Genomic DNA, 288,358 nt, shown 5'->3' on the forward strand with positions numbered 1-288,358 from the left:
GAGACCCCACTCTGCGAGTGGAACCTATAGAGGCCCACACGACGGACCCCGGCGCTCTCGGCGCGGGAGCTGGTAATGTAAACGTCCTCGATGGGGAAAAGCTTCACTTGGCCCGTCGCTCTGGAAAGCGTCTCTACGACGTGTCCGCCCGGCACGTAGCTGGAACCCGCCACGTAGTTCGGATACGAGGACGCAGGGTAATCTTTGAGGCTTACGTGATACTTGTCAGCCAGGTCTCTGATAGGATTGCTGCCCTCGAAGAGCCGGCCATATATGGCATCCGGTGGGTGCGGAGCCATCGTCGCGAAGATGTTGGCAGCGTTCAGGCAGACTTGGGAAATAGTCCGTTACAAGTAACGCACTATTTGTAATCCGTTACTCTTACAAGTAATTTTGTAATTGCCACGCTACATCTTTGCGGCAGTAATTTGTAATGTAATTTCGTGACTAAATATTCGTAGCGCATTACTTTATTACACGTTACTTTTTTCTAAATATGAGCGTAATACAGAAACTGGAGAAATATGAGCAGGCAATTCAGCAGCATAAAGACAACAAGTTCAACAAAATAGAAAAAACTGTGAAGAGGAGAATTACCGGGGGGAAAAAAACGATTTTTCGTATGAATTTTTACTAGAAAAATGTGCAAGGCATATACAAATATGCGAAAAACAGGCTTTGTCCACGTGATATAGTGGAGGTATACGTTTCTAGTGACGGGGTAGCGGGTGCAAACACAGCCGACATTCCGCTAGCTTACGGCGACCGGAATCTCTGGAATCCTGCAGACAAAGCTTGCGGTGTGCATGTTATGCACACCGCACACTTTGCGGTGGGTTTTTAGATCTGAAACCATAATAAAACCACTATTTTTGCTTTCAGACAGTGCTTGTATTACGATTGTATAGTTTCTCCATGTTTGCTCTTGTACCATTTTTTTGCACCACCAAGTTGTATTTCATTGACAATAAGGGGGCCGGTGGGCTCGTCAAGCTGTCTCGACACAGCTTTTTTCCATGGTCTCCTCCATTGATGTACCATTGATGGAAAATAAATGCATTATTATTATTATTATTATTGTGGCATGTCGAATATACGCCGAGTTTATTTCTGAACCATTAGAACGACAAAACCAAATATCTATAATGAATGCAAGTAATTTTGATAGATTAATTTCTAGATATGACTGGAATCGGGTCATTGAAAATTATAACTATCACGATGCCTACTTAAAGCTGGTTGAAATATTTTCAAGCTTCAGAGCCATGCGCAGGAAAACTGTTACAGTTAAAAAACGCAGGCCAAATCGACCGTGGTTAACTTCAGACGTTCTTTCTGCTATAAAAGAAAAGGATATTTTATGGGCACGATGTCGTCGCTCTCCACAGAACAAGGAATTAAAACTGCAATTTCAGGCACAGAGGAACCGTGTAAATGCACTCATTCGCTCAAGAAAGCGACACCATTTTCATGATAAGTTTTTTCAATCACGATTTGATGTTTTGAAGACGTGGGCTCTTGTAAATGAAGTCAAGGGATGTTCTACTAGATCGTCTATTGACGATACAATTAAGAAACATTTTGGAAATGACATGTCACATGTTGCGGAAAGATTTAATCGCTTTTTCGCGTCGGTTTCGGGTGTGCTGCATGATGAAGATGTCATGCCCTCTAATCTTCAACGCTCCTGCTCAGCATCCGCCTTTCTACCAAACATTACGGCAGAAGATTCACATACGCTTTTATTTAGTTTTAAGCCCGGCAAAGCACCCGGGGCAGATAACATTCGCCTTGCCGACTTACGGCGCAATCTTGATGCACTAAGTAACATCCTGCTTTACGTATTGAACGGAATTATACACAGTGGAGTAATCCCTATTGGTTTGAAAAGTGCGATTGTTAGACCCATTTACAAAGGAGGTAAGCGTGACAGTGTTGAAAGCTACAGACCGATATCTATTTTGCCGTGTTTAGCCCTATAGTATTCGAAAAGCATATACTGAAAACAATGACCATGTTTCTTGAAAAGTTTGATATGTTATCACCGTCCCAGCACGGCTTTATTTCTGGGCGTAGTACCGACTCGGTTCTTGAGGAATTCGTTGACACTTTAAATAGAACTTTTGACAACAACAAACATGCCTGCGCACTCTTTCTAGACGTTTCAAAGGCGTTTGATTCTATTAGTCATAAAGTACTTAAGAAAAAAATTTACGATTACGGTTTCCGGGGGCCCTTTTTTTTGTATTCTTGAAGATTTCTAAGCGAGTCGGACGCAGCACGTTTCAGTTGGCAAACCCAGCAGTGTCAGCATAAATTTGAAAGCTGGAGTGCCTCAAGGGTCTGTTTTATCGCCACTCTTGTTTAATCTTTACGTAAATGACTTAGCCAAAGCTGTTTCCGGTTGCGATATTTATCATTATGCCGATGACACTTTGTTAGTTTCTCGGCATATCAATTTGTGCAACGCGATTTCTTTACTGCAAACCAATGCTACCCGGGTAATAGACTGGTTTGAGGCAAATTGTATTAAAATTAATAAAACAAAACTAATGTGTTTCAGGAGTCCCCTGAAACGCAAATGTCCAGACATTCTCTTTGTGTTGCACTCATCGAAATGTACGCGCTGCTTATGTGCACCTATTCGATTTGTTCCTTCCAACAAGTATTTAGGAATCTTCTTCGACAGTGATCTGTCGTGGAATTCTCATCTAAGCTATGCTACCAAGCGACTGCGAAGTGTATCATGTATGTTGTATTCTACAAAAACCTTTTTTCCATTTTCTGTTCGAAAGATGATAGTCAATGCTTTAGCCTACGGGTTGCTACGGTACGGTATTACCATTTATGCAAACTGTTCTGTGCTGTGGCAAAATAAACTAAAGAGTATTTTGAGGGGTGTAGCGTACACGTCTATTTCTATGCCGAGTAATGAATTATTTGCATCCCTGTGCCTGCCGCGTTTCCTAGCTCTATTTAAAGGATGTGTAATTAGTAAGCATATCTGGCAAAGTTCTTTTAAAACGCCTCGTGTAGTGGAACGTGTCTTGAGAGACGGTGAACGTTTCATAATCCCACGTGTTTATACAAAATATGAAAAACGACTGCGCTCATTTTATGTGCCCGAACTCTTTAACGGCTTACCGGACACGTTTTTTGGGATAACCACAAAGCGCCAATTAAAAAAAAAACACTCTAGGATCAATATGCTAAAGTTGTACTTACGTTCTCGTTTTCCAGTTTACATGCAATGTTAGTCCCCTTCGGCTTTATATCATTAATTTGACACTAATCTTGAATAATCTGTAGATAGTCCCCGATGCTGACTTTAATCTTGGTTTCCCTCTTGGCCTTTGCCTCCAATATGAAAGAGCAATAATCGTAACACGTGCCTGCCTCTAGTTATTGACAGGGTTTCTGTCTGCGGTCTGGTGGTTATTTGGGTTATTGGTTCAGTTGTGTATGTGCTTTATATTTAAATGAGTATTTTGCGGGAGTTTGTATCTGTATCCTGACTGCTGTGTGTGTGTGTTTTTTTCTTCTTTATTTTACATTGTTGTTTTGCGTGATATCCTTCAATGACTGGTTTGATGTTTTATTACACCGCTGCCGGGTTCAGTCCCACAAGCCGCTATTGGCTTTTGACGGACCCGCATATGTATGTATTGTGTTTATATTTGTGCAATAAAGATTATTATTATTATTATTATTATTAGTTATAATAATAATAATAATAATAATAATTTCACACAAATTGGAATTCAATTGTACTAGATACGGGCATATCAAAGCCTGCAGAGGGCTTGTATGATGACGCCCATAAAAAAATTCAAAAGACAGTTATCATGATTCCACAATGCAAAAGATAGAACTATAAAACACACAAAAAAATAATAATAATATCGCGTGTACCCACAAGTGTGTGCACACAAAAGTACGTACGCACAAAAAGTGTGTACACACTTTTGCGTTAAAAAAGTTGGTATGTCTGTAGGTTTGTACAGCCTAGAACTGCCTCAACGGGCGGCTTGTCTCCAGCTGTAGACGAGAAATTTAGCCAGTGCATCACAAACCGCTAGCTTGGGGTCTTTAACGTGCACCACGCAGTAGTGATACATAACCACACACCGGAACGATGCTCATCCAGATCGAAACGGGCAAGGGTGGGGATTGAACCCATGATCCCTGGGGTTCTGCAGAGCGAGCTTTCGCTCCACGTGCTCCGAGCTGGTGTGCGCTAGCCCCTTTTTTTTCTCTATTGTGTGCGCTAGCCCACTCGGCTACCGATCTCCCTCACTTTTGCATAATATAACATGCGCACCGGTAGCTTCGTCTGCAGAATTCCAGGGATAGTTTTCGGTCGCCGTAAGATATATATACCGGGATGGCGGGTGTGCTTGCATCTTTCGCTGCCTTGTCAGCTTACAGGTGAACGGAGTGCAACTACACTCTTTCTCTCAAATACAATATTTTATTTGAACAAGGACTTCCATAATGCGGGCGTATGAGAAATGGAAAGTGGTGTTGCAGAACATTTTTGAAAACATCAAAATGTTTTCTTGATAACTGTACCAGAAAAGTAATGTGAAAGTAATTTGTAACGGAACGAGTAAAGTCATCCGTTACTCGTCAACGAAAGTAATTTGTAACGGTAATCGTTAAAAATTACTTGTAACGATTACCGTTAATTTGGTAATGGCTGAGGCTCGGTAATTTGTAATTGTAATCGATTACATCTTTTAAGTTACGGGCACAAGTCTGCATTCAGCTACGTGTCGTCGTCTATCTTGAAGACGAACCGAGCGTGGCGGCAGAATGTAGACGCCCGCCGCAACATGATGGACTTGAGAGTCACGTTACTGTAGGCATCGATGAAGGACCCCTAGATGATGTCCGAGTCTACTGAGGACTCGCTCCGGATGGTGGACCGAAGTCTTGAGCCGTTGGTGGCACCCAGGAGAAACCCAGGTGGCCGGATGTCCTTGCCCGTGCAGGAACTCTTGACGTCACTGGCGCGATATGCATGGCTCTTCTCACCGGCCGACTTTGAAGCGAGAGCTGGAAAGTTCGGGGTCACGTCATTTCGTCTCCGTACCCCTTTAAAAGACTGAGCTCAAGAATGAACCAAATTGGCTTTCTCACAATTCACCTTTTTAGGAAATCGCCGGTTCAAGATGTGTGGGCAGAAAACGCCTGTGCTCAACACGGACGGTGGCACGAACCTCTCGCTTGAACGCCTCTCACTGTAGCTTGTGATTCTATAGAACGTGAACATGCGTTTTTATATCAAAAACGCTGGTACTATGATTTCAGAAAAGACGGATTACCTTGTGCCAGTTACGTAGCGCTGTTCAAGAAGCTTAGTAGGGGAATGGAGAAGATAATTAGAGGTTGAACGAGCAAGCTGAAAACAGGTGTACTCAAAATATTATCGAGGGCGTGCGATTACCGGCTCGAATTGAATAAAGGCTCGTTCACACACTCGCAACCGAGTAGGACCGGCTGAGACGAGACCGGTTTTTAAGCCCCTTGCGACGGATTAGGACCTGCCCCGCAGCAGCGCATCTGGTCCTGCGAGGCTTAAAAACCGGTCTTGTCTCACTCGCTCGTATTCGGTTGCAAGTGCGTCCTTCACAACCTTCTCAGTAGAAAGGAAAGCCACGACAAGTGCTTTTCTTAGCAGTGTTAAAGCTAGGGATGACACTGCGCTATTCAAATCGAGCTGTTATTCGCACACACCTAACTATCGATCACCACAACTAGAATTTAAAGAAGCGCCCTCACATGCCCCTGTTTCCAGAAAACCGCACTGACCGCACAGTCCCTGACGGACTTCTTCAAGCATGCCTAAGTGAGTGAGAAGATGTTTACTAACCCTTCAAATGAAAAAAAAAAAAAAAAAACTGGAGTCAATTTGAATAATACCCCTGTCAGACGGGAAAGTAAATGTCATTTTTATCGAATGTCATTCACCGCTCGGAGAATCAGCTCGTGATCCTGGTGCTGCACGTGGCGCATGCACGCGCAGCGTGGCGTATGAAACACGCGGATTTGCCGAGCTGTAATGTCATTTTGCCTAAATGTCATGTAACGTGCTCGTCTGACAGGGGCATAAAAATACTTCGTAAACATCCATGGCATTATCTAATAGAAAAAGACGACGCAGTTTACACTTTTTCACGCCGGCACAGATACAGCATACGGCCAGAGCCATATAGTAGGGTTCGCCGTGACGGCACCACATTGTAAATCAATGAGATCAACAACAAAAAAAAAAAAAAAAAAAAAAACAAGAGATAACTATTAAGAAAGTCTGGGTCATAGTCTTAGACAAGGGTATTTCATTTTCAATCCAGGTTTCACGTGACTTGGCTCTCTTTCGCGCGCATTCTGGCAACGTCCAATCATCTGCAACTTCGATGAATTTTTGTTCCAACTGCGATAGTGGTGCCAAGCTGACTACTCTTTCGTTTTGTGACTTCGCAACGCTTCACCGGCTTGACCATCTCACGTGCTTTCGAACACGATCGCTATAACCCAGCAGGCACTCTTGGTCTGCAGTGTTCGCCCATTCTCTTTCAGCAGGTCGCCACGTCAGTGGAGCATTCAAAGATGCCACTACAAAAGGTAACAGTAAATGGATGCTGCCTCCATTCTATGCTAAGTTACTTTCAGTTTCAGAGCCAAACGAGTTTCATATGCCATCCCACATCTGCCAATAACGTGGGTACCTAGCGTTGTTAAACAAAACGAAGAAAACAAGCACCTTAAAATCTAAAGGGGGAACCCCCTTTCTCTATCTCTTGCTATTCTCCTGAAATGCCTCATTTGGGTCCCTGACGAAATCCTAGACCATTTTCGATCTACAATGGAGAACAAGCGACAATAGAATGAGGGTCCTTGAGTCTTCGGCTCCTGTTTGGGATATGTTTTCAGGAGTCGAAGGCACACGCGACTACGAGAGGTTTCGCCGCAAATATCTCCGATATGCATAGCTGAAGGGTCTGCATGCATAATCAAGCATCTTCCGAAGCAGGACGGCAAATTCGTCCTTTCCAGCAAGACCATCCTTCTTGCTGAAAAGCAATTTGTGATGCAAACGGTGTGGAACAACAGGGCACCGGAATGGGAAACCGTGGTGAGAAATGGAGGTGGTCGGACCTTTCTGCATTTAGATGAGCACAGAAAAAAAATATAGCTTCCATGGTTAGCCCACAGAAACTCCCCATTTAAAAAAAAACAACTTTCTCTGCCAAGAACAAAACGGAGAGCACCGTATAAAGTCCAGAAAACCTATCCTCCATGCAAACTGAACCCTAGTATTTTCTCGCATGGACAAATAGAAAAATTGCCATGGCTAGAAGGAATACGTAAAAAGGTTATGCTTGTCACAGTCGAAGCTCGATAATTAAGACCTCATAGGGACAGCAAAACGCATCAAATTTAACAAAGTTCAAATTAAAAATACGCACTTAGATTGTCAGTTTTTTTTATTTGATAGTCTCCCAGGAAAAGTTGTTAATTTTTCCTTGCCTCTACTAAAAGAAAAGGAGCATTAACTCTGCTTTGCAAATAGCATACCTTTCTTAGGAAGCCTTCAGCAGTTTCTTTGCTACGGAAAAAAAAAAAAAAGTTCATGGTGCCACAAGCTGGTTTTGCGTCAGCGACACTCGGTCACTTGGCACAGATACCAATGTGGTCGTTTCACTTGCACAACTTCACTGTCCGAAAGCGGACCATAGACCACGGCATGTTTGTTGACGTAAATATATTAGATGGGAAAACATCTCATAAGGCTGGGTGATGCCTCAAACAAAACGTTCAAGACTGCACCTCAAAAGTGAGTGCCACGCAAGACGGAAGCGCTCTTTGACTGTACAGATATAAACTTGAGCGGGAGCTTAGGAATGACTAGGCTGCCTTTGTGCGAGCCATTATAGGATTACTTGACTCAAGATCCGTCGAAGAAAAAATGAAAGAAAGACTGGTGCCTACCTCTCCGTGCAGGTCCGTGTTGAGGAGCATCAGCGCGCAAGTCAGTGTGTGCACCGCATCTGCAACAAGTGGTCGGCAAGCTCAAGGCCTGTTCACACGTACACCGCAGCAGTGTTAGTCAGTGCTGGAAATAGCGCTAACTATGCCGATGCAGTGACGACTTCATACTATCTTAGTGATAAAACACTTTTAAAATCCTGCATCGGTGCTAAGTTGCGTTCGAATTGGCACTGCACTGTCCCTAGTGTGGATTTAGTGCTGCGACGTACGCTTCAGCGGTTTTAACAAACGCGAGAACAGTCTTCACGTCGGACAAGAGCCTGCAGTAGTGCTCACCCTGCGACTTGAAGGCTCCCGGGTTGGCGTCGAGGTAGCGCTTGGAGAAGTGCACGAGCACGCGCTCCCGCTCCTGCGTCTCGCCGATCAGGCAGAACCGGTGCAGGAACATGCGCAGGGCGGCATCCAGTGGCCGCTGATTGAAGTCGAAGTATTTGAGGTACTCCTCGGCTACCACCCGGGCGAATTCGTTGCTGACAGCAAAAAGAAACGAAAGGGTGCGGTGTCAGGTCGGGGATCGGTGAAGTTACGCCATACACCGCGAGAACTTTCTAGTGCAACGCGGTCAAAGCTAAAGGCGCCCATGCACTTGTACACCTTGAATGCTGGTCAGAGCTATGAAGGCAAGCTCTTGACTTCTCCTAAATTGCAACATCAAGTTGTCTTAAGACAAAGACAGATTGAGACACGCATAATGATGGTGAAATCAATCAATAAAAAGCCTTTGAACTAGCAAAGACAAAAAAAAAAGAAGATGAAATGGAGCTTGTGCTTTGACAGACCAAGCCAACTAGGCAATAACACAAAAGTGCATTTGCTGTATTGTATCACAGCATTGTGATGAGCCGAAGTGGTGTTTGAGGCACCTTTTAGAGCTGTCGTGTTTATGGTTCTGCTTCCATCATCGGCTGCCTCATTAAGAGGTGTGGAGCAGCAAGCAAGTTGATTTGGAAGCCCAGATCTGCATCCAAAAGCTGCCAGAAGTGCATTGTGGAGTAGAAAATTTGGGGCACATGTATGTCCTTTGTTATTATCAACTTCCTGCATTCATACTTAAAAAAGAGAGTGCCTTTTCTACTTTGCTAGTCCAGCATGCCCGAGAGCTACCACCATTAAAATGTCAAGCAGTTTAATTAACTGAAATCCAATATATAAAATTGATAGCATTGGTTTCAAGCAGCCACTTAGGATCAGGAGGTGTTCAGAGACAAATGATCACATAGATTTATGAAGCATGTGTATGTATGTGTGGAAAACGCAGTGCCATGTTATTGTTTTCCACAAACGTTTTCTTGTGTATTTTGTAATCATGTTTGTCACGTGTGAAGCACGTGCATATCTTTTCTTTTCTTCTGATCGTGTGCTTTTTCGTTTTGGCACGTGGCGTGTTCGAACCTTGTCTTTTTCAGAGTAGATAAACCTCGGAGTTGTTCAGCCACCACCGGATGCCTGTCTTAACTCGCGACAGGTTCGGCCACATCGTAAGAGTATGGTGCATTTAAAATATTGATAATTGAAGCAAAATCAATGAACATTCAAGAGGAACAATTTTGAAAAAGAATCATTACGAGTATGAAATAAAGAGTCTTTTCACAAATTGTAAAACCTGGAATAAAGCGGAAAAATTTATATTCAAATAAATAAAAAGTTTTGATCATCAAGCAGCGCACGGCAAGAGCAGTTAGCTGTTTAGTTTAAAGGCAATAATATATCAGCATAAAATTGTTAGTGAGTCAATAAACTGTGGATATTCAATGCTAAAGCTAATTACCCATTTAAAAAACTTTGCTTACTCACTGTATAATATAAATAGTCTTAGGTCAACTTAAAAGCAGCAAAGAAAATTGGGAATCTGACCAAAACAAGAATTTGTTAAGCCACATCAAGTTGGTAGCACAGAAAAACAATTTCACAAAGCCCACATGCAAAACCTCTCAGTTATGACTAAGTATGTGCACCAGGCCACCGCCAAGAATTCTAGATATTTCTAGAATAACACGGTATCACTATTTTAAATTCAAACAAAAAAAAAGAAAGAAGAAAAGAAACGATGCACGCGCGCTGTACTTCGTTAAGTCGTTTCCCCTACTTGCCCAGCTCCGCTCCGGGGCAGCTGTAGAACAAAGGGCCGCCAGTCGCAAAGAGTCTGCGAGATGGCGCCCGTTTTCCATCAATAATAAAAAAAGTAAAAGCACACGTGCGAAAAAAACCACGAAATATCAAAAAAAAAAAAAAAAAAAAAGGTCGGATTATGCGAAAATTGTTTTACGCGATTTTCCACGAAAGAGCGTGTTCAAGGAACGCAAATCGCAAATAAGGTTTCGTTAAAAGCATACACGCGAGTTCGAGTTCTGTACCGCAAATACCCATGTGTTATTAAAAAAAAAATATATATATATATATATGTGTAAAAGTTTTTTTATAAGTTAAGGTTTTTAGTGCGATTTTCGATTGGTTTTTGACACACGTGGTACCAACTTACGCAACATTTGTCATACGACACGCAGTGTAACTTACGCTACGATTTGTGAAGGCAGCGCGGGCTGCGTGTGAGGTTCACGCAATCCGCGCAGCGGCTGCGGAGCGATTGCTCTGCAAATGTCGCTTCCCCGCCTTGCACAGCTGCCACGCGTGAAGCACCGCCAACGCAGACACAGCAAGGTAAGCGTTGTGGCGCAGTTAAGCGTAGAAATTGCATATCTGCTATTGTCACCACACGCCAGAATCGCCTGCGTTTCCTTCAGCGCCGACGACACAAAACGCTGGAAGGGCCGTTTGCGTGCACGTTTGTGACTGCTCAAAACACTCGAGCATGTAGCGCTTTTGGACCGCTCCGAATCCACCGAGGGAATTCCCCATTAGTTAGTAGCGCACAAGAAAGTATGTGTGTGTGACGATATCCTTGGAGGGTCTTACCCTATGTAGGAGCTTGCACCATGGAAGTAGCCTCCAACGCTCAAGAACTTAGCATCGAAAATTTTCTGAATAGTAGATGCTGCAAGGTTCGACCTCCATATGCACTTTGGTGCAGCGACGCCACACTCTGTCGTAGCTTAGCTTGCAGCACATGAAAGTTACAGGCACGAGGTCATTGCCTTGGGAGGCACTGGTTCCGTAAGTAAAGCTCATCAATTGAGGCAGTTTTCGTGGACTATAAGCTTGCAGTCCTATGGTTCCCTGCATTCTGTTTAAGCGTTGTGGATGCCTGGTCCTTACCTGCTGTGTGAGCACAGGGGACAGTGGATAAACAAAAACAATGTGCCTACACACTATGCTTCGCACACCCCCGAGCTGATGGCAGGGTGAGAGCTAGCTACATGCCCACCGAACCAATCATCACCCAACCTTGCTCCCTGCGCATGGGTATGGGAGTGGGCGTGATCATGTGGCGAAAGATGAGACTGGTGTAATGAGCGAACAGCTTCGACCGTATTGTCAGCTTCAGGGTGAATGGAGTATCGCAACTGTAGTACTTGAGGCCAATATCAGCAGCCTCGTAGCTTTCTGGATTCATTTTTTTTAATGCAAAAGCATTAACTGTTTTGTGGAGCGGGCCGATGTTTGACGACGCCAAACGGCAGATAAATTGCCAAAGCCGCAATTTGAGGTATTTCAGCTTTGAAACCACGCAAAAGCCATGCAAAACGGCAGTGCTATGAAGCTGTCGTGCGTCAGTTTCAATTAGAGTAACCCTATGGCGCTGCGTGCCCGCGCCGGAGCAGAAACGGTCGAGGCGCCCACTGATCCTCTTGGCACCTCAGCCGTTCCTGCTCCGGCGCGGGCACACAGCGCCGAAAGGATCAGAAGCAGCCTCGGTGCCGAGAAAATCAGAAGCAGCTGCGGCATGAAGAACGGAATTCATGCTTTTGCATTCAAAACTCGTAAGTGCTTAGGTGTATTTCGAGCCTTTTTACAAGATAATCAAATATGTAGCATTTATTTCATCAGCACAATGAGAGAGTTGATTGGTGCAACTCCAGCCACCATAAACATAAGAAAAATTGCATAGATCAAAAGAAACTATATTCTGCAGAGCAAAAACAACCAGAAACAAGGAGTTTGGATATTATACATCATTTTCGCATTACTGTGACCTTCCACATCCAGATAAACCATATCCTCAGAGATATCAAGATATCACATCTGCACTTTATTGTAGCCATCTATCGATAGCATTGTGCATCATATACTATAGACAGTGTCACCCAAAAAATAGCTTACTATAAGACAAATCTTCATTGAAGGTACTTCCACAAATGTTAAGAAAAGGAAATATGTCGCACTAAAAGTTTTTGAAGTATCAGAATCCGCCATCTATCAATAACATGTTCATCATTTACTATAACCCTAAAGTAGCTTGCTATAAGACAGGTCTTCATTGAACATACGGGACTTCCATAAATGTTAAGGAATAAAATATGTCGCACTTAAATTTCGCAAAGTATCAGAATCCAATCAGCCAAAGAATCCAGAGAAAGAAGCCAACCACACTCGACCAAAATCCCTTGATGCTGTCTATCCTTTGCCTTAATTCGGGGTCAGAGTTCATGAAGTTGTTCACAATATTCCTCTTGAGGTCCTGCTGCCAGAACTTTGGCTTTCCGTCCCCGAGCTGAAGAAGGCACATGTCCATGATCTGAAAAGTCGGACAACGGTTATTGCACTTATTGCGCATTCATCGAGCCAACACCACGCCCATCTGACAGTGTATCGGCGAGTCTTGCTACAGATTTGATAACTGCAATTCTGCAGGGCTGAAAAATCCTGGTGGCTGTTGGAGGAATTACTATTGGGTTCCCCAAAGTATCCCAATAAATTCCTTAAGCTGTTCCTGCCCCTAGGTGCACATTTCTGCAGTTTCAGCACTATTTCAGCAGATCTGAGCCCTCCACTGATGTATAGCTATGAGCCAAACAATCCGTGGTACTATGTGGATTATTGTTTGCAAGGTATGTGGGCTTCTCAACTGCCTTACTGCATCAATGCTGAGACTGGAAGCCTCGGCTATGAATATAAATTGAGATGAGTGTTCATCAACATAAAAAAAAGGTTTTGAGAACCATTGTCCTAGATGTAAGTAGGGCCCTTCATTGTCAAGTGTTATATTTTCCAAGAATGGGGGGAAAGGGGGGTAAAAATCTGGTGGTATTTTTTATGCTCGGAAGTGGGGAAGCATAGGGATTCTCTAGAAACTATTACGGAACTCTCTGCATTATATATAAAGATCAACAACTATAATTTGCAAAAAGTATTGATTGGTTTTAGGTCATGGAAGGTTTGATTTACACAAACAAGTCATTAATGTGCAAATAATCGGATTAAAACATGGCACAAGAGCCCATTTGGTCAATTCGATTTTCAGCAAATTTTTTTTGACAAACATAAGTGTCTGTATGAGCAGAATTTGTCCCGATAAAGCTATAGAGTCTTCAGACGTATCCTAACCGAGAGAATGGTTTCTCAGTATCAAAGCTTTCATTGGCAAAGCTTAGCAAGGTCAGCGTGGCATTCGGTAGTCTGGGATGGCGCTTCTGTCATGCGTGCTTTCAACAAGTTCCATTAATGATCTCCACATTTCTACATCGCCAAAAACACTAAAATCATAAAATTTTTGTTCCAAATTCAATAAAAGATCGGGGTGTAAATACAGAAAAATATCAGGTTTTACCCGAAAACAAAGGGCCCATGGTACTGTGACAGTGCAGAGTCGAATGAGAAAGTGAGGAGTAAGTGAGAGAAGAGCAAGAACGCTCACAAAAGAACGTAGAGTAAACTCGGTTCCGAACTTGTCGGCAGAGAGCAGGATTATCTGCTTGGCCCGTCTCAGGGGCTCTCCGACGACACGTGTGAATGCGGCCACATTCTCGGTTCTGCGTTGCGTCTCCACGGACCTCAGTTTTTCCTGAAATTGGCCCGCAACAAATATTTAGCACAGACACCAAATGATTTTTCTTGGGCAACATTATAGACCATTTCACTAAAAAGAACAGAGAGGAAAACAGGCTTCTTTCCTCTTATCCGGCGCATTGTCTGCTTCATAGACTGGGCGGTACCAAACATCCAGTTGGTGTGCAAACGCTGTTGAAAATCACGTCATTTCTGCAATATTAGGCGCAAATGTGCGGATTTAGATGTGCAAGTTAATGTAAAATGTTACTATATCCAATAAAGTGACCGATTGGGCACAATCCTGATGTCACCTGTTGCGCAAATAAAAAAAGAAAAGTAAATGTAACCCTGTAAACAGTGTGATTGGTTTGTCATCTCTCGCAAAAAATTCATGCAGTTGCAGTAGCTTTATGCAAGATTGTTCGCACTGATTAGGGTCTTTAGCAACTATGTGTGATAAGTCTATACCCATTTTCACCTCAAAAACCGTAGTAAAAAAAGACGGGATACTCGTGGAGCAGTACTAATTTCCCCCTTTATGTTGATAATCAAGATATATGCGGGTGAATATTAGATTAGATATACTATGTTATCTTATCAAGACATATATGATCCAAATGCCAAAAGCATAGCTTTTTCCTCCAACAGCCGAATCTTGTAAGAACTAATTCGTGCCGCGTATGAACAATGTGCAAAACTTGCTTGTTTCTTGAGATGAAAACAAGTATAGATGAAAAAAAAAAAGCAAAACAGGTTTTTTAATATAAATAGCAGCACATTTTTTTTTTTTTTTTGGTACGGGTTTACACAAATTGCCTGTTAGCCTTGGATATGAAGACCTTATTGGGCTTACATTATCGCAGATGTTTGTAGTGGTCTCTATGTAACCAAAATACCCAACTTTATGTGATGTTTACGCATAGGCGGCACTCAGGAAATGGCTAATGAGTGCACAATTGACTTCAATACACAGTACACAGCAATGTTTGTGCAAGGTTGTGTATTGCAATTCATAAAAAAGTAAAAACAGCTACCCTTGACGCGAAGGTGCTTTCTTGGCTAACAAAATTATTTTACATATGGCTGGGAACATGGAAGGAAAACAAATCTGGGTTTTAATGTTTCTGAGCCCAGAGTAGGAAAAATTGTATGTTTGCGTGGCTTTTCACAAAAACCAAGCAAGACTCTTTTAAACTCAGAACTGTATAATCAGGATTCTATTGTCTGCTGATGCGAGAGATACAGCAGTTGAGGGTTGTACTGATGGTGAAAGCGATTACTATTGAAGTAACCAAACGAAAGTATGCTAGCCTATTGTTTACTTAAATAAGACAATAGAGCACAACAGATTGCTCCTCGAGTAGGCGTAAGTGCTCTAGAGATGCGAACCACTTCACAATGGCAGCAGTGAGTAAGTGTTAAATGTTTGTACAACCCACGGGTACTGCCCAAACATAGAAAGCGGCCGGTTTGTCGTTCGCTACCAGGATTGGTTGGGTGCACTCTCCCTCTTTTACGCCACTCAATTTGTTCAAATGCCTGGATGTAACAAAATGGTGCCACCCTGAGAGCACTCAGTAAAATGGTCTATATTCTGCAAAGTCGGTTACATTTCGTTAATATGTACACCTCTTTACTCCCAAGAAAATTGTCCATAATATCAGTCGTCTATAATAATGAGACAAAAATGCATGTATTTATGCAGTTCATCCCCGTAAATTTGATCTATATAGAGGGGTATCCATATTACAGGGCCAATATTAATGGGGCCCATATTAACAAGACATGACTATATAAGCAAAAATCTGATTTCATAGTTATGCAAAAGACTGCATGGCATATACTAATAACATACTTTTATTACGTAGATGACTCTGGCCGGCCACTTCCGCCAGCCACTTGCATTATTGGAGGTTTTAAAATTTGACATTTTAAATTTCATAAAAAGAACATGATGTAGTGGTAATTTCCCAGGAGCTTACTCGGAGAGGTCTTAGAAATCTTTGAATAAAAATAATTAGCCATGAAAAGTTTAGCACAATTAATTTGTTATTTATTAAGAAAGTTCTGCTCAAAAGTACTCGAGCAGTGTCGACGGTCACTAAATTAATTGTCAGAAGGAAGCTTTGAAGCATCTACTTTCATTTCCTGCATCCTGACAATTTGGAAGCAATTTGGATATGCACCTAAAGTTTTTAATCCTCCATGAACTGCACCTGCGTGCTGCACTTGGCACGGCTGGTGAGCAGTTGTGCCTTTCACGGGATTAAGCCTTGTCTGTTATTCAAGCGGCTCTGCTAGCTATACAGGGTATTTTTTATAGCCTTTACAGACTTTACAAAAAATTTGGGGGACGCGTAAGCTTCGCCTTTAAGAATGGAACGCAATAGCGTTATCGGGCCCTGTTTGCAAAGACTTTTCATATCAACCCGCACTTGTTCCCAAGCCGTGCAAGCGTGTTCGGTAGCGTTACATGTCATGTCACGTCACATGACATCATGTGTGATGTCGTGTCCCTTGACGCACAACGTGACACGTGGTTGTGATGTCATGACCCTATCAACCCACTAGATTTAGCGGAAAATTTCAGCTAAATTTGTCAGGTCTCTCTTAACATTTCCTTCCATTAGCTGTTAACTCCTCCTCCCCACCTAATGATGAACTTCTGGCCTCTGGCTATGACATACACATTAGTATTTTCTCTTTCGCAAGCCTTCTCTCTCTCTCTCTTCGGCTAAATATGGCAGGAAAATTTTCGGCTAAATTTGGCGAGAAATCTTTCCGCTAGGTTCGATGGGAAATTTTTCCGCTAAATTTGGTGGGAAATTTTCCTCTAAATTTAGCTGCAAATTTTCGCGCCAAATTTAGCGGGTTGACAGGGTCATGACATCACAGCCACGTGTGACGTCACACGTGGCAGTGCACACAGCATTATGGGATTTTATGGCCCCACCGACACCAACACCGGATTTTCTGCGGCACAAGCTTCTAGCTCTATGCGTTAAAGGTCGTAGAAGCTACGCTAATATTATGGTCTCTGCAGGCGAGTTATACAACCAAGGGGACATAAACGAAAATGTCGCAATAGGTTGGACAACTAACTACAATTTCTTCCTCAATTTTTCAATTAGAGGTAACAAACATATAAACATACAACTTGCTGAGTACCGTCGAAAACCACTAACTGGGTAAATTTTAGAAAGATTTGGAGTGCATGGTTGTGCACTAACGTTACAATTCGTGCAACCGGCTCAAGGCTGGCAGTGCAAAAGCACAAATGACAAGAACACATCAGTATTATCCACATTTTTGCACTGCGAACCGTGTACCTATTGCACGAGTGGTGACTTCAGTGCCCCACCATGCCCCACATGCTCCAAATCTTTCTCATTTAATTGTTTAGTGGTTTTTAATGATGCTCAGCAAATTTCTATATTCCGTCTACCCATAAAGGGACACTAACACCCCCAAAATTGTTTTTTCTTTTTTTTTTGCCAGGCCATTTATTATGGTGTCAGAAGACTACCCAGTCAACATTTTGCTCCAACGTCACATTAAATTTTAATAAAGTAAAAAAATGCAACTGTTCGAAATTGAACTTGTACAGGAAGAAATATAGAGGAGAAAGTCACCAAATGTCACATAACTATTGCAACCTTTTTTTTTTTTTTTCAATGTATGTGCAGTTTTTTAGAAGCCACAAAAAATTGTCATCATATTTTTCTTTCAATTTTAATATTGAATATGTGCCTTCGATGACCAAGACTAATTATTTTTGGTAATTGTGTCTAAATCATAGAAAACGGCACGTGACCACGGAAAAAAGAGTGAGCGTGACTTAAACCGGCAAATTCTTGATCGGCGGTTTTTGGGCAGAAAAGAAAATGAATTTCAAGCCACAAATTGTGTTCTGGGTAGTTGGGCTCTCAAATGTCATGTAGAAATAAAAACATTGGCGGGCATAAATACCCCGTCAGTGTCCCTTTAAGGCGAGACCAGGGGCTCTGCCTATAGCACAAGCTTCCTGCCCTTGCTAACACAAGTGTGAACGTGTAGGCACGCGCAACCAAAGCACAGCAAAAGCCAGCGAGCTTGCGCTGAAGGCACAGCTTCTACTCTCGGCTTAAGGGTGAATGGAGTACATCTGGAACAATATATTTATTTTCACCGATTACAACAAATTTTAGTTAATTGTCTGACTTATCGTGACAATTAGCCGCTAGATATGTCCTGTGGTGTCACACACCTCCTTGGGTGCAGCGCTCACGGGGGTGCAGCGCTCACGGGGGTGCAGTTGGGCAGTGAAAGAGGGGGGTGTTGCGGTCGGCCACGAGAGGGGGGGAGGGTGTCGCGGCGGGCACCCCAGGTACCGCCGACCCTAGTGACACCACTGAATATGCCCCCCTGGCCGTACAACTCACCTGCACGAACCACATTATTGTAGCTTTCATGGCTTTTTTTTTTAATTTGTGAGGCTTGAATAAAGCACCACGTAATTCATGCACAAGATGGTTGCACAACAGAGGCAGTAGTGTCTTGCTTCAACATACCGTAAAATACCAGGCAAGTGCCCACTCAAAATTTAGAAACAATTGCAAGAAACTGGGGGATGGGCGCTTTTCTGGTCAATCTCTTCATCAGCAGGCATGGATAACGTAAATGCAAAAATTCTAAAAAACACGAAAGACTTGGTGAGCGTGATATTAGCTAAAATATTTTCGCAATCTCTTTCTAGTAGTCTTCTGCCTGATGACTGGAAAGTGGCAAAGATTGTCCCGATTTTCAAAAATGGTGACAAATACTCCCTATTTAACTATCGACCCATCTCCCTAACAAGCGTATCATGCAAACTAATGGAGCATATCATCTACACTAACATCATTCAATTTCTGTCAGACAACTGTTTCATCAACCCATCCCAGCACGGCTTTCGAAAAGATTTTTCATGTGAAACTCAACTTGCATCGTTTACTCATGACATACATGTTAACCTTGATTCAAACATTCAGACTGACGCTATCTTCCTGGACTTTGCCAAAGCGTTTGATAAGGTTCCTCATAGACGACTCATATACAAGCTTTCTAAACTCAACTTAGATTCCTCGATTCTGAACTGGATCATTAACTTTTTAACTAACAGACAGCAACTTGTTACCGCTAACCAGTCATCATCTTTTTTTGCTCCAGTCATTTCCGGTGTTCCTCAAGGATCGGTCCTCGGACCCCTTCTATTTTTAATTTACATTAATGACATGCCTATATCAATAACATCGCATGTTCGTCTTTTCGCTGACGACTGTGTCATCTATCGCCAAGTGACTAACCCATCAGATCACGTACTCATCCAAGATGACCTCAACCGCATCCAAGCATGGTGCAACACATGGCAGATGTGTCTCAACGTCAATAAGTGCAAGCTTGTGTCGTTTACACATCGCTCTAAATCCTCTATCTTTTCCTACTCCCTTAACAGCGTTCCTTTGGAAAAAACTAATTCTTACAAGTATCTCAGAGTTCATCTTACATCTGATCTTTCTTGGGCTACTCATATCAGTCACACCATATCTTCTGCTAATCGCTCTCTAGGTTTTTTAAGGCGCAATTTGAAACTGGCCCCTCCTCACATAAAACAACTTGCCTACTCATCCCTTATCCGCCCTAAACTGGAATACGCATCTGCTATCTGGGATCCGCACCAAGCCTACCTCATCAATAACATTGAATCAGTTCAGCGTCGAGCATTACGTTTTATTTACTCAGATTATTCTTCTTTTACTAGCGTCACATCTCTTCGAACCCGTGCCAATCTCCCCCTCCTCTCTGAACGCCGCCGTTTAGCTAGTTTATCTCTTTTTCAAAAATTTTTTTACAGCCCGTGCCTCCGATTATCATACATCGTTCTTTCTGTACGCCTCAACCGTCGCACGGGTCACAATCTTGATGTACAGCGTCCAAAAGCAAGAACCACCACATTTCAGAACTCATTTTTTTCACGTACAGCCTCCGATTGGAACGGGCTCTCCCAGAACATTGTAACTACTCATGACTCATTAGAATTTAAAGAATTAATACGTGCAATCGCGTTCTAGGTATTTTTAGTTTTCTTGTTTGTTTTTTGTTTTTGTTTGCATACTAATTGTCTTGACGATTTTGTTTTATTTTATATGCATAATTTGCTTTTGTGACATTGTACCCTTTTGTTGATGTTTATTGCATGCCACCCCTTATGTAATACCCCCTACGGGGGTCCTTAAGGTATATAAATAAATAAATAAAAAATTTATGTATAAATGTCCTGTGCATATTTTCTCAGATCTTACAAATTTGATTTTAGACTTCTTTCAGTTGCACAGGTTCAACTGCTGCATACACATACCAGCAGCTCTTGTGAAGACTTTTTGTACTCGGGCGAAGTCTGGAAGGCACCCAGGGAGCGTCTGAACTCTGCGTGCGAGGTACGGGCCTCTTGTAGGAGCCTAAGCAAAGCATAAACATGCAAAATGTAAACTTGCATGAATGAAAATTAAAACACATCTTGAAAAGATTTTTTAAATAGACTCGACCTAGAACCATAAATAGGGAGTTTTAGAATAACATAGGCAATTTTAGTGCACACTAGCTCTAAATTTAGAGCTTGCGTCGGCTCATGCTACGCAAGGAAGTGTTAAAAGTGTTTCCCCATTGTGACCCCAAAACCTAAGCATCTCACACTTGTAGTGCCACAAAGGTACAGCAAAACGTTTTATTTCACGCACAAAATGCTGTAACTTGAGAAAGAAATAAAGCTTTCTTCTCAGAAAGTAACATGTATTATTGTTTACAAATATGAGAGTGCAATGCGAGCGGTCAACTGCGTCTCGCGTACTCACCTTCGCGCAGCTATGCCAAGAACCATTTTTCATGTCGCAAACAACAAGTTGCAAGTAATCGCTGGCCACCTTGCTGGGTCTTCCAAACCATTTGTGACGTGCGCCTCCCGTATTTTTGACGCCAACGCCAAATTCAGTTGAATTTGGCATTGCCGTCATTGGCAATACTAATTTGTCCCACGACAAAAGTCGCACACAAGTGTGGCTTCGATAAACGTCGATACCTTAAACTCAATAAACTGACGGAGGTAGCCACAAGGAAGCTCGTAATCATCCCATCAATCTATCCCGCGGCCGCGCGAGGTGGAGTGGTTAAGGATGTAACAGAGAAGTTTCAACTGCCCCTCTTCCCTATTTTATACAACCTTTACGGTCCATAGCTTTCACTGTTACCCCCAGAAACATACCCTCTCCTTTCTCTAAATCCCAAATCCCATGGCCCGAACTGGAAACCAAAAGAGTGGCTTTTGTCCCGACTTGAATGGTACGATGACCTGTTTCCCTGAACCAACCTTGACGAGACAAGCCGTAAGACCCCCTTTTGACAACAGTCCGAGGCTTGAAAGATAATTATGGTGTCATTTTCCCAGGACCATTGATCCTGCGCTACTCAAATTGTAAAAAAAGAAATATATATACGTACGTTAATTTTTTTTTTCTCTGTGTGTATATGTGTGTGTGTGTGTGTGTGGGGGGGGGTGGGGGGGGGTGGCATGGGCACATAACAATCTGGAGTTTATCGGATAAATCCGAATTGACAAAAATTTTACCAGCGGATGTTTTTCGGATTTATCCGAAAACCTGCAGCCCTATATATAATCAATATCTTGTTTGACATTTACATTTTTGAAAAGAAAATTCCTTTAGCTACATCTTGGTATGCTTCAGTACACTTAGTAGCCAAATTTGCAGCTAAACAATTTTTTCTACTGGGGCCACCTCATAACAGCCTTTTTTCATATGTTAAGGAAAGAGTTGGTTTCTGCTGTTTCTACCATGCACCCATACCAACTAGCCCAACTTCCCTTTCTCCTCCCACAGCTTGGCTGCAGAGAGATTCTGCCCTGAGCACTCTTTCTGTCACGTGTTGACATGGCAGGGCTAATTCGTTGTAGCATTCGTCTGGCTACATAGAACTTTGCAGAAAACAAACTTAAATTATGTTCAAAGCAATGCCGTCGGCAGCATTACCCAAACAAGATGACATAGAACAGTCCACATTTGTGAGGCGTTGCCAATGATCTCGCTTTGGATGAGGAAACTGACTTCATGGATACGGACTCTCCAAGCTTCTCCCAAAAGCCCTGAGCACTGTGTCACAAGGGCATGACCTGTGCCACATGCCAGATGCAAAATTGCTCAGCCTGGTATTACTCTGTGAATATTAATAAAGTAATGAGATGGGAGCCACGTCAAACATTAAATGGTTCTGTTCCATGACATGCAAAATGTTAGCTCATACTACTTGTTCCACAACACCGGTTGATTCACATCCCTTTTCGAGACGGGAATACGAGCATCAATATTGAAAAACTCAAACAGACTCATTTTCTTTCCATATTAAAATGTATGAAGAACTCTATACTTTCATTGTTCGAACTGATTACACAGAATTTGATAGATACGTTTTGCATTCGATTGATGATTGGTGAAGTTACTGAAACAATTCGCCAGAATGGTAAAATAGAAAAAGAAATGGAGGTTTTATTAGATAATATAAAGATCTTAGTTGAGGAAAAATGCTTGCTACAGATTTTGTGTACTAAAACATGTGCGCAAAGCAGCTATCAGTGTTGACAAAAAATGACTGCTGAAAAGCAAGTCATTTTTTGTCTTGACTTTGACCAAGTCAGAGTCAAGACAATCCATAACTGCCGATCATTTCTGATACTACAAAGAACTCTTTACCCGAAATACATGATAACTTTGTGCCTGCATGACACCATCGATACACTATTGATATTATCACCCGAGACAAAAAAATATTGTTTTAAGACTACACAACACTCCACAATGACATGCATTTTATCCCTCTACTAGACCTAGAAGATTATTCGCAACTCCAAAGCGGTAGTTCAAAGGTGGCGAAAGAGATGGGGATAGACTACCCAGGATTTCCCGTGCGCTAAAAATGATTTGTCTGCAAATGTGAAGCGGTTAGGGAGGGATCATATTACAGGTGACGGAGATGCTGATGTACGCTAGGAAAATGAGCATGCTGATATTTAGAAGTTGCAGAAACCTCAACTTGTGAAGCACTATGGTGGGTGAGCGCATTTTAGGCCACGTCCCTGTTTGTGGCAGAATATTTTCGAGGGTGATGAAGATATTATGTTTGCACTTTGCCTGGCCATTAGTGCTCCAAAAAGTGACCCGCGCATGCACGGTGACCATCGAGCTTCGGAAGAACAGCGTTCACAGTATTGCTGTCTTTGTGTCACAGGCTCGCAACTCGCTGCTCACCGTCTTGGTTTTAGTGTATTGCAACATGTAATCAAACTGCTCTATGGTTATTGATACAAAAGTTTGTTACCGCGGGCTACCGTACGGTGTAGCATTACAACCGGAAGCGTCTTTGAAGCACAATTTTCAGCGTGCGCCAGGAGCGTTGCCGTGCCGGTAACCTGCAGTAACGCTATGCCTGCCTTTTAACATAATCGGCGTGTTTAGGGGTTATATTTATGACTCTGTCAAAAATAAATATTTTAATATACCATACATTTTTTGTGCCTGATATTTGCAACGTTGCGGCCCCTCTCACCAAAAGTGACCGTTCTAAGCTCTCATTCCGAACGGCTGTCTAACACAGATGCGCTTAAAATGCTTCGAGCATTTCTTCATTTTCTTTGTAATTACCTAAAAGCAAGTACGGGTATTCTGTCTTTTGAAAGTGCTCAGAGTAAATGTGCATGTTCCTTGTAATAACCTTAAAACGCAAACCCATTCACGATGTGTATAGCTCGACATACTGTTCGGCGATGAGTTTTCTCCTACTTATGGCAAACAGTAGGTTTTTTTTGCCTTTTAAAATAAATCAACGCAACTGCATTTTACTTGACTGCGGCAGGCTAAAGATACCTCTAGTAATGCACTCATTACAAATTATCATGTAGGAAAATTAACTGCTCAACGTATTGAGAAAGTAAGCGCTCCCTACGCGCCGTGACAACATTTCCACCAGTAGAATGACCCTTTCACTCGGGAAACCTGTGAAATTTCACTAAAGTTCGAATGAGTTCGACTTACGGACAGTGTTGGCCAGGTGCTACACAAATATTTCAAATTTTGGGAAACAAATAACTTAAAAAGTACTCTATTTTATATTTCATAAAATGGTTAATGTTTACACAATATAAAGGTGAAAATATGCACTTTTAACGCTTTCATTAGTTATTAATGAGAATCAGTGATGCCAATAAACCGAACAAATATTGCACTTTCCCTCCGCCAGGCAGAGTCAACTAGCTTTTTTTTTTTATTTATGTTTGTGCATGCGCACAAAAGTTGAACTTCACTCGAACCTTTGTCAAACATCACGTTGAAAGTTCGAAAAAGTCTAACTTGGTCGGCTCGAACCTGGGCAGGTTCCTGACATCCATAGTTTTGACAGCGCGGAAGTGGCAGGAGTTGTTGTCAATGGCGATGCAATGTTTTGCTCGCACCTAGCTTTTTTTTCTTAATTTCCAAACATTTTTTTTACATAACACTCTCGAGATTTATTTTATATTTATATTTCACTCTCGAGGCTCATTGTACTGTATCAATTTATAAAATGCGCAATTACATCACATATTGCTATAAAAATGCCCCACAACAAAGGGCTTGGCGAAGAAAGAAACGAAACTAATCCTGTCTTGCTGCCATCGGACAGATAGAAACAAAGCAGACCGAAAACGCATGCATGATACGCCTTTCTCAGTGAATAAACATTATCATAGGGTAATGCATGGCAGGCAGATTATTCGTTACTCGAAAATTCACAGTGTGTGCAAATATTCGCTGTTTTTCCCGAATATTGCGGAATATTCGGGAACTTCCGAATATGCAATTTCCGAATCGAATATGTTTCGAATAAGGAAAATATTCGATTTGTATACAAAATTTCGAATATTCGCACACCCCTAGAAATTATACATCCCTGTCCTTCGTGCAACGCTGTTGCAAGGCAGAGCACAAAAATCCCTATTTTAACACGCTCACTTTTTTTCGTTTAAAGACCGACAACCAAATCGCACTTTCCACTTTTCCCCTGCTTCCTCCTCTCCCCCCTTCTACCCTGTCCACCCTGGCCTGTTTCCTCCTTCCCCACGGTTAGGAGGATCTTCTTATTTGCAGAATCTCGGGTCTGGTCGTCGGCCTTTAAACGGCTTCATGCGCCAAGGCCAACAGCCCCTGCCACCGTTTCCGCGCCGCTGCCGCCACTGCTGTCCCCGCTCCCCCGATCTCCGTCCACTTTCCTGATCTCCGTCCGCGAGAGGGCGAGCGGTGCGCTGGAGTTGCGAATAGTCGGAGCGGAGCAAACGCTGGGGAGGAGATGACCTCCTCTCCAGCATTCGCTCTGCTGAAGTGGAAAGAGGTGGGAGGAGTTTCCCTTGAACTACCACAAGCAATGTACTGGTGGAGGTACCTTAGATCAAGGTCAGCATCATTCACTGGTAAGGACAGATGCTGCGGTCCAGTTCTCTCAGCAAACCTTTCCACGAGTTTCCTTGTCTGAAAGAAATGACAACAGGCACATTGTAGAGTGGACTTGTGATGCACGACTGAACTAAGTAATGAATTCAATGCCCCATTTCTCTTAAAGATATGCAGGAAAATTCTGGACATGCATAGACAGAAAGTCAAACGCTATACAAAAAACAAGACTTACAGTATCAGCCATGAGTTTTGAGATGAATTGATCATTCTCTTTTCTAAGGTCTTCCATTCGACGGTTTATAACATCCTGAGTGCAAAGAAGAAAAGAACAGTTAGGTCTTGGAATACATACTCCAAAGCACCATACCAAAAAAATCCCAAGCAAATGCCCAGCCTAGAGAGATTGCCCAGCCGATTGTTTTGGCTAAATATCCATAAAATAAAAGATGCCTGAACAGCGTCCACCAGTTGCCGTGCCTCCATTAAAGAAAGACAAGGCAACAAGAAGGCAAAAAACTCGGTCCAATGATGTTTGTTTGACCAGAAATTATATATTAGCTACAGAGCTTGGGATGTACAAAGCTGAAAACCACAAACACATAGGCACATGCAAAAAAAGACTGCATTAAAATGCATACTACTATATACATCAAATGAGAGCAAGGAAAAATGACTGGATTTCTAGCATTTTCGCGAGCCTTATTCTGGATGCACAGTGCAAGTCCCCCCCCACCTCCCCTTCCTCCTCACTGAACTTTCCCAGATTGCTCAAAATGCATTCCAGCTTGGTAGCTGTTGCCACAAAGCCATAAACCAATGGTAACAGCAGGTTTGTGTTCAAGCACTCGGCTCTGCTGCAAAATGTACCGCTCATAAAAACTCACCTTCAGCAGTGCTTCATGAAGACCATACTTCTTTTCGCTTGAGAACCTCTTGCATTCTGAATTGAAAACCTATAAAGTCATGGTACAACTCAAATCGGCACAATTGTCGAAAGACATTAAATGAGATAGAACACCAAGAAAATGGTAAGGGCTCTCAAAATAAGACACTAACCTTCCCAAGACTAAACTGAAGCTGTGCCTCTTTGTTAGCATGGCCTAAACTCGAGTTGTGACACAAACATGGCATCTATAACAAAAACAAGCATGTACCTGAAAAGCAGCGTCCATCCCTTCTTTTGCTGCTCTCGTCAGTTGCTGATCAGTTAGAGCTTCTGATACGACAGCTTTAGATGAGCAGGTATCTAAGATATGAAAGGAGAATACACAATCCATTTTTATTCAAACGTGCAGCATTTCAGTCACATCTCACTCATTAAAAAAATAAGTGGCATTCTCTCACCAGACGCTGCAGCCACAGCTTTCTCAAAGACAGCTTCCAAGAAAAGCTCATTCTGGAGTTGGGTGGCATCGATCAAATGCGCAAGTGATTGCTGTGATTCACCCCAAAAAAGTCAGAAGGGAAATTGGGATGAAAAAAAAAAGAATATAAAACAGCACTAGAGCAGAAGCCCACACAAATTACAGATCATAACACAAAAAATGTTACAACGGAAAGGGGCATCAGTACATGGTGTAGGGAGTTTTTTTTTAACATTTTGTCCGGTTAACCATTGTTGGGGTATATGAAGCAGTTGTTACTCATGCCAGTGCAGCATAAAAGTAAAATCGGGCAACAATGGAGCCAACAAAGCAAACACAGGCATTACTGGTGCATAAACAACTTCTTTTACACTATGTAAAAGAAAATAAAAACTTGCCACAAATACCAGTGTATGTAACACACCTTTACATGTTAGACATTAACCTTTCTGGAACTAGCAACTTAAGTGTTCCTTGCAACAGGTTAGCGCTACAATTTCCTACATTTAGGATCCACTTTATCGACTTGCTCAAAAACGGCACAGCAGAAGCTATGGTCACCGAAAGGGTGAGAACGGCAGGGCGAGAACCGCGGTTGTCCCGTCTCCAGCGCGAGCACCCTACATTTGACAGCGGCGTCTCAAGAACCTAGAGCGTGTGCGTGCAGCCAATGCATGGCAAAAGGTAACAAGCGAGTGCTGGACGTTGGGTGTTCCAAAGAGATGCCCTGTCGTTCTCACCCCAACAATATAAGGAAGGCATGGGAAGGTAGCAACCACTGCTATCTGGACAGGCTTTGTTATTATGCTGCACAATTTCCACCCAGTTTCTTGCCCCCGCAGGTCGTACATGCGGGTCTACGTTATTAACTCGAAGGTGTGCTACGAGCCATCACTGTAAAGACCCTCCAGCAGATGTCTTGTTTTGCATCGAAGCACGATTGAGCATTCATATGAGAACAGCAGCACCAAAGCAGGAGCAAACCTTGAGTGATCTGGTGTATGTCTTCTTGTCCCCTTCCTCAAGAACACTATCCAGTTCCTTGGCAAAGTCCGTGACTAGACTCTCGGCATAGGCACCGAGGTCTCGCTCAAGTATGGCAGAGTTGATGGGGAGGGCAATGCCCCTGGCATGACCTTCAGCAGTGAGCTACACAATGCGTGGACATGTAAAAAATTAAAAAAAAAAAAGTAAAGGAAGGAACGAGTGGGAGGTTACCTCAATACACAGGGTCAATTATTCTGGAGAGGCAATACTGACCAAATATTTCTGTTCCTGGTTGGAGCAGAAGAGCCGAACCTTCTTGGAGTTCAAGTGTCGCTGCCTGGCATGAAGTCTTTCCAGGTTCTTTCCTTGCTGAGTGCTTGCCGACTCGAGGGCATCTGACAACCTGGAGATGCAGCAGTTTGATACTACCATGAACCTTGGCATCAGGTTGCCTCTGTACACTACTCTAGGCTAGACAAAAAGGGTTCTCCATTCAAAACTAGAAAGGTAAAACTAAACAGAAAGGAGGACTGTACTGCCAACACCTGCCTGAGCACACCTCTAGAACCGCACGTGAAACTCGTAAATAAATTGGCACGGTTGAAAGGGGGTACTACAATCCCCAACAGAATGAAAGTGGCAGGGCGTGTCTTTCGAGTGCCTGGCCTCCAGCACGTGCGTGCTAGAGCTGCAAGAGACACCGAAGCGTTATCAAAGGAATGAAGCTCGTGTTGGAGAAGGGACGATCGAAACTCCCCTCTGCCGTCCTCACCCTGCCAGTGACCATAGAAAGAGGAAAACCCTGGACAGCTTCAGAAGAGCTGTATAAGCATCTCACTGAAGATGACACTAAGCAAAATAACAACTGCAGGTCTAAACGTTTTCATCAAAATTCTTCATTCTACAGCCAGTCGTGCTGGAAAAATCTACCTTTCACACAGACCTCCCCACAATCTTGGGGAAAAGCTAAAGTGATTTTTAGGAATCTTTTTAGTGGATGCATTTAGCAAAGGTGCCTCAGACAACACTGTCCAAGGCCTAATCTATACAGATAGTAATGTTTTGTCCCACAAATTAATCACAAAATGAATGAACCGTACTGACGACACCGCCTCAAAAGTAGGAAGGAATGCTTAAAAATAAACGCTATTAATCTTAAAAATTCTTTAATCAAGCAAAAATACAACAGTTTTAGGAAACCGAAAGAAACTTGTGCAGCATCCCTTTAAATTTGCCTTTTTACAGAGAGCTACACACGACTGTTCACAAAACAAGACCAACCAAGAAAAGTATAAAGTGTTTTACCCATGCAGCAACTGTGTAAGAAGAGTGAATGATTTCTTCTTTGCTTGAGCATGCCACTCCTAAGATCATGAAACAAATCAGGAAAAAAAAAGTAAATGATTACCATGCAGATTAAAATAAACAAAAAGAATTCCCACATAAAACTTGGAAAATGCACTTCCACAGTAAATGATTAAGTGCTGATTGTTTGGCAAATTGGCATTGTGAATTCGAAAACATGATTGCACTTTAGGACATGGACAGTGGAAGAATAGACAACACAAAACGCTAACTTTCAACTGTTTAATCAGAGAACATCGTGCATTCGCACTGCGCAACTGCAAAACCCTCAACCAATCCGACGCCCCGTCACTGATTGCATTGTACGCTATCTCTTTTTCTGCCAAGTCAATTGAGGCCACGCTGATGCCAGAACTTTTGATGATGTCAGCCTCAATTATTTCTCTGTCTTGTCTTTATGTTTGGCGAGAACAGTACATGTGGCATATAAATGTTTGCGCCCGCAGTCATGATGGGTGGTTCTCATTTGAACCCGTTCGCATTTCTACCTTCTCGTTTTTACCTTCTCATTTCAACCCAGCGCAAAACAACTTTCGCGTTTCTCCCTTTCTCATTTAAACCGTTCTGAAAACAAACTTTCAGGTTTTGACCCTTCTCAAAACGACTTTTCTCATTTTAACCTTTCTCATTTTAAATTTTCTCAAAACATACTTTCTGGTTTTGACCATTGTCAGAAAGACTTTTCTCATTTTAACCTCTCTCATTTCGAACCCAAATTAATCCAACATCATGATCTCGCAATCTTTCTGCCGTATTTATGGCGAATTCGGGTAATTAATTGCCTTCGAGCCCTTGCCTGTGGCACCGGCGACCAAAAACACGCCAGCGGCGCATCACGTGACCCTCTCCACCCGAATGCAAAACACAATGAACTGGCGTTTTTATTTGACTGGGTCGCGAGTGAGCTCTGTTAACTTCTTCTTCGATCATTCTATGGTACCATGAGCACGCTGCATACGCCAACAACATAAATTACGACTTTTGAGATGTGTGTAAACAGAAGCGGCTTCACGAAACTTTTAAAAATATTGACATTACCACAGTCCGTACAGCTGACAGAATATTAAAATATAAAATCAATGAAAGGGCAGATGTATAAATCAGTGTGGGTCTGCCCGCACGCGCGTCAAATTTCAATAAACTTCGTTTGGATTTTCGATTAACTGTTGCCACGGAGGCTTGCCAGCGTCGCTTTCCATATTCTGTTTACTGTTAGTAGAGAGTTTTTGTAGATCGTTCCCATGATTCCGATAACAATACCCGAAACTCCGCCACCGCCTCCCTTGCGCATGCATAGTGTCGTTATCGGGGCTATCGGAACGATCTACTAAAACTCTCTAGTACCTTTTTTGGAATACTCAGACTTCTCATTGCACCCACCCTCCGTGAAATTGTAATGCGTGTTCAAGTTTTAAACTGCATTACCATGCATACTTTTTTTTTCAGCGGTGTAATACCTTGTTATTACAGAGTTGTACAATAAAGTGATGTATGATGCAGTCCGTGTCTCAGAGCAAACATACCTTGCTCAGGCTGGATAAATTCTTCCAAATATGTTGACCTTCTTTGAAACATAAATTATCTTTCTCTTCGTTGTTTTTCCTATCTTGTCTCAGAGCACACAAGGGTGCCTGTCTCGATGGCTCCGTTTACCGCTCGAACCCTCTATCTGCCGCCTCAGCGAGCATTGTTTCGTTTGGTTCCCTAATCCGATTCGGATGTGACGATACCGGATACAGTCTGGCAGACAAGCTGCCCGACCTCTTGGAGCTCGGGAAAACTTCTGCTGGTAAATTGCCGGTACACGCCTGATAAGCGCAACCCGAAAAGCTTGCACCCGCCAGCCTTTGACCACGCGAACGCCCTTGCCGAAGATATAGGAAAACTTTTTCAGGGAAAATGACCATCCGAATTGGCCATTACAAGCAATAACACACGACCAGCACAATGATCCATCCGCTCCACACGACGACATCTTAATGACATACAGCGACAGAAGAGAAATGAAGTACCGAATCTGCGCTAGCACTTTTGAAACCCCGTTACCATGTGACCACGTAGCTACGTCAAGAGACTCGGGGTGGCACGCAGCCATAAGGAAAATTGTTTCATGTGCTATGCAAGAGATGGTGCCGCTTCGCTTCATCTTCAACCTTCATCCTCAACTGTTTTTCCTTCTTTCTATACCTCACTACAGTGTTCAAATGACCACGGGTTCAAATGAGAAAGGGTCGAAACGCGAAAGGTTAAAACGCGAAGGGTGTTTTGCGAATGGGTTCAGACGAGAAGGGTTCAAATGAGAATGGGTTCAAATGAGACGGGTATAAATAAGAAAGGGTCGAAACGCGAAAGGTTAAAACGAGAAGGGCGTTTTGCGAATGGGTTCAAACGAGAAGGGTTCAAATAAGAATGGGTTGTTTCGAGATACACCCGTCATGACGATGACACGAAAGATGGCCATTCCGAAATCTCTGATTGTGCTCTCTTAGTCTGTCATTAAAACACCTGCCTGGCTGGCCAACATATTTCTTTCCACATAACAGTGGAGTCTGATACACTACACCTTTCGCGCAAGCGACGAAGGGACTCCTGTGCTTCTTTAAGCTGCCTGCCGGTGCTTTGTGAAACGGGTCTGTCAATTTGCACATCTTGGCGAGCTTTTCAGGTGCAGATAAAAGAACTTTTGTGTTTAGAAGTTTTGCTATCTTTTTTAGGTTGTGCGCTGTTCTGGGCATGTATGGCACAACTGCCACCTTTTGTCTCTCCTTTTGGAGTGCATCTGAGCGTGTACTAACGGGTGTATCTCGAAACAACCCATTTTTATTTGAACCCTTCTCGTTTGAACCCATTCGCAAAACGCCCTTCTCGTTTTAACCTTTCGCGTTTCGACCCTTTCTTATTTATACCCGTCTCATTTGAACCCATTCTCATTTGAACCCTTCTCGTCTGAACCCATTCGCAAAACGCCCTTCGCGTTTTAACCTTTCGCGTTTCGGCCCTTTCTCATTTCAACTCGTTGTCATTTCAACACCGCAGTGAGGTATAGAAAGAAGGAAAAACAGTTGAAGGATGAAGGTTGAAGATGAAGCGAAGCGGCCCCATCTCTTGCATAGCACATGAAACAATTTTCCTTATGCCTGCGTGCCACCCCGAGCCTGTTGACGTAGCTACATGGTCACATGGTGACGTGGTTTCAAAAGTGCTAGCGCAGATTCGGTACTTCATTTCTCTTCTGTCGCTGTATGTCGTTAAGATGTCGTCGTGTGGAGCAAATGGATCATTGTGCTAGTCGTGTGTTATTGCTTGTAATGGCCAATTCGGGTGGTTATTTTCCCTGAAAAAAGGTTTTCCCATACCTTCGGCAGGGGCATTCGCGTGGTCAAAGGCTGACGGGTGCAAGCTTTTCGGGTTGCGCTTCTCAGGCGTGTACCTCCAATTTACCAGCAGTTTTCCCGAGCTCCAAGAGGTCGGGCAGCTTGTCTGCCAGACTGTATCCGGTATCGTCACATCCGAATCGGATTAGGGAACCAAACGAAACAATGCTCGCTGAGGCGGCAAATAGCGGGTTCGAGTGGCAAACGAAGCCATCGAGACAGGCACCCTTTCCTGCTCCGAGACAAGATAGGAAAAACAACGAAGAGAAAGATAATTTATGTTTCAAAGAAAGTCAACATTTTTGGAAGAATTTATCCAGCCTGAGCAAGGTATGTTTGCTCTGAGACACGGGCTGCATCACACATCACTTTATTTTACAACTCTGTAATAACAAGTTATTACACCGCTGAAAAAAAAGTATGCATAGTGATGCAGTTTGAAACTTGAACACGCATTACAATTTCAAGGAGGGTGGGTGCAATGAGAAGATTGAGGATTCCAAAAGAGGTACTAGAGAGTTTTAGTAGATCGTTCCGATACCCCCGATAACGATACTATGCATGCGCAAGGGAGGCGGTGGCGGAGTATCAGGTATCGTTATCGGAGTCATGGGAACGATCTACTAAAACTCGCTACTAACAGTAAAGAGAATATGGAAAGCGACGCTGGCAAGCCTCCGTGGCAACAGTTAATCGAAAATCCAAACGAAGTTTATTGAAATTTGACGCGCGTGCGGGCAGAACCACACTGATTTATACATCTGCCCTTTCATTGATTTTATATTTTAATATTCTGTCAGCTGTACAGACTGTGGTAATGCCAATATTTTTAAAAGTTTTGTGAAGCCGCTTCTGTTTACACACATCTCAAAGAGTCGTAATTTATGTTGTTGGCGTATGCAGCGTGCTCATGGTACCATAGAATGATCGAAGAAGTTAACAGAGCTCACTAGCGACCAAGTCAAATAAAAACGCCAGTTCATTGTGCTTTGCATTCGGCTGGAGAGGGTCACGTGATGCGCCGCTGGCGCGTTTTTGGCTGCCGGTGCTACAGGCAAGGGCTCAAAGGCAATTAATTACCCGAATTCGCCATAAATACCGCAGAAAGATTGCGAGATCATGATGTTGGATTAATTTGGGTTCGAAATGAGAGAGGTTAAAATGAGAAAAGTATTTCTGACAATGGTCAAAACCAGAAAGTATGTTTTGAGAAAATTTGAGATGAGAAAGGTTAAAATGAGAAAACTCGTTTTGAGAAGGGTCAAAACCCGAAAGTTTGTTTTGAGAACGGTTTAAATGAGAAAGGGAGAAACGCGAAAGTTGTTTTGCGCTGGGTTGATATGAGAAGGTAAAAACGAGAAGGTAGAAATGCGAACGGGTTCAAATGAGAACCATCCGTCCTAACACCCCTTCGCAGTTTCTTAAGGACACCTTCTGCTACAGATACAAGCACAGCCTTTGGAAAACCGGCACACAGCAAGCGCTCATACTGCTCAGTTGAACTCGAGCGCATGGCATGGTAGCAAGACCTTAAGGTGCTCATGAAACACAAATTGACTATTCCTTTTTTAACCAGCTTTGAGTGGGATGAGTCATATGGTAACAAGGGCCTATTGGCCTTAGGGTGGTGGGCCCAACACACATGCTGCTCAGAGAGGGCGAGTTTAATGTCTAGAAACTGTATACCAGTAGTACTGTATTCGACGGTAGAAGGTCTTCTGACCATTTTATGGCGAGGTCTTTAATCCCCTTCAGCTTATGCATGAGGTTCCCGTAAAAAGTGTTCTACCATTTCCAGACATTAAACTACCCTCTTTGAGCAGCGTGTGTGTCGGGCCTACCACCCTAGGGCCAATAATAAGGGTACTGTGTAGCCAGAGTTTTGCAGTTTGCCATGCCAACATTCACTCACCACAAGGACACCTTCTTTGACAGGTCCGTCGTCGTTTTTCTTAAAAAGGACTTGCATCTCAGACTCATAGAAGTGAGTGCAGTCTTCGGTAGAAGAATCCATTATTCGTTCGACAAAGGAAGTCCAACGGCTTGGTACCTATTCGTGCAGTTTTATTGAGATGGCCAAGTTAGTTTCCGACAAAAAAGAACTGCACCATGCATCCCAAACAAAATGAAGACTCAGAAAGTGGCCCTTATCTGCCACAAATACATAAAGCAGAGGAGCTTCACTCACATCAGCAAGAGAGCCATCATTAGAGGCCTCCACAAGGACCTCAAAAAGTGTGACGAGTTCAGCTCCTGTGATTGGTCTTCCTGAAGAAGGTATAATTACGAAGACATTAGGGTGGTTTCATCTTAACCAAGGCAGGGTTCTGGGGTAAAATTTTTAATTATAATGGAGCAAATATTTAAATACATGAAAACACAAATAATAAGAATATCATCCATGTTTTCGCATCGTCCACCTTGCACCTGCTGCATGAGTGCAAACTTTAGTGAAACCCCCACTTCCCACATGCTTCAAGTCGTCCTAAAATTGACAGATTTAAGGGTTTTCAATGACACTCAGCAAGTTTCTAATTGGAACCTTATGTTCATTATCCCTAATTAGAACATAATTTTTAGATAAATATTTTGCAAATTAATATATTTTTTTTGCAATCCCCGACACTCGTTGTGGCTGGCAGTTTGTTCCTGGAAAGTTTGTTTTCTTCTAAACCACCCTCATTTTAGAAATTTTCGAGTCTTGACAAAAACACTGGGTATGTGAAACTTTTTCAGCCCGCAATGCTACATAAGGAACAAGTTGAAGCAATTGAAAAAAAATTTGAAATGAAAAGATGCTGTCCCTCACTGGTATAATACTGCACTTATTCACAGGTTCTATAAGCACCACTCTTTCATTCAAACTTTTCAGGAACTTTCTGTAATAATGTAGAGAGTTAAGCTACCTGGCACTAAGAAGACATATCCAAAACAGCACACAAGCACAGGAGGAAGAAAATAGAACACAGGAAAAAGTGCTGACTCCCAACTTATGACTCCCAACTTACTCAATGCCCTGGAAAAGAGCCTGTAAGGTATTGTGAATAAATAAATTATGTATTCGGACAAAACAATATTAGGACGATATTGAAATTGGCAAACTAGAGAAATTTTAGAAGGCTACAACATCCGAAAATCAGGCCAGCGGGGCCGGCCTGTACTTTATGCAAATGTTTTTTTTGTTATTTTTTTTTCTTTCTTTTTTTTCTCTTTTTTGTTGTGACCTCATAATGTCTTCGTTTTCTCCTTTTCTACCGCAACTTAGTAATGTATCCGTTTTTTCTTCTTCTTTTTACCTTGTGGGTACACGTAGGCTTCATGTCTGAAGCTTTTTTCTCTTTCTTTGACAATACATAAGCTGGAAGTAAGCACTCTTAGCTGTGTTCTAGTTTCTTCCTCCTGTGCTTGTGCGCTGTTTTAGGTAACCCTTCCTGTAACGTCTGCAGCGTTGGGTAAAGTACATCTAAAAAGTCCTTGACATAAAGTACAAAGTAAATGAAAGGTCGTGTACTTTAAGTAGAAAAAGTAAAGTAGTAAAATAAAAAAAGTATGCCAAGCACAATGTACTTCAAGTAAAGTACTATAAATACAATAACCTTTCAAACAGCTTGTGCGTGTTCTTTCATTGAACAGTACTTATTGTATTTTGCCATTGCATTTATGTTCGTGAGTATGTGTTTTATTTTGTGTTTCCCTGCTATAATGCTTCGGCGCTGCAGGTTGTTTCTGTAAATAAAATAAATAAGTACTTTTTGACACAGCCTTTCCTAATAAAGAGAGCATGACAACAGCCCAGTAGCTTCCGCAAGCAATGCTCAAGTGAAGGATAACCTCCTTGCTTCCGCTGACCAAGCGAGTAGTAGTAAGAGTTTGAAATGCAACGGGAGAGTCGTTCCCCGCAGAAAAAGAGCAAAACGTCTCCTCGCGTTTTGGTGAGAGTAGAATATTCCTCCCAGAATTTCTTCAGAGTTGACAAAGCATAATTTTGTGATATAAATTTAACAAGACCACATTTGGGGAACATACTTTGAAGTCGGGAGTTATACTTTTCTCTGAAAAGTACCAGAAGAAATACTTTAAGTACTTTTTCTGCAAAAAATACTTTTTCTGGAAAAATGCCGCAAAATACCAAGCAAGCGCTCACTCAAAATTCAAAAATAAGTGCAAAAAAAGGGGGCTGGGCGCTTGTCCGGTCATCATTTTTACATATAAATGTACTGTGCGTATTTTCCCAGATCTTACAAATTTTGGAATGGGCACTTAGTGTAGAATGGGTGGATGCGCTGTACTCTACGGTAGTACTTTTAGTGTAACATACTTAAAGTATTTCCCAACAATTGATCTTTTGTGCATGGCACCATACTTGAATGAAAAGTGATGACTAACTCTGGTAGGGTTACACTTTTGGACAGAGTTTCAGAGTTTTGCACTGCAAAAAATCTTGTACATTCTTTTTAGAAAAAAAAAAAAAATAAATAGCAATAGAAACACAGTGATACCATTCTTTGTCTTTGGCACTAAGGTTGCAAGGAGCTTTTTAGAAAGAGCATCTCTCTCCTCAATGTACTCTTCTGTGAGGTCTTCTTCCCTGGCCTGCATACAGAAAAAAACTGTTCTGAAAAAGTACCCTATGTATAAACTAAAATTATTAACAAATACTTATGGGCAGCTTGCCAGGTTTTGTAGCGAGATATTTGTGAATACAAAGAGTTACTGCATACTAATGTTATTGTTTTGTCAACTTTTGTGAACAAGATGATGTAAAAGCTTACTTTTTCTTTCCTGCCTTCAATGTAAGCGAAAAAATTAAAGGGCCATGAAATGATTTTTCTATTTCTTCGTTCTTAGCTTTCCTCCTCAACTCACAAATTGCAGAGTGTTAACAAAGGTACAGGGCCGAGTTTACTGCACGCAACTATCCTCCATTACCCATAAGCTCATAGTGCTGTGGAAGCTACGTGCTCGTTAGGCCAGTCACACTTCTATATTTTTGCCACATGATCACGCTTCCTCACGTATACCCACGTGCAGAAAATGGGGTCAGGTGATGAGAGGGAGGCAGCTGATTGATCCGGCAAGCCTGTAGCTCCCACTGCACTGTCAGCTCAAGGGTGAACGGAGTATAGTCAGATAGCACAGGGATGCAGTGCTTGTGTCCAATGCGTGAGCTGGGGCCGGCTGACGTGATTTCGGTACTTGGGCACCGCAGATGTATCGCACTAAAAAGGCAGAGAGCTTTCAAAGAAAAAATAGTCCGCTTTGTTTTAAAAATTTTGTATCGAAAAGCAGGCTTTTGCCTTTCTACCTTCTTTCTTTTGCCCATTAAACAATATGCTATTAGTAAAATCCCATTCTAAATTAATTTATTCCAGCCAAAAATTTGCTTCATGGCCCCTTTAACGTCAGCACTATGTTAGACAGGTGAGCTCAGGAAGGCACTTCAAAGTAATTGCTTAAGGGGTATTCACACGAGGGAGAAATCCCGGGCATTTCTCCCCGGCAAGCGGATCCAGCGACGAAAACGTCAGGCTTTGCGATGTGCAAAAGCCTCGCGTTTTCATCTCGTGATGCGCGCGTGTCGGGGAGAAATCCCCGGGATTTCTCCCTCGTGTGAATACCCCTTTAACGACGAAGGGAATGAATAGACCAATCTTAAATAACCTCCCCTCCCCCTCTCCTCAACTCTGTAAGCAGTTAAGGCTCGTTGACACTCTTGCAACCGAGTAAGACCGAGAGACAGAACCGGTTTTTAAGCCTCTTGCGACATCTTAGGATCAAGTGCACTGCTGCGGAGCTGGTCCCAAGACGTCGTAAGAGGATTAAAAACCGGTCTTGTCTCTCTCGGTCGTACTCGGCTGCAAGAGTGTGAAAGAGCCTTTATTAAGGGGAGACACTGGCTAGAGGTTAAACTTCTGAACTGCCCAAGTGATCGGAATGAAATTTGCAGGGGAGATTTAACTTCAAATGTATGTGTACTGTGCAAATTTTCAGCTCTCTAGGACAATTTTACATTCCTGCATAATAAGATTTGTCACTCTTCGTTAAGGAATCTATGATATGCAAATGAAGCTATTAAAGGGGTACTCCGCCGATTTCTTCATGGTCCCCGATTTGCTTGAAATTTTGCTAAACTCGCCAAACAACATCGCCAAAATAGTATACCAAATATTAGGTCAAAATAATTTTTTTTCACGAAGTTATTGAATTTACAATTTTGGTCCTCACCGTGTTTTTCAAACTGAAAGTCTCTACTGGCAACAATGAAAACGTGACGTCAGTGGAAGTGCAGGGGTTCACTCTTTGGACTGTAGAATTTGTTCCCAACTGATTCGAAGCAGTTTCATGGTGTTAAATGAATGCTTTGGAAGCTCGCTCCAGTCCCCGCGCTCCAGCACGGAACAAATGATTGGCATATTCTATTTTTTAGACTGCTCGCCCGACTGGCAAGCTAACCTTCCACTGACGTCACGGCCCTGAAAAGGGCGGGTATATTTGAATGTTTGTTTTTGCATCATTTTCATTTCCCGATTTCGCAGTAACTATTATGAATTTCACGATACTAAATAGCATACCAGAAAGGGTAAAGGCCGGGGAGTCAGAAAATTTAGTTAGTTGAGGACGCTCAAAAATCGGCGGAGTACCCCTTTAATCATCATTTTAACTGCTTGAATATAAAGTGGAAGATGTGGGACTTCGGGCTATCTAGTTTTTATAACCCAAATGTAAATATTTCAGGAAGAGTGATTACCTCAAAATATGAGATGCATACCTGTCCAATGTCCATCTTTGAAAACATAGCTTTTTCTCAATGAGGACATTAAATTAAAACAAAATAAAGTAGATAGCCCGATTCCCCAGTAAATTTCAGTTCAGAAACATCTTGATTGTGATACCAGAATAATTTTATCTTCAAACAAAAGATTCCTTCGTATAAAATTTCCAGCAAAAAGCAGAACTGAGAAAAATGCATACACTGCTTTACTTTGTTACTGCTTCACAATGTGTCGAAAATATTTTATATCAATGTAACTATTTGGCACATGGCTATGAAATTTAGTGTAAGAGTGTATAATATGTTTTTAATACCAAAAACCTCAAAATTGAAAAATTAACTTTTTAAAAAAAATTTGAAACTTAGGCCCATGTCCCCCCTTAAAAAGTACGACAGAAATCAGTGTCATTATGCTCTTACCTCGGATAAATCAGTCAGAAGAAGGCGCTTGACGGCAGGCAAAAAGAGAGTGTGACACTCCAGCGATTTAAAAATATCTGGAGGACAAAGGAAACAAACTTTGCACCACAGACACCTATTAGGCACGACATCAACACACACTAACATAGTTACGTCTTATATCTTTCTTTCAACTGGGTACATTTTGCCATCAACAGCACAGGGGCGGATCCAAGGGGGGGCGACGGGGGCAGCCGCCCCCCCCCCCCCCAAAACTAAGTCGACCCCCCCCCCCTTCCTCCTTCTCGGAGGGCAATTTTAAGTGGGTAGACCCCTGACCCTGACCCCGACCTCGACTCCCGACTCCCGACCCCCGACCCCCGACCCCCGACCCCCCCCCCCCCCCCCCCCCCCCAAATAAAACAGATTACCGGCCTGCCAGGTGGTAGAAGGCTCGGTACTTAAGGATGGGGGTTCAAAATAGGGTAGGTCACAACCTAGCAGGCACACTTGTACTCTGAACTTGGAGAACCACTCAGTCGAATGGGAGAATAGTATCCTTGCAAATTTTTTCGTCCACCCCAAAACGGAGTTCTGGATCCGCCCCTGCAACAGCATAAAAAAAAAGCTCGAGGTACACCTAAGCATTTCTTACGAGTTCTGAATGCGAAAGCATGCAAGCCACTCGTCCGCTCCCTTTGTCTTCTGCTGTGTACTAGCACACGCGCGCTTCGGTATCTCGGAGGCCATGACGCAGCGGCCAACGGGAGTCCCGTCGACGTGCGCCAGCTAATGGAACCGAAGGCACGCGGAAACTATCTGCCGTTTCCGCGCTTCCAACTGATGACGTCAGCTCGCTCCATGAAACAGTTAAAGCTTTCACATTAAAAGCCTGCTGGGAAATCAAGATTAAGAAAATGGCCAACCTACAAGGGCAAGCATGAGAACTTTATGGAGATGGCATAAGAAGTTTATGAAGATGATGAAGAAGGCATCTGCACATAAAAAGTATGCGTCCTTCTCTCACCAAGAAGGCTGATCTTGTAGTCTTCGCTCTCTCTGCTGTGAGTTTCCATGAGCCGGTGCAACCACTGGGTAGGTGTCTCATTGTCAAGAGTTGTCTGCACAAAGTCCTGCACCACCTGCACTTCCAGACGGGAAAGGGAACAGTCTATAACTTAACACCACCGCCTTTAACAATTCGCGAGAGCTCTGAACAGCACCCCGATCTCAAGCAGCGAAGTAAGGAAGGTGTCTTAGTTGCACACGTGCCCTTGATTCCTTTGTGCATCGTTGCAAAAGGCACGAGGCATTCATTTTTGACTCACAAGTGCCTCACTTTGGACATTGCTTATTACAAACTGAGCTATGAGATTGCTTTTCATGCTTCACATAGCCCCTAATGAGTTGTTGGGCACAACTTGAGAAATTAATGCAAAAGAGTTAGCAAAATGCCTGTACATGTCACTTTCCTTGCGGAGAGTTTAACAGTAGAACTTGATGCAAAAGAAAACAGATGCAAACCCACGCAATTAACAGGGTGACGACCAGTTCCCTTCGCCTACTACAAGTAGACCTGGGTTTCTTGTCTCCCCGGGTCTCTAGCAAATTTCTAGAACTGAGGCCAGATTCACGAAACGATCTTACGGCAAAAATGTGCGTAAGACAAAACGTAAGAACAAATTCGTATTCACGAAAAAAAATTATCGGAAGTTTTGCGCAGGTTACGACAAAATCCTACGACAGCTCCGGAGCTGTCTTACGCACTTTTTACGATCAAATCTGCATGGCTGACAGCGTCGCTCAGTCACTTGGTCGCGACGACCAATAAATGTTTACTTTTCTACGTGCTCCTCTCGCGCGTCCCGACTTCAAGCAGCAGGAAAAAAGTAAAGAGTACTTGAAACAGACCACGACAAAACGACGAACAAGAATGCTGGACCCCCAAACACCCGCAAAAAGCTCCAACAGCCACGATTCCACAGACCCCGACCAAGCGAGCTCGGCAGTATAGGCCTAGCAGGCACTCCGACTCGGCACAGCATTGCTCCGACGGTCCTTGGCCAAGACCGTATGCCCACGACCGGCTGGCGTGCTGAATGGAATATGCCCGTGCGACCCTTGTGGACCATTCCCGTATTATAGTTTGATTGCTGACCTCAATTTTAGATTAAGAGGTTAATCTCCTCCCCGGACCCCTTGTTATCTTGTTTTCCGAAGCAGCGGTGGCGAACGCTGTCGTCGAAAAGGGACTCTCATTGATTTTATCTCCTTGTTTTATGTGATATAGAGCTCAAATAATTGTCGTATGGATTACCTTCGCAACACTATATGTACACTTCGTTATTAGTATGCCGTTTTTATTCTGACACAACTGCACGTCACTGTCGAGCTATAACAGTTTGCGGGAGCAACTCAATGCAAATCCAAACTCTCTTTGCCGAGTGTCACGGCACTATAGAGTTGCAATCGCAAAAGATCGGTTCCGAAGCGCTTACCGATTCGCGGTCCAACACCGCGAATCCAGCACCTCAATCAAAAGCGCGCGTCCGCTTCGAGTGTAAACAGGTATTTACGTGGCTCTTGGTGACATTCTCGTAGTTCGAACGTATATATTTTTAACGTCAGATCGCTCCTGCATCTTCGAGGCTGCGAGAAACGTTGCGGCGATTTGTTTCCATCTACGTCACTTTGCAAACGACTGGCACGGGCCGTCTTTTACCAACGATGACAGTTGTGTTGACTTCGTAGCGATCGAGTTCGTAGGAGTCAACGGAAGCGGTTATGCATCCCGGCCTTGGCATTCGGGCGCGTTTAAATTGTGCTAGCGTCGACATATCCCTGCACGGACACGGACCGCAGACAATCAGTGGTGGAAAGGCTGTCTGTGTTTGTTGTTAAAAATCCAAGTGCTCCAAACCATGCCGAGCTCTCCGATTGGTTGTTCGTGCTTTCAAAGAAGCCATCGCTATAGCAACAACACCGGTAAGTTCTAGTTTTTCCATACAAGAACGTCGCTTTTCTCCTCTGACTTAAAAGCACGTTTGAGAACACCGATTTCTCCTCTTCTTACGATGTTCTTAACTTACGAAGGAAACTTCTTAGCTAAGTTGTTGTAAAATAAGAAGCTCTTCGTGAATCTGGCCACTGGTGATTGCATTTTGGGGGGTTTCTTTTGGGTTTTATTACTTTGTGCATTGCTCCTTCATTACATTTCTTGCCGTTATCTTCAAGTAGAAAGTGTTTTCTTAACAGGGTATTCGGGCAGCCTCCAGCCGCCATGACAGGAGGTGAGAAATACTTCCAGGTTGTCTTGTTCTCGCTTGTTTCTGGGTGGGTGCGTGATGACTCTTGGATCACTAGCGAGCAACTGGGTGAGAACTACGCTCTAGAAATGCACCAGTGTTGTGCTCTTGGGAGCTCGATGTGCAATGGTACAATCAAAGTGTCCCAAGTGAAGTTCTTTTGATTTCCTCAAGATGGAGGATGCCACCGAGCTTGGATTCATCTCCTGTCAACATTCCCGCAGAAGCTTGCATGTTCCCACAAGTAAGGGTGCCCGCAAGTTTTATTTAATTATTTACAAAAACCCACAGTGCTGAAGCGTTATAGCAGGTACAGCCCAAAACATTAATAAAAGATAAATTTCTTTGTGAAATAGGGGGGTTTAACACGAAATATTGGGGCTCGATTAGGAGACTATGGAAGATACCTATGAAAGGTGGGGAAAGGACGAGAAAACACTTCTATTTTTCTTTTGGAAGGCTGATAACTTTTAGCAAAAAATTAATATTTTAGAAGATGTTCACTTTGTTGGATATGTTCTGCTCGTTTTTGTCTGCTTATCCACTTGTGAATGAAACCAAGTACATCCGAGCGCCTCCAGTGCAAAGAACTAAACGTGACTAATGCACAGATTAAACAGGAAGATTGCTTTTACAAACTTACCCAAAACAGTGGCGGAAAGCTGAGCAGATCATGGACGAAACCGTCGGTCCATTTGACACGAGACAATTGCGACCGCAAGGCAAAGAGCTGCAACAGAGAAAAACCAATGATGGACCACTAATAACCGACACCTCCCAGGTATAACAACTGACACAGAGCAAATGACATGTCCACATAACACAACAATGACTCATTCTAACTGCCAATGCAAAATTTTTAAAAAGAGAATGACATCTACATATGGTTATATGGTAAAGTAACCATTAGCTAAACTGAAAATAATCCTCTACATTTATTGTGAAGTTTCATTCATTTGGAGGCTACAGTAATATCCCAAGAGATAGCCCACCTAAAATCGAAGGCAAATCATGTTAAAATAAGAAGTAAGCTAACTTTCAATGTGCAAATAAAAAAATGAGAAAAAAAATGCTACCGTAATGTTTCGAAAGAACGCCCACACAAATTGAAGAGATAAATGGTTAAAAGACATGGGGTGGGCTATCTTTGGGGATGCCACAGCAAAACTTTATCGAAAATTAATTATAAACACCCCGGCACGGGCTACAACTACCCAACGCGGGAACCGATACCGCAAATTCGCGTTTCACGATGCAATAAACACGCAGGAATTCCCTACAAAATCCTGCGTCACGGGAAAGCACACCGCAGGTTGTGGACACAGCAGATTCAAGCTTCACGGTGCGAAGGCTCCGCGGAAACCAGTCAAGAACTCGCATCTCACAGGAACAAATACCGCAAATCGTGGACGGAGCAGATTCAAGTTTAATGGTGCAATAAACACGCGGAAACCAGCTACGAACTGGCCCGTCACGGGAACCGATACCGTGCGCGCAGATCGCGGACAGAAATGCGGGAATCCGCTACAAACCCTTATGTTAAGGGAAAAAGTAACACAGATTGCGAACGCAGCAAAATCGTATTTCACGATGCAATATACAGGCGGGAATCCGCTACAAACTTTATGTCACGGGAACGGATAACAGATTGCAGACGCAGCAGATTCGCATTTCACGGTGGAACATACACGTGGGAACAACTCGCGTGTTAAGAGAGCCGATATCGCGTGCGCAGATCACCGACAAAAACGCGGGAACCTGCTATGAACTCGCTTGTTAGACGTGCCGGTACAGCAAACTGCGCAGTTGATGAGATTCTCGTCAAACATCGCGCGACGTCCAACAAGAATCAAGGGGTAGGCGATGTTTGGGAATTCTTATTTTTACAGATATCTAGCCAGAAAAACAGGATGGGCGATCTCCCAGGGGCGGGTGTTCTGTCAGAACTTCACTGTAGTTTTGGATTTTGTGACCTATGGAACTAGTGATTGACCTTCCCAGTCATCAATGCTCGCTTATCTCCCGTCGTGGCTAAGTAACACTATTTCTGCCGAGGTCAGAATTGGCCAGGGCCCTGGAATTACTGAAAGTTGACTATCTTACGGTGTTTTTAAAACAATATCAAATTGTGCCAAACATAGGGGTGGGTTATCTTTCGGGGGTGGAGCATGTTTTTTGATGGCAGATTCGTTTTAGGAAGATCTAATCACATAAAAAGGAGGTATCCTGCCTGTGTGCGTCTGGCCAACAGCTCCAGGTAGTCAATGTCAGCTTGGTCGATTATCTTGACTGAGTTGTAGATCAGGTGCGAGCTGATAAGGGTTGCAACAGCAAAAATCTTGGCGTCATAGTTTTCAGAGACATTGTTTGCGGCAAAGCCTGCAACAAAATTCATTAGGCTTAACTTTGGCTCTATGAGATGCAAGATATAAAACCACTTGCCTTCAGTGTCCAAGAAGATTAGAGATAAATTCTGCCCTGAGGGTAGCCTGACCTTCAGTGGCTGAAAACGAGGTAAGGTTGTACATAATAAAAAAAATACACAGCGCAAAAGGACATCAAGGGAAGAGACACACCGGATAGAACAGAGCGCTGACTTGCAACTAGATATTTTAGTAGAAAAGGAGGAAGAAAAATATTTTGGTCACCATAAATCGCACGTGTAGCCTGTGCCATGATATGTGGCCGTTATGGCACATGCTGGGCCTTCATAGTCAGTTTCTTTATATTCTTCCTATTTCTTCTTCATAGGTAAGGTTGGCAATTTTCTAGGTCAATAATTCTAAAGATTTCTCCATTATTCAGAAAATTCAGAGTTAATAGCTTCGTATTATACTACTCGCCACAATCATATAGCAACACAGTGTTTGATGAGTAAGGAAGAAAGAAAAGAGAAATAGCAACTTAAAGGGAAGCTCAAAGAAGTCAGGAATGACTTTCTATGGTTTGGCTCCTGAATTCAGTTCCTGCACAAAAATTGGGCAGGACTGAACCTGAAAAGTTTGTATTAGAAAACACTTGCACCGATTGCCACACGGCTTGCAACAAACCTCTCTCCCCCCGTTAACTGTAAAAAGTGTCGACACATAATCGGTGACATCTGACATAATTTTTACTCTTTTACAGCTTTTTAAAATTAAAAAAAAATGTGGTGTCTAGTGTTACGTCCGACGTAACCCAAAAACAAAAGTTAAAGTTACGTCTGACGTAACCTACAATACAATTTAAGGTTACGTCCCACGTACTAGGAAACTGGGTCTTGTGTCCGGCTTTGTCAGATTATTCATACAAAACTGAAATGAAGTTACGATGTTGTAATCATAAAATCACGTAGTTCCACGCCCCTCAGCCGGGGCCTTAGTTGACGTCATGGCAGAGGGGGCCGGACAAAGTCGTTGCATTCAGTTGGTTTCAACACGCAAAAGAGGTGACATTATATTTTTTCTTTTGCAGTTCTTAGAAGGTTACATACTCAAACTTTCTGTAACGATTTGGCAACTGGTTGCTGCATGCGATACCAATACCACGGTCAAAGAGCGGAGAACCCCCAGTGCGTTTGTGTCACGGCTACACGCTAAATCAAGTTGCCACTGAAGAGTGGTGAAGGCATGAACCCTGACGTTAGAGATTTCACAAATTTTTTTCAAAATTTCAGGACAGTCAGAACATGATTTTAAGTACTAAACTAGAATTGCGCCAGGCATAACATAAAATATTTAAGTAGAGTTATTTCGGACGTAGCTTTAATTTTTATTTTACATTATGTCGGATATAACTTCTTTTAGGGTTATGTCGGATGTAATTAAAAATAAATATATGTACAGCGACGTTGGGTTCTCTCGGACGTAACTCTAGACACTGCGATTAAAAAAACTGTTCAGCTTTCGTTTAGTTGAACCCGAGGGGTACATTGCTGCCAGTAAAAATGTGATTACAACCTGTATTGCTACAAGATGTGTCGAGTATACCGCTGAGAAAATTGTTTATTGTTGTTTACAAAAACACAAAGAGCAAGGCAGCGTAAAAAAGGTATGTAAAAAAAGTGAAAGCCGCTTACAACTCCCTGTAACGCCGAATTAGAGCGCAGCTCTTGAGGAGGAGGAGGGAAGGGCGCTGGGGGGGGGTTAGACTAACCAGGGGGGGGGGGGTCACGTGACCTTGGGGGGTCACGTGACCCCCAATGCCAATGATGTCATCAGTGACGATGACGATGCGGCTACCGATGACGTCATTAGTGACGTCACTGATGACTTCACCAGTGATGATGACGATGCGAATGTCGGTGACGTCATCAGTGATGATGACGATGACGATACGGATGCCGGTGACGACATCAGTGACGTCACTGATGACGTCATCAGTGATGATGACGATGACGATGCGGATGTCGGTAACGTAACCGGCATCCACATCGTCATCGTCATCATCACTGATGACGTCACCGGCATCCACATCGTCATCATCACTGATGACGTCACCGGCATCCACATCGTCATCGTCATCATCACCGATGACGTCACCGGCATCCGCATCGTCATCGTCATCATGACGTCATCATCACTGATGACGTCATCGGGGGGTCACGCGACATCGGCGGGGGTCACGTGACCTCGGGGGGTCACGTGACCTCGAGAAGGGGGTCACGTGACCTCAGGGGAGTCACGTGACCTCGAGGATGGGGTCACGTGACCTCAGGGGAGTCACGTGACTTCGGGGGGTCACGTGACCTCGGGGGGGTCACGTGACCCCGGTGGGGGGCTCGCACGGTGCATTATGGGACATTTCCCATGATGCAGCGCGCGGTTACGCCGACGCCGACGCCGCTCAAGCCGGAAACGGGCCCCTAAGAGCTGCGCTCTAAAAAAAAAACACCAGGAAGCAAGCGAACCACGAAAGACAAACGTTCGTGGACCCTACCTCTTGAGTGGCGGGCTGGTAGACGTGCTCGCGTATGGGGTCTAACCTTTCTGCACAGCCTTGCACGCCACCCAGAATCACATTGTAGTAAGCACATAAATATTATCACACTCTATTGAGTAAAGCTGTATGCACTCCGGAGTGCACTTCGGACGGAAATGGCTATATGCACTCCGCTAAACTCGTATAAAACAAATGCTCACAACGAGTTTTCTGAGCGATGGCATAGCATAGGAAACTATTCAGAGGAAACATAAACGATACAGTATGAGACCGCGTCAACAGTTATGCAATCTGTACGAAAAAAATATATAAATAAATCGAACAATATAGACGTGCAATTCCAAGAGGGAATAGCCACGGTCCACTTTTGCGCACCACGCACCTCAGCCAACGCCAACGCGCCTACAGTTCACAGGAACTCGCCAGTTTCCCACGCTTGATGTACGTCGTTGCACGCATCGGCGCACCCTTCCTCGAGTTCTCGCTCGATGCACTCCCAATCACCCGCATTCACCTGCCGCGACGTCACCGAGAGCACCCACCCCAACGTGGACACGAAGTAGCTCCAGGTTGGACGTGCGTCGAGGTGGCATTGCACCATTGAGGTATGCGACTGCCAGATGGCGTGCAGGCCTAGCAACATCATCACGTGCACCACCTCCGTCTTATCCCTCTCCTCGAGTTGCAGATACTTGAAAGCGCTCCACTCTACTTCGAAGGAGTCCCGGAGCTTAAACGTCGTCCTCATCACGTCCCAGGAGAGGTAGGCGTTACTACACTCGACTAGGACGTGCTGGATGGTCTCGAGCGCCCCGCAAAGGTTGCAGTTTAGGGACCATGGCATGAAGAACCCCTTGTGATGAAGCCAGGTTTTAACTGGAAGGACCTCCATGTGCATCCGGACGAAGAAGTCCCTTGTCGCCACAGGGACGGGAGGATTCGCACGACTTTGTAAAGTTGCGCCGCGTCGTGGGGCGTCAATGGTTGTCTGTTGAGCGATGGCAAGAAGGATGTGGAAACGGCATCCCAGTACAGCCGCCTCTTTCTGACGGTCACCAGGTACTCCCAGGAAAATTGGGCCTGCAGAAACTCGATGGAGCTGGCAATTTCCTTGTAAAACCGCAGGGCGGCTTTCTTGGTCGTACGGCCACTCGTGCTCACCATCTAATTCCCGAGATGTGGGAATCCAAGGTGGTGCAGCACGGCGACGAAGGTCGGGTCCCTCGCATCCCGGAAGAGCAGAAAACACTGCACGTGCAACTCGAGCAAGATGTTAACGAGGCCCAGACCGCCGCTCTCTTGGTGCAGAAAGAGGTTGTTCCTTCGTGTGCTTTCCATGGCGGTCTTCCACACGAACATGGCCCAGCTCCGGTGTACCTTTCCGGCCTGGCTGCCCGGGCAGCAGACGGCCTGAGCCTTGTACAGCACGGCGGGGTAGCTGACTGTGTTGCACACGTGAGCTCAGCTGAAGAAAGACAAGTTTCTGCACCGCCAGGGCGACAGCTTGGCGGCAATGGAGTTGGCGGTCGGTCTCCACACTCCGGCCGTTGATCGCTGCGGGTTTACCGGCACACCCAGGTAGCCGTCGAGCGAAGTGCTCCATGCTATACCTCTGAAAGTTCTTGGCGTAGTCTCCCATGCACCGAGCCACGCTCCCGCCGACTTGTTGATCATGGCCCCTGAGGCAGCGCAGAACCGGTCCACGTGTTGCAGGATGGTCTGCACCTGCAGCTTGGACGAGCAGATAAACGAGTCGTCGTCTGCGAAGGCCAGCACGCGGACGTCTTTGTCCCCAAGCCGTAAACCTGAGATGGATGGGTCCGCATTGACTGCCCGGCAGAGTGGCTCCAACTGCAGCGCGAAGAGGATGGGCGAGAGGGGGCAGCCCTGCCGAACCGATCTCCCGATGGAGATGGGACCTCCCCTCTAACCGTTGATGAGAAGGCGCGTGGAGATGTCTCGGTAGCAGAGCGCGAACCACCCCCGCAGCTCCTCCCCCACGCCGAATCGATCAGTGCCGCCAGGAGGAACCTGTGGGACACCCGGTCGAAGGCCTGCTGCAGGTCCAGCTGCAGGACCGCCAGGGACTGGTGACCCTCCGCCGTCGCCTCGCTGATCGCCCGCATGATGTGGGGGTTCCTGGATATTTTCCTCCCGTGAAGGCTGTAGGTCTGATGGGGCCCTATGATGGACTTGAGCCCTGTGTCAAGTCGCCTTGCGAGGATCTTGGCCAGGATTTTATAATCAGAGCAAAGAAGACTGATGGGCCGAAAGTCCCCGACCTCGGAAATAGGGCCCTTTTTAGATTTCTTCGGGAAAAGTACCGTGAAGCTTTGCCGCATGGTCGGAGGAAGTAGCTTTCGTCTCCGGAATTTTTCAATTTGGCCTTGTATAATGTTTGCGGAACCTACTGCAAGGATGTCTGCAAAGAACATGTAAATAAACTTGTTTCGTTTGCCAAAAAAAAAAAAAAGAAAGAGATGGCATAGCATAGGGGTAAAATTTCCGCTTTATACACAAGTGGATGCAGGTTTGATCCACCGGTGGGCCTGCTTTGTTTTTTTTTTCTCGAACATTTTGTTTTGTCGAGGCATTTGGCAATATTTACGACATTTCTTTTTTGCGATGAACACTAAAAAAAACCAAATGTTGTCGACGGATCAAGTACGAAACGAGCGTGTTCGTAACAGTAATTCCTCATGTTTCATTATTGTCGACGAAACTTCACAGAACTAAATGGTTTGGGACTCCCTTTTCGTAGGTGCGATCGGGAACAGCGGGGCTTGGGTTTCCGGCTAAACGCCGCGAAGCGGCGTGTACTGGTTAAGTTTTGTAATTAGCAGCCGCATACTGTAGCCGCGAAGCGGCGTGAACGCAGGCGGGGGGCTGTGTTAACGAGCTCCCCAGTGATACACGCGTCGTTCGGAAAGGGTGGCCCAAGCAGCATGAGCTCTCCGCGGAGTGCGTATAGCCATTTCCGTCCGAAGTGCACTCCGGAGTGCGTATAGCTTTACTCATCATGAGTACCTGTCGCCACATCCAGATGCCCATCGTTTCAGGTCGGACCGTGGGGCCTATTCCGAATCCCTTGGTCTTCCCCATCAGTTGGTTCATGAGGAAAGACTTGCCGGAGTGGAACTTCCCGACGACGGCTATGGTCGCCACGGGCCCCTCAATTTTAGACACGACCTGCGAGGAAGACCCCACACGAAGCATGAATCGGATTGTGGAAGACCCGCCATAGAGCAATAAAACGCGCCACATCGTGACTTTTTTCTTATTTTTCTTTGTTAGCTTGCCACACTCAGACGTTTTCAACTCTTCACAAAGAGCCTCAATGCGGTGATCTTCCTTCGTGGAAGACACTCTCGGCAGAGACTCTTCAAATTTGCGCAGAGATTTGTCATCATCGGCGGTCGAACACGGAATGAATGAAGCCGAAGCCTCGAAATGTAAGCTCCTCACCTTTATGTTTTCCTTCACCAACACGAGCCTTTTGTGGTATAGGTCTGGTTTAACTAGTTGCAGAGGCTCGTCCGCAAATTGTCTGAAATCTGAAAATGCAGGAATTTTAAAGCGGGTCGAATGCGACTGCCGACTGCATCCTACGCCAAATGTCTGGTTCGAGTGAATAAACGCAGCACGCGAACTCAGCTCAGCAGGCTTACTTGCTTTTCCGAAGGAAACCAAGCAGGAAATAAGTATGAATAAGGTAGGTACAGGGATATTCTGAAATATTTTTGAACCAGCCGCGGTCGCCATGCTTCGAAGCGCGGGAGCAGCATCCGGTGAGACAATCTCATGTACTCCACCCCCCCCCCTCAGAAACGGTCATTTGATTTTTCGCCGCTTGCTAGTCTTAAGCGCTGCCATCAGTAGCAATTTTTAGTGATAACATGCAGACTTTTGCATATTTTTAACCTTGTAGTACGGAAATAAAGTTGGCGAAAATATGGTTTCACATCCTTCTCTTTTCTTTTCTTTTTATTTTACTACAAAACGAACAACAAACGGAGTAGGGCGACGAATATTGCAAGGACGTTTCTAAGCTGTTGTCGGTACTGAAACTTTTTGGATGCTTTTCGATAAGCCCGTCAAAAAGCTTGCGTCCAAGCGATACTTCAACGAAATTTGAAATATATCGGTTGTGTTCAAAAATAGGTTGAATATGATCCACAATATCTGTAAATGACAATCGCACGTTTGTATTTTGAGCCTGGTGGCTGTATTTTTTGTTATAAGCGGCCCACTCTAGCGATTGCCCGGAGAAGGCCCAGCTTAGAGCACGTGACATCCGACGCAATCGTGACGTAGGTCGTCTCGGGACGAGCAAAGCTACAGCGAAGCTACCGTCGAGGGGATGGCCTAGTCGTTCCAGCCACCGAAGCGGCTGCTTTTGTACGAATTTTGAGTGACGGGTTAATCTTCTATAATCTTGTGGGGAGACAATAGCTACTTCTGGAACACTCAAAAGGGATTCTCGGGAAGACGGGAGTTTTTCCTTCCCCTCTTCTCTCGTCGTGGCCGGAGGCGAGACACTCACCGTCATTAGCTGTCAAGGTTCCTAGACGGGCATTACAAGCAAGGCGTTAGTGACATCCACCCAGGGGGGTAAAGGTGGGTGAGGAGGAGTGGCAAATCCCGTGCGCCGACATCCTGGGTCCCGAGTGAACGATCGCAAAAGAGAGCGACAGAACACGAGAGAAAGAAAGCAACGTTGCCATGGTAAACACGAAGAGTGAAAACTCTCAGCAATATAAACAGTGATAATTTAACGTTGTAAACTAAATTCTGAGCTATTCTAACGCTTATAAAAAGCAATAAAGTCATTACGCTGCATTAACTTCCCTTCTGTCGAAATCTCGGAAATCTGGTAGTTGCGCAGTTTCGTATTCCTCAACCGCGCCCAGCCGCGCCCCACCAGCGAAGCCGGGTATACGGTTTAGTTTAGCGTTAACGCGAGGCCGTACATCTGCGCGCTATGCAAAAAGAAACCTTCGAAAAGAACGCGAGTATCTTTTCACCGGTAAGTTCGTGGATTGTTGAAGTTCACGAAACTGCTCTGATGATGTAACCGTGTTTGGGACCGTCTGCCTGCATGGTCCGCCGCTTGCGGCAGCCAGAATGTAGGGGAAAATGGCGGACCTTTTCCTCTAGATTTAGTATATGATCTCTATGCATCCACCAGGTCTCTAAGCTAATTGTTTAATTCGTTTTAAAATTCCTTTTCGTGACTTTTTGTAACAAGATATTGGTGTGTTTGATGTGATACTGCTCCTTTGAACACATATAGGCCATAAAATAAGCGCCGAATTTTCATTGTAGTATCCCTTTAAAGGGGTAGGAAAACGAAATTCTAGCGCTCATATTCTAGCTTGAATGTGTTGCATGTTGCATTCTAACCTCAAAAACACCAGTCTTCCATTGAAAGGCACAAGAAAACTAATTTTAAAGCTAAATAAACGATCTTTCAAAGTGCACCTGGTGCACTTTGACAAATAGGCTCCGCATGCCAAATAGGCATGCGGAGCCTATTTGGGAGGTAATCTAGCAACGTTGGGGAACTTGCTACGTAGTCGTGACGTAGCAGTACAGTGTACTATCTTGATCATTCACACAGCGGAAAGACGCGCGTCGGGGGGGGGGGGGGGGGGGGATTTTTTGCTTATTTTTGTATTGAAAAAAGTCGCGCGCCGAGGAGGACGACGCAGGGAGACGACGCCTCGGAACCCAATTTCTCCCTCGACGCGCGCGCTTGAGCCAATCAGCGAGCGTCCGGACGTGACGTACCGCCCTTTTCCGGTTGGGACATGTTTTCGCTGTTTTTTTTTTTTTATTTTTGACTCACAATGAAGGCGAAAAGGCTGAGAGCTCGGGGGATTCGTACACTCGCCAAACGTGGCTGGAAGTATTCCAGCGTGGAAAGAAGCAAGCCGATTGGAACATCTGACTGTGAGCAGTGTTTTATGTGCGTGTACGACGCTGTGAAGCTACTCTTCATCGATTGCGCGAAGCTGCCGCGAAAGCTGCCATCGAAGTTCGCGGTGTGTTCCGACCTCCGACCGTGCGGGAGCGATCAATCCCAATGTGTTGTGTAATTTTGTGTACACCCATCACTACGGAATACAACAGTCCTCCATCAAAAACACTCTCGCACAGGCTGCGTGCAGTGTTAAAGTTACGGACGCGAAGGCTCTGGGACGCGCCGGCGTAGCACCGTGCTTTGTTTGCACAAAAACGCGGCAAAAAGCACCTGAATTTGCCCGTTCGAGTCCGTGCCTTTGGCCAATGCTGCATATAACCGGAGTGTAAGCGTATATATAATCATCACCGTTGTCCATTCAGTGAAGACGGTTGTCTCCCACCGCATATGCAATCGAGGCAACAACAATCGTGCAAAGCAGACGAATAAAAATGAAAGCCGCTTACAACTCCCTGTAACGCCGAATTAGAGCGCAGCTCTTGAGGAGGAGGAGGGAAGGGCACGGGGGGGGGGGTAAACTAACCAGGGGGGGGGGTCACGTGACCTTGGGGGTCACGTGACCCCCCCCTGGTTAGTTTACCCCCCCCCCCGTGCCCTTCCCTCCTCCTCCTCAAGAGCTGCGCTCTAATTCGGCGTTACAGGGAGTTGTAAGCGGCTTTCATTTTTTTTCTCAGTGTGAATGCGCCTTTAGCGGGAACGCCGGAGCGCGTGGCAGCGGTCTCTACCGGACTGGCGCGCAACTGCTGCGCATGCGCATCGCGCGTGCGGCGAGATCGTCGCGCGCATCACGTCATCTGAGCATACCTCGGCAAACCTCACTCATGAGGGCCCTCACTCACCCTCACTCACCCTCCCCTTCACAGGTGAGGTGAGGGTGAGTGAGTTTCTGAACCAGGAAAATTCATGAGTGTGAGGGTGAGTGAGGGCCGTGAGGGCCGTGAGGGCCTCACGGCCGTGAGGGCGTGAGGGCCATGAGGGCTGTGAGGGCGGTGAGGGCGGTAAGGGGTATGAGGGCCATGAGTGCGTGAGGGGAGTGAGGGCGGTGAGTGGCGTGAAAGCCATGAGTGCGTGAGTGCATGAGGGGTGTGAGGGCCATGAGTGGCGTGAGGGCCGTGAGGGCGGCGAGTGAATGAAGTGTGTGAGGGCCATGAGTGCGTGAGGGCGGTGAGTGCGTGAGGGCAGTGAGTGCGTGAGGCGCCCTTCAGATCGAGCATCTTTCTCAGCAATTTTGGTGTTAATGGCGGGTTGTTCTCTAGCTTTCCCTAGATCGACACGAATTGCTGAGATCGGGTCCGGCTCGAAATAAGCAAGCAACTCGGAGCAATTCGAATACGTTTGAAGCGGCTGCATCCAATCAGGGACGCAAAATTTTCACGTGATACCTCGTGCCGGTGATAATGACACCGAAAGACTTGGTTCTGGTTTGAAATCGATCGTTTTTTTTTTTTGGAAATAAACTGTTTCAGAAAGGTGCATTAGTATTCTTAACGAGATCTAAATGCAAAAAAAAAAAGAAAAAACACGTTTATAATGCGTAATTGTGTCTAAATAGTGCAAGAAAAATAAAATTTTATGATGACGATGGCAAATTGCATCAATTGGTTGCTGCGTGTGATCGCGGACGGCCCGTGTTGCTGGTGTTGCGACGTAAAGTTTCTGGGCGAAATTGCCCCATCTGAAGCTGGCCTGAGTGGCATGAGGGCCATGAGTGCGTGAGCGGCGTGAGGGGTGTGAGGGCCGCAAGGGCGGTGAGGGGCGTGAGGGCGGTGAGTGGCGTGAGGGCGGTGAGTAGCGTGAGGGCGGTGAGTGGCGTGAGGGCGGTGAAGGCGGTGAGGCCCGTGAGGGCGGTGAGGGCGGTGAGTGGCGTGAGGGCTATGAGTGCGTGAGGGCCGTGAGGGCGGTGAGGGCGGTGAGGGCCGTGAGGGCCGTGAGGGCGGTGAGTGGCGTGAGGGCGGTGAGTGGCGTGAGGGCCATGAGTGAGTGAGGGCCGTGAGGGCCGTGAGGGCGGTGAGGGCCGTGAGGGTGGTGAGGGCCGTGAGGGTGGTGAGGGCCGTGAGGGCGGTGAGTGCGTGAGGGCCGTGAGGTTCAGTGAGGGTGAGTGAAGGGCTGAAGGTGAGTGTGACTGAGGGTGAGGATGAGTGAGGGGCTGAAGGTGAGTGTAGCTGTGAGGGTGAGGGTGAGTGAGGGGCTGAGGTGAGTGTGGCTGTGGGGGTGAGGGTGAGTGAGGGCGACCTAAAATGCCGACCTCTGCATCTGAGCGCTCGTCTGTCGTCTGCTACGCGCGTCGTCTGCTACGTGTATCGTCTGCTACGCCTGTCGTCTGCTACGTGTATCGTCTGCTACGCCTGTCGTCTGCTGCGCGCCTCGCTTTCTACGTGTGTTGTCTGCTACGTGTGTTGTCTGCTACGGCTGTTGTCTACACTGTTAGCAAAAATAACACGCCCAGACGTGTAAACCGTTGTCCCATAGCGGACACGTCGAAACGTGTTCGTTTTACACGGAGCCATCTGTGTTTTTCGTCTACACATGAGGTGCTCTGTAAAGTTAACACGCTACACCGTGTTTGCCTTCCGAGAAGCACGGTTCAACGTGTTCCTTATGAAACATGGCGGCCAGCAGCCGAGAACAGGCGAGGGACGAGCCCAGCCAGCCGCGCCTTTCAGCCGAACTGAAAGCATACAGGGCGCGTTCGTTCTCGTTCGATGTCTTTTATGCACAGTAAACAGTCTCCGAACGGCGGACGTAGCTACGTGCAAAGGTACGTACGTGCATCGTCGGCAGCTACGACAAAACCGCTAGACAAAAACAAAAAAAAAAAAGAATATTGAACTTACATGGATAAATTGCTCAAGCAAACTCTTGTAATCGAACGGTAACTTGCGCCACCTAGTGCGATTTCTAGCAACCAATGAAAAAAAAAACAAGAGTCGGTTAATACGCTGGTGACTATCACGAGTATACTGCAACTCTACATACATCACAGACAACACGAGCACCACGTAGGACACAGCAGCGACACATACACAAACACAACACCGACACTACGCCCGACACTTCCTGCTAACAACGGACTCTCCCCGCGGCGTATATATGCTTGACATGTACGGGTGAGCTCGTTAGTCGCTGACCGTTACCGATTTATAGAAGAAGACACAAAACACGGCACAATGGACAGCCGTATGTAAGAACTGTTTGCATTTAAAAAGTATGGAGGCAAAATCTGTAAAATTAGTCCTTTGCGAAAAACAACGATGTACTAACAATAAATCTTAAACCGGCCATGAAAAAGTTCAAATTTTTGTTATTTTCATGCTCGACCAGTGTTATGAGCAGTCCGACTCGCTTGAATCAGATAGAAAAACAAATGATTGGGATTTTATCAGTACGTATTCAATAATCAATGGAAATTATACTTGCGCAAGGCATTTTTTATATATATTATTGTGAAGGACATCCGCCCAACACTTCACTTCCGCTAGTTGTAGTACGCGTACGGGAGCAGACGCCTTCACTTTTGGGGCGTTTTGATGCAGATTGTTGTCGTATGTCGTGTTGGTGTCGAGCGAAGCGGTGAGGCTTGGGAGTTTGTGACCGGTGTTATTCGTGATCATTAATGTGGCGCTGATGCGTTCTTTTTTTTTTTTTTTTTAATATTTCTATATAGCCACATTGAAAATTCATGGGCCCGTGGCACTGCATTATGCTGAATCGCGAGCTCCTTCTCTGTTGACGTCGCTTTCCTGGTATCACTCGTGGATACTGCAAGCGTTTAAACAGTGTGCACCGTCTCGCCTACATCCCCGGTGACGTACTCGACCTGTTGAAACTTATTGCTTCCGTGATTTTGGAGTACGCAAGGCAGTTATCTCGCTGCTCTGGTTTCGGTTATAAAAGCAAGGCAAAACGCTCGTAGTTCCCGCCCTCAGTACACGTTGGACATCTTCCACACTTTGACACTGGATAACTGGATGAACGAGGATTTACATTTACTTCAGAGGTCACACTCGCCGCTTCCTCACCGTCGAGCAGCAGGATCAGCTGGCGACAGGCCGCGTATGAAAGGCTCGAGCATCAACAGCCCAAGTGCACTCGGTGCCGATGTGGGCGATGCGGGTTTCTGTCAACCGCTAGCCCACCACAGACCGTGACCGTTCCAGCTCTTCGTCATGACGCGGTGTTGCAGAAAGCAGCGTATAATACCACTACACGGACCACCGAAGCGAACGCACTGTTATCGTAAATCTTGGCTTGTGATTGCGCCTAAATTTGTAAATAATCTTATTCTTTTTTCTGTAGACGCAAACGAAGGGCATAAAAAAATCGTTTGCATATTCCGCATACCTCGCAAAAGCGTCAGTCACCCTGCGAGAAGCGCAAAACACGGTGCCCGCACCGTCCTGACTTCCCAGTCTTTTACCTGCTTTAGAGCAGTTTGTACCTGTTAGTAGGTATGTCTACTGAAACTGCAACTTGAAACTTGGGGCAGTGCCAGAGGGAAAAGAGACAAATTCGGGCCTCTTCCCAATGTAAAGAAAAACCACTATGTTCTCTACGTAAAAAATTGGACTCAGTTCATGCATCTGTGGGCAGGTAGAAAATCTTGCCCTAGTTTATTCACACCGCATGATGAGCGCAACAAACTCACACGAGTCACACGAGATTTACAGGAAAACATCGGTGGTGACTTAAGTTTCCCTGAAATTCTCTATAACCGGTCGTTTGCGGGACCGAATCATCTACTCGAGCGGTGTGCGTCGCTGTGCGAACACGTCGCTGTGCAAATGCAGTCTAACGACACGAAGCATAGAAACGGCAGATTTAGGGAAACTATCCGAAGTCCCTTGTTCAATTAAAACGACGTAATTTTGTTGAAAACGTCCGCAGCATTTTACTCACGGTATGCGTCGGGAATCTTCCACATTTTGAAACGGAACGAAGGAAGATTTACTTTTAAGAACGCTCGCTGCGTCCTCCCCGACCAGCTGGACCGGATCAGCTGACGACGACGGGGCTAAACCCGTCAAACGCAACCCCACAACAACCAATATGAGCTCCGCGTTAGTGCGGGTTTCTACCTACAAGCACCGCACCACACACCACGAACGTTTCGGCCCTTTCTCGCATCGCCGTGTTGCCCCAAACAGAACGAGATCGCCGAAGAACGCAGCGCTGTCGTGAACCTTGGCTTGTGGTTGCGCACTCGTGGACCCGTGACTCCCCTCGCTTTCAAAGCACACACGACGAATGGTACTTTCCGTCTTCCGGGAACATCACAGGGGCACTTCTCCGGTCACGTCTTCACTATGTGCTCGCAAACTGCGAAGCTTCTCGCGTCCCGTCAAACCAAAACAATAGCGGCTGCCAGAAATTTCTCCGGTCAAACAAAAAGAACGAAAGCCAACCGGCTCTTGCTTCCACCGTACATCGACGTTGCGCTTGCCATGGCCAGATCGGCCAGATCGCTTGCAGTTGATGCAGTTGAAGGTTGAAGCAAAAACGAAACCAACTGCAATGTCACGTGTTCACATCGAAGACACGCTTTTTATATCCATTTTAACTGTTTTGAACGAATAATTGGACCCATGACTTTATTTGTGGTGTGTAAGAAACTGATAGGGATGCCGCGAACTTTTTTCGAATCGAAGTTTCGATGATCGAATCAAGCGGTTCGAAAGGTTCGAAAGATTTCGATTTTTGGAATTGTCTATATCGTAAAATTCGACGGAGGTCGAATTTTCGAACTTGTTAAGCTAAGAAGTTCGACGCTTTTCGAACCGTCGAACTTATTACGCTAAAACATTCGATCTTTTTCGAACTTTCGACCTTATTGTGCTGCAAGGTTCGATGCTTGTCGAACTTTCGAACTTGACAGACCAAAAAATCGATGAATTTCGAACTTTCGAACTTATTTTTCAAGAGAATTCGAAAAGTTTCGAACTTTCGGATTCTGAAAAGTCAGAAGTTCGACGAACTTCGAACTTTTAGGGTAAAAGTTCGACGTTCGTCGAACTTCGAAAGACCGGCGGACGGTTTCATTTGATTTCAAGTAGTGGGGTACATTCGTAATTTTTTTTTCTCGAACTTTTACACGCGGTGCTGCGTTCCTTACGAAAGACAATGTCGTTTATTTCAATGTTCTGGCATGCTTAGGTTTAAAGAAATAAATCCCCGAAGGGGCGAGGAAGGACGACGGGTTTTTGACGATTATCGTTTGTGCCAGATTTGAAGCACGCTGCAGCCGGAGCTATTTATGGTAGATACGTTATACTTTTTTTAAGAATGATCTATGTATAGCCTAGGTAAGTGCCGTCTTAAGATGTGAGTATTGTTATTCAACGTGAGTTTCGAAGAAATGTCCAAACATGTATCTGCATGCAATTATAACCTAAACTTGATATTTATTTTCGTCTAAGTTGTTTGAGGTATCGCATTTAAATTAACACCACAGACAGTACATATCATTGCCATCTGCAGAATACGAAATAATATATTTATTGTTTTTTCACGTTAAGGAATAAATTAACTCATGGGAGAAGATTTCTAATAGTGTTCAAGTTCAGCACGTCATTAAAAGAAAACTTTGTTTTTTTTTTCGCTTCACGTTCCTGGGACGTGTTTCTTTTAGCCTGTACACATTTTGGTAAAAGAAACTTGTTTCGAAGTTCTGAACCTCTGAATATGCAAGAATAGAACACTTCCGACGAATTCTTGATAGTTTTTTTTTTTCTCCTGCTTTTTATTCCCGCATTTATTCTTCTTTTTTTTTTTTTTTTTTTTTTTTTTTTTACTATTGGCACAGGTGTATAGGTCGAAAAGCCAGCTTTGAACTTCCGAACCACTAAGCATGTGACGAGCAGTGCCTTCTGACAACGAGTTTCTAACAATGACCATCTACGCAACCTTTTATGCAGTGAAGAGCGACAGTAGCTATACATATGCATAAATAATTTCAGATTAAAATAAGCTCGACCACGCCCTCTTTCCCCGTATTGTTTTCTTTAACAGTTCGAAATACCTGCAAGGGGGAGAAGGAGGCTGAAGCCCCCCCCCCCCCCCCCCCCCCTCGCTACCCTCTTTCCCCCCGTTTTTTCTCTTCCGACGCCACTTGTATGGTAGAACGCTCCTCGACCTCGAGTTGTGTCGGCTTTTGTGCTTTTTGCGAGGCGAGTCCTCCGTCCCAGAAAATAAACCTCCAGGACAATTACAAACTTCACCGGATCGGATTACTACCAGCGTGCAAGGGGTGGCGAGGTAGTTTGCCAGGTCGCTTCAAGATTTTTCTGAGCCTCAACCTCCTGCTCGCCCCTGGCCGTTTCGAACTGGATGAGTCTCGTAAAACAGTGTGTTCGTGCAATCACTACTGCGTGATGCAGGTTAAAGACCCCCCCCCCCCCCCCCCCCTGGGGCTGGCGGTCACAATTCTGCACTGGCAAATATTCTAGCACGTCCGGGACACTCGTCGTCTCATTTAATTGCCTGACCAACTTCGCAGAATCTAGATATCACACCCTAACTTTTCTAAACTTGATTTCGTGAAAACCAGTCAGTCGTGAAAACGTTATTTGAAACTGAAACTGTGGAAAAACTTGAAAATCGGACTTCGAACTTTGAAAACTTGGATTAGAAAGAAATTCAAAATCTTCAAAGTTTTTCTTTTTTTTTTTTGTTTTAGCGTTAAAGAGAATCGAAACCTTCGAACTTTTCGAACTTTATGCAAAAAGAAATTCGAAATCTTCGATTGTTCGAACTTCATGTCTATAAAAATTCGAAGCGTTCGAAGTTTTCGAATTTTTTTTTTCAAAGAATTTCGAGATCTTCGAATTTATCGAACCTGAAGTAAAAAAATATTCGAAATATTCGAATTCGAAATTTTGGAAACCGTGAAAGCTTCGAAATTTTCGAATTCGAAACTCCGCTGTGGTCAAAAGTTGCGAATTTTTCGAAATCGAACCTCGGTCGGTACGAAAATATCGAAATTTTTCGAAATCGAACCTTAGTTCGCTTCGCAAATATCGAAACCTTTCGAAATCGAACCTAGGGTGGTTCGCGACATCCCTAGAAACTGATATCAAGAGCCCTAAACTAAATGCAAACATGGGCGACATGAGGGAAGCCGCATTGCCATCGACCAGAAAATGGCGGCGAGCCACGGTAAGCGCGGGTTTCGCCAACGTCCCGCGACATGGCGTAATTGCTTTTGGTGCATATCTGTTTCCGAGACATGTTTCTTTCCGCGGCATTTGTCTCGACGGTCCTTTCTAAGTGTGTCCCCAAGCATTCCGGTGCTTCGATAGCCGGCAATGCCGCGGTCGTCGCCGGAGGCGATGCGTGTTATCGAGGTCGGCTACACGGTTATGCGTGTATGACCGAACCAAAACACGTTTTTTACAGCCTCGCATGATATCTGAACGTATTATCCGTTACTTATCGTGTAAATTTATGGTAATTTGTGTAAATAGCGTGTTTTTCACCCCAAATATTCACCAAATACACGGCACTTGCTAACAGTGTACCATGCGCATGCTACTGGTGATAGCAAGAACTTCGGCATACCCGAAATGTGGGGAACCCTAAAATGGAAGTTCCTCCAATGTGCTGCTTTCCTGTTTTAGTTTCAGTATTTGTTAAAGCAAATAAACATTGTGACTTTTTTTCTTCTCGAGTCAGTCTGCGCCAGCTTCGCCGACCCCGCTTCCTGTGAAGTCTAGAGCTATCTCGGGCGCGGTGATCATAAACAGTGTCGGCCAGCGTGTCTGCATCATTAATTAACGTGGTCCTGACTTTGATAACTGCATTTATAGCTTGTGGTTCTTGTCTTCCTTATTGTTATTGCCTTTTGGCCTGTGATAGATGTGTGTTGGTGACTGTGGGGTGCAGACGTCTAAGATTTCTGCCCATAAGGTTTGCTGCAGCCAATTGCTGTAACGACGACGTTGTGTCAGTAGTGTCGGGTAAGAAAAGTGCAAACTTTATTGCTGAAGTAAAATTGAATGGCTGCTACCTGCAATCAAAGAAAAATCAAGTCAACTAAAACAGGCTCAGTAACGGGTCCCCGTTTAGCTCGACCGCCCTCCTTGGCGGAGTCGTAAAGACTTGAAACGAGAGACGCGTCTCCTTTCAAACGTTCCCATTCTGCTTGGACTGCGTCCCACAGCTGGTCTTCTGTGGCAGAATAAATAGGAGCCCGCACCATGGCCGCCTTCATACGGCCCCACATGTTCTCAATGATGTTGAGGTCCGCGCCTTTCGGAACCCAAGGCAACTCCTCTATGCCGCCGCAAGTGGTCCTTCACGGTGCGCGCAGTGTGGATGGGCGCGAGGTCTTGATGAAAAAACAAGTTCCCGTCGGGGAAGAGACCACTCCAAACGAAGGGTATAAGGACGGTGTCCACCACGTCGCAGTAACTGGTCGATGTCAGCCTCCCGACTATGCGGTGCAGAGGACCGAGGCCATGTTTTGTGATGGCACCCCAAACGTTCACGGACGTCCTGCCGCTGGAAGCAACGTGCTGCAAGTAGGCAGGATCGTTCCTGCAGGAGCACATCGACCCTAGTTGAGCGGTGTGATTTTTCAGCCAAGCTATCGAACTGTATACACAGAAATTACGCAGATAAAGAGGAGAAAGGAACAAAGACTGTCACGACTACCCATATGAGCCAACGATAGTAAAAAATAAATAAACAACGTAATTAGCTTTAACTAACAATGGATACATTGCGAATAACATAGCAGAAAATTCAACTGTTAAGGGACCCCAGCCTTTTATCAAACGGAATTGCAGTAAATCACGAGTGTGTAGCGAGAACGTAAACGAACGACGAAATATTTCCGCAACGAAAACAATTATGACGATCTACGTAGAACAGCTAGCATACTAAGCAGGCCTTACCGTGCGCCGCGGGGTCGTCACACACGCACGCGTTCGTCTTTCCTGGTGGAGAACGTCGATTCGTCTGAAAAGACGGCCCGGCCCCAGTCATCCGCCGTCCACAACGTATGTCCCATCGCAAAGCAGAGCCTCGCTTCCTTGTTTGAAGGAGATAGCAGGGGCTTCTGCGCTGTCATGGCGCTATGCAGGCCGGCGCTTGCCAACCTCCGACGAATTGTCACGTCCGAAACGTCCAATTCCAGCTCCTCTCGGATTTCCCTGGCCGAAAGAAAGGGGTCCTCGACGACAGCGGCAATAATGTAACGGTCCTCATCCTCGGTCGTCGCTCTTGGGGGAGTCTCTCGAGGTGCGTCGTGGATCCGGCCTACATAACGGAAAGCTTGAACGATCCTGTTAACCGTCTTTAGAGGCCTTCTTACAAGGGCCCCGATGGCCCGCTGCGAGTGCCCTTTCTGGGAGAGCTCGATGATCAATCACCTGTCCGCCTCTGGAACTCTGGCCATGACGAGGTGCAGCAATCGTTCTGACAGCAATGCAAAGGCGCCTAAATTTATCAAGCACGCCGCATGCGGGGGAGGGGGCCTCGAATATTTTTTTAATAAAATATAAGAAACAAAAAAGGTATGATACTGTATCATGCATCAAAATATTCGCATGCTTGTCGCATGCCCGTTGGCTGATAAGTTCATCTACACGCATTTTAACCCCTGCGCTTCCATACGACATGCTTCGCGTAGAAGACGACGCCCGTAGCAGACGACGCGCGAGCGCTCCGATGACGCGATGCGCGCGATGAGAGCATATTCCCTCAGCAGGCGCGATGCGCGTGCGCTGGAACTTGCGCGCCGGGCCGTTAGGCTGCTCTGATAGTACCCGCTGCTAGGGTGCCTATATGTCTGTCTGTCTCAGGGTGAAGACATCCATTGTTGCCCTGAATGTGCCAGCGCGTGACGCTCTCGCGCACTTGGTGCGTGACTTGGGCGGTAAAATGGCGTCTATGCATTAGCCAAAGCTACGCGCTCGTGCTGAGTGACACCGGATTGCGCGCACTTCAAAATGCATAGAAAGAACGATTGGGCGGAAAAATGGCCGAGATGTCACCACTCAAGCAAAAGCGCGCGTGTGTATGAAGGCACTCACCCGCTGCCACGCGCTCCGGCGTTCCCGCTAACTGTGATCAAGGTAGTACACACACATATATATATATATATTTTGTTTTTGTTTTTTTATAGTATTACAGTGGCCACTGTACTAGTATCAACTTGGGTAGTGTTGGGACCGGAGGGGCTTGCCTGAAGCGCGTGGTATTGATCGCGACAAGTGTCGACACCGGCGCGTTATCCAGAAGGTGTGCGCATGCGCGGCTGCACGTGCGAAAATATGAATCTGGTGCCGCTTTGGTGGTGTGCACATAGGATTTCTGATACAGCTACATCCTGCCAGCGGTCGTACCGCGGCATCAATTACGCTGCATCACGATCGTTAGCAAAATGATGCTTCAATGTATTGGACGGTACAGGCTACATTACCCTTCCTTTACATAAAAACAATTGCGACTTTAAAGAAGCGGACTGCAAGTTGTTTCAGCTTAAAGGGGTTATGACACAAAAATCAAACGGATAGATTTTTCTTGAAATGGAATGCTCATATTCTACGTGATTTTTAGAGCTCTGGTAATTGCAATATTCAATTTACGAATTTTTATCATTTTCATCTGGCGACCAGGCAACACTGCCCAAGTTAGTCACACCATGGTGTCCATAAACCACGTGACCATGAGCACTCTCTCATTCTAGGCGCCCCCATGATCGTTCAAGCTATCCTCGTCGCGGTATGATCAAAACCGCTCACACAACTCGGTAACCCGAAAGCTATTCTCGCTCTCGCCCCCGGCCCGTTGACCTTCCACCCTGCAGGCGCCTGCGAGATATTCCCGGACGACGCCGGCCACAGCGAGCGCGTCCGTAACTCGTCGTCGCTGGTGCTGGTCGCCAGCGGGTCGCAGTCAAAATGAACAGCTTCCCACATCTTTTGATAGCAATCACTCTCATCGCTGCCGCGATCAATGTCGAACACTTCGACAAGGCGAGCGACGCCGTAAACGTAATCGTCACGGACCGCATGCTCGAGACGTGGAAGGTAAACGAGGAAGCTGAGGCTCGATACGCCAAGAGAGCCAAGTCTGGGAGTGCCTGCAAGGAGATACCACCCTGGAGGCTGGCTACGTAGCCAACCTCCAGCTCCGCCCGGATCTGCCCCTCCGAGGGGCCCGCCTATAAATCGATTTATTCACGAAACTATCGCGGCATTTTCAATACAAATTTAGCAGGATTATAGGAAAATACAGCGGGTCCTACCAATATAGTTATCTCATATTTTATTTTTAGCGTGTCATAACCCCTTTAAAGGCCGACGACCAGACTCGAGATTCTGCAAGGCAGAAGACCCTCCTCTCCACGCCTTCGGGGGAGGGAAGCGAAGGATGGAAAGAAGGGACCAAGAGGGGCGGGCATGGGTGGAAAGGGTAGGAGGGAGAGGAGGAAGCGGGTGAAAAGTGGAAAGCGCGAACTGGTCGTCGGTCTTTAAGCGCGAAACACATGTACGACGAAACCGTCCGATCCGACGTCCGACCACGCAACACGACGGTCGGAGGCGAGGGTTTTCAACGCTCTCCGATGCTACGAAAACCCTCTCCCCCCAAGGTCATTCCGGCAGTCCGCACGTCGGATCGGAAGGTTTCGTCGTACATGTGTTTCGCGCTTTAGAATTAGCTGCGACTTTCTGCTTGTCGAATGGTGAGCATTTTAAATGAAGTGCCTATTTCCTTGAGTCGCAAAGGCCGAACATTTGATATTTGAAAGGGATATCTAAAACTCAAAAGCAGTTTTTTTTTTCCCCTATCTTATTTTATAATGGAACGAACGGCACATACTAAAGTCCGAGATTGTTTTAGTATGTTTTTAATACCCCAGGTTAACTTCTCCGTCTTCTTTCCAGCCCGTCTCCTTTTCTTGACCTTAATCATCTCGTTTCACTTGTCACTCATTCTTGAGTTCATTTATGGGACGAACCGCCCAAGCGACGGTCGCAAAGGGTGAGAATATTTTATTTCTTCATGGCTGCCACGACCATCCGAGGACCACCCGACGTTCACTTGTAAGAAATGGCTTATAAGTCGTGACAATTTTTATCACGCGTTTTAACATTGAACTTGAGTCCAAAAACTGAGACAACGTGGGCTGAACAAGTAATGCTTTATAAGATTCAAAGAAAACAAGCAACTATTTCACATCATTTTGAGCAGAAAACATGAACACACGTGGATCAGGCAAGGAAAAAGTTGTAATAGCTTACAGCACGGCATTGAAATACATGATTACAATGTGGGTTGCATACATGGTTACAATGCGCAGCGCATTCATGGCCCTGAAGGTATACTTGGCATACCACATCTGGTAAGTTGTCGAAACAAATGAACACCGCCCTTTCGATGCTGCTCTTGTTTGACTTCGGCTCAAGAGCAGTCTCCAAATAAGCCACACCGTCGAAGTTGCTAAACTTAAAGGGATACTGAAGCGAAACTCGAAATACACCTATTATGGTCAGAAATAGGTTCAATATGATCAATCATATTCATAAATCATAATCGCGCGTTTGTATTTTGAACGGATGGCTATATTTTTCACCCTGATGGGCCCGATTGGGCGCGCGCTCAAAAATCGGCCATCGGAGAGCGCGTTGCGTCTTGGGATATTGGGCGCATTCGTGACGTCACTTGTGCCAGTCGGGAAAGGCTACGGCGTGAATGTTGTGGTTACGAGCGTTGCCACTTGGTGGCGCGTCGACGATTTACGACCTGTGACAACGTGGCCGTTTGAGATGTGCAAGGGTTGCACGCACGCTGCACCACGGGACCACGGCAAGTCGGCAACCACGGCAGCACTGACAAAACCAGCTCTGAGGCCGGATTCTCAAAGCGAATTCACGACGAAAAAAGTGCGTACGACAAATTTGAGAGAAAACCCGTGCTCTCGAAACGAAATTGTCGTAACCTTTGCGCAGGTTACGACAGAATCCTACGACAGTTCCGAAGCTGTCTTACGCACTTTTTACGATCAAATCAACAAGGCCGACAGCGTCGCTCAGTTACTTGGTATCGGCCACCAACGGACATTTATTTTTCTTCGTGCTCTTCTCGTGCGTCCCGACGTCAACCAGCAAGAAAAAAGGAAGGAGTACTTAAAACAGACCACGATGATCAAGAACGCAGGATCCACAAACACACGAGAAGAGCTACAACAGCCACGATTCTGCCGACCGAGCGAGCTCGGCAGAATATAGTAGGCCTAGCAGCAACATCGACTCGGCGCACCGTTGCTCCGGCGGTCCTTGGCCAAGACCGTCTGTCCATGACTGGCTGGCCTGCTGAATGGAATATGCCCGCGCGACCCTTGTGGACCCTTACCGGATGAGTAGTTTGTTCCTTGAGTCCCAGCTGTGCCAGTAAGCTCGTGTAGAGAGAAAAACATTCCAATTGAATATCGTTGCACAGCTCCTTTAAAGGTCCCACAATGCATCGCGGCAGCGGTGGCATGGCAAAACTTGCTGGTGAGATCAGTCTATTAGAGGAAAGGGGAGATAAACCCCTTCCCCCCTTCTTGAGCACTTATCATTTGTGACGTACGACAAATATTTAAAAAAGTTAATGAACAAATTTTTGCTTTAATAAGTAATATTTTTTGTGACTGCTATCCCCTTTTCTACAGTCAGTTGCAGGTTAAGAAACCAGCACAAGCTCCTCCCGTAGAGCCCTTTCCTCTTTCACTTTAGCAAAGAGAACGCTGGAAAGGAGGCGATCTTCTTGCCTCTTTTCCAGTGTTCTTTACTCTTTCCACTTTATCACTTCAGCAGGCGCTAAAGTGGAAAGAGAAAAAAGCTCTACGGGAGGACCTTGTCCTGGTTTCTTAACCTGCAACAGACTATAGTGTTTGCCAGGTCTGACAAGTGTAGGCTAAAGACAACACCCGTGATAACTCTCACCCCCTAATTAAAGGGATGTTCAACCGAAATTCGGAGTTCACAAAACAAGGCTGGAGCGATAGGCGGGACGCTGTAAAACCCCAAAGCATCACTCACACAGCGATATCTCTTAAAAATGGCCATATTTTTTTAGAAAAAAAAAAAAAAAAAGTGCACGATTGAACAAGGTCAACGAGACATCTTACGTCACGACTCTAATTCCCTCTCCTTTTCGCTTCGTCTCTTCGAGCAAGTGAACGGAAGCGAGGAAAAGAGAAGCCAGGCCGCTTCCCCTCATTCTCAACCGTTCCAGGAGAATCGAAACGTCACATTTCTCGCCTTGTTCCCGCCCTTCTTTTCCAAATAGACAGTCATCCGTTTGAGATATCGGATGTATGATGTTTTGGAGTTTGTAGCGTCCCGTTCAACGCTTCTGCGGCCCATGCATTTTGTGAAATGCTAAGTTTGGTTCGGCATCCCATGAAAAGATCGGTTCGAACTAAAATCAAACAGACCGAATAATGTAGTGAATTATTGTTCTTCTGCAGGCATCACCGCCGCGTACACGACGCTTACTACCACGGTCATCAACCGACACTTCACTAACTACAAGACAGTCGCTTCTGGCATTAGCAACGCAGGATTCACGATCGGGGGCCTCGCCTTCCCCCCAATTGCACAGCTCTTCTTCGACCGTTACGGCCTAAGAGGAGGTCTGTTGTTGGGGGGTGCTTTGATGCTCAACGCTGCCGCCGCCGCCTTACTACAACAAGATCCTCGTGTGGTGTCTGTTCCTACTTCTCACGAGAAAGCACGGACTGATTCTCCTAGAGCCAAGGCATTACGAGGAGCCACCCTTGAGAATGAGGGTTCCCGCGCTCCAGGAGAGCTCTCAGCCGGACTCCTGCCAAAATCTGCGCGGTCGTCGAGTAAAGATAATTTAAGCACCGAAGATGAAGACATAAATATTCTTTTGTCTTCAAGAGTGACAGACAACCCCGGAACTGATCAGCTCAATGCACAAAATATAGAACTAGTGGAACCACAAGTTCAGGATGCGCTAAATATGTACGACGTTTCGAGGACAGCACAGAAGCTAGTAGCAGGGTCAAGCGTTCGAAGCCATATACTCGGATCATTGTCGTTCTTTGCCATCCCCAAGTTCTACGCCATTGCATTCTCATATTCACACATTTTTCTTAGCGTTACCACCTACATAACCGTCGTCGTGGACCTCGCAATGGATCAGAAAATATTGAAATGGAACGCTGTTCTCTTGATCACGATCTTTGCAACAGCGGAGATGGTGTCGAGTTTTGCATCCGGATGGATTACAGACAAGGGCTTCTTGAGAAGGAGCACCATGATGACGCTGCACTTTCTCCTCTCGGCTATGGCCTTGTTTCTTTTGCCCCTTTGTTACTCGTATTCCCTCATGGTCCTTATGTCCGTGATTCTAGGCTGGTCCGCTGGAGCCACCGAGATCCTGATACATGTTTTCTTCATGGAACTGGTTGAGTCCGCCAACTTCAGCGTCTGCTTCGGTGCGGCGTCCCTCATGGCTGGCCTGTCCGGGCTTGCCAGGCCTCCGATAATTGGTATGTCTCGACGTGGTACTATCGTGGATACAACTGACTATAACATCGGCATGAGCTGTGGCGCCGTCTGCTTAGCGCCTAGCAGACGACCAAGTGGGGATGTGATCACAAACTGGAAGAGCAAGAGTGCCGCATCGCGCATGCGCAGTGTACGCCCAGCGCCGCGAGCATGCGCGGCTCTCAGAGATTTCGAAACGGTCACAGGTCGCGTGTTACAGCCAGCGCTGTGTCCACGATCACACACTGATAGGATCATTTTTAATTGCTATTGTAATGTCCATCACGCAATATGCTATTGGAATGTCCATCACGGGGCGAAGATCTTATCCGCCAATCACAGGTATAACCGGCGACCGGTTAAGAGTTGAGGGAAAGATCCTCTCACCCCTTTCCACTTTAGAACAAACGCTAGAGAGAAGGGAACCTCTTCTCCAGCGTTCGTCTGGGGAAGAGTTGAGGAAAAAATCTTCGCTGGAGAAGAGGGAACCTCTTCTCCAGCGAACGAACGCTGGAGAAGAGGTTCCCTCCTCTCTAGCGTTTGTTCTGCTAAAGTGGGAAGGGGTGCGAGGATCTTTCCCTCAACTCTTTGCTTTAGGTTGCTTTATAAAGACATTTTTTTTAAAAAACCGAGATTTTGCTATCCACACACTGGCGAAACAAGCGGACATCTTCGTACTGCCACCACAGGTGGCGTTGGTACTTGGCAGCATTGGAAAAAATAATTTTCCTGTCTTTCAATACGCAAGAATATTATTGTAAGAGATCTGTAGAGATAAGCGTAGTTGATGTATTGCATGCACAGTTTCAAAGACGCTTATTTTGACGAAGAACGCTGTCCTTACCGTGATGCTCCATAGCGATGTTGGCGCGACTGGTTCAGGACGACCCTTCTGGAGCTTCGAAGATTTGAATGAACCAAAAGGGCGATTGCCATGGCAACTGAGACCGATCAGCCAATCACATTGCGAGGTCTGGTTGTCTGTACGTTAGCATCCGTTTGTGTCCGACTAGCAGGCATGGGAGACAATGGCTTACTTTCCCAGTATCCATTTGGACAAAGCAGCCAGCTCACCGGCGACGACCAAAGCGGTCCATAAAGTGACGTCACGGCGGTTCCCGAGGCGGCCAATCGCAATCTAATGTAATGTCACAAAGAACGGCCAATGAAAATCAATGGAAGAGCGCTTCATGTGGTGATTTTTTTTTTTTTGCACTGATTGCAGCGGGGAGAATGCAAAAGAAGTGACTTAAGCCTCGGTTTGTCCCTTTTGTAAGGTTCCCGAGAATCGAGGAACGCCCTTTATCTCCCGCCCTGTAATTGCGGACCGCCAAATGTTGAAATTTTTCCAGCTCTGATTACGGCCTGCGGAACAGAGAATACGTCACGAATGACGCGACACCACTCGAAAAACAAAAATAAAGTGTCCGGGCGGCCGCATTCCTGTTTGGTTTGGACTGCCTTTTAGTGGCTAAATTCTCATGCGTTATTAGAAAAGGCGCACGAAGGGCAGAAATTGGACACGACTGCTGTGCCGGCGTTTGGCTGGAACCAGACATGTGCAACTTACTAAAAAGAGTAAGTTACTGAGTATCGGCCTCAAAAGTAATTTGAGTAGAATAGAACTTACTGAGTTAGAAAGTAATTGAGTAAAGAACTAACTATAGTAAAAAGTAGCGAATTACTCTTGAAGATGATCTTTATATATATTTTTTTATCGTAGCAAGAAAGTACAAAGGTTGTAATAGACGGTCATTTTAGAAAGACGGCCATTCTCTCGCTCGCGTTTTAGTGAAAACCTTTTATTGGCTCGAATAATCAATATGCTGTCAAAGTTCTTGTCTGGAGGTTCTGCGCCTGCTCGCCTTAAATTTTGTTCTTTTGTTTTTAGCCTTTTTGTTAGGTGACGTATAGTCATGCATAAATAGCTTCTCGCGAGCAGGCGTTTTTTTTCCGAGGAGCGCTTGGGCTGATGGCTTACATTCGAGCTAGCGGTGACGTCAGGACCCGTCCATGAGAAGCGGGTAGGGGGGAGCCCACAGATCAACGCGAACTGCCATTATCATCTGCGCCTGTGTCACCGCGGTCTGATCGAAACGGCAAGCTCGGTGACTGGCGGCTACGTGTTTGAGGACGACGAGATAAAAAATATGAATCAAAACAACTATGAGCACTTTTCAGCCGGACCGCGGTGACACAGGCGCAGATGATAATGGCAGCGGCGCGTTGATGTGCTTCCCCCTATCTGCTCCACATGGGCGAGTCCTGATGTCTGTGTGGTAGCGACCGGCCATGGGTGTGGCCAGAGCGAACCAGGTGCGTGTGAAGATGATGTGCTCCCGCTTGCACGGGGCACGAGACTGGGAGCTGGACTCGCACGAGACAGGGTCTGGACTCGATCAAAGCAGGGACCAGTTATGCTGATGTAAATAAGAGGAATTACATAAAACATGGTGTCAGAATAGAGGAACAACGAACAGTCTTCACCTGCTGCACAGAAAGGTGAGCAATGGCTGAAGCCAGCCTCAAACCTTCTGCTTCGATGGCATCGTTTATGATTCAGCCACCTGAACCTTTCTGCTTTACGTCACCCAATGAGTGGCCCAAGTGGAAGAAACGATTCGAACGGTTCCGAACCGCATCAGGACTTTGCCCAAAGCCTGAGGAGCACCAAATTGACGCCTTCCTTTATATAATGGGAGATCAGTCAGAGGACGTTCTCAGCACTTTCCAGTTGTCCACGGAGGATTCCAAGAATTTTGACGTCGTACTGCAAAGGTTTGACAGCTACTTTATCCCAAAGCGGAACATAATTTTCGAGCGGGCACGCTTCAACATGAGATCCCAACAAGACGGAGTCCATTGAAGAGTTCGCAACGACACTTCATACCCTGTCGAAGGACTGCGACTACGGCAATCTGCGAGAGCAACTGGTGAGGGATCGCTTCGTTGTCGGCATTCAAGACTCAAAACTCTCTGCAAAGCTACAACTTAACGCCGAACTAACGCTTCAGACAGCGCTGGAAACAGCCAGACAAGTAGAAAGCGTGCGCAAACAACAGGAGGAACTAAACCAGGATCGAAATTCGAACATCCACAAGATTTCGTCATCGGACAAAGAAAAAAGTGAAAGCCGTTTACAACTCCCTGTAACGCCGAATTAGAGCGCAGCTCTTGAGGAGGAGGAGGGAAGGGTACTGGGGGGGTGAAGTGACCTGGGGGGTCACGTGACCTTGAGGGGTCACGTGACGATGCCGATGATGTCATTAGTGACGTCACTGATGACGTCATCAGTGACGTTGACGATGCGGACTCCGATGACGTCATCAGCGATGATGACGAGACGATGCGGATGTCGGTGACGTCATCAGTGACGTCACTGATGACGTCATCCGCGATGATGACAGTGACGATGCGGATGCCGTTGACGTCATCAGTGACGTCACTGGTGACGTCATCAGTGATGATGATGATGACGATGCGGATGCCGGTGAGGTCATCAGTGACGTCACTGATGACGTCATCAGTGATGATGACGATGACGATGCGGATGCCGGTGACGTCATCTGGGAGGTCAGGTGACCTCGGCGGGGGGTCACGTGATCCTGGGGGTGGTCACGTGACCTCGGGGGGTGTCACGTGACCTCAGGGTGGGTCACGTGACCTCAGGGGGTCGCGTGACTTCGGGGGGTCACGTGACCTTTGGGGGGTCACGTGACCTTGGGATGCCCTTGGGGGTCGCGTGACCTTGGGGGTCATGTGACCTTGAGGTGACCTTGGTTACGCCGACGGCGACGGCGACGCCGCTCAAGCCGGGAACGGGCCCCTAAGAGCTGCGCTCTAAAAACTGCTTCTACGGCCCTCAGTACAAACAAACGCGAGGGTCCTGACGATAGAAGACAGAGGGAAAACACTCCATACCTGCAACGTCCGCTAACCATGCCATCAGACAACCGAACACGATGCAGGTGGTGTGGGAGAGACACGCATCCACGCACTTCGTGTCCAGCGCGGTCCAAAGTATGCACAAATTGCCACAAGAAAGGACACTTCTCCGAGGTATGCCTGTCAAAAAAAGTGGACTTCGTAGAAGCTCCAGGTCCCAACGTCGGTTTCCTTGGAACAGTGACATCTCCGCAAGTTAATAGTTGGGAGGTTGATGTGTTAATCCAGTCCGAGCCAGTGAGATTTAAGATCGACACAGGCGCCGACGAAACGGTAATCCCACCAGCGGTGTTCAACAAGCTTGAACCACAGCCGCTACTGCAGAATCCACCTCGCCAACTTCGTGGACCAGACGGAAAGGCGCTAGCAATACAAGGTGTGGTACGCCTCGCAATGTCCTACAAGGACCGAGTGTCTGAGCAGAACATTTATGTTCTCCAAGACGTTACCATACCCCTTTTAGGAAAGCCGGCTATCGAAGGGCTCCAACTACTTTCACCAATCAACAGGATCGAAACGACGGTAAACCCGAAAGTCGACTTTCCATCACTGTTCACAGGGTTGGGAACATTCCCTGGGGAATATCACCTGCAGCTCCAGGAGAACGCGAAACCGTTTGCTCTAAGCTCGCCACGTCGTGTCCCGATCCCACTGTACGAAAAGACGAAGCAAGAACTTCAACGTATGGAGGACATCGGCGTCATCTCCCCTGTCAGTGACCCAACCGAATGGTGCGCACCCATGGTGATCGTACCAAAGCGGACTGGAGCAGTGCGCATATGCGTTGACTTCACAGAATTAAATCGCTATGTCTTGAGAGAGTGGCATCCCATTCCGTCCGTCGAACATACTCTTGGCCTTCTTCAGGGCGCGAAAATCGCCTCGAAATTCGACGCTAACTCCGGGTTTTGGCAGATTCCCCTGAGCGACGAAAGCAAGAAATTCACCACGTTCATCACACCTTTCGGCAGATTTTGTTTCAACCGACTCCCATTCGGGATCTCATCTGCTCCAGAACATTTCCAAAAACAACTGTGAAGCATCCTTGAAGGACTCAGCGGTGTCGTATGCCTCATGGACGATGTTCTGATTTGGGGATCCTGCAAAGAAGAACACGACGAAAGACTCCGTAACGTCCTTGAAAAGATCTGCAGTGCAGGAATTACTCTCAACAGGGACAAATACTTGTTTGGTGTACAGGAACTCACGTTTCTTGGTCACCGAATAGACAGCCTAGGAATTCGACCCGACATTTCAAAACTCAAGGCTGTTATGGATATGCCACCGCCTACATCAAGAACAGAGCTACAGAGGGTCCTCGGAATGGCGACCTATCTGGCTCGGTTCGTAGCCAACTTCGCCGAAATCCTGCAGCCACTAACTGCGATGCTCTCAAAGAAGCAAGAGTTCGTCTGGGAACCAGTCCAGCAAAACGCATTTGACAGATGGAAAGCTGTCTTATCATCTGAACCAGTACTGGGCATCTACGATGCCAACAAAGAAACGGTAGTGACCGCAGATGCCTCATCGTATGGACTTGGCGCCATTCTCCGTCAACGGCAAGACGACGGGAGGTTCCAAGTAATCGCCTATGCCTCGAGACTGCTGACAGATACAGAAAAACGCTACGCGCAAATAGAGAAAGAGGGCCTCGCGTCAGTGTGGGCGTGCGAAAAGTTCAGCGACTACCTCGTCGGGAAAACATTCAAAGTAGGGACTGACCACAAGCCTCTCGTGAGTCTATTTTCTTCCAAGTCTTTAAACGATCTCACTCCACGACTTCAGCGAATGCGCATGCGTATGATGAGATACACGTACGAGATAACATACGTTCCAGGAAAGCAGCTCATGGCTGCAGACACGCTCTCAAGAGCACCTCTTCCCCTAAAAGAGTCGTCTGAACTGGAAGAAAAGGTTGAAGCATTCGTCCAATTTGTAAGGTCAACCGTTCCGGCTGTCAGTTCCAGCCTCCAGTGGCTCATCGACAGCCAGGAAAAGGATCCGGTTTGTCAGCAAATAAGATACTATTGCAAGCATAACTGGTCCCTGCTTGAGCCGGTAGCTTGTTTCAAACTTCGCGAGCTGCTCTAGGTTTGGAGCTGTTGGCCTCAGCAGTCTGTTCGGGATGGGAAGCTTTGACCGCAGTCGGCGTCCCATAAGTAGCTCGGCTGGGCATCCCACTTCTGACACCATGTTTTATGTAATTACTCTTATTTACATCAGCATAACTGGTCCCTGCTTCGATCGAGTCCAGACCCTGTCTCGTGCGAGTCCAGCTCCCAGTCTCGTGCCCCGTGCAAGCGGGAGCACATCATCTTCACACGCACCTGGTTCGCTCTGGCCACACCCATGGCCAGTCGCTACCACACTATTTCTCAAGATATCCAGAGATCGCCCGCCTGGAGAATACGACCGCACAAGTCGTAGTGAACCATTGCAAGAGTATCTTTGCACGACACGGTATTCCAGAAGTTGTCGTCTCGGACAATGGCCCACAATTTTCACGAGTGTCAACCTCAGAATTCGCCACTTTTGCTAGAGAATACGGCTTCCAACATATAACCTTGAGCCCTCACTATCCACAAAGCAATGGACTTGCGGAAGCTGCAGTGAAAATAATAAAGAGCTCCATGAATAAGACAAGAGACCCGTATGAGACCCTGCTGTCTTATCGAACAACACCCCTGAAAAACGGGTACAGCCCAGCCGAGCTACTTATGGGACGCCGACTGCGGTCAAAGCTTGCCATCCCGAACAGACTGCTGAGGCCAACAGCTCCAAACCTAGAGCAGCTCGCGAAGTTTGAAACAAGCTACCGGCTCAAGCAACGGTCGGCTTACGACAAACACCATGGTGTCCGCCATCTGCCCGACATAGTCGATGGAACAGACGTATGGGTTGTCGATCTCCAAAGGAAGGGAACGGTACAGTGCCCAACATCAGAGCCACGCTCATATCTCGTTGACACCGGCCAAAGCGTCGTGGGAAGAAATCGTACACATCTCGTACCATACACCAGTGAGACCACTCAGACCTTCACGAATTTGGCGGCTCCTGCCGATAGTGATGGGCAAGAAGTACCACAGGAGGGGTGCGAGGACGCATCACATCCTCACACAAGGACGGGACGCTGCATTAGACGTCCTTCTCGATACTTAGATGACTGATCATTCCCAAGGGGAGGGGGATGTGTGGTAGCGACTGGCCATGGGTGTGGCCAGAGCGAACCAGGTGCGTGTGAAGATGATGTGCTCCTGCTTGCACGGGGCACGAGACTGGGAGCTGGACTCGCACGAGACAGGGTCTGGACTCGATCGAAGCAGGGACCAGTTATGCTGATGTAAATAAGAGGAATTACATAAAACAATGTCAGCGATAGTTGGAACGTAAGCCACCAGTCAAGCGCTCCTTGGAATAAAAAATGCCCGCTCGCGTGGAGCCATTTAGTATCTGCATGACTGCACTTCGGATGTAGCATTTCTACTTTGAGGATTCAAAATGCCTGAGCTTGGTTTTTCAGGCAGTGTTTGTTTTGTTTTTCTTTGTGTAAAAATGTTGGGGGGAGGGGGGGGGGGTTACAAAAGTCTCTTGAACGATCTTCGAATCTTGGAAAACCTGAGCCCTATGAGGAAAGAGCAACGCAAGGGAGCCACCTTTGCGTTGCCCTTTAGCACGCGACTTTTTCGAATACAGCACAGAAGCACAGGAACACCATACAGCTTCGGAGAGGATGCGGCATTTTGTCGCCTCCCTTGGGTGAGAATGTAGCTCCTATATTTGAAAAACACTGGACACGACAGACGAGGACACGACAGAAGGGACAAACACGAAACGTCTCAATAACATGTAACATCAACCAGCTCGCCTTTTTAGCTACTCTTTCTTCAATGTAACTCCCTTCGTGGTGGAGATCTGGGGGCAAGCCTTTTCTTTCAAATGCCCTGCTCGTATTCTGGAGCTTATAGGGACAAAAAGAACGTCAGTCTCGGACGCTAAACCCGCGGTTTACTCAGCCCCACTTAATTGAGAGCAAAATCGAAACGCACCTTAGCGTTTCGTGCTTGTTTCCGACTGTCGTTGAAGCAGACGGCAAAGCTCACAGAACCCCGAAAAGATAGCTGTAATTCTCTCTGCAGATATTCTTGACTTGAGGTCTTTCCCATATTTTTCGAATATCATCTGATATTCTGACATCTCATTTCATTTCGCGCGCGAATGCTGGTTGATAAGAAGACCTACCACGACATTTCGAAAGTAGTTTGTAATTTGAGAAGCAACCCGAAACGAGAAGTAAACTACTAGAACAAAATAAAATGTAATCGAAATTCACTCAGATTAATCAGAATAGTAGTTAAGCTGTGCAGTAACTTGAGTTGAAGTAGTTGAATTACGTACAAGCCTGGCTGGTCCGGTTGAACGCGGTCGTTGCAGTTGTGTCCGACCTGTGCCTTACGTGGCCTTCTTTAGTGACGCTGGAAAATTCCGCACTAAGGCTTTCTCATCTAAAAGGTGTTGATGAAATTCACGCGAGGGTGAAATCGGACAAATTTCCCAGCAGAACGCGCATCACGTGACGAAAACGTCACGCCTGCTGTGAGGCCCGGTTACGTCATCTCCGCAGCGGAAGGGCAGATGGGATATACGCTAGAGCGATACCAACATTCTCCCGTTTGGCAGTAAAGCAGGTTGGCTCCGAAATACGATTTGTCGTCAGAAGTGGTGGTGTCAAGATTAGAAACCGCTATTGTATTCGTTTTGCGCGGTGCCAAATAAAAAAACAAACAAAAAAAAAACTGTATTTTGTTGCTAAACGCTGATATCCATACCACCGGCACTTTGCCCGTGTGATCGACGGAACTCAAGGAGTTCCGGTGGCTGCTAACGCCACGCACATCCGACCGTGGATCTTATTTATTTATATTTTTGGACAGCATTATTTTTAATATTGGAGCACCTCCTGGACTACGTCGGATTCCGCGGTCGCGCTGGGTTGGGGCGAAAGCAGACCTTTTTCATCCTCCATTGACGTGCGAAAAAGAAAATGCTCCGATGAGATACAGTTTCACGACCACCATCCGGGTCTTTCTCCCGTTTGTCCCAACCCAGCAAGGAGCAAAGTGCGTGGCAGCCCTTACCCACTTCTATCCCGCCCCCTTTTAGTAAAACGGTGTAAGACCGTTTTAATGTCTATACCATGTGACCCTGACTCACGGTGTAGGAAGCCCTGACTTTTGAAAAGGGTCTATTGCTCACTAGCATCGTTACGTAGCATTATCAATTTACAGACAAGTCTATGTTTGCCTTGTATGCACCGCGCTTGCACAAAAATCATATTCGCGGTAAATATTTTGCGCTTGCGCCGAGCCGACATAAGCGCCACCTGTTGCAGGTTCAGAAAATTAGGACAAGTTGCTCCGCCGCTCTGTCCACTTCAGCAGAGTGAAGGCTCCAGAGGATTTAAAAGGTTAAAAAGCGCAACAAAAAAAGGACAATAAAGACACAAACAGTGTTTGACAGTGTTTTTTCTAATAAAACCAGTTGTGAGTTAGCGCCCGTCCTGTCGTCTTTGTGTCTTTATTGTCCTTGTTTTGTTGCGCTTTTTAACCTTTTAAATCAGTATGAACCATCTCGCCCAAACACAAGATTTAATGCTCCAGAGGAAGCAAGAGGCGAGCAGGGTCTCGCCTCTTCTCCAGCGTCCGCTCTGCAAAAGAGGAAAGAGTGGAGGGGGCTTGACCCGCCTTTTTTAACCTGCAACGGGTATGGCTATGTATATACTTCACAAAACACAACGTGTGCACTTATGCGTGCTGTTTTGTATTTTGTCGATGTTGTATTCGGACGTCCGCATTTTCTTTCTTTCTTCAGGACACTTCAGGGACGGATTGGGAAATTATCGCGGATTGTTCTGGCTCCTAGGAACTTTGTCAGCCTGCAACGTCGTCTTATGGTGCGGGCTTTGCTTGAGAGAGAGGCGGAGATGCAACGAGAGAAATCTCGACAAGCGGCAACCGAAGGAACATCCCCAGGCATGACAATCTGCCGCTGACTGTTATTTGTCACGGTCTGCACCCGTCCAAAGCTCTGTTCTATTCCCTCTTTACGTACCAATAAACCAACAGGGATCAAGAAGACAGTCACCAACGGGCATCTCCGTCGTGAAATCTGGACTAAGGGCAAAAACTCGCCCCGACTACGGACGCGGTGAGAACTTACCATGCTCGCCCTTTTCACAGTGATAGCCGTTGCTCGTCGCACCACCACTCGAAACTTTATGCCGCTGTGTCACGTGTCCTTGTGTCACAGTGTCATCAGGGTATCGCGTGACGTCACGGTGGCTTATAAGATCACGGTGTCACATGATATTGTGACGTCTCGTGACACGGCGTCACGGCGACATGTGAAGCTGGGATGTCACGTTACGTCACGGTGTCGTGGGACGTACGGGCGTCACATGACCGCGAAGACATCATACAAGAGACAGTCTTCCTTGTATGGTGGTCACGTTAGTCATACAGCCTGCAGGCATGTTCAAGAGCATTTACGAACACAACATGTGCTTCAAACATGCCTGGGACGTGCCGCAGCTGCCGCTGCCATCATGTCTGAAACGAACACCGCGTCTTCTGTATGGCGACTGACCGGTCAGGGTTAGTCAGGGTGACCGCGTGTTAGGAGTGCTTTGTGTGTGTGTGAAATAAACGAATGCGTCAATCTCCGAGCAGGCGTTGGCGATGGTTCCTCGACGGAAGGTGCAAGGTACATAAGGATATATACGGTGTCTGAATTTACTAGGCTCGATCTAAAATGGACCGTAAAAATCGACGCGTGCACGAAGCATTCTAAACTTTTCGTCAAAGGTCTATTGCACAGGTCCGTTTTTTTTTCTTGTAAAATTACAAGGCATAGCTCCCTTTCTGTAAAAAGATAGGGCCGAAAACTTGCCATGGTTAACGGCGGGTGCATGGCGACGCAGACGACTGTGCCGAGCGGCGGGGGCGCGTTTGGCGCACGTATTGCATGGCGTCGGGAGCAGCGTCCGAAGGTGTTGCCAACGTTACTACACTACCTCAACTGTGAAACTCCCGTGGAAGGGTGTCCCCCCTCCCCCTTACTCACTTCAGTCTGCCTCCCGTCGTTTGAAGCGCCATCTAGTTTTCGGTTTCAAAACTGTGTGTTTCCATAGAGTACGATGGAACGCCATCTAGACGGGCTGTGCTTCGAGAAGTATACGTACTGCATAGAAGACACTGCAGTTATCAACCGTCCGGCGCTTCGAACAACGGGAGGCGAGTCGTGGTGAATGAGGGGAGTACTGCTCGTGCAAGCAGCGTCAATGAGCAGTTCCCTATAATTATGGTGCTTGGAACGCGTCTCCGACTGGTGTGTTTAGTGTCCTATGCTGCCCATACATCAAAAGTGGTCCCCAAGTGGCAACAAATGACGTCACAGAAGCCGGAGTGCCATGCTGTTGACTGTCGCGATCCTGGCGGTTGGCCATAGAAATGCTGGCGAAAAGCGCGAGCGAACGCGAGTGTCGCTGTCGTCACGGCGTCCCAGGCGTCCCAACTCTCGGCTGCTGTAGCTTCCGTGGACTGTCACAGTAGAGAGCGACCTGCAGCAGAACAGGCGTCTGCCATATCCACCACAGCTGCTGAGACACCACCAGGGTCGCGACCGCCGACACCATGACACTTCTATGACGTCATCAGGTGGAAATCGAGGGACCACTTTTTCGGACGCGGTAAACACACCAGTCGGAGACGCGTTCCAGGCACCATACTATAATCTAATAACGTTGAGTGTAGCCGACCAGCGAAAGAATGACTCGCAGACGAAATCCGTCGCAGCAAAAACGCCGTTGTTTTGCCACCGTTTTTTTTTTCTTTAACTTTAAATTTTGTTTTTATTGTCCGAATTTATTTGTAAACCAAAGGTACACTATAAAAATATTATCTTCATTTTAGTAAATCAAGGTCGTTGTGAACTGTCTCGATTAGAGTTCTTAGGCAGCGCCATCTATCAATACGTGCGCCAAACGCGCCCTGCCGCTCGGCTCAGTCGTCTGAGTCGCCGCCCGCCGTTGTCCTGACAAGATTTTCGCCCTATTTTTTTTTTGTTGTTGTTGTTGTTCTTACAGAAAGGGAATGTAATTATCCTGTTTATGGGCTCTGCAATTTTACAAGAAAAAACGGACCTGCTGTTGTATCCCTGCGGGCGTCCGGCTTCATCACCAAGTATCGGCGATCGGCGAGATGGACCGGTCACACGTGGCGCCCTCGTTTTCCCGAGGCATGAAAGAAAGGAACTGCCTCGGCTGCCCCGACAGAACTGGCAGCGCCGGGAAGTCTCCTCATCTGGCGTAGTTTTGAACGTCCCGGACAAAGGACGCTCCTACAGCCTCGAGCTACCTGGGGGTAGCAAGACAACGAGAAAGAAAACGGTCTGGTGCAAGAGCGCGCGCAAGAGCGTGGTGTTTTTTTTATCTTTTGCTGGAACTCGCAACCTCGATGAACGCTGCTGACGATCAGCCGCCTAACCTGTACATAGGATGTAATTAAATCTGTACATACTGTACAGTTCGTTACCGCTGATCGGCTCCCAGTCTCCTGCCCCACTCCCGCTCCCGTGCCTGGCATGAGTCGACACACCACCAACCAGTGTCAAACGCTCGGTCCCAACACTGCGAAATACACGTATGACGAAAAGTTTAGATTGCTTCGTGTAGGCGTCGATCTTTATGCTCCATTTTAGATCAAGCCTGGTGACTTCAGACATCCTATATTAGGGTCCGATAAGATGTCGCATGGTTTCGCTGCGACTGCGTACGGGACTGGTCCTTTTTTGTAAGTACACACGGTCAAAAGGATCCCTGAACGAAAAGATGTTTAGCGTTCATGAATTCGGAAATGAGCGCAGCGTTTGCTTCATTTTTTTTTTCTTGTGGTTTCTTTCTTTGTGGTGGTTAGGGCAGTGAAAAAGGACAGGACAGAGTTGCAAGATATATTTTAACCGCACAACGCGGAAACGCCTCGACCTACGGTGGCGCCAGACGGTGTTGAAAGCGAGCGGCAAGTGACGTCACGCGCTCGATGCTGTCAAAATATATTGGAAAAAAAAATTAAAGACGTTTACGAATCTCTGTAACGCGAAATTAGAACGCAGCTCTTGAGGAGGAGGGCAAAGTATGGAGGCGAGGGTATGCCCCGCCTCCTCCTCCGTACCCTCCTCCTCTGCTCCTTGCCCTCCCCTCCTTTTCCCCTCCTTCTTTCCTGCTCCTCATCCTCTCCCCTGCCCTACTCCTCCTCCTCCCCCCTCCTCCTCCTTAGCACGTGACGCCAATTTTCCCGCGGAGAAACTAAATTAGTTCATAGGTGACGTGCACTTCGTCATGTGACGTTATTTTCCCCGCTAAATTTTGCGGGGAAACTAAACCGGTGTTGAGGTCCCGTGACGTTAATTTTCACGCTAAAATTAGCGGGAAATTGAATTGCTGCTGAGGTTACGTGACGTCAAATTTCCGGTACATCTCGCGGAGAAACTGAATTTGTTCAAAAGTGATGTGACACCAAGTCATGTGACGTCAGTTTCTTTGCTAAATTTAGCGGGAAAACTGAATTCACGTGAAGTCAATTTTGCCGCTAAATGTAGCGGGAAATTTAATTGCTGTTGAGATCACGTGACGTCGATTTTCTCGCTAAATCAAGCGGAGAAACCGATTTTGTTCATAGGTGACGTGACACCAAGTCACGTGACGTCATTTTTCCCGTGAATTGAATTGGTTTTGAGGTCACGTGACGTCAATTTTCCCGCTAAATTTAGCGCGGTTACGTAGACGCCGCTCAACCCGGAAACGGGTACCTAAGAGCAGCGCCCTAAAAATTTTGTGCGGCCAACCGTCCCAATCTTTAATGAATTTTTTTTTATTGAGTATCGGGGTTAACTAAACGCATTCATATTTACGATTCTGTCTCTGTTAGGTGCAGCCATAGCCTCCTTTATACTCACAAAGCCTGTCAGTTTGACGACGGAGCCGTAGAGTGCTCGGTCGCAGATTTGGAGCGCGAGGATCTGGTAGCACAGAGCATTTCTCGGGGAGCCTGTAGTCAGCGCACAGCTTTTGCAGCGGCGAGGACCCGGAACGTGGTTTTCAAACCCTGCGAGAAAAGAAGCGGTAGCCCGAGGAACGCGAGGAGCACGAGCAGACATTTCATCGCTCGATACAAGTATGTTTCGGCGTCTCGCCGCAGCGGGGCGCCCGTTACATACCTCTCCTCTCGTTCGTTGTCTACCGCTCTATCTTTTCACTTTCAGGGGCCGCGTCTCGTGGCGATCTGCCAGGCTTCGTCAGTATAGACCGTTCCATTAGGGTCATAGCAGAGAGGGTAAAAGAGAAAAAAATGCACTCCCCCTCTCACCCCGCGTGTCGTCCGCTCCGCCGAGTGGGCTGTAGCTAGCGTCCGGTTGGCGTGCAAACTCTGTTTAAGATCGCGTCATTTTGAAACTTTCAAGCGCAGATGCGCAGATTTTGGTAGGCCAGCTTTTGTGTAATATTATGCTAGATAAAAAGACTCACAGGGTTCAATTGCGCTGTTACCTGCGTGCAAATAAAAAAAAAACATTTGGGAAAACTATGTCAGATTGGCCGGTCTCTTTGGCGAAAAGTAAATCCGGTTGCTGTACCTTTTTACTGTACAAAAGTTCGTACTGGTGTAGGCCTTTAACGACCATGAGTGGAAGTATGAAATAATAAATAAAACGTGCTCTCCTGCCGCAATACAAGCAGTAGTTGAGGGTAGTACTGCCGGCTGACTCAACCGCTATTTAAGTAACGGAAAAAGGATATTCCAGTTGATCATTTAGCAAAATAGAACAACAGAGAGCTATAGGCTGATTTTGGAGTAGCCACAACTATTCTAAGAACGCGAACCACTTCACAACGGCAGCCACGAGCGAGAGTTCGATGTTCGGTAGAGCCCGCCGATACAGCCCAAAGATGGAGAACGGCAACCTCCCGGTTGGTCGTCTGCTAGCGGAGTCGGGCGCGTGCCCTCTCTCTCGTTTTACCCCGCCGAACCCGCTGAACTTCCCAGATGTGTGGAGAGGGCGCTGCGGTCGAACAAAATGGTGCCGCCCAGAGAGCGCTAAATGGAATGGTCTATAGAGGAGGCTATGGTACAGTTCACCCTGATCATACCCAGATAGCACAAGGGGGCCCCACGTGGGCTGGGTCAGCCCCTATATGGGCAACCCATGGCGTTTCGGGCTGCCCATGTAATACCCCCGTGGGTCCCACCCTGGGTTATGTAGGAACAAATTTATCGTAGTTGTGGGCCAATCGAGGGCCCGCCCACTTGGGCTGCCGACGCAGTACCCTCGTGAAACCCACTTAGGCTACGCGTAGGCGTAGCCAAAGTGGGTTTGGGCTGCCCAGGCGATGCCCCTGTGGGTACCATCTGGGCTATACGAAGGCAGAGTTTTACACAAAGGTGGGCTCGCCTCGGGGGCACTGCGTGGGCACGCCCAACTTGGGCTGTCCGTGTAATGTCCCCGTGTGTCCCACCTCGGCTATATGGGTGAAAGTTGAGCATAGATGTGGGTTCCGAGGGGACAGAGTGTGGGCATGCCCAGCTTGGACTACCTGTGCAGCTCCCAAAATGTCACCTTCCGCTAAGAAAAACATTTAGTGCACGTTCTGAAGATTCAACGTAAGAGATCGGCCTAATTCGACACCGCATTACCGAGCATTGTAATTTTAGGCGTGAGAGAAGTTTTAAGTTTGCACACTTTATTACTAGCTTACTACTCAGCGTGTATGAAGGGAACGCCGTTTTACTTGGGGTGGTATTAAATTTGAGGGTAAACTCCAAACATGCTTATCAGAATGTCGTCATCTGCTCTAAACCTCGGTGTCTGTAGCCGGCTCAAGTTTGCGATAGTCCACCAGGATGTTATACGGAAACATATGCACAGTTTTCTGCTTCAATTGGTACAATTGAAATGTAAAGTTTTCGATGGTCTTGTTCAATATGTTTCATCGATCTATCAAAATGTATCAAGCTGGTAATCATATTTCCAGTATAGTCACACGGGGAAACTGAGGCATGCTCAATTTGGGATGCACTGCAATACCTCACATTGTTGGGGAATGACGAAATAACCACGAACGGGATTTCGTTCCCGGGGGACCTTATGTGAGCTGCCTTCCTAGGCCCCCTGAGGGCCCAACGAGGATTGTCATTGTGGGCTACCTAGGTAGACCCAGGTTCCCACGAGGGGACTGGGCTGCCCAATAGGCTCCCTGTGGGTCTCCCGATGCAGTCCACTTGGGCCGCTTAAGTGGGCCCCACTTGGGCCAGACTTGCAAAACCGACGTGGGACCCGCGTCGGCCCTCCTTCCACAACGCACTTTGTGCTACTTCGGTAACGTCGCAAGAATATGGTTCGTTTTTTGGCACTTTTTGTGCTATTCTTGAGCCTGTCTGTCGAACATCGCGGTGAAGTTTTAACTCCCCGATCATAACCCAGCCCTAGGGAAGACATTTCAGCCGCTGCGATGTCCAATGTAGCGTTGAGTAGCCGGCAACAGCTCAATATTTGGACAACCGAGTGGCGGCCTTATGTTTGAGGAGCATTGTTCATTAAAAATAAATAGGCTTTTCGCGGTTAAAAATTTGCAGTCATTACGAGATGATGAAACAATGATAAATATTGAATTGTCACGCGTTTTATTTTTTTTTTTCTGACTATGTGATTCGACGATGACTACGTGCTGTGTAGTTGTACCAAATGATTGACGTGGCAACCTAATGATTCAAAGGGCAGTTTCTTTGGATTTTCTTTATAAATTTTTACATGGAGAAATAAGTTCTGAAATTTGTTTTTTAATTTGTTTTTGCAGTCACTCCCAAAGTAGGCTGTAGAACTATAACCCGAGCCCTCTTTGGGCGCTCGCCATCCTCTTTGCGTTTTGTCTTTTTGCTCCCGTTGTTATAGCTCGCCTGTCGTCTCAGAGTAGTTTTGTTAATTTTTGAGCTGGTTTTTACGTTGTTCGCGTACGTGTATGTATGTGGTTGCCTTACACTTTTGCCTAACTTTCAAGGTTTTGACTTCACGGTGTCAAATTTGCGTGCGACGACGTTGCTCAAGGCACTCGCTCTTCCCGAGTGCCCTTACACTCGCGCGCTCTTCTTGTCATTTGCGTTTTTAACAGTGGCCGACGTGAGGCTTTCCTATACGCCTCGCAAGTGGGCTCATTTTTGTCTTCTGCGCATGAAAAAGGAAGTAGCGGTGACGTCAGAACGCCGAGCCCTGATTGGCTGATCGGGACCCCCTATCTGAGCGTCGTCTGCTCCTTTGCAACGTCGTCTGCGTCTGTCTTACCTTTCCTGCGATTTTCGGAAGTCGAGCGAGCTCGACTTCGCCTTTCAGAGTGGGCAGACGAAATAACTCGAGCGGTAGGTTGTTTTTGTCTAACAACTAGCCGACGCGCATCAAGGAGGGAAGTCAAAGGACTCACTGGCGAGGTGTCCCGAGGCGCCGAGGTTTGTTTGCTAAGAACCGAGAGGGGGTGAGGGTGGTTAGTGTCCGCAAGTTCCCTCCCAAACACTTTTCCCTCCTTTCGTGTGCGGCGAGACTTCTCACTCTTTAACGGCGCCGGCGGGTTGGCGCAGTTAACGTCGTCTGCTTTACGTCTGCTAGTCAAAGCGATGGCTGCTTTACCTTTCCTGCGTCTGTCGGAGATTCACCGCTTTTTTACCGGCGAGAGTCACCGTTGCCTCGGAAAACAAGATGACAAGAGGAAGAGATTGACCTCTTAATCTAAAATTGAGGTCAGCGATCAAAGTATAAGACGGGAAGGTTCACAAGGGTCGCGCGGGCATATTCCATTCAGCACGTCAGCCGGTCGTGGGCAGATGGGCGCCGAGTCGGAGTGCCTGCTAGGCCTATCTGCTGTGCTCGCTTGGTCGTTGTCGGTGGAATCGTGGCCGTTGGAGCTTTTCCCGGGAGTTTGTGGATCCAGCGTTCTTGTTCGTCGTGGTCTGTTTCAAGTACTTTTTACTTTTTTCTTGCTGCTTGAAGTCGGGACGCGTGAGAAGCGCACGTAGAAAAATAAACGTCCGTTGGTCGTCGCGACCGCGACGCTGTCGGCCATACTGATTTGATTAAGACAGCTTCGGAGCTGTCGTAGGATTTCGTCGTAACCTGCGCAAAACTTACGAAAATTTCGTGAATACAAATTTGTTCTCGAGTTTTGTCTTACGCATATTTTTGGCGCAAGATCGTTTTGTGAACCTGGCTTCTGCACTTCCTAAAGTCGCAGGAAAGGTAAGACAGACGCAGACGGCGTTGCGAGCAGACGACGTTGCAAAGGAGCAGACGACGCTCAGATAGGGGGTCGCGATCAGCCAATCAGGGCTCGGCGTTCTGACGTCACCGCTACCAACTGCGCAAGGAGCAGACGAACTTGCCCTCCGCATAGATTTCTCGTGGGCACGTTCAAACTCTTCGAGGAACAGACCTTTAGTCCGATTACCCAAACACCAAGGAGCACGCGTTAAGCAACAACCTAAAAACAAATGGCACTTTGCACGCGGGTTCATCAACGCCTTTTTTTTTATTCTTTACTTATAAGGCGAGCACGTGCAGCGCGCGTACCTACGTTCCCAGCATCCTCCTTGGTGCTTGGGTAATTCGGCAAAATGTATTTGGGCTGTGCTTCTGAGTAACGATACCACCGCCATCTTAGTGCTTCATTTTTGCCAGTTATCTTGTATATAAAATCGCAGGAAATGCTTTTCCGTCCTCCAGAGATGTTAAAACAGTCGAATACTTTTTAAACGCAACGATCGATCAACTGCGCCCGCTTCGCACAAAGCACCAAGATGGTGGCGCCCACAAGAAAATCGGGGACTGAAGTGCCGGTACTCTAGGCGTATACTTACTTAGTAACTATATAGACAACACTTCGTGGTTGTTCACTACATATTTTATTTTTTATAAAATAAAATGACACGCGAGAAGGCACACAATCAATATGTTTACCTGTTCTTGTCATCCGCTGCCTCTGCTGGATGCATACCGTACCAAAATGTTTACCTTGCTTGATGTTCTGTTTCACCGACTTGCTCTTTCTCGTTTTCATGTTCTCGCTTAAAAAGTGTGGTTTGCATTTGCTTAGTTCCACAAACCGCTTACAGATGACTAGTTTCCCGGGATCGTATAGCCCCTTTTTCCTTTCTGAAAAATCTTGTCGCTCCATCCCATAGACTTTGCAAGTGACCAGGCTTCAAAAGCTAGTAAGGCTACTATGGATGAAAAATATGCTTTGTTTGGGCGCCACTCCGTCACCCATGGCGATCGTATGTTTTCAGTGTATTCTTTAGGCAAGGTGGCGCAAGCCCGCCCGTTATAAGGGGTACAGCCGTTAACATTCATCCATCCAGCAAGGCTTGACTATCAGGCGATCTACACATGCCCAGAAGCAAGATGGCGGCGCCGTAAGGCCGTATCGCGGTTTGACAGACACTGATCTCATATCGACAAAGTTCTGTCTGGTAGTGGCTGAAAAGGGTTACCAGAGAGCATCGTCACCCTATGGCCTAATATGGAATGTAGCTAATGGCGGAAATCGTCTGCTATAACCGCTGTTCTTTGTCGTCTGAGGCGGTGATGTCGGCTTGAGGCAGAGGCTTACTCTTGGAACGTTTGGCTTTCTTCAACACCTCGCACCTTTCCCTTGTGAGGACCCAATACCAAAGTATGGCCATTGCCAATGTGAGTCCTCCCAGCAGGGTAAACAGTCCTTCGTAGTCGCCATGGCTGTCTCTGTAGTAACCTGCACAAACAGAGTCAGGGAGGTTGGAAACGAAAAGTAATTTCCTTTGGTTTCAAGCTAAACATTGTGGCAGAGCCTTAGGCAGCTCTGTGCTGTCTTGTCTCCCTTGTTTCCGTTTTTTGAAGCGTTTTCATCTGAATGATCATGAACCAACTAGCCCAATTAGCCAGTTTGTTGAAATACTATTTTATGGAGTCGCACGGAAACTCGATCACATCTCGATTATCAACCAAAGAAACTGGCGGTTCCTTGCTGTGTCCAACAAGCAACAAGAACAGCAAGATATGCTGTTCTTGTCGTTTGCAATAAGAACAGCAAGATATGAACTACTCTCTGCTGCACACAGATGATGTTGACGTAAAACTATGACGTCACGTGACACGATAAAGTCGGATGAAATCACATGACTTGGTCACGTGACATCACGTTACGTCATGGCATCAGGTGACACCTTTTTTTTTTGTTAAACAAAGATGAAATTGTGATGTCTTGTTACGTCACTATGACATCGCAATGTCCCGTGAAACTATGATCGGAGAGCGGAGAAAGTTTTCCGCTAAATTAAGCGGACAATGAACACACCCTGGGACTCGCTGCGAAACCCTACCAAAAGGAATTATCGCCCTAAAAAAAAAAAAAGAAGAGTCGAACGATTTCCACAAACGCTGAAAGCAACTTATGGAAAACAACACGTATACTATCGTACACGTTTATGTTGCACGTTACTCTCTAGGTGACTAAGTGCTTAGTTGGTCATCCCCAGCAATTCAGAAACTTTTAAGCGTCGCGCCGCACCAACATATTCCAGCGTTTGATATGGAACTATCAGTTCACATTGAGACGCGTGTGCATGTACTGAGAAACATATAAAAATAAAGTAAGAGAATATTATAATTTGACGTGCCTATGAGCGTAGGTCTGAGGAGTCCGAGCAGTCCAGCTAGGAACGTGGCAATCCCGAAACACACGCCCAACTTTTCGATGCCCACAAGTTCCACGAAGAACACGGCGATAAGGATGAGTGTCGAACCGTTGCACCATCCGCACACCATAGAGAGCAGCGCTTGGCAGTAGTAAGGCCTGCAGACCGGCATCAGGTATAAGGACACTGCCCACATCGTCAGGTGGACGGCCATCATGGTACTCCTCTTCAGGTATCCATTGTCCGTTATCCAGCCGGACCCTAGTCTGGCCACCAGGTCCATTACGGTGTAATACGAAACGAGGAGAACAGCGTGCCACTTGGAAACGTCCCTGTCCAGAGCAAAGTCCACGATGACCGTCATGAAAGTAGTCATGTTGTTGAGGATCTGGGACAAGGAAAAGGCAATCAGGTAAAACCTGGGCAGAATCAGAAACGACAGCAAATGTCTCCTCTTGGACTTTAGTGAAAGAGACTGCGAATTTCTAATGCTGACGGCCTGTATTTTGAGCTCTTTCTTCGAAGACACCAGTTCACTTTGTACCAGGACGCGACAGCTCATATCTTCGTCGTCTTGATCGGCTGGGACTAGCTTGCATTCTGGATCATTCGTGCAACTGATGTTTCGCGACACTTTCTGGGCGATTACGGTTTCTTCTTTGACCCCTGGTTCACCATTCTGGCTCTGCTCTTGAACGTCGGATGAACTCAGCTTAGCTTCTGGAGGACAGGGCTGAAGCATTTTTTCCGTCTCTTGGTGGTTGCGCAAAGTCTCGCTCTTGACCTTCACAGTCTGCAGGATGGGTAAAGGAGGAGAGCGTTGCAAGAAAGCGCCGGCCGTTGAGTTGAGCATGAGCGCCCCGCACAGCAAGAACATGCCTCTGACTCCGAATCTGTCGAAGAGCTCTTGTACTAAGGGCGGAAATATGAGTCCGCCGATTGTGAAACCGGCATTGCTGATTCCGGAGGCCATGGCGCGGAACTTGAGGAAATGCTGGTTTATTACGACGCTGCAAAGTGCCAGCAAACCAATGCTTGTTCCTGAAAAAAAAAAAAAAAAACACGAAATTAGTTTGTTTATTGTTGCTTGATTATTCTACATATTAAACTTGTTTATATAATTTCATAAAAAAAAAAAAAAAAAAAAACTTTCCTTGTCCAAAAGTTAAGGAAAACTATATTTTTCAGTCTTGGGTAAGTTACTTTTAAAAAGTAATTCGTTACAGTTAGTTACTTTCAGAAAAAAGTAGCGAAGTTACCGTTACAGTTACCGCAACAAAAAAGTAAACCGTTACAGTTACAGTTACTTTTAAAAAGTAACGACGTTACTTTTCAGTTACTTTTCTATAACACAAAAATTAGAAAAAACTGAAAACGCCCCTCACCAAGTTTTGTTGCATAAAACTATTAAAAGTATGCATTTTACTTCATATTGTAACTTAGCAGAAGTTGCTTCTCGAAATTAGTGTTTGAAAATTTACACGCCGGACTAGCGGCGCAAATCAAAATATGAAACATGCGCAGTGCCCTCCACGTGTATTGTCGTTTCACCGTTGATTCACCCGATTAAAAAACGTTTGCACAGAAAAAAGAAAAAAAACACAACATAGATAGTGCTTCAAGACACTAAGATGTAAGTGTTCAGTCACAAAGTACAAGCGCATGCGTAAAGATAACTAGATTGTTTTTTTCATGAAATCTACAGGTGGCTATATTTGGGTCGTGACTCGTGAGAACGAAAGTATTCACAAGTTTGTGCAAGGCCAACTTGACACTCGAAATGTCGGAATAGACGATTTGAAAAGTGCAAGGAAAATCTAAATTGGTACTCGTCCAGTGAAATATTATTCATAAAACACTGGAAAGTAACGACAAAAGTAACGTCGTTACTTTCATCGCTACCTCAGAAAAAAGTAATAGAACTACAGTCACAGTTACATTTTAAAAAAAGTAACTCGTCACAGATACAAGTTACCAAAAAAGTAACGAAATTACAGTAACGCGTTACTAGTAACGCGTTGCTACCCAAGACTGATATTTTTGCAGACAGAATGCAGAGGTTGTGAAATACCTGTTCATAACACTGGAAGGGCTTTGTTTTATTTATTTATACTGTGGGAACACGAGACAGAATCTAAACATCAGTGTGCTCAAACAGTGCAAGTAAAAAACAACATGTATGACCGAACAAGGATGCATAGGCTCTTTATGAGAATGGCCGAGCCGATAAGAGCCAATATTACTTGTAGTGTGGCAGCTTCTTACACGCGTCAATATTGTAAGAGACAAATATGTGTAATTGAACCGGGGCGGGGCGGTGTGCACAGGACACCGCTCCGGCCTGAAAAGCGTCGGCATTCTCAAAGCAGCGTTTAAGGTCATTTACCTTAGACTGCGGTACGCCCAGCCGAGCAATAACCATTCACCATAAAACTAGTATAATGAAAGATTCCTACAGTATTTTCTGCAGATGGTACGGACAACAATAAGACCCATCTGAATTAGTGCACTTGAATGTAGAGAGCCAAGTTCCTCGGTTCTAGTATGGCATCCGGAACGCGTCTTCGACTGGCGTGTTTTTGCACCCTTGATTTCCACCTAATAACGTCACAGATGTGTCCTGTCGCATTTACAGTTATTCTATCCTACCGCTACCTGCAGCGATCCTGGCGGTAGCACAGCAGCAGATGTGAATACGACAGACGCCTGTTCTGCCCATAGCCTTCTTTATTCTAAAAAAGCCTGTCAGATCACGAAAGAACGTAGCCGCTGTAAAACGGAAAGGAGATCAGAGAAGGGGGCGCGCGCAGGGGCTCTCTCGTGCAGCGCCAAACAATGCCCCAGCGGTAAAATCCGGAAACACGCACACGCGCCTTTTCATTTCGGTTTTCTCAGGAAAGGATAACGTTTTGGGTCGACCTCCCTCCTATTCCGCTTCTCTCCCGTTTCTCCACGCGCCGGAAGCTTTTTTTTTCTCCGTTGCTGTTTGTTGTTGCTTCGCGGAGAAGCCGCCGCGCGTATTGTTTGCGATGGCTGAAGGGATACCCCAGAAGTGCCTTTGCGCTACCATATGGATAACCGTTCGGCGCTGCTCCTCGCCTTTTTCCGGCGATCGCGCGCTCAGTGGCTCCGTCGTGGAATTGCCGGGCTTTCTAGATCGCTCCCCACTTTGGTGGCCCATGGAAGCTACAACAGCCACAGGTTCGGACAATGCGACGACAGCGACACTCTTGTTTACTCGTCTTTTGTTTTGTCACAACTTCTAGAACCAACCGTCAGGATCGTGACATCCGATAGCATTGCACACCCGCTCTTAATTGTGACGTCATCTGTTGCTACTTCGGAACTACTTCCGATCTGTTGCGGTATAGACCCTTTTTCTGTTTATAAACATGAACTGCCGCTTGCGTCCCAAGCGACTTCAGATCGCTTCGTCTTTGCAAACCTGTCGAGCTTGTTTATGTTACCAGTACTAGAAAGCACAAATGCTACGCGAATAACAAAGTTGGAGATTTAACATAGGCCTTTGGCTGTACGATTTAACGTCTTGGAGGAGGGAAGTTGGTTTACGGGAATATTCGAAACGTTTTAACAGACCTAGCGCTTCTTTGTCCTTTTGGCGTTCACCTGGAGAAATGCTGATTAAAGGTTTCATCGACATTTCAAGCAGCGGTGTTAAGGTGGGCTTTGTTCATTCTTTTTATGAACCGGAAGTTCTCTGGGACGTCACAAAGCCTTATTTACTGGGAGAGTTTGGCCGATGGGTGGAGCCTGTCGCCCGCTAAAACAAGCGGACTTTACAATAACACAAAATGAAGGATTTTGCTTTTGGCCGCTCTACTTTTGTGCGCTAGTCCAAATGCGCGGTCAGCAGTTGTTTTATAAACCCAATTTCTTATACTCTGACATTGTGTTATACAAACCTGCAATTGGGCACGTAATCAAGCACGGCCATCCTTTATTGATCTTCAAAACATAAGTTAGAAATAAGCATTATTTCGTTTGGTTTTGAACAAAACTAGCTTCCTCAAACAAAAATTAATATGGTGATTGAGCAAGGGTACGCAGCGCCTCTCCTAGATGGCGCCCGTCACGGCACTGAATTTTTCCGGTGGCAATTTTCGAGACCTAGTATTCAAAGTATTCAAAATTCACTTTTCACAAAAAAAAAAAAAAAAAAAGGAATAAGGTATAGTTTATATAATTATAAGATATCGTAGCAGACAAGTAAGTTTGAGATTCTGATTATGTGTGCAGCGCCAAAAACACTTACATTAGCGATAAACACTTTTATTACAATGATGGGTCACAGCATGCCTAATCCAGAGTGGGTTCGAAATTCGAAAACGCAAAATGGCGGAGGCAAGGTGCCACCTCCTGGTTGCCTTGGTTCCAGCTGTGGTTGCTGGTGTCGGCATCTTCCAAAGAGTGCACAACTCTCCCAGTATACACCAACTCATGTTTACAAACAAACCGGAGCGCCCCTAGCGGATGCCAACGGCGCCGCGCATGCGCGCTGGGGGTGTGGGCAAGAAGCTCGCCGTCGCCCATAATTAAAGCATTGAAATGCGATGTTGTCGGCGTCGGTGTGAGTCCCCGCGCTCTTTTTGGCGTTGGAATTGTTGATTCTACGTCCTCCTAACGATGTCTGACTACTTGAGCGGCGTCAGCGAAATTACCGAGGCTCGTTACAGTGCAAAACTTCGCGTGAATCATCTGAGATGCGGCGATTCATTCCGTGTGGACGCCGCAGAATGTACGCTAAAGCCTGATTCACATGATGAGATTTCGCTCGCAATTTTCAGTAGCGACGTCGCTCGGACTGCAAAAGCGTGAACCGTAGCTGAGATGTCGACGTCGATACTGAAAATCGCAAGCAGAATCTAACCAAGTGAATCAGGCATAACAAGTCGGTGATGGCCACTGGTAACAATGATCAACATCTCCTTGTATCTGCTGTTTACGTCCAGCCTGCTTACCAACCTTCAAACTTAAGTCTTTTGAGGCCTGCATTTACTTCTTATCGCAAGTACCGGGCCCACGTTTGGTCTACGGGCCGGTGTCCTCTAAAAGAGAAGACGACAAGCAGAAACCTTTGAAAGAGCAGACGATAGTTCGAACGATCAGGCGACCGTTTGAACTTGAGGACGCACTGAACGTAGTCCGCAGGTGGTCCGTAGAACTTGACGGTTTTCCGGCGTTCATTTTGGAACAAAGCAAATAAATCTGATGGCCAGAAGTATCCGTGAATTCAACCCAAAATGCTTCCCGCCCAAGCAATCGTAGTCCGACAGCGTCTGGTTTTCCCTTTTCACGGCACATATCCACGTTCTCGGACGAACCGAGCGCATGAAAACTGACCTTCGAACCTTTCTTGACCCTTTTGGTACAGCCCCAGTCGCAGCATTTTAACAAGAAGGCAAGTTTTTGTCTGGTTTTTTTTCAAAACAACGCAGGAATACACGTCTCACATGGGCACTTCCGCCCACAGCCCCGGACCGGAAGTGCGTCCGACGCGCCACCACCGCGCCGTGACGTAACAGAGATGAGTTGGTGTATAAAGGGCTCTGGGACGTCAAGGACTGGAGCACCGCCTGGTGGCATTTGCCATGAAAAGGGACTGGACGCTAAACGCACCAGAGAATAGGGAGTTTTAGTAGACCGTTCCGATAACTGTGGTTATGATACACGATACTCCACCGGCATCTTTGCGCAATCATCGTATCGTTATCGGGTATATCAGTTCTAAAACTTTCCTGACGTCACGTCGCTGCGGTGGCCCTGCTATTGGCAGGGCGCATGCGCAGAGTCCACACCTCGTGTGCGAACTGCGCGTTTGCGCACCACACCTCGTGGAGGACAGCGCCTTCACCTACTCGCTAGGGGCGCTTCTGTTTTCCTCACTGTGGGTGTAGTGCACTGCTATATCCACGCGGTTGTGTATTAATTTTCATAGTGCGAAGAAGCTTGGCATTGCGCGTGCTTGCGTTAAACAGAGGAAGTTGAAGTATCCTCCCTCTGGGTTGTGGAAAAATTCCACCAGGCGGCGATACCCAAACTTCTCGCCCCTTTCGAAAGACTGCACTCTGTTGGCAGCTGTGGACTCCCTGCACAATGGCGGACCAAAACCGCAACGTCACGTACACTGTTCACTTAAAGTGACTTAACGGATTTGGTTAGATTGGAAGGCAAGAACACACCCACGGGAAAGGTAATGAGCTCAGTGACGTTGCGCTTTCGAACCTGTTTGATTGGCTTCTCGGCTCCTAGCGTTCGCCGCGATTCGACGTTCGCTATCTTATGGAATGACTTGCGACTTTCACGGTGTCAATCGTTCCGCTATTGCGCAGATTGGCACGTGACTTTCCAAAGGGGTCTATAGTCAGAGGCCGGTGCATGGATGGCAGAGGGTACCGTGGATGACTCCGAGGAAGACGTTCAGGTAGGTGACGTCCACTGCAAAGTAGCAGGCGCACACCGCCAGCGACCCTAGGATGCACCCCGTCAAAGTCAGCTTCCAGATGGCCACATAGGTGGTCAGCAGTCCGGCAACAGGCCCTGCGAATGCGAGTCTCATATCACTGCACCGAGTCATGGAGCCAAGTGTGCGCCGAAATTGGTCGAGGTCCGAGAGCCGAGCTGGTGGTTCGCCATGCTTAGCAAAAGACTGCAGCGCCCTCTTCAAAAGGACAACTACTGAATGGTCGGATGAATACATGGTGGCTGTATTATTCCCGCTAAATCGCGCGGTGACTTGCATTTTTTTTTTTAAAGCTATACCAAGTGCCTTTGATGACGTGTCCCAATTACCTGTGAGGAAGTAGCAGACGGCGGACAGGTTGACGGGCCACGAAGCCTCCTCCCTGCTCGTGTGGAACGTGCTGAGAACGCTCGTGTAGACCACGGCCGCCGAGCGGACCATGGCGAACGTGAAGACGTTGATCCAGCAGCATGCCACCGCCACGGCCCAGCTCCGAGGCGAGTCCATGACACTCCTACGGACGCCACGTTTTTCTCTCACTTTTTATTTTTTGCTTCTTTGTCACCGCAACGTAACTTGCGTTATCGGAGCCTCTTGAAAGACAGCAGGCGCTATCGTCGAGTGCGGCTGTTCGTCCCTCCCTGCCATAAACGGAAAGACCGGGGAGGGGGGGGGGGGGGGGGGGGGGGGGGTGCAGTGTTTATGGTTGGTACACCGCGGTTTCATTATCAGGCAGAGTCAGATGTGTACGTAATGCGTTACAAGTAACGAAATTACTTGTTTTCGCTTACATTTATCGGTAATTTAGTAACGGAATGGTGACATATTTTCTAGAGTAATTTTAATGTAGTTCCCACACATTTTTTTACGTAACGGATTCCTTGTAATCTGTTACATTCTTTTCAGGACCAGCCTCCTCCCCTCTCCCCCCCCCCCCCCCCTCTCTCTCTAACCGCTCTTTCACACTGGAAGCGGATCCGCGTTCGCAAAGCGGTTGCGAACACGGTTGTATAAAGATCCAGTGCAATTACACGCGCACTCGATGACATCAAGTGCGCGTGCAATTGTACTTCAAAATATATAATTATTCCGTTACTAAATTACTGATAAATGTAAGGGATTACAAGTAATCTCGTTACTTGTAACGGATTACGTACAGGTCTAGGAGAACACCGCAGTAAACTGCAGTCGGTCCGTGCTCCGTGTGTTTCTGAACGGCACCAAGAAAGGTATACACACGGCAAACGTGCGTTTACATTTCCTAGTTTTAACCAAGATTCTAATTAATTGTTGTTATGAGTGTCCTGCTTTTTTTTCGATTACATATATTTAAACATTGGAAACTTTTTGTTTTTCACCAACGTCTCAACCAGGCACGTAGCCAGGATTTTGTTTCGGGGGCGGGGGGGGGGGGGGGGGGGGGGCGGGCTTGGCTTGCCCATGACAAAATGCTGTATAAGGGGGAGGGGAGGTCCCAGCAAAATGGAAGATTTCGGGGGGGGGGGGGGGGGGCGAGCCCCATGGGCCGCCCCCCTGGCTACGTGCCTGGTCTTAACCGAGGCTCGACCTGTTCAGAACCAAAGGAAGAAGAATATCAAGCAAGTGATGCACTATAAGTACCTCGGAGTTTTCCTAAGCACTAATCTTTCTTGGGAATATCATGTTAACTATATATCAGCCAAAGCTAACAAATCGCTCGGTTTTCTCCGACGTTCCCTCTACCTCGCATCTCAAAAAACTAAACTAACAGCTTATACCGCTCTAATACGACCCATTCTGGAATATGCTTCAGCCATCTGGAACCCTCACCAAGTCTTCTTAGAAAAAGAATTAGAGTCAATTCAAAATAAAGCAGCTCGTTTCATTTTGCGAAACTACAACTTCCCAGTAAGTGTAACCTCTCTAAAATCATCTCTACAGCTTCCTCTTTTGAAAGACCGTAGAACGTTAAACAGACTGAAATTGCTTCACAAACTTTTTTATCACTCTCCATCTCGTAAGTCGATCTATTGTAAACCTGCTCCTTTTATCTCACGCCGCCTTGACCACCCCTGCAAATTACACCTTGACATTCCCAGAACTAACCTTTACAAGTTCTCGCCTCTTCAGCTTGCTATTAGTGACTGGAACCAACTACCCGAAGCCATTGTCACAATAATAGACCCACAGAAATTCGCCGATAATGTTGCCGCCATCTCCATCTGTGATAATTTTCTTGTTTTATATTACTAGCGTTCTTTTGTTTTGACACTGTCCTGCCAAATGTCCCCCCCTTTGTAATGGCCCTCGTGGGTCTTAAGGGGAACCAATAAATAAAAATGAAATGAAGCCAAACCTTATGTATTATTTAATTATCACCTTACTGTTACCAACTCTACTAAAACTCTCGAATATTAGGCAACCGCTGCAATGACGAAGCTTTGCTCTATTTTCGAGGTAATTGCTTCGCTGAAAGAGCTCAATGCAGAGCATAAAACATTCGTAAGACACAATATGGCACTGAGCACTCCCATCCAGTGCCTCAGTTCAAAGGGTGTTCAGCGTAGCAGTAGACATATTGAGTAAGAAATAATGCAACATGTCTGATGAGACCTCCGAGAGTCACCTGTTGCTCAAAATACTCAAGGTCAATAAATGGAACAGGTGACAACAATAAGAACTTCAATAACCTTCTTCCCTTCGTTTCTTAATTGGGGAAAATATTGTTGAAAGTAAGGCCACGAAAGTAATGGATTACTTTTGGGGGTAACGGTCACTTACTTTTATGGGAGGGTAATTGCAATCGTAATAAATTACAATTTAGCCTCGAGTAATTGTAAATGTAATTCCTTACTATTTTTCACTAAAGTGTACAAGTCTGGCCAGAGTCATACTGGGAGAGTTTGGCAGATGGGTGGAGATTATGACCCGCTACATCTAGCTAGAGTGAGCCGACCTCGCGATAGCATAAGATTCGTTTTCGTTTCGCCACTCCACTCTGAGCAAGTTCACTTGAATTCGCGGTCACAAAGCGTTAGGAGAAAATGGCCCCTTCACCGGTATTTTGCTGCGCCTGTTATTGATCACTGCAATTAAAGACCGCTCACTCGTTATCCATCTCCAATATCTAAATTTACAAATAAGCTTTCTTTTTTTCTTTTTTCTGTTTTCAAACGAAAACGTGCTCAAAAAAGAGGTCGGGCAATTTAGAACACGGGTTCGCAGTCCCTGCATAGCAAATGCTTTCCGCGGTGTTGAATTGTGGCGGTGGTGGGAATATAGAAACGTAACTTTCTATATTAAAAAAAAAAAAAAAAAAAAAAAAAAAAACTTTTTTTTTTAGATTGTTGCAGATATAAGGAAGTGAGAGGAATCGACCTCGTGAATAGAGCCAAAGTTGCTTAAGTTACCTAAAGTCACTTTAAAGTTACCGAGATACGCTTTCAGTGCGATGACATATCACCACAGACACAGGGTTGCTAATCCAGAATGAGTCATAAATTAGTAACACAATGTGGCGGGGAAACATTTGGTAGCCATATCCCTGGTGGGGATACGGTCCATTCGTCACATGCACACTCGTCACAGGACGATTCGTCACACAGGAACATTCGTCATAGGATGACTCGTCACGCGGCCAACCGGTCCCACAATAGTTCGTCCCCCACCAAATTGTGTTGTTCAATTTGGTTCGGGCGCACAAAGTGGCTCACCTCATATCTTAGTATGTCTTTGGCTTCTGAAAGGCGAAGAATTTGTAACAGACGTGTTAGCTTCTGGTTCGGTCCCGAACACTGAATGTTGGTTCGGCCTGACAAAGTGGGTCACCTCTTGTCTTAGCATGTCTTTCGTTTCCGAAGGTCAAAGAATTTGTAACCGACGTTTTAGCTTCTGGGTCCGTCCTGAACGGTGAATGCGAAGGCCACATGAGAGCGACTATTTCTGAACTTCATTCAAAAGGATAGAGGTAATCGCAACAGAGAGAGGTAGAGTCATGCAGCTGCACGAGGGGTACTGGTAAACATTCAGCAGAAAGAATTCCGATACGTATTGGTTTTGTCGAATAGATGTATGCAAGGCAAAAGTAAAAACTGATGTGGCTGCCAGTCGGATTATTGCTCGTTCAAGCCAGCAACTGAGATCAACCTGCTGAAGACTCGTAATATAATGCAAGAAAAGGCGGATGAGTATTGTACGATTAGTTATTTTTAACCATTGGCTTATGTGACAGTGGGAAGTCGTGAAACTCCTCATCAGATAATGTGAGCAGTTGTTGAAAATTGCGATTTACTATCGTCCCCTGCCCGATCGATGTGACCAGTTGCCCGCATGACGAGTCATCTTTTGACGAATGTTCCTATGTGACGAATCGTCCTGTGACCAATCGTCCTGTGACGGTACTTTGAAGCAGCTAAACATCTGGACGCATAGCTATAAAAGCTATGTGATCACGTCATTCGCTGTGATAAAAACACAGCCCCACCTCCCTCTAAGTACACATAGTTTGGTCCAAACTGGAAACCGGAACAGTTGTTTTTGGTCGTTATCCAGAAGTTTACTTTGGGGATGAGGACGATTCGTCACATGCGCAGCAAATGATGCCATCACATAGCTTTTATACCTATGCGTCCAGAAGTTTAGCTACTTCAAAGTACCGACATTTTTTTTTTTAAGTAGCATTCTTTTTTTTTTTTTGTATTCGTCATGGCAGTTTTAATCACAAGCGTGCCAATGCCAATGCAGCTGCAGAAATATCTTTGGGTAACGTTTTTTTTAAGATTAATTTTGCGCAAGATTTGTTTAGAAATTATTTATTGTTATTTTGAAATAAAATAACAACAGAGTAAAATAAAAATCCAAATTCCGAAAAATCATGAAAAAAAGAGAAGAAACTTCGATAAACCTTGTGTTCCCGGCGAAGAATTAAACAGATACTACAACGAAATTTCGGCGCTCATTTTTTGGTCTATATGTGTTCAAAAAAGCACCATCAAATCGAACATACCAATATCTTGTTAAAAAAGTCACGAAAAGGAATTTTAACACGAATTAAACGATCAGCAAAGAGCACCTGGTGGATGTCGCTAACGCCTCGCTTGTAATGCCCGTCTAGCAACCTTGGCAGCTAGTGACGGAGGTTGTCTCGCCTCCGGCCACGACGAGAGAAGAGCGGCAGGTGGAACTCCCCTCTTCCCGAGAATACCTTTTGTGTGTCACAGAAGTCGCTATTGTCCCCCTACAAGATTATAGAAGATTAATCCGTCACTCAAAATTCGTACAAAAGCAGCCGCTTCGGTGGCTGGAACGACTAGGCCATCCTCTCGACGTCAGCCTCGCCGTAGCTTTGCTCGTCTTGAGACGACCTACGTCACGATTGGGTTGGATGTCACGTGGTCTCCGCTGGGCCTTCTCCGAGCGCTTGCCAGAGTGGGCCGTTTATAACGAAAAATACAGCCACCAGGCTCAAAATACAAACGTGCGATTGTCATTTACGGATAATGTGGATCATATTCAACCTATTTTTGAACAGGACGGGAATATTTCAAATTTCGTTGAAGTATCCCTTTAACTAAAAAAAAAAATCCGTCTGAATCTCATAAAAAACAAAAAACAACAACTAAACTTTGAAAACAATGAAACTTACATCATAAAGGCAAAAGTAGTTTCAGCATCTCTCTCTCTTTTTTTTTTTTTTCTTTTTTGTCGTAAGTATTCTTAGCCCCGAGAACATGGCGTGGCGCCACCTATCGTCGTGACGTAGGAGTGTTGCCGCTGTGGCGCTGTAGTGTCGCCGTTTAGCGGACGAACGGGTCACATGGGAGCCAAGCCAAGTCAGACCGTCTGGAGTTACGGGCCAAGTGGTGGACACAAATTTTTGGTGGTTTCTCTTTTTCTGTTATTTTTACTTTCTTAACGTCATATCAACAACATTTTTTTCTTTTTAACGCGCCTGCGACGTTCCTTTCGGAGCGACCGCCCTTATGCAAAAGGGTTTTGGTGCAACTGAATACTGATACTGAATACTGACGGGGGATCACGTGACCATTTCCTGCACTCTGCGTCCAGGGTGGTGTCTCGGTCTTCACTTTTTTTAATACTACGGGTGTTTAAGGGTTCTTTTAACTTAATTTTTCGTTTCACTACTCGACCCCGTCAAGTTCCTAAATCGGGTACCGTACGAATGCCTCCGGAGAACCGGTACGCCGGTTGCAGGCGATCGGGGAACCGGTCGCTGCAGCCCACTTGTTGTCGTTTTCGGTGGGTGTCTCGCGCACCGCAATGGATGCTGACGAAGTGCGATCTACCGCTGAAGGTAAGTGAATTCTTTTTTAACTTCTATTCAACCGGGCACTGCGTTACAACTGTGTATAACTTTTTCAGTCGTGCAGCCTGTAAGCAGCACCAATATGGACAAGGCCCACGAAACATCCCGGCTGTTGCTCGAGGGCGAACGAGTTCTTGAAGCGGGACACGTGTTCTCGTGCAGCATCAAGAAGCATGGATAAGGATTGCTACACGTTTATTGGGTTCCTTCTCCAAACGTCGGTACTAACTTCGGACCCACACGAGCTCGAGATAACACTGAATGGAAGACTGATGTGATGCACACGCGTGTGACATCACTCTCTGCGGAAACTTTTCGTGTCCGTCGCTTACGAGCAAAATGCAAGAGACCGTCGATCTCTGACGTGCGCCAACAACCCCCCCCCCCCTTTTTTTTTTTTTTGTGGAGGTTCACTAAAATAACTTCAGAGCACTTACCGAACGTCCTCGCTCCAACTGATTACACGAAACTTCATCTCGAAAGTGCTTGCTGCACACTGTCGAACTCTTAGAGTTTCATTTGCACATTCTCAGTTTCACAAGCCACTCCGTGCGCAACTGCTTCTCCTTGGGGTAGATGTGGAAGCTGATGTTTGGGTCGGTCGCGTAACTGCGGCATTGGACAGTGCTTTACCATTGCTCCCTGAGCTCTCGACAGCTGCCGAAGCCGATCCACGCGTGTACTGATCAAACTTCAAACACAGAAAAAAAAAAAAAAAACGGAAGTACCGAGCGAACGGTTTACGAGGACCCCGACCGAAGCAAGGCGGATAAATGGCCTTATCACGTGATTCCCCATCCTACGTCACGGTCGAGCGATCGCAGCGCTCCAATCGGTCCCGCTCGAAGCTATATAATTAGGACGGAACAAAAAAAAATGTTTGCTTAGATAGTCTGCATTCGGTGCATAGTCCGCCCCTGGTGCTTAGTTGACACGGAAATATTTTCGTACGGAACACAGCTTGACAAATGTCTGCTTTTTCAGCTCACAAAGAAGCTTGTATTATACATAAATCATCAATAACATCTCTTTCATTCATAAAATCCGTCACGTCTCGTCATATTGAACGATCGTGAAAAACAAAACAAACTTCTGTTTAGTCCGCACGCATAAATAGTCCGCACAGCCAGAAATTTCAACTTTTACACATGTATAGTCCGCCGACTATAGCCCGGAAAATACGATATTATGGACAAAATAATGCGTATATGTACATGGTGTCCTCCCTGCTGCTGCGGTGAGGCAGAGGCCCCTCGTCAAGCAAGAAGATAGTTGCTTATTTTTTTCTCTGTCTTTCTCCTCCAAAACAGAGAGAAATAAATAAAGAATTTGAATTTGAACACGGAGGTCAACTTAGGGCACGGATTCGATCGCTGCGTCAGTGTTCAGCTGGTGCTTGTGTTCTGACTACTATCTTTCCAATGGCACTAGCCACCAAATTGCGATAATTAAAACGCTAGTTAGTAAATTTTAGTCGATTAATTGACTAATTAGTATGCGTGCGTGTGCTTTTTTTTCGGTACCTGACGTCCCCCGTGTCTGGCAGTTGGTAGTTCCCGAAAATATATTATTTTTCCGCCACCACTGTCTTACCTGGAACATTGCCGGATAGAGCTTACAACACATTCTTCGAAAGAACGATACGAGTCGTAATTTCCGCCGCAGGTAAAGAAACTCAATTAAAAAAGATAAACAAAAACATGGATCACATAATAACCTTTTTTCCGCAGGATAGAAGGAAAATATGGTATATTCTCGATTCGTTGAAACTAGAAATACTTTTAAAGGATCATACTTTGAATTCCAGTATTCTAGAAATCATTTGAATTCCGATATTCGACATTTAAGACGCAGACCTACAGAATAATCCAAAGCGGAAAAGAAAAACGGTAGATTATACATTATCAGATTAAAAAGTACCGTCAAAACCGCTTGCTTCATCTAAAAATATACAAACAAAATGTTGTCTGGTGTGTAACTAGCAATGAAGGTCATCATATACTTCCCACCATCAGGCGTTTCCTCTCAGCAGGAGAAGCAAACTTCTTCAGTACACAGCTTTTCCACAAGGGCGCAGCCATCTTGAATCCGGTCACTTATGGTATGCAGTGAAACATCGTTTTGATCTCTCCACGCCGCTGGAATGTGTTCACGAAAAATGCGTGGCTGTCACAAATTCTTGTTCTGCCTTACCTATATTTCCTCGCATATTCCAGGTTGAAATGTTTTATAATTTTTCCGTCCCGCATACCAGATACGAAACCCACGTGACTGAAAATAAAACGAAACGAAAAACGTCTATATAAACTTGGAGGTCAGCAATGAAATCGTCAATGTCTTTCGAAAGAAATAAACGCATAGTGTTGATCGTGAGGTAGTACCTATTAAACTTCTATGTGCGCTTAATTATTAGAGTACATCTTACTCTCATTGCATACTTGTAAGTGGTATTTTTCCTGGTCACTTACAAATTGCGAAGGTTTCAACGATCACTAAGGATGGTTCCAGAAACTACCTATGCAATTATAAATTAATATAGGTAATGCACTCGTTTTCTAAACTAGATAAAAGATAATTAACGAAATATTTCAGAATTTTTTGTTTTAATAAGTACATCTCATTACAATTACAGAACAATATAAGTTGCAGAAAATAAAACAAACGGAACTAGCACGTTTGTACGTTCGTGACAAGATAATTCACAATGTTGAAAATCAGCTCTTCACGGTTGGTTTGTTCATTGATTTTCGTAAAACCTTCCATTCCCACAAGCACGGCATAGTTCTTTTTTAAAAGTTGAAACATAGTATACGAGGAGCTGCACATATACGTGTCACGAAAGATCTTATTGAATACGTGTTATTTATGCTACGTATGGGCTATGTTATGGTGCTATGCTATGGTTATGTATATGCTATGTATTCCATATATGCTATTCATGGAATACATAGCATATGACGACAGAAACTAATCTTCAGGTTTAATAAAATACGGCGTTGCAGAAGAATTTATACTGGGACCTTGGCTGTTTTTTTTTTATCAATAATAAAAATATGCTTGACATACCAATTACTGCAGGGACTTACATACAAATGATAAAAATGCTTTTTGTTTCGGAGTCAAGCTTAGCGAGTTAAGTCATTGCAAGGAAACATTTATCTAAAGACTTATCGTGGTTGAAAGCAAATAAATTATCCCTACCTAGAGAACAAAATAAAACAAAAATTACCCCCCCCCCCAAAAAAAAAAAAAAAAAAAAAAAAAAAAAAAAGCTATGTATTCTATATATCATATATGGAACACAGAGCATACATGATATACGCTATATATGGAATACATAGCATATGACGACAGAAACTAATCTTCGGGCTTAATAAACTATGGCGGACGCAATTTCTATCGGCTCCGTTGGGTACGGTTTTTTCCACCGGCTCTGGTGACCCTCGGTCTCCACTGCCGGCGGTCACCGACAGCATGGCCTCCCTTTAAGTGATTTAGAGCTCATCGGTACCGGTTTCGCGTTGGTGAGTGCAAGTTCACTGGACTTAATTAATATTTTTCGTGGCAGCCGCGTTAAGCCTAGCAGAAGCCCGGCGCACCGCGAGCCGGTTCCATCCCGGAGGCGGCCGTCCTACTCGGCCTGACGATGATAAGTCCACCCGCCGCACCGGTGGCTTCACAAGACCAACTTTCGGCGAGGCAGGAGGACCAGAGCCGCAGAAATTCGACAAGAGGGTACGACCCACATCAGCCGTAACATCATCCCGCCACCCTCGCCGACAAGCTCCATTTCAACATCTTCAGCACCTCTCTGTCATCTGTACACAATCTCATCCCATCGTCCTTAGATGCGGCGCCGCAGACCTTCCTGGTATGGGCTACTTGCCTTTCTGCGGCACCGCGGTTCTCCTGAGCCAAAATAAATATTATTATTATTATTATTATGGCGTTGCAGAAGACTTTATACTGGGACCTTTGCTGTTTTTGTTTTATCAATATTAATATTATGTTTAACATACCAATTACTGAAGACTTAGTATTACGTACAAATGATAAAAATGCTTTTTGTTTCGGAGTCAAGCTTAGCGAGCCAAAAATTCATAGCGAAGAAACATTTATCTGCGCACTTATCATGGTTGAAAGCAAATAAATGATCCCTACTTAGATAACAAAGAATTAAAATAACAAAATAATCATCGGCAAACAACAACACCCAAAGTTGCCAACAAATGTGTGGTACGTTATTTGCATGCTCAAATGCAAAACTTCATTTTTTTTTTTTGGGGGGGGGGGGGGGAGGAAGAGGGGGAGGGAGGGGGGAGCGAAAAAAAAATGAAACTTGGAAGTTCCGCATTTGAGCGTGCAAATAACCACACATTTGTTGGAGTGTGGTTTAACGAGCACATGAACGGGACACACCATGTGAACAGGAAACGACATTTCCTACTCCAAGGAATGCTGCTGCTTTCTTGTCTGGACCCCGGAGCCAGACAACAATAACAAATACATCGCACCATAGTGCATAGATACTATATATCATTCCATTTAGCGCTCTCAGGGCGGCACCATTTTGTTAGACCGCAGCGCCCTTTCCACACGTCCGGGAAATTCAGCAGATTCGGAGGAGGTCACGTGACCCCCGTGAGGTCACGTGACCCTCGTGAGGTCACGTGACCCTCGTGGGGTCACGTGACCCTCGTGAGGCGACGTTTTTCGGAGGGAGGAGTAGCAGTCAGGATAAGGAGGTGAGGAGGAGGGAGGAGGGGTATTCGCGACTCCAGCGACCTATAGGGGGCGCCACCACCAAACAAACATGGCGGCTGAGTCCAGGTCGCGTCGGCTCGACCGGGCCGCCTGAATGGGTGGCGCATTCAATTTAACAATTATTCTTTTGTTGAATGCCCAATTTTATGGGTATTTGAACTGAGACAGTTAAGTTTAGCCGGTGCGCATAAACTTGCCGAGCATAGTTTTGTTTTGCAGGTGTTTTTTGTTCTTTTCATGTCAAACTTTCGCTGCGGAGACCGATCAAAACCGAAACTATGGGCTCCGGAGAAACGGTAATAGACTCTAATTAGTTTTGATCATCTAAGGAAAGCGGCGATGACTACAAAATTGTTCCACCAAGAGTAATGTTTAGCTAACTCGCATGCCTCGATCATGCGACTTACCTGTCCGCGAAATTGAGCTTTTGTGCCTGTCCGCGTTTCAAGAAACAGCTGCAGTCGTGTGCTCGGTCAAGAACACAGGCTGCAGGAAAATTACGAAAATTAAGCAAGCGCTTCTTGAGCCAAGAAGCATGTCAACTCGCTGGCACTTCACTAAGCAGCTGATACACGTATTTCAATTCAGGTTTTAGTAGCAATCGAGAAGTCATTTTGATGAATATGCGGTTATGTATTATATTACATACTATGGTCCCACTAAAGCGATATTAGTATGTTCTTCGGGTTGAAATATGAACTTAGTTGACTGACTATTAGGGTGAACTGCTGAATAAAAGTATATTTGACAGACAGAGAGATACTACTTAAACTTAGCCAAATGGTTCTAGCCGGTAGAACGGAGACGAATGCGGACAAGCTGAGGGGAGTATTCATCGGAGATTCACTCAGACCTCTCTGCATTGAGCTTGACTTTGAATCCTAAACAAATAAAATTAGTATTTTTTTTTTTTTTTGTGGCCGGTCAATTTGAGCAATGTAGACGTATATTGCTGCTGGATTCGACAGGGGTTATAAGTATTGGAGGCGCGATAGATCCTAATGACGTGACAGCTTCTATCTTTGCGAGACGCGTCCCCCACCTTTTGAAAGCAGATAATTTCCCTCATTAATCATATGCAGCAAGCAGGTTTTCTGAATCAAGTAATTGCGAAATGAGCCCAACTCCTTCAATGTGGTCTTTTTCGGCGAAAAGCCGCCAAGATGAATAGCCAACGCACCGGCCGGCTTTAGTGGCTCAAATTAACCTGAAGCTAATCCAGCACAACCAAACTCAAGGAAAGCAGCTATCGAACCTTCCCATTCACTTGACTGCAACATTGGTGTCCCCTCCAGTAAAACACTTTGTCTGTCGACCTCAGTCTACTGTTCTACATCCTTATAAAGAAACCGCTTATCAGTTACCAAGCAGTCGTCACTTTGATTGTCATTAGAGACAGACGAGAAATCAAAACGTTTTTCCGTGATTCCTCCCCATCCAAAAAATTGAAAGCACGCGACCGTGTGTTGTGAAATAAACGGGCTTTCAAACACGTGATGGAAAGAAACAATCTACTGAGGCTTCACCACACTAATGAACACTCAGGCAAACTTAAGAAATTTTCGGACCTTCGTCAAATTACATTGCTCGCCGCCGCGCCGACAGCACGCGTCCGCGAAAGCCATCAGAGACGCGGCGGGGCGCGGAGCGACCTGGACCGGCTGGTTCCCGGTTTTCCCGCTTGGCGGCATCCGTTTTGCTGGAGTCGCGAATACGGTTTCCTCAGTACCCTTCCCTCCTCCTCCTCAAGAGCTGCGCTCTAATTCAGTGTTTCGGGGAGTTGTAAACGGCTTTCATTTTATTATTAGGACGCAATTGACATCGCAACTAGACTCGATTAGTTTTTTTTTCAACGGGTCTCAGTTGATTCCTGTTCGTGCAATGATTGCATTCCATATGTTTTGAACGAACCAGCGCCATAAGAGGGCACCACAGCAGGCGAGTGCAAACGAGCGCTCTAAGCTTAGACAACATAGATATAATCTCTCTGACTAGAGCTGAATTGTATATGTGTTTTATTTAGCGCAGAGAGAGAGAGAGAGAATAGATCTTTATTAAAATAAAACGTTCAAAGTGGATATTTTAGCAGCTGCAGGACCAGCGCCGGCTACTCCAGACCATTGATTGAAATTATAAGCAGCATATAAATTTGACAAAAAAAAAAAGAAAAAGAATATGTACATATATATATATATATATATATATATATATATATATATATATATATATATATATATATATATAAAATTATCATTTACATATGTACAATATCCAAAACCCGACGTCACGATACGTCCGACCATCCCTGGTGGGAGGTACCGTCCTTGGACTAAGCAACCGTCCTTACTATGAGGAGGTATCCACGCTACCTAGTCCTCGAACCGGCAGCCTCCAGAACGGTGTCCTGTCCCTTCCAAAAATAGGCTGCGCAGCACAGCGACGGCATGCCAGGAGCGTACTCTACATGAAATTTGTTCTTGTCAATAGTTCTCACTTAATTTTGTGTCCTCCAGATAATTTACAAGATACCCGATCACAGTTTGTTGGGTCCTTCGTGTGTTCCATGGACCAAGGAGTGTTAATTGTGAGGGACAATGGGCGGTTATCGATAGTAGACATTTGTTCTCGAAGATGGTCTCGTTCATCTGTGTACCTTCGGCAGTTGATTAGTACGTGTTCTGCGTCGTCTATTTCGTCACATGTGGTGCATAAAGGGGAGGTAACTTGTCGTATTCCATGTAGGAAATGTTGTCCAAAAGGAACACCTAATCGAAGTCTGTGTATCAATGTTTTAGAAGCTCTTGAAATGTGTCTTGGCATCCAAAATTTTAAGTTAGGGTCAATCCTTTCGAGATGGGAGTTCTGAGGAGCGTCTCTATAACAAGTAGCCTCGGACCTTTGCCTTGATGTCCTTCTGAGCAGGTTTAATGTGTCCGCTTTCGTGAAAGTAATTGCAGTCTTGGTATTTATATTGTGGGCATTTTTGGCTGCCGAATCGGCCCGCTTCATTTCCTTGAATGCCACAATGTGCAGGGATCCATTGAAAATTAATTTTATGTCCAGTTTCAATAGCTCTCGAAAGGTGGAAACAAATATTAATTGCAATAGATGAACTTGTTGGTGATGTGTATTTTATCATGTTCAGTGCGCTCATTGAATCCGTGTAGAGAGTCCAACTGGTAATACTTGTTTTCTGGGTAAAGTAGAGAACCGCTTGCAAAATAGCAAATAGTTCTGTGTTAATTGAGCTTGTCTTGTGTGAAAGTAAGAAGCTTTTTTCTATATTTAAAGATGGAATTATAAACGCTGCTGTAGATGATGAATCGCTTATTGACCCATCCGTGTAGACCGCAGTAACGGCATCTGGGGCTTCAGAAAGCATTGAAAGTGTCATTTGCTTCAACGTGGTTTGGTTTAAAGTCGATTTTTTCGTAACTCCAGGTACCGATGTAGAAATATTTGCAGAGTAAAATGTCCAAAGCGCAGCTGGAGATTCATATGGGTGTGCGAAGTATTTAAAGCAGATGTCTCTGTATGACATTTTCCTTTTTATTTTTCTCGCCTTGGCATAATATGCTTGCTGCCGAACGTTTCTGCGCTCTCGCTTGTTTACTCTGTTTATTGATACTGAAGTACATGCCTCGTTGGTAAGAGAAACTCTATATGCTGTATAACGAGACTTTTCAATGTATCCCACTTTTCTGCCAGATTGCGCTATGCTTGTTTTGCTTTAGGGCCCCAGACCCAGTCAAGTTACCATATGGTAGCTTTTTGCCTGGAGGCCCGCTAGAGTAAATTTCTGGAAATAAAGATTTCCTTTCATTTCATTTCAACTTAAATATGGCGTAAAAATCTGCGCCCTGGTATTTAAAATTAGTAGATGCATATGTTTGTTTATATATATATTTATTTATTAATACCACGAAGACACTACCATAGAGAAATTAAGGAATGACGCAGAAGGAAGAGGAACACAAAAAAAAAAGGCTTCTGGGGAGAAAAAAGAAAAGCCAAGAAAAGACATGTATTTGGTTGCAGGCAGCCTTTTGCACTCCAGCAGAACGATGAACAAAACGTAGACAAAATGTAGATGAACAAAATATCGACATAAAAATTGTGTTGTTCACACACACACAAAAAAAAGAGTAATTTCTTCTTTTTTTTTAAATTTCGATGTACTTCAATTAAGAAACTACTCATCCGCATTACGCTAAACCTTTTACAGCCTATAGTAAAATAGCTTGTTATCAGTTCGAACCAAAAAAGTTTCAAGAATGAACTACATTATAATGTTTAAAAAATTAAACCCTGTTAAGGCTCATGGCCAGGAAGAACATTTCTTCTTTTTTTGTTTTGCATGCTGCATGTTCAACCGTATATTTCTTAGGTTCATTCAGCTTAAAGCCGGTAACATGTGAAAGATACGTGGCAAATCAAATGGGCATCCTATCTTTCATTGCAGAGAAAAGGGACATCAGAACAGGAACTCAGCCTAAGATTTGACACTATAAGTTACTAAAAATCTAAAAAATAAAAGAAATAAAAAAGAGCTTTAGCAAAAAAGCAACAGACCGTTAATTCCAAGGGTGGAACCATTCAATACATAAAGTTTCATAAAAACATATGCAGTAGCTGTCGATCCTACAAAATTAAATCCAAGATAACCCGTTAACCCTACCGTTCCCCCTTAATCTTCTAATCTTTTTTCAATTTTCAAGATATCCTCTCCTTTCTTTCCTTACCCCCTTCCGTTCCTGTTTCTTTTTCTACTGTGGGGTGTCATTCCGAAAAAGACAGCTGTGGCTTTATTGTACTGTTGCTAGTTCCAAGAAAGCGTACGTCGTCCCTTGCCCCACCTGCCTTCTATTCCAACCAACACTCTCGTCAGTTATACATCGTCTTCATTAAAAAAATAAAAAATAAAGAATAGATCCCCGAAAGATGTCAATTTAATATTTACTCGACAGTAACCCAAAGGATGTTCCCCGTTACAAGGAAACCAACTAAACATAAAAAAAAAACTGCCACTGATTACTGTTACACTTTTCCAGCAGCTATCACAGTTTGTTTGCGACTCCACTTAGTCAATAAATAACCACGAGCAAATCACCTTTTTTTTTAATTTTCATTTCGTAAAATTATTGAATCTACAAAGCGGCACATCTACAAAGGCCCCAGCGGTGAATTTTGCAGGGTGAGCAAACGCCGCCAGGGCGTTCAAACGAAGACAGCGGCTGCAACACGAAAAATAACGCGCGTACCAAGGGGGACACGCAAAACAAAATAGAGCTCGAAAAGGTCACTATGCGGAGAGAACGTGAAGGAGAGGAGGAGAAGAGAGCGTGCGGTGACGTCGCGGAGCGCCGAGCTCTGATTGGGTGGTTTAGTGGGTAGACGCATAGGCTAGCTTGTGAACAAGGGCGTCGTCTGCTCCGAGGTCACCGCTCGGTCTCATCACCTCTTCTGCCTCAGTTTATCTCCAGATGAGGGAAACGACACGACCGTGGCTCGTCTGTACCCATAACAGCACTGGCTCCTGCGTTTAGGGGTAACCGTTGCATAACACACACTAGCCGTCCAAATGGCCCCGACAGCTTTATTTAAGACCTCGAAATGAGGGATTCTAGAACTTTCTAGTGCAAAGTACACGAGGAGACCAAGGACCGGCGTGCATGAGACCACAACACCACGATTCGCTAACAACGATACGCTTGCATAGTACAACCTTGGACGCAGCTTTTTTTCACGGGTTCATACCATGCATATCGCGCTTGCACAAATTTCTGACATGATATAGTTTTTTTTTTTTAATATTTTATTTGTTTTCTGCGTTTTTGCCGCGTAGGGGGTCTGAGGAAAAGACGCGGTGCCTGACAAAGCCTCTTTCCCCTAAAGTTCAGCAGCTCAAGATAGCTCCATAATAACAATTCTACAAAACATTACACAATTAAAAGAGAAAAAAGTCAAAGCAACAAGGGAAAATAAACACTACATTTATTTGGTGAAAGCAAAAACAAGAAAACACTATAATTGTCAGTAAATGATAGTCGTGTAAAAATCTAAAGTAAACAAAAAATCTAGAGTGCCATCTTATATATCTCCGACATGTCATTATACAATGAAAACATATTTATTTGAAAGTAGCTATATAAAGTGATCATGTTTTTGGTGAAATACACTATCCAGATGAAAATGCGATTTCACTGCCAACCAAGAACCTTCTGAAATCACTTTTTAAACTAGAAAAGGTGCAACTGAAGTTAATGCTTAGATCCGTTCTGTTTAGAGTTTTCGTTGTTTGAACGGTTAGAGCTTGTCGGCCGTTGTTGGTTCTTACGGCCGGCATCCTTCGCTTTGAGTTTCTAATCAGATATGTGGATAAACTAACGTTAAATACCGACCTTAGACATGTTTCACACAATGATAGCTCAATTTTTCTTGAACCTGTAAGTGAAGAGGAAGTCACCGATATATTTGGAAGTTTAAAAAAATAGTAATGCTGAAGATATTGATAGTATGCAAGTAAAGCCATTTAAACATGCTGTTTTCTCTCTTGCACCTCGCATAGCGCGTATTTTTAATCTTTGCCTTAGTTATGCGGTCTTTCCAATAAAAATGCAGGTTGCGCGGGGCACAGTGCTTTTTAAAAAAGGTGTCAGGAATGACATGGGGAATTACAGACCAGTATCTATTCTACCAGTATTCTCAAAGGCATTCGAAAAAGTTATTCTTAAACGATTTAATAAATTTGAAACAAAACATCACCTGCTAATTGACTCCCAGTATGGCTTTCGTAGAAACCTCACTACAGAGCTGGCTCTACTTGCGCAGAAAGAGCACATTCTCTCCGAGTTAGAAAAAGGAAATCTAGTCTTAGGTCTGTTTGTAGACTTTACAAAAGCCATCGACCCTATTAATCACGAACTTCTCATACAAAAACTAGAGCGATATGGTATTCGTGGAACAGCAGCGTCCCTTATTCGATCCTATTCACAACATCGTAGCCAAATCGTTAGCTTGGGTAACTCTCTATCGGACCCTCTACGAGTTTCTTCTGGCGTACCACAGGGCAGCATTTTGGGCCCCCTTTTTTTTAATATGTATGTAAATGATATCGTGAGTATATATATTTCTTCTAGTGCCAAATGTATTAATTATGCGGACGATACCAGCATACTTTTAGCCGGCAAATTACCCGATGAAATAATTGACCTTGCGAATTCGACTCTACTTGGGCTAGAATACTGGACAAAAGGTAATGGTCTAAACATAAATGTTGAAAAGACAAAAGCAATTTTATTTCGCGGTAAAAACAAGAATATAGTCACAAGCGAAACAATTATTTTCAAATCTGCTCCTGTCGAGATCGTGCCCTTCTTCAAGACATTAGGCGTCGTATTTCATGAACATTGTCTTGGGACAATCATATAAATTCAGTGATGACTAAGCTGTCGCAGATCCTCGGCGTGACATATCGGAATAGGTATATACTGCCACGTAACATTATGATCTTAATATATAATCCACTATTTTCTTCGAGACTCAACTACTGTCATTTAGTCTGGGCTTCGTCCACACAAGAAAATCTGCTGAAAATACATATATTACAAAAAAAGGTTTCTGAGAATGGTAAAAAAGGTGCCTAATCATTATCACACAAAATCCCCATTTACAAAATATAATGTAATGCCTATAACAAAAATGTATGATTTCCGCCTCTGTAAGAAATATAAACAAGAAACAAGAAATAACATTTGCCTTTTAAGAAACTTGGCAAAACTAAAACCACATGTTACAGTACACAACACGCGAAAAAATGAGCCTTGGAAAATAGACACCTGTAGAACAAGATACGGCTTAGAAATGATACAAAACAAATTACCAAGATTATTAAATAAATTACATGATAAAAATATTCAGTCAGAACATATTTCTTTTAAAGAACTGCGTAACTTCTTCAGAATACTTTAAACTCTTATACTAAAAAAAAAAGAAAAAGAAGGGGGGGGGGGTATAATTTGTTTCCAGAAACTTCTATTGTTTCATTTTTGTTGATTTCTTCTTTTTTTTTTTGTGGTTCAATGAAACGACTTGTCACTATATGATAATTTTATTTTTATGATGTACAATTTATTATATTTTGTGTGTAAACAGATTCATCATTGTGTGTCCATTTTTATCTGTATTTCTAATATGTATAGTTTATTATCTTTTCTATATTTTTATCTTTTTGTGTGAAAAGATTCGTCACTATGTTTCCACTTTTACTTCTATTGTTTATTATCTTATCTTTGCCCCGATGCTGCCAGTATGGAAGTTTTCGGCTTTGTCAAGCTATTTGACAGCTGTTTCTGCAGGCCTCCTGCATCATGTATTTTTGGTGCAAAATAAAACATTATTATATGCACTCAGCCTGTCTGTTCGTGTGGCGTAAAATCTATCTTTATGTATCCTTTGTAAAAGTCTGAAGTAATATACTTGGTCTGCCTTAATCATATCATATTTGATGAAGCGTGGCTCTGTGCTTAAATTTCCGGTATCCCCCTTATAATTTTCACATTCGTAAGATTTTTTGTTTTCTGCAAGAAGATAAGATTATTATACTTCGCCGCTGTCGTCATTTCCTAGACCAAAATACCATAACTTGAAGTAAAATAAGAAAACACATAGTCTGTTTTAACCAGGTAGCAATCAAATTTTGTATTCTATAAATGCTTCATGTTACCCAGGATAAAGCACGGCCTTTAGTTTGTTTACATCGGGCTCATCGCCTTTTATTCAGACGCAAAAAACAGATACACACAAAGCCAAATAAAGAAAAGACAAACTCGTTGCCTAGACAAAACTGAGTGAAATAATACCGCGCTTGTACGTCAGGTCCATACGAACTATTACCTTAGCGTAAACACGCGTACCGCCAAGCCATTTTGTACTACCAGCTCTTTCAGTCGACTGCTCTGCAGAGACATGTGCGCAAAACAAAATATCCGATTTAGAGTATACAGTGCATTCGACAGATGGCGCTTGTCGAGGGGGTGCTGGTGAGAGTAACTTTATATGCCCGTCTGCTAGGGGTTAGTGCACGCCACTGAGTTAAGATGGTGTCGCTAGCGCGTTTATGTTCACAAATTGATTGAAGGCACTCCGTGCGTCGCTAGAGGATTCAATGTAACGAAGCAGTGACATAAACGCAAGCTGCAGTCACCAGTACAGTTTTCTATAAAACGAGTTGAGTCTGAGCGACGTCGGCATGAGATTTGTCTCAAAGTATACACGCTCGCGCCGCTAACCAGTTGATTCGTTTAGTTTTGTGAGGGATTGTAAACCAACAGATATGTAAACTTAGTGCTTAGTTTGCAACAGAGCCACTGAATGAGCTCGGAGTAGAAAACACACACGCACACACACAGACGACTCTATACGTTGGCAAGCTTAGTGTATATTGATTGGGGCGAGGAAACTGTCTCAGTGTACGCGCACCAGACGAACAACGGAGACGTGACCAGGTCGTGAACAAGGCGTCGAGAGTAGCATCACTTTCGTCTTGACCTTAGCTTGAGTGCTAGTGTCGCGACGGACCATATTCCCGAGAAAACGATCGATGCACCGCCGATGAGACGAAAGAGCCCTTCGTAGTCCCCCGAGGTGTCCCTGTAGTAGCCTAGAACCAGACAAGACTCCATCAAAAACCGGCAAGTTTTTTTTTTGTTTTTTGTTTTTTTGTTTTTCTTATATTAACGGCTAATGCGTAAGTCACTCCCGAGTCCTGACAAATGAAAGCGAATTTGGGCGCGCACACAATAAATTTTGGGAAGTCAGACTGCATTGGCAGCAAAATATAGACATGCGCATGCAAAAGCTTATAAAAATGTGCACCTATACTCCATGCAAGCATCGCTCAGAGCAACATGGTCGGGCTCATAGCTACGGGTGAACTCACAGATAAAGTGAAACAAACTATAGATTTTATCATTCATATTATAGAAACTCGGTTCCAAAATACAATACTTAGTTATAAAATAGAATTTATAAGAATCTTTTAAGAACAAATTAGTTTTAACACTGTGAAGTCAAAACTCGAACATATTGTATCAAGGTTTAGGGTTAGTGGAAAGTTAAGAAGATGGCATCTGGTGTACTATAGTACGACTGTTAATCTGCTATATCTGTACGACTGCCAACTAACCTCCAAATAAATGCTAACAATGCGTGCTAATATCGTGCCACGATTCTACGAAGTCGGACGATTCTAACACGATTAATATTTAACGCGCGATTACACACGAGGGCGACGCCGCGACGCGCGCTCAGGTATGAGATAAAAACAAGGTACTTTCGTAGAAGACATCGCACTCACCAATCAGTGGAGGTCTCGCCAGGCAGAGGACGCCAGCGACGAGAGACGTCACGCCGAAGGACACCGGCAGCCTGTCAAGCCCAGTATGCTCGGTGAGCAAGACAGACACTAGAATCATCGTGCATCCGTTGGCCCATCCGGACACCACGGCCAACACGACTTGTCCAACGTACGTCGTGAAGACCGGGATGGCAAAGAGCACCAGTCCGCCTATGAGGAAGTGTACGGCCATCATGTTGCCCCTGCTCACGAAACCTCGATCGGATATCCAGCCGGACCCTAGACGGGCCGCCAGGTCCGCTATGGAGTAAACTGAGATGAGGAGCACCGCACTGATTCGGGAGACGCCATAGCCAACGGCAAAGTCCACGATGACGGTCAGGTAGGTGGTCAGGTTGAAGAGAATCAGGGCGAACGAGCCACAGATCAGGTAGAACATTGGCAAGAGGAAGAGGGACAGGTTGCGATGCAGTCGTGACCATTCCGCCGCGTCGAGGCCGTGGAAACGCACGTCTTTATCTTCTGGCAGGTATTTCGAGGGTACCGCCGAGTCCCCGCACTCTGGAAGACCGGATGGCGACCTGACCTGGTCGTCTAGTGGAGCGTCCTTTTTGTATTCGACCCAGACGTCACGGGCAAGAGGCGCGGCACAGTCGACGTCATCCGCTGTTAATGTTTCAGGCACGACTTTGAAGGAAGACTTGTTGGCGGTTTTAGAAGACGGGGGTCTCTGTAGGAAGGCTCCGGCGACGGCGTTGAGCATAATTCCACCGAACAGGAGGAGCGAGCCTCGTAGCCCGAACTCTTCGAAGAGGACTTCAACGGCCGGAGGGTACACCAGGGACGCTAGCGTGGGGCCGGCGTAACTGATCCCCGAAGCGGTGGCCCTGTGCTTCTCAAAGTGCTGATTGATGATGACGTTGTGGAGTGTCAGGAGTCCAAGTCCAAAACCTCCAAAGAGAAACAGACAATAGAAAAGGATGTTTCAAACCAGCCACGGAACGGATCTGAATATGGTGCAACGGAGAGAAAGACGAGCGCGTACCTTGGACGACGCCCAAGCAGACCATCAGGTAAACGATGCTGTCCGCGTAAAAGCAGGCGCAGACAGCCAAGGCCGACAGGAGGCATCCACACACGGAGATCTTCCATATGCTTAGGTAGAGGGCAAGGATACCTGCCACGGGACCTGAAAGATGCATCTTCATTTAATAATCTTTTGCCACAGTCTTCACGAGTTCACAGCAGGCGCTTGCTACGCATTCGACCAGTTCTTCCACTCGTAATCTCACAAATTTCCAAAAACCACATCTCATGGCTTCTTCCACACACCCTGGTTCTCTCTCCCAATGTCTTCTGAGCCAGGTTCTGTCAGCCCGCCAAGACAAGATATTCAATGACAGCAAGGTAAGAGTAATCAAAGCCATGATTCTGCACCTGGCGGCCCCCAAGCTGTGCGCCACAACAACGAAGTTACGCCAATGCGTCCCATTCGATTCAATCCTGGCGGATGACACGCGTGGTCTCCTACCGGTGGTAAATATGAAGACGGCCAGCAGAGTGAGTGGCCACGAGGCTTCTTCTCTGGACACGTTGAGCGTCTGCAGCACTCCGACGTAGACGACGCCGCTCGACTTGTACATGAGCGCCGAGAAGAAGTTGATCCAGCAGCAGCTGAAGGCCACCACCCAGCTCCTTGCGGAGTCCTGTTTCGGGACCGACGTCATCGCCACGCCTAGAAGGGTCAAGCCGAGGCTACAGGTCCCGCCGGGTAACGCGTGGCTATGAACTCCGAGATAACAAATTGTTGCCGCGAAATCGTTGCGCGGATTGCCGTTGAAATGCGATAGCAGTTTGCACCGTCTTGACCCTTGTGCTGCGTAAACGTTTCCTCGCTAAACTGCTCAGGGACTGCCGTGTAAATTCTAGGAATATTTTTCGTCGACGTTCATGAAGTCTTCTATCACATTTAAAACCAATTATCAGAATATTCGGATCTGTCCACTTACCGCTGACGTGCCTCTTGCGACCAACCAACGACCTTTGTTATAGCATTGCTGCAATTTAAATGTTTCTCCCGCTAAACATAATATGTACACAAACATAAGATTTAGTAACTGTATGTGTCGTTCAGAAGCAAATATAACATATCTCGTAATTGAAGTAAGTATATAACAGATGCCTGGTCGCCTGCTTCGTTGGTTACAAACCGAGCCACGGACGGGGAAGTGCGTAAGATATGGTAATAAATGTCATCACATTTAAAGGAGCACTATCGCGCTTCTTACAAAGTGTTCCTTGAAACGCTGACTGCCTGAGGGAGCGTGGAGCGCAGTAACAGAACGAACCGAGGCTGTGTTCCAAGTCTTCCTCGAGTGGATCCGGATAACGGGCTGATAAAGGGACTCTTACTGATCACCTCCGCTTTGTAGGTTTAGAAGCGAGTCGGGGACGGCCCAGGGAAGACACTGGTGGCGTCGCGCCCCCTTTTCTTAAACAACTAATTCGGGATGGGTTTTTTTTCTTTTATGTTGGAATAGTTTTTTACAGAATGAGAACAGCAAGGCGTATCGTTTAAACAGCTTATATAAAATATTAAAAAAAGGAGCGGACGATAATGAAAAGGAGTACACAAACACAGCTCTGACTGGCAACTGAAAATTTTACTCCTATACGAAACATCAAGTAAACAAAAGATAAAAAAAAACTCAAGTTAATCAAACACTTTGAGCATGCCGACACGCGCTAAACCGATCAGCCGAACTCCACACCTTCTTGTAGCTCCTTTGTCTTACGCAGGGCCCCCTTTTTTTTTTCCTTTTTCTTTTTTGTAAGCACGTGCTGGCATGCTGGGCGTGTTTCATCGCGTTGAGTGTTTTGTTCCCATCTTTCCCGTCTCTCGTTTACTTCCTGTTTCATGCAAAGATAACACATTTTCAGTCGCCTGTTAGCGTTGTGTGCGTGTCGTCCTTCTACACCTCCGAGGTTGATTGTTTTTGTTGTTTTTGTGTGCTGCATTTAATTTTTGCCTATTAAGTTATGCTAAACCATAGCCTCCTCTACACTCACAAAGCCTCGCAGTTCGACGACGGAGCCATATATAGTGCCCGGTCTTCGATATCGAGCGCGAGGATCTGGTGGCGCATAGCATCAGAGAGCCATTTCTCGGGGAACCTGGGCGTCAGCGCACAGCTTTTGCAGCGGCGAGGACCCGAACACACACTTGTTCGCTCCGGAGAAGTGTGTTTCGGCGTCTCGCCGCAGCGGGGCGCCCGTCACGTGGCTCTCCTCTCATCCGTTGTCTGCCGCTCTACCTTTTCAATTTCGGCGGCCGCTTCTCATGGCGATCTGGCAGGCTTTGTCAGTATAGAGGGGGACGTTTTTCGTCGCGTTTCAACGCGGTTTCTTCTCTCGCTATGCAAAGTGACGTCCCATAATTGTCCTTACTATCCATAGCGTGCCATCATTATGGGCCCAACTTCCGCACTTTATTTTATAAAACGTTTGGACTATTTGCACCCTCGGCGTACCGGACACGCGTGAGGAGGCTGCTAAAGGTGGCGCATGAATCAGCGTTAGGCCTAAAGCACACTGATTGTGGTGATGCCTTCAACATAGCATGAGGGTTGAGAGGTCAATTAATTGTGACAAAGCAGGTTTGGTCAGGGATGGTGGCCGAACAAGCGCCGCAAGGTATATTTATGATCGAGCATTCGAGATATCTAAAGAAGGCGGCCGATAATGTAGACGCAGAAAGTCACTATGTGTGTTTCTTGAAAGCATCATGCTCTGCCTTTATAACGAATAAAAAACAGTTGCTTTTGATTATATAGTAGAATTGTTTTTGCGGTATAAACGTTCGCTTGATCGGTTTTTTTTTTTTCTACATTTAAAAAAACAACGCATTGGGCTTGGTCCCATGTTTGTACTCCCACCCCGGGGTGTCTCACACCGGGGTGGGACAGCCCGGGGTGAGAAACGCGTCTGCGTGGAGGTCACCCGAGCCATCTGCGTGAAAATCACTCGAGTGCAGTGTTGTCGATGCCATATTTGCTTTCGACGCTGCTGATAGCTAAAAAGTGCATCTCTTTAAACAAGACAAGGTATGTTTACACAGATTTACGAAGTGGTGCCTGACATTCGACTTCAGCTAAGCTTGCAGAAAATCACGTTTCTTGCACCCTTTAATTTTATTTTTCATATTTTACGGAAAACGGGCGTCAGATTTCACTTGACGGGTCTGTCACTTATCTCGATCATATCCTGAATACGTCGCAAGGAAATGTTCGCACCACAAAAAGTTTAATCCCTAAAGCCAACATTCTGAAATGTTGTTAACACATTAGCAAAACAATAGTAAAAAAAAAAAAAATCTACTTGGCTTAGGATGGGTTATCGAAACGTCTCTTGATTACTAATTTTTTCTTTCTTTCTTTTTTTTTTAAGTAAACAGGCGGAGACACTATTGCGTTCTATTTTTACATTCTAAGCGCCACTACAGTTTTCCAGTTGGCGATGTTCAGAAAATGTCAGTGTCCTTGAAAATCAAACAATGAGCACTAAACATGCAAGCTCATCTGTTCTCCGCGACTTGGCACATAATTGTTAATCGGGTTGGCACCCTACCTTTTCACTATGACTCCGGGCATTAATATCTTTGTTAGCTTATTATTTTATGAAAATCATGGTAATCCTCGTCCTGCGCCAGCTCAGTCGTTTCGCTGCCGAACCTGGCCAAACGACGTACATGACCAGATGAAGGTTTTCGTAAGAACGCCCACAATTTAGGCTCGCGTAACGATTTCGTAGTTCTCAAAGTGGCCCCGTACCACTGTGTCGCTGGTTGTGTACCACAAGGGGCACATTCGTATCACAAAATTGAGCGAAAACGACGTAACACAGCCGCGAGCGCGTTGAAACCGAAGCCCACCAAATAGACAGCATCCATAAATCCGTCACCGCGCGGGCGTTGCATTCTGGGAACCTTTGGGCCAGGAGCGGATCGCGCGTATGGATTTTGCTTCTCCCTGATTCCCACAATGCATAACGCGGCATTATACGCCGCGATGAGGCGCTTCGAGTTTTGTAATGAGTATAGTAATTTAAAGGAAGCCACCTTACGGATGGATGGATGAATCCGGCTGAGCCCTTCAAATCGGGCGGTAGCTTACGCCACCTAGCCTTTTTGTTTTAGAATTTAAGCTTAAAATATTTAAATGTGAAAACTATAGTCACTCCGCACTGCAAAGAAAGTGAGGCTATAAAACCACCTTCCCATCAGTTAATAAGAAAATACCTAGTTTTCTATCGCTTTCTGCCACCATTCACCTAATCTTTGCTTGGTAATCTCTAATGTCTTGAAATCCACACTTCCTTCGCTGTCTCTAAAACCCAATGACTTTATTAAATCTATGTTGCCATCGGTAGGCATAGGGTGAAGCCCTTTACAGTAGAGTATCCACTGCAGTGCTCAGCCGGCTCGTCCTCCTCTCCACAAGCAGTGCACACTGTATCCATTTCCTGGTACTTCGCTCTGTATATATTCTGGTCCGCAGAACACCCGTCCTCGCCTCAGACAACAATGAGCTTCCCCTAGAATTGTCATAAATGCTTTCTTTGGCAATAACTGTTTCGTTTAATCTATAGCTTTCCAGAGCCGTCTTTGTCTGCATTCCCTCTAGCCACCGATTTCTTTCTGTGGCCTTAACTTTCTTCTTAACTGAGACCTGCTCTTCCGTAACTCCACTATAGCTTAAAAACTTTCGTCTTAATTTCCTAGTGCGCTGTCTCCACTTTGTGTCTATACTCCTCATAAATAAATAGCTGAAAACCTTTCGTTCCCATTGCTCCCCATCCATTTGCCTCAACCAATCCTCAAATTCTATCTTGCTCACCGCTTCCCTGCTCTCAAATGACGCCCATCCCATGTCCCCTTGTACTCCCTGGTTTGGCGTGTTGCAATGTGACCCCAAAGCCAGCCTACCTACTCCGCGCTGTTTTATTTCTAGTCTTACATGCACTTCGGATTTCATGCATAGCAATGCGTTTCTAAAAGTCAAGCCAGGCACCATGACCCCGGCGTCGAGTTCGTCAGCGCCCTCTATCCGCCGGTCAGATAACTACTGGGATGAAAAACCGTTTTATCGTGAGTAGCGCCATTTTGAGAGCGAGAGAGAAAAGGGGAAAGGGCTACCGGCGCTTTCCTCCTTTCTGATTGTGTAGAAAGAGTGGAAGTCCCGGATGAGAAAGTGAAGGAGAGGAGAAGAAGAGAGTGTGCGGTGCTCTGACGACAGCACGAGCTGTTGAATCACGACTTTGTTTATGGTCTAGGCTTCATATCGATCGATCTGGAGGAGGTGGAGGCTTCATATTGCCATTGGTTTCTGACTCCTTTCCAAAATATAACGCATTTGTTCACGTCGCATGTGTCCCGCGGTACGTATTGACATAACGCGTTGTCTGATTTCATGCACCACATATGAAGTGTGATTATGCATACGGTGGAGTATGAATTCCAGTTGGAGCGCTATCGTGATCATTTATATCTTTTTTTTTTTTCTTTATCACTGTTCAGCTGCATTAAAACTGACATAATACCAAAACATACTCGAGATCCAAGAGAACGCGACCTCCGCTCCTGAGTGGTATAGTCGAGAGAAATTACGACTGCTTATCGCAGCTTCATGCGCAATCCATCACCTACGAAGTTCCGCTTATCAGCGTATAAAGCCCCACCTTGCCTAATCTCACTGTCCGCCGGAAAAGAAATTATCATTCGTGGCTGCGTCGTAACATTTATCGTACGTATGCAAACTGGCGGGACAAAGTATTCGTACAAAGTCCGCAGATGTCGTCGCCTGTCGCCTGTCCGTCGAATGAGGGGATCGCTCGGTCAAGAGCCTCTCCCTAAGAGAGACTCGCTTGACGCGGGGATCTAACAGTCTTGGACCCAATAAAGTGTACCTCACCTCACCTCGCCTGTTCTTATCACACAAAACTGGGTCACGTCACCTTATAAAACTATGTCTGTGTCCCGCAGATTTTCCGGTGCTTATTTATAAGGGTCGAAAAGCGCAACAGGACAACGGACAGAAAGGAAGACACAGCGCTTGCTGAATGGTTGGATGGATGTTAATGGCTATACCCTTTGTAAAGGGCGGTAGCTTGCGCCACCTAGCCTAAGTCTTAAAAGGCAAAAACGGGATTCCTCCCGCCCGACACTTCTTGCTTCCTTTCTGTCAATTGTCCTGTTGCGCTTCACCGACTCGGCCGTCCCCAACTCGGCCAACTCTCCACCTTCGTTGTTCACAAGGTTAATCGGCGAATGTTTTTCGGTGTTGGTTAATTTTTCAGATGCCGGCTTCTTTCGGTCATTTGTTTCGGACAGACCCTAAAAACGATAATTATCCAAAAAAAAAAAAATAATATGAAAAAAAAAATTGAGAGGTTCAAAACGAACAGGGGAGGATTTCGACAAAACCACTCCTAGTTGTAGCAAAAATTTCCAGAAATGAGTATTTTTCGGTTTTTAACCGATTTCGTATTTCTGACACCAACGGGTGTTTATCGGTATTTTTCGGTTGTAAACGATTTTTTTTTATTTGTGACATCGACGCATGTTGATTGGTGTTTATCGGTTAAAACCAGAAAGCGCCGATTTCTACATGTTATATATGTACTAAACTCATCTGGTCAACTTGTTGGCTATACATTTTTTTTTTTTTTTTTAATGAGCGCAAAGACAGAAGGAGAGTAACAGAACCAGGACAAAGCTCTGTATCCTGTCGGCGATAGAGCGCTCTATCCTGCATTTACGTTCTTACTTTATTATCCTTCCGCTAATTTGAATAGGTTATAATATATGTACTCTGAGCTCGGGATGGCGGTTTCGTCAGCGATCCCCTAGGTTGTATTCCAAGGTCAAATTTATTCATTAAAATCCAAGAACTGGGCCATCGAACCTTTTATTAAGAATTTTAATTTTTAACCGGTGACCTTTAGTCCACTAATTAATGGATTAATCGGTCTAATGCGAAGGGTTATATACCGAGTGTTTCTGCGCAAACTTTCAAACATCCCTAAAAATAGGGTGTTGGAGGGAAAAAAAAAACATATTTTCGGGAACAAGCTGCCAGCCACGACGGACGTGCGAAAAAGCATACCACTTAGCAACATAATAAATTACCATAAATTTACTAAATCACTCTTCGATTAGTCAAGATAAATGGTTATACATACCCTCAACGCCCCCGAGGCATTGAGGGTATGTATAAATAAATAAGTATAAATAAAATTACGGATTTGTCGAGCGTCATCGAAAACCCCCCAAAGCAGTCAAATTCAGGCCAAATGAAAGCACGCGCGGGTGCGCTAAAGTTACCTTGTGTGCGGCGGGGCAAAGGGCTCGTCTTCCCTTACCGGTGCTGGCTTGGTAGGACACTACGAGCAGCCAACGGGTACCCGATGCCGACCGATGCAAAGCGCAAAAATAAAGAAAAAAAAAAATAAACCCCGGAAAAAGAGAATTGACGCGCAGCACAATGGCAATACTCGTGGCGGAAAACGCTCTTTCACACGCGTCAAAAAAAAAAAAAAAAAAAATACAAGAAGTGTCGCGAGCGAAATGGCCAGATGTCAGCACCCAAGTATAGAGAGCACAAAGCAGGGTTTCACAACTGCTTACGAAAATATAGAGGGCACGCCAGACTGAGCGCTCCGGAAGCGGCCTGCCTGCCAGTCGCGTTCTGATCAGCGTGCGTAATAGATGACACAACTTGATCCCGCTAGTTTAGCGCAGCGGTATGCTAGCGCGCCAACAGATATAATGTATTAGTTGTTTTTTGTTTTGTTTTACGTGCTTACCATATCGAGAGTATATAGCTACTCACCTCAGTCAAAACAACAACGTCGGTCAGGATCTCGACAGGCTGGAGTCATGCCGTCGTTGCAAAACGTGCATATCTGCGGGGAGGAGAAAAACAAGCGCCGTCGTTATAGCAGACGGCTTTGCGCTCGATGGATGGACGTATACGGCTAAATCCTCGTAATCGGACGGCGGCTCGCGCCACCTACCATCCATCTTATAAACACCCGCAGCGCTGACGAAGGCACGAGCGTCGTGGCTTTGGAACCCATAGACCATCAGAACGTCAGAAAGGAGGATGGTGCTTTTCATAACATTTCTTCGTGGTAGGAAGAACCTGACCATCTACGGGACATTCCAGCAGTGGCCGAGGGGGCTGAACTTCGGAAGTGACGCAGCGATGCGCAAAGCGCACGGTCACGTGATGGTTCATCGCCGCAATGTGACACCTACCTAACACTGTAATGCAGAAAAAAAAAAAAAAAAAAAACTTCTAGTTGAGGGAAAAAAACAACAGCGGGAGAACGTCCCAAGTTCGGCTAGATTTCATTATTTTTTTCCCTCCTTTTCCGCTGACGTCGCCGACATCTTCACGGGTGCACCTTTGTGGACACAACCACCGAATGACTTCTTGACATCTTGATAATGGTAGACACATCAAACTGCACCACCCTTTCTCCCATGATACGTTCCCTTTCCATCGCAAGCTGATTTCAGACGGTGGCTCTACCCGCATAAATCTACAGCTAGCCACAGACTCTATCGTCGTTTTGCCACCCCCGAAAGCCTTCTCTCTTTCTTCCTCAGGGCCGTTAGAGCCCGCAGCCGCGTTATTTAGGCTAGAGCTCACGTGCACTCTCCGCTTCCCTGCAGGATGTATACATTCCCGGACGACGAACTCGTGTCCTAACCTCCTCGTGGGTCAAGTTCGAGTGCCAGCAGCTTGCGATGTGCGATCATGTTGTCTGGGTGCAAAGTCCCGCGAGAGACTGCCGTCGGTTGGCGTAGAGCATTTCATTTGCTGTTGAGCTCACTGATCCGTAATTCAGCGATCGCGGCAGTTTTCCTTTCTAAACGGGCGTTAAGAGGAACGAGAACTTTCTCACCTCACAAATAAACTACGCACCGCCAAACGTTCCGATTTCTGCCCAAATGTCGCTCTATCGGTTTGGACCAGATGCCAACGTTTCGGAATTTACCGTTGCCTGGTTAAATTTGAAGCGATCTTGGGAAATTTTCAATGCGAAAACGGCGGCCAACAAATTTCGCGAATACACGGAGATGAGGGACATCGGATGATATCGCGGGAACGGGTTCCATTTTCTCATCGAAGATTTACGCAAATCGCTTGTAAGTTACGAACAGAATAACGGCTAGTGTCAGCAGTGGCCGGGTGCTGACGTGTCGTTAATCGGTAGTGCGACGTTGGTTTGTGAAGGAATGACATAACATTTCTTTAACTGGGTTAACTCCGATCACATCAATAGGCTTTCGCGTTCATTACGTGGCGTGCATCGAGTCGTTTTGTCGACGGAACGATATCTTGTTCCGAGGCATGGTGCTATGGACAAGATTCAGTTCTCCGCATCTCGACCGTGCGTAATCCCCCGGACCGTGAAAGGGGTGTTGAAGTTGAACTTGATCCTCGCACGCTCGCGAAGTGTCACGTGTTGTGGATATACATTACACACATCCTCTGTGAAATCAGGCTGAGGTCAGACAAAAAAGATGGAATAGCTAACACTAGTTCCGAGACTCTGAGATCTGATTCCAATCGCTAGCGCTACATCTGGTGAGAGAGTTCGACGATAATAAAATAGTTTAATTTTGCGACAAAAAGAAAAAAAAAAACGGTTTATTTTGTTTCCAAACATCTGGTATTTCATGCAGCAGACTGGTCTTTAGTGCTAGCTTATGCCTGAAGTACATCGGAGATGAGGCAAGCATTTTACTAGAGAAATATACTTCACTCCGCGAACATCAAATCGCCTCGGCGCCGACCTATGGCTGCTATGGTGCCCGACGGGACGCCTTTTTCGGAGGTCGATACGGGGCAGAGCAAGAAGGCAGAGTAGTAGTTTGACGTACGTGACGTCATGTCCAGTTTTCGTGACATCTGCCTTTACCCTTTACTTCGCGCACTCCTCCGGAGTATGCTCCCGGCTCGTTCCTCCGAAGTCAACCCACTGATCTGTGAGTCAACCCAACTGTTATAGTTGGAAAAACCGGCCCGTGCTATAGTCGTTTGCAAAGCCAGCAAAGCGACGTAGATGGAAACAAATCGCCGCGGCGTTTTTCGCGGCCTCGGAGATGCAGGAGCGAACCGATGTTAAAAAATTGCGTTTCAACTACGAGTGTCAACAAGATCCACGTAAATACCTGGGCACACTCGGAGCGGACGCGCGCGTTTGATCGAAGTGCTTCGGGACCGATCTTTTACGATTACCACTCGATACTGATGTGACCCTCGGCAAAGAGATGTGGGACCGGCATTGCGTAGCTCCCACGAACTGTTATAGCTCGACAGTGACGTGCCGTCGTGTCAGAATAAAAATGGCATACTAATAACAAAGTGTACATACCGTGATGCGAAGGCAATCCATACGAGGTGTATTTGGGCTCCATATCACACAAAACAAGGAGATAGATAAATCGCTAAAACGTCGATTCACTCAAATGTCGCTGTTCCCTAAAACGTCATTCGCTCATGTGATATGGACCTCGCTAACGGATCAGAACCTACGTACTGTCTTGTTACCATATATAAATATAAAATAAAATAAAAGATTATTTTCACCATGTGCAACCATAGATGAAAAAGCTGTGGGGAAAAAAAGCTGCAGCATTGCAGCTTGACGAGTCCACCAACCCTTCATATTGGCAGCTAAGCAGCATCGTGCTAAAATATTCAAAAAGAAAGAAAAAAATACCAAAGCAATATTAAAAATACATTTCAAAAGCACTCTCACCTGGAAAAAAAAAAGATGCACTGGGTAAAAACCACCACAAGGGAAAAAAAGAAACAAAAAAAAAACATTGTGAACATAAAAGTTTAGAGCGCACAGATAAAGAAAAAAAAATCGTAAAAATCATACTCTCTCGGTTTCATACATTGTATGAAGTCCTCTGTATTTACAGGTGCATAAAACAAAATGCACAAGCAGATCAGTGATAACTATTTTCTAAGGACGGTAGTATAAAACGTAAGCAATATTTTCCTAGTTGCAGCGAGGAGTAGGCACTCCCCAATTTTCTCTATTTCTCTCAAAGTAACTTAAAAGTAATTTGCTACTTTTCTATGGCAGCGTAATTTACTCAATTAATTTCCATTTGAGTAATTTCTACTCTGCTTAGATTACTTTTGAAGCCAATACTCAGTAACTTAAAGCCCGACCTATTTTCCCACGCAAGGTAGGAAAATCCTCTTCGCCACTCTTCCCACTTATCCCTCTCCCATTGCTATCTTGGCAGTGAGGGGACTCGTTTTGTTAGTGCATCTTGGGGCTGGGTAAGCCAGGATAAGCTACCGGCTTATCCAGCCCCAAGATGTAGCAACAAAAAAAGTCCCTTCCTCCCTCCCTCCCTCCCTCCCTCCCTCCCTCCCTCCCTCCCTCCCTCCCTCCCCCCCGTCAAGATAGCAGTGGAAGAAGGGGCAAAAGGGAAAAGTGGGGCAGGGAGGAGAATTCGTCCACCTTGCGGAAAGTGATATTGTAGGTCGGCCTTTAACTTAATTACCTTTATTTTATTAACTTGTATATGTCTCCCGCACAAAACCTACGGAGTTGTGCGCGGAAAAGGCTCTGTGCGGAAGCCAAAAAAAAAAAAAAAAAAAGGTACGAAGCCGAGGCCAGCCCAAAGTGATCCTTTGGGGTACGATCAGCTATATAAAACTCCAATGCAATATTGTCACTCTCCACATTGATATATTGTGTTGTTTATAGCTGTTGCCTAGGACCTATGGGGGTGAACTTAATTCGAACTTCGCCGGTGTTTTGTTTAGAGGTTCAAAGTTAAACTTTTGAATTCAGCAGGTTCGAAAGTACGAAAATTGCCGAATTTCATAACGCGAAAAATTCGGAAGTTCTAAAACAACCGCATTTTCTTAGCGCCGAAATTCGGAAGCTCGAAAATCGTCGAATTTTTATGTAGCAAGTTCGACCTTTCGAACTCCTTGGTTCGATCTTCAAACCTCAGGTTCGCAAAAAGTTCGCGGCATCTCTACTGGGAATACTTCCCACGTCGAGTTTTCGTGTCACGGTCACGAGCGAATGTCGTCCCGTCCGTTGTAATCCTCGCACCGTCGAACGCACGAGCACTTCGTAGGACCGCAGACCACTGCCGGCCATCGTCAACGAAACCACGTGATCTCCGTCCTAGTACCCCACGCGACGCCTGCGCCGCCCCCCATTTTCCCTGCCGGGGCCAGAGACGGAGTGCTAGGGAGCGCTCTGAGAGAAGGGGGGGGGGGGGGGGGGCGCACTCCACCCATCTCGCGCATTCTAAAAAGAGCGCTCCAGAGCAAGCAGACAGCACCACGCTGATTCGCCAAGGGGAGAATTCTGAATACGATGTGTTCCCTACTAAAGTATACGGATAAAGTATAAACGTTCTATACCCCATGGGCAACTTTCTGTGCCATTTTTTCGACGAGAAGAGAAATGCGCGTGGCCCTGTACTGCACAGTCGCAGTGGAGAGGTAGGGAAGGAGGCAGCCAAACAAGTTTGCCTAAGAAGTTTGTCCTTTCCGACAAACTCATCATGCCCATCCCGAGATTTTTATCTCGCCTCTAATTTCCATGTAGCTTACGCCATCTAGAGGATGATCAGCGAACCGCATCCACGTAATAGTGAAAGGGGGGGGGGGGGGGGGGGGGAGTAGTAGTAATGTAGATGGAATAGAAACCCATAATATTGCGCCAAGCGTTGTACCAGTACTTCGACAACACGGTCCCTAGTTAGTTCTCTGCCAAAAACAATAAAAAGCTGAAAAGAAAATAAAAAAAAACATGTTGAGGCTAACCCGTATTTTGTATAAAATACAAACCTACGTTAAAACCACAAAACGCGATGAGAGAGAGAGAGGAGTGTAGAGAGCTCAAATGTAGAAACAGCTGCTCTTACAGCCGTTCAAAAGCGCCGACGCAGGAAGAGACGCGGGTGTCGCGCGGAAGAGTCGTCAGAAATATTTAATAGAATTTGTTGCAGTTTTCGATTAGGGCAACGTAGCTAGTTTGTGTATAGTGTGTCTGAGCAATATAAGTCACCCGGGCATCGAATACGTCGACAAAAAATGGTGAATACCGGAGGTACCAGAAACAAGTCCCTATTAGGGACTTTTAGCAAACCGTTACCGTGTTCTGCGTGCCACACTATATACTGGAGCCTTTGAAGCGAGCTTTTCAGCGCGCCCCGCGGTCACGGTATCACGGTTCGCTAAAAGTCCCCAGTGTACCGCAGCGGACGGTACGAACCATATCCCAGCCAATCCAGAGCGCTGAAAACATACCACGTGACTGCACGCCCCGCGAGTTGCCGCGTTCCTCCCGAAGGTCACGTGAGTGACGCTGCAGCTCGCACGGGGCTATTATTAGAATGGCAAAATAATAATCGTCCGGCGAAACTTCGATAGTCGCTGATTTGCCTCAAAATTGGTTCAACAGATTAATAGGCGACCAGCCGCCCACGTTACAAGTCCCAATAATCTTTTGTCGCGAAGTTGTTGAATTTTTAACTTTGGTTCGCTTTTACTGGCAAGGCCGAAAACGTGACGTCAAATGTTTAAACTTGTTCCCCGACGGGTGACAAAAAAAAAAAAAAAATGACGGTGTGAAGTGAATGCTGGGAAAGTTCACGCACGCAAAGCGAAAAGCAAAAGTGCAAAATACTGCGCCTTGTTTCGACTGTCTGCTCGATTTGCAAGTTATACGATGCGTGACGTCAACCGCACTGGAGAGCGCGGGAAAATGTGAACGTTGATTTTGACATCACCTTCATTAGCCGTTTTTTCAATAGCCATATTTTGAAATTTAGAGATAATAAATAGCGTAGGCCGGGAAGACTGAAAACCCGGATAATCCGAAAATGCGCTTAGCTCGGGTAGCTCGAAAAACCGCCGGAGCTCCTCTGTAACTACACGAGAGGCTTCTCCTCCTGGATTCCAAGAGTGAAATGAAGTCACTACGCATCACAGCACTCTAAAAAATAAAATGCTTGAAAGGTTTTTTGATACCCCAAGAACTCTTTCAGCTCGCGAAGAACGGTTTCGCCGGTTTCGCCTCAAGCACTATCGCCCTCTGGCGCACTAAAAAGGCAATCGGGCGATGAAGAACTTTTTCGCATCAAATAGGTTTTTCACGAAAAACCCTTTTAGATTGTGTTTAAAATAACTTTCTAGGGTGAAAAATGTGGACAAACCGAAAAAAAAAACTAAAAAATCTTTAACGACCAGTTTTTTTTTTTTCTTTTTTTTTTTTTTACGGTGTTTACGAACACGCCGTTTTTGTTTCCAAAAGTCTATCGAACAACATTGATGGTCACCATTTCTTGGGCACGAAGCGCGTGATTGGGTCCGAGTCGTCGCCGAACGCTGACGTCAGCGTGCTCGGAATGCGTGATCAAGCATACATGCTCGGAATGCGTGATCAAGCAATGGCGGACAGGCGATGGCGCAGACTTTTTGAAAAGGGTCTACTGTCGAGACCGGTTATAACGAAATAACGGCTACAGCGAAGCGATATCAGGAATTCCCATTCCCTTTCGCACTTCGTTATAACCGAAGTCGGTTATAACGATATAGCGGATATAGCGAAGTGATTTCCGATTCCCGTTGACTTCGTTATAACCGGTCTCGACAGTATTGTCCCTTTTCCAATAATTTTCCAATAAGCTTCTGCGTGTACATACACCCTCTCCCCTGGCCTTGCTTCCCGCTGTCGCCATTTTCCGAGGGCATATGCCGTCCTCGCGGGACGGCATATGCCCTCGGCAAGTGTCCAATTTGGACACTTGGCGAAAGAGGCGGCAAGCAATTCGACAGCCGTGATTGGCCGGCGCCGCGTTTGACCGTGGAATCGGCCAATCGCGGCGGTAGAATTCCTCGCCGAGCTTTTCCGCCAACTGTCCCAGATTACAGCCCCTGCACGACCAACATATTAAGCACCTATCTTCGCGCGTATTTCGTATTTTCTGACGATTCCATTTTTGAGTATCGGTAGTATGGTTCATAAAAAGCAATGAAAACCGATATAACGGCACGGGGCCTATGTGTTCTGACGGCAGGACGCAGGCGGAGGCATGTTGGGCTGCCCTTCCATGGCCTCCTCCAATGTTTTTCGGGCGCTGGCTACGCTCCTGAGGCCGCTGCATTCGCTGGTAGAGGCTTTTACCGTGAGGCGCTTGGTGGCGCTCGCAAACGAACCAATAACCAAACGATACAGAGAAAAAAACGCTGATTATCATCGTCACCATTATCGTCGGTCTACTGAACTTAGGAGCAGCGGGAAATGTGCTTCCCGCCTCTCGTCGCACCATTGGCAAGAAATAAGTTGATCGAAATTTGAAGGTTCATCTTTTCAAAGCGCGAAAGGCGTAGAACAAATGTCCGTGCACGCAAGTGACGTTCAGAAAGCTGTTCTCACGCATGAGGAGAAAATATTTCTATGCCTGTCCCGCAGGCCCAGGCAGTACCTGAAGAGGACAAATATAGATTCGCACGGAATCCTGCATTCGGAGGTATCATCCAGCGAAGCAGCGCAAAGACCGGAGTAGCGAATAAAAAAATGCGAATCAACAGATGTCGACTGACCTGTCTATTCTGGTGATGAAAACAATGAAAATGCAAGCTTCATGCCGCGGGTTCACACTTGACACCGCGCTTTGAGGCGATTCTGTTTCCGTTTTGGTTTAGTTATAAGTGCCGCATGCGGAAATCTAAAAAAACTATTACGGTTCCTTTTTTTTTGTTTTTTGTTTTTTTTTCTGCTGGACAGCCGAGCGTTTGGACAGGCCGGAGCAGAGCGCGCGAAAAATCTAGGCCATGTCCCTTCATTTGTAGTTCGCAGACAACTCGCCCGACGGCGCGCGTTACTCGAAGAATGTTTTCATGAAGTAGAGCTCAATAAAATATTAGAGAAATGTTGGCTAAAATCAAGGGACGGATAAGGGCTACATCCAATTAAATTAGCTTAGAATATTATTTCTAAAGTGAAAAAACTATTTGGCTAGGTGGCGCAAGTCACCGCCTGATTCAAAGGAAACAGCCGCCTTGCCTCCATTTCCCCATCTATCCAAACTCTTTAATAGTTAAAAAAAATAAAGGATAAAGAAAAAAAAAAACGACGCCCCGTTTACCGTTTTACCGTTTCACCGCTTCACTTTTATTCTTCATTTTCTCTGCAGACAAAGACGTCGAAAAAGGCGCGCGTGTCTGCGAGCGGTTCACGTCGCTCCTCCGCCGGGCCGAAACAGCTCCTAATACGGATACCCACACCGAAAACAAGCCCCCGAGGGAGTCCATCGACATCCGACGACCACTTACGTAACGCGACACACGGAGTCGCCGACTGACGTTAGTTGGCTTGGCGCTCGCCCCTAGGCCGTCGTGGAACGCCGCCAAATTGGCGGGACCAACGCGCGTGTCCCGGTCAAAATACCTAAAAGCCTGCACTCTCCACGCTAGCTGTCAGTAGCTCGGGGCTGAACTCCGCAAGGTACATCGCGTATATTTGTTGTACCGGAAAACTGCTAATCACATGGGTTAGACTAGAGCTATGATTTCTACATCACTACTCCCCCTGCCCCCGAATTTTCTAAACAAATCACGCAAACTCGTGGTGTAAACACGGGAGAAAGGTGGCCGAGTGAGTTTTCGCATCGCAGTTCGGAGCGATGCCAACTCTCTCGCCTTCTCCCTCCGGAGAGGGATTCATCAATTTTTCTCTGGTCAAATCTGTCGACGTTATCCCAGCACCGGCCACACGCACCGCGGTTTAAGGATTTGGAACGAAGCCACGCGGGAGGGAGTCTAAATTTTCCTCTATCACCCCTGTCCCCAGCTGTCCTAGTTAGTTTTACTTCGTTCAATTTTCCCTGGGCAATTTCCACCAATCTTCTAACCTCCTCTTTGTGACTAATCATTTTCTCCTCCATTCTTCCATCCTTGCCAGCAAAACCCAGCGCCCTCGCCAGATCCGCTATCTTTAGGGAGGGCAGAGCGAAGGCCCGTGCACTTCAAAACCAAATGTTGCAGCGTCTCACTAGGGAGTTTTCGTAGATCGTTTTCGCCGTCCCGCAACGGCTCTCCGCAACCCGCTACGATCACCGGAACTCTACAGTCAAGGCCATGGGCACGCAGGCGCAGTAGCGGCTTCTTCGTTGCGGAGGGCTTAGCGGAGGGGGAAACGCGGTCTACGAAAACTCCCTATTGTGGCATACGACACGGCACATAATGTGTTTATTTACTGAAATTTAGTCATATACGTCTTTGTCCTGAATAACACTCCCGTTCTCCCCTCCAACAGCAACGAACTTCCACGTGAATTAATTACCAAACACCCTAGCCTTTCCTATGTCCACAGTTTGTGACCAGTGCAATGCTAAGCGCGAAACACATGTACGCCGAAACCGTCCGATCCGACGTCCGATCGCTCTCCGACTCGCCGCAAACGATTATCCGAGTCGCATGCTTCCGACCGAGCCTGCGACGCGTCGTTCTGACGGTTCCGATGGGCTCCGCCCAGTTCCGTGACCAGGGCCTGTTGCCTGACTTCCTACAATCGCCCTTCTGCTCAAGAGAGGCTTTTCTTGGCAATGCAGTGGAAGATACAGGTCCGCGTTCCCTCTCCCATTTTGAGCGCTGAATAAAGCTGTGCGATGGCTCTCCTCCTCTCCCCGGAAATGCCAAGAAAACAAAGAGGGATTCGCAACCGGATCCTTGCTCCTGAATAGCCCGCTCCCCAAAACGCGACGTCCTCATGAGGCTCCCGTTATTTGCGTCGTCAATGGCTGCGGCCATCCGACCACCGCAGCCACCTCTGGACAGTCGGTCGCATGCCGCAACGCCGTTCCGACGTTGCGACACGACCAAACAAGCCGCGTCCGACCGTCGTATTGCCTGATCGGACGTCGGATTGGACGGTTTCGTCGTACATACGTTTCGCGCTTTAGAACTGATTTTTCTTCCATTCTTACCCCCCACATTTTCTTTTCTGCCTCTTTCACTCTCTAACTGAACTAGTCTGCTCAGCGTCTCAGCCCCATCCCTAGTGCTCAAGCATACAAGTGTTAGCTTGCGGGTCCGCTATGTCCATTTCAAACTTCTACCCTTTCCTCCCTTTAGAAGAGCAAACGCTGCTCTCAAAGGCCGGCAAGCCCATGTCCCCATGTGCTCTCGATCTCTCTGGGAATCTTATCGGGACACTTGGCGAAAAAGCCGGCGAGGGATTCGCTCGCCATGATTTGACGGCGCCAAGGACAAGCGCGGCGCCGTCCAATCATGCTGGGCTAATCCATCGCCAACTTTTTCGCTAAGTGTCCAGATTATAGATGAGCATCGCACCGGCGAGCGGTCGTGTACATATTTCTAAACGACCAGGACGTACTTGTCGTCATCCGAAAGTAGGCCAGATTTCTCATCCACAGCTGAGACACCCGACGCCCATCCAGGCTGACTATCTTCCCGCTGCGTAAACATACAGAATACACACATCACAAATACTTTACGGTAACCCCCTTCCCCAGATTGGAAATCCTAGATAAACGACTGGAGCACCACTGCGGTGACCGCCGGACCTATCCTCTGCCTCCCTCTCATCTCCCGACCCGACTCCGCCAACACCTCCTTCTGCGCGTTGGTATGGGCGAGAGCGCAATCACGTGACAAAAGAGAGGCGTATGACTGGTCCAACGAGGACGTAGCGTCCACCGCAGTCTCAGCTTAGGGGTAAAAGCGCACACCCAGCTCGACGCGCGTGGAGCGGAAGCTCGCGTTGCAGAACCCAGGGATCCCTGGTTCGAACCCCACCCCTGCCCGTTCCGATCTGGATGAGCATCGTACCGGTGTGCGGTCGTGTATCACAACTGCGTGGTGCACGTTAAAAACTCCAGGCTAGCGGTTGTACTGCACTGGCTAAATTGCTCACCAACAGCGTGTGACTCGTCGCAACTTTAATGGCTGACCAACCACACGCTGTATAATATCCCCATAACCCAATTTGTTTTTTTTTTTTTTTTTCTGTTTTTTTTGTTTTTTTTTGTATTTTTACTTCACAAATACTGAGTTCCCAAGTTTCGAATTCCGATGGTAATGTCCAGGCATCGTAATCAATCGTTTTAATAATAATTAAAAAAAATTATTTTGACTTGTCAGTGCCGTTTTAAGCTTTACACATTTCTTATTAAAAAAAAAAAAGAAAAAAAAAAAACCCTGAAAGTTATCTTAATGCGGTTTGTGCAGGTGAGTTATACGGCCAAAGGGAACGTAATATAGGGGCTAGTCATCAATAATCGAATAAAATATGTTTATTGAGTTTTAGAGCGCAGTTCTTAGGCGTCCATTCCGGCGTCTCGCGGCGTCGCCGTCGACGTAACCGCGCGCGTTGCGTCATGGGACGTCACAGACCCATACACCAATTCAATTCCCCGCTAAATTTAGCTAAGAAACTGAATTGGTGTTTACGTCTGTGGAGTCGCATAATGAAACACTGCACATTCAGTATTCAGTTTCCCCGCTAAATTTAGCGGTAAAACCGACGTCCAATGACCTTAACACCAATTCAATTCCCTGTTGAATTGGCTTTGAGTTCCTGTGACGTCAATTTTCCCGCTAAATCTAGCGGAAAAATTAAATTTGAAAGATGTCATTACAGTTCTGTACTCTGCCCTGTTTGTTTACTCTTTCGTATGTACAAAAAAAAAAAGGTTGACCGTATCTCCACGGGGTGAATGATGTTGATTGGGGCGAAGCTTTGGTGGTGCTTGTCTGCGTAGACGCTGAGCCGCAGCATGCCGAGCCTTTCGTTCGTTTTTATCCATGTCAGAAAGAGAATGTGTGGTATGGAACGTGGTTATATACACATTTGAGCACTTGAGCGCAGCGCCCCCTCGTCTATAAACATTGAGCCAATGCATGCAAAGTTTAAGCGCCCTCTCCTGTATGGACGTTGAGCGGCTACATGCAACGCTTCATCAATGACATCCCAAGCTCTTGAGTTACTACCACATCTCAGAGCCCCCTACTCGTCCCGCAGTCGTGGCCGAGTGGTTAAGGCGAGGGATTAGAAATCCATTGGGGTTCCCCGCAAAGGTTCGACTCCTGTCGACTGCGCAAACATCTTTTTTTCTCTCCGCTTCATTTTTGGTTTTGAAAAGACAGTGCAGTCCTCTTCAGTATCGCCTAGGAAGACCACACGTGAAATGTTACGACGCAGTTCTGTCTACATGTCTCTTGAACGGTCCGGCAAACTCTGCAACTCGCCAAGTTGCCGAAATCGGCCGACTTGAGTGGGCGAATTCAGGCGCAACCAACAGCGCAGTCAAGGCTACGGCATGGGCAGAGCCAACATTGAGCTAAACGTCATTATCATGGCCCCCTTTTGCTTCTTTTCACTTCTCCGGGCGAGCGTAGCGCATGACGTCAGCAACGTTGCCTCTCGGCGCTCAGCGGTGTCCACGTGACTGGTGTAACGCGCCTGCGCAGCGCGTTTCTTGGGAGCCGTCCGGCCACCCGCCGTGGTCCCGCCGTTACCGCTGTCTTCCGCGTCACAACCGCCGTCGTCGTCTCACCGATTGTGATGATTGTCTCTCGGAGTTTAGTCCACACTACGGACAGCACGTGCGCAGACTTATGCCGCAGTTGTGCAGACGTCGTCGAATGCCGTAGACACCAAAACGTGGCGAAGAGTGCGGTGCAGACGACATTCGCGCCTGCCACACGCCCGCCCCAATCCCGCCCGTCGTTGGGCCGAGGATCACGTGACATATCGTACCACGTGATGGCCATGTACTTGGCGACCCGAGGCCAATGTTGCCGGGCGGAGCCGAAGTTTCGGTTTCGATTTTCGCTCGCGTTTAAAATTAGATTTAAAAATATATATCCCATTTTTCGCGAAGCAAACGACGTAATGTGCGTTACTAGGGCTTTTTAAGTCGAAATCAATCATTATCCCGAAATCTTCGGAATTGAGCGGAGTTAGAAGGCAGATGAGATGGCAATCGATGTGAGTACGGACCAGGGTGTAAGATAGACAGGTGGGGAAACGAGAGCCAAATGAGCGACCGATTGTGTCCCCCTCGGGTTTCTTTCTTTTTTTTTTTTTTTTTTGTGGCGCCATCTATGTGGAGCACCGCGAACTCTCACTCCGGGTGGGCGACCGGTGGCGACCGGCTAAACTGACGGAGATGGTTTCTCGTGGATTTTCAATGAAGGAATGTTGTGCTCTCAGTTTATTTTGCACACGCTCCCATAAAATTCCATGCAAATTCGATTCCGACGTTTTTTTCCTCTCGCCGCAGCGCCATCTGTCCAAATCGGGGGTACCCGCAAGCAGACGAGTACACAATCCGGTCACGGCGCTGCGGTAGGCTTCTATGGGCCGTTTCCCCACCTGTCTATCTTACACCCTGGTACGGACGCCGGACGGACAAGGCTAGACCCTAAGGAGCTTCGCCCCTAAAAAGATAAACTGGCCTGCGTTTGCCCACACTGCGCAGGAACCAGATTAGCGCATGCGTCGTGCCGACAGCAGCGCCACCACAGCGACGCGACGTCGGTCAGAGCCGCGTGTTCGCGGCATGCAGAAGCAGCGTGCGACACCAAAAAGCAACTAACATACTAACGGGCGGATTTGCCGATGGAGTCGCGGAGCTTATAACCTTATCAGCTTCAGCTTACAGTGCCGGCGGCTTTTACCAGGCCTCCGCCACAGGCGCGCTCACTGCTGTCGGCCGCAGCTGTTCGCTAGCGTTTACAACATTATCGCCTAGCATTCAAGAGAGAGAGAGAGAGAGAAAAAAAAGAGCACACACATGTACACACAGGCGATTGGCGTACTTTTTGCTTCTCAGAAACTGCGGGAATTTGCAGACGACCTCCGTTGGTCTGGCTGGTCATACTAATCTAGACCAGAGGGACATCGGCGGTCCCTCTAGTCTAGATGTCACATGCGTGATCTGCCTTGTTCTTTCTAGCTTACTTTGCAGAAAAGCACCGAAATCCCGCATTGATAAAACAAATAAACCGCTCTCACTAGGCGTTCGGCGCGCGCGTGTCGTCGCCATAATTTTAGTTCACAGGAGGCAGACGGCCGTGCATGCGAGGGCTCGTGTCGTCTCGTGCTCCTCACGCGCAGAGCTCCAGGTTTCCTTCCGCACGTGCAAAAAGACTAAAGTTCCCTCGGTTCCCTCTATGCATTGCGGCAGCGGTGGCGTAGTCAAACTGGCTGGTGAGATAGGTCTATTAAAGTTGACAAGAGCTCGAGCAACTTTTCAACTCGTCGCGGCCAAACGAACGAACATGGCTACCCGGCCTAGCCTTTTGTCTCCTTTCTTTCTCCGCTCATCTGTCGCTCTCTTTCTCGTTCTTTCTCTCGAGAGAAAGCGCTCTCCTCCCGCCTTTACCCCACCACAAAAAGAAAGAAAAAAAAAAAAAAAAAAGGAAAGAAGATTGCAATTAGAATTACTTAGCTTAAATTTAAATTAAATTAACCCAATTTCAGGACGTTCTTTGGATCATGACATTCGATCGCCTCCGCACTTTGCCTCTCTCCTCACCCTCTTAAATGTTCTGCCCCGCAAAAAATCGAGGCTATTTTTTTTATTATTATTTATTTAGTTTTCTTTCTGCGAACGGGCGAATGTGTAGAAAGCGCGGTCACGTGATAAGGTCACAGTGCTGGATTGGCTGGCATGGCTTGTAGCGTCCGCCGCGGTCAATCGCCAAGTGAAACAGACCACAGTAAGAAACTAACAATCAAACCACTGCAGTAGCATATTCAATCCGTGGCATTACTGCCCCCTGTTACATTTACTCGCACTATACTTTTACATGCTTTACACCATATACATTTTTTTTTTTTTTTTAAACCGAACTCGTGACGAAATATTGCGGCATTGCACTAAGCAGTCGAGTGTCGAAGGCTTTTGAGACGAGCATTATTCCTTCGTTTCCTTTTAATTTAATTTAGTTATGTTCTTGATGGTCTCAATTTATGTTGCCGAGTTTGAGACGGCGTGTGTGTGTGGGAGAGGGGAAGGGGGTTTCCGTATGTTTTTGTTTGTGCGGGTTCCTTGTTTGAGGTACAAGTATGGGATTCGAGAGCAGAGCAGCTGTCGGCGTGTTGTCATGTTGGTAAAAATAGACGCACCCCCTATTAACCGCAATTATATAGCAATCTTTAACAGGCTTCGATCGCTATGAAGGAAAGTGGGAGAATCAGATCGAGAAAAAAAAAAAGTGGCTGCGGAAAACACTCCGGTCGGCTATTTTTACACAACTTGCAGCGAAGCGCCGTAACAAAGTGCCAAAAAAACACGGGGAAAAAAACGGAAAAAGAGAAAACAATATTTTTTTTTTATCAATTTTGTTAGAAGAGAAACGTGCATCGCGAAGTTCTAGCTTGAAATGTTAACGTTCACAGAACCTTGAGGCAATAATCCGGCGACGAAATATGGGAAAAAAACAAGCACTCTTATGATGCCGAACCGTTTCTGAAAATAAATAGGACCTGCATGCTTCTTGAGTACCGTTAGTCGAAGCAGCTGACTCGCAAAGTCGCAGTACACCCTTCGGCACGTTTCTACCGCTTCCCCAGGTTTCGTTTTCGGCAATGTTTCCAAATAGAAAAGGAAACTTCACGCGGACAGAATACACGTTGAACATCTGTACGATTGACACAAATATTTAACGTGATATTTCTTACCGGTTAAAGAAGAATCCCAACCCAGCGTCCAGCGGTGCAAACTCCAAACGTGTGTGTTGCGGCCTCCGTAAAACCGCGTACGAAACTATGCGCGGCGCAACTGCGCGTGGCCGCCGACAGGCGGAACGCGGCCGACTCAGTTTGTTGCAGAATGCAGAATGGCGCGTATGGGTCTGATACGAAGTTGTGGGAATATGAAGCTTCACAAATTTCTGCTCTTTTTCAACGTGCTCGACATCGTGTACAAAGTCGTGCAAAGCGTCGATGGACACACCCAAGGTACGGCTCCGCCGGAGCTAGCTTTGATACTCCGGCTTCGGACGTGGTCGCGCCGCTCGACGCAGACCTTGAAGAGCACGCTAGGCCTTCCTCCATAGACACCCGTGTCTCTCTCGTACTGCAGATACACAGCTGTTTTTTTCGGGCTGATTTGGCTAGCCTCTCGGAAACCGATGGCTGCGCCGGTTTGCGCGGAGTTTGGAACCGAGCTTGTAGGCGGGGTGCGTGAAGATAATCGCACGAAAACTCTGTGCGTTCGTGTCGGCTGGGCTACGCACGCACGCACGCACGCACGCACGCACAAGAAAGTATCGTGTAAATCGATATTATATGCAGCGCCTCGTTGAAGTGTCTTTCGCCCGCTTCACGGCTCATGCGGACAGAGTTAATTTTGTATCTGTTTCGCAACATCTCACTCGGGTCTTCCGGGGTGTTTGTCTGCGATCGTTTTTCTGTTCCCGCGACCGCTGACAAACACATGTTCTCTACAAAAGTCCGCGTGTTTTTTTGCGGGCGTGACGACCGACGAACCGCAGTCGCGCTGTGATGTCGTGTCGGTCTTGTTGTGGCTCGTAAATCGACGAGCTGTAGTTTTTTTTCCAAACGCATCCGGTTTCCTTGAAAATTTCGATCTCGAGTGGTGGCGTGTTTCACGATATTATGGTGTAAAGAAAAAAAAAAAAAAAAAAAACACGCAGACCGGTCGCACCAACTGACGGTGATAAAGAAGAAAAAAAAAAGGGTGCCGTTCCCTTTTTTAGTTATGAACAACGCGTGTTTTGTTTTTCTTGGTGTGAGCAGTTAGACGTACTGGCATAGCTTTGTCGGGTCGTGCTTTGGCTGCTAACGTCGACGTCAAACAAACGGAATAACAAAACAGAAGTGAACTGCTGGCTGCCAGTCTGGATAATGTTAGCACCGCTTTATTATGTCGGTGTGCGGTGTTTAAGTTCGTCACATATGGGTCAAAATCTTCCCCCCGCACACACACAAAAAGAAATAAATAAAAGTAATTGATTATTTTCTAGAGCTGATGAGGTGAAGTACGGGGCCCACTGGCCGATAACACTTCGTCTGATAATATCTTTGGCAAGATATACCTGATATATTTTTTTTTTTCTTTTCGTTTTGCATTAAAAAGGGTTGATAGTTCACTGGACACATTGTACTTTTGCTTGATCAAGGCAGGATTGCCTTGATTGCAGGATTGCCATTGCGATCATTAGACACTGGATCGCGTGGTGGTCGGTCTGCAAAGTTCTTGTTTGGGGCGTCAACAGAAGCGCTATAATGTGGGTTTTTACTGTACTGGGCAAGCAATACAAATGCCATCAAAGCTACTAGAGGGGGCACGTAAATAGCTGGTGCTAGTATTATGTGAAAGTTGCGACTGCTCGTGCGCGGTCGTACAGGGCATTCTTATCTTTCGCCGCCGTTACGGAACTTCCTTGGTTCCGCCTCATGTGGAAGTATAAAGGGGTTTGTGTTGCTTATGGCTTGCCCAATAAGCCCTTTTCAAAACTGCCCGCCATCTAGGAGTTCCAGAGCAAACCTTGTCTTGGCCCGTATCGGAACATTCATATCAATGGGGTTTTGAAAACGGTCTTTTACGGAACGAAAGCTCCCTCGACCAACACTCGGCAAGCACTGCTACTAGCAAACATGCTAAATGCACCGCGTCAGTAACACTTTCTGCCCACCAGTTAGCTTCGGAAGAACATGTTTGTCAACAAGCAGTGTTGTTGGTTTGTTTGTTGAGTAAGACTCGGCAGTAGGTGTTGGTGTTGTGAAGTGTAGTTTTGCATCTCAAGAGGTGTGGACGTGTGTTTCTGTGGACGCTTACTGAATACCTGTAAGAGGATGTTGAGTAATGCTCTGTACAGTCATGCCTCGTTGATGCGAACACCATTAATATACTATGTGTCCCACCCAAAAATTTACGGTGATTTTTTTCACAGCAAAAATGAACTACTCATCGCCGATCTCTCATTCTCCAGCCAAATGTAGCGCTAGCGATCCAAATCGGATGCCAGAGTTTCAGCACTAACTGTTCACTAACTATTAACAGTTCCCAAAGTTGGGAATTCTGCAAATTGTACGTCAGGCGCCCTATTTGATTCGACTAGCAGCCGTGCCTAGATTAACCTACCGTAAAATACCGGGCAAGCGCCCACTATAAATTTAGAGATAATCGCGAGAAAATGGGGGATGGGCGCTTGTCCGATCATCAATTTTACATATAAATGTACTGTGCACTTTTTTTCATATCTTAGAAATTTGGATATGGGCGCTTAGATAAATGCAAAAATGTTCCAAAAGCCGGGTGAATTCATGATTGAAAAGGTTTACTCCGACTTAACATAACAAATTAATAACAAAAGGTACAGACGTTTCGCCACCTATGCAGGTGGCATCTTCAGTATACACTGACACAAATGAGGTGAGGTCGACCAGTCTACTTATCACACACTAAACACTAAACACCTTTTGTTATTAATTTGTTATGTTAAGTCGGAGTAAACCTTTTCAATCATGGGCGCTTAGTGTGGAATGGGCGGATGCGCGGTATTCTATGGTAGATTCAGTGAAAGTAGGGTGGGTGCTGCCCCGGTGTTTTACAGCAAGTGATTGTCTAAAAAAATTCAGTGGTAAAATGGGGCCTATTTTTGCCCATTTTTGGTAACTTCTCTCTGTATTCGCGAGGTCGGTTGCCTGCCATTTTTCCATTGAAAATTTCAGAAAATCGCTTATAACTTTTGAATAAAACAACGGTTAGTGCTGAATTCTTTGGCATCCGGTTTGGACCGCTAGTGCTAGATTTGGGCGGAAAATGAACTTTCGTTGATGCCATAGTTAAATTTTGCAATGAAAAAAACCCTGTAAATATTTTTTGGGGGCACCCTGTAGATATTTTATTATATAGATGGCAATCTTGAGGGCGAACTGTGTAAATATGTGCATTTTTGTCCCATTATTATGGACACATTACACTTTTTTGAAGGAAGGTAGGTGTCCGTATTAATGAGACCTCGCTGTGTATCGATTGGAGCGATAATTTTTGCAATCTAGTGCATGTGATGCGCAGTAACACCGACGTAATGGGCAAGCGCACTTAACAAATTTGAGTAATCATTTTTTTTTTTCTGAAATTTTTGGTTCGGCTAATTGCTCGTTTGCAGACATTTTGAGTCGTGTGAAGGGATAATGTTTCTTGCACAACTCGAACCACCCAGGGATGGCAAGTTCCCACGGAAAACTCGCTTTGAATTTGAGTGAAACTACAGTCGTGACTTGCCCCCACGAGCCTTCGTAAAAGATGCAGCATTTATTTCCCCCGCTTGCAGTTTTTTCTTTCGTGCGCACACTCTATTGCTGCGCAGAGATTTGTGGGCCGGCGTTCCCATCTGGAGATCTGCTGGCTTTGTGGAAAAGCCTTTCTCTATGTGTTTATTTTTTGGGGGGGATTTCAAACACTAAACACATATCCAGGAATGAATTGAGGCCCCAGAATTCAGCCTTCAGTCATTCACCACACAGGCCTGTGTGCTTGTGCTGAATAAATTTGGGCATAATGGAAACTTTGAGCTAGATTTCTAGCTGGCTTGGCCATGGCAGGATATAAATAGGGTTTGGCATTTTCATGTTTTTTTTTTTAATCAAATTTGGCATATTGTATTAAGTTTTGCCTAAGGATTTTTTTTTTTTCTTTTTCTCTGGCAAATATTTATACATATTAAAGCTTTTCAGTTTCCTTTTTCAGTGGTATGCCTGGTATCTCCATTTAACCCAAGACCTTATATAGTCTTCCTTTCGCTTTTCGTTTTCTGAGCGCCAGAAAAATATTAACAAAAGGTTGTGCTTAGCGTGCTGCTGTCACAGAATTCGTAAAATAGCATATTTATTTGACACAGTTGCTTGTACAAAACATAATGAAGAAGCAAACACAAAGACGAGTATAAAGGAGGAAGATTTCAATCTACTCAGGCGTTAACTTGACTAGGAACCTTACATTTCACTAGTCATTTGGTCTTAATTACTTTAGTGATTATAATCAAAATGTGTAGTTTTCCAGGTTTTTTTTTTTATGTGCAATTATCTTTTCTGTTTTTAACAATCAGTTTTGGGAGAGCCTTTTCGCCATTTACCGCGGCCGCTCGACAGAAATGAACATGTTTTCAATCAATCAATCAATCAATCAATCGACAGTCGCCTTTCATACCAGTGCATTTACACTAAAACTGGCAAGCTGCCGAGGTGAAGTTCAACAGTGGCTGCCTAGTCGGTCAATTGTGGGCATTAAAAAACATTTGGTACCATTTATCGAAGCACTGCATGCATTATGTGCTCTCGAAAACTCTGCTTGCACTGCATGAGTCTCGTCCTTTACTTTGGTTGAAACCTTGAAAATGCCCTCACATTGAGAAGTTATGGAACATTTACGGTGATGAAAACAATACAAACCCCTCGTCCAAAGGACAGCGTACTGAGCACACAAAACACAATCACGGGGGGCTGAAGATTTAACCCACAAGAGACCGTTTGTTGTTGAACCTTCTCCCCTAGTATAGCATAGGGTGATCATGAAGATAGCCAACAATTTGATGAGCATCCGCCAACAATTTCGCAAGAAAGCGTGTCGCACGGTGACCATTCTGCCAACAATGTGCCCGTCAGCTGTACCACACGCTTTAAAATATACCTTTTTCGGTTAAAATCGAATTCTGTGGCCAGATTCACGAAACAGTCTTACGCCAAAAATGTGCGTACAACAAAACGTAAAAACAAATTTGTAATCACGAAGCAAAAGTATCATACGTTTTATGCAGGCTGCGACGGAATCCTACGACAGCTGTGGAGCTGTAAATGTCGAGCTATAACAGTTTGTGGGAGCCACGTGACGCTGGTCCAACCTCTTCCAGTTGAGTGTCACGTCAGTATTGAGTTGCAATAAAAAAAAAAAACGGTCCCGAAGCGCTTACCAAGACGCGGTCTAACAGCGCAAATCGAGCACGTCGATCAAACGTGCGCGTCCACTCCGAGTGTTCTCAGGTATTTGTGTGGCTCTTGCTGACACTCTCGTAGTTTAAAGATATATATTTTTAGCGTCGACTCGCTCCTGCATCTACGAGGCCGCTTTGCAAACGACTGGCATGGTACGTCTTTTACCAACGATGACAGTTGTGTTGATGTCGTAGCGATAGAGTTCGTAGCAGTCAATGAAGGCGGTTATCCTGGCCTCGGCGTTCGGGTGTGTTTGAATTGTGTTAGCGTCGACATATCACTGCACGGCCACGAACCCCAGACAAGTGGTGGTGGAAATGCCACCTGTGTTTGTTAGTAAAAATCCACATGCTCCGAACTGCTCCAAACCATGTCAAGCTCTCTGTTCATGTTGCCGAAGACGTCATCGCCATAGCAACAGCACCGGAAGTTCTAGTTTTTCCGTACGAGTACGTCGCTTTCCTCCTCTCACTTAAGAACGCATTCGGGAATATATTGATTTCTCCTCTTCTTACGATGTTCTTAACTTACAAACTTCTTAGCTAAGTTGTCGTAAACTAAGGAGCTCTCCGTGAATCTGGCCTCTGATGAATGAATTCGGTATACTTCTGTAGGTTTTTATCAGTTTAAATTGAAAGCACCAAACCCTAGGTTGTGGGCTTCCATTTCATTCCAGACGCTGCACCTGTTGTTTACCTGCGTACCTGAAGAGAGGTTATTGTTTGGTTCTTAGAAAGATTCCAGAGCGATGAATGTGTTTGTGGTTTGTTGGGAGCTGTCAGGGAGCTTGGTTCTAGGCTGTAGCTGTTTACTAGGCTGTGAGAGCTTTCTTTTGTTTTGGATGCAAGAAAGCCCGGCTGTTGTACGTTTGAGGCGTTCAGGTAGACACCACAACAATAATTATTATAATTGTTGTAATACAATGTAATATCACAAACAGATAAGTTTGAAGATATTCAGGTGCACTGAAGATCGCACGAGTCTTGTGGGATGCCATTCTTTAAAGGAAAGGCACAGCCTACTCGAGGAGAAAAAGAAATAGAAATGCAAGTGATCAACAAAAATTATACAAAGACAACTCAGAAAAGAGTATTACTCAAGTTTCTCTTCCTAAAAAACAGGAAAAGCAAAAATTTAGCTTCCTGATGTCCCAAAACTACCATAACCTCTATGTGAATTTTGGGCACAGAAACCAAATAGCTCAGAAGCAGAATGATTTGGTTATTTGGGGGGAAAACACAGTCTGAAGCCTGCCCTTGAAAGAAACAAAGCTTGTAAAACAAACACTTAAGGAATGGAATATGATATTGTTTACAGAAATTTGCATTTAGGTAATTGGACCTGACCTCTCTCTCTTTGAAATTCCTGTATAATGTTGATGGTCTCTCATTTGCCTCAAAATGGGTTTAGCATACCTAAAGACTGACTGACCTAGTAACCCAAATAATCAGTGTTGGGTAAAGTACATCTAAAAAGTACATGAAGTGAAGTACAGAGTAAATGAGAGGTAATGTACTTCTAGTAAAGTAGTAAGTACTCCCGGCACAATGTGCTTGAAGTACTACAAATACAATGTTCTTTCAAAGTCACACACAAGTACTTTTTAACACAATCTTTCATGATGCCCTCTCATTCCCCTATGCAGTATTGTTTTTCTTTTAACTACTGTTATGCCTCAGGGGGACTGGGCATGGATCAGTTATTTTTGGAAATTATGGCATATATTGAATAAAGTCAAGTGGCCACAGAGAATTTACTTACAGAAATGGCATCAAATGCAGAAGTCACTCTGACTTCTGAATTCGGTGCCGCTTGCACTGGTTGCACACAAGGGTGTTAAACGTACTAGGAGAAAGCGTGGCGTTCACCCTGTAGCTTCTGCAAGCATGCCTCTCGTGGTGGGGCGTCCTTTCCTGATATTTTATCCTCCTTGCTTGCGCTGTGGTAAAGCGAGAGTTTGCAACGCTGTGGGAAAGCTACCCCAGTATAAACGGAGCAATTCATTATCTGCTGGCATTTCCGGTGAGAGTAGAATACCCCTCCCAGTATTTCTTCAGAGTTGACAAAGCATCATTTTGTGATACAAACTTAACAAGACCAAATTTGGGGAATGTACTTTGAAGTCAGGAAGTTGTACTTTTCTCGGAAGCTACCAGAAAACATACTTCAAGTAAAGTACAAGTCCATGCTTGGAGAATGTACTTCGAGTTAAGTACAAGTTTTTAAAATCTACTTTATGTAGTACTTTAATTACAATGTACTTGAAATACTTCCCAACACTGCAAATGATAGGTTGAAGTAACATTTTTTCACAAAGTTATTAAATTTTCAAGTTAGTCCTCACCACTTAATCTGTATAAACAACACTGAAAAATTGATGCCAGTTGTGGGTGCAGGTTCACTATTTGGGCCGTAGAGCTTGCTCCCAATAAATTACAAGAAGTTTGATTAAGTGGAATGAAAGCTGTGGAAGCTAGTTTAGCATTTGCTCAGCAATGCAGAAGAAATGTGTGACTTTTTCTTCTTCTTTTTTTAGACTGTCTGTTTGACCTGCAAGTTTTTCAACATGCGATGTCATGCCACTGGAAAGTGCAGAGAAATGCTAATGTTGGTTTTGGTGGCACCTTTATTTGCAGTGGATATTCCGAAAGTAAAGATACTAAATACTTTGCTAGAAAGAATAGAGCCTGGGTATTCAGAAAACGTAATTAGCTTTGGTAGCTTGAAAAACCGCCGAGCATTTCTTTAACGAGACGCCGACGATTTGGGTTTGAATTATTTTTCTTAGGAAGAATCATTCTGGTAGATCCGATCTCTAAACGCAGCACGGTCGCATGTTTCAAAGGCACTGCATAGATTGCACGCCCATTGACTGTAGAACGTCTCCTTCCTCGCAGCCATATGTTTTTCTACCGTGCGAGTCAAAGGGTTCGTTGCCCTCTTAAATGGACCACATGAATCGTTTTCTTGGTGCATTGAGCTAAGATTTCTAACAGAGGTGGCCAAAGATGATGCTTTTTGTGATCTAAACTACAAAGATAGAGCTTACTCGAGTAAAGATAAGAATTAAGAGCATGAATTCACTTCCTACGGCAGCCATCTGGTAACGAAAGGTGTCTGACCGGCGCAACAGCCAACAGATGGAGGCAGGTAAGAGCGAGGGTGCAGCCACTTGCCTCCGGCAGAAGACTGTGTTACCGCGTCTAGTGTGCCACAAACGTTTTTAATGTACTGTTTTTTATTTTATTAACAAAACATTGAATGGACTGAAAACCAACAAGAAAGGCTCTTTATCGGGTGCTTTGGCTGTCGGCCGCCGCTGTCTCGACTGTCGCTTCCTTCGCCCATACGTCTTTCTTTTGCAGACGGCCGCCTTAGGTAGTGAATTCACGCCGTTAATTTTTCACTCTTTACTCCAGTAAGCTCGTTACTTGAAATTTTGTTACACAAAATGCACCTTCTTTGGCCACTTCACTACAAAATCTGAGCTCACCATGTTAAGGAACCGATTTAGGCAGTCCCTTCGAAGGGTCAATAAACTCCTTGACTCATGCGGTAAAAGTGCCTGTTTTGTGATTTGGGCTTTTCTACCAGATTGGCATTTATCGGAGCTTCAAGGAGCGGCTGCCTGTTTTTAAAAGCAGAGCTGTAGTCAAGGAAGGGAAGTGCCATTACCACAGAAATATCGACCGTCATCTTTCTAGACATGGGAGTTATAAAAACTATTTCCCACGGTTGCTGACTTCGAGAGTGAACATGGCAGTCACTGACAAGGTCGAGGGAGACGGAGAAACATTTTTCAATTGCTGTTTTGAAGGCAGCGGCGTCAGGAATTGAGGCAAGGGCAAAAACACAATTGCAGCGGAAGGATTGTGGACAAAAATGAGCATTAAAATTAAGATACTCACACGTTGGGAAATTAATAACATTTTTATACTGATTACATTCTAGGGAAACACACTACTTGTCAATTACCAATTTTGACAGATTTTTTATAAGCCACCTGCTGCAAGAAACAGTTCTGAGGCCGTTGGAGTGTTTAGTTTATTTACGCCAAGCCCCGATCTCCTTTAGTGTTGCATCACAAAGCCGCACATGTGTAGACGAAACGGTCTGACTTGCGTCTTTTGTCCTGTCGGCGTGTTTGTTCCCATTTTGCATTTTGTGCTCTGGTGCCGATCTGTTCTGCAGCTGGTGTCTCTCTGCGGCATTGAGGTTTATGACCCTGGAGGCATGTGTCGTGCATCAAAATATAGAAGGAAGAAAAAGGATTGTGTTTTTATTGAAACGTTACGGTACGTGCGGGCTTTCGTGGAGTAAACCGGGAATCGTACCGAGCTTTGGCATTTTAGAAGTGCAATCCCAGCACAGAGAGCAATCGAGACGCACGGATACATGCGTTGTCTCCGAGACTCGCATCTTGTCGCGTTCCTTGCCGCGTTTTTCTTCTGGGGCCGCCTGCTGGCGGTGGCGTGGCTGGTGGGGTTCATCTGCGGCTCGTTTGTTCCAGGTTTTATACAGACCGAGAGCGACCTCCAAGTGCTGGCTGATGGAGTCCTGGGTCATTTGTCGGAGGTACGTGTCTAGCCGTGCGTAAACCGCCTTCACGCGCGTTCTAGTCGTACCTGCTGTGTCGTGCCGTTGCCTGCCGCGACCCTGGCGGAGTTGGACGTGGCAGACGCCTGCGCTGCTGCAGGTCGTTTAGTGGCCAGACTGTCGGCGAAAACAATAACGGACACGGGGTGCGGCGTCACTTGCATCCGCTCGCCTTTTTTGCCCGTGTTTCCACGACCGACCGCAATGATCCCAGCATCCGGCAGCACGACATGCCATCTCCTGTGACGTCATTTGTTGCTGCTTCGGGACCACTTCGCGCGTGGACGGAATGGGACGGCCAACATGCCAGTCGAGGACTCTTTTCAGGCAGCATTTCCGATAGCGCATTGTCGCGACGAACCCTTTCACGAACTAGTGCACGCCGTCGCGCGGCGTGCCGCTAGATAGACTGGAAACCTCGAGAAGTTTTGCTCCTCTGCTGTACAGAGATGGCACACAGATCGAGAGGATGCCAAAAGATTGACGGATGAGGTGGCGCTTTTGCGTTTGCGATTGTCGTTACTTTAAGTCGGCATAACTGTTATACTTTAAAAAAACATTTGGCAGACTTTAGGCGCTTGCAAAAAGTTTGCAGAGGAAAGATGGTGCTCGGATCGTAGCGTTTAGTTGAGTGTTTGAGAGAGAAAGACAGTAGTTTATGGGGAAGGAAAAATCTTGGCCTCATCATTGGTGTCGCAAAGTTTGACACCTCTATGGATGTGAAGAGTTTTTCTGAACCTTATGTTAGCCGAAGTAGAAACGAAAAATGGTTTGTTAAATTCATAGTTTGTTTCTAGTCTGCATTGACGGGTAACAAGATGTAAAGGTAGCATTTGCTGAAGTAATAGCACGAAACCCAAGTTGTTGTTGGAGGAGCAGTTTCCTTTGCAAAGTTTGACAGGGTCGTTGAACTCTTTTCGCAGCCATCCGCCGTGAGCAGTTCGTCACCTGTAAGGTGAGTCGGGTCGACGCACTGTTGACTGGTGTCAAGAGCCGCTGCTCACCGAAGCCTGAATTGATGTATTGCTTTTTTTGAAGCCTCCCTCTTCTGATTGGATGGAGGGATGAATTTTGCTCAACCTCCATCGAATTGGATGGCAACTTGTGCCACCTGGCCAGTGCTTTTTTTGTAGGAAGTGTGGATTGCGCTGCGCTGATGGTCACCGGATCATTTCAAGGTCAAAATCTGGTTGCTAAGGGACCTGTAATTATTGCTGAAGAGTGAGTGAAAGTGCTCACTTTACTGCAGTTTCATTACGAAGAAGAAACTTCACTAGTGGACAGGATTCTGAGAAAGTCGTTATAAAACTTTGGCTGAACTGGAGAACACCAAATGCTTCATTCGATTTACCTGGACCTCCTGTACTGGTGAAGGAAAGTAGTGTGGTATGCTTCCAGTCGTATCTTAATGAATACACATACCGGAAGTAAACTGCCCTACACTTCTCTGCACTGTTGCGGGAGGTGCAGGTAAATTGATTGAACCTGAGGTTAAGTGAAGTGGGCATTGTCAAAAATTGAATTACAAACTGGTTGTGGTCCCGCAGCGACAGCTCTCCTTGTCCACAAAGTTGTTTTTTAATTTGTAAAACGAGGGCGAAGTTGATAAAAGATCTGCTGCCGATCAACTGAGTGCCTTTTCATTTCCTCCTTCTGAAACAGTTTTGCGGATTTGGAAGACAGCAATCTAAACACCTATGCTAGTCCCGTCTCGTTCGAGCCTGCGTTTCTGGACTTCAAGTCTCAGTAAGTGGAAACCGTCAAGCTTGTCTGTTGCGTCTGACGGCAGCATAGGACAAGCACGGGATATAAACGGAGCGAGTTGGGTAATAGATATTTTTTAGAGTGCTGGAACTTTGCGACTTCTGTTCGGTGACCTTCCTTGCCACCTCCGCGGTGCTGGTGTCGAAATTAGATGACCGCCTGCGCTGTCCTCAAATGATCTCGCACCGTATGCCTCCCTGTCGTCTGCACCTCTTGGTGTTTTTTTGAGTCACTGAAATGTTGAGCATGCCAAGGAAGTTGATAAAAGCTTGTACTAAAGGTCGACATGTTTGCAATGGGGGCGAGGTTAGATTTCAAGATGCATCAATAAAATGAGCCTAGTTTGTGTATATAGACAGTAGGATGTTACAGAGCAGCTTTGTGGTGGAAGCAGTCAGAAGTGATGCCCCTGACAATACTGGTAAAGTACTATTCCAGACTACTTAGTTCAGAAATCAGTTAATGTGCCAACGAATCATTCGTGTTGGTCGTGCCGCTTGCGATGTTGGGAGGGGGGGGGTGAACAGGTGGACGTGATATGCTTTCCACCCAAAACAAGACTTGTAAGTGGTGCAAGATGCTCGGAAAACTTGTAAGCGCTAACGGGGACCGACACGAAAAAGGGAGCGCCGACAAATGCTTGTCCGTGTCCCCTTCTTTGTCCGTCTGTTCGAGCCTGCGAGTTTTCCGAGAATTTTCGTCCCTATTGCTTTATTGAGCTTGGTTGTTATGTTTGCATCTTTCTCAGATTATCAAAGGAAGTTTTGTTGTGTTTCTGTTTCCAGGCCACTAAGTATGCCGGTACGACGGCGAGTGGTGGTGAAAAACCTGAGCCCAGAATCCAGCATAGAGATGCTCTCCATCAGCGGCAACACGCTACACTTTCATTGTTCCTTTTTCCAAGAAAAGGTGTGTCTCTTTTCGTTTGTTTCTCCTGGTCGAGGTTTGCCAGTTTTAATGCGAAGGCCTACTCCAGTGTCTCATATTTCGCGGGCTGTTTGACCATAGAGAACTTGTTGTTCATTGGTATCCGTGGTATCTGATGGAAACTATTCTAAATTGCTTGAAAGCATAGGATGTGCACGGTGAATCCTAGCGGTATAAAACGAGATGGAAAAATCGGCACCTGCGCATAGACAGCTGATATTTTTCTGAATCTGCGTTTAGGTGGTGCATTCTATCTGGTGAAATTTCAAGGTGTAGCTCCTTTCCTGGGAAAAATGAGACAAACTCTCCAGGGTCAACAACGGATGCATTTCCAAACGACCGAGTTAGCAGTGGCCGTAACTTGTGGCACTATTCCCCTATGGGTGCAGCGGGTGGGCGACAAAACGCACCGCCTCATTTTTCACCGCTAGGATCCACTGTGGATGTTCTATACATTCGAAGGGTGTTCGGCAATACTTTAGAGATTTCCCGAGTTTACGCTTTAAAGAATTTTATGAGGTGTGGTTGGGGTTGTAGGAACGTGAACAAGCAGATATTACCTGACCCTAGTGACAAATTTGCCCCGAGTGAATACGCAAGTGACCCTTCCCCTTACACTTCCTCAACGCTAACAACAGTCACGTAGCCAGGGGGGGGGGGGGTTCCATGGAACCCGAGCCCCCATGAAATCTTCCATTTTGCTGGGTCCTCCTCTTTCCCCTCCCCCTCACAGCATTCTGTCATGGGCGCCCCCCTCCCGAAACAAAATCCTGGCTACGTGCCTGGCTAACTACATCCTAGAATAAGGTAATGCTAAATCCCAACTTTGAGGACTGATTTTGGGTATGTAGTACTTGAAATAAGGAGTTTGAGTTTTATAGGGTATCTCAGTAAACTGTAGGTATATATTATGTCGTCTGAGTAGTCTCGTGTGAGCATACGGAATGGCACCCTATCACGCCAACCTCATCTCTATAGCCTTTCAATTCTTAGCATTGGGGGAGCATTTTCTTGACCTCTCCCACTTTGTTCTCTTGGCGCGACAGAGGATATCGCCGGGCGGCAACACGTCGTTCGACGTCGTGTTCCTTGGACGGGAGCAGGGCCTAGTGGAGAACATATTATTTATTCACACGTCTCTAGGTTCCTTCAAGTATCAGGTAAGCAGATTTCTTTTTTTTTTTTCCTAACTTCTGTTGGGAGCGTGCGACAGTCAAAGGGGGCGTTCTGTTCTGCCTCGGAAGCCGGTTGGTTGGCGGCGCCGCTGAGGTCGCGTCGCGTCAGGTGGTAAAGCTCTACCCGTCCGCTCCTCTTCTAACGAGCCCACGGCGTCTCAGCCGCGTCTGCACCAGCCTGCAGCCACATCTCTCGATCTTGTTCCGTGGAAAAGGTTTGGCACCTTGAAATTTGAAAACCTATCCCCGCGTCCAGCATCACTCCGTATCTGTTTTTGCGTCATTCAAACCGTGGGAATTGGTTGGAGCACGGGTTCAATCGCACGTCCCGCAGTCGTAAGTGGCGATGACGGCAAACACCGCCGTGTTTTTAATTTTGTCTACGTCTGAATATGCCCCTGTGAAGCATTTGTGCGCTCGACGGTTCAGAAATCGCCACGAGACGACCTCTGTCGGAGCCCGTAAATGATAAAACCTGATAAGGATAGATAACTGGGCAAGTTGGTAAAGTTAATGTTGAAGAAAGCGCGACTGGGATGAGGACAAAAGACGAAGAGAAAACAAGACAAACCATTTGATAGTCAGCGCTTGTCTTGTGTTCTCGTCTTTTTGTCCACGTCCCAGTCGCGCTGTTTTTCAACATGATAAAACCTACGTTGTAAGTATTTTTCGCTCCCCTTATTTATCGGATCGATCTTCGCTCCCCAGCAGATCGGGCGGACATGCCGAGCTCTAGATGATTGTGGCGGTTTCCGCTGGTGCGCGAAGCGGACCCGTGTTTCAATTTTCCGGGTCTCTTGTAGAGAAAGTTGGCGCCGACTGTGGCTTCAAACTCTTCGTATAGTGCTATGCTCGAGTAAGCTGACATTCCTCGAAAACCAAGGTTGGCTGCTATGCAGGATGTCTATGCCGGTTCGGCCGTGTTCCACCCAAAATGCTACCGATGGGAGCTGCACGTTGACGAGCTTGTCGCACATTTCCAATAGTACTTGACGGTGATAGAACGGCAGGGAGGCCAGCGAGTTGTCCCGCCTCTGGTGCAAGCTTCCTGCCTTCGACAGTGCTACAACATGTCACGAGCCTCGAGCGCGCGTGCGCGGCCGAAGTACCACGGAAGGCAACAAGCGCTTGCGGGTGGCCGGGCATTTGAGAGAGACGCCCTGCCATTCTTGTCCCGTGGACGTCCGTGGGGACTAGCCCTGTCGTGTGTGGTGACCCCTCGTGTCTGCACGCCCGCAGGTGTCTGCGTTCGGCAAGGAGAATCCGTACCGGTTGCGGCCGTTTGTTGGGGTGCGGATGCCCCTGAACAGCAGCTACACGCCGCTCATCTACATGCACAACCCGCACAGCTCCACCATTCAGGCATGTCCAAGTTTTCATCTCTTTTGAGGAGCGATTGTTTATGCGGTTGCGGTGGCTCGACTGTTGCTGCGCGACGCCTGGTGGGATGACCCACGTGAATGTGGGGATGTGTCCACGCGACGGTCGCCACTTTTTGTCAAAATGCGTGGATATAAAAATATTCCTTATTGTATAGGGTGACCGCGCGTCCCGTTTCGGCCGGGACAGTCACACGTTAGGGGTGCATTTCTGCCGTCCCGTCGTTTTGTCTCGGCGAAGTCACGCGTCCCGTTTTGTGGGAACGTGCGTGCCTACCGTAATATCCCGAGAGATGCCCCATTCCCCTAAGATAACCTGTCCCCTGTTTTTGGCATGATTTGATATTTTTTCGAGAATGCCAAAAGATAGCCCACCTCTAGTAATTGCTGGGTCCTGGCCAAGGGTGACCTTGGCAGAAATGGTGTTACTTAGTCAAGACGGGAGGGAGATAAGTGAATATTGCCGACTGGGAAGGACGGCCGTCTTCGCCCCTCTCTGCAATCATAAGTTTCGCGGGTCACAAAATCTAAAACTAGCATTTTTTTCAGCTTGTTTTATTCATACACCGATAGTTCGCCCACTCCTTATTCTTCTTTCGATTTTAGGTGGGCAATCTTTACGGATATTACGGTAGTTGCGAAATCAGTACTATGCGAATGTAAGAAATCTAAAAGAATGCGTAGTACATTTGATAAAAATAAACATGCTATAAAAAATCTTACCTCTCAAGGGTAAATTTAGAGCTTTTTCTGTGGTTCCATCTGTCAATACCTTCTGTTTGCACAGATGTTTGTCTGGACACCTTTCTATATTGCTCTGTTAGGCATGCTTTGGGTTTGTTTAAAAATGAAGAAGCAATGAGCTTGTGTACTCAACTAAATCAAGAACTTCGGAAAAGTGTGGACTTGTACGGTGTACTGAATAGTAGCAGAGCTTGCTTTTCTTTCGGCCCTACAACCCTCCTCCCCTCATGTCCAGTTTTCTATGTTGTAGATTATAGTATACCTGCTGGTGACAACTAGCTGCTCAAGGGGGCAATCTCTTATCGCGGTGCCGAGCTCATTTGTGCGGCTGCCGTTTTGGCAAAAATGGCTGCAAACATGGACGGGTGTAGAAGTGGACACGGGACTACTTTTGCCACTTCGTGTGGCTCTAACACGGTGGTCCTCAAGCTTTTCGGTCTCGAGGTCTCGGCAATGACGCTGTAAAGCAGCGCAGGAGCCTACAGGCTTTGTAAGCAATAGTGTGCATTCCAGAGAGTGTGGTTCATAGTTGTCGTAATTACTCGCATAATGAATGCACTCGCATAGTGAGCGCACCCCCCAGTACGGTCATTAATATTTTGACTTTTTTTTCTTTTTTTCCCGCGCGTAATGAACGCACTTTCAACTTTCGGCTTTGCGAGTCTCAAGCTGCGTCTAACCCAGCCAACCAGCAACCCAATTTCTTTTTTTGCCGCCCTACGGTTAATTAAGCTATGCCAAGCGTGGCAGTACTTGCGGGCATAATGGCTGCAAGTGGGAAGTTGCAGAAGTTATCAAGAGTGAAACCGAGCAACACGCACAGCTAACAAGGCTGGGGTCGAGGAATTGCCCAGCTCCCGGAAATGCTTCATCTGTCGGACGCATTGATGTAAACTGTCACGCCGTTGTCTACGGTCCGCTTTCGGACAGGGAAGTCACGAAAGGGGTTAGGTCTAGGAACTAGGTGATGCAAAACTATCGTAAAATTGACAATCTATAGTATTAATAGTTTTTCCAAAAGTATCAATAATGTTGAAAACTATCGATAGTGGACTATTGATAGTACTATCGATAGTTGGCCATCGATAGTAAAATGGATAGTCCACTATCAATAGTCAAGGGCATAGTAGCGCTTTTAGACGAGGACGAAGAAGAGACAAGACACACACGAGCGCTGACTGCAACTGTTTAATCAACGTGGAAATGGGATATATATGCAAGCTACGGTACTATCAGCGGCGGCAAGGCCTGGGTTTGGCTGATTTTGATTGGACCGTAGTGTACATGTATGTCCCATTTTCATGTTGATTAAGCAGTTGCAGTCAGCACTCGTGTGTGTCTTGTCTCTTCCTCGTCCTCGTCTAGGAGCGCTACTATGCCCTTGACATCCCAATACCAACTAGCCCAGCATTCAGCATTGATAAGTGTCATAGTCAACTATCGAGAGTACTTTTGATAGTCCACTATCAATAGCTGGCTCTCTGTTGACTATCGATACTATTGAAAGTCATTTTTCAAAAAAGTGTTGTAAAAATGAAAGCACAGTGCAGAAAGGTGATGAAGGAGGGTATGTGCAAGCGGACAATGCAGTGCTCTGGGCAAAACATGAAATAGAAAGGAAACTAAACAGAAAGTTGCTTTTACATAGAATAAATTTAGAGATGAAATAGAAATGCCGTTTTGCTACTTTTCCTGTGCACATACTTCGTATATTGCTCAGGTTCAGATATCAAGCTTCATACTTTGGTATGCATGCATTTGTAAAAATAAAAAAAAAATTTGTCGTTTTTTTTTTTTTTTTTTTTGTCTTGGAGTTAGGGAAAGCACTTGCTGAAGATATTTAGCGCAAGGGTTTTTCACTAGTTAGTTTTACGCTTTCCATTCTTTTATTATTCAAATATCACATCTTACTTTCCTTAGTCTTGAACACTGGCATATGAAAATGGATGCTCTGCTGGGTATTATACTTTTTATTTCTGCTGATGAGTAGATTCAAAGCTAATTCCAGAAAATTTTAAACTAGCTGTTGACAAAACCATTTAGGCTTGTTTGCCACAATATGTTGTCACTCTTTGCTCGATTTCATTCTGGCTTATTTTGATAACGTTGGCTGGTAATGGTTTCCCGTTTGGTATAAAGTACAACTTAAAAAATATAGGACTTGTCGCATAATGTATAAATAAATCATTTTTAGTCAATAGGGAGTTTTAGAATAAGGAGCCCCAACGTTAGGGTACCCCTAAGAAATAGGGGCTCACCTTTGCGCATCCGCCAAACCAAAACCATGTTTTGGGTTAGCGTTCGCCCCAAACGCAGAGCTCAAAAGGCCCCCAAGGCGAACAAAAATGGCGGTGCCCTGCATCGCTTGCTTGAGAACAAAACCATAATAGTAGTAACTGCACTGTTAGGCACGTCGATCAGCAGTGAAGGGGGCAGCAGGCTTTCGCCTTGTCTTACCTCACTTAAATCACAAAGTATGAGCAATGATCTCACCCCATTTTCTAGATAGACTTCTGATTATGGCAGGTCTTTAGCCTAAATGAATGCAGTAATAGACCTATTGCTCTATTACCCCAGCATAGAGGAGAATGCAGGAATTGGTGTTCCACGCGCCGCACATGCTGGCCTCAGCAATAGTAACTGTTCTAAAGCAAATGCCTAAAATAAATGGCATCTTGCACGCGCGTTCGTCGACACTTTATTTTGGTTGAATCTTTTATACGGGGAAGGCGTGCGCGTGTGGTGCGCGGAATACCAACCCCTGCATTCTCCTTGATGCTTGGGTAATATACCAAATGGTCTATTCTTGACATGACAGCGCCACACGAATCCTAGTGGCTTGTCTTGCCTCAATCTCGCACAAGAAATGTAGGAGCAAAGGAACATAAGGGCATGCATAAGTGATGATTCGCATCTGGCTTGAAAGCTCGAAAGCAAAAGCTTGACTCTAGCCCATGGTATACTGTAGCCACGTGCCAAAAGCAGCTCGCGTGACCGTTTGTCGTGCCTTGTGCAGCAGGTAGGATGTACTGGATCCTACTGACATGGCGGAAGCTACGTCGAACCACTGCGTCGGACATACTGGAGGATGTGTTAAGGATCGCCTTCCAAGTCATCACCACACTTTACAAGAAAGTGGGGGTCATCATTGGTGACATCGTCATCGTCACTGATGACATCACCAGTGATGTCACGCGTCCTATAATGCACCGCGCAATTACGCCGACGGCGACGTTGCTCAAGTTGGAAACAGGTGCCCAAGAGCTGCGCTTTAAAAAAGAAAAAAAGAAGTAACCTGTGAATTTGGAAGGCAACTTTGTTTCCTTTCTTGCTTGCTACCTGTTTGGTCGAAAGAAATGGCACTCTTTTTATCTCGGTAAAGCCATGACTCATGACCCTGCAATGAGATGTGTGGTTCACTTATCGGGTGACACAAAGGTATTTTTATTTTCCTGATCGAATTCTGCCTATAAAAAACCAATTGCAAACTCCCGAAAAGCAATCTAAATAAAAAGGCTCGAGGTACACCTAAGCACTTCTTATGAGTTGTGAATGCGAAAGCATGTACGCCACTCTTCCACTCCCTTTCTTTTTGCTTACTTGTGCGACGGTCGAGCATGCACGCTGACCTTGGGCATGGAGCAGTGGAACCGCTGCCTCGCGCGGTGGTGGTCATTGAAACGGACGCGCAGCGGCCAATGGAAGCCTCGTTGACGCGTGCCAGCCAATGGGACCAAAGCCAAAATCTATCAGCTTCACTCCGCTCCTTTGGGATCGGGGAAACTAGGTTCCATTGGGCTAGGCTTTTCGCGTGATTTTATAGCTGGGAGCTGGCTTCACTTGGAGAAAGGAGTTAAGGTGCCGTTTGGCATGGTTTCAAAGCTGATGACGTCGGCTCGCTCCATAAGACGGTTAATGCTTTCGCATTAGAAAACAGCAGAAAAACTGTGACAACCTATAGAGAACAATATCAATATTTCACTTTTGACACCTTTTATTTACAGCTTATCGATAGTACTATACAGTCGATTGTTTTTCAATTTTTGGTTGTTCATAGTTCAAAAAAAAATTCCTACCATTTTCTGATAGTTTTCCTATAGAGGTTTTGGATTGCTCCTCGATAATTATCGGAAAGTCCCTAATTGCGGTTACGTTTTTCTCCGAGCTTCACATTTTCAAGGTGGACTCTTGAGGTTCTGTGTCATCAAATAAAATACTATCGATAGCTTTACGACAGTATGCTATCGATAGTACTATCAGTAGTTTACGATAGTCGACCATCGTTAGTACTATGGATAGTTTTTTTTCTCTATCGATACTTATACTTGGCTTCCACTATTGATAATATCGATAGTGCTATAGACAGTTTTGTACCACTACTAGGAACGGTTGCGTACCTCTTTGTGTCGAGCAAGCTTTGTATGGCGCTTTTTCTTTGGCAAAAAGATGGCCGAAGGTGCCCAAATATAAGTTAGCAATTTATAGCATGGTTACTGTGGCGTGCCTGTGACCAGCTGTGGCCAGGCCTCCACCAGTGGACACGTGCCACGGCAGGGATTGGCACCAAAAAATGACACTTGCATGAAGTGTATAAACGCGCAAAATTTTACCCTGCACTACGAACACACCCTCCAAATATGCATACATTTTTCGGGAAAACCAACGCATTCATTATGCGAGTAAATACAGTATGCATCAATTAGTGGCTCAGATCTGCCGAAGTGGCACTTAAACTTGGAGAACACTTCACTTAAGGGTGGGGACAGCCGAGAAAGTTTGGGAGCTCGGAGAGCCCATAAGGACACTCTGGGGAAGTTGCTGGTTTCCTAGAAACCTGGCTTAACCTCTAGCAGAGAACCAGCTTTTGACACCGTGCCTTCTTTTTGTGCGCAGCTCACGGAGATCTACTCGAGCGGGGGCGACCTGCACCTGGAGGCCCCGGCAGGCGAGAGCGAGATCACCAAAGAGCTTTGGGTGAGTGGCGTCGGTTGCCGCGGCCGTTCGGAGTCGCCGCTGATGGTGGGGTGCACCCGCAGGAGATCCCCCCGTACAAGACGAAGCCCGTGATGAAGGCCAACTTCGTGTCGCGGATCGAGAAGAATCACACTGTCTACATTCGCATCAAGCTCAACAGCACCAGCCGCGTCGATCTCATACTGCCAGTCGAGGTGGAGGTGGTCTCATGTGAGTCGTTCCTCTCGCTCTCAGAGTGTTTGAGTAGGGTGAGTGTGTTAGTCTGAGAGAGTCCGTGTGAATGGCTGAGCAAACAAGCGGTTTTGTGAGTGGACTGGAGAAGGTGTGCGAATCGGTGAGTTTGAGCAAACGGTTATGTACGTGAGTTAGAGTGCATGTCTTTGATTCTGTGTGTGTGTGAGTTTGAATGACTAAATGCGTGAGTAAGTGAGCTAAAGGTTGTGAGTGAGAGCAAATGTGTGAGTGAATGAGTTAGAGTTAGTGTGTATAACTACCGAGCAAGAGAGTATCCATGTATGCAAGTTGGAGCAAGTTTTTGAGTGAGTCTGTTTGAGCAAGTGTGCGTGTATGTCCTCTGATGTTTTTGGGATAGTTAATTTCGTGTTGCTGAGTCGTGCCCAAAATTTGCCCTGCGCTTAGTTGAGAAAGACAAAGAATCTAGTGCACATGATTTGAGTTGGTAAACACAGAACTTCGGGGAAAACAAGCTGGACGTAGCGCCCCCCATGGTTCGATCTCCTCTCTCACAGCCGACCTCGGACGCCGCGTTCGCGTACGCATCGATTGATGTTCAGTGACCATATCGGACGGACTCTGTTGTGCTGAAGGAGATGGTGGTGTGTCAGGATCAGGTGCATACTTGGGCTCTTTCGCCGGGCGTTTCAATGGGCGGAACGGGAACGAAAAGAGCTCGAAATAAAGATTTGACGCAGAGGGCCGATTTTCTCCAGCGCCAAATATTTCGACGAGCCTCACACGAAGAGCATGCTTTCTTGGCCACCTGACGGCCAATATTTTTTCCCCGGAACATGAAGCTAAAGTATCAAACTGCCAGATTTTGATGTAAATCCAATCTGCTACGTTCTCGCAGTACCTGGAATTTTCTCGCCCACGGAGGCCCTCGACTTTGGAGTGGTGCACCGACAGGACGAGCCGAGGAGCTTGCCCGTGAACTTGCTCAACTCTGGGCAAAAGCAGGTCTACATCACGGTGAGTTTGGCTACCAAGCGTGCTACCTGTGTTGACCGCCCCTGTAGACCGTTCCATTAGGGTCATAGCAGAGAGAGCAAAAAGAGAAAAAAATGCCCTCCCCCTCTCGCCCGCATGTCGTCTGCTCCGCCGAGTGGGCAGTACCTAGCATCCGGCTGGCGTACAAACTCTGTTAAAAATCGCGTCATTTTGGGAATTTCAAGCGCAGATGCGCAGATTTTGGTATGCCAGTTATCGTGTATTACTATGCTAGATAAAAAAGACTAACAGAGTCCACAAGTGCTGTTATCTGCGTGCAAATTAACAAAAAAAAAAAAAAAAAATAGGGAACACTGCGTGAGGCTGGCCGGTGTCTCCGGCGAAAAGTGAATCCAGTGACTGTACTTTTTTTACTATACAAAGTTCGTACTGGTGTAGGCCTTTAGCGACCATGAGTGGATGTCTGAAATAATAAATAAAAACATGCTCTCCTGCCGCAATACACGCAGTAGTTGACGGTAGTACTGCCGGCTGACTCAACTGCTATTTAAGTAATGGAAAAAAGATACGTCAGTTGATCATTTACTGAAATAAAACAGAGTGCTAAAAGGCTGATTTTGGAGTAGCCATAACTATTCTGAGAACGCGAGCCATTTCACAACGGCAGCCACGAGCAAGAGTTCAATGTTCTGTACGGAGATGGAGAATGGCAACCTCCCGTTTTGTCGTCTGCTAGCGGAATCGGGCACGTGCCCCCTCTCTCGTTTTACCCCGCCGAACCTGCTGAATTTCCCGGATGTATGGAGAGGGCACTGCTGTCGAACAAAATGGTGCCGCCCAGAGAGTGCTAAATGGAATGGTCTATACTTCGTTTCAGCTTAAAGGGAAGCTAAAGTGGTTCTTGAAAAAAAAAAAAAAAAAAAAACGAGTTAGAGGTGAATTTTAGAGTATTTGTGTCCCGTGAATCTGAATATAACGTCCGTTTTGGGCGTGATATTCAGATAGAAGTTGGTGCACCGCAATCGGAATTGCCGTGCACCAACTTGCCAGAGACCGTAGATTGCTGGTATAGTAGACTCGTTAATTCAAACTCCAGGGAGCCAGAAATTTTTTTTTAATTATCAAAAGTTTTAATTAATAAAAATTCATAAATATATGATGCAAGATAACATTATGATTTGCCATATAAAGGGCTACAAATACAATGCAGATATATGAGGATTTCCTCTACATAGGTCTACTGATCATAAGCAGGTATGCCATACCAGGAACATTTGTGAAACGTATGACAAAAGTCTATTTATCCCTCAAAAATGTTGTTTATCGTGGACTGTTAAGGCGGCACATGACAATTCAAAACAAAATTAAGTTTTTTCATCAGGCAAAAAAGTTGTTTAATGTGAGCTTATTAAGCAGGAGACGCATGAGCAAGGAAAACGGGCACCGTGGGGCAGTTTTCATAGCAACTTGCGCAAACGCTGTGACGTGGACCTATGCCATGCCGCCACGTCACGGCATCCGTCCAAGTTGATATGAAGATTTCTTCTTGGTTCCCGTTTTCATAGCTCATGCTTGCCCCGCTTGAGCCCCGTCGAGTGCGCTTTTCACCGAGCACCGGTGCACCGCAGAGAAGCAACACCCGTGGAAGCAAGCTCTGCGGGTGTTGCCTCTCTGCAGTGCATCGGTGCTTGAAAAGAGGCGCTTACTCAATGGGGCCGCATGAACAAAAAGTAGGAATTCCACGAAAACGCAGTTCGAATTACGTGGCCTATGAACACACTAAAAACAGAGCGGGACAACCCAAATTTTGAAATTTGTTTGAATTAACCAGAAGTATGAAATATTAGAATATGAAGGATCGCGAGCCTATGGTAGACGGCTCCGCAAAGTAACCGCGGCATAGCGGTGCCATCGGGAAGTCAAAGACATGGGCTGTGGATTTGACTCGGGCTCATCTCGAACCTGTTTTAAATTTGGTATGATTGCTTTCGGGGCACCTGGCTTTTTTCTGGTTTTCTGCGCGACTGCTAGGCCGTTGGTTAACTCCGAGTGCCGTGTCGCCTTCATTTTCTTGGCAGAATGTCATTGTGACGCCCGTGAACGAGGCAGTGGAAGTAAAGTTTACGCCGATGAAGGTGCCTCCGGACACGGTCAGGGCGACGCAAGTCGCCACGGTCACGTACATCCGTAAGTGTTTGTTTATTTATTTAGGTTTCTCTAGAAGCATGTGTTTCTGTTTTTTAGGGGCGAAGTTTCTTAGGGTCTAGCCTTATCCGTCTGGCATCCGTGCTCACATCGATCTTGCTGGTGATCGTGATCGTGCTCGTGAGCTCACGAGCTCATGAGCACGTGAGCACGTGCTCACATGCTAATGTAAAAAATAAAAAAAAAATAGCGCAGTGGACAGGATTTGAACCTGTGTGAGGAGACCCCAATGGATTTCTAGTCCATTGCCTTAACCACTCGGCCACGACTGCGGGACGAGTAGGAGGCTCTGAAATGTGGTAGTAACTCAAGAGCTGGGAATGTCATGGACGAGAAGTTGCATGTAGCCGCTCAACGTCTATACAGGAGAGGGCACTGCGGTCAAATGCGTATATCATTGCGTTAAACTTTGCATACATTGGCTCATTGTTTATAGACGAGAGGGCACTGCGGTCCAATGCTCAAATACATATATAACCACGTTCCATACCACAAATTCTCTTTCTGACATGGATGAAAACGAGTGAAAAGCTCAGCATGCTGCGGCTCAGCGTCTACGCAGACAAGCACCACCAGAGCTTTTTAGTTTAGGCTCTATTTTAGCAGGCCTGAGCCACCCATTGCTGCATAACTATGAGCCAAACGCTCCTCAACGTTCACATTATTGTTTACCTACGCACTTCTGTACTGCTTCATTTCCTTGGTACCGAAAGCAGGGATTGGTTTCGTCACCCGCCATTCGGGGCAGACATGGGTTCCTCAAAATCAGAAAGCTTGAGAACCCCTACCCTTGCCCCTTTGAGTTCAGGCTTTCTATAGGTAGCGTGTGTTACTAGTCTTTTAAAGGGATACTACAACGAAATTTCGGCGCTCATATTTTGGTCTATATGTGTTCAAAAGAGCAGTATCGCATGGAACATACCAATATCTTGTTAAAAAAGTCTCGAAAAGGAATTTTAAAACGAATTAAACGATTAGCAAAGAGCACCTAATGGATGTAGCTAACGCCTTGTTTGTACTGCTCATCTAGGAACCTTGACAGCTAGTGACGGAGATTGTCTCGTCTCCGGCCACGACAAGAGAAGGGGGGAAGGAGGAACTCCCCTCTTCCCGAGAATCCCTTTTGTGTGTCGCAGAAGTCGCTATTGTCCCCCTAGAAGATTATAGAAGATTAACCCGTCACTCAAAATTCGTACAAAAGCAGCCGCTTCGGTGGCTGGAACGACTAGGCCATCCTCTCGACGTCAGCCTCGCCGTAGCTTTGCTCATCTTGAGACGACCTACGTCACGATTGCGTTGGATGTCACGTGCTCTAAGCTGGGCCTTCTCCGGGCGCTTGCCAGAGTGGGCCGTTTATAACGAAAAATACAGCCACCAGGATCAAAATACAAACGTGCAATTGTCATTTACGGATATTGTGGATCATATTCAACCTATTTTTGAACACGACGGGAATATTTTAAATTTCGTTGAAGTATCCCTTTAAAAGGGAGGCTCCTGGGAGCCACTACTAGTTTCTTTTATTGTTCCTTTTATAGTTCCTTTTTCCAACCTCGATCATTTTCGTTAGTAGTGTGGATTACAGTCGAACCCTGATATATCGAAGCAAAAAGGGATCGTGAAATAGCTCGATGTATTGGTCGTTCGATGTTCAGAAGTATGTTAACTTGAACTTCAGTTGAAATTTTTGCTTACGTGCGCACTTCTTCACACTGACGCGTGGTGTGCGTGGCCGCGACCTCAACACCACGGGTGACGGAAGACGAGAATACGTAGGAAGAAAAAACTCTCTTCATTCATAAGAGAAATCAAGCAAGCAACAAAAAAAGGGACTAAAGTAAAATGAGACAGCAAAAATAAAATGACAGAACAAAAACGACAAAGCAAGACCACGAAAAGAAAAAGGTAAACAAAGATAAACAAGGCGTTCAAAGCGTGATTGCACAATGGCCGGAGTAGAGGTGGCGTGTTGTTTTTCTCCCCTACTTCTTTGCTCCTTTTGCTGCCCGTGACCACGGTAGTTTAACCTCGGCACCTGCAAACTGCGCAGCGACGGCAATGTTCGGGAAAAGCCTCCCTACCAGGGGGTGCGGCGAGCAGTTCGATGTATTGAATATCCTAGGTGGTAAAGTTCAATACAGATGCACAAGGCACCTACACTCTTACGTGGGATTTTCAAGGGGATGTTTCGACTGTTTGAAATGGTCATTATTTTTAAAAATCCGGGTTCAACATAATCGAGCTCGACTGTAGTTTAACGAGCGATTTTTCAATTCTTTTATCATGTTTTTCTTGGAGTAAATCAAACAAGGTTTACTTATTATTTATTACTTAAAGCCCAACCTACAAAAAGGTTTTCCGCAAGGTAGGAAAATCCTTCTTGCTACCCTTCCCATTCCCCCTCTCCCACTGCTATCTTGACAGCAGTGGGGGAGGGGGGAATGGGGAACGGTGGCGAGGAGGATTTTCCTGCCTTACGGAAAACCATTTTGTAGGTCGGGCTTTAAAGGTTTTGCTCACCTAAATCAATTCCCCAATAATTCTGGTGCAAAATTAATTTTGCAATTCATTTGGCAATATTTCGTTTGGAAATTATGGAATGATGCAACCTGTTCAAGGTCCAGTAATCTTTTCAGATCCATACTGGACTAGACACTTCGTCCAATCGACTTCAGTTTGGTTTGGTTGGCTTGGGTCGCTGCCAGGCCAGTGATTAAAATGCGTCAGTAGATTTTGTGGGCTAAATGGAACAAGAAGGTCAATTGGTTGTTTGAACTTGATTTATTTGTTGGCTGGCTCACCCAATTGATTAGCTTGCAGACATAGCTGATTGTTGACTTCTGCTCCACTTTCTAAAAGTGTATAATCTTGTTGCAGCGTCGAAGGTAAAACACATGAAGCAGTGTTCGGGCAAGATTGTGGTCAAGTCCAAAAACAACCAGTACAAAGTGACCATACCGTTCCACGTGTCCTTCATGAATGGGTAAGAAGAACCTTCTTTAACCTCATCAACACCTGTCTAAAAAAACATGTGCAGTCTAAGCTCGTTATAACAGACCTTGATTTTGACCAAGATTTCGCTCTGTTGTAAGAGAAGTATGTTGTATGCAGATATGAAGTTGAGTCAATGGTATGTAGAGGAAAACCCACCGAACTTCACAAATCGGTATGCTATATCGAAATGTCTGTTGTAACCAGGTCTGTTGTAATGTGCTTAAGCTATATATATATATTTATAAATATTTTTTTTTTTTGCAATATTTTAGCGCTGCTACTTGCAGCGCTGAAGTTTAACGACGATAGCAGAAACACTGTTTTAATTAGAAACAAACAAAATGAGCTTATTTCTAAGTGTTGTTATTGGAGATCAATAAAGAATGATCGGTGCTTTCATACAGTGATCAGTTACGGATGTAAAGAAACGTTGGTGTAATACGAGAAATTGTCTTTTGAAAGCCGCTCGTCATCGCGAATTTGGGCGGTTGTGCCGAGAGGGGGGGCTGGCCACTCGAAAGTGCCCCTCCAGTACAGTGGCGCTCCTAGCGGCAGTTTTTGACCCTCTACCAAACCTTGACCGAAGTTTCGTGGCCAATAACGCATAGAAAAACTCTTGTATTACACGCAGGAAGTGCACTCTTATTTAGCTACGTCGATTCAGCATCACTTATCCGGGCTGTTTACAAAATTAATGCATTTTCCCAGTTCCTCCCCAGAAATTGTGTCTATATAGTGGGGTGTTCGTGTTAACAGGCTCCCTATTAACAAGACACAACTGTTCGGATTGTAAAGCGGCCATCCAATAAAGGCCACTTTGACGACAACAAAGCAGAAGGAGGGAAGTGGGAAAAAAATTTATGGCAAATTGCGAAGCAATTATGTTGCATACGTCAACTTTCCAGCATCGCAAACGTTTAGCGATACTTCGAGTTTCCATACGCCAGACGCCTACGGCGCTCTTAACCAGATAGTTTAGCGCGTACCATGTGTACACTCAAAAGTTTGTAGAATGAAGCGATACTACCACTAATCGGGCCAATAAACGTAGCAATACTCCAGAGCCCTCCATACTCTCGACCTCCTCTCCCTCGGTGCGCACGGGTGGTCAAGCTCCCCCTCCCCTCTGGTCACACAACCTCCCCGTTAACCAATCGGCATCGAGCGCCTCGCTTCTCCTCTCTCACCCATCGATCAATCGGTGTCGAGCCTTGCGGCCATGCTTTTATCCAGGCTTCACTTTTATGCGGGCTTCACAATATGCCAAACACCTGGGCTAAGAACGTTTTGCGTTAAAGCTGGTGCCAGCAAGTGTTTTCGGCGCGTCAACGATCCGTCTTGTTCAATCCAGATCGCTGGAATACAGCCTGGAAGGCACCCGGTTCTACATCGGGCGCGCCAAGAGCCTCAGTGTGGCCGACATCCGGCCGCTGAACCTGTCCAACACGTTTCCGGTGCCGGTCGTGATCCACAGTATCGAGCTTCAGCCAGAGAGTCAGCCCCACTTCACCGTGAGTCGTTGCTTCCGGAAGTAGACGCTGCATATTTCTTTTTGAACCCGGCATTTCGGCGCAACAAAGCTTTTAAGAAAAATTTAACATCACACTTTTTTTTTAAGACTAAATGAGTTTGCTTGCAGGTAGAAAGAGACCACATAGTCATTTTGGGGCTGCATCCGAGTTTGTGGAGAAGCTGATCTCTGGGAATGTGGTGAAGGACAACAAAATTTGTTTATGAATTCGTGCTGTGTACAGAGAGATTTACCTTACAAATGCGAGAAGAAAAGTTAAGGCTCATTCATGAATTTGCGTTTAAGAGGGATTACTGCAATGAGTCTTAACCACTTAACCCATTGCTTTGGGGAGTTCATTCACCTGAAAATCTTCAAATTTATTTTTGTGCATAACATAAAAACTGTTTGTATTTAATTTAAAGGAATAGAATGTTGCACCTTCTTGCGCTAAAATACAGAGAAGCGGAGACACTGTTCATTTTTACACGTCTGATTTTATATGGTCGGTCGTAAAGACAAGTGCTTTGTAGGTGAATTAAAAAAAAAAAAAAATAATGCCAGGCTTGGTTTGTAAATATTCCCGAAATTGCTGTCACAGATCATGTACTTGTTTACAAGTCATAGTTGTTGCTTTGCTGAGGCAACGTTGCGATTTCTGCATCTCAAAGCTTTGCGCCACTTCGGAGCATCTATGATCAAGAATGTGAAAAATAAAACACGTTTTCGGACAGAGCATCTAAATTGTCTCACCAGCCAGTGAACCCAAATAATTAGAAACATGTTTGGTATTGTGATTGATAAATGGCAGCACCTATAACCTCCATAAAAAAAATGGCACGCATTCCACGGGAGTTTTTTTTGTAAGGAAGTGTTGCACGTCTTTAAGACATACTCCCCATTTCGAGGTCAAAATAAATGTGCGTCTAAAGATGCGCTTCCCAGTTAAGGTGTTAAGATGAGATGCCGGCGCCATCTATCGGGTGGCCCTCAAACTCTTCCAATCTGCGCATAACCAGCAGAAGGTTGTAGTGTATTAGTGAGATGAAATCTCTGCATCACGTAGGAGAAATAGTCGCTTGTAACATTCTCAGAATTATTTTCAAGGACATTTGTAGTGCTGGTCCAGCAGTGGTTATACATACAGGGTGTGGCCGTAAGGACCAAGACATTTGGCACGCCTTGCCAAATACAAATTCCAAACATACGTACCTGACATCGGGCGCGTGAACATAGTTTCGCCAGAAGTTTTATGTCTATTTTTTCAAGAGCTCAATTCTGAGGTAGCACAATATTAAAAATAATGCAAAGTCGGAGGCCGTGTATATCCCATGTCTTATACCAGCCTGTTTATCGTCGGCACACTGGTTTATGAGCTTGCTTCCGGGTGGGTTCCTGAATGCAAAAACTGTAAAAACCAATAGCACAGGCTGGCGATGAGCAAGGTAATTGCGATAATTAGTACTTTAGCGAAAAGACAGTTCCCACCTGGGAGCAAGCTTTTAAACCACCCCTGACTTGAGCTCTAAAAAAATATACAAAAAACATCTTGCCGAACTACTGTAAAAAATCGTGGGAGTGCCTGCCTCCTTTTACTGAAAACTGGGTTAATCTAGGGCATGGGCACTTGTTCGATCAAATTGGGCGCATAACATATAATTTGCAGAATTCCCAAGTTTGGGAAACGTTAATAGTGAACGCTTCCGCTGTATTTTACGGTATGCTTTTGTGCCCAATTTCAGGTATGTACGTTTGGAATTGAAATGTTGTAAGGCACGCCAAATCCGTTGGACTTTACAGCCGCACCCTGTACTTGTCACCATGTTTGTTTGATGAGGAAAAGAAGAAATGAAGCTAAGCTTTCCGGGCAGTTGCCTGACATTTTGCACATGGCACCTGGCCGCGGGGTGGTCGCAGCTCTGGGGTGACTGTGTGCGACTGCGTAGGTGATCTTCAATGCCTCAACGGTGCTCCAACCCAGCGAAACGAAGCCCGTGGTGTACCTCCAGTTCCACCCCGAGGACTCGGCGCTCCAGCTCAACGCCACGCTGCGTCTGCACACAAACGTCTCGCACTTTGACATTCCAATCTCCTGCTACAGCGGGAGACTCACCCTGGTGAGCAAACATTCTCCATTCTCGCAAGGAGGAAACAAAAATGTGGAAGGGCGAGGGTGCAGGCCGACCGGACCGCCGAAAAGAATACGAGAAATGCATGACTCGCTGGTTTTGCGGAGCCAGTGGGTTTCGGCTCATTTTATGATGGGTAGCCCGTAAAGGACTGTTTGTTCTAGATCCTCACATTTCTGCATCATTTCGGATTTATGCTGTAGGGTATGATGGGTAATCGAATAAAATGGATGTTTAGACGGCGGAAGTTTAGCCTGCCCCTTGGGGCGTCTGTCGTTTCCGCTGTAGGCGTGCAGTTGGACTATTGCAGTACGACCGCTGGCCTAGGGTCTTTAAAGCGAATACTCTTTCGTCTCGGATGGTCACGAGTGGTGTCGACGCAGCCAACCACACTCGAGCGTAAATGCACGAGTCATCCTTAATGGTTGTCGTGCAGTAGTGATAGAGAAACGCACGCCGGTACGATAATCATGTTCTTTAATGCTAGACCAGAATGGCGAGCGAGCTTCAGTAGCCGTGGAATTTGAGCAATTGGCTCGGTTTGAGAGGGACTTTGAAACTTTGGCTGCTTTCTGTCGCAGCGTCGGGTGCACTCCCTGAACAACGACACCGTCCTGGACTTCGGCACCCTGGGTATCGGCAACCAGCGCACCATGATCTTTGCAGTCATCAACGAAAACCCCATCGAGGTGGGTAGTAAAACACACGATAGTCGTTGTACACCGTGGGGGGCTCTGTATCGTAGGGTGTCGCAGGTTCCTTATCTGGCAGCAACAGCACGTGCAGATGCAATATGGTGCGAGTGGATTTTCTAGACTATATGCGTGTAAAACTGAATTGCGGGCACAAAAACAAAACTTTTAAAATCATGCCTTTTAATATTTGAGTCTCAACTGGCCAGAGAGCTTTTAACGAGCAAGAACTGACAAAATGCAAATGTGGTCAGGATCAGAAAGGCGAGCAAAAACAGAGATGTTACGTACCGCTTGACCTACATATCCACAGTGTTGGTTTGGACCAGTGGTTCTCAACTATTAATGTTTTGCAGATCCTTTGTGGTTTGGCACAGATGATAGAGGACTCCTAGAATGTCTTGGCAGACTCCAAAAAGTCTGCGGAGCCTTATTTGAGAACCACTGGTTTGGACCATTTATACGCATGATTTTTTTCCGGCATCTACTCATGAAGTGGATTGCCCGACACCGGAACAATTCATAGCACACTACTACGACGTGAAAAAAAAAAAAAGATGCAGTTTTTTAATGCTTTCATTTGGGTCCTTCTTATCCTGTCAGGTGACAATAAGACGGTGGGGCTCCAACATGACCAAGTGCCAAGTGGAACCGGTGGTTCAGGCGGATGAGTTTGATGGCCTGGTGGGCTTGGGGAATTCCTCCAGGCTAGGCGAAGAGGTGCGTGGAACTTCCCACCTTTTGCATCGATCCGAAAATATATTGGCTAATTGCAAGAGCATTTTTCTTGTCATTTAATCCTTATAATCGTCAATAAATTGTTGGTGGCACAGCCCATTACAACAGACCTTGTTACAACAGGCATTTGGATATAACATACCAAGTTGTGAAGTTCGGTTGGTTTTCCTCTATGTGCCATTGACTCAACTTCATATCTGCATACAACATACTCCTTTTGCAACAGATTGAAATCTTGGTCAAAATCAATGTCTGTTATAACGAGCTTAGACTGTACTTTACTGAATAAATTTGTGTAGTTACAGTGCTACGAAAGATTGGACTTGTTGCTACATGTCCTTGTATTGGTGCTTCCATTATTTTATTTATGCAGTTGACTCTGAGCCCTTCTGGCACTGTGTTGGTTTGGTATGTCACATTAATTTTAACTACAGTTCGACACAGTAACCTAGTAATGTTGTTATTTTTTTTAATTAGAGTAATCCCTCGTTATAACAGTGCCAACAGCCTTGAAGGTGGACGGAAACACTGCGGAACAGTCTGACCGTATATTTAATCAATCAAACCTTGGTAATGAACATCTCGCAGCAGCTTTACCGAGTAGAAAAAAAATTAAGTGGAGTTTGGCAATAATTTCATTTGGACATCAGTTCTCCTCGAATTGTTCCAGGTATCGCAAGAACACTGTTACCGCCGCTGCACTGCACTTTGTTTCGAAGCAGCCTTAGGATGTTTTCCCTCTCTGCAGTCGTCGGCATTTCTCAAAGTGCCTTTCCGAAATCACTTTGTGTTTACCTTGGCCACACACAGGGTCTACGATCGCAGCATCCGTGGCAGGAGCAATGACGGGAACGACCGCTTCGACGAGCGCAAACGAATCGAAGTTATCCTCGGTGGCTTTGCCAACATGTTTTCACACACTCCTGTAGAGATTGTTACGGCTATGGAAACCATGCGCCGCTCAACAAGCATGCTTGCAAAAGAAAATCTGACGTGCGCGAAGCGATTGGCGATTTCTCATCTTTGCGTCGCAGGCGTTCTTTCTACTGCACGAAAAACTTCTTGAACCCGTCCAATGTGCCTTGCTTGTTCTGCAAAATGGTGGACAGTGTCGAACAGCCGATTCCGGAATGTCGAATTCTTTGGCGATTTCAGACTTGGGCCGGCAACTTTTCTCAACCTCGCAGATCTAAGCAGCTTTTGGTAAACACTCCCAATTTCCCTACAACACATGTGTGTATGTAGTACGCTGCAGGTGCGCCCGCACACGCACACATCGGGGGTTCCCGAATGGTGATCTCTTCCGCGCTCCATCGCCCCTTTGACCCAATTCCAACAGGAGTCGCGCAGCGTCGGCCGCGGATGCTGCGAGTAGCGTCGGAACGTTCATGCTGCTCCCGCTGCTCTCCGCCTGCGTCCCCGCATCGGCGCAACAGCATCGGAAACGGCGCTCTGCCAGCTGTGTGCACTCTGCCGTCCGTCACCCGTTTACTTCGTTTTCCCTGTTTGCCGTTTGCCATAGTGGAGAAGGGGAGGGAACGCAAGGGTCTCTGTACGCCTGTGTGTAGGCTTGCATGCTTTCGGCACTGCGGCCTTTGTAATAAGCGTGGTCGGCCGCCGATACACTTCGAATGATCCGGTTAAAAATGTGTGCATTCCGGTCGGGACCACGTTGAACTTTGATAGAAGCGATAATTCGAAAAAGCGATTTCGGTATAACGAGGGATTACTGTAGTTTTTTTTGCATTACTGTAGGTTAGTTAGTGCTGCTTTAGGGAGGTCAAGTTTGTACAAGGCAAGAGGTCGCATAGATTCCACATTACTGCTGTCTGTCGCTTTCTTAGAGTCCCATGTACTCACTTCCTTTGTTGATATGATGATGAAAGCATAATGAACATCCTTCTCTTTCTTTGTCTCTCTGTTAAGACTTTGAGACTGAAGAGAAAATGACAAGAAACAACACCAGATGACTAGGCATGGGCGAATAGAGGATCTTGGTTCTGAATCGAATTCAAAGTGAATAGTGATTTTGGCCGAATAATTTCGAATAGAATAGTTAGAATAGTACGAGCAACAAATACCACAAGATGTGTTTAAACTATAGTTTTATATTTGCCCTTATTTGGTATTAGATGTACTGTAATTGTTAATTTCAAATGTATTGAGTTCGGGAGCACGAAATGGTCAAAATGGTCGGAAGCTTGTGCGACTTGGCCGGAAATCCAAGCCAGAGTAAGTCAAACCCGTTTATACCGAACTCGCAAAAAAACTTCTACCAGTTCGATCTAGTGGGTGATTCAATATAAAAGTTTTCATGAATTTGATTCTCAAAAATCCTTTTTCTGTTGAAATATCACACAATAAAGTAGTCTTGCTTGTTCTGCTGCTTTTTCTTCATTGCATCTGCGATAATGATATTTTTCTACGCTATCGATGCTGAGGCCGCTGCCTTCTGTATTTGCGCATTAGTGCTGAACTATGCCGAGAGCACGGAGCACGGCTGCTATTTTTGTTCGATGCAACCATAGTTTTTGCTATATATTATCACTGTAACATCACTGTGCACAAAAAATGTTCGATATAAGGAATCGTTCAATGTAAACGGGTTCAATATAGTCGGGTTTGACTGTATTTAGAAGGGTCGAATAATCCTATATTGTCGAATAGTTAAATTCACTTTGAAGCGAATGCCGAATAGAACAGAATTCGTTTGGCTATTCGTAATAACCGAATATTCGCCCATTCCTACAGATGACCCAATCAATGTAAAGGACAAGATCTTCTACCGTTTCTCAGTTTTGTCTCTCTCTTTGGCCTCAAGATTTCCTCGCTTTCTTTGTCGGCACCCAAGCTTCTCCACTCTTGCCCCTTTACCGCATAGCTTATTTTCCAGTGTGGAGTCGCACACTTCTTACCCAATTTCCGTCGATGCATTTTGTATAGTGGTGCGACAATCTGTCTTTTTAATTATGAGTGTGGATTTTCACTGTGCAAGACGAGGCCACGACGGTTATGTTTCCCATTTGATTTGTTGACGAGAAGATCGAAGCTTGCTCTCACCTGCACATACATCGCATTCGAAACACACACATGCGGGCTTATATTGGTGCAGTTTTGCCGCGCCAACCGTACAAAGAAGCTCGACTTGTATAGCAACGTTTATGTGAAAACAGCCATCTGTAGGAGTGTGCAACTTATGGAACGGAAAATATGGAACTGCTACTCCCTCTGCACTTGCAGGAAGAAACTGCGCTATTGAAGTCAAGCCCAAGGGTGTTTATGAAATGCCGCACCATCCCATTTTCGTTTTCCCCAGATTACGCTTGTGCCAAAGCAGTATGTGCTGTTCCGCATCAGCGTGACGGCGCCGGAAACGGAGGGCATCTTTGCGGGGGAGGTGTTTGTCGAGACTATGCACGAGGCAAGTCGGACGACACACGAGCAGACCCTGCCGCCATTGCTGTTGCCGGCGTCGATAAGAACTATCGCTAATCTTGTTCTCGCTTTTTTTAGGTGCTGAAAGTTTACTTCACGCTCCGAACTGCCAAGGGAAGCCTCATGTCAGACCCCGTGGTGTTCGAGAACGCGTTTCCGGTGAGTTTCCCCGTTTTCGCCACAAAATCCAGTTTGCGACGAGTTTAGGGTTTGACAATCTGTTTCTATACAAAGCCCTGCCCAAGGCACCACCCAAACTTAGAGCACCACTAATCCTATAAAGCTACTGCATTGAAATGCATTTGGCAGAATGACTGAACATGCAGTCAATTTTCGAATTCACTCAATATTTTTATGAGTCGGTTTCTAACAAGTAGAATGAACAAATCCACACATATTTTTGCCTAGAAAAAAAAAGAAAGAATTTTGGAACAAATAATAGTAGATAACTAAGAAGTGGACAGTCATTTATGCAGACTGCCGGTGTGGTCATGTTTGGTAGTAAATAATTTAATAACATTAAGAGGAGACCATTCATTTTTAGAAACAATGTATGGATGCAGGAAAGCTGTCGTAAGTAATATTAGTTAACAATTATATGACAAATATTTTATAAAAGCTCGAACATGGCACCTCGAGCTGTCTGCAAACTCGACCAGCCACCCCGCGTTTAATCTCGCCCGAAGTCGCCCGGCTTTTCCGTCGGTCAGTCTGTCCGACAGTCGGGGATTGCACGTCGCACCTCACGGGGCCGCTCCTCTCGGCAGGGCAAGGTGTCGTCGCAGAACCTGTACATCCACAGCACCTTTTCGCACGCCATGACGGTGACCTCGGTCAAGACGGTCCCGGACGACTCGAGGTTTTATTTCGAAGTCACCCAGAACGCGTCGCCCGTCTTGCAGCCGAGGAGCAAGAACTGGGTGCGTGAGCGTCACCGGCACGATGTGCAGTCGAATCTCGTTAATTCAAACTCCCTTAATTCAAACTTGCGGATAATTCAAGCTAACATTCAGGTCCCACCCTTTGCGTCCCTACGGGAGGAAACTCCCGGTAATTCAGACTTTGCTTCATTCAAACAAATTTTCGTTCCCCCTCAAGTTTGAATTAACGAGATTCGACTGTATTTACCCCAACCGTTGGCCCGCCCAGCAATTGATACGCAGCCTCCCAACGGGCCGCTAAAACACCCCTCCAGAGTTATCTACACAAAGGACCAAAACCTGCTGCAGGGGTTTTCAACCTTTTTGAGCTCGGGAAACGCTTATCCCTCTTCTAGTCGACGAACCTTTCCTGGTCCCAGTATCAGTGCAATGATGCAGTGTGGAAGCCTACAGCCTTCATAAGCGATGACGCTCATACTAGGGAGAGTTTGGCGCATGCAGGCATTGAATCATCAAATGTCGTACAGTCATTAAATCATACTTTTTCATGTTTCGTAACAATTAATTTTAGCTTGCTACGATGCTGTTATAATTAAGTAGCACTATTCGTGAATCCTTTGAATAGTTGTAGCCTTTTCTGGGAACCTTTGAACTCAAATTCAAATTGAAATGTTTGAAATCGATTCGAAGCGTCGAAACCGACACTCATTAGGTAATGTGATTTTGCCGAACAAACTATCATTGCGTGTGACCAAAGTTAAAAATTGGGATTTTGGTCCGCCTTGTTTAGGCAATTCTTTGTCGAGTATCTCGTTGAAATGTATCTTTTTTTTCCACCTGTGTCCGATGCTTTTCGTCAGAGAAAGTGTGCATGGTGACTGCTGAGGTGGCTTTTTTTTCTCCGAGGGTTCTTTTTGGTCCTTGTTGCATATTAAGGGGCTCCTTTGTTTCAGGCGGGAAAGTTATATTTCGACCCCCGGCGGGAGTGCAAGCAAACATGCTACACTGGGCTGCCGACAGCTACGGCAGGTAATTGTCTTTTTTACTTTCATCGCTGCTTGACAGATGGATGCCCCTTGTTAGCTTAGCTCTCCAAGTTCAAATTGGAAAGTTCAGTTTATGGTCGGACGCTTTTTTTTCTCTGGCTTCAAACTCCACTCCTTACAATTGTATTGCACTATTATTGTGCTGTTACATGCGCGGTGAATGAAAAAAAAAAAAAAAAAAACAACTCTAAGAAAGCTTTTTTTTTTTATATATACATACTCTTTTAGAGGCTGGCAGGCAGCCATGATTTACACTGTGCCTTTCTGGAATTCTTTTGCCTAAGATACAGGGGTGGAACGGCTGCGCCATTTGCGCCATTTTGCGCCAGACGCATTTGTCTGCGCCATCCTGCGCCATTTTGCGGAAACTGCGCCACAGCTAATACCTTGCGCCATTATGCACCAAATCGCACAACGTGCGCAAAAAAAAAAAAAAAAAAGAATTGTATTTTGTTTTGGTTTCGGATTATGTATCGACTCAATTGGCAACAATGAGCGCGTTTAGCTTGGCCGGACTTGCAATCCTTTCTTCTCTTTACTCTCCCTGTGTATCCCGAGTCGGAAGCACGCGAAAAAACTCGCCTGCGACTGGATTGTTATTCTTCAACCATAAGCCAGTTAAGCAAGTCGGCCGAGGTGAGATCGAGTCGTTAAGCGTCGGATAGCCTGAGGGTGTGCGGCCCGGGATCCGGACGTCAGTCAGCTGAAAACAAATGTGCAAAAGATTCCTTTTAGTACTTCATCGTTAGAAGTTGGAAACGCATTCCCGCAAGATAAATTGTGGTTTGATAGAACTGAAACGCGGTCCGATCCGAAACCTTGCCGGCCAGCAGCTCTTACGCCAGTGGCATATCTGCTCGGCGTACATTAACCTTGCTCCTGCTTATCGCTTTGAATACGATAACTTCGTGAATCGTAGCCTGCTGCTTCGATATTGAGTTGCACAATAGGATAAACTCGAAATTTGTTGCCCTGTTGCTCCGCGCAACTGCACGTCCGTTGCTTACGCACGCCAAGAGGATCGCACATATAATTACTATGCCGAGCACGTGTGGGTTGCGCGATAAGCAGTGCTGGTTTGCATTTCGAGCAACTGAAAGCCACTCAGAAAATATCAAGGACGCCATCTTCAGAAACATATGGTACTTGCTTTTTGGTTCTCATTAAGGCTCCCAAAGTTTCAAGTTTTCGCATCTGTTACACTGTTATCCTATCTACCTAGGTCCCTAACCACTCATGTTCACCTGTGCTGCTAAGCACATTTGAAATTACTCCCGTGCTCGTCTAAGACACAAGCTGAAGTGCAATGCAAACTGATCTGGGCTGCTCTTAGCCTGCTCCAGAATAGAGTTTTAACTGCTCCCAACCTGCTCCAAAACAGCGGTTTCAGCTGCTCCCGTGGCTGCTCCCAAATACATTTCATGAGTTCCACCCCTGAAGATATGATGAGAGCATTTCAAACAATAAAAATGTGGTGCGAATCAAATACGCTGTTCAATTTATATTAAGAATTCGAAATGTTTGCCACAAAACCTGTTATAAATTTTACAGGCTGGCTCCACCTTGTTTAGTTAAAAGGAGATTTCATTTTATGCCAAAAGCATTAGACACACTTTACATCTCTGCTGGAAACTTCTGGAAAGTGAAAAAAGGAGGAGCCACTTATAATTGAGTTTCTTAGAATTGCATGCACATTTTTATAGCGGAGCTGTTAAGAGCTAGTTTCCCCAGTATTGTGTCCGCCAGCAAACAAATGATGACATGAAACTCTGGACAGCTACCACCATCTATTAGCGACGGCGGCAACCTTTCCAGCCTTTCCACTCTGGCTTGTCGACTTGCTGCCAGCCATTACTTCATTTCGACCATGGTACAGCTTCGCTGGTCTTCCTTCTTCACCAGAGTGGAAAGGCTGAAAGTTTTCCTTATATTTTACTATCTTGTGATAATGGCAGCATCAACCTTATTTCAAAGAAGTATTGTGAAGATGTGAATAATTTTCGTCCGTGTTTCCTTACTCTCAGAGGGTCACCAGTGGCTTTCCGGCCTGAGCCTCCCGAAAGGCACGGGAGAGGCAGACCTGGAGCTGTTCCTCGGCATGCACGGTCGTTGGTCTGAACTCCTGCACGGCAAGAAGCACATGTGAGCACTGTTTGAAAGTCAGAAATACAGCTCCACTTCACGCATAGGAAAAACCAAAAACTTTAAACAAACGATTAAACTAAAGTTAGATGTTCTTTAAAACAAAAAAAAATGCAGAAGGACGAGAATATTTTAAGGATAGGAAGTGCCTCACCGTAGATTCTTGTCCTTGAGGCTGGACTCGCCATGATTTGGTCATACTCGTCGGGCATTCTGAACCTGTCTAGTGTTGTGTTGAACCCATCAAGGGTTATGCTGAACCCGTGAAGTGTTGTTCTGAACTAGTCAAATGTCTAGAACCAATCAAGTGCAGTTTAGGACCGGTCAAGTGTTGTGACAGACACGTCGAGCATTTCATTGGGCACGTCAAGCATTCTGTTGAACCCTTCATGAGTTGCTTTGGACTTGTCAAGTATTGTGTTGAAACTTGAGCGTGTTGAATCGATTGTGTGTTGCATTAGACTCGTCACGTATTGTGTTGAACCCGTCAAGTATTGTATCGAACCCGTCAAGTGGTTTGCTGGACCCGTCAAGGGTTCTGTTGGATCTGTCAAGTAGTGCGTCAAACCCGTCAAGCGTTGCGTTGAACTTGTCGAGCATTGTGTCGGACCCATCGAGTGTTGTACCGAACTCGTCGGGCGTTGTGCTGAATCCGTTTAGCGTGGTGCCGAGCCCATCGAGCGTAGCGTGAAAGTACAACTCGGCAAAGCTTCCTGTAAGAGACCGAGTTCGCCCAGGTGGCTTTTGGCCCAACACTTTGCAGGTTTCACACTCTGTGCTTGCGGCAGCTTTTTATAACTAAAAGATTGCGGTGACTGGCCAGACTTTGTCACCGTGCGAGAGAGGTCTCTGACGGGGCACGTCTCGGTTGACTGTGTTGCAGCATCAACATGACGCTGAAGGTGGACACGAGCGAGGCCCAGGGTTTCCTCATGGAGGTGCAGGTGCTGTTTCAGTGGCCCAAACTCTCCAGCAGGTGCGCCCTCAGGTTCCCGGTCACCCAGGTCGGAAACCTCACGGTGAGCACCTCCTCCCCCAGCGTCCTCCTTGCTCTCTTCTTCCTCTCCACTGGACCAATCGGAGAAGAGGGGGGCACTCATTAGGGAGTTGGCAAACTTCAAACTTCTGGCAAAATTTGACCTTCGAATGGCGTTGCTTGATTTCTTCACAGACATTTTAGACTTTTTCTATTTTTGTTGTGCTTAAAACATATTGAGAGGACACTACCTGGGAATGTCGACTTTTAAACCGCTCACTCAGTCGGCGTGAACTTTGCAGGCGGTGTTTGTACCCATATAGAAGGAAGGCAGGCAAAGTTTCAGCCCTGTGGATGAATTTTATCGATTTTATGAGGTACCAGAACAAAGTTAAAGCACATGTTGGCATGGAATGTGCTCAATGAATCTATCGTAGAGAAATGGTGTTGATCACCACATATTTTTCTGATGGAATGCATACTGGAATACCTGTTGCCGGTTGCTGTAAAAAAATTATATTCACAAAATATAGATTTCTTTAGCTAAAAAAAGATTTGATGAAATAGCTTTTTTTCACATTTAGTTAGTGTTACAAATTACAATTTTTCTTATTAAAGGAACATGAAAATGCAAAATTTGAGTTTATAGTAATCGGCTCTATAAAAGTTTAGTATATAAGCCACAAAACTTAAGTTCCTCGATGATTTCATTCTGAAACGATAGTTATTAATTTAGATTTATGCCAAAAAGTGAAACGGAAAGAAACGTGTTCAGAGTTCTTTAACCTCTACCTTTTTTTTTAGCATCAGTGAACTGGAAATAATTTATAACAAAAAAAAAAAATATATATGCAGTTTGAACAACTGAAACTTTCTGGGAACACTCTTGATGTCGGTGGACGTAAAAATGGCATTATTCAAAATCAATTTTTCTTTTTTTTTTTTCTCGGTAGTATCCTTTCTTAACAAACACACCCTGACCAGCTTGGCCTCTGGTCATTCAGAGAAGGGAGGGAGCTTTTTATTGAAAGTGTACAACTCTTCCAATCTGCGAATGTATATGTTATAATTTTTTACGCATCATTCTTTCACTGTGTGCTCGAGGTACTTCTGGCAACGTTCTAAGCAACCGTTTCTTGTAGGTGGTGCATAGAGTTGGCGTTGCAAATACTACGAAGCTTTCAGTTCAGTTATATGCGGATGGGAAGTGTTCCGGGGCTGCCCGGTAGGTGGCGTCTAGAAGTCGCTGTATGTTGCCAAAGTATCGCATTCGACAGCGTCCACTGTTACTGTTCAATTTTGGCTTTGATCGGCCACTTTGGCGCCAAAACATGTACAGTGGAAGGGGTTTCAGGGTTTCGAGCCCCTTTCTCCCAAGCGGACATGCCGAGATTAATCACCCAAGTTAGGACGCACCCAGGTCGGGACGCGCTACCTGAAGTCGCCTCTGAGACATGGTGGTATAAAAACTATATTAATAGTGCCGCAAAACCCTCTAAACTAAAATTGTTTGAAAAATCACGTTTTTGTCATTCGGTACTGATCTCCAATAAAATTTCCTTCAAAAAGATCATTTTTCGTTTGTTTTTACGCAAAAACATGCTTTCTATAAGCTGATGGTGGCCACAATAAACAAAACAAAATTGAGCCGCCATCTTGTTAGCTCGAGCCTGGGAGTTTTCGGTGCTCCGGGAACATTCAGTGACTAGTGGCGTCGCTGTGCTAGTGCGGTTTCAAGCGATGGTGGCACACCCAATCCAACTCAAACACAGACGTGCAGACCAACCGTTCCGAATACCGAACCGGGCTCGCGCCGGATATGCGTCTGCTCACGTCGGCTTCTCTTTCCGCCTTGCGCCAGGTGAAGGAGGTGACCCTGGAGAACCCTTCCAGCCTGCCCGTGCTCGTGCAAGTGGTGCCCCTCCACGTTTACCCGGACGTCAAAGCGGCCCTGACCATGGCCGCCCACTCGTGCGGGACGCCTGCCGAGCTTGCCATGCCCCTGGGCTCGTCCAGGACGTTCAGCCTGCAAGACCTCGAAGAGCACAACGTAGGTGTCTTTATTAATGGTGCCCGGACGCGCCACCTAGAGTCGCTGAACATTTCCAGAGGGTCGCGTTCAGAAGCATCCGCTGTGACTGTTCTGTTTTAGCTTTGATCGGCCATCTTGGCGTCGAAACGTATGCTGTAAAAGGGGTTTCAGGGGTACCAACCCCTGTTTGCCTAGCGGACGCGCCGCGAATTATCGCCGAAGTTAGGTCTCGCACAGGTCGGGATGCACTACCTGAAATCGCCGGTGAGACATGGTTGTATAAAAACAATATTAATCGTGCCTCAAAATCTTGAAACTAAAATTTAATGAAAAAATCACTCTTCTGTCATTCTGTACTAATCTCCAATAAAAGTACCAGCAAAAAGTGCCCTTTCCGTTTGTTTTTACGTGAAAAAGTGCTCTTTAAACGCTCGTGGTGACCACAGTAAAAATAATAAATAATAAAAGATTGAGCCGCCATTTTGGGGCCATCGAGCCTGAGAGTTTGGTACTCTGGGAGCATTCAGTGACTCTAGCGCCACCGTCTGGCGCATTTTCTGCATCTTCAAATGAGGTCCCTCGATTTCCGCCCGACGACCGGCGTTGTAGGGCGAAAAACTCGGATGATTAGATTATCATCCGCGTTCCGCCACTGCTAGCTTTGCGCCTGCTGCAGAAGGGGTAACTTTGGTGCGTTCCCGAGTTTCCCAGGAGCTTCAGGTCGTTCTAAAATTGACTGATATAGTGGTTTTCGATTATGCTCAGCATGTTCCTAATTGAAAGCATATGATTATTTTTACTAATTAAAAAGTTAATTAAGGAAGTTTAGTTAATTATCCGACTTATTGCAAAGGTTAGCCACCTAATGTCCCCCTGGCACCTGCCCAAACTGTAGTAGTGCATCTTTTACGGAATTTTTTTTAATAAATCGGTTTGAATTAAAATGGAACACGCAGTATATTTATATATACGAAGGGTGATCAAAACGTTCCGGGACTGATTTTGTAGCGTAGAAAGTGAGGGCAGTACAGTGATGCGCGCAGCAGTCAAAGTAAAGAATCTTTGTGTCTCATTATACCAAAGGGCGTCGCTATGTGAACATTTGGAGCTGTGCTACACTAGTTTGTTTGACCACATGCACGAGCATGATGGCGATCTTTCCATACACTGCAAACCAAGGCAAGAACGAACATCAATTTTACGTCAAGCTCAGCAAACATAAAACAGAGACCTCTAAAATGATTTAGAAGGCTTATGTAAATAAAAAAGTGAGGTGTGCAAGGTCTTTTGACCGAAGTCAAGGAGAGGTCGGATAAAGTCGCCCCATCGCTCTTCGTCTTCCAGCGATGTTCTGCAATTCCCGAAGCCAGAGTGCCACTTAAAAAACTTTGCGAAATTCACTGCTTTTTTCACAAGCCTGCTGAATCATATCGAAGGTCTCTGTTTTATATTTGTCGAGTTTTACACAAAATTGATGTTCGCTCTCGCTCTGGTTTGTAGTCTATAGTAAAATCGCCATTGTGCCCATGCACGTGGTCACGAAAACTCGTGAAACGCAGCTCCAAGTGTTCACAGAGCAGCGCCCTTTGGTATAACGAGACACTGTGCTGCCCTCTCTTTTTACGCTACAAAATCAGTCCCGGAACTTTCTTATCACACCTCGTATATGTGTCTATGTATGTATGTATGTATTTCTGGCGGCGATTGCTCTTTTTAACGAGCGTTTATAATATATATATATATATATATATATATATTTTTTTTTTTAATAGAATGCACCGCATTTAGACACTCATCTACAAGTGCAAATGGGAAAGGGGTAATTCTATATACGCTTTTTTGTTAAGTTTTGGTTTTACACAGTAAATATACATGCCTCCCCTCAACGACATTAATATTTTCAAAGATTTAGAAACTTTTCAGCCTTATATAACATTTCTCTGCAATAGAATGAAATAGTCATTTTCACCACCTCTTCTGTGAGAGAAAATGGCATGCCAACCATTTGACAAACCAGGCAACGGCTCTGTAGTATATTAATGGAGCTCAACATCTGCTCCCTAAACCTCTGTAATACGAGACGCGAGTAGCAGTGCGTCCAGAGTTGTGTCTAAAGTAAGAGTTGAACTTTGTTTAGACGTTTTACTTCCCGTCTTCGACAGATCAACCATGTAAGTGGAACTCCGTGAGTAGCCCAAGCTAGATTCAATGCCCCAAAAAAATATGGCGTCTGCAAAAAAACTTTAAAAATTATAGGAGCAATCCTGAACAACAAATGTGACTGCGCCAGATGTCGACTATAGTGCTACAATGTGCACTATTTTTCTCAATGTTATTAGCGCTCCTCTTTGGACGGATGTCGTAGTGATCAGAAGCGGCTTGAGTTTGCGCTTGCCGCTCTTGAAGCTGTTCCAGCTATCCAGTGAGTTTTGTTCCAGCTCCAGAATAATACTCAAGTCTTAGCACGTGCTGTAAAGTATTCCGAGCGTGAGCGAGAATGTTTCACGTGACACTAGTTCTCTCGGCACACACTTTGCGCAAAAGCACCTCTACTTGGCTGGCCTCCGCTGCTGCCTTGGAGTGCATTTTTTTCTCCCACGAAAACAAGGGTAAAAAAGAAGCTTTTTCCGGCTCTGTTCCTGCAATCTGACAGGGAGCACAGATTGCTACCCGTTGCAAAAGAACTTTCAATCTTGAAGCTGTGAAAAAATAATCTCGATCGCTGGCGCCCAGAAAGCCGCTTCACAGCTGCCCAGGTTGCTTGTCCAATTGCCCGTCAGTGATGCACATAGGCAGGGAAAACTAGGGATTTTTCATTGTTGCCAGTAGAGTCACCTCCTGGAACATTCGCGGCCGGCGTGACTTTGAAATTAAATAACTTCACAAAACAGTTTTACTTTATAAAATATTTCGGCTATCAGTTTAGAAAGGGTTATTGATGCGGTCTGCCGATTTCCAACCAAATCAAAGACTATAAAAAAATTGGTGGAGTTCCCCTTTAACCTGTCGCCTACTTTGCATAGAGTGTGCGCATCCTTACGGCCCACAACTAAGGTAGTTGGGGGGTTCCACGATAGAGTTAGTCTGGTGACGTCTGCGTGTTGGTGTGTTCAGCCCAGCCCGGACAACGTGTTCCTGGCGTACGGCAAGGGACTGGAGGAGTACTTCCGTGTGCAGCCCAGCCGCCAGTCTCTGTCCTTCCAGCTCACTCCCGGCATGAGGGTGCGCCTCAGGGTGGGCTTTGCCCCCAAGGACGACCTCCCCGCCGCTTCCCTGCTCCTCGTGAGGTGAGAGAAGCTTCCCTGGACGCTTTTTGTGTCGAGTCGGCTTTTTTTGGTCCTGGCTGCAGGAGCCAAAAACCGACCACTCTGCCAGTTGTTCGTGTTTTGGGAGACTGCTTGGTTGTACGACAATTCAGAACATTCTTATATCAGCTGTCAGTAAGTCACTAATTTAATGAGATTGTTAGTCATCATCCACTAATCAATTAATCGTAATTTTGGGAGCCCTCAGTTTCGAGTGAATTGTAGATGTTGGGGAGTTATTAGCTACCAGTCAATTAATAATTAGTTAAGGAGTTGTCCGCTGCCAATCGACTACTGTAGAATACTGCAGGAGCACCCACTTTGTTCATGCACTCACCATTAACATTTCCCAAACTTGGGAATTCTGCAAATTATATGTTAAGCGCCCTATTCGACCGGACATGCCTGGCCCAGTTTTCAGTGAAAGTGGGGTGGACACTCCCCCGGTATTTTACGGTTATCATTAGGGAGTTATCAGCTGCCACTTGATTATTCGGATCGTTAGTAAGTCGTCCCCTGTAAATTGTTGGTGTAATCAGCTGCTAATCAGTTGATGAGATTATTAGTGAGTTATCAGCTGCTGATTAATTCATCAGATTGTTAGTCTGTTATCATATGTCAGTCAAATGTTAGAATGTGAGTTATCAGTCGTTAATGGGCCCATGAATTGATTGGATTGTTAGCAAGCTGTGATCTGCCAGTTGATCCATAAATTAATTAGGCTGTCATTGAGTTATCAGCTGTCATTCAGTTTGTATTGATCGTTAATGTGCTGACGGTTGTCAATTTAATTCTTGTGTGCTAACGGTTGTCAAATTAATTCTTACTTGTGAACTATTATCAGTTAGTCTATTAAAATTCCAAGGACACCCAAGCACTTCTTACGAGTTGTGAATGCGAAAGCATAAATGTCGTTCTTCCGCTTCCTTAGTTCGTCTGCGGTGTACTGGCGTAAATGGCCACGTTTCGCTACTGCCGAAATTGCAACCGCCGACGATATAGATGCCTCGCCGCAACATTACTCGGCGGTGAAAGGAACAGAACCATCTGCAGCCCCCTCCCCCTCCCCCGGCAACGCCTGACACGACAGCAACGGCCGAGCGCACTCCTTCCTGGCAAGCGGGTCGGAGCACCAGGAAACGGGCTTCTTTGCTGGGTGGCGTTCCTTGGAATTATACGCATCCCGGCTAATGGCTGTATGGGAGCTGTTTCGCTGGGAGTTACTTTCGTGTTTCTCCGCGGCTATTACAGTGGTTGCAGACGCCGCCGGTTGGGACAGTTAATGCTTTCACATTAATAAATTAATAAGTGTGTTAGCTGGTTATCAGCTGTCAATCAATCAATCATTACTAATAAGCCGTCCTCAATGAATTGATTATATTGTTAGTGAATTTGTGTATTTAAATAATCAATAACTTAAGGAGAACGTTCTGGAGCTAAGGTGTATTTTGAATAATGGTAGTGTGCAGGCAGTGGCAAGATCATTTTAACGTGAAAACGTTAACTGTCTCATCGAGCAGCCGGCGTCATTAGCCGCGCCAGGCGGCAGATAAATTGCCGAAGCCGCGATCCGAGGCATCCCAGCTTTGAATCCACGCAGAATGCCACGCAACGGCAGTGATATGAAGCCGCCGCACGTCAGTTTTAATTAGCGCCTCCCCGTGGCGCTGCGTGTCCGCGAGGCAACGACTCCACCGCTCCACGCCCAAGATCAGCGTGGCGAGAAGAGCTCGCGTGCGGTGGACCGTCGACGCAAGTACGCCGCAGACAAAATAAAGGAGCGGAGGAACTGCATGCATGCTTTCGCTCTCATAACTCATAAGAAGTGCTTAGGTGTACCTCGAGCCTTTCTCTTTATGATTCACTACCTAATAAATTTGGGACATATTGTCCCAAAAGATGATTCGAACTAGAACTAGGTTCATCTATGCCAAAAGTGGCTACATGAGCAGCAGATTTTCTCACTTACGTCGCTGATGCCTGTATCAGAAATAACTCGCATTATTCCAAGGTTTATTCGCCGATCAGGCGATCGGTTCATCAAGGGTTGAGGATTCTTATCACCGTGGGCAGTTGCTCCGATGCAGCTGCCTCACTTGTCGGCATTGCATCAGGGGTGGTCTGCCTGAAGGATGTGTTACATGCCTCTTGAGCACTTGCATGCACACTTTACACGTGTGTGCACGATTATTTGACATTTACTTGCTTTTGATCATCATGTGCTTTTCCGAATGCTCTTTGCATGAGGTTATGCGATCTGTGCGCCGCGAAATTCTCGATCCCCTATGGTTCTTTAACTGGGTCCCCAGGAATTTTGGGGGCACCACAGGGCACCTTCTAGGGCAGGGGTCTCAAACTCCCTTGAGTGGGGGGGCCAGATGGACCACATCCCCAAAAGGTCCAGGGCCAGCTGGAAGGTCTGGGACAATGTTCTGGTATTTTCGGCTGAAAAAAAAACAAAAAAACAAACAAAAAAAACAGCAACAGTGTTTCACATCGCAGAGCGGCCAACTCCCTGCGACACCCCCGGGATTTTACTGGGAAGAACTCGTGCTCTCCGCTTTTTCTAAGCTTGCTGTTTTGGAGTTCTATGGGAGGCAAACCGGTGGTTTAAAAAAACCGCGTTATACCCGGTCCTGCACTATAAGCGGTTACGTTGTAAGTGGTCTATACTGTAGTTAAGCTGCGACTAGCCAATTGCTAAGCGTCCACGGGCCAATCACTAAGCACCGACTGGCCAGTCGCTGTGCATTGACTGGCCGATAACTAAGCGAGTATTGTGCGTGCAGGAACAACCTGACGGTGGTGAGCAGCCTGCTGCTCAGGGGCCAGGGCGGCTACGGCCAGCTGCGGCTGGGCAACAAGTCGCCGGGTGGGGACTCCCAGCTCAACTTCGACATTTCCGAGGCCCAACTCAAGGACTGCGACGGTACGCAATGAGAACTCACCATCACGCGTACAGTTGACTTTCGTCACTTCGATTTTTCGTAATTCAGTTTTCCGGTTAGTTCGGCCCCTTAAGGCGGCTCTGACGGGCCACTCGTGTTCGACGACGGAGGAAACGCATCTGGCCAATTCGATTTTGCTGAAACTGAAGTACAAGAGGACAACTGGACACGGCGTCTTGTCACACCAAGTCCTGTCGTCCTCTTCTGTTTTGTCTTCTTTTTTAAAATTTCTTATTGCATGTATAATTAACCACAACAAACAACGAAAAGCGTGGAGGGTGGTGTCGCGGCGGGCTATCGCCCTGGGTGCCGCTGATCCTAGCAACGCCACTGGGAGCGAATCTTAGAGGCCGAGCGTTCGGAAGACATGCCCTGCCGTTTTTACTCTGCCAGTGACTATTTATTTTTTTTACTTTTTTTTTCTTCAGATATGCTTCACCAAAGCACGAGATGCCTATCAAGTTAATCGGTGCAACATCACCATTAAGCAAAATGCAGTATGATCTGTGTTAGCAAATATGTCACAAAAAACTGTCTTCCCCTCTTCCTAAAAAAAAAAAAATATATATATATGGGTGATTTCATCTCAAATCGGGCAGGCTAAAAGGGTCTAATTTTTAATTTTCACGAAAAAAATATATGTTTTGGGGGTATTTCTCAAATGAGGGAGGGCGCAAACCGCATGTTCTCCCGATTTCTTGTTCTCGAGTTACGAGCCGTAGAAGCCGCAGTGGCAGAAACTAGTGTTTTTGCCTGCCTTCGCAGGTCGCGTGTTTGACACCCTCTGCTGACGCTATTGTTTTCTCTACACCCTTTTAACTTTTCCCCCTCATTTAATAGGTATTATAAAGATACCTTGATGTATTCAAATATTTTTAGGAATTTTATTGTTTTCTAAAACACATGTCAAACTCGTCACTCCGGTCGCTTTTCGGTCAAATTTGACAGGTCATTACTTTGTCTGTACTTAAGGTAAATTTTCTTTCTTTAGATCTACAGAAAGCCCAAAGCAAGCCAATTATAGATATAATAATATCATTATGATCTGTCGACTAGCCGCTCTGCTACCTTCACGTAAACATTGTAAGAAATAACAAATGTTGAAAGTTTGAAATTGATTTTCTCAAAAACTCCATTTTTGTAAATTTTTATTTTTAAAATTATTTTAGACATATTAGTCGACTACAAGAAAAAACAGTCTAGAAATGTAATATTTTGGTTGTATGTCCTCTGTTTGAGCCGCAATCGCGTGAAATGTGTGAACATTTGTTATTTTTCACAACGTTTACGTGAAGGTAGCGGAGCGGCTGCTCGGCAGATAATAATGATATTAATATATCTATAATGGGCTTTCTTTGGGCTTTCTGTAGAGCCAAAGAAAGAAAATTTACCTTAAGTACAGACAAAGTAATAACCTGTCAAATTTGACCTAAAAGCAACCGGAGTGACGAGTTTGACATGTTTTTTAGAAAACAATCAAATTCCTAAAACTGTTTGAATACATCAATGTATCTTTATACTACCTATTAAATGAGGGGGAAAAGTTAAAAGGGTGTAGAGAAAACAATAGCGCCAGCAGAGGGTGTCAAACACGCGACCTGCGACGGCAGGCAAAAACACTAGTTTCTGCCACTGCGGCTTCTACGCTTCGTAACTCGATAACAAAAAATCTGGGGAACTTGCAGTTTGCGCTCTCATTCTTTTGAAAAATTCCCCTAAAACATATATTTTTTTCGTGAAAATTAAAAACTGGACCCTTTCAGCCTGCTTGATATGGGAAATTTCATCTCAAATCGGGCACAATAAAAAAGTCTGATTTTTAATTTTCACCAAAAAATATATGTTTTGGGGGCATTTATCAAATGAATGAGGGCGCAAACCGCATGTTCCCCAGATTTTTTGTTCTTCAGTTACGAAGCGTAGAAGCCGCAGTGGCAGAAACTAGAGTTTTTGCCTGCCGTCGGAGGTCGCGTGTTTGACACCCTCCGCTGGTGCTATTGTTTTCTCTACACCCTTTTAACTTTTCTCTCCCATTTAATAGGTATTATAAAGATACCTTGATGTATTCAAATATTTTTAGGAATTTGATTGTTTTCTAAAACACATGTCAAACTCGTCACTCCGGTCGCTTTTCGGTCAAATTTGACAGGTCATTACTCTGTCTGTACTTAAGGTAAATTTTCTTTCTTTGGCTCTACAGAAAGCCCAAAGAAAGCCCATTATAGATATAATAATATCATTATGATCTGTCGACTAGCCGCTTCGCTACCTTCACGTAAACGTTGGGAAAAATAACAAATGTTCACACATTTCACGAGATTGCGGCTCAAACAGAGGACATACAACCAAAATATTATATTTCTAGACTGTTCTTTCTTGTAGTCGACTAGTATGTCTAAAATAATTTAAAAAATAAAAATTTACAAAAATGGGGTTTTTGAGAAAATCGATCTCAAACTTTCAACATTTGTTATTTCTTACAACGTTTACGTGAAGGTAGCAGAGTGGACAGTCGACAGATCATAATGATATTATTATATCTATAATTGGCTTGCTTTGGGCTTTCTGTAGATCTAAAGAAAGAAAATTTACCTTAAGTACAGACAAAGTAATGACCTGTCAAATTTGACCGAAAAGCGACCGGTGTGACGAGTTTGACATGTGTTTTAGAAAACAATCAAATTCCTAAAAATATTTGAATACATCAAGGTATCTTTATAATACCTATTAAATGAGGGAGAAAAGTTAAAAGGGTGTAGAGAAAACAATAGCGTCAGCAGAGGGTGTCAAACATGCGACCTGCGACGGCAGGCAAAAAATCGGAAGAACATGCGGTTTGTGCCCTCCTTCATTTGAAAAATACCCCCAAAACATATATTTTTTTCGTGAAAATTAAAAATTAGACCCTTTTAGCCTGCCCGATTTGAGATGAAATCACCCATATATATACATATATTTGTGCAATGTTTAGGTTGTGAGATTCATTCTTAGTATTGCGGTTTGCTTTTATTTCGGCACAAGGTACCAAAAGAAAGTCAGGTTTTGAGATCGCTACTCACTCAAAATGAATCCATCAAAATAATTTCGTGCCAAGTTTTTTTTTTCTTTTAAGTTTTTTTTATGCTAGTGTCCTATCTGCCTCATCAAAGCACTTAGAAAACATCATTTTAGGAGTTCAGTCAGTGTCCCATTACGTCTATGAAGTGCGGGCCTCGTAGCAGAATCACTCCAAACCTCCGGAAGGGCATCTGACGGCGCGTCGGGGGGTATGGTGGTGCAGGCGCCAGAAATGTGGAGCGAGACGGCCCGCCCCACTTCTCCGTGCGGCGGGGCTTCCACGCCCGCAACACGGGCCAACTGCCCGTGTTTGTGCGGGGCTTCCTAGTAAACGGCCGCCGGTGCCAAGGCCACGGCTTCAGGGTCCTCGACTGCCAGCCCTTCGAGCTCAAGCCCAACACCAGCAAGCAGATCTTCATCGCGTGAGTGCCACCTTCACCGAGCGCCGAGATTATAGCAGGACCTCGTCGCGCAGAGCTTGGTAGAGGAACGAAACTTGGTTTGATTTCTCACGTCTCCAAGGGAGTCGTCCACTGATACCAGATTCCCACCATGGTTGCCGACAGAGTAAGAGCAGTCGAGCGTGTCTTGCGCTTGAAGTGAAACAGCCCTGCCGTTCTCGCCCTGCCGGCGACTATAGAGCAACAGACGGAAACGACCGACGTTGACAAGCCTCTTACCCGTGCGGCGCTCACGGGGCGGTACCTTTAGCAGGCTTGCAGCCTCTCGGTGCTCGTGAAGTAAGTGCAAAGTGGCTGCAAGCCTGCCAGAGGTATGTTCACGTGTACGTTGAACGTCCTCGAGGCCTGTCGGCATCGGTTGTTTCCGTTTGTCGCCCTATGCTCGTATTCACCTCAAGAGCCGTAATTGCTGCTTTCCTTTTCCGTGAGTTGAATTAAGATTATTGTAGATGCATCTTAGAATAGATTTGCGTTATTTTGTCGAGAGGTAAACCTTTGCAACACCCAAGGTGTTGTTTCTTCGTTTGACAACCAGGTCTCGAACTGCTTCGCGCAGCACACGAATAATGCGCAAAACTTCCTTTTTTTTCTCGATGGGACGGCGAGAATAGTGGGAGTCGGGCATGGGCGGGATATTGAAGTGCGCAGTTGGGCGAGTATATACATGATCAGAATAAATGAAATGGCGCAAAAAAGGGTGCAAGGACAAGCAGGAGATGCAAACGAACACAGGACTGACTATCTACTGTCATTTTTACTGCGAAAGAAAACGACAGTTTGCACTGTACTTGTACGTGTCTCTGGTACTAGTCCTCACACTTTTTTTTTGCGCCGTTTTTTTTTAAAATCTAGACGGGATAGCTGTACCCAGTCTGTGTCAAAATTTTGTCCGAAGGAATTCTATGGCATCTGCGGGTGCGGCAAGGTGCCGGTTTCAATGGCCGCCTTGAGGGAACTTTGCGGTCCTTCTCCGACTTTTGATTTTTCGTGGCAGTGCAGGTCATTCGTGGTGCATGCCAGTCAGAAACCAAGGCATAAACTATGAGGGATGAGCACTCTCTAGGATTGGTCGTCTGCAGACATCAAGCACATCGTTATGGGAGGCCGTGTGACGGGGGCGGATTTTGGAGAGGGGGTGGGAAGGGCAACTACCCCCCCCCCCCCCCCCCCCCAAGTCCTCCAAGCTCAACTTTTTAAGGAAAAAATTTATATAGATTAGCTAAAAGTTTAGTTCTCGGTGACATAGCAAATAATAACTCAACAAACTAGTTTTGGGCAATGTTTCGGCCGTAAACAGCAGACACCCCACCAGCCAAATGTCTACCCCCCCCCCCCCCCCCCCCCCTTCCCCCAACCTCAAGCTTGACCCGTAAATCCGCCCCTGGCGTGCGAGCTGCGGCACGTTTGGAAAGCAGAAAAAACAATCGGCCACATTGGCGCTTTCAGGATTGCGACATTGGACAGCGTGGAACGCTGGCTCCCACGACGTTCTTCGTTGCCTGTTTTGGAACCCCTTTTGATGCTTGGACGGGACAGAATGACAAACGAACCAGTCAAATACATGTTCCTTACACCGGTGTTGCAAATCTGTTGGCTCCCCTGAGAAACAAAAAAGATCCATTGGCAGATCCTTGGGGAATGCGTTAACATGACCCTTAAGAAATGCCGTGCACATCCCCACGCTAACAGTGACCCCTTCGCTTTTCTCTTTTGCTTCCTTTATATTTGGCTGCCTCTTTTTGGCTTCGTTACGAGGTCAGCATTGACGTTTCCCCAAAAGAGGATATGTGTGGTGTTTCCCAAGGGTCATGCTGACGCACTCCCTAGGGATCCACCGATGGATCTTCCTTTAATTCTACTTACACCTACTGGGACCAGTGCTAGCACTTGGTTCACTCTCCATCTTGTAGCACAATGCACACCTGCTTATTCAGACTTGCCCCAGTGCGCAGCGCAACCGTGTTGTCGCCTCCCTCTCGCCTTTGTCCCTCATTACTCTCCTCCTCCATACGAAGCGCGCATCCCCTTCCGCTGTTTTGTCCACTGACGGACTTCGTCAGCTTTTTCCCGTCACGTGAGCACTAATGCTGACACAATATTAATGAGATCGCACAACCGCGCCGCCCCAGGTTCTCGCCGGACTTCACGCTGTCCCACGTGGAGCGGGACCTGGAGGTGGAGACCAGCCTCGGCGGCGGCGTCCTGAAGTACAGGCTGGTGGCGACGGTGCCACGCCACCTGCTGGCGCCGTGCGGCGCCGTTCTGCCACGCCCCCGCTGGGAGCCGCTGGTGCAGTGCTCGGTGCTCAGCGGAGCCCTTTTCCTGTTCCTGTGCTCGCTGGCCTACGCGTACCTGGAGCGCGACCGGATCCTGCGGGCAGGATTTTATCCCCTGGCGACCCTGGTGGACTCGTCGGCCGTGGCGCCAGGCAGGCTCCAGCCGTTTGATCTCAGGACCACGGGCGGCGGGACGACGGCGGCCACGGCGCCGGGTGGGAACGAGAATGGCACGACGAGGTAGGTGTTGCTTGGATTTGGGGAAAGCATGGATTGGGGCTGCTCGGCGGTACCGCTTGACCCTTTGACGGTCGAGTTTCCTTTCCCCGAAAGATGGTTCCCAGCGATCAAGTTTTGTTTCCGATGGAATAGTATAAAGGAAGTATCAGTGTGTGTGTTTTTTTCTTAATTATCAGTGGAAAAATGTACAGCGCTTGCGAGCTGTCCGGGTTAAAAAGCATCAAATGGAAATTTGGAATGCAAGAAAGTTTTCACACTTCTTCCATTCGGCTTTATATTGGTGCGTCTGCATCCGTGATATTCCGGCAATTTCGGAGTCCGAATCAAATCGAAGGTACTACAGTGGAGCCCGGTTATATCACATTTGGGTATTTTCAACTATTGTTTATGTTAAACAGTCCAAAAATCTCCTTGAAAATCACATGTAATAGTATAGGAGCATTGTCTTTGTGTATTTAACTCCCATGGCGGGGACACTCCATATGGCGAATGAAGCCCGGCCGTTTGTTGCTTTTCCCGCGATTCGATTGCGTAGGTGGCAAGCACATTGCTTGCATTGCGTGGCAGCCACGCAATGCAATGCAAGCGGTGGAAAGATAGCAGCAAAAGAGCAGTTGGAAAAAAAATAATAAGAAGCCGTAAAAAAAAAAAAAAAAAGGGCCAGGAAAAAGGCACGCGCTCACATGCACCTAAAGAAGGCAGGGAGTGTCGAAACAGTAGCCTGTGCCCTTTCCCCGAACACTGCTGATGCTGCATGACTCCCTAGCCCCAAATTAAAAAATAAGCAAAATTAAAAGTCTTCGACAAGTCGAGTGTGGGAGTGTTTGGAAAGCAACGGTTGTGGAATCACATTTTGAACTCCTTATCTTTGTTTACCTTTTTCTTTTGCCGTTATTGCTTTGCCCTTTTTTTTTTGCCTTTTTTGTTGCCTAAATTTAGTGAGCTTTCATTTTGTCGCTTGCTCAACTTTTTTCTATGGATCAAGAGAATGTTTTGATGCGTGTCTCACTTTTCTGTTTTTATTTCAATTTTTTTTTTTTTTTTTTTCATTATTTTTATTTTTGTGTTTTGTCACTTATGTTGTCTGGAGGTCCCGGTCAGAAGCGCGTGTAAGCATGGTGGTGTTTGCGGTCTCCGCCAACTACGCTCTACTGTATTTAGCGACTCTTGGATGCTCTTAAGAAGCTCTCGTTTGTCGCGACCTTTGGTATTAGCAGAGACGCCAGAAAATTTCGACTCGAGCTTAATTTAACATATTTTTGTATATCAAACTATTGATATATCAAACTATTTTATGATCCCCTTTGAATTCAGTATATCGGTGTTCGACTCTACCAGCTACCGATCTAAATTCTAAGAAGCGTTAAAAGTATGAATCGGAAGAGCAAGCGCTCCAATTGTCACTACCACCAGAACAGTCGACACGTGAAGCGAACATCTTGTGCGTATCATGTGCGCGGAGCATCTAATTTCAAAAACTATAAATGGCCCCGGCAAAGTGATAGAATATGCTGACATGATGTTTATGGCTCGCCAGAGACGTACAGAATAGCGACACCTCCCGCAGTGCCCTCGATTTTGCGTTTAGGCGGGCACTTTCAAATGTATAATAGCTGCCGCACGCGCACGGCGGTGACCGTCAAAGGTGCAAATTTTGTGTCGCTCGCCCAAAAAGCTTCGAACCCAGTTTTGCTGAGGAGCGTAGACTAAATCAATTTAGGAAGAGATAGTTCTTTCATCGCTCACCATAGAGTTGTCAGGGAAATTCACCGCCTATGTGAAAGGTAAGCTTCGGAGTGTTTCCGTCTATCATGCACATGAATGTGCTGGAAATTGGGTTTTGTTGTGCCAAAGGCAGCGTGCAAGTTTTCACTCAAGTCAATCCAAAGATATCGTAAAATACCGGGGAAGGGCTTCCAGCTTCCAGTAAAATGCTTGAAGCTGGGTTATTCTAGGCATGGGTGTGTGTCTGGTCAAATTGGTAAAAGCCAAGATGGCGGCCAATAAAGAGGTTTGAAGGCAGGGTGAACGGAATCGGAGAAAGCACCCCTATTTTTACACGATACCTCTGTCATAGCCGCCGGCGGTCTTGTGGCCATCATAACGAGGTGAATGAACAAAAGACAGACAGATTAACGATGTCAACAACACAAGGTCTTGTGTTGTTCCTGTCTTTACTCCGCCCCTGTCTTTTAGAAATAGTGTTGTGTGTGTGCTTAGACAGCCAGAACTTGTTCAGCCTCAATGGGCATCTGGTGTCTCAGCTGTGGATAAGAAATTTAGCCAGTGCAGCACAGCCGCTAGCCCGGGGTCTTTGACGTGCATACGCAGTAATGATACTCGACCGCACGCCGGTATGACATTCATCCAGACCGGAACGGGCAAGAATGGGGATTGAACCCAGGATCCTCGGGTTCTGCAGCGCAAGCTTTTTTTCCACTCCCTTCGAGTGGGTGTGCGCTAGGCCCATTCGGACACCGATGCCCCCCCCTTCTCTTTTTTCCTGTCTTTTACCACTTTTAGTACATTTTGAACCAACTCGTCATTTTGTGGCACACATAAACCTTTTGCTAAATGGACCTTTTTCAAGTAAGCCTTTGCGCCCACGTACACCCTCCACCTGGTCCTTTCTTCACACCGTGGCCATTTTCGGAGGGCACCGTCCAACACGGCCGACGTTGTCGGCACCCATTGTCGCGCACATTTAGTCTTTTTTGACAAACCTTTCACGAGCGTTGGTAGTATGGGGCACGAAAAGAGATGAAAACCGACACAAAGGCACGACGCCGACGTGTTTTGACGAGTGGAGGCGTGTTGGGCTGCCCTTAATTTGTAGGTTTCAGAGAACCGCCTCCCCGACAGCTCTCGTTACTCGAAGAAGGTCCATTACCCAAACACGAAAGCACAAATTGAACCCCCCGGGACTCGGGGACGAAAAAGTTAACAACAAGCAGTTCTCAACACGACACACCGTTTGAGACTCGTGTGTGTGTCTACACTACCTCATCCCCATGTCTCGGGTGTTCAGGATGTCGGTAGGTTCACCAGCTCACCTGTACGTTCACCGTTACTTCTATCACAAATTAAACTGTATACTCCCGTTTTTTGTCAGTCGTTACAGGGGAACAGGGGGCAAGCGAAGAAACGCGGACCTGCCGCAGGCCCGCAATTCGTCGCCGCTCTCCGGTTTGGATACTCTAGCCGGATTCTCTTCGAACAAAGTTACTGTGACGTCACGGTCCACGGACGCGACTCAGACGCGCCGCCCGTCAAGGGAGCCCGAACCGGACCGCTCGGGCAACAAGGCATTACGGCGAAGAGTGTCGTCCAAACACAAGGCGGAAACGGCGGCCCAAACGACAACGCAGTCGGCAGTGACGACGCAGCAGCCTGCGGCGCCCGTCGCGCCGAAGTTGTCGTCCGTGAAACGAGTGGAGGTGTCGAAGGCGACGCGGAGTACATTGTTGCGGCGGTTGTTCGTGTGGCTCTGGGCTTCGGCCACGGTGAGAACGAGCAAGGCGGCGGCGGGGACGGAGGCGGTGGCTAGCGTCGCAACGCAGACGGCGACGGATGACAAGCGGCTGGCAGAGAAGGAGGAGGAGGAGAGGAAGGGGAGGAGGAAGAAGGTGGCGGCGGAAGAGGAGACATCCTCGACGACGACCGAGACCTCCAACGCCGACTCGGATCTCGGAGAAAAGGTGAGGGGGAAAGCAGAGTCTGTGCTGTCGTTTTTTAAAGCAGTAGCTTTATAGGCCCAACCACGCTCAAGGTCGTGTCCTTAGGATCACGTAATGCCCGTGGCTGAAGCTCAAGGTTGCGTAATCGAGGTCACGTAAGCACCAGTGAGCTTGTATGTGCCGGTAGTTGAAGCTGACGTAACCTTACGTCCTTGATGTCGACCTAGAGGTCAATATTTCGAGATAAACATACTTATTTCACGAAATTACTTCGGGACAAGATAACAAGTGCCTGTCAATCTTCAAAAAGCACAATTACAAAAATCTTCGTTTTTTTTTTTGCCTCAAGGAGCAGTTAATAGAATTATTCAGGGAAAACCTGAAGAAGTAGGGGCATTTGATTGAAGCAGTAGACTTTTTGCCAAATTACCCAAGCATCTTGGAGAATGCTGGGAATGTAGCTAAATGCACTGCTTACTCTCTCCATCTCTCAGGGCTCTCCCCACAGTGGGTGGCAGAGGTTTTGCTGCTCGCCAGTCTTGCTGACTGTCCAACCCTATGTCCAACCCACCTCTATATTTTGCCCCTGGTGAACAAGACAATGCCGATTTTTAAAATGCAGGACGCCCCAGGTTGTTGTGTTTGCCATATTTGTGTGTCATTAGATAACAGAACTGCATGACCCTTGCAAACAAACTTGCTGCTCTGCAGCGGAGAAAGTGCAGAGGACAACAAAAATTGCAGCAGTCGCCCTCTCCTTCTCCCTTCAGCACCCTGGAAATTATTGTATGTTCAGATCTCAAGAAGTTTCGAGGAGAACCCTGCCTTCTCTGTACAAAAGATTTGAAGTAAATAACTAAAATAAGACGTTGATGAATGCGCACGCAGAGTAGAGCACCGCACGGGCCTACTTTTCTAGGTTTGCTGGCTTTTAGTTTTACCTAACCCGGCCCGATGGGATGCCTACCTGATCAGGCCCGGCCCGGGCCCAGTGAGAGACCAAGGCATGCGCCCTATTTCTTAAATTCAAAGCTGCCCTGGGAAGGTGTTGGTGCATTTGATTTGTTTAGGCTAATTTGCATGAAAGACACTGTCATTTCGCAATCACATGGTGAACCTTTGAAAGCTTACACAAATATAAAAGACAACTTATTTTTGGTAGCCAGAGGGCATTTTTCTTTCTTGCCTGCTGGCAGCTGTCCCACTACGCTGATGGAATCCCCAGGATTCTTCTGTGTATCTCGTGGGCTTTGAGTCCAAGACGGCTTTCTTTATTTTTAAGATTTTTTAGTGGCGTCGTAGTGAGTTCACACTTCGGCCTTTTCATTTCTTTTAAATCTAAACGATCAATGCATTAGCATTTTCTTCTCAACATTTCAGAAAGTGCGCTGCACCATTGCCCAAACTCGGCCCGGGCTTTCGAGTTGGCCCACCCCCGTGCAGAGCTCTAACGCAGGGTGCCATTTGTTTAGGGGTTTTGCTTTAGAACTGCCAGTGCCGCAGCACAAACAGTGCGTGTAACTACGCCCACGCGCTCTTTGGCGCCTGGGTAGTTTAGCGGAAGATCTGTTTGGTAGACACCCCAAGGACGTACCGCCCGGCTTGACAGGAGCACGGGATGGTGTTACTGCCGGACGTGTGCGCGTCTGCCAAGCTGTCGTCCAAAGCCAAGCAGCGCTCCAAATCCAAGGGGAGCCGAGAGCAGGGCAGTGGCAGCAGCAGCGGGAGCAGCAGCAGCAGTAGCAGCTCCTGCTCCCACGGCATGCTCGTCCCGTTCCTCTCCGAGGCCGGGCTGGCCGACGACGCCTTCGAAACCAGGGGCAAGGGCAAGGCGCAGCGCAAGGCCAAGGGAAAGAGGAGCCTGGGGAGCGGGGAGGATGCCCTAAGGCCCAGGTACGTGCCTCCCATTTCGCGTTGAGCCACAAACGAACGAAGTGCCTTCACGCTGAATCACTTGGAAGGTCAGATCTGGGTGATTCGGCGCAGACGGCGGACTTGTTCCCTTCCTCGTCGACGTATGCGGGGGGAAGACCGGAAAGATTTTCAGCCTTGCCGAAAACTTCGTGCCTCGGTCGAGGGGGCAGTGCAAACCGGAGAACAACTCTGAGCAAGGGCGGAACGGGTCGAGCGCAAATTCCCCGCTCAAAACTTTGTATTTGTTTCACATTCGCCCGCACTCTTTATCTCTTGTATTCCTCGCCTTCTGGCTAACTTAGAGTTATCGAAACTTTTTCATTTCGAGGGACCCCTGTGTGCCTCGAGTGAAGGCTGATGGACGAAGGTGTTCCACGAAAGGACGAAACCCTAATAAATTTCTCTGCTTTCGGTAAATACTGTCAAACCCCGAATTTCCGGTGCCCTTGAATGAGAAGTATCCAAGCTATGCGGAAAGAAATTCCTGTCTACGACTTTATTTTGCGTCGGCCAGGAATACCAGCTTGACTGCATTTTTCGTTGGAACCGCGCCCCGGTGTCTCGTTTTCCTCAGTTATCGGGACCTGGATGTTTTCTATGTATACAGGTCACGCGTATGTTCTTTCGAGCTTGGGAGATTTTGTGCCCATGCCTTTTCTTTAATGTGAGTCCCCATAAACACCAATTTTTTTTTTCTAACATCGATGATCGACACAGAAACTGTGGGACAGGGATGGGCAGTATTTCAAATACAAGTATTTGAAATACGTATTTCAAAAACTTTGTGTATTTTGCATTTGTATTTAATTACAAATTGGGTGATGTATTTGACGTGTGTATTTAAGTACTAAAACGTGGGTATTTCAAATACAATTGTAATTAAATACAATTTTGTGGGCGAAAATACATCCCTCAAATTTATTGTCACTGTCCAGAGCAGGAAGAAAACTACGTTCTGCACTGGATGCAGTGTCTCTCAATCAACCATAAGCGTTTAGTGACTTTGTGATTACGGTGCTAGTCCAGGGCAAGAATAGTGACGAAATCGACGTTCACAGGCAGACTGGCTAAATAAGTGCCTGTGACAACTTGTGATGCTTTCCAGCCTGATTTCCATCCATATTTTTGCCTGGAACATTCTAAATGCGCGGGTCGTCCAGATGTTCGTAACTGGTGGGTGATTCCACGTCAGTTCATGCAATGATGGTCCGGGTCATAATTTTGATATTTTTGTTAAAAATATATATGAAAGCCACGTTCTTGGGATGAACATTAAGCTATATATGAACGTCGTGACAAGTTTTTTCGCTGAGATATAAAATAGAGAAGCTCGTGGCGTGGAAATCGAGAAGATTTCACTATGCTACTTTGCGCAGTCGTCGTTTTCTCATCAAAGCTTTCACGTCACCATAACTTTTTTAATGCATTTTACAAAAGATATACAACACATACACAAAAACGTAAAAATATCAATAAATTATTTCTATGCAAACAAAACAATCAAACATGTATTAGAGACATATTTACAATTTTTTTGCAAATAAGCTATCTTCTACAATACTTCACAAAACATATCAAAATGCACGCCTTTGAATTATCTTTACAAATGTATAAAGATAATATGCCCACCCTTAATTGTCTTCTTGCTATTAACGCGGAAATGCAGCTGATTTTTCGAAATGTGGCAAGATTGGGCGTCAATATTTAAAAAAACTCCATCTTTTATTTTTTTTAAACTTTCCTTGGCACTTTGCAGTGACTTGAACTAACTTGTGATGGCAAAACATTGAGTAACATATGACCTCCAAACGGGAAAAGCTACGACACACCTTCACTCGGAGCGAGCCGACGTCTTCGTCATAGCGGCTTTGCCGCACAGCACCAAATATTTTGAGCGTTAGTTATGGCATGTATTTTATATTTTTCAAATTCATTTTTTTTCAGAAGGGGTTAGTGTAACTGACACGAAAATGTACTTTAGGCTGGAATACCATTACTTAGCTTACAATTCACAAAAACAAAACGGCCCCACTCTGCAAATTCGCTAACTATGCATACCTAAGCTTAAAACTCTCAGTTGCGCAAGTGGCCATGTATACATCCGGCCTCTCGGCATATGATGACTTCCACAGATGAGATGCCTGGATTCCTCTCACAGGTTTTACGGTGGCCCACTCTACTTGCTTCACCGCACGAAACTCTCGAACCCGTTCCGCATAAAGCCCCTTGATAAAGGCGCGTCTTATAAGTACCGCCAACCATTGTTGTGGAAAAGCGCGAGACACGTGCCACAAGCGGGTGCTTCGCCACCATTCGCTTCCCAGGGCCGCTCATTTCAGTACTGCGCCGCCATTTGCTTCCAAAGGCCGCTCCAGACACGGGCCTCGCGCACTCGCGCATTTGACGCTACTTGCAAGACAAACGCAAACATATCGAGGGGCTTTAGTTCCGCAGACAGGTGGAACATGCAGACATTTGTTACTTTTTCACGCAGCACTTCCACGAAGGCTTTAGCGGTGACAATCGTTGAGTTGAGGGAAGATCTCAAGTTGGTGAGCGTTGCGTGGTGTTTAAGAACACCACCTACTCCATCACAAGCGCTTTTTCCGTGTCCAGTGGCTGAAAATATCCATCTTGCCAAAGAGTAAGGCTTCCGAGATAATTCGTGCAATTGGAAGCGATTCTTGAAATGTGCCGCCGATCCGTCTGATACAAAAATTATTTCAGAAAAGAGCGGGTAATGTTCATCAACTTACTCTTCTATGGCTTTTGTGGCTAAAAGAGCGTGAGCTGTGTCATGTGTCGTGTCATCGCTGACAACGGCAAAGCTTTCTGTGCCTTGCGTGGACGTAACCACACATGTGAAGAGAGACACTTGAGTTTTTTTTCAATGAAAACTCTGCACTTCGGTTGGGAAGATGACTGTCCAATTTTCCGCAAAATCGAAGTGGAACATCACTGCCTTGGGTGGTAAGGCGGTTCTTGTGTCACGTATCAGGCTTCGTTGAAGGTCACGGGTGTAAGAATGCCTCGTATACTTTTCGCTCCATGACTCCAGTTCCTTTAGGAAACCGGAAGTGTCCATAACCTTTTTGACGAGTTCGCCGGCGTCCCATAACGCGTAACAGATCTCTTCGTCTTCGTCGAGATGGAGCGACTGCAGCGAGATGCTCTGCATTTTTGGGCACTTTTCGCAACAGCGCAGGAAGCAATCGTTTTGTGGAGCGCTGCAGAGGTAGATGCGCTTGAAGTCGTCTTCAGTAAATGTCTCCTGTGAGGCATTTGTTATTGCCGTTAAAAGCAACTGAAAATTGACACAATATATGCGAGCGCACACCTCATGCTCGGGACTCTTTTTTACCCATTTTGGTCGTAGGGAATAGAACTTAGAGATGCCTAGTTCTCGATGGGGATGGTCCTTCCTAAGCAGCTGGTAAGCTTCCTTAATAGAGCGGGTCATAAACCTTTTTACGACTTTGGTCTTGTTGTCGTTGATCATGGCTTTGACGACGTCCTTTTTGTTGGGGCTTTGAATAGAGCATGCGAGGTCGTCGCGTGTGTAGTACTCAAGTGCAACTCTCACGTCTTCGGCATTCGCCTTTTTCCCCATGTAGGGATCAGGGGTTGCCCATACACGACCTTTACCCTTCAGTTTTCTTGTTTGATCACTCATGTAGGCAGTCACTTCTGACACCAGACGCAATATTTCTTTTTTTCGAGATGCTTGGTGGCAGAAGCGTGTACAATCGCTTGCGTTCCTGGTGGGAACAGCATGCCTTCGGCGCTTCGCGGAACGCGTCAAACCACTCCGCACAGTGCTCACAACTGTCTTCGCCGGTTTTCATGCCATAAACGCCTGACAGCTTTCTTCTAATCGAAGAACTCACTTGAGCTTGTTTTTTCTTCAAATATGCTTCGCGCCTTTTTTTTTTTTTAATGGTCTTACGTGGTTTCAATGGAGTTACCGACGGACTAGCAGCACACAATTCTTGACTCACTTCAGCCAGAACTTCATCAGAGTCCCGGAAAGAAGAGTCTGATGTACCCACGTTGTGAGGAGAAGCAATCTCATTCTGGAGGTATTTGTAGCAATGTTGGCATAAAAGGTCAGATTCTTTCACTGTCCGTGGAGCCAGTAGCTTTTCCAACCGCACTTTGTTGAGTCTCCCTACCGATACGAGGTGCTTATCGCTATACACTTTCTTCTTGTGTCTCCGTAGGTAGTCCACACAGAACAATCGCACGGTGCTGAATCGTTGGGCCATGGCTGTTCGATTAGACACTAGACTCTTACTCGCTTCGTAAATGACAGAACGTCAAACGTCCTCGCAAACGCCTATTTGAGAGGTTCTGAATTCCTCTCTCCCGGCTCCGAATATCCGGTCAGAGTTCGGAAAGAAAATGTCCTTGTGGTTATCAACTTCTGTCTTCCATTGTAGATATAATCGGTGCGTCGCGCATGGTTAAGCTGGTGTTGTTTGTTTGTAGTACCACTTATTGAGCACCAAAGACACCGAGTCTCCTGTAAGCATAGCGATAGTCGGCCGTCTTTTTTTCTTTTTACCTTCTAAAAGTTTTTTATATTGTAATGTTTTTGGGGTTTTCGGTGTTGGAGTGTAGTTTGTGTGTGTGTGTGTTGGGGAAGGGGGTTACGGCAGTAAAATAGAAGAGGGGGTTAGGAGTTCGGTCTCGGTCGGTTCGCATAGCGTGGTGCAACCCATCTGTTCAGGTCCTTGGGAGAGGTGCCCGTTCCCGTTGCTGTCCTTAACCTTGGAGTGATTTAGTTTGTCTGGTTAGGTTCGGTCAAGTCTTTGCGGTCGCATGTCTTGATCTTCCCTATTTTATTTCTTTTTGCATGGACATGCATTTATTGTCGTTCTTCTTGTGAATAAGTTCAGCTGCGTTTAAGAGTTCGTTTTGCACTGTCCGTTATTTTTGTTTTTCCTCGTCTCTGGGTTTAGATTGAAATGTTTCCTGACCAACTGACATGCATATTTTCCCTTACTACTACTCTCGCCTTATTTTGCCGTAACTGACTCTTCACAGCTTTGGGTTTCAAGGCAATGTGATGTGCTTACCATTACTAACTACCGCAAGCAGTGACGTTCGCAGGCGTTTCTTGCTCGTGTTAAGGGGCGGGAGAAGAGGGCAGGGTGGGGGAAAAGGGGGGGGGGGGTATAGTCACACAACAATAAAGCAATGCTCGGAACAGCAGGACTTTCCGCTCTCTATGACAGAGTCCCGCTTTCCAGCTTTTGACGCTTCCATGAAGGGGACGTTGTGCGGCAAAGCCGCTATAACGAGACGTCGACTCGCTCCGAGTGAAGGTTTGTCGCAGCTTTTCCCGTTCGGAGGTCATACGTTACTCAATGTTTTGCCATCACAGGTTAGTTCATGTCACTGCAAACTGCCAAGGCGAGTTTAAAAAAAATAAAGATGGAGTTTTTTAAATATCGACGCCCAATCTTGACACATTTTGTGAAATCAGCCGCATTTCCGCACTAATAACAAAAGGACAATTAAGGGTGGGCATATTATCTTTATACATTCGTAAAGATAATTCAAAGGCGCGCATTTTGATATGCTTTGTGAAGTATTATAGAAGATAGTTTATTTTCAAAAAAATTGTGAATATGTCTCTAAAACATGTTTTTATGCCATGTTTGACTTTTTTGTTTGCATAAAAATATGCCATTGATATTTTTACTTTTTGGGTATGTGTTGTATATCTCTTGTGAAATTTATTAAAAAAGTTATGGTAACGCGAAAGCTTAGATGAGAAAATGACGACTGTGCAAAGTAGCATAGTGAAATCTTCTCAATTTCCACGCCTCGAGCTTCTCTATTTTATATCTCAGCGAAAAAAAACGTTACAGCGTTCATATATAGCGGAATGTTCCTCCCAAGAACATGGCTTTCATATATATTTTTAACAAAAATATCAAAATTATGACCCGGACCACCATTGCATGAACTGAGGTGGAATCACCCTGGTGCGAGTTGCAACAATAAAAAATTCTCTAGCTAGTGCTGCGCGTCTTGGTCGTCTCGGTTCTTTGTTGGTCGGTCTATACCAAATTGCAATCGACAAAAAAAGCTGCTTGAAGCTCTGTACTTTTTTTCACCTATTACGTCGAAGCAGATTACATTTTTTTGTGATTATATTTATATTACGTTATTAGAGCCTCGCACACTAACTCCCGAGAGTGCGATGCAAAATTAAAATGAGATGCGCAGAAATTCGTTGCAGGTGCCCTGAAGTCGCTAACGCAAATTTTGAGGAATGTATTTGGAAAAGTATTTGGAGGAGACCAAATACATTTGGTTGCATTTGTATCTTGTACTTAAATGCTTTTTTGGAAATGTAATTCGATTTGTAATTTTTGACGAAGTATTTTGTATTTGTATTTTGATACATATTTGCATGTATTTTGCCCATCCCTGCTGTGGGATAAAACAAACGCCAAAAAAGTGCCTTCGCATTCGAAGAGAAATGAACCTCGAAAAGACCAAACCCTAACCGTGATGCACACAGTTCAAAGCGTTTGGCTCTTGATCGGGCACGAGCGGGTGACTTAGGATTGCTAAACTGGCGCTTAAACCGGGAAAGCTGTCGCTTTGATCGGGAGTCGGGACGGCCCAGGGAACTTGAGGAATTCATGAGGGTACTCCCAGGGGGAGTCCCTGGGTCCGTAGGAGCCCAGTTTGAGGACCTAGCCCCGTCCTTAACCTCATTGTAGCTTCTGCTTCGATCTCGACTTTCTTTTGTCTGTTCTTTCTGCCTACAGCAGCTTGGAACTCCCTTACAAGCCCAAGGTGGAAGGAGCCAAGGAGACACATCTTCCGCGACCAGATTCCCTGCGGATCATTCCGGCGGAGCTGAGGAAGGCGGCCGAGCTCAGGCTTAAAGGTGCGCTCCGCCGGGGTTGCCGTTGCGGTTTCGTTACAGCGCCTGGAACGTGTCTCCGATTTGAGTGTATAGCGTCCTCTTCCGTTTCTGCGTCGAAAGCGGTCCCAAAGTGGCAGCAAGTAATGTCACGGGAGGCGGTGTGTCTTTCTGTCGGACGTCGCAATCCTGGTGTTTGGTCACGGAAGCTGCGGCGAAGGGCACAAGGAAAGGCGAGCGTCGTCATCGTCTTCGCGGCGTTCAGACTCCCAGCTTCCAAAGCTTCCGCGAAGCATGTGGCTGGAGGGCGACCCGTGGCAGAACGGGCGTCCGCCACCGTGATCGCGGTAGGTGACAACGCAGTGTTCCTATATGACGTCGTCGAGTAGAAATCGAGGACGCGCGGCGAAAGCATTGGTCGAAGAGGCGTTCTAAGCGCTGTAGTTTCGTTGGTGTCGAGAGGTGAAACGTGGTGTTTTTGCATCCGTCGCAGCAGGGCGGTCCCTGTCCTTCGACAACGACAGCGAGCCCAACTCGAGGAGGGGGTCGCCGCCACCCGTCTGGGACTCGCCGCCGCGGGGAAGCGGGCACGGTGAGCACGAACTGTTCTTACCGCTTGCACAGTGTCTCGCCCAAATTTTCCTTTGGGCTGGGTTTGCCTAGGGTGCCTCGAAGTCCTTCTGTTTAGTGTGATGCCATTCTTTGTAGTACCCGATGCTGACAGCAGATTTTCACAGGAAAAATACAAATAAATCGTCGAGAACAAAATGTTGCCATAGCACAGTCAGCGTCACGAGCGCGTGCAAAGACATGCTCTTTCACATGCTTCGGAACAACCTCAAGGACAATCTCAAGGAAGGTCGTCCTTGAGGTCGTCCTAGACGTCATCTTCGAGATTGTCCTTGAGGTCGTCCTAGGTGTCATCCCCGAGGTCGTCCTTGAAGTCGTCCTAGACGTAAAAATAACAGCTTCGCTGGTCCTCCATCTTCACATAAAGTGGAAGGGCTCTGCAATTTTTTTTTTTTGGATTGAGCAATAACTGAATTGTATCCTAAAGCTTTCTTTTTTTCTATGAATTAAGTAGTAAAAGTTTGAACATAAAAGAAACTTAGAATGCGACTTTCTCAGCTTAGTTTTTTTTATATAAGGTGGCGTTGCCTTACGGAAGTTTTTGATAAGGTTTGCATGAACGAATATCGGTAAAATTGGTAGTGTTGTTTCCAGCAACAGCGGAGCTGTATCCTAAAGCTTTCCTTTTTTCCCCTAGAGTCAATAGATTAAAAGTATTTAGCTAAAATGTTGACAAATTATGGCCAGATTTTGTTTGCTTTTAGGTCTGTGATTTATTTATGGTGAAAAACTGGCTTCATAAAGATTCTATTAGCTTTGGGATGTATGGTGAACCTTTGCAAATCACTGTACATTAAAGACCACCTTTAAAGGATGCTGAACCATGCTTCAGTGTCTATAATAAATGTTGCAAGAACTTTCCCCGAGCGAGCCGCCGCCGGTGTGCACGAGCACACGCAATGAAATTGACGTCATAGCCCCCATTCACGCTTCAGATGGCAGTGAAATGTGTGTGCTCCAGGGAAAAGGAGAACAAAGACAGGCTTGTCATCTCCATAGTGGGTCTAGTGAAAAAGGTAGGTGATCGATTGGTCTAACAAGCACGTAGCTTTCACTTGTGGAGATGAAAAGCCTGTCATTATTCTCCTTTTGCCCAGAGTTCAAACATTTCACTGTAATCTTAAGCATGAATGGAGGAATATGACGTCAATTTTGTTGCGTGTGTTCCTGCACATCGCCTGCTGCTGGCTCGTGGAAAGATCATGCGCCACTTATTATAAGACAATAAAATGTTAAGGGGGGACATAAGCCTAAATTTTAAATTTTTTTGAAAAAATTCATTTTCTAATTTTGACGATTTCAGTTTTAGAAACTAATTATATGCCCTTACACCAAATTTGATAACCATACGCTCAATATTTTTGTTGCTATAAAATATTTTCAACACATTGTGAGGCAGTAACAAAGTAAAGGAGTTCAATGTTTGAATGCATTTTTCTCTGAGCCACTTTTTACTGCAAATTTCATACGAAGGAATCTTTTGCTCGAAAGTGAAAGTCTTCCGATACCACAATCAAGATGTTTCTGAACTGAAATTTACTGGGGAATCGGGCTATCTACTTTATTTTGTTTTAAGTTGAAGTCCTCAGTGATAAAAAAACTAAGTTTTCAAAAATTGACATAAGACAGATTTGCATCTCATATTTTGAGGTAATAACGCTTCCTGAAATATTTACATTTGAGTTATAAAATCTAGATAGCCCGAAGTGCCACATCCCCCACTTTATATTCTAGCAGTCAAAATGGTGGTTAATAGCTTCATTTGCATATCATAGATTTCTTAAAGAGTGACACATCGTCTTATGCAGGTATGTAAAGTTGTCCTGGAGAGCTGAAAGTTTGCACAGTACACCTACATCTGACGTTAAGTCTCCCCTCTAAATTTCATTCCAATCACTTGAGTAGTTAAGAAGTTCGACCTCTAGCCAGTGTCCCCCCTTAAGTTCAAAATCCCTTTAGCATTTCAAGAGGACGGAAAACCATTTCCTGTGATTTCCGTTAAAGCTTCAGACATCCGTCAAGAGTGATTGTACAGTAAACTTTCGTTAATTCGACTTCGACGGGACCTTGAAATTTGGTCAAATTATCCGAATGATTAAATTAAAAAAAGGACAGAAAAACGGTTAAAATTAACTTCCTTTTATTGTCCAAAGTACTCACGGATGGTCTAATGCCCGTCTCCATTCTCCATTCACACGATGGAGAAATCCCGGGGATTTCTCCCTTGTGTGAATACCTCTTTAAACGCGTCGTGTCCAAAACTATGCTTCCAAGAGCAGCATAACTAAACATCACCTCCCCAAAAAATTCTGCACTACAAAAAAAAAAAAAAAAAGTGACTTTGGCGTTAGTCCAAAATCAACTCTGCGACAAAAAAAAAAAGGAAGAAATGGAAAAGAAAATTTGTGTTTTCCGACGCGCAAGATGGACCACACACGATGTTACAGAGAAGCACTTTCAGAGCGCGCGCTGAGAAAGCTTCGGTTTCGAGCCGACTTTGGCGCCGAGCAACTAGATCGTCAACAACAAAAAAAAAGAAAAGGAAATTTATGTTTTTCGGTGCGCAACATGGAGCGCACACAATGCTACAAAAAAACGCTTCGAAGAGCGCGCGCTGGCTCATGCGTGCCCGACCACGTGCTATGCTACTCCACGCCAGATTGGTTGCGCTGGCTCCTGTCATTCGCTAAGGTCCATCTCAATGGCGTAGAGGAGCAGGCGCATATTTGCGCACATTCAACTTTGCAGCAAAGGGCCCATGTTTCGCGGTACGTTGGTGGTTTTTCTGCCGTGGTACCATGCAATGTGAGCTCCTATAGAAATGTATGGGCGCTCGCCGGGACTTTTGAACACGATTGAATTAAACAAAAAGTCGAATTAATTGATGTCGAACTAACGAAAGTTTACTGTAAACGCCAAGGAGGCTGAAATGTCGTTAGCTTGAAGCGTAGCCTATTGGCGGCTCTACTGGGCGCCAGATTTTTTACAGTGTCTGGTTTGGCCTGGCATTTTTTAATTTTGCAAGTTTGAAGCTAGGCTTGTAGTCAATGCATGCTTTTTTCGTTGTTTCTTCTCTGCTGCAGACGAAGCACTTGCGGAAATAGCCAGGCAGACGGAAAGCTTTGCTCTTCAGCACAAGGAACCGAAGACCAGCCGACCCACCAGCTACTCCGCCGCCGTAGCCGGCGGCGGACTAACCAAGCCCACCGGTGCCATCGGATCGGCTTCTTCCGGTTTGGCCTCGAGCCGCAATCCGGGTTAGTGGCCGCACAGCGCGTTTAGCTTCCCTGATTGGTCTCCGGAAGATCGGCCCAACTGATCGTGCTTGCCGTGTCGCGCGTCCAGAGATCGTTCTCTGCTCAAGAATTGGCACGAAAGGAAGCAGAGAGATGCTGCCGAAATAATTTTACTCGGAAGTGCAGTTTGTGTTATGGGACTGAGCAGTGAAAGCTTGCGTCTGGCACGCCCACTGCTGGTCACATTTTGGTATAGAGAATTACCTTGGCCACATTCTGTGTTAGCTGCAGAAATTTATGTTTCACATGTTCTGATGGAAACTACCTACCTATATATATAAGAAATGTATAAGAAATGATGAGGACGTGTATAAAAAGTGACGAGGAGAGGGCGAGCAGTGCCTCTGCTATGAGTGGGTTTTCGTATTCGTACATAAGCATTTTTTTGCTGGAAACAAATGCTAGCCAACTACCGACGTAAAAATAAAAAAATATTTAGGGCAATATGTTTTTGTTTTGAGACAGATTTTAAGATAGTAATGATTACGATGTTCCTGCACATCCACCCAAACTAGAAGCAAGTCGGAATCGCCTCTAGAAACACAGAGCTCCCCCAAAAAAATTATTTTTTAAGTGCTTAGATTACATAGAAATCCAGGTCTCAAAACAAAGTTTACCGACAAAGAAGAAAAAATAATTACTACAGTCAAACCCGTTTATAATGAACAGCAAGAAACACTACGATCAGTTCGATATAGCAAGTAGTTTGATATAGCAAAAACCATTTACAACAAACTTCCACAATGCTTTCGTTGTAAGGCGAGAGTTTCTCTTTGTTTCTCATCTCTTCACTTCCGCCTTGTAACAACGCGCTGCACTTTTTTTTTTCCATGCGTGCAGAGTGTTTTTGTTTTTTAGTTCATTTTTTTCTGAATTTTCTTCGTAAGCAAACGCTTTAGAATTTTTTTTTTTTTTGTGCGTGCGTGCAGAGTGTATTTTTTTTGCTTTTTCCCCTTCTGAATCGCTTCTCTTCGCTCAATTTCGTTTGCAACTTGAGCTTTTGGAATTTTCTTTCTTTTCTACTTTTTTTGGGGAAAGGGACAGGCTAGAAGACAATTGTTTGCGCGTTTTTGGAAGCCTTCCCGAAGGGAAAAAGTTCGATATAGCCAATATGTTGTTCGTTATAAAAAGTACTTTTTATATGCATTTTTATTTAAAATTTTTGTGAATTCCATATTGACAATAATTCGCTGTACGTGGGTTTGTTCTAAACGGGTTTCACTGTATGCCATATTTACATTGCGAGACTCATTTTGAGTGAGGAATGATTCCGACGGATGCCTCTATTGGGACACGTCGGCCAGAAACAAAGGCATCTAGCAATACTCAAAATGAGTCTTACAACCTAAATATTGGGCTTTTTTAACAGGAGGGAACCATAAAAAAAAAAAAGTTGTTTTGGAAAAATGTTGTATTGTAACATACAAGTTACGGCCAGGCTTTTTTTCTCGGGTTTTTTTTTGTGACTTGTGTTGCATAAAAACACTTAATTCATTTTTTTTTTTCTCAAGTGTTTTTGTTTTAACTGTTTTTTTCCTTGTTTGGCGTGACAAACGTAGGTGTGGTGGGCCAAAGGCCCCCCGGATTGGTGGGAGAGCCGAAGACAAAGCCTGCGCTGCCCAGCCATTCCTGGGAGCTGCCCCTGAACGGACCGCTGCCCCACCCGGCACCGCTGGTTGACCCCACCTTTTCCATGGTGGGGGACACCTGCTCTGCCGGGACAGACCCCAAGCAGGAGATTGCCCCTGTGCTCAGAAGTGAGCAGCCCATTTGCTCATCTTTTAACGTAGTGTATATTTTTGGTGAGGGCAACTCTGTCAAGACAAAAACGTCGCAGAAACGAGGTCGGGTCACGTGACCTACGACGTCGTCAGTCATTAGACCCGGGGACGTCATTTCTGTATATGGTGCCACCGCTGCTGCAGTGTTTCCTCGCGACTGGCACCTCACTCCCATCCTGATCTTGATTTTTATGTAGAGTATATTTGCGACTCGACGAAAACATAAGATGCAAAAGCGTTGAGGAAATGATGTTGTCAGGGCACATGACCTACGACGTTATGAGTCACGAGACCTGGTGACGTCCTTTTCGTATAAAGTGCAATCCACTTATAACGATATCAGATACACTGATGTACTGCTTATAACGATCAGTTTCTAGAGTTTCTAGACTAGAAACACTCGGTTTCTAGTCCAGATACAGCAAAAAGTTGGTCTTAACTGTTGAATGTTCGGGGTTTCTTATTATTGTTATGAGTGGATTGCACTGTATGATGTCACCACTGCAGCAACGCTCTCACAGGTGTACCTTACTGCCATTGGCAGACATGAGCAATCATGTGACTATAGCGACAAGCCAACTGCGTTCCAGTCGGAAGTCGTGGTACAAGTCTCGGTACATAAGCGATCGTGCTACCAAGATTTGCCGACCCAAAAGCACATTTCTAAGTACGATCATTTCATTGAGTACGACCAAAGTTTTTGTGGCCAATGTTTTTAAGAGTAAACTTGGCAGTTCCATCAAGGCGGACCCCGAAGGACTCAACGCCGTCTTTCTGCCCGCAGACATGTGCGCCTCGTTTTCGCCCTCGGGACTGAGACTGCCGTCTACGGAGGGCGCGTTCTCGCCCTGGACCGCCGCACCACCGCGCCACCCGGGCTTTACGCCGTGGAGATCGCCGGCAACGTCGAGCAACGGCAGCGGCCACGCGCCGCCGGGGCTACCCGCCAAGCCGCAGTGGTCGCTGGCGCACGCCCACAGGAACGAACTGCCTGGTGTCACGGGTCGGTGGTCCTCGGGAGGGAACCAGCCGGCCTTCGGATCGTCGGAGTCTTTTGTGAGTGGAGCCTTTACACACGGAGCCCCGTTGTCCTTTGTTTTGTTGGTCGTCGCAGTGTTCTTGTTGTATTCAGATTAGAGCTGGAAGGGAGTGCTTGAAACTACGCTGATGGTCGTTTTTGGTTGCGTCTTGCGACAGGAGCGAGAGCTTGTACTTGCCTTTCTTGTGGCAGAAACATTTCAGTTCATTTTTTTGTCGTAGCGGGGTAAAAATAGAATGAAATTCTCTGGACGATTACGTTAAAGGGTGGTCGAACTGTGACCCGTGTTTGGGCTCGTTTTTCGTTATTTTCAAGCACTTCCATTATGGCGAGCCTGAGGCGTCATAAGGATGCGTACGAGTTGTAAATTATACTTCAACTTTTATTTGCTTGATAGTCAGTTTGTAGCAGAGTGTCGAACCGATATTTTTATCGGTTCGGTTCGGGTTCGGGTTCACGGCTTTCGGTTCAGTTCCGGTTCAGTTCCGGGGCGCAAAAATAACGGTTCAAACCGGTTCGAACCGGTTTGAACCGCTAAATTGAGAATATATTTTCTGCGTTGTTCTGTCAAGAGGCACTATTTAGGCCATGAAACTAACTGCTGTAAACAATCTGATTTTTGCGAGGACCTATTTTTGAGAATTTCGCAAATCGCCTACAATTCGCGAAAAATGGGTCCCGCGAACAATTTCGGTAAAATGTAAACAGATTGAAATTTATAGTGAGATTCCACCGCGTCGAGAAAATTACAACCCACGAATTATTCCAAAACTTCAGCTTTGACCTAAATCGCGAAATATTGAGCCCACGAAAAATAAGTCGTTTACAGTATATAGTTTTCTTTTTTTTATCGTTTGTTCAATCCAGTTTTATTTTCAGGTACAAAAATTATAAAATTCTGTTATTTATACCCACACAAAAGAAAGGAAAATCTCCATTAACATACCAAACGTCGTGTTTATACGACTCAACCTCCCTTCGTTTACCAGAGTCACATACATTGTACCTGAATCGAAATGTTTTCGCGAAGTGAAGTAGGTTGCCTAAAATACCCGTGACAGGTACAACTTTGTATCGCAGTATTAGATGTTGAATCGTGGTTTTGCCCTTGAACTAAGAAATTAATTACAGTGAATAAAATCAGAGAAATGGGCACCTCGTGGCCATATATACCATAAAATGTGTTTTACGGAATACATTTTACAATATATATATGACGACGAGACGACTGATCTTATGGCAATATAATTTTAAAAATGTCACGAAAGTCACGGGACAAGTCCTTCCACTCTATATTTTATAAAAACACTAAGCGACAATCGCAATGCTTGTTTTTTCTAACTAGCATTGTTTGCTCTCAGCACCATGATGCGGGCGACGAATCATGCGAAAAGGAGTGGCTGAAATTGTTCACTCTAACCTATGAGCACCTTCGTACTGAGATCGAATCTGACCTAAAACAGTGCTTACCCATGCAAACATTTTCTATATTGGATAAACTGGCATAGCCTGGTTCTGAGGTTTGCTCTTTGCAAAATGCCGGTCAATTTAATTTGCAAATAAGCATCACCCTCTCTAATTGATGATTTTTGTCAAATAGAACAAAGTGGGATTTCATGCTCTACTCAATTCGGAAGCTACTTAATTGGACACTTTCTGAGAGTTTAAGTGTGCAATCGCATTAGTTCCATCATTCGTTCCAGTAAAAAAAGGCGATAATAAAAACACATAGAAAACGCAATAATAAACTTCTATATATTTGAGAAGTTATATATGCGTGAGGAACACATATAGTTATTTAAATTAGCTTCAAAATAAAAATAACAACAACATTATTTAAAGCTTTTCCAAATCACCTATAACGTGTCTATAGAGGATAAAAGCGCCGAAAAAGATTTGCAGAACATCTTTCAGATATTTTAAAAGTGCATTTACATATATATCTTTGAGGTGAGGATCTTCTATTTATGCTGCCAAATCTTCAGACAGGAATTAAGTATATTTGTATTATCATCGATAAATTTGACTTTATGAAGTTCACATAACCGCCTGAGACCGACACGGAAGGACGATACTCGAAAATACGCCAGCTGTTGAGACTTCGGCAACGTGCTTTTGTTAGCTGTTTTGCAGTGTAAAATACTGGGTTGCAGGGTATGCCAAAAAACACTGTGGTCACATGATATATCGCAAGGCAAATACACGAAATGTGCAGAAATAAGGAGATGACACGCAATTTTTTCTAAATAATCCCTTACACAACGCTTTACTGCAAAAAGAGATGCATAGAAATGCATAAAATGATATTCCTAATTAAACATAAATTGCGCGAAGGGCAAACGAAGATTCTTAGAATCCTAATATAAATCACGTTTGGGCATTAGCTTGCCTCAGCTCGAAACGTCGCGAGATACTACTAATGTTATCTTAGGTTTTACGTGCACTTGTTTTGGGACCTTACTTCACGACTGTGTTCTTTATCAGTCATGTGCTGCAAGATTTCATTAGGCTGCCGTATATCATCGCGAGACTGCTATAAATACTACACAACTTTACACCTTGGACGTCTACTGCTAGTGTTGCGAACGTCGCACTTCACCAGAAAGCTGAAGTATTTAACATGGTTTGCACGTGACGTAATCGCACTAGATACTGGTTGTCATTGCGAGTTGTTCTTGCTGAGAATATCAAATCCGATGGGGCAAAATGCACGCTGCAAAATTTTCGCGCTCAGTGCAAGCTATGTATTTGAGAGGCACACATTTTTCTTGTTGGTGCATCGTCGTTAGACACGGCGCGAGTATCTGGCGCGGCGAAAACGTTCTTTCTGGCAAGAGTGTTTTTACAAATAAAAGTGTTACCAACTACCCATCTGTCACTATCGTTTCGAGGCCACGCTTTCTAGTCTGCGCCGAAAGTGCGCGGTAGAGGAATCTTTACGACACAGAATGCTTCAAAACTACCCCCCTCCCCACTCCCTTTTTTTTAGTTGCTCCTCAAGATACTTTTTATTCCTCAGGGATTGCCTGCTCCGTATTGAGTGGTGTTCACTCGACAATTATATTTGTGTCACTCGTTAACAGTAATTTTTTCTTGCTTTTACTTTGCACCAAACTGTGAAGGTTAAACAAACTACAGGGCGGTCGAAACTTGGAGAACTTGAGAACGACACTCCTGTGACACTTAGAGCGGCTGCCAACGTTTGGCTATCCCCGTGAGACCACTAGGATCTTTCTTTTCAGCTATCCCTCACGTACACACTAATAGTTCCATGTAACGTCGGACTAATACGTCACATTTAGACCCTTTAACACTTCTATTCTCGGTACAACTTTCTGAGGCAGTTCAGCAATAACGAAAACATGTTTGGGAGCCTCAATGGTGTGCATACATGTAAAATGGGCCGTGCAGCATTTTTTTTTACCTTCAGTTCAATAAATACCGCCAAGTTGTAATCCCTGACGTTGATAACTTGCAAAAGCATCCATTAGTTTGTTCCTCCGAGAAATGAGAGACAGTCGAAAGAAAGAAATGAAACAGCTTTCCCCTCCTCAACTCGCAATTAGAACTATCAGCCACGTGATCTGATCCTAATACATGCAGCGTCAGTGTTTATCATAGTCATAAGCAGGGTTGGCAAAGCGAAGCATGGGCTAATCTTCAGATATAGTTTTAGTTGGGCTATAATGGGGCCCGAGCCCCACTAAAGCGACAAACAGAAACAAACGACAGCGGCTAGCCTTAAACCAGAGTATTTCGCGATTTGACAGGCTTCGTAGAATAAAGAAGGCTATGCTTAAACACGAGTATCATGCACACGATGGTACCATTTGCAGGCTTGTAAACACTCCTGCTAACTTCGCGAGCACCGAACAACTCAAAGCCGTATAAACGTACCATCGCGAACATGCTGCATGTGTTTGAGGCTTGTCGCTTTCGTTTGCTTCTGCTTCTAGCTCTAGTGGGACTCGGGCCCATCATAATCTTTGAGTTAAACACGAGCCGTTACCCGAATGTTTGGCGATACTGATTGTCATGAACCAGAGCATTTGACTCGGGATCATGACAATCGGGTACATCATGGTGTCATGGGACTCTCAGTGCGAAGTTGTGATGTCATGTGACGTCACGGTATCAACAACGTTAATAGATCTAGCGACGTCCCCAATTTGAATCGACTTTACGCGGTGAGTCACGTGACGTCACGGGGTCACGTGATGTGACATTACTTGACAGCATGTCTTGACATTATGACGTCACGTGACGATGTGACACATGGCTATTCATAGTGCCGATAAGAAAGCGCCGCAAAAAACCAGGATTTATTATACATTGGAATTCTGTATATGACGATTTGATCAATACTTAGAGGAATTAACGTGCCAATTTTTTATTCCCAAATAATAAATTTGTAATTTTAACAAAAAAAAAATTACCGTGAACCGTTGTGAACCGGTTACCGTTATATTTTTTTCCGGTTCCGTTCCGGTTCAGTTCCAAGATGGCGGCGAATATTTCGGTTCGGTTCAGTTCCGGTTCGGCTAAAAATAACGGTTCTGTTCCGGTTTTCGGTTCGGTTCGGTTCCGGTTCGACACCCTGGTTTGTAGCGGCTATGAAAATAATTTGTGATATACACATATTTTTTAAAAATAAATGAACACAGAGAAACATCAGCCAATTTTCCTTATAAGAAGCGACAGAAAATTGCAGCCTAGCGATAGTCGAGTGTACCAGTGTCAATGTCTTTTACACTTCAAACTTTCAGGACAGCTACTGGGACTCCTCGTCGTCGAGCTCCGTGTGGGGCTCTCACTGGTGGAGTAGTCCGGCGAGCGGAGCCCTCTCTCCCGCCAGCCCCGTGGAGTCTCCGACGGACTCGATGGCCGACGTTGTTTCCTCCCTGGGCATAGACTCTCCCGACGCCAGCGTGGACCCGGCCGCCTGCTTCGACGTGAGTGCAACTGCACTTTCCCGTAGCCATCGATTGCTTGCCTGCAACGATTGGCGAATTTTTAGGGAATTTGTTGAGACTTGTCCCTTGTCCTGTGAAACTTCTCGGGAAGTTTGTGGATCTTTTTTTTTACCTAGGGAATTTTAGGGAAATTCGCAAAATGGTTTTTACTTTGGGAATTTTCAGGAAATTTTGAGGAGGTTTTCCTTTCCCCTGAAAAATTTTGCAAATAAATTTTAATAAAAACATTTTTGAAAAAAAAAAAAAAAAAAAAAAAAACGGAAGTTTTTTTTTAAATTTTGAGTCTTTTTTGGAAAAGTATCTTCCCCAGGGAAATATAGGAATACAGTTGAACCTCGATGTAACGAAGTCGGTAAAATTCGCAAATTACTTCGTTACATTGAAATTTCGCTAAATCGAAATTTGGCTTTAGTATGCGAAAAAAAAAAAAATTTCCCAAACATTTTACGGGTATGAAAACTCACCGAAAATGACATTTATTTAGGGGCAAAGTAGTCCGCGAGTTTTGCTTGCGCCTTGTCCGACAGTAGCAGCGGCGTCGGCGGCGTCATACGGCCATACGGCGTTCGAGCGCCCAGAGCGCTTGCACGGCATCTTGCTGCCCATGCGACGCCGTGTACCTCCTCAGTACGTCCATTGCGTCGAGCACTTCCCGAGTGCTCGTGATCTCGGCAGTTTCTTCAGGATGGCGTCCAAAACGTTTGCTTTCTCATCCAAAGAAAGAACTTTACGTTTCCTTATGGCAGCAAGCACGTGAGTGCACCGCCCGGTCGAAAAATAAAGCTGTTTAGTTTAGGCGGTGCCAATGTTTCCAACCTACACAGCACTCTTGCCTGCACAGTTTACTTGCCCCCTTGCGCCCACAGTGTGCTTGCGCCTTTGCTTTACATCACGGTCGCAAGACTATAATCGGTCTTTTCGGTCTGGCACTGCCCGTGCGGTCGCACCATCACGTCGCTCCCCCGCTGAAGTTGGCTCTTGCGCTACCCGCGGCACAGCGGTACTATGATGATCAGTGAATGTCAGTGGTGATGCTGTTACGCCGTGTTAACTTTTTGCTCGGCATTTTCTGGCCAGCCTCGCGGAATCCGCTTTGCCGCATGCCTCGCCGGCGCTACCGGCGCCGCATCCTCGGGCAGCCTAGGAACGTTGGAAGGCCTGTCCCCGTGAAGTAACCTATCAAGCGCTCGCGTTTGCGCATAATTTTTTTTTTTTAACCACAATTTTTTTGCGAAGTTGTTTTTTAGAGTTTATTTATTTATTGCCTTCTATGACAATGGCGCTTCGTTATATTGAAATAGCAGCAAAATAGACTTCGTTATATAGGGACTAGAGAGAGAAATTAGCATTTATTGAAAGGAAGACAGCGAGGTCAGCCAGCGCTTTGTGCCGGCTTGCTACGCTGTGAAAGAAGATGAAATTAAAAAAAGAAAAGGAAATAAAAAGAAATAGTATAGACAAAGATAGCAAAGATACGAAGAAAGAAGATAAAGAGATGAAAAGAAAAAAAAATGTGCACGCACACAATACACACACACATACAAACTCACAAAACTGTTATGTTGGCAAGTGCCAACATAACAAAACTGTTATGTTGGCAAGTGAAGGCAAGACTAAAAATACATGGGGTCTATGGGCAAGAAATTATGAAAAATAAAATACTTTGTTAAATCGAGGATTTCGTTACATTGAAGTTCGTTATATCGAGGTTCGACTGTATTCACCTTTTTTTCCCCTCGGGAATTTGGGGAAACAGTGTAAAAATGTAACCCTTTCCCATGAGTTTTTTTTTTTTTTTTTTCATGTTTGTATGAACGTAATTGTTCTTGGTGCACTTCAATCTGCATGGACCTGCCTCCCCTCCCCCCCTTTCCCCCCCCACCATGCCCTTATTGCGTCAATTACTTTGACACAGAGCACTGCTTATTTGAATAAATCTAATAAAACTATGTATGTGCTACATCGGGAGTTTGTGAGAATTGAATGAGCTTGCATGTGTGGCAAAACTAAAAATGGATATTGTGTTCTCCAGTAGTGTTTGTTACAACAGAGCCTTGTTATAAGTGAACCTGTGATAAAGGGGGGTGCACAGAGCTAGTTTCGATCTCTTGGTTCACGAATTTAGTAGTCTCGCCAAAGTGCTAGACTTCTAAGTGGCCTTATGGTTAAACGTGGCAACAGGCCTGTCCATTTTTAAATGGGTGGCATTTGTAGGGCTAGCTGTTTGCACCTACGTGTCTGTGGGATGTAACATCGATGGTGACATCACTGTTCATGTGAGGTCAACCACGACATCATCCCGTGAACACTGCGATGCCGTCAAAGTGTTCATATGACGTCATCAGTGTGACGATTATCGCATGCCATTATGGTGTTGCCTCGCACGACACCATGACGTTGGGTGACGTCAATGCATCACAAGGGACTTGGAAATGAGAAATGCTATATACCAGGGGTGGCCAAATCGCGGCTCTTCGCTGGTCCAAGTGCGGCTCGTTGTGCATCGCTCGTAAGGGAACCCCCCCCCCCCCCCCCCCCCCCCCCGCCCTCTCCTTCCGCCCTTTCCGCGTTTCCCAAGGATTTCAGAACAAAGAACAGCTTGTGGTTTGGCAGCCTTGTGCCCCCATACTTAAAGTCGAACCGCTTTTCACTTGTATGTTTCTTTAATTGTTCGAGGGAGTTTGCCGGACCCTAGGAGGAAAGGCATCAAGGACAGGGACTGTCGAACCATGCATGCACGTTGGCTTGAGGGCGAGGAAATGTTAAGTCTCGCGGCCTTTGTCACTCGCCGGTGATAGTTGTCCCCTTTAGATAAAGGATGCTCCCTACCGTTTCTTGTTGAAGGTCGCGGAAGCCCGAGTTGACATCATTCATAGCCTCCCCCCCCCCTCCCCCTCCCTCCCCGCGGCTCTTACAAGTTTCTTGATTTTGTTTGCGGCTCATAGGCCGGGTCAGCCTGGCCACCCCTGCTATATACTGTGAACAACGTATTTTTTGCGGGCTCAATATTTTGCAATTTAGGTAAAAGCTTAAATTTTGGGAATAATTCCCGGGTTCTAATTTTCACGACTCGTTGGGATCTCAATATAGATTCCAATGTGTCTACATTTTACCGGAATTGTTCGCAGGACCTATTTTTCGCAAATTGTAGGCGATTCGCGAAATTCGCGAAAATTAGGTCTTTGCGAAAATTAAGTTGTTTACAATATTTATGGTGCCTTTAAAATGTACCAAACACCAGCCATTTTTTTTTTTTTTCTTACAAGCAACATTTTTGTTTTTTGTAGTTGGCCAGTACCTCGAGCACAAACGGCAGCCTTTCGCGCAGCATCTGGGCCCATCCCACCTCGAGAGTTTCGCACCCCTGGAGCTACAGCCTCTTTCAAGAGGAGAAGACAGCCCCCGCCCGCTCGTCCCAGACCCCGCCCCTGGGATGGCAGGACAAAGAGACCCTGTGAAGACGCACCTCGGTTCCCTCGCTAAAACCTCGCACGCACATCCTCCCCTTTGATGTTGCGACCTTGGGACTACCTTGAACGTCCTTGAGCACCGTCGGAGGCCTAGAACAGTCCCCAAACGACGAATCACCGTCTAATCCCGGAGTTTTCGCTTTGGAACGTTTAAGTCAACGTTCTGTCGAGGCTGAGATGACCTTGCAACGACCTTAGAACGACCCCTGAGCGACGAACTGCAGTCTGGTCCCGACACGCTTAGGCCAACGTTCTGCCGGGACGGTCGACTCGCCGACAGTCTCTTTTGGAGTGTACCCAGTTCTTTCGTTAACTTATTCGTCGAGCCAGATGAAATGATCTTGCGTTTGCGTGCCCGTCTCGAAAGTCGTCAGGTTTTCTTCGGTCGCGTCTCGGCTGGAGAGACCCCTGTTGCGGTGTTGAGTCACGTTGCGCGGCCGTCCGTCGGCAAAAACGAAAGGTCTCAAACGTCTAGAGCGTCTTTTGTTATTGTTTTCAGAAGAATATTTATTTTATCTTCTTTGACTTCTAAGTCAGGGTTATGCCAAAATTTCGTGCATAGTATTTTATTTTTTTTTTTTGGCGTGTGTTTATTTCAGAATAAGCTTGTAGTGGCTTTTTAGGAGAAAAAAAAATCCTCGCAACAAAAGAAGAGATTTGCTGCTTTTTTTTTTTATGCCGTCGTCGTCGTTTCTTTGGACGGTTCGTCGCACAAGAAAGAACGCTTTTGCTGCGTCAAGCCTACTACTTAAAAACCGCATCGCTTGTGTCGTTTGCGGGCTTTTCGATGCGGGGGGCCGCCGTTGTTGGAAGCATAGGACCCAAACAGGGTCTGCTGTGTTCGTTAGACCACCAGTCCCTAGTTTTTTGTCTCGAGAAGAGTTGTCTTGGTTTTTTTCCCCTGGAAATGCTGCAGGTTGCCTAACCGGTACACACTGCCACCACCTGTGCGTGTGTGTGTGTGTGTGTTGTTTTAAGAAGTCCCCGGAAAGTTGAGAAAGAGGGCGACTTCTGAGAGAATTCAGAGGTGGGCTCCTAGGAATAAAGATCGGAGTGAGCTCTTGTATCTGTTTACTGTTGTTCATATATACAGGGAGTTCCCGAAAAAAGTGAGCAGTGTTTTTCAGCCCGGGTAAATAAATTATGCATCACAGAAAGTTCAAACTCTGTGAGAATGTGACGCTGGCAGTTGGGATAGAACGCGAAAGTTTCAAAACATGATGTTACCTTGATAAATTGATAATTGAGGAAAGCGAAATTTCTCTAGGAGCCGACATCCACCTAAGCGTAATATTGTTATAACAAGAAATGACACTGTAGGAGCATGTAGCATCTACAGGGTGTCACAAAAAAAAATTTACAGGTTTTTTTTTACCGCAAAAATAAACTAGGCATTGCCGAACACCCATCCTCCGCCCAAAGGTAGCGCTAGAGGTCACAACCAGATGCCAAAGTTTCAGCCCGAACAGACACCTTATTCAAAAGTTATAAGTGATTTTCTGAAAAGTTCAATGGGAAAATGGAACCCATTTTTGCCCGTTTTCGGTTTCTGGCGCCATAGAGCCCCATGTATTCGAAAACCTCCGTCAGCCGCCATTTTTCCAATGAACTTTTCAGAAAGTCACTTATAACTTTTGAATAAGGTATTGGATCAGGCTGAAACTTTAGCATCTGGTTGTGACCTCTAGCGCTACCTTTGGGTGGAGAACGAGCGTTCGGCAGTGCATAGTTTATTTTTGCAGTAAAAAAAACCCTGTAAATTTTTCTTTTTTGTGACACCCTGTATTTGTTAAAAGAAAGCTTCTCGGCAAGGAAGCGGATATTGTTTTCTTGCTGACAAGCTTTTTTTTTTTTTTTTCACTAAAATAGATGCAACATCCTCTAGACCCTGAGATGGGGAACTATAAAAAAACGGACGAAGACGACGAAATCTTGGAGATTTTGTTGACTTCGTCTGTTTTTTTATCGTTCCCCCATCTCGGGGGTCTACAAGATGTTGAATTATTACCAGCTCGCCTGCTCTCTATCACTGCTTACAATAGATACAGTGTCCTTTCTGATTTTGACGATATGGGGCTTAGCCGGACGTCGGCTCGTAGCGAAATTTCGTTTTTCTCAATTATCTTTTGATCCAGGTGACATCATGTTCTCAAACTTTCGTGTTCTATCCCTACTGCCAGCGTCACATTATCACGGAAGTCTATCTTTCTATGATGCTTATTAGTTTGTTTACCCGAGCCGAAAAACTCTGTTCTCGTTTTTCGGGAACTCCCCATACCTTTGTTTTCATGCACACTACAGTTGAGCTTTGGCATGCTTTGGCAGCACCGAAAGATGGGTGTAATTAAGCAGAATGTCTTCGAGAGAAGAGCAATTTCGGTAAACAAAGTAACGCAGGCACCTTTGCCGCCTCTTGATGTCGACCCACTTGATCGGCAGCGAGCATCGCTCTCTGCGCTCTTGCCCGAAACAGACATTGCCGATGTTGACGTCTCGTGTAGCCGACGACGCACTATTTTCTCGACAGCGGAGGCACTTTGAGCAGGCGCATTACACCTGTGGGCGGAGCGGACTCTACACGTATCCCGAACAAGGTTCCATCTGCCTGCTTGGAACGTCACAGTCGAGGCGCCGGATGGCTTCTTCCTCGATCGACGAGGAGAGAATCGCACATTTCAAGATGTATAAAATTGATTGGCTTCTAGATCTTAATTATTGTGAAACACCACTGCAGGTTGCCTTTTGCGGTCCTTTGGTTCGACTTTGGGTAGAACCGGTATGATTGGCACAGTGCCGGTGACTAACCACGTGTCCAAGCTTTCAGTGTTTGTAGAATCCTGCCCCCGCAGCGTACATTTCCGCCGGCATCTCTGGTATGTTGTAATGCCCCACAAACATCCAACGAATGTCTGTAGGACCACCCGCTCACTCAGATGTAGGTCTGCATTCTGGACTTGTGAATGCCTAGGGGCTGTGGGCACTGTCTTGCTACTTTGCAGTTCAGTCGCACTTGGAGGCAGCAATCCGGATAAACAATAGTCGTGATCAAATCACACCTTTAACATGTCCATGCCGGGCCAACCTTTGATGTAACATAAGAATGCTGAAATACGGTCTGTGTGCAGACAACCTGGTGGAAGTTTACCACAATGGCAAGGCCTGTCCCAGTTTTTTTTTTTTTTCCACTCAAAATTATTTGTTGCTGCCGCAATCTTGGGTTAAATTCACTGTGATAAGAATGCTTCCAGGCATCAAATGATTACAAATAAATATTTTTGCTTTTAGAATCTGAATGTGCACCTGTCCATCAAAAGCATATCTGAGATGAATGGGTTACGAATTAGTGTGCCTGGATTTGAGAGGTTGCAACAGGTCGATTGGGGTTGCGAGGGCCCTTCAACTTTGCTGTCCCCTTACCCTTGCTGTGGGACAACGCACGCATTAACAAGCTGGGCAAAGAGGTAGGGTGCCTACATGTCTGTCTCAGGGTCACGGTGGAAGAAACGCGTTTAGGTGATGCCACTAGCCACTCTTTCCGCGGGGAGCGAGCAAGCAGATTGTGTTTGGAGCTAGCCTCGAACCAGGAGTAGTTAGTTCCGCACCGCCGCGGAGGGTGCTGAGGTATGAGGTCCCTCCTCGGCGGCCGCAGTGTCGGCGGTGTAGCGTGCTTGCCTTTTTCGTGGTGTGGTGGTGGTATGCGGCCAGTGGCTGGCCTCGTGTTTTGCTCGGTGCTGTGTCGATCACAGGTGCCACCATCGTACACGAAGGTGAGCCTTAACCCGAAGAAGGAAGAGAACACATTTTTACGGACTCTGGCGGCGGTGAAGTACAACAAGGAGCGGTGTGGGAGGGAGTGCTACGAACAAGCTTTTACACGGTCTCGTCCCCCAGCGACGTTGAGGAGTATAGCGCGTCAACTGGTGTCCTGTAAGTTTCACCTCTGATGTTCAGAAAACTATGCCCGAGAGTGGCAGCCGTCTACCAAGACTGGGCCACATCCTGTAGCATGGTAACACCACCAATCTGCCGGGGCTTCCCAGCCCCTACGCACGGTGAAGCCACCGAACACCACCCGGGTTGCCCGGACGCTTTCCCGGGTTCAGCCATACTTGAGACCAGTTGAAATAGAAACGTCCCAGCGAGCAACTCGCTAAACAACATTGGACCCACATCACCCGTAACATCATCCCGCCACCCTCGCCGACAAGCTCCATTTCAACATCTTCAGCACCTCTCTGTCATCTGTACACAATCTCATCCCATCGTCCTTAGATGCGGCGCCGCAGGCCTTCCTGGTATGGGCTACTTGCCTTTCTGCGGCACCGCGGTTCTCCTGAGCCAAAATAAATATTATTATTATTATTATTATTAATGGCGGGACCACTGTTGGGAGAAACAACCAGAGCGGTCGGTTTGGGAGGGACCCATTCTTGGGCGCCACCTATCCTTGTGCGAGTGAAGCGCGTTCGGTACGCCGAACATAATGTGGCCGCCGCGTCGGACAGAGAGTTGTCACCTAAATGTGTTTCTTCCACCGATACAACAAGAATCGGTGAGCGAGAGAATGCAGGACCACCGCTGAGAGAAACAACTGGTGCGGTCGGTTTGGGAGGGACCCCATACTTGGGCGCCATCTATCCCCATGCAAGTGAAGTGCTCGGTGCGCCGAACATAATGTGGCTGCCGCGTCGGACAGAGAGTCGTCGCATAAATGTGTTTCTTCCACCGTGCTCGAGGCGACGACATCTTTTGTCGCACTGAGTGGGCCAGCGCATTACGTGCTGGCGCACTCTGACTAACTCAGGCTGAGACTACACTACACTGTACTGAGACTCTGTGTGACAGGCATCTATGGCTCGAGCTAAATCGCACAAAATTGCGCGCACATCAAAAGAAACAGAAAAAAAAAAAAAAAAAACGATCTGGAGCGGAAAAGGGCTGAGATGTCACCACTGTGGATGTCGCCACTGAGCAACGTTGCCATTGAAGCAGAAGCGCGTGTGTGGTGTGTGCGTCAACTTGGTGGTGTGTGAAGAAGTTTTCCGACTTTACCTTTCGCTTTCTCTTTGCTGCTCTCTGTCATGAATGAAGGAATGAGCGGCGACGGCTGCGAGATCGTGTCAGTCGGATTCAGCGATAAGCGAAAACTAATATTTTATATATTTTTTACTACTTCTGTTACAATTTTATTGGATTTAGATTACTCTGTCGAATAACGCTCGGAGGCCACTCGACCGCAGCTCGACCGGCGACCATCGCGTCTTCAAGCGGGCTTTTTTGAAAGCTAACATATCCGCCGCGACATTCGGCGATTTTGTCAATTTTGTTCCGCCGGCGGCTGCTGTGTTGTTCTTGTGCCACCGCTTCCTGGCTTTGATCGCTGGCTCGGTGCCCGATTTAATCACCCGATTACAGCATTCCCTTTATTTTTAGCCATCGACGCGCGCTGCACCACATGATCCACGTTTCGGTGAGTGGAACACAAACCAGAGCAGCCGGCGTAACCGCCCACCAAGGACGTTACAGGCGTGCTTACAACAGGCTCGCGCCTTGGCCATTTTTTTTGTGTGGGACCATTGTAAGCCGAAACCACTTCCTCTGAACTCTTGTTTTTGAAATATTATTCAGCTATCGGGTATTGTGCTTTTCCGGAACAGGGAAGGCTAGAGGGAGAGATAGCAAATAGGTAAACAAACCCAGCAAACGCCTCTCGTAGGCTTCGAAAACGCTCAGAAATGTAGGGTAGTTGCGACCTAACATTTATTTTATAACCAACTCCGACAGCTATGGGTATTAAAACTATTTTATAGGAGAGGTTAGCTAATTCCTCTTTTTCTCTCCCCCTCCTCCCCCTTATTCCCAGGTTCTGTAGTAGCCCCAGCGTAAAGGAATTTTTCTCCTCTTGGAGCTTTCGGAAATCTGTGTCCTGCTGTCCTCCTTGTCCCCACTCTCCAGAGTTAAAATAACGTTTCTCCTCTTGGTAGCTTTCACAGTGGTTCTGGACGCGCGGCATGCGCCATGGGTCCGCGGGAGGAAATAGTAATCTAAGGTAAAAAAAAAAAATATTAGCCTCACCGATGCTGTTTCACTTTCCAAAAGCCGATGCCTCTTCCATTCTGCTCGAAGAGTTCCATTGAGCAAAAGTCTGAGAACTGTTTCATGGTCCGTGCAAAAATTCCCGCTTTATTCACAGTACATTGCAATCACCAAGGTTACCGCACATAAAAAAATTAAAAAAAAAGTTTTGTGGTATTTTTAAAATTACATTTCCTTTTCTATCCCTCCAACCCCACTGAATAGGAACTTAGAATATACCCCTCACGTTCAGAAATAAGTTGGAGATGAACTCTATTCACTAGTGACAGTCATGCTTGTAATTTGAATAGATGGCTATATTTTTGTTCTAAAGAACCGACTCCAGCGAGCAGTCGAATATCAGGCATTGGGGAGTGCGATGCATCCCGGTAGACGTGACGTCAACTGGCCCAGCACCGGCAAAGCTGCTTGGGGGCTGGCGTGGTTATGAGCTTCGCCACTGGGTGTCGTCAACACGTTACAACCTGGCCATTTTTAGTTGCCCCTCCCTGTTCCATGCAAGAGTTGAATAGGTCGGGAGAGAAGAGAAATTCGGTTCGACGGGGCTTGCGTGCACGCAGCTTATCGCCGTACTTTCGCAGAACGTCGTTGCTCTTAAAGGGCCCCTGAAAATAAAAAAAAAATCATGTTTTTTCTAAACAGTCTGGTTGGGACACACGTATCAAAAAATAGAATTTAAGCATAAAAAAAAATGTTTTGTTTAGAGCAATATTGATGGCGAGAGATTTATTTAAAATTTTGCGCGCAAAGTCCATGACGTCATGGAATGGTCATTCGCTCAACGAGATAGTCATGCGGTCTTTCCATCTCAACGTGAAAGCGAAGCCGATCCACCTCTCCTCCATGCCCTCGAAATGCTGAGAGAAAAAAAACAAGTGAAAAGGAGGTGACTACCAACTCAATCGCGTCTCACGCCGTCAATATATCTCTAAAAAACTTGTTTTTTCGTGTAAAATAATTTTTTGACATGTGTGTCCCAACCGCACTGTTTAAAAAAATCTTTCTTTTCCTTTTCAGGGGCCCTTTAAGAGGGTCGGTTTATTCTTTTTAAAGAATGTTTTAGTGTTTTTTCGAGCCAAAAAAAATTGGTGTCTCTGTGGTGTGGCCAGGACGTAGTTGACATGTAGACAATAAAATAGGAGCAAGAATTTTGTTACAGTATTCCTTTAAAGGGATGGTGAATCGAAATTTGGATTTCAGAAAAACAATGCTGGAGACGTAGGCGGGACGCTACAATCCCTACAACACTACTAGTAAGGCGATATCTCAAATGGACGGCCGTATTTTTGGAAAAGGGAGTCGAGATTGAACCAGGCCGACGAGGCGCGCGACGTCAAGATACCGAGTTTCCTCCTCTCTTCGCTTCGCTCCCTTAAGGCCGCGAGGCGGAGAAGACATGAGGCCATTCCCTCTCCTTCTCGAAGAAACATGACGTCAACATTCCTGCCAAATGCGCCTCTTTTTTTTTTTTAAATACGGTCATCCGTTCAAGATATCGCTGTATGAGTGATGTTTTGGTGTTTGTAGCATCCCGTTGCACACTTTTGCCGCACGTTATGGGGAATCCAGATTTCGGTTCAGCATCCCTTTAACTGGTCTGAGTTGACTCTCGCTTGTTTGCCAACTGGAAATTATCAGACCTGCTGTCTCTCAATAGATCCCTTGCAAAGCGTAACGCCGAAAGGAATGCCGGGAACTGAAGGTACGACCGGTTATGGCAGATAACCAAGGCGACCTTGAAAACGACATAGAGCGGGCGTAGGCAGGCGAATAACTGCGCCACGCTCTCGCTCTCTTCAGTGTCACGGGGGAGGCAAAGAGGAGTGTACAGGCCTTCATGTGTGGCATTTTAGGATCTTTGCAAAAGGTCTCTTGGAAATGGCTATGACCAAGTGACCCCTCAACTGGCTTGATTGATCCCCAGTTGGGACCAGTTTGCCTCAGTTGAAAGCACTTAAGGCTCCAACTGGTCTCAGTTTATCGCAAGCTCCGGTTATCAAAATCGTTTGATGGTCCCTTTGAAATCTCTCGGTGCAGTGAACCCTTGTTTGGCAGCCCACGAGCGCCGCTTCCCTGAAGGCAGCGATCCCACGCCCGCTCCGAAAGCAGACGTGATGGATGCCCTGCGCAAGAACCACGACGAGGCCTTCCTCTACGTGGCACAGGGCCTGAGCTACGAGGAACGCGGCGAGCACGCGCTGGCGGCCGAGATGTACCAGAAGGGACTGGAAAGACTCGACACGGCCCTCGGCGTTCGGGCTGAGCTTCCGGATTGCGAGGGGCCCCAGTGGGATGAAGTCCGCACGCTACAGCGTAAGATGTGCAGCATCAGGAACGAGGTGGAGTTCCGGCTGCAAGCCATAGCCGAAGCCGGCAGCACCGACGCGCTGTTTGCCGACAGGCCGCCGAGTTACGACGAAGCGGTTGGCGGGACGCAGCAGCAGCAGCTTGACAGGAATCGAGGTCACTACAGGGACGCCGAAGTACTGCTCAGCATCGACGGTGGAGTTCAGGTATTCTGGGTTTCTTTTCGTACGTGTTTTGTCGGAGCTGGGGGAAGGTCTGGTGAGGTTGGCTGGTCGCTGCGGATGTCGGAACCGGGGGGCAAAAATAGCCCTAAGAGGGATTTTATGCATTCGCATAGCTTAGGCCGTAGACTTTCTGGTTTTAACCGAAAAACACCGATAAACATGCGTTGGTGTCAGTACAAAATCGCTTAAAATTGTAAAACACCAATAAACGGCGGTTGGCATCAAAAATACATGCTCGATTAAAACCGAAATGCACTGATTTCTTGGAAGTTTCGCTCCCGTTTAGACTCCTCTTTTAGACTTCAACTCTTAGTTTTTCATGAGATTTTCTCACCAATAATCTCAATTTCTAGCGTCGTCCGAAACATATAACCAAAATACATTAATACGAAATATGAATAAACAACAGTTGCGAGTGCACCTAGCGTTCTCACCTCTTCTTGGTCCTTGTAGTTTTTTCGGCAATGTTATATTTTTTAAGCTTCAGCAGCCAAGAGTTGGTGCACCGCAATGACGGCCACACTCGCATTCGCTCGCGCTTTTTACCAGGCCTTCTAGCCCCGACCGACGACATGACACGCCGGCTTCTGTGACGTCATTCGTTGCTGCTTCGGGACCTGGCGTGTGGGCGGGATGGGACGCTAAACACACCAGTCATAGACGCGTTTCGGGCAGTGCAGTCAAAACGGCGGAAAATACAGCGTGGAGCCGACGGACGTTGTTACAATCGTCGTCTGCTCGAGCCCCTGCCCGACCCTCGATTCTAGATGTTCTACGTGTCCGCCGACGGTGCCGTTACTTCGCCACCGGCGTCCACGGATCTGCGAGTGTACCGCTTCGCAAGCAGGCCGGACGCGAGGTCCGACAGTGGGCCCAGCGTTCCCCCTGCCTGGCTCCAGGTGGGGACGTGGATCTACCCTCTGGTACCAAACGAATCTCCAGCGCTGCGGTCCGCCTACGGAGCGTACCTCTTCCCAGACGTGGACTCCTCCAGGGAGGCTGGTGAGTCAGCGACTTTTGAGCTGGGGTCGTCATTTATTTTCCTCAAGGACCTGCGAGGGGTTTTGCACGAGAGAGGGGGCATACGCGTAAGTATATAAATATTTAAGAAAAATTATGAACGCAGCATTAAAACATTAATTAAATTTGAGGGGAATGATGTCGCATGACAGTGTGACGTCGGGTGATGGGGTCACGTGGTTTTACATCGTGCGAGACTGTTACGTCATGTGAAACTGACGTCATTCGAGACTGATGTAAGCTGAGACTGACGTCACGTGAGACTGACATCACGTGAAACTGTGGCGTCTTGTGAGACTGACGTCACATGACACTATGATATCATGTGAGACTAACGTCATATGAGATAGTGACGTCACATGAGATAGTGACGTCACATGAGACTGACATCATGTGAGACTGTGATGTCATTTGAGACTGTGACGTCATGTGAGACAAACGTCACGTGAGGCTGTGACATCATGTGAGACTGTGACGTCATGTTAGACTGGCATCACGTGAGACTGACGTCATGTGCGACTGTGACTTGATGTCAGTGTGAAACTCGCTGTGACATGATGCCAGTGTGTGACTTACATTATGTCAGTGTGAGGCTGACATCACGTGACACTGTGACATTATGCGAGACTGTGACACGACGTGACATGGCGACGTTCTGTGCAGGTGCCACGGTGGGCATCCTGCTACCCTCTGATCTCTCTCCCGAGATGCACGCTGTGTTCGAGTCGCTGATGGAGGACCTGACGGCCATGAAGATTCAGAGCATCGTGCTGCGCGGAGAGACCAGGAATCTGGAGGCCCTCTCCGAGCCGGTCAGGGTTCGGAGGGACCTAAGGTTCAGCCAGAAGATCTCTGACGGCATCGTCTCAGGTGTGGCTGGAGGAGCTCTTGCGTCCTCCTTCTTTTCTGCCGCCTCAGTGTCTCCGAGGCAAAGCGCCGGCCCATGACACCCCGATTGGCAAGTTCGAATTCCGGACGAGGTTGCCACAGTCTGGCGGAGCCACGTTGTAGAGAAGTTAAAGTGTAACCAAGATTTCGATCGCGTGTCTAAAGATCCCCAGGTGGTTAAAATTAATCTTGCGTTCTCCGCTGCAGCGTGCCAGATGCCTTTCGTTGGTTTTGCATGTAAATCCCACATACCTGACTTTATCAGGCGTCCTTTCTTCCGCAAATGCCCTCAACTGTGCTCTGTTTCACCTTACGATAGACCGCAGTGGAAGCTACGAGCCATCCCAGCCAATCCGACGTTGTGAACGTATCGCGTGACTATGAGTCTCACACGTCTCTGCGCCTCTCCCGTCACGTGACGCCCACATTGCAGCAGATTGGCTAGATGACTCGTAGCGTCCACTGTGGCTCTTCGTAAAGTGAATCGAGGTATGATCCAATGCAGGTTTGAAATAGCGGGGCAAGGCCCTCTCACAGAGTTCTCCGCTCGCAACGACTGGTTGTTCTCTCCCCTTCAGCATTCGCGCCGCTGAAGTGGAGAGGGTGGAGGGCTTTTTGAGAGGAGCTTGTCCTGCTCTTCCTAACCTTCAACAGGCCATAGTCGCTGGCATAAGGACACCGGTAGTTTTCCACCTAATGACGTCGTAGAAGTGCCACGCTGTTGCCAGTCGAAATCCTGGCAGTGTCCCAGCAGCGGTGGTGGATGTGGCAGACGCCGGTTCTGCTGCAGGTCGCTCTCCAGCCCAACAGTCCACGGAAGTTTCGACAGTCCGGAGTGGGGACGCCACGACGACGAAACCCTCGCTTTCGCTCGTGCTTTTCGTCAGAACTTGTGCGATCAACCAGTGGGATCACAACATTTGAAAGCAGGACGCTTCGGCTTTTGAGACGTCATTTGTTGCCACTTCGGGGCCACATTCGGGGCACGGGTGGAATGCGTAGCGCAAGTTCATCTGCCTCTTTCGTAGGAATTGCGGTGACGTCAGAACGCCGAGTTTTGATTGGCTCTGATTGGAAGGATAGTGGGTAGACCTCGATGCTAGCTACCTTGAGGTCTGCCCACTATCCTTTCAATCGAGCCAATCGGAGCTCGGCATTCTGACGTCACCGCAACCCCCTGCACAAGTAGCAGACAAACTTACGCACCGCATAGGACGCTAAACACACCAGTCAGAGACGCGTCACAGGTGTCGTAACGCTGCGAAAAGCGGCAGTTTGGACAAGTTGGAAGTGCATGCGAAACAAACGAAGGCTCTGTTTGTGTTTGGCCGCAGGTTCCGAGATGCTTTCCAAAGGTCTTAACAGGGGCGCGGTGCTGACGAGCGAGGCCCTGCGCATGGGGGCGGTGCGGCTGAAGCAGTACCTGCAGCCCTCTGCGGGCCCGGTCCCAGTCGACCCCCGCATCAAGCAGGGAATGGAGCTCCTGCGCAACGTCACGGGCTCTGTCCGCGGGGTCAGTGAGGTCGTGGGTGAGTGAGCCGGGCACGTTGTGCTCATTTAAAGTTGATGAATCTGCAGAAAGGAGGAAAACCCTTCTCTTTTCTGCGTGGAGCGGCTCCTGGACTTGATCTTGTTGGGTGTGGGGAAAGAAAGAGCCAACACCTCCTGGATGAAAACCTGTAGTGCTGAATTTTTGGCGTCGCCTAGAGGGAAGGCTAACGCAGGGCACAGATTGGATGCGAGTGCTGCGTCGGCGTTCAGCTGGGACTCCTCTTACACCCACAAAGACACGTGTCCCAACCGAACGCTGATGCGGCACTCACGTTTAATCTGTACCTTGCATTGGCCTCTGTTGGCTAACATAGAAATCCTGCACTGCGGCCTTGATATCTAGGAAGCAGTAACGTAGCCTGAAATTTTATAGCGATAGCTGTTATGGCCTCTTTACACGACTTGAAATGACGTCCGTTGTTGGTGTTGTAGTAGTTGTAGACGTCGTTGATGTTGTAGTGGGCGTCCGTCGTCGGTGTTGCAAAATCCGTCAAAAAAGATAGACCGCCGCCGCTGTTGACGGGAATCGAACCCGGGTCCACTGCCTGCATAGCGGAGACGTTACCACTGAGTTAAGACACACCGTTCATAACCTGCTCTATGCTTCGGGTTTTTGTACTACCCGATGCCCACTGCACACGCTCTCTGGAAAAAACAGCCTATAACAAACTGCCATCGCAGCACTGTCAATGCCAAGAGCTCGTGCCGGAAGACACACTTTCATGCACTCCAAAACAAAAAAAAAACAGAAGCGTTCGGAGTTTGTAGTGCCAGATGCTCACTGCACGTGCTCTCTGAAAAAAGTCAAAGAAATAACTAATAAAAATTGCCGTCGTAGCACTGTCAGTGCCAAGAGCTCGTGCCGGGAGACGCGTGTTTGCGCGCTCCGAAGCAAAAAAGAGGCAAAAGTGTTCAGAACAAAATGGTCAATGCCTATTTTGTTCCAATTGATTTTGTTCGTGCATCCCACCGTCCGTGAACGCGACGCCAATGCTCAACGACTTCGGTGTGACATGTCGCAGCTCTCACTGTGACTGTACTGTAGACTAACACAAGACTGCTAGTTTTTCTTTTTTGGGAGTGGGGGGTGGGGGGGTTAAAATTTATGTGTATAGTAAGGTCGGCTGGATTTCAAGGAGGAGGCTGCAGCTCTGGAAGCCTTTTTCACTGCTGGGAGATCTGTAGAGAACACAAGTAGGAGTGAAGAGAAGGACATTGGGGCAGGGTTGTCTGCACGGCAGAAAGCACCGCCTTCTTGTTGGCCTTTAGGGTGCCCAGACATGGTTCCTTACACAATTTCTCACAACAGCAAAAGCCAATAAAAAATATTGAGGTACACCTGAGCATTTCTTTCGAGTTGTGAATGCGAAAGCACGCAAGCTGCTCGTCCGCTCCCTTTTTCGTCTGCTGCATACTTTTCGTTGCTGGTCAACGCGTGTGCTCCCCTGGGCATGGTGACCTTGGACGCTCCGTGCCCAGGGGAGCAACGGCGCGCTAATGGACACGCAGCGCCATGGGGTGAGCGGTCATGGAAACTAAAGAGCGCAGCGGCCAATGGGAGCCCCGTCGACGCGCGCCAGCCGATGGAATTGAAGGATCAGGAAAACTAGGTGCCGTTTTCACGCTTCAGACTGATGACATCAGCTCATTCCCTGAGACAGTTAATGCTTTCGCATTAAAAGAATTCAAGAAATGCATGCTTGTGTAACATTTGGACATTGACTGACGTTTCCCCGAGAGACTTGGAGCAGAGCTTCTTGTTGTATTGAGGTCTCTAAGCAGTAAAAATCATGATGGGAGCTTTTGAATTCCCTGTGGCATTCCTTTATAAAAGAAAACACCCTATTTGTTCACCCTAGCCTACAATAGTGAAAAAAACCTCCTACTTGCATGTTTTTCATGCCAACCTCTATTAAAGGGGCTCCCAATCTTTAGATCTCCAAGAAAGCATCTTTCGCTCGAATCATAGCTGAAGAGCCCTCCTCGTTCTTTTCATCGATTCAATAAAGCAGAGCAAAAGCTTGCAGGGCCTGTAAACAATAATGTGCGTACTAGAGATTGTGTCTGACTCATAGTTACGCAGTGACGGGAGGTTCAGATCTGCGAAAATAATGCTTACACTGGAAAAACATGTTACCCGGGGGCAGAGACGGGCGAGGAAATTTGGGGGCTCGGGGAAACCACGAGGTCGTCCCGGCCAGGGCACAAGGGTGCCCTGGCCGAACCCCTCGATTCCCAGGAGCCCAATATGCGAAGCCAGCCTCTTTGAGAGTGCATGCCTGTTGTGTGTTTTGTGTCCAGTGAACAAGGTGGGAGACCTTGCTGTGGCCTTGGGTCAGCGCGTCGCCAAGAACGTGGCCTGCGAGGGCTGCGTCGCCACAACGAGCGGCGCCGGCGCCGGTGGCACCATGAACGACGTCTTCGTCATAGCCTCGGGCGGCGTGAGGGGTGAGCGTCTCTCAAACCGAGACTTCGGCGCCGTGTGCCTGGCTTTCCTCGCCCTCACCCTTAATTCAGAGATTTCAAAATTTTGGTTGTCCCGCCATGTTTTCAATGTATTAAAGGGCAACTCTGGTCAATATTTTTTTTTAATTTGGGGTTACGACCTTTTTTATTTAATGCAGTGTCTCTAAATTACATAGTATAATTTTTTTCTCAATATTGTGTGTAGTTTTATAAATATTGTGGCTCGAAGTTTGGTTTCGGGCATCTATGGCAAAACTGAAACTATCTGCTAGAGCAGTGGTTCTCAAATGAAGGTCCGCGAAGCCCTGTCTCATCAGTCTTTTTGACTTTTTGAGGACTTTTTGAGGCTTGCTGGGGTTCCCTAGCATGAAAAAGTTTGAGAACCCCTGTACTAAAGGGTTGAATGGGTTTGGCAGTTTTGCGAGCTTCTGCCTTCATAGCATTGCTTCCTTTGGGGTCATTATTGTATTTTAAGACTTTTTTGCAGCACAGACTACCGAACAGAAAGTGACTCTTTTGGTTCTAGTCTAGCCTTGGCAGGCTGGTACACAGACCTGCGCATTTTACAAGAAGGTTTGCGAGTTTGTGAGAATGACTTGTGATGAAGATCACAGACTGGTTACTACGAGTGTTATAGATGCGGGCCTTACATCCTTTCCAACTAGGGTGACCAGACGTCCCGTTTTGAGCGGGACAGTCCTGTTTTAGAGGTTCATTTACATTGTCTCATCACTTTGCCTCGAAAAGCCCCATGTCTCACTTTCGCAGGAATGTGTGGTTGAGAAATTGCTACTAAGTGAAGGGAAGAAAACCGAAGGAATGTTTATTTTCTCATAAGGTAATTTTATAAAAATAAACATACTACTATATACAGCACAATTTCCAGCTCTTTCCCTCGTTGCATCTGCCCATAAGTCTGTTAGACTTTTCTCGTAGTGCTACCGAGTTTGACATGTGAGTTTGGGAACAATGAAACAGTGACGAAAGTCACTTTGTGCGTTTCTGTGTGTTTCTACGCTCAATGTGCGTTTCTGCGCACAGTCTTGCAGCCTACGCTGCAAGCTGACAAACCGATCAGACAGCGTCAAGAGCATACCATCGGGGTGTTCATCGTGCTTTTGTATGTATTCTACCATCGCCGAACCAATATCGTAAACAGAAAAGGCTTAGTGACTTGCATCTTTTGACGCTGCTTTATTGGTGCCATTAACTCGTAGCTTCGGCTGCATCTGGACTTAAGTTGAAACAAAGTATAGTAGCACGCTCGTTTTTAGCCCCCTTGCCCCCAAAACCCGAGTGTCCCGTTTTCTACTTCGAGGATTATGGTCACCCTGTTTTAAACAGATGTGGGATGATGGATACCAGCAGATTGATCTCACCAGCCAGTTTAGCTGCACTGCCAGTGCTCCAATGCATCGGGGGAACTTTAGTCTTTTTGCACAAGTGACAACCTTGCTGCTGTTCTGTGTGCGCTGAGCACAAGATTGTACAGGCATTCTTGTTCTCTGCCACTTGCCCGGGGACCAACGTTATGGCGGCGTCGCGCGTACGCCGAACGCTTGGCGAGATCGGTCTGTTGATTTGAGCTTCTGCCTCCTCCCAGGTGTCTCGACGCTCTACATGGGCTTGGAGAATGCGGCCAAGACTTTGGCCTCGAGTCTCGCCAATGAGACAGTTCAGATCGTGGGTCACAAGTAAGGGTGCCCCTTTTGTTCTCTTTATTCTTGCATCTTGCCTTGCCTCCTCTTTTGAATGCCCCCCCCCCCCCCTTTTTTTTTTGTAATTCTAGAAAAGGAGTGTCACTCAGATTTCCTTTCTTAGTTTAACTCGGCATTGGTCTGAATTTAACCTTGGGGTTCTTTTGGTGCTCGTATGAAAGAATAATGAGCATAAAGGTCTAATTGCTTTAGTTTAAGTGTTTTGCTTATTGATTTCTGAAGTGATTTCGGTTAAGATTTTAATTTTTTATTGTAGGTGACAGGTATTGGTTCATTTGCATCTAAGCATGGATAATTAAAACTTAAAATAAATGCCCAAGTGCGAAAATGATTGCAGGCACTTGTTTTTTTGTTAAGACTTTGCTGTGTGTCGCAGCAGGTGATCCTGGCGGTACTCTAACAAAGCATCTTTAGGTACACTAACTGTTCAGTGAACTTGACCTTCACTGTTCTTCCATTGAAGTTCAAAAATCCATGCCTATTTTCACATCACCACAGCACGTCCCAAAACTTACACCAACGTGCTCGAACGAGCGGAGCAGTCAAAATGGAGTAACAGTCACTAGCTAGCCTGTTGCCACAATAATTTTCGGGACAGAAACGGAGATTAATTGTCGTTGCTTCTGGCGCCGCGCTTCTAGAAACTTTGCCTGGTGTCGTTACTGCGGCATATAAAGACGCCATGGATGGATGCGTATGGCCAAACCCTTACAATGGGGCGGCGGCTTGCGCCACCTAGCCAGCGTTTTAGAGCGCAGATCTTAGGCGCTCGTTCCCGTGTTTCATGGTGTCGCTGTCAGCGTAGCTGTGTGCATTGCATTATGGGACAACATAGACTTCTACACCAAATCAATTCCCCGCTAAATTTAGCAAAGAAATAGAATTGGTGTGTGGGCCTGTGACATCCCATAGTGCAACACCGCGCATTCAGTTTCCCCACTAAATTTAGCGGTAAACCTGACGTCACATGACCTAAACACCAATTCAGTTTCCCCGCTAAATTTAGCGGGGGAATTGAATTGGTGTTGATGTGACGTGGCGTCATACATAAATCAACCTTAATATACTTCATTATTCATAAAAATCCTTCACGTCTTGTCACAATGAACGGTTTAGAAAAAAAAACAAATCCTTGTAGATAATCCGCTTCGGGTAAAATATCAACTTTTAAACATGTATAGTCCACGGACTAGAGTCCAGAAAATGCAGTACTTTTGAATAATTAACTTTATAGTTAGTAAATGTATGGGTATGGTTTCAATCAGAAACTTGCCAAGGACCATAAAAACCACTAAATCAGCTCATTTTAGAAGTATAGAAGGCACGTACAATATTTTACAGCGTTCAAAAAAAGATTCTCAGTTTGGGTGTGCTTTGGCTTCTCATCGGAGCGCATGTTACAGTTTCGCCTCCCTTGTAGAGGGGGAGCGTTGTGTCGGAATGCCATAAAATGCTGTATGTGCCTTTTATTCTATTTCTGAAATTAAATTTATTGGTTTTGGATGATCCTCAGCAAGTTTCTAATTGAAACCATACCTAAAAATTCACTAATTAAGAAAGTCAATTGTTCTAGAGTAATTAAATAAGTAATTTTCTGAACGGTATTAGTTTTCCCAAATGGGCCCTTTTGGCAGAAGCCAAAACAACCTCAACCTTTTTTTTCAATGCTTTTCGCAGGAAGGATTCGGCCCAGATTTTGGGGAGTACCGCCCCGTGTAGACATTTTTCGTTTCCTTTTGTTCTCAGTCACGTGGTTTCCATATCTGGTATGCAAAACGAAAACAAATAATAAAACATTTCAACCTGGAATGTGCGAGAAAGTAGAGATCAAAGCAAAACAACAATGCATTACAATCACGTTCTCGTATGCGTTAAAACAACGTTTTAATGCATACCAGAAGTGACGACATTCAAGATGGCTGCGCCCTTGTGGAAAAGGTGTATAGAGAACCTACGTTACAGAGAGCTTCCGACTGCTTGGTCGGACAAGGCGGCAAAAGCGTTGATCGTCTACAAACGTCTTGGCCTTTCCGCATGCTTTCCTCCTTGCCACCCGACGATGTAGCACTTGCACCCTCGTGATCAATCGGTGCAAGGGGCATCCACCTTTAGATTGCAATTTAAACTCCCTAGTCATGTACTGTGTCTCTGTGCCACGTAGCCACCTAGCCACCGTTTTTGATGGTTCAACAACGACACCTCGCAGGTACGGCCAAGACGCGGCGCAGGTGGTGGACCACGCCATCTACTCGGTGGGCAACGTGGCCCTGACGACCAACAGCGTGCGCAGCCTGGGCGTCAGGGGCTTAGCCAAGCGCACGGCCAAGGAGACCGGCAAGGCCATCCTCGAGGAGTATGTGAGCAGTCTCGAGAGGGACCCCCGGTTCAGCGGCGACCCCCTGGTGGCGAGCCTGCGCATGCAGCCGAAGTAACGCCACCTCGCCACGCACCGCGCGAATTCGAAACTCTCGCGAGCTGGAGCCACTTAATCAGCCGCACTTTAGAGTAACGACACTTCAGCAGTCTGGAGGTGTGGAATTGGCTATATCCTTTGTATCGGGGGGTAGCGTGTGCCATCTAACCTAAAAACTTTTCTGCCCCTCGTTAACCCGTAGAACCCATTAACTTTGTGTTCAATTTCGCACTTCCCTAGATCTTTTTCGTTCATTCTCTAACCTCCTTTTCATGATCGCACCACATTTCCGCGCCAAATGTATAGTCCACACTGGCAAATTTCTGGTTAAAAAAAAGTGTGAATTTCTGGCTAAAAAAAAGAAGTGTTTCTTTAGTTAGTTTGTATCTGGTGCATAGTCCGTCCATACATAGTGCCTAGACTGCATATAAAATAAAAAGAATTCTCATATACAGCACACTTTTACGAGTGCCAGCTTTATTAGCTCACAAAGAAGCTTGTATCATACATAAATCATCTTTAACATACCCTGTCATTCGCAAAATTTGTCAAAGCTTGTCATAATGAATTATCTAGGGAAAACATCCTCGTATACTCTACACGTGTAGATAGTTTTGCATTGCATAATATTTTCAATTTTGAAACGTGTATGGTCTGCGGATCGTAGTCTGCAAAAGACGGTAACAGCTCTTCAGCTGGCTTGGTACTCGAAAATTTATAATGTCCAGTTAGCTTCATCCGAAATAGCAGAAAACGCTTTTGCATCCTTCAGGAACGTCAGAATAGTTTCCAGCCAAGCAAAGCGAAATCGCCTGAACTTCCCGACACCGTCCCCGAACCTTGGGAAGTCGCACTTTCAAATCGTAGCCATTGACGATTGCGTCTGCTCTGCACTGGACACCAAAATGGCGGCGCCCACAAGAAAGTCGGGTGATGGAATGTCGACACTCTAGACGTAGCTCGTATTTAGTGGCTCCAGCGTGCGAATCTCGCGGACATCTCTACCAACCCTTGGGGTTCGCACGTGGATCATGTGATAAGGCGGCCATTTGCGGGTTGCAAACAGTGGGGCACGTTTCTTTTGGCTGTCCGAACCAGAGTAAAAAATCTGACATGTTGGGAAAGCAGCCTCGCAAGTGTTTGCTGTTGCATGCGAGTTGCACCCATGTTTTATCCTCGTTTGCAAAATACAACTTCGGTGCCCGTTAGGGAACAGCTCGGGGGCAGTCGTCCGTTGTCGAGCGCTGTGGCCGGAACCTAGTTTTTTTTTTTTTTTTGTCTTCATCGTGTGAAGGACATGTTTAAACTCGTTGAAAAGTTCCCAACACATTGGGTTTCCGTGTAATGCGATGCAAACGTGTTTCTGTAGCGGTGTTCAGTGATTTTTGGAAAGTTGGAGGAGGGAAGAATGCAACCAGGTCACATCAAAGCCCCTTGATAAAGTTCACGCTTCGCGTTTCTTACAAGTACCGCCAACCATTTCTCCGTGAACGTGCAAGACACCTGCTGTGAATAGGGTACTCCGCCGCCATTCGCTTCCTAGGGCCGTTGATCTCGGTGCTGTGCCCCCATTTGCTTCCAAGAGCCGCACAAGGCATGTACCTTGTGCACTGGCGAAGTTGATGTAGCTTGTAAGACAGACACATCAAGGGGCTTTAGGTCACACCACTTTGGTGAATTTCTACAGCCGTATCCCATCTGTCCTTATTACACCCTGGTGCGAGCTCGTGTCTGCAAGTCCTGAGCTGCGTTCGAATTCGGTTCGCACGGCAAGAGTTTACAGGCAGCTAAGACACTGTCGAGCGCGGCGCACCACATTACGGTAGTCACAGTGCAGCCAAAAAGATGTGTCCATCATTTTCAACTGATAATCGTGACTGGCGTCTTTAGAAATGAGGCGAGCGCACAATAAATGGCATGAATTGGCGATTTGGTGATGATAAACATACATACACGCACACTAAAGCGTACTGATGTAGCAGTTTTGCTTGTAATAAAATTTCAATGGTTAACATTTAGGCAATCTAAAATTTCAAATGAAAACCAAATTTTTCTTTAATCTGGGTTTGAAAAACCTGCATTTACTTTTGACTTTTGAGGGTCTGACTCTTCAGAGTTTGTGAAGATTCCTTCATCTGAATGTATGCATCCTTGTGTTGAACCGCAGATAAATTAAACAGTTCTCCTGCTTTCAATCCACTAAGGCCTTTGTTGTGGTCGACCCAAATCGTAAGCAACTTAAAATTTTCTTTAAATAAACTTTTATTTGATGCAGCAGCTAAAATATTTTTGTTTATGCGAAGTTTGGCTTTTGTCTTGCTGTTCAATTGCCAATTTATGAAGTTTATCTTGTGGTCGCCTCACTATCGAATTTGCTGGGGGAAAAAAAAATGGTCTGCCCTTCCTTACACAATGAGGGGCCCTCTTTTTATTGTTCTGAGGAAAACTCATAATATTGAAGGGAATGGCCACGGTTTTAGCAGCAACCATTGAGAACTGCTGCCAGTGTTATTTTTTGGCACATTGGTGGTACGGTATCCCTGTACTGCTTGGTAGACCCTTTTTGGAACCTCATTAGGCAACATTGGCGGTCACCATTTCTTGGTCACATGGCGTGCAGATCAGCGTTCTCGCTGAATGCTGTTGCAGCACTTGTGTTCACTAGTACATGCTTGGAGTATGTGATTGAACAGTGGCGGACGTGCATGATTGGCAGAGCAGCTTTAGATGGCGCCACACTTTTCAAAAGGGTCTGTTGTAGGGGACGTGCTGCTGTTTGTGTCAACCAACTTTGTTTTCTTGCGAAATCTTTGGATTGTTTGTTTCTTAGTCTTCCAGTGCTAACTCGGCGTTAGTCCTTTCATTACCGTAAGAATGTTAGCGCTTTGCAGAGTGTGTAGCATAATCGCTAGTCTGTGAAAATGGATGCTACATTAACTATTTACATCACGGATGTTTTCTTCCCGGTCACTGTTTTGTACCTTTTTTTTTTCCATGTCTTTTGCCTTCCCTTTTTTAGCTGGCAAGAGTGCGCGCGTCCGAAGGATGCCATATTTCAGACGAAGATGCCACAGAGGACATATAAGATTGTTGCTGCAAATACAAGAACTCTACGGAATTTGCTGTCACTGAGATCCCGTAGACGAAGGTTTTGCAAATGAAGTGAAACCCTGGTCAAGTGAGAATACACGGTGCTCAATCAGTTTTACACATTTTTGACTGTCTCTCCATGTGACTCAATAAAGTTTGGACTACAGATGGATATTTTTCTGCAATAAAGCAATTTGAATCTTTTCTGTGTTGACATCTGCCTGGCAACTGATGGGGCATTATATCAAAGGTCCTACAATTGCTTCACAGTGATCTAGATGGCCCAGATTACCTATGACCCCTACAGCAAAGGGAAGATTGCAGCGCTATCGTCAATATGCTTCATTGCAATTTTTAAGACCGAAAGCGAGCGTCCCAGAAGAAGCTTTTGGGTTACGTGGCTAAAATGACCGGACGTCCCGATTTAGGTGGAACAGGTCCCGCCTGGTCCCGCTGTCCCGCCAGCGTGCTTGTGGGACAGTGGTTTTTCCCGCTTTGGCTCCCCCAAACCGCGAATAGATAAGACTTGGTTAAACGAGAGGATCGCACCAGTGAGAGGGCGCTTTCTCTGATCATGGAACAAGATATGCTTGGCAGGAAAGATGCTGATGCTGAACTTAATTTGCGTTTGACAGGTGAATAGACTACTTCCATAAAGCCCTACATGCAACACGGCGCGCGTTGCACTCTGGGAACTAGTTGGCCAGCCAGGGAGGAGGGTGGCATGGTTTCGGTTTCGAGCGTGGACTCTTAACGGCCGTTATCTCATGTTTTCTGGTCCCGAGAGTGTCATTTGTGGCCTCTAAACTAACCTAAATGGCCAGACCTTGAAGCTTTAGACAAGCCCGCGACGTATAGTTTGTATTAACTCATGCTCGTTGTATTTTTGTACTTGAGCCTTTCTGTTAGCGTTCCAATCGAGGTATGTGGACGAGCCAGTGCTGGGAATCTCGACGCTGCGAAGCTCGGGGATCTTGCCTATGTACGAACCAACAAGCTGTAGCAACCAATAAGTATGCATACATCGAGCTCGCGCTTTTACATTAGTGTTGTTGATCAGGAAGTTTGTTTGTTTCGTGCGTCCATAGACGAAAAATCACTTTTTGCAATTACTGTTTTTCTTAATACGCCTGAGTACGCGAGGTAAAACTCGGAGGCGCCATCGAAAAGCTCAATTTTAACACACTTCTAATCTCTTATCTGTACTGACCCGCAGCACTGCACGAAGTGAGGTCCCCACCCGCTTGCATTCCACTAATATTCAACATGGCGTATGTGCATAAAGTTACATTCGCACATACAGACCATTTTTAGAAAGCAAAGGTCGAGCACTTGTGTGAAGAATGTCGCACCGTTCGCCGGAAGTGCGTCGGACGGGCAAGAACCCCATATGCGGTGCGACAAACGAACGAAATTATTCAAAGCGCGTTTGACAGTTGCTAATGGCCATAATATTTGTTATGTGTTTGCTTTGTTCCTGCCTGAGTATGTCGAGATAATTTCAGACACACCGTTCAGGCACAGATCTTGGGCGTCAGTAAAAGCTCGACCAAAAAGGCTTAGCGAGGACTAGGGGACGCTTGTTAGGGCCTCCGTCGTAGCTAGCCGATCTCAGCGTTTGCAAAAACTTAATCTTCTATGAGCATAAAATTTGAGTGGGAGATATATGATGACACGAGGAAGACATCATAGTAACTTTTGTGCAGTAGCGAGGTCGAATTTATTGCGTTTCCTTAAAAGTTCATGCGTCAACGCTGGGCTCAACTTTGATACTCCTGTGAGAATGCGGCTTGCTTTTTGCCCAATGAAGTAACAAGAAGCGGACGTTTGGCAAACAAAATAGGTGAAAGGCTCCAGGTGAACAAATTTCAGTTCTAGTTCACTGGTACTAGACGGGATTATTGAAATTGAACTCAAAGATGCACTCGTTGGGTGAGGTGACTAAGCCACGTCTTACTACGTTTGCATACGCACTCATAATATCCGGTGTTTCGGGTACCAAGAAAAGTGCCCCGGTCTTCGTTTTGTATCGCTCGAGAATGAGTGTATTGTACGTTCTTGAAAAGTCAGATATCGAAAACGCAAGCAGCGCGTTCGGTCGCGGCGTGATAGCATGAGATGAAGCTGCTCAATCGAAACCGAAACTGAGCGGCCAACTAGTTCCCAGAGTGCACTGCGTGGTATTTCGTCGCGATGGGGCGCGTCGGTTTTGGAAGAAGTCCATTGTGCTATGGACATAGTATCAAAGATAAATACATTAATACTAAAGTTTAATATTCCAACCAAATGCATTAGATGTGCATGCCAAACAGTATGCAAATCGCAAGGAAAGAAATGCTCACGGTGTTTACGAAATAAAAAAAGTTGTGATTTGCTACCGAAATTGTAAGCTTTGAAGTCTCAACACAATTAACGCCCCCCCCCCCCCCCCCCCCCCCCCCCCCCCCCCCGCGCTTAGGGGCTGAGGAATACGGTGTCTTTATATACGGCATATGTAAGAAAACACTACGGGCGGTGGCTTTTAACAAATATTTTTATTGATCTAAAAATGCTACTGGCCCCAGCAGGAGTGGATACAAGCAAATGACGCAATCGCTCCCGTGAACATCCGTGAACTCTGGTTAGTGAACCCAAACAGTATTCGAAATAATTACTGATATTCGTAACTTTCCAGATAATACATCAGCTGTTGACTTATCAACAGTGTCGATAGGCGCCTCTATCCATAGCTGCGAAAGCGCTTGTATGCCTAGGTAAGTTTGTGGCGCACTTCTCCGGAAATGTCCTGGCGACGCTCGTTGTGGGTGGCGTGGTGGCGTGTCCAATCGACGTCGATATCAACGACACCGAGAAATCAAGATGGCGTCCTCCATGCCGTAAATTGCACCATGTCTTTGCTCCGTTCTTTCATCACGGTGTTTCATTGATAACACGAAACGACACGCGACTCCCGAATAACTAAAAATGGTAAGAAAACTGCCTTTTAGCTTGCCCAATTTTTGTCTCATTATTTTCTTACTGGACACCACTGCTCGCGTTTTTAAAGCGCGGGCCGCAAAAGCCGCATGCCGCAAGACCCCGATTGTGGACGAAGTTCGGAAAGCTTGTGAATTCTGCGTGCTCGCTAACCGTCAGCACCCCGTGTCTTTCTTTGCAGGCTAAATACCTAGCGCAAGTCATTGTTGTTGGAGCTCAAGTTGTGGCCAGAGCTTTTGCCAGGGCTCTTCAACAAGAATACGCCGGTACGTGCGATCGCCTTGACCTTGTGCGCGCCACTCTTGCGGTAAGCTGAGTTACTGAGTATCGTTGACTCTAATATCTTTACATGTGGCTGTTTCTGCAGCGAGCCAGGCTGCCGCGCAGCAAGCTGGCGGTGGTAGAGGCGGTAACACGCAGAGGGCTGCAGCCAGTGCAAAGTTGGGCATGAGCATACAGGTAGTTAATTTTTTCTTTTTCCACTTTGTTTGCTTATTGAAAGTATCGCAACAATGTGAATAGCTTAGGCGTCGTTACTAAAGTTGGCGTTTCGAATTCCTATTAAAGAATGCCAGTGAAATTGTTAAGGAAATTAGTCGTTGACATGATGAAATTGCTCTGTTTTTTTTCAGCTAATCGTTTGTGTTTTGGTACTTCCCTAACTTCTCGTTTCTCCCTTGTCTTGGATCCCAGACCAAATTAAGCTCTTCTTTGCAGCTTTTTGTCTCAGATCCTCGTTAGTGTTTCTGTAAAATAGAGTTAAATTGATAAACGTTATTGTGCCATGCTTTGGCTACTCCTTTGCTGAGCAATGTACAAGGTTGGTGAGATCTTGTCAAGTAAAATTCCTTTTTCTCCCACCTTGCCCGACTTAAAGAGCAACTCTGCTTCATTTTTGTTTTTGAAAAAAACAATGCACTCCTCTTCAGTATCCCCTAGGAAGACCACACTTCAAATATTATGACATTTTTCTGTCTGAATGTTTCTTAAACGGTCCGGCGAACTTTGCAACTAGCCAAGTGGCTGAAATTGGCTTACTCGAGTGGGCGAATTGAGGTGCAACCAACAGCGCAGTCAAGGCTACATACAGCGTGGGCGTAGCCAACATTGAGCTAAACATCATCACAATTGCCCCCTTTTGCTTGTTTCTACTTCTCCGGGCAAGCAAAACGGGTGACATCAGCAATGTTTCCTCTTGGTGCGCCAGCACAGCGTGCTTCTTGGGAGCCGTCCGGCCGCCCCGCCGTGGTTTTTGCCATTACCGCCCTCTGTCGCGTCGGAATCACCATCGTCGTCTCACTATTTGTGATTGTTGTCTCTCGGATTTTCGTCCCCACTACGGACACTATGTGCGCAGACTTACGCCGCAGTTGTTCAGATGTCGTTGAATGTGGTAGACATTAAAACGTGGTGAAGAGTGCGGTGCAGACGACACTTGCCCCTGGCACGCGTCCGCCCGTCGTTGCTTAGAGGATCACGTGACATCTCGTACCACGTGACAGCCATGTTTTTGGCGCCCCGAGGCCAATGTTGCTGAATGGAGCCGAAGTTTCGGTTTCCGCTAGAGTTTAAAATTATAATTAAAAATATATATCCCATTTTTTTTGCGAAGAAAATGACATAGTGTCTTTTACTAGGGCTTTTTAATGCAAAATCACTCATTATCCCAAAATCTTCAGAATTGAGTAGTTACCCTTTAAGAAGTCTGAATAAGGAATATTACTATTAAACATTGTATGGTACCCATTCCTTATTTAATATGTGTGTTCTAAAGGCATCATGAGGCGACATGGACTGACCTGTAAGACCAAAAACTGTGGAAAGCCTGTAATAAAAAAATATAAAATGGTAGTTACTGCACTTTTTTTTTTCTTTTTTTTTTCACTACAGTTGATGTGCACAGAGCAAGGACTGTTGCTTACCTCAACTTATATGGGTTCACATTTCTTCTCATAAAATTGAAGCATATTCTTTCCAAAAGGGAGTTAGTACAGTGCACTGTGACTAGTATATGGAGGTCTTTGAGTTCTCTGCAACAAGCTACTAATGTGCACTCTTCTTAAAAGTAATTGTGTTGTGTGTATTTAGACAGCTGGAATTCAGTCAGCCCCAATAAGCACCTGGTGTCTCCGCTGTACAATAGTTGAGAAACTTAACCAGAGTAGTACAACTGCTAGTCTGGAGTCTTTAACCTACAGGGTGCCCCCCAAAACTTTACAGGGTTTCTTTTACCGCAATAATTAACTACTATGGATCGCCGGATGCTCATTCTCTGCCCAAATGTGGTGCTAGCGGTCCAAATTAAACGCCAAAGTTCCAGCACTAACCATTATTTTTTTCAAAAGTTAGACTTGATTTTCTTAAATTTTCAATGGGAAAATGGCGGCCGACAGAGCTCTCTGACACACTGAGCTCTATTCGCAACACCAGCCCGTTGCTCGCCCTCTCGAGGACAAACGAAGAACCAGAGGAGCGGGGATGACGGCGGATACGGTGGCAGGGACTGTTGCCCTTGGTGCTGTTGTTTTCCATGGCGTGTTTGTGCATCGTGCAGTTTTTATTTATTTATTTATTGATACTGTCGGCCTACTGGCCATTGCAGGAGTGGATTTTTCTACAAGTATACACGGAAAAACCGGGCGTGTTCAAATAGGAATTGTTGTGGTTCGGTTTGCTACAGTGTTACATGAAGGACCGGTATGTCTCATTTCACGGGACTTTTCGTAGACTGCATGCGTTGCGGATTTTGGGTCCTGTGGTCGCCAGCACAATCTGTGCACAACGGGACGGCAAAAGCTCGCCCCAAGTAGTGCAAAGCTCTTGGGTACAATTTTCGAAAAGTTTATTTTTCCCACAAAGTAAAAGAGAACTGCTCGGACAACAGTGTATTGAGCAATAGACATCAGAAATGGGTTCGCATTTCGTGTGCTGCAAGGCCGTGACGAGAAACACGGCAGTTTGCTCCAAGCACTTCTAAAAGACAGACTATGCATATCTGCGTTCTGTTAATTACAAAGGCAAATAAAGAAATGCTCCTAGCACCAGAGAATTGATCGTGAGGTGTGCTTAGGACGGGCAGTTTTGGTGAGGCGGGTTGCGGCGATGCGAACAACAGTGTGCCGGTGTAGAATACTGTATATGTTAATATTTATTTTGACAGATCAATACATAGAACCCTTAAACACACCAATGGCATTATTATGCAAGTTTTTGCACAATGTTACCGCAGGCTACAATAAGCATGGCAACATTTTGGCGCGCGCTAAAAATCACGTTTCAGAGGTGCAGCGCTAACTTCTGGTCGCAATTCCTCACTGCATGGTAGCCTGCAGCTACGCTATGCTAAAATTGCCCACTAGTAACCACGGCGCAGAATGATTGTGTTGCGATGCACTTAAACAGCGGCGGTGTGCAGTGAGCTGTAAGCCTCTGACACAGATACCATTACTGTGAACGCTGTTCTAAAGGGGCTTGACGGTCACCCTGCACGGCTCACGTTGTGGAGCACTGGTGGCCAGGCAGAGCGCAAACACTGCAATATCTTCACCAATCAAAAGAATCTTGTGCCACACAATGACGCAACCGGCACCCAAAACTTGCTCGCCCTCCACAAAGTCTTGCAAGTTCTGTGATGTTTCCACGTCTTCTAGAAAAAGAACAAGCTCATTTTCCTAACCCGCGTCATTTCTCCAACACCTGTGATATGCTTCCGCCCTGACCGTTTAGCATTTGAAGCCAAATAAACTAAGCACACTGACCAGCATCAGCGAGAAAGTGCATAGAAAATCTGTCTCCGTCTCTTCCATCATCTTTGGAACTACTGCCCTGCCATCTATAGGGCATTGGAGTTGCAAATAGCACCAGTTACCGAAAGTGGGCAGAAGTGGGCCCCACTTCTGCCCACTTTAAAATAAAATTTTCAGAAAATCACTTATAACTCTTGAATAAGGTAATGGTTAGTGCTGAAACTTTGACACCTGGTTTGAACTGCTAGTGCTAGATTTGGGCAAAAAATAAGCGTTCAGGCAATGTATAATTTAATTTTGAAAAAAATAAAAAGGTTGTTATGCGTTGATTAATGTTGCAGTAGTGATGTACGACTGTACACCGGTACAATACTCATCCAGATCAAAATGGGCAGGGGTTATGTTTGAAAGTACTCTTGTTGACTTTGCAGGAAGCCCTACAGATACTGAATGTGGAGAAGTTGGATCCGGAGAAGATTGCTAAAAACTACGATCACCTGTTCCAAGTGAATGACAAGGCAAAAGGCGGTTCTTTCTACCTTCAGTCAAAGGTGGCAAACTTTGGCACATTGTTCATGCTGCCTTTAGGCTATGATAAGACTCGTTAAATGGACCTCCAACCAATATCCTTTTAGCTTTGGCAGGCACAAGCTCAGAACAATGTCTTTATGCTCATAAAGGGCAGTTCACATATTGTGGCACTAGGAGTGCTGACTTGAACATAACTTAACCCTGATGCAGTGCTGTATCATTACAATAGTGCAAAGTCATTGCTGCACCAGCAATGTCAGCACTAGTTCCAGCTCTAAGTTAACACTGTAGTGTATGTGTGGACGGGCATTTAAGCACGCACAAGACATCAGTTTCCTTCTATGCTTGCTATGGCACATTCGTGAAAAAAAAAAAAAAAAAGAAGTCCAACTTTAGGTTTTTTTTTGTGTGTCTTGTGTTTCATGGTGAAGCACAAGGACTGTTCTTTATTTCAAGACCATTAGATGGCCTTCGTGTAGCCTCAGAGGTTGCTGGCTGAAGATTTTGTGAAATTCTGCTTGGAGGCGCAGGTCAAGGAATGAGCGCATAGGGTAAAATACCGAGCACGTACCCATGTCGCAATAAGCGCACTCCACCTACTTTTGAAATGTAAGCAAAGGATATGTCGAGTGCCCATCCCCAGCAAAATTCTGAGCCCACTGAGGTGCTTCTCCGAGTCGACCGGTTCTCCTAAAAGCCAGTGCAAACCGGTGAAGCTATACAGACATGTGTTGGTACAAAATGGTAAAGCTTGTTGCAACAGCACTGACAGGCTCACTGAAAGCGGCACGTCTGCTTTAAAAATATGGGGTTCCACCAGACCCCTGTGCTGCTCCTATGCCAATCTGTCAGATCAAACAAGGGTCTTCCCTACTATGTTTCTTTATGCTTTTCTACTTTTTGACCTAACAAGCAGCCATCCTATTTTTTTTCGCAGTTCTCTCCAACCTTTGTGTTGGCACTGCTCGGTATTTGACGACAGTTCATATTGTTGAGTGGTCGACCGTTTATATTGTGCTTACGTCAGCTTGGTGGCTCGGCTAGTATCAATATGATCGTCATCAAGCTAGTAGTCAAATGAATTGCAGTACCATGAATGTATTGAATGTCTCTGTCATTTCCTTTAGTGTGTTTGTATATGCCCTTGTCCATCAAGCTTAATACGTGTGCTCTTTGTCTTCGCAGGTGTATAGGGCCAAAGAACGACTTGACGAAGAACTCAGACTTCAAGAAGAACAGGAGCAGAAGAAAAAGGAAAGGCGGAAAGACAATGACTTATAGCCCCTCTTTTCTTAGTTACATCTGTACATAAAAGTGAAAACCGTGTATAGAATGCAATAAATTTTACTAGCAACTTGCTTTTCCTTCATATTTCTTCTACAGAAAACCTTATTACTATACTCCGTGTCATGAAGCTATAATAAGTGTGAGTGAAGAAGCTACAAGAGTGAGCTCAACACTTTGAGCTGGCCTATGAAGTGAATGCGTCATTCAAGATGGCCTGCTAGTGCTTGTAATGTTTGCTTCGCTCGGACTTGTGGTGAGAAATAGCATGCAGGAAACCAGCTACAGACAGTGCAGTCATAGTGCATGGCATACACTGTATGTAATCTTGATACACTTGCTTTTTGTCAACTCTTTCTTTACTGGCCACATGCACAACCAAGAGTGTTGCTATCATTGACCTTCCACAATTGGCTATGAGCCCGCTATGAGGTTTTCAGTCGGATCTCGACAACTCTGACAGCATTGCTCTTGAGCTTGCGATGCCCACAAACTTCCACCACACTTTTTGTGCGCACTGTCATTTGCAACTCATGATGAGTGACAGACAACCATTGTCATGATTGACACTCATACATTCCATTGAAGCAAATCCTGATCTTGATGTCACAGGCAGAAACCATGAGAGGGCGTCGCCTAAAGATTGTGCCGCTAATCCCGTGAACAGTATGGGGTTCCACTATGAATTCCTTGGAGTGTGTGTGGTTGTAAACCAGGTTTTTATAGCGAAGGCTGTTTATGGCTAGGGTCCCGTAGATTTTTCGTGTGAGGCAACAGAAATGATGTTATGACTTCGTGTCATGTGACATTGATTCCCCCGTTAAATTTGGCGGGGAAATTGACGTCACGTGACCTCAACACCAATTCTGTTTCCCCGCTAAATTTAGTGGGAAAAATGGCGTCACGACTGTGTCATGTGACCTCAATTTTCCCGCTAAATTTAGTGAAAATTTTTCTGATAAATTTGGTGGGGAAATTGATGTCATGTGACGTCAACACCAATTCAGTTTCCCCACTAAATTTAGCGGGGAAAATGACGTAATGACTTCGTGTCACCTCACCCAAGAACAAATTCAGCGGCAGGAGGAAAGGAGGAGGGAAGCGCACCATCCTCTCTTTGTTGTCGTTCTAAGCCCCCGCTTTCGTGTCTAGTTTCCTTTCCTTCCGCCGGGTGGCGGTCCCGTCACGCGTGTCTAGTTTCCTCCGGCTTCTCGGGGCGGCGATTGTCCGCAATATGTGTGTGCGTACCGTTCGTCACGATGACCACCGATCAAGACAATAAATGTGTTCATATTTTTGTTCAAAATTCTGTGTCACGTCCGTCTTCGTTGGTATGGGCATCACTGCCTTTTGCTCCTGTGCGCCTGGATGGCCTGGATAAACCCCTCCAAAGTACGAATAAAGTATTATTATCCACCTTCACAAAGTGGAATGGCTCATCATTTTTTTTCTTTTCTATTTATTAGAATGTCTTGTAACCCTCGACCGAATGAAATCGCTGCGTTGGGCGGAGCTTTCTATGTTTCGCATCCCAAGTAAGCCGCACAGCTCTCGGTGAATTCGAGTTTCTGTTTAAACCCCGGAAGGGTTTCCGCGCTGGGGGACGCTACGAACGTTGGCAATGGCGGCAGCAATGGCCGCCTGCGAGAATTGTTGTAGGTAGGGAAGGATCGTCATTCAACCCCGCGACAGTGTGTCTGATGGGCGTCTACTTCGCATCGGGACGTACCTGAACCAGCCTAGTCTTTCGACTTTTGCACTCGTACAATGGAAGAGGACAGCACTGCGGCCAGCACTTCGAAATCGCCGACTGTCTCGGACGGCGACTGCTCCGGGGAATCGTCGAAGAAAGACGACGCTGACTCCAAGGAAAGTGGAAACGGCGCGGAGCACCTGAAGAGCAGCGTACTCACCGAAGTTCTCAACAAAAAGAAGATGGCACTGCTCCATTCGCCCGAAGTGGTTAGGTTCCTGCAAGACCAGCAGCGCAAGAAACTGAAACCCAACTCTGCCGAGAATACGTGATTTTTCAAATGAACTTTCTTCTTTTCACGAGACTATTTTACGAACGATGCACACGAGCTGGCTGAACTTTATTGCGTAGCGTCGTCCGCTGTTGGTCTGATGTGAACATAACAACATAAACAGCACAGCAGCGTTCCCCGCCCACGTAGCGGGCAGCAGTCGCACAGTCGAGCCGCTTTTCTTTAACGATGATAAATAATAACAATTGTTGTAAACAAGTTCTAAGGTTTCACGTTTTGTAGAGAGTTCTTCACGCGCTCGATCTCGTTGTGCAGATCGTCTCTGACGGTTTTGAGGTGTTCGGTCTTCTTTTGGAGCACTTCTGCGAGACCCGCGATCTTTTCACTCATCTCCATGAAGTGTTTTACTTTGAGGAAAGCTGCGTCGGCGCTCATGGGCCCGTTTCCGTCTTCGCCCGAGGCCGCGGCCGCACTGTCGCTGGTCGCTTCCAGATTGCTGCCGTCGGGAAGCACGCTGAAGACGACGTCGTCGGCGGCACAGTAGAGGTCTTCTTGGATCGCCTCGAACGTCGGAGGCGTCGGTCGTGTGTGCAGGGCCGCTTTTCTCCGGAACATTGTCGCGGAAGTGGTAGGGGTTTGAATGCACTCTACACGGGGGTCGTCGTTTTTTGTTCTTGCTGGCGAAGGTTCGTGAGTCAGCGAACTGCTATCGTCCGAGAGATCGAAATAATTTGTTGCGAGTTGCGTCGTGGCGGTGTTTCTGCCATGAATCAAGATGGAGCATAGACGAACAGTGGGGGATTAGTGGGATGAGTGGCGAAGACGCCCTCTTTCGCTGCGAAGAAAGAGTGAAATTCGCACGCACTTCGCGAGGTGGCGCTAGTGTCCCAGACGTCGAACTGTCACGTTGCGGGCTCTGTATGGCAACATTGGTTTCCCCTCCTCCCTCGCCTCCGATCTCCCGCCAAATTTAAGAGCAGCTGGTTGGTTGTCAAATCGCCGAGACTGCGATAATTCATCGGTGGGTCGAGGGTTGCCGAGAGTCAATGTGATGTCGTCGGTGATCTCGAAGTAATCAGAACCTAGCAGACGATAGGTTAGAGGGCCTTTACTGGGGACATTTGCATCGTTTCAAGCGCTTGTACAGAGCACTTCTGGTTCTAGCTTTTGCTTGGAACTCTAGTGAGGGCTTCTGTTACGAGCTAAAACTCAAAGCGTGTCGTTACGTTTGTTGAACGTGTCGTTTATTTAGCAACTGAAGTAAGCGACGCCGGCACAGCTAGTGGTGCCTCGGCACATTTCATTTTTTAATCGATGTTTGAACGCTTGAAGAATACCGCTTCAATATCCGAACTCGATATAATGATAGCAGCATATAAGCTTCAATATTCCTACCTTTGTGTGTTTCTCCCACAGACTTGCGTGTATTGCCTGGTATCAAGCAGTGGCCGCCGGTGGTGCCACGGACGGGCTCCCGATCCTCGATCCAGTTTACTACTCAGAGGCGTAGCTGGGCCACCCGGCATCCGGGGCCCTTAGGTGTTTCGTAGCATCCCCCCCCCCCCCCCCCCCCCCCCCAGCATTTCTCTCCCCGAGATTGCATCCAACCAGTAAAGGGGGGGGGGGGGGCTTGGCACCCCCCCCCCCCCTCTTTCGTTGCTACGCCACTGCTACTACTGCATTAGAGATCAGTGGGTGACATTGGCGCACCAAGGATTTTCGTGTGTGTGTGTATGGGGGAAAGGGTGGGGGGCTTCAACGTGCTGCGTTGAGATTGCCGTGCTGCACGTGCAACTCGGAAATCAACAGTTTCTGAATTATTTCGCCGTCACAAATTTTTATGATCCGTGGTGTAGTCGTTACCATGGGGTGAATTGTTTGCGGGACAAACTGTTTCGTGCTTATTTTTAAATCGCGAAATTGGCGAAACATACTAGGTCTTTATGAAAATCTAGTAGTTTACCGTGTCCTTCGTTCCACGTAACCCGGCAGACGACAAAACCTGCGGCTCCTGCGACTCAATGCGAGCTGCCAGAGTCAACCACGTGTCCTCCCGTGCTGTATTGCCGCATGGCCGCGCCATCGTGTGTATGAGAAGAAAACTCGGCTATCTAGAGGCAACAATAATTTAAATAATTTTGAAAGAAAAAGAATTTCCAGTAATGTAATTACCTAAAAATGAAAAACAAACATCGACGTGAAGATTTAGATCGAAGGACGAGAAAACATTTAAAGCATTACTCTTAAATAATTATAAATTGTAATCTAACCTGATTAATTTAGCGTACAAGTTTGGGCAACAGAAGGGTAACGATCCCGAAATAGCCCGCCCCCCTTGCCGACTTGCCGGCGTAGACCCCGAGGTCATTCGAATGAGTGGCTTCCGGGATTGAAAAAGACTCGGTGCTGACGGATTGATCAGATGGTTCTGCTGAAGACAATGGCGTCTACTGAATCACCGGTTCGCGAATGCTGGGAGTTGCACATTGCAGTGTTGATGCAAAGTTTGTCAAATCCAAATCTCGACTCTTTTTTTTTTTTTTTTTTTTTTTTTTCTGAGAAGCAGGTAAGCATTGTATTTGACTTTTGCTTCAGGTGGCTTTAGGCGGTGTAGCTCATCCTGGACTCTCGGATTTCCGCATCAGCAGTCACACGCAGAAAGAGAGTTGCAGCGCGAGTGAACGGCATCGATGCACAACAAATTTTAGTGCTTCGGTGGGCCTCAAGAAACGATCGAGAGAGAATGCGAAAATAAAGAAACATAGAGAGAGATGCGGAGAGGGAGGAAGAGAACGAGATATCGATAAGTAAGTAAGAAGACGGAGATGGAGGGATGAAAGTCAACAAAATTTACATGCAGTAACTCTGGGACAGGGATCCGTCAAAGTCTAGGCGTATCCAGAGGCTGCCATGTCACGCACCAAGAGGACCATCTTCTTGTTTTACTTTACGTACCCAATCATAGCCTCCTCCGCTTTGTGCAACTTCAGTGGGCTACTCCCCCTTCCGCCCGAAGGGAGGGTAAACACGCCGTCGTTTCCTTTTTTTAGGCGGCTGAGAAGTAGACAGCCTTTTCAAAACGGATCGTTTTGATTGATTGATTGATAACTTTTTATTTAAGACATAACTGTACAGAGATGTCCCAGGTGACATGGCAAAAGGCATAAATGCCTGACGGGGCCATGCCACCCTTTTGGCAGCAACGGTAGCAAAAACAAATAAATGAGGAATGACACAATTTCACTCCAAACTAAAAATCTATACAAAACAAAACAAATACATCACAAAACAGGACGTGAAAGGACAATTGCTACTTATCATTCCAAGCATTTTGCTTAAAACACATACGGTTTTATTCCCCTGTGAGTAAGTATTCTTTTACAATATTTTTATATTGATAGAGTGATCGACGCACTCCAATGAAGCTAAAATATATGGGTATTGGTTTAAATAGTCTGGTATCAAAAAACTCAACCTCTGGTCTCCATAATTCGTTCGCGAACGCGATTTTATTAATAAATGACGCCTTAAATTATACGGGCTATCTTTCGCGTGGTACTTAGCATAGAACACCAATTTATCGAGCTGAAATTGCCGCCAAATTTCAAGTGATAGTTTATATTGATGTAGATTTCTTACGTTGAGTATTTGATATCTCCTAAAATATGGTGTGGCACTTTTAAGAAGTTGTATGCTACCAATTGCTCGCAATGCTCGCTTTTGTATGGATACAATATTGTCTAGATTTGTTTGGGATGTCGTTGACCACACTAAAAGGCAGTAACTTATGCGGGATTGCACAAGAGCGAAATAAATTTGACGTTTCACTTTTGTTGGAAGATAATATCTTAATCTATTTAAGACACCAACAGCTCGACAAAGACTTGTTCTCAAAGAATCAATATGTGGCGTCCATGATAGATTTTCATGGAATAAAACCCCCAAGAATCGAATGGTTGAAGATGGTTGAATATAAGAGTCCTGGAATTTTAATTGCAAATTGGAAGGTGGTATCGTTCCTTTTGGTCTAAACAGTAAGTACTTTGTTTTTTCTATGTTTAAATAAAGTTTATTAGATCTAAGCCATAAGTCTAATCCCCGCAACCACTGTTTTGCCTTTCCAAAGAGGTCGTCGATGTTCGAGCCAGAAAAGAAAATATTTGTGTCATCTGCATATAGGACTATATTTGAACTGCCATGTATGTTTTCAATGTCATTAATATATAACAAAAATAATATAGGACCAAGAATAGACCCCTGAGGAACCCCATACTTTATGTACTGAACGTCTGACTTTACTCCATTTACTACTGTATATTGCGTTCTTGTAGTGAGGTAACTTTTAATCAGTGATAAGGAAATACCGCGTATTCCGCAAAACGGAAGTTTCTGTAAAAGTATTTCATGCTGAACGCAATCAAAAGCCTTCTTAAGATCTAGAAATATACCAAGCGTGTATATTTTTTGTTCTATGTTCTCGAGAATTTGTTCTTTAATTCCAAGAAGTGCAACTTCTGGCGATTTATTTTTCTGAAAACCAAATTGTTCTTTTACTAAAATGTTTTTGAAGGTCAAAAACTTAACAAGTCTTTTATTTATAATATGTTCGGCTATCTTTGCAAAAACTGAAAGTACAGAAATAGGTCTATAGTTGTTTAAGTCACTAACTGGGCCACCTTTGTGTATAACCGTCACACGTGCATGCTTCATTTTGTCTGGAAAGACACCCGTAGATAACATGAGGTTACAAACGTGCGCGAGTGGAATACTGATTCTGTCGCAAACGGCTTTTAGCGGTTTTGGTTTATTCATTTTCATTCATTCATTTTCATTCATTTTCATTTATTGCCAAAGTTTGAAGCGAGCAACACTCCAAATGTGTCTGCGAGCCAGTCTCCGAGTTTATATGCGTTTGGCAAAGGAAGAGGCGGGTGGTCTTTGGTCTCAATTGTGCATGCGCTGCGTTTTCGCACGGCAAGGAGGAAAGCACGGTGGAAAGGCGAAGACGCTCGCAGACGACCAACGCGTTCATCACCCTCCTGGCAGCTTGTATTGCAAACGCGGCCCATAAACAAGGTGACCCTGATCGTTGGAGAGGAAAAAAAAGAAAAGAAAGAAAACAGCGCGAAGAGATGGAAGACAGCTGGAAGGAGTACACAAAGATGTTTGTTTACACTTTCTACTTTAACATGATCAACCAACTAGACCAACTCCACGCTTTGTTGCAGTTGCATACTCTCTGTAATACAGGCTCTCTACCGCCGTTTCGAAACTCGTAGCGCCATCTGCTGGCTGCTTAGTTTAAGACAGAAAAGAACACCAGGGAAATACCGTAACAGGCAGATTCCGGCTCTAAAACCACAGGAACAAATAATTTACTGTTGTTTCGGAAGAAAATAACACCTATATTATCTCGGGCCGAAGTCACTGCGGCACAATGTACGCAGTGAGAATATTCAGTGTTTCTGGTTTGCCGTCTGCTTGGGCCTGAAAACGGCGTAAAACGACGCCATGCTTGACAGTTTTGCGTGCAGGTTCTGCAAGAGGCCATCGTGATGTCGGCATACCGGCGACTGTCTGGTAATATCCGCAACATTCTTTGACACGCAGATCTAGTGTCTTTTTAACAAAGCAGTTTCACGTCTTCTATAAACAGACCATACTCAGTTACAGGTTAAGAAAAGTTTTCGAGGGAAAGGAATGCTGAGGAGGAGGAAGCAGACGGAACGCTGGAGAAAGGAGGAGGTTTTCTACCCTCCTCTCCGGCATTCCCTTTGGTTTTTCCTCCCCAGCCCTCCTTTCCCTCGAAAACTTTTCTTAACCTGTAACTGCCACTGCGTAGAAAAGGCACAGGGCCCCAGCTCCAAAGGTAAGCCTACTTTTGTTTTCGTGCGTTCCTCTGACAGGATGAGGACGGCGGGAAAGAGATTCAGTTGTGCGGCCTTCAACGCGTGCTTCTTCGACTACGCTTTGTCGTCTCGTGAGCCTCAAACGCGCATGCGCAGCCAAAGCCCGCCCAAAGGCTACGAGCGCGTGCTGGAGGCCCGGCGTCCCAAAGGCTGCGTTCGAAATCTTACCCAAATTAATATAGGGTGGTCCAAGTCACCAGGCTCCATCTAAAAGGGACCGTAAAAATCGACGCCTGCACGTAGCAATCTAAACTTTTCGTCAAAGGTGTATTTCACAGGTCGGTTTTTCTTGTAAAATTACTAACCGTAATTCTCTTTCTGTAAAAAAAAAAAAAAAAAAAAAAAATAAGGCCAAGAAACTTGGCAGGGTCTACGGCGGGCAGCGGCGCAGACGACAGGGGTTCAGTAGCGGGGTGTGTTTGGCGTTCGCATTGATAGATGGCGCCGGGAGCAGCGTCCGAATCCGAAGGTGCAGCCGACCAGCGAAAGAAAGCAAAGTAGCAGACGACACGCAGACAAAATGCGTTGGCAGCAAAAGCGCCGTCGGTATGCAGACGGGTTTTTTTACTTTAAGTTTTGCTTTTATTGTCCGCATCTTAATAAACCACAATTGTCGCGAGCTGTCGCGATAAGGAGGTAGCGGCATATATCAATACGAACGCCAAACACACCCCGCTACTGAACCCTTGTCGTCTGCGTCACTGCCCGCCGTAGACCCTGGCAAGTTTATTGGCCTTATTTTATATAGAAAGAGAACTACGCTTTGTAATTTTACAAGAAAAAAAAACGACCTGTGAAATACACCTTTGACGAAAAGTTTAGATTGCTACGTGCAGGCGTCGATTTTTAAGGTCCATTTTAGATCGAGCCTGGTGACTGTGACCACCCTATAGATCCGAGTTACTCCGGCGGGTCGTGTCACGCGATAACAGAATTAGTGCTTTGGACCAGTTTTGTAGACGAAATATATCGGTAATTTTAAATCGTCCACAATTTTTACTTGAGTTTAATCCGCCCAAGGATGATTGCAATGAGCTTTAAGATTTATTTAGAAATATCAGTTGCCCCACCTTTTAAGCTCTACTTATCCAGACACTCCTATTTTTTCCTTCCACCATTATATATCCTCTTATTTGTTGTACTATGTGCGTTTTTCTTTTCGCGCCCGTCGCAATGATAACTTATCCTCTCCAATTAACGGTTCCCCAAGAAACACTTTTTGTGACCAGTTCTCCTGCTATTTTGTTTTCATGTTCGCCCCAGGGAAAATGTGGTTCTCTCCAATATAACAGTTTCCTACTAACTTTTTTTTTTCGTCAAAAGTAGAGTTCTCGATTCAACTGCATAAGCCAATCAAATTTACTTCGCTTCAACGTGCCGAATTTTCCGCTTTAGTATTCAGAAGGCGAGTGTCGTCGTGAATAAAGCGGCGGTTTTTATTTTAAACTCGTTCCCTTTCTCACTTTTTTTTCTTTTCATTATTGTTGCGTGGTGTTAGCATTCTTACAACCCGACCGCACAAACCCTGATGCAAAAAAAGAAAAACAACAACCAAATACCGTCTTGTTGGTCCGATTATCAACTTTCGCTTTCCCCAAGAAACTCGAGAAAGTTTGGGAAGTCTAATCTTTCAGTGTCGGTCACGTCTTCAATTAGGTTCGAGTGCGACCTAATGCGACCAACCGCCGCTAGGATTTTAAACGCCTGCAACTTTGGCTTTTATCTTCTCGGATTGTCGTTTCAGTCGGTTACAAAAAGTCCCAAACGAAGCCTAAATTAATTTTTAAAAAAAAGATAACGATACTTCGCAGTTTTAGTTTATGCGTACTAATCATCGTACAGTAGTTACTATAGGCAGCGGAATTGACAGAGGCGAGTGCCAAGTGATCAATAACTTCTCCTTAGCTGTTTGTGCCGAGTCGCAGGAGTCGAGTCGAGTCGTTTTTTACGTGACACTGGAGCCTCATGCGACATTATGGCGTCACGTGACACTGTGACATCACGTGACAATGACGTGACGCCAAACGGTGACGCCATGGTATCACATGACGTGACGGCAGGTGACACCCCCATGACATATCACGTGGCACTGGGACCTCATGTGACACCACGGGACGTCACGTGACACAATGACTCCACGTGAAACTCTGACGTCATGATCTCACGTGATGTGATTGCAGATGGCACCATTACGTCAGAGAGCACGTGAATATCCGTACCATATGTATTTATCCGAAGAAGATACCCAATGTTTTATTTTAATTTTTTTTATTGCATGTCGGTCTTGCTTTGCGCCGTGCCGAGAGAAATACACTCTCAACTGTTGCTCATTTGCCTTTTTCTACTGACTTAAGATCCACTTCTTGCATCTGTTTTCTAATTGACGGGATTACCACTCCTACACGTTGCTCTTCTGGATTGATATCTCGAGCTCTCGTTAGTAAAAGTTAACCTTCTCTTACAATTAATAATAACCAAAAGAAAAACTTCAAACAAAAAGTCGTGTTTTAAATAGTAAGCCTGTAGGCCTTTCTGTTCGTCAATTGCCTCCGTCAATATTGCGCGCGTGTGAGAGACTCCATCTCGCACCACTGGCACTTCAATAAATTCGGAGCTTTCCCCGCGTGAGGTATCTGACCGAGATTCCATATGATCGGACGATATTTCGTTACCCCAGAATTGCGGATTTTTCCACCGCTCATCGCAGTAAAGTGTCCTGCTCATATAACGGGAAACGTAAAAAAAAAAAAAAAGGGGGGGGGGGGATCTAAGGCGGAAGTTGTATATAAACAATTGAATAAAATAAAAGCCCGCGTTCCGCCCGCTTGGTTTATGGATTGCACCGTAAATTCTCCGCCCGAAGACAGCACCAATGTCACGGATAACCGGGTTAACGACTGTGATAAGATAATAATAATAATAGTAGCAGTAAAAAAGCAAAAGAACAATAGAAAAACGAATAACCGGGGTTGACGAAGATGGCGGTTAAAGGGAGCCGAGGGTCGTGGTTGCGTCATAAAACGTGCTCCATTGCCAACGGCCCGGGTCATACGTTCCGCGCTCCGTTTATAGTCTTGGCATGGACTGTAGCAGACGCTACGTATACCAACTCAGCCAGTCCAGTTCCTCCGAAACAGGAACGACAGCTCGTTTCTCGTTCCTTTTCAGTCTTGGAACTACTAGTTCCCGTTTCATGTGTTCCGGGAGTTCGAGAGGAACGTGTTAACCGCTACTTTTCTGAGAGATCGGAACCTGTCGTTAGGTGTAACTTTCGCGCGTTTTAAGGAAATATTGCGCACGGATAGTCCGTGGATAAAGGAGCGAGCAGATATATTCGCATCCGGAACTACGGGTAGTGTCGCCTGGATCGCATTGGTTCCGACTCTTTGTTTTCGCCCACCCTGGAAGGCGGAGGTTAAAATAGTCAATAATAAAACGCGTAAACACTTAAGCTTCCCTGAACGCTCATTTTCCGAAAGAATCTAGCGCTAGAGGCCCGAAGTAATTAATTATCAAAGTTTCAGCGCTTACCGTCATCTTATTCAGAAAGTTATAAGTGATTCTCTGAAAATTTCAATGGGAAAATCCCGGCCGATGGAGCTTTCGAATACATGGAGCTCTACGGGCGCCAGAAACCCAAAACGGGCGAAAATGGGCCCCATTTTCTCATTGAAAATGTTCAGAAAATCACTTATAACTTTCTGAATAAGATATTCGTTCGTACTGAAATTTTGGCGTCTGGTTCCGACCTCTAACGCTACATTTTGGTGCAGAATGAGCGTTCGGCGATGCATAGTTTATTTTTGCAATAATAAAAAAAAAAAAAATGTTGCAATTTTTTTTTTTTTTTTTTTTGTGGGGGGGGGGGGGGGGGGGGGCGGCTCCGTACAACAGTTTCGTGACTACGTTTCCCCGCGAATCGCTGCGCCCCCTCCCGCGGGTCATGTGACACTCACACGGCATCTGATTGGCGGAGATGGCTGGTAGTGTTGGCTGCGGACCGTCGCGAGCCCGACACAGGGTATGTATTGTCCGTTACCATGGAGAGTCGAAGTACGCGAAGGAAAAAAAAAGTGTATGTGCGTGGATTTGTGTGGGCTTGCGGATTCGCTTCGTCTGGAGGGTGGCTGTCATTTTTTAGTTACGTTTACTTCGGCCGGTTGTTTAAATTTTTCTTGCACTTGCTTTGCATGTTGTCTTTTTTTGCTCGCGTTCTTTTTTTTTATTTTTTTTAAACGAGCGAGCGTATGTTGCAATGTTATTGCCAACCACTTTGGCGTGGCGTGCTTCAATGCCTTCGTTTCACGTATTTTCTTGCGTAGATTTATCTTCTACCTTTTTCTTAAGGCCACGGTCCCACTGAATGCGACAGTTTAGGTACTTTTTGGTGGGTCATTACGCACCTTCTTTTAAATACTGTTTTGTGAGATTGATGTCATTCGAAAGGCAATGCAATCCTTTTTCATTTGACATTATGTATGTGTTGGTTTTTACTGTTCATGCGCATTTGTAGCGTTGCGAATATGATGGCGCGAACCCTCACTTGCTCCGCTAGTTCATGTTTTATGAACGATCCATTAAAGATAACACGGTTCCAATATAGCAGTTTTGTTAAGATGATGTCGGAGCAGAATATAACGATACACTTTTTTGGTATTTACACCACTTTGTTTTTTTCGTCCCTCAAAATAATGCCCTAAAATTGACATTTTTCAGCACAAATATGTTCTTAGTGGCACGCGCTAGGGCAATGAAATTAGCTACAGATGTAGTGCTTATAATTGGTAATATGCAGAAAAAAATTTAATGTTGTGTAAAAATTTTTTTGTTTAGATATTTTATATTAAACGTAGCACTTTTTTGTGCTTCGAGTCATGGTACTTCAAATGCCGCTGAGGAAATAATTAAACTATGATAAAATATTTTGTAACATTTAGAGCTACAATGGTTGTCCAAGAGGTGGACGATGGCGTTTTTTCATCTTCAAAGTCATAACGCTCCAGGAGCCCTTCAAACTTACCTGTTTTTGACACATATCTTTTATGGACATCAAACATATTTATTGATATATAATAACATTTATTGCATGGAATAGATATACATTGCGATGTATTCGATTTTCACAATGATCTTGCTTTGGTTTTTTAATAGGTGTACAGCTTAGCTAATTTTAAGAACAATTAAAAACTGTTTGGGTGTTTTGTTGCGCTACCTGGCGGATGGCAGACAAACTGCTGATTTCTAATGTTCAAAAAATTTTCGAGGGCGGCGTTGGCGTCTGTATCATCATCAATCTCCGTGTTTTACCCTAACATTTAAAAAATATATTGGAAGATTTACTATCGATAACTGAATGGTTTAAGTACTGGGTCAGGCTGATAAATCTAAGACAAATAATTACACAAGCGTAGCGTGATATAATGTGTTCATTATTCGATATGATTGAAATCAATAAACAACGAAGACGAAGAGGAAAAGAATACACCCGAGTTCATTTTATGCCTAGAGTCACTAATTGAGCTTTAAAGTATCGGCACTCCGTTCCCCAAAATTGTTTTGGGCGCCGCCATTTTGGGTCTTGCTCAGAGCAAATGTCACTGCCGATCATTATGATCCTAAAGTACGACTTCCTCAGCATTAGACGAGGTGCTAGGAAGCTGATGCAGTATTGCAATGCTCTGTCGCGGGTTGTTTAAACGTTTGTGGGGGACGGAAAAGCGTTTCCTGTGATTTTAGATAAAGCTTCAGATAACTGGCAACCATGATTTTAAGCCACAATATGGCCAAGTGTCGTTACTCTGCACCGTAGCAAATTTACTTGCACAACCGGGAAAAATGAAGAAGAGGCAGTGGTCAAAAGGTGTGGAATCCACGGGGTTTACGTCATGGCCCCTCCAGGTATTACAAGCCTCTTGAACAAGAGCATGAATAGTGTCATTAAATAAGCTATGCTTCAGAGTAGCGACACTTGGCCTTATTGTGGCTTAAAATCATGGTTGCCAGTTATTTGAAGCTTTATCTGAAATCACAAGAAACGATTTTCCGTCCTCCACTTTAAACAGTTTGCGACAAAGCAAAGCAACATTACGTGACCTTTCTAACACAGAATCTAATGCTGAGGATGTCGCACTTTTGAATCATGACGATCGGCAGTTGCGCCTGCTCTGCACAAGCACCAAAATGGCGGCGTTCACAACACTCTTGGGGAAGAGAGTGCCGATACTCTAAGCGCAGCTCATTTATTGGCTCTAGTTCCCGCGAAACTCCTTTTCCCTGACTGAAACTGAAAGTAAATATGAATCATACACCATTATTATAGCTTATTTAGTTATAACCAAATACACATAATGAGAGGAGGAAGCGGGCGGGTAGGAGAAACGCGGGTTTTATGTGCGACCGTTTTAACCGTCTCAAAAGAGAGAACGCACGAGCCTGCGCTGGTTTTAAAAAAGAAGGCATCCAAAGAAAAGAGGCGGCACGCTGTGATCTTTGTTATTATGCGTCTAATTGCAAACTGTTGTATGTATGTTTATACAGCCGGAAGTTAGTCTGCCTTAGTGGGCGTCTGGTGTCTCAGCTGTAGATGAGCAATTTAGCCAATGCGGTACAACCGCAAACCTGGGGTCTTTAACGTGCACCGCGCAGTAGTGATACACTATCGCACGCCGGTACGATGCTCTTCCAAGTCGAAACGGGCAGGGGCGGGGTGGATTCTGCAGCGCGAGCTTTCGCCCCAAGTGCCCCGAGCTGGTGTGCGCTAGACCATGCACTCGGCCACCGACCGACCGACCCCCCCCCCCCCCTTGTGCGTCTAATTTATATACAGGTATAAGTATTTGAAAATCGACGATGGACGTCGATCGTCTCGAGGTAATGTAACGGAATAACATTATATAAATAATAAACTTGTTGAAGGACTGAACGACTAAATTTTTCAATTCTTGGATTGTAATATGGCGGTAGCCTATTGTACTTACTGTTGATGAAAAGCAATATGAGGTGACGAGGTAATGATTAAATGATAAGGCTCTATAAGGACGACGCCATTAGTGGGTGTCGAACCACAACGCACAGTGCCAGACTTGTTTCAAGTATCGTGTACCCAAAGACTTTCTTCACCCGCAACAGTATATGGTGGAATCAATGAGGATGCTGCTTTACAACTGCACGTGGAACAGAAAAACTGCACTGTGCAGAAGTGCGGCTTATTCGTTAATATGAGGGACGGATTTCTAGCAGCATTCCCTGATTGACTATTTGGAACAAATGGCCTTGTAGACGTAAAGTGTCCCCGCTCCGAAAGATTCTTGAAGCACACTTAAACCGCAAAGGAGTATGAGGCGAAAAATAAGAAAAAGGAGCCATGGTGTGAAAGGTCCAAATCACCACCATAGCTTATACTATCAAATACAAGGGCAGTTACACAATACACAAAGAGAGTTTTGTGATTTAGTCATATTTACACTTAAGGGCATTGATATCCAACGTATTCAGAGAGATGACACCTCCTGGTCAACCAACATAGAGCCTTTTCTACTCAAGTTTTACATGGAAGGCCCGACTTCCGCTGAAATTCCTCACGTAGACGAGTTGTCCGACCGAATAAACTGCCATTACTCCCGATCTGAGAATCTCTCAATCTTTGTTAGTAGGCCATAGTATCATGAGATCGAGGGGTGTGGCTCTTCGTCCGCCGAATATTGCTTCGGTGGGTTTTTTCCTTGTAAGATGAGCCCGTCGCGTGCTGCCGGAACAAGAACCTGGCGATTCTTCACTGAACTGCTTCTTCCGTAAGTTTCAAAAAGACTTTTTTTCGTTTCGCACACCATCGGTTCTGCTTGCTCGTTAGTGTCAGGATGGTATGGTGCACTAATGTGATGCCTGATGCCGTTTTTGTTTCTTCAAAAACTTGTTTATTTTATTTGAAGCAAGATTTGGCGCGTTATCAAAAAAAGTATTTTCGGTAGGGCAAAAGTAGGTAAAAGAGACCGTAGAACGTCAATGACGTGTTTGGACGTCGTGGCAGGCATCGTGTAAACTTCCAGCCACTTAGAGTACGCATCGCCCATGACTCCGCCGATGTGGATACGTTTCGCCACCCACCGACTTAATAGTGGATCGTTTTCAGTTACTGTTCATGATGGCGTTGGACTCAAAGAAGACTTCGAGTCTTTCCACAAAGTTAGCCCAGGTGCCAGGACTTTTGTCGGAAGCGGTAAGTGCTCGAAACGTCGACAACGTCTGTAGCCACGTGTTGTGCTTGACACTGGACACTTACCATTCGCTGAGAAGAAACTTGCTTGTCCGCCTGCCATGAGTCGTCCGATATCAGGTCATCACCGCAACACCATCTCCCGATGAAAGTGGTCTTCATTGTCCGAATGTCCGTAGTTAGCAATCACGTCAACTTATAAATTCCCGAATGCTCATAACTTGCCGTCGCTAAACGCGGTTCATTTATAGCGTCTTCATTGCAAATAAACGTCTTCCTATTTCTTCTGATGGTTTTCATCATATTCCTCCTAAGCTGTACTTAATACGTTATCTGTGTCGGTACTTCCGAAAATATTGCAACGGTGTTTGTTTTCTGGGAACTATAATGTAACAGCCTTTACAACATCTTCCGGACCCCGTGAAACAATATTTCGTGACCTTTTTTTAGTCGTCATTAAAATGGTGAGATAAGTACCGTAAATCGCGAAGCAGTTTACTTGACGTCCGCTTCCACTGGTGTCTTCGAAGATTGAGTCTACTGAGCGTGCATTCCTGCAGAGGAAATTTTCATTGATAGAATATTGACACGTCAATCAACGTTTGATTCCTTCTTGGTAAGATTTATTGCGAAAGCCAGTTACAATCGCCGAACCGCATGTCCCTACATGCATCCGTTTGCTGGGCCACGCTACTTGAGCTAGCTGAGCACAGCTGGCAGCGGCGCGAGCAAGGCCACGAGGGGAACGTGATGGTGCTCGAGCCATACCACTGTGAACCAATGTTTCGGCCACCCCACGGGTGCTTGTCGCCATCTATTGGTTGAACTAACGCCTTGTTCAAGATGGCTGCCGTGGGACCGCAGCCTTAAAAAAAAACTTGTGCGTTTAAAGAATGCGACATTTTACAGGAACTGGTGTATTCTGAGAAGCATCGAGCGTCCTCGCTCGTACGCACAAAATAATAATATATAAAAAAACCGAAAAAAAGAAACTGTCGAGATAAAGTGTGGTTAGCCTCAGCGAAGCACTGGCGGAAAATATATGTCAATATGAAGCCCTTATGTTTCGCGTTTTCTTTTAATGTTTCTTCTTCTAAAGGAAGTTAAAAGCGCGGTTTCTTCGTATTCAGATGCAAATCAGGTGGATCTACAGAACTGCAATTCACGATTCAAACTTGTATGACTAATATCGTTAATTTTTTTCTTTCGTGATTAACTTTTTTTTTTTTTTTTAAATGCTGGAAAATTGCGTTGACGTAGGGTTTGCAATATACTTATCACAGATCACACTAGTAACATGCGACAGGACTTTTTTTTGTGTGTGTGTGTGTGTGTGCGTGTGTGTGTGTGTGTGCGTGCGTGTGCGTGTGCGTGCGTGCGTGCGTGCGTGCGTGCGTGTGTGTGTGTGTGTGTGTGTGTGTGTGTGTGTGTGTGTGTGTGTGTGTGTGTTTGTTTGTGTGTGTGTGTGTGTGTGTGTGTGTGTGTGTGTGTGTGTGTGTGTGTGTGTGTGTGTGTGTGTTTTCTACGATTTCGAGTATGAACTCGGTTTACGATAGGAAAACCCAGAGAGCCGCACAGGGACTGCCGACGTTGCGCAAATGAGTGAAACGGTGCCTTTCATGGCCATTCTACAGGCAGCCATAGTCTTTTTTTCTTTCTTTTTGTCTTTTCATAAGGCGATGGATGGATGAATGAATCCGGCTGAGCCTTTTGGATCGGGCGGTAGCTTACGCCACCCAGCCATTTTTTTTTACGCAGCGAAGCCACCGCGGTCTCCAAACAATAGGGCGCCGTATTGTTTTAAGACCGTTGGCTTCGCTGCGTTTCTATTGGAGTTAAGCCGTTTTCTTTTCTTACTTTTTCCTCGGGTAAGTTCGCTCTTTGCAAATTTTATAGAAAAAATGCACAACATGTTTGCCACGGTCTATTTAAAGAGCCTGGCCACGCTAGGTTAAGAAACCGATTCTTGCGGTCGATTTAAAGAGCCTGGCCGCTATTTGAGACAGCGGGTAGACCGTAGTTGTGCTGCGAGGTGGGCCCGCTCGTCGACGTAAAGCCCGATGGCGTGGGATTCACTCGATCGTGAGCTTTTTGGCCGTGCATACCGGCAAAGTTCTCGTGCGATCGCGCTGATCTTTCCGGCGGAACGTCTTCGGGGTGGAGTGTGGTCCCCACATTCGGCAACGGCCTCCCTGGAGTCAGGGTAGCGCAGTAGACGTGACGTTGTTGGTATCATCAGTCTTGTACACGTTACTTCAAAGAAGTAATCAGTTACAATTACTCTTGGTTAGAAATATAAAATCAGATCAATCGATGACTTGAAAAGAAAAGTAATTGGTCGTTTCTTGAAAAGGGTAACTCGTCAGATTACTTCGGATTTTGAACGTGACAGATTTTCTTCCGGTTTGAAAACTAATATTTTCGTACTTTCCATGATTGAGTTAAAATTACCGAATAATGAACTATTTATCTTTTTTAATGGACCAATTTTGATAAACCACTCTCCTATTAGAGACTTGGTTCGAGGATTTTTTGGTCGGAAACCTGTAAAACAAAGGGAGCCATTAGAAAGGTTACCAACAATTTTACTTATTTCAAGAATACTCTTGTGATAACTTCCAAATAAATGTATTCAAATGATTACAAAATTACTAAAAAAAATGATCAATCACAAAAAAAAAAAAAAAAAGATGAATTGTCACGAGCTCCGTCTGTTGGCATGTCGCGTCGAGCAAGCGTCTCCAGGCGACACCTCCTAGACAAGAAGGCCGTCGTGCTGAAATTCTGACGTCATTTAAAGAAGGCCAACGCGGGGCGCGGACTAGACGCGACCGCTGTGCCAGCGTTCAACTGGGGCTCGTGTGTCCTCACTGAAAATACGCAATAAGATGGCAATTTGGGCCAGTTCGTTCATGATCGAAGATAGGCGAAGATCGAAGATAAGAGACGTAAACACTGGCGCACTCGCAACTAACATTTATTGAAAAAACGAATCCCTTATATAGCCGTGAAAAAAAAAAAACCTTCGTCACGACTAGGTACGGTGTAGACCCGTTTCTAGAAAATCAAATTCCTTTGTTGAGAAGGCAATTGACGTGTTGCTTGTGCACATCTTGCCCTTTGCTTTGATTTCAAAGGCATCGTGGAGCTCCCTGGCTATCTTATCTGGGTATCTGGCCAGAAATGCTGTGTCTCTAAATGTTGTATCTTTCCGTCAGGGAGAGCATCGATCTTAACGGCGTTGTGCCGTTCCAGAGCACGTGTGGCATTAGCGTGGATCACTTCCTGGAGCTTTTAACCTTTTACTTAAAAAATACTTTTGTGTCTTTTGAAGGGGAACTGTTTCGTGCAAGGAAGGGGAACTTGCATTGGCTCACGCGTGGCACCCATACTGTGCAGTATTTTTCTAAGTAGGTGCGGGAGAAACGTCTATGACAAACTTCTTGAACAGGGAAGTTTTAAAGTCTTTTAAGATATCTGGATGACTTTCTAGTTCTTAGCAAGACGACTACAGAGGCTAGCGATGAAATCCAATTAATACTAGATATGTTTAAGTCTTGCGGTGAAGGCCTGAAGTTCACGCTTGAAGAGGCGAAAAATGACGAGTTGCAGTTTTTAGATCTTAGACTGAGCCTCAGAGGGGATCACATATGCTGGACGTACGAGCCGCGCTCCAAGAAGGGCATTCTCCCATACAGCTCAGCCCATTCTAAGGTTGTCAAACGAGGGATCGCTTCAATGTGTCTTGAGGCGTCCATCAAAAAATCGTGTGAGCACACTGCGCAAGAAAACTTCAAGAAACAGGCAGCGCGCCTGCAGAGGGCTGGTTTCCCTCCAAGTGTTCTGGTAGAGGTGGCGGAAAGCCTAATCAGGAAGATGAAAGACATGCAAAGGGAACCTCGGGAAAAAAAGCACAGTTAGACCAGTGGTAATTCCGTCCATGCACTCCATTACCCACAACCTTAAGGAGGTATAACTGATCGCTACGACGTATATCAGTGGTTTTCTCGGCTCCTAATAAGCTGTCAGGACTGCCGCAAAATCAATTTTTCCGCTGATGCTGCAAACAAATGCAAAACTGCACACTGCAAAAAATACACAGGGCACGCAACGGGAGTTGTTTATCAAATCCCAATGTCATGCGGGTCAGTATACGTCGGTCAGAATGGCCGATGCTTCAACGATCGCGCTCGTGAACATGACGCGGCCACTCGAGCAACCCCATCCGGACATCTGGCAACACACTGTAACCGCTGCCATTGCTCCCCGTCATTTAAAGACAGCATTTGTGGCCAGATACCCAGATAAGATATCCAGGGAGCTCCACGAGGCCTTTGAAATCAAAGCAAAGTGCAAGATGTGCACAAGTGACACGCCAAGTACCTTATCGACAAAATAATTTGATTTTCTAGAAACGGGTCTAAACGTGCCGAGTCGTGACGAAGTTTTTTTTTTTTTTTTTTTTCACGGCTATATAAGGGATTCGTTTTTTCAATAAATGTTAGTTGCGAGTGCGCCAGTGTTTACGTCTCTTCCTATCCTTGTGTTTTTTTCGGCGCCTATCTTCGAAAATACGTAATCCGCGGACGAACTCTGACCCAACACTCGTGCCCAAATCTGTTCGCTTATTTCTCTAATACGTATTGCTTAGTTTCGGTGTTTGTTTATACGTACGTGAAATCAGCGGATATTCTTCTGTGTTTTGGTTATTTTTTTTTTGTTTGTTTAAATATCGGTGTATTTCGGTGATCTGTTTCGGACGGACGCTAAGAACGGGAATTAAGTATCGTTGAAGAAAAAAAATGAAGTCTGAAGAGAAACTCGAAGCGAAGTTTTTGACCAAAACATTTCTAGCTAAAGAGAGAGAGAAAAAAAGAAAATATTCATAACACCGATCGACAGATGTTTAATGGGTGTTCTCGGTTAAAACCGAAAAGGCTACGGCCGTTCTGTGGCCCGTTTCATCAGAGGTTGGGCACACGGTGGAAGCCACTGCCCCAGCGAGCCTATACACCTTTTCCACAAGGGCACAACCATCTTGAATATCGTCACTTCTGCTATGCGGTAAAACATCGTTTTGATCTCTCCACGCCGCTGAAAGGGGTTTACGAAGAATGCGTAACTATCAGATGTTCTTGTTTTGCCTCTCCTATATTTTCTCGCACATTCCTGGTTGAAATGTTTTATTTTATTTTTTATTTTTTTTTGTCCCGCATACCAGATACGTAACTTACGTAACTGAGAACGACGCTATATTTGAGGGCGCCGTTTAGAGCGCATGCTCAGAACGAGCTCCCATCAGTAGGCTGCCCAGACCGGCAATCTTAATGGCGTGGAATTGCACGTTGCAAGAGAACTGTGGAAGCTCGCCATCAGCACACACGCGCCCGGGCGAAAAATGTTGAGTCATTGAGCTGTAGACACATGTGCAGTGTCTGATATACCGCACAGCAGAGCAACAGCGCATGTTCAGAAGGCGTTCCACAGCCCAGCCGACAGAGATGGCAAGGCGCAGAAGGTGATGTTCCATTCCATCGGCGCCGCCGTGTTTCTTTATGCTGACGCCATGACACAGTGAGGGGGCTGCGCTTTTTGCACGACTCCGTTTTTTTTTTAGAAACCTTCGCCCATCTCGTAGCGCAAAAGCGTCAGAAATGCAGACTCACGAAGCTCCAAAAACAAGCTGGACAAGAATGACTTTCGTCATTCTTGTCCAGCTCGCTTGCACCTTTGCATTTAATTGCATTATAATTATAACCTTAAAATTGCAAGCTTCACCCTTGTTGGTGTTCGACTGGTGGCAGCTGATAAAACCCGTTTGCTCTACTGACGTCTAACCCCTGGTTAGCTCAGTTGGTAGAGCGCTCCACTTGTAATGGAGAGGTGCCGGGTTCGATACCCGGACCAGGCGGATTTTTTCGGTCGCTCACCAGTCACCTAGCTGTGTTTGGAGATTTATGTTCGTCCTTTGTCCCTCTTGTTCCCTTTCTCCAGGGATTACTTTCGTCATTCTTGTCCAGCTCGCTTGCACCTTTGCATTTAATTGCATTATAATTATAACCTTAAAATTGCAAGCTTCACCTTGTTGGTGTTCGACTGGTGGCAGCTGATAAAACCCGTTTGCTCTACTGACGTCTAACCCCTGGTTAGCTCAGTTGGTAGAGCGCTCCACTTGTAATGGAGAGGTGCCGGGTTCGATACCCGGACCAGGCGGATTTTTTCGGTCGCTCACCAGTCACCTAGCTGTGTTTGGAGATTTATGTTCGTCCTTTGTCCCTCTTGTTCCCTTTCTCCAGGGATTACTTTCGTCATTCTTGTCCAGCTCGCTTGCACCTTTGCATTTAATTGCATTATAATTATAACCTTAAAATTGCAAGCTTCACCTTGTTGGTGTTCGACTGGTGGCAGCTGATAAAACCCGTTTGCTCTACTGACGTCTAACCCCTGGTTAGCTCAGTTGGTAGAGCGCTCCACTTGTAATGGAGAGGTGCCGGGTTCGATACCCGGACCAGGCGGATTTTTTCGGTCGCTCACCAGTCACCTAGCTGTGTTTGGAGATTTATGTTTGTCCTTTGTCCCTCTTGTTCCCTTTCTCCAGGGATTACTTTCGTCATTCTTGTCCAGCTCGCTTGCACCTTTGCATTTAATTGCATTATAATTATAACCTTAAAATTGCAAGCTTCACCTTGTTGGTGTTCGACTGGTGGCAGCTGATAAAACCCGTTTGCTCTACTGACGTCTAACCCCTGGTTAGCTCAGTTGGTAGAGCGCTCCACTTGTAATGGAGAGGTGCCGGGTTCGATACCCGGACCAGGCGGATTTTTTCGGTCGCTCACCAGTCACCTAGCTGTGTTTGGAGATTTATGTTCGTCCTTTGTCCCTCTTGTTCCCTTTCTCCAGGGATTACTTTCGTCATTCTTGTCCAGCTCGCTTGCACCTTTGCATTTAATTGCATTATAATTATAACCTTAAAATTGCAAGCTTCACCTTGTTGGTGTTCGACTGGTGGCAGCTGATAAAACCCGTTTGCTCTACTGACGTCTAACCCCTGGTTAGCTCAGTTGGTAGAGCGCTCCACTTGTAATGGAGAGGTGCCGGGTTCGATACCCGGACCAGGCGGATTTTTTCGGTCGCTCACCAGTCACCTAGCTGTGTTTGGAGATTTATGTTCGTCCTTTGTCCCTCTTGTTCCCTTTCTCCAGGGATTACTTTCGTCATTCTTGTCCAGCTCGCTTGCACCTTTGCATTTAATTGCATTATAATTATAACCGATGCCTAGAGTGCTGTGAAAATTCGGCAGAAACCAGTCGGCCGACGCCGCCGTAGCGTCGGGGAAGCGTGCTCGTCTCGCGCCACGGAGGCCTGGGTTCGATTCTCACCCAGACCGAAATTTTATTTTCAAAGCCATTACTTTCCTTTGTTTACAGGAACCTCCCCGAGAAATGTTTGTCGTGTTTCTACTCTTTGCGCTGCGCTGCCAGCAGTTCGGCTGGCTCCTTAGCAACGATGACGCCGTTGCTATGGAGCCGCATGACGCGCTGCGGCCAATGGGAATTTAGGTGCCGTTTGCCGGCTTCACTCCATGGGACCCCAGTTAATGCTTTCGCATTAAAAAGCAAAAAGCTCGCTTTGTGTGCAGCCCCTTTCTCCACAAGAGCCTGCGTTTGAGATTTTTATTACGCATGTCTATCACTGGGGGGCTAGAGTTTCGGATCCCCAAGCTGAGACTACGGTGGAAGCTACGTCCTCGTTGGACCAGTCATACCCCTCTCTTTCGCCACGTCATCATGCTCTCACCCATACCCACGCGCAGAGCCTCCGGGTCAGGTGACGAGAGGGAGGCGGCTGATTGGTCCGGCGGGCACGTAGCATCCATTGTAGTTTCAGCTCATGGGTGAACGAAGTTATGGAGCTATACGCTCTGCTGGCGGGAGCGCGTGCCGTCACTTCGAAGCATGGATTGAGCACACGCCTGCTGGGTCCGCTCGCCGCAGCGTACGATCCACTAAAACTCTGTAATATCAGCGTCGGAAGCACGCCATAGCGCCTCATGGAAGTTCGCTTTATAAGTTAATTGTCGCGTCCACGTTGCTTTGACGCCCTCATTGTCTCGCTGGAGCCGTTGCTTATTCCGTCTGCCAAGTTACACTGAAACAAACTACAGTCAAACTTCAAATTGTCACGCCGAAAAAAAGAAAACGAACAATTCCATATCGGCGTGTTTCTGTATAAGATGACGTCGAGTTTCTTCGACCTCGCCTTGTTCGTGCTTTTCTGTTTTCCCCCCGCTCTTTTATTTACGTCCCCGACGTGGTACACCCAGCCGGCTGCCCGTTTCTTTGTGTTCCACGTCTCCCTTTCCGTTTAACGCATTTCTTTGTGTTAACGTGACGTGGTCGACGAGGCGTAGCCGCCAAAGATAAGCCCGGCCCGCTGACCTTCCTGTACTTACCCGCTTGGTGTATGCTTCGCGCCTGTATTGTTTTCTCTTAGCCGAGCGAGATAGCGCTCTGTGTTCCATTTTTCGCGGGTACCCGGCGATCGCCAAACGGTTTTGCTCTGCTTCCGCTGTGCTCCGTTGAACCCTAAGCTGACAGTGCGGTGGAAGCTACGTTCTTGTTGGACAAATCGCAGGTCCGCGTTTCGCCACGTGACCACGATCCCGCCCGTACTCGCGCGCAGGGAGCGGAGCGCAGGCGACGAGGGGCAGGCGGTAGACTGGTCGTCCGGCGAGCGCTAGACTACGGGTGTTTGCAGAGGACTGTTCCAGCTTGGGGGTGAACGCAGTATAAAGCGTTGCCTCTGCAGATGACTGTTCCTTTTAGATTGCGGAAACGCGACTTGACCTTGGTCGGCTGGGCCCTTTGTTTGTGTCGCGTTTACTACGCGTGATGGCGTACTTTCTGTGCCAAACAGCAGTCATGTTCGATCGTTAGGTGTGCTTAGAGAATTGTTTGTTGACCCCTCCTTTTTTAACACAGAATACTTTTATGGGTGTCATTCTATGAAAGAGCGTTTTACGCTAGAGTTTAACGAAAAGCCGTTACACGCAGGCGAAAGCAACATAAATCATACATAGCCCATATGCGATGGGATGCATAAGCAAACAAGGAAAATGGAGGCACACTTAGCCACAATTAACCATACTTCATCGTAATTAGGGAGATTCATTGAGCGCGGCAGCTAAAATTGAATCCTAAATCCTAAACCATACATCATTTGTTTAGTACTTTGTACTTGGTGATGTTAAATAAACTTTGATTTTGATTTATTTTATTTTGCTCGGCGCCACAAGAAATTTTTTATTTTATTTTTTATTTACGGCGTTAACATTAGGTATGACCCGAGGGAGCCTGCTCTAGCAGGCAACCGTCGGCACGAGCAGCTAGTTTCCGAATGGCGAATCGTAACTCCCTACGCAAACTCACGACGTCACCGGCCAGTTCTCCATCGGCGGTTTTCGGGCGGAAAGAGGACGAATTTCGAGCCGCAAATTGTGTTCTTGGTAGTTTGGCTCTCATATGTCATGTACAAATAGAAAACCTTGGCGAGCGTAGATGCCGCGTCAGTGTCCCTATAGGTTCCACTGATATCGTCGGAAAACAAACACACACGAAACAAATGTTACGAGCCTTTTTAGATTGGCTCGGCTTCCTTTGGAGTGATGCGCGTCGCTTCTCCGGGACGCAGCTGATGGGGAGCGCGGAGAGCAATCTGGAAACTGCGCTTCGGAGTCGCTGGGCGAATTCTTCTCCGCGTCGCGATGATCCATCATGAAATTGATCGAGTGGATGACTGCCAAGGTGGTCGGTTCGGCTTCAGATTGCGCGAGAGTGGACGGTTTTGGGTTTCCGATCAATTACTCCGGTAAGGCGACTCGCTCTCCTCCGCTTATGAAATAAACATCAATTCGCGCGTTAATATTTTGTAAAGCTTTACTAGGTTCGACGAGCGATGAAATGTCAGCTTGGTTGGCTTTTTAGCTCTCAAACTGATACTGCGCACACACATACACACAAATAATGATCCGGAGCGTTTATATTTTTCCGCTAAGCGATAGACCCGCTTCAAAGGTCCGCGCCATCCGTTCGCTGGTGCGCGAATCATTCGAGTCAGCCGTTGTTTGGCCATTTCTTTGAGCGTGTATGACGGGTCACGAGGGTCGCGTCATATTGGCGACTCGGACGATATCGATGCCGCCTAGCGGCAACGCGGAGAAGCCCAGGAGAGGAGGTCGTTTGGACTCTGTCGTATGCTATTGCTGCTTGGTTCTCGTAGGCAGCATAAAACCAACATCGTTTCCAGTAATTTATTTTATGCTTCCGCCGGTGTCATTCCTACGCACTGACTAGAAGAAGGTTTTCACTGTCGAAAAATTGCTTTTGCTTTCGTATATAACACCGATTTCACTCTGCAGTGCAAGACATTTATGCTGGCCCACGTGCTGAACGACGAAAACGACCTCCTGTCGTCCGCCATTTTGCCTGATCAGCGCGAACCCTATTATAGTTCGCTGAAGTCGCGAATAGTTCGGCGTGATTCCGGCTCCGCCCGCATCGAAAACGTGTGCTGCGTCGGCGCTTCGGCCAGGGCTCGGATCCGGTCCCACGTCGCTTCCTGCCCGAAGGCCAACTTTGCCTGACGCGGTTTAATGGATGCAAACTAGGGAAAGAGGCTCGGCTATTCGCGAGGCAGGAGATACGTTTCGACCCGAAATAAGTCTGCGCTGTGGCAATGTGCACGGCAAAACGTCATGTCCGATGCCACAGCGTATAGGTAAGAGGAAAGAAGGCGATATGGTCGTCTGCTTTTCCCTCTCTCGTTAGTTTATACTGTCTTGTTGTCTTTTCTCTTATAAGTATGTTTTTATATGCTTCATACAGGCGGCATAGTCACAGTACACACGCGCACCAAAGTTACCACTCGAGTCGTGCAGCAGGCGCAAAGCTAGCAGTGGCGGAACGCGATGACAATCTAATCATCCGCGTTCCGCAACCACTAGCCTTGTGCCTGCTCCACGAGTGGTACCTTTGGTGCGCCCCCGAGTTTCTCACGAGCTTCAAGTCGTTCTGACATTGACCAATATAGTGGTTTTCGTTTATGCTCAGCACGTTTCTAATTGAAACCATATGATTATTTTTACGAAATGGAATGTTAATTAACGAGGTTTAGCTAAATATCCGACTTATCGCAAAGATTAGCCACCCGCATAACCTCACCCTGGCCGCTTAACTCACCTGCACAAATCGTATTAGTCCATTTTTTACGAATCTTTTGTAATAAATCTCTTCGAATTAAAATGGACCACCCGGTATATGTGTATACATATATTTATGATGAGATATTTAAAATTCTAAGCCACTCTCTGATTTCGAACATTCCGCCGAGATTGACGGCGTCACGGGAGGACAGTTCACGCTAAGGAGCCAGGAATAGCGCGCGCGAGAGAGAGAATGTCGATTAATTTTGAAGTTTGACGTGAGCACGAAACCCGCATTCCGGAAATTTAGACCCGTTTTTGAAGTGACATTTATTACTGTGCGAGGTATTATTGAAGTTTGGCCGCCATTCATCTTTTCACGCTACGTTTCTCGCCATTTTATTTTGCATTTAGTTTTCACTCCAACTTTCATCGGTGTTCATAGCATCCTCTAAAAATGCTCGTCGTTATTAGATGTGATTGACTCGGAAACTTCCCGCCCTAAAACAAAAAAAGTAAAAAAAAAGTGTAACAAATGAACAACAACCAGAGCCTTACGTAGGAAGGGAAGTCGATGCACCTTATTCCCCTGCCACACGGCCAAGTTATCGTCATTTCGATCAAATGAGATTATGTGAGCGGCGAATCAACTTGCCAACCTGATTATAGAGCGTCGCGTGTGCACCGCATTGCGCGCTAATTGGGCGATCACATATTCTCATTCGCCGGAGATGAACTTTGCCCATTGGAGGAGGTATGACGTTACTCCAATGTGTGGCGGAAGGCAGATCCCATCGGCTTGATTACGTCACATCCGGCCGATGGGTATACTAACCAGGGTGTAAGAAACCATAGAGTTATTGCGATAAACGCTAGAGGCTCAGCTGGCGCTAGTGTGCTGTTGCAAATTGAAGCAGACAGCATGCAGTCAGAAATTGACTTCCGGTAATGCATTTCTATGGGAAAAAGCGAGTGCATTTTCTCTCTGCGCTCGATTATAAGAGTAAATATCACGAATAATTTGTACGTACTAGGCACATTTGAACATTTCTCAGTCAGGCCGACGAAAGAATTGGTCAGTTAAGGCGTTTTTATTTGAAATTCGCGGCATTAAAAACGGTCTTAAAACCGCTTCGTACGTGTATTTATGTGCACTGTCGGACACTGTTAGCGCGAACACGGCGTCGACGCTTTCCAGCGTGGGGGATATACGTGCCAAACGAACGAACGACATGTGGAAAATCAAGAGAGACGGCAAGAACTACGCAGTAACACTGGGTAAGTAACTCCTTGTGCTTGCCGACGATCAAAATAAGTTGAAAGTCACGTAATATAGTCCGATTTGCAATATATAAGTACTGCTTTATTCTTTCTGCTCATGAATATGTGCGAAGATGCTTGTTCTGGGTTCAAATCATCGCCCGCACGCTCCAAATCTTTGCAAATAGGGGGAAGCCAGAGGACAGGTGCGCGATAAAAACTGCCCAACATAGGAAATAATAAGAAAACACACCTTTCGTAGCCCACGGTACTTTATTCTTTACGTTTCGAACGTTTTTTTGTTTTTTTTTTTTTGTTTTTTTCAACCGCTCGTAGACATGCACGACGGGGTCATTTTCATATAGTGAGAGGACAGGCATATTTGCAATATATAAGCACCAACAGAATGCTGGCGAACTTTGAACACACTCTACATTCCTTTAGATCGTTATTTTGCTTAGAATCGTCGCTCGTTTCTACATACCTGCCATGGAACAGAGGTTTGGGCCTGAAATATAGCGAAGTTTAACATCGTTCAGTGGTAAAGGAAAAATGCTGTAACTAAAGCAATTACACTTTCACAATATTAATAAAGGTACATACTACCCGGTACAACCGAAATAACAAAAGTTATTCATGCTATTTTCCGGCGACGAGACAAAATTCACGCGCGTTTTCCCATAGGAATACACAGGAACACTGGAAAAGTCGAAAAAAGAAGAAGAAGTCTGTTCTGTTTTCACTGCTATTGTGGGCGTCTCGCTATATTTTGATTTTAATCAAGTTTCTCACTGCTCGGGCCAGGGAAAAACCATACGATCTTCTAATTTGACGCATCGCTCACCGACCATGGCCGCGGAGGGCCTTCCTTCCGGCCAAGCTGCCACGCCAACCGAAATGGAACAGGATTCAACGGGTATGTCGAGCTCCTCAAGCACCATATCCTACTACGAAAGTATCTCTGATGATCAAGATATGAATTCAGAGCCATATCAAATGGTCCTGGGCCGAAAGAGACGCAAACCATCTACTAGCTCAGACTGCAGCAGTAAGACAGTCAAAACCATGACCCAGGCTCATCCCCGCCTTACAGTGATAATCAAGCCCAAAGATCCAGTAAGCATGATTGCAACAATTAACCCGATGAAGATTACAGAGAAACTTGAAATGACTGCTCCAGATGGGGTCATCTTGGTTAGGCCCAATCGAAGACTCAACGTGCTGGCGATTGACACAAGAAACACTGAAGCCACGAAAGCGCTTCTTGGACTCACCTCATTAGGTGGAATACCTGTCGTCGCTTATGAACCACTTCCACGGGAATTGGCGGCCGGAGTGATCTACCAGGTACCAGCAGACATTACCGAAGCCGCGCTACAATCGGCAGTCCGTGCCACCGCACCCGTCATCTCCATTTCTCGACTGGGTAAATCTGAGTCTGTCAAAGTCGTCTTCAGCACGGACACACTACCAGAATATGTCACCGTGGGATACACAAGGTTCAAGTTGCAGCCGTACATAGAGAAACCACGTCAGTGCTGGAAATGCGGTCGTTTTGGACATGTCCAAACCGCCTGCACAAACGACGTGCGCTGCACTCGCTGTGGAGGAGCACACGACCGTATGAAGTGTGAAGCGGCTGACCTGCTCTGCACAAATTGCGGTAAAGCACATGACTCGACATCGCATCTGTGCCCTGTGTACCAAAGGGAAAAGAAAATATATCAGTACAAGAGCGAAGCTAAAGTTGGGTACACAACAGCAAAAGCGGCCCTCCTGTCATCGAAGGAGAAAGTGTCCCAAGGTCGCTCTAAAACAGATGGTACAAAAACGAAACAAGACCTGGGAGCTCACCAACTTCTACAGGAGGGAATTCAAGATCCACAACCCTCCTCGTCAACACAGCTGTCAAACGCTAGACAAATCCAAACACATGTGAAGCCAAGAGACGCCCAAGTATCCACCTTGGAGTTGAAGAATGAAAACGAATTTCCGAGACTCCCCAAATCAGCTTCGAAATCTGATGTAGAAGTCAAAGAAAACAGGCAACCCAGGCAGGACAAATCCAAGGCACCAGCCAAAGATCAACCGTCTATTACTGGGGACAAGCTTCAAACAATCGTCAATGTCATCCGTAGTATCCTTTGTACATGGGAATCTCCCCTATCCCAAGCACTACTAACTGTGATCGATGCAATACTTCCACTTATCAAGCTATGGTGTCGTTAGAGAAGCTTCGTGGTGAAGCCACCGTCCTTCAATGGAACGCGAGAGGTCTTCGAAACCGACTAGCGGACTTTCGTCAATTTGTGTTTAAATATCAATTTCTCGTTATTTCGATTTCAGAGTCGCGAGTGCCTCACAACACCAGGTTATCAGGATATGAACTGTATCATTCTCACGGAGGAAATGAACTCAGCAGAGTTTTACTCGGCGTTCGGAAGGATCTGACATTTGTTCAACATAACATCCCGCCACACCCTACAAATGAGTATATCGCAGCAACTATTAGAAAAGCAGAAGTTTCCTTCACAGTTATTGCTGGCTACATACCCCCTCGAGCACCCTTCGACGTTCAAAGGCTCGATACTATTCTACAGCAAACCCCATCCCCTCATATTCTGACGGGCGATTTCAACAGTCACCACGCATCATGGGGAAGTAAAAAGAATAACACTCGAGGACACGCATTATTTGACCTCACTCTAAAACATGATCTTGTAGTACTCAACGACGGAAGTCCGACGTATTTTAGAGGGGCATCTATGAGTAGTCCTTTAGATGTTTCGTTCGCATCTTCAACCCTCTCTGGGGAAACAACGTGGTTTGCTGATATTGAAACACACGGTAGCGATCATGTTCCTACATACACTACGATTCAAGGAATGCACTGCACGAAGCGACGTACCACA

General features: G+C 45.8%; 6 protein-coding genes and 1 pseudogene across 13 annotated transcripts; 4 read left to right on the plus strand and 3 right to left on the minus strand.

Moving 5' to 3' along the window:
- Window positions 1-11,959: 11,959 nt before the first annotated feature.
- On the minus strand, window positions 11,960-51,743 carry LOC115308803 (annotated as a pseudogene).
- A 17,539-nt stretch (window positions 51,744-69,282) lies between these two features.
- On the plus strand, window positions 69,283-80,481 carry LOC8041747 (monocarboxylate transporter 1). Its single transcript, XM_042289632.1, has 3 exons — window positions 69,283-69,289; window positions 69,375-70,424; window positions 80,236-80,481. The coding sequence occupies exons 1-3, from the start codon at window positions 69,283-69,285 to the stop codon at window positions 80,400-80,402; spliced, it is 1,224 nt and encodes a 407-aa protein (XP_042145566.1). The 3' UTR covers window positions 80,403-80,481.
- An 8,857-nt stretch (window positions 80,482-89,338) lies between these two features.
- Window positions 89,339-144,222, minus strand: LOC8037168 (monocarboxylate transporter 12). Of its 3 annotated transcripts, XM_040502006.1 has the most exons (7): window positions 143,811-143,891; window positions 127,922-127,994; window positions 127,414-127,472; window positions 120,565-120,768; window positions 120,079-120,222; window positions 119,034-119,984; window positions 114,487-118,337 (listed from the first exon to the last, which is right to left on the minus strand). In XM_040502006.1, exons 4-7 carry the CDS (start codon window positions 120,758-120,760, stop codon window positions 118,210-118,212), a joined length of 1,419 nt encoding a protein of 472 aa, XP_040357940.1. In that variant the 5' UTR covers window positions 120,761-120,768; window positions 127,414-127,472; window positions 127,922-127,994; window positions 143,811-143,891; the 3' UTR covers window positions 114,487-118,209. The 3 variants fall into 3 exon arrangements, with proteins under 3 accessions (XP_040069269.1, XP_040357940.1, XP_040357939.1); XM_040213335.2 differs by lacking the exons at window positions 114,487-118,337; window positions 119,034-119,984; window positions 120,079-120,222; window positions 120,565-120,768; window positions 127,414-127,472 and adding exons at window positions 89,339-90,205; window positions 91,110-92,168; window positions 97,542-97,685; window positions 97,938-98,249 and having other exon boundaries at window positions 143,811-143,903; XM_040502005.2 differs by lacking the exon at window positions 127,414-127,472 and having other exon boundaries at window positions 143,811-144,222.
- Window positions 143,950-227,634, plus strand: LOC8037163 (transmembrane protein 131). Of its 5 annotated transcripts, none has more exons than XM_029966862.3 (36): window positions 143,950-144,089; window positions 153,601-153,665; window positions 154,610-154,641; window positions 155,349-155,432; window positions 156,236-156,359; window positions 157,424-157,537; window positions 158,792-158,914; window positions 164,569-164,649; window positions 164,712-164,859; window positions 165,740-165,858; window positions 167,916-168,024; window positions 170,920-171,025; window positions 172,388-172,547; window positions 174,493-174,663; window positions 175,257-175,364; window positions 175,971-176,087; window positions 179,422-179,526; window positions 179,619-179,699; window positions 180,308-180,460; window positions 181,375-181,450; window positions 183,492-183,609; window positions 184,493-184,628; window positions 186,447-186,635; window positions 189,732-189,904; window positions 192,712-192,851; window positions 196,151-196,349; window positions 198,518-198,904; window positions 202,017-202,602; window positions 204,191-204,474; window positions 211,284-211,405; window positions 211,875-211,973; window positions 215,095-215,268; window positions 216,867-217,064; window positions 217,873-218,144; window positions 222,894-223,079; window positions 226,388-227,634. In XM_029966862.3, the coding sequence occupies exons 1-36, from the start codon at window positions 143,969-143,971 to the stop codon at window positions 226,556-226,558; spliced, it is 5,631 nt and encodes a 1,876-aa protein (XP_029822722.2). In that variant the 5' UTR covers window positions 143,950-143,968; the 3' UTR covers window positions 226,559-227,634. The 5 variants fall into 5 exon arrangements, with proteins under 5 accessions (XP_029822722.2, XP_029822723.2, XP_029822724.2 ...); XM_029966863.3 differs by having other exon boundaries at window positions 211,878-211,973; XM_029966864.4 differs by having other exon boundaries at window positions 143,969-144,089; window positions 211,287-211,405.
- Window positions 227,635-231,839: 4,205 nt separating this feature from the next.
- Window positions 231,840-248,547, plus strand: LOC8037169 (spartin). Of its 2 annotated transcripts, none has more exons than XM_029966867.3 (9): window positions 231,840-232,040; window positions 234,704-235,179; window positions 235,965-236,199; window positions 236,881-237,087; window positions 238,440-238,634; window positions 240,958-241,104; window positions 242,726-242,816; window positions 245,047-245,193; window positions 248,273-248,547. In XM_029966867.3, exons 2-9 carry the CDS (start codon window positions 234,781-234,783, stop codon window positions 248,412-248,414), a joined length of 1,563 nt encoding a protein of 520 aa, XP_029822727.2. In that variant the 5' UTR covers window positions 231,840-232,040; window positions 234,704-234,780; the 3' UTR covers window positions 248,415-248,547. The 2 variants fall into 2 exon arrangements, with proteins under 2 accessions (XP_029822727.2, XP_029822726.2); XM_029966866.3 differs by having other exon boundaries at window positions 231,866-232,040; window positions 245,047-245,268.
- Window positions 248,548-251,171: 2,624 nt separating this feature from the next.
- On the plus strand, window positions 251,172-256,948 carry LOC8037166 (mitochondrial import inner membrane translocase subunit TIM16). Its single transcript, XM_029966868.3, has 5 exons — window positions 251,172-251,310; window positions 251,501-251,585; window positions 251,687-251,778; window positions 255,497-255,616; window positions 256,782-256,948. The coding sequence occupies exons 1-5, from the start codon at window positions 251,308-251,310 to the stop codon at window positions 256,875-256,877; spliced, it is 396 nt and encodes a 131-aa protein (XP_029822728.1). The 5' UTR covers window positions 251,172-251,307; the 3' UTR covers window positions 256,878-256,948.
- Window positions 256,949-258,952: 2,004 nt separating this feature from the next.
- On the minus strand, window positions 258,953-259,804 carry LOC8037167. Its single transcript, XM_002404319.4, has one exon. It carries the CDS (start codon window positions 259,478-259,480, stop codon window positions 259,127-259,129), a length of 354 nt encoding a protein of 117 aa, XP_002404363.1. The 5' UTR covers window positions 259,481-259,804; the 3' UTR covers window positions 258,953-259,126.
- Window positions 259,805-288,358: the final 28,554 nt, after the last annotated feature.

Source organism: Ixodes scapularis, unplaced genomic scaffold, assembly GCF_016920785.2.
Source record: "Ixodes scapularis isolate PalLabHiFi unplaced genomic scaffold, ASM1692078v2 PGA_scaffold13__105_contigs__length_92229423, whole genome shotgun sequence".
Lineage (NCBI taxonomy): Eukaryota > Metazoa > Arthropoda > Arachnida > Ixodida > Ixodidae > Ixodes > Ixodes scapularis.

Bases quoted from the DNA above. Each gene is read 5' to 3' on its own strand.
- LOC8037169 (XM_029966866.3), top strand. From the start codon at position 234,781: ATGGATGCCCTGCGCAAGAACCACGACGAGGCCTTCCTCTACGTGGCA. The intron at 237,088-238,439 runs GTGTGGCTGGAG...GTTTGGCCGCAG, and splicing joins CTCTGACGGCATCGTCTCAG to GTTCCGAGATGCTTTCCAAA. The intron at 242,817-245,046 runs GTAAGGGTGCCC...GACACCTCGCAG, and splicing joins GTTCAGATCGTGGGTCACAA to GTACGGCCAAGACGCGGCGC.
- LOC8037163 (XM_029966862.3), top strand. From the start codon at position 143,969: ATGGCGCGTATGGGTCTGATACGAAGTTGTGGGAATATGAAGCTTCAC. The intron at 174,664-175,256 runs GTGAGCAAACAT...TTTCTGTCGCAG, and splicing joins ACAGCGGGAGACTCACCCTG to CGTCGGGTGCACTCCCTGAA. The intron at 192,852-196,150 runs GTACGCAATGAG...ATGGTGGTGCAG, and splicing joins CCAACTCAAGGACTGCGACG to GCGCCAGAAATGTGGAGCGA.
- LOC8037168 (XM_040213335.2), bottom strand. From the start codon at position 98,115: ATGGACTCGCCTCGGAGCTGGGCCGTGGCGGTGGCATGCTGCTGGATC. The intron at 92,169-97,541 runs GTACCCTCTGCC...TTTTTTTTTCAG, and splicing joins CTTCCTCGGAGTCATCCACG to GAACAAGCATTGGTTTGCTG. The intron at 90,206-91,109 runs GCACGTCAAATT...CTGTTTGTGCAG, and splicing joins CCTCAGACCTACGCTCATAG to GTTACTACAGAGACAGCCAT.
- LOC8037167 (XM_002404319.4), bottom strand. From the start codon at position 259,480: ATGTTCCGGAGAAAAGCGGCCCTGCACACACGACCGACGCCTCCGACG.
- LOC8037166 (XM_029966868.3), top strand. The intron at 251,586-251,686 runs GTACGTGCGATC...CTGTTTCTGCAG, and splicing joins TCTTCAACAAGAATACGCCG to CGAGCCAGGCTGCCGCGCAG. The intron at 251,779-255,496 runs GTAGTTAATTTT...TTGACTTTGCAG, and splicing joins AGTTGGGCATGAGCATACAG to GAAGCCCTACAGATACTGAA.
- LOC8041747 (XM_042289632.1), top strand. The intron at 70,425-80,235 runs GTATGTCTCGAC...TTCTTTCTTCAG, and splicing joins TGCCAGGCCTCCGATAATTG to GACACTTCAGGGACGGATTG.